This window comes from Natrix helvetica, assembly GCF_964273705.1.
Source record: "Natrix helvetica genome assembly, chromosome: W".
Lineage (NCBI taxonomy): Eukaryota > Metazoa > Chordata > Lepidosauria > Squamata > Natricidae > Natrix > Natrix helvetica.
In genome coordinates this window covers 43,986,844-44,275,201 of record NC_138555.1, presented here as the reverse complement: position 1 = coordinate 44,275,201, position 288,358 = coordinate 43,986,844, and the positions used below count along the sequence as shown (strand labels likewise).

The window sequence follows — 288,358 nt, the reverse complement described above, 5'->3', positions numbered from 1 at the left end:
GGGTATGTCCGTGGTATTAATCAGGACAATAACAAGTGGTTCATCTGGGATACAGCGATCCACCCATTGCTTACGCAATGCAAGCTCAACTAGCGTTATTATTTCCAATTGTGCTTTATTTAAACTTATCAAATCAGACGGATGTTTGCCTTGTGTAAGTGCTGAAAAAAGAGGTGCTAACTGCTTGGTAGAAATACCAAGGTAAGGTCTAACCCAATTTATAGTTCCTAAATATTGTTGCAACTGCACCAAAGTTGTCTTCTGTGATAACTTAATGTGAGGGACAACAGGAGCAGAATGTGAAGATAACAATTTATGGCCCAAATATAAAAAGGTTGCTTGTATTGTATTTTATCCGGGGCTATGTGGAGTCCCCCCTCTGTTAGCATAGTAGTGAGAATAGGCAATGTACTTCTTACTGTCCCCTCAGGGCCTGGAGCTGCAACAAGAATATCATCCATATAATGGTACACTAAAAAATGGGGAAACTGAAGGCGGTAGGGCTGCAAAATAGAATCCACATAAAATTGACACATAGTAGGGTTATTTAGCATGCCCTGAGGCAACACTTTCCATTGATAGCGGGAGGTGGGCCGAGACATGTTTATTTCAGGCACTGTAAAGGCAAACAGTTGCCTATCTCCCGGATGAAGTGGAATGGAAAAAAAGGCATCCTTTAAATCAATGATCATTAGGTCAAAATCTTTTGGAATTAAATTTGGGTTGGGGAGACCGCATTGCAGCGCCCCCATCGGCTGGATAATTAAATTCACGGCTCTAAGGTCCTGTAACAAGCGCCAGTTGCCTGATTTCTTTTTTATCACAAAAACTGGGGTGTTATAGGGACTTAACGAGGGTTCTATGTGGTTTAATTCTAATTGTTCTAAAACCAAATTTTGCAAAGCTGAGGCCTTCTCAAAGGTGAGCGGCCACTGGTCAATCCATACCGGGCTTTCCGATTTTAAAGAAAGCCGGATTGGTGATGGAGGGGACATGCTCAGTCCAGACTCAGTTTTGCTCCAAATTGTTGCAACAGATCTCTACCCCACAAATTGATGTGGAGCGGTAGGATTACCGGTTTGATATGAGCAATAGTAGAAACCTGGGGCGATGTTGCTGGCAGCCACTCTTTGCTAATTTGGGCGACCTGAGTTCCACCGACGCCTCGGACTGAAGATGACTGCTCAGTGGGCCATTCGGGAGGCCACTCGACAGTCCGGATCACAGAAACATCGGCACCGGTATCTAAAATACCAGAGAAACGACGGCCCTTAATATAAAATTCCATGTTAGGGCGATTGCTTTCCATCGTTTTTGTGACTGCCAATGCATCATTAATTTTTGATTGTTCATCATGTAAAATTGGGGGATTATCCTCATGGGGGAGAATTAAAACCTTAGCCAATTTATCCCCTTTATTAATCATTAAGGGTTGGTTTGCAACAATTCGAAGCACAACTTGCTGTTCCGCTGAGCATGTCAAAAGCGTTGGAGGAAAAGAAGCACTGCAAGAGAGAAGTGAATCGTGAGGAAAGAGTAAAGCAGATGTGGGGGGGGGGGAGAGGGCAATAGAGGGCGTAGCTGAAATAAAGTAAGGCGTGTTAGGAAACGACGCATCTAGGGAAACGTCAGCAACAAATTCCAGCGAAGGAGAAAGTAAAGCAGGGGATAGCGGCGGCTTTGTTCTTACAGCCTTTTGAGTGGGGCTAGCTGTTGGCCCCGCTTCTAGTTTCCCGACTGGGCGGTCTGCTGGTTTGAGCGGCACCGATTTGCCCAATGGTACCCCTTTTTACATTTAGGACAAACAGTTTTTGGCTTAGCCCCAGAATTAGAGTTTTTGCAGGATGCCCCCCCGCCCGGGGCTTGCACTGAGATTTTAAATGTCCCGGTTTGCCGCAGTTAAAGCAATTTCCAGCCGGGCGACCGCCCTGCTGCAGGGCAGCAGCAAGGGCGTCCATTACAAAGGCGCTTGTCCCCACAATGCGACAGGCTTTAAGATATTCCGCCAAAGTAACACCCGGTTTAGAAGCAAGAGGTTGTAAGATACGGCGACAGTCAGCGTTAGCATTCTCAAAAGCCAATTTTAACAATAGTTCAGATCTAGCATCAGGATTGTCAATTTGCCTGTTCACCGCCTTTTGCAATTCATCCACAAAGTCCGAATAAGCTTGATTTGGACCCTGGTGAATCTTAGAAAAGGAGGCGGTGGGCAACCCAGTGGCTTCATCTGTTTTTTCCAAAGCACGCAAAGCAGCAATATTAACAAGTGTAAAAGCAGCCATTGGAAGTTATACTTGGGCTGTAATCGAGGCAAAGGCGCCAGTGCCAGCAACATGGTCCCCAGTGATGGCGGGATTCCCTGCCGTGCAGGCAGCACTCTGAGCCTCCCGTAAAAAGTCCGACTCCCATACAACATACTGAGGCCCCGTGAGGAGCATTCTCAGTAAGTCCTTCCAATCCTGGGGAGTCATGATAAAGGATGCAGCTATGGAATTAAAAAGACCCTTGACATACGGTGATCGAATACCGTACATAGAGACGGCTGCTTTAATGTCTCTAATAGTTTTCAGAGGAAGGGGCTCATATAATGGCACTGGAGCCCCAACCCCCGCTGGGTTAGGCAGAAGCATAACAGGAAAAGCAGAACATTGAGTCAATTCCTCAGCATCGAGGAGCCCTTGGCTATGAGTGTTAGCCATCGCCAGGGCAACTGTGCTCATAGCATTGTTATGAGCGGGCAGCCCGGTGGGATTGGGCAGAGGAGCGCTGGGGGGGCGAGGAGTATCAATTGAGTATGCCCCTTTAAGTTTATCTGTAGCTTCCTCGGTATGTGAGGCTTCCTTTTTATAGGGGGGTGGAAGGGCGGAGGGCTTCAATGCCTCTGCCAAGCCTTTTTCATGAATAATAAGGCACTCCATAACTACCCGCCATGAAGATAGTATTTTCCCAGGGGCCCTTGGCATCTCATGGAAATAAACACCCAATTTTCGCCATGTAGACGTTTTCAAGGAACCTTTCTCTGGGTAGGCAGGGCAATTCTTCCAAATATATTCTAAGAGATTAACCAATTCTTTCTTAGATAAAATAGGTAAAATTTTTCCATTATTTTTTAAAATAATAATTGAAACCTTGATCAGCTCACCAAGCTCGTGCAAATGAGCAATTTGCTGCTTGGATAACCTCCCCCCCATACTCACGAAGGGATCGTCGTCTCGTGGACGGGATGCGTATGGCCTATTCCAGGCGATGAATACAGGAGGTTCAAGGGACGTATAGTCTAGCTATCACGTCGGGACGTATAGTCTCGGAACTATCACGTCGGGGTCACCAGTTGCGAATGTCCGGTGGGCTTCTCATGGGGGGCCGAATCATGAAAGACGCACAAGGCTGCTTTCTCGGGATGGAAGCCCAGATCTATCTCTGCACTCCCTTTTATTGGTTTCAATAGGGGGGGTGGATACAAATTCATAAACAAGAGAACTACGTAAGGAAAAGATACAATTTCATGTATGGAAAACTTCACACGTACATATATCATTGGTTAGACAATCAGAGATATCACAGTAAGGGATGGAATGTTTATCTATGAGCCCCTTTTTATTGCGGCCATAAATGAAATGTTGTTCTTGAAAAATTCCTTAGTGCCCTTGTTTATCTCACACTCAGAAGTGTGAGACTTCGAGGCACCAAATAAATCAAAGAGTCCAACATAAATCAGAAGATTTGCAACATTATCTTCATTTAATTTTTTAAAAAATAAATTAATAAAATTATATGTACAAAGTGAATAAGTGATAATATAAAATGTTCAGTAATGATGAAGAAAGCAGATAGAGTATTTGTCAAAAAAGCTGGCCAGAGATACAGAGAAGCAACAGGAAAACTCTTCTGTATTCAACACAGAATGAACAGGTAGTATTCTCTGCCATGGTATATGACACCAATACAGTTAGAACAGACATGTCAAACACAAGGCCTACGGGCCAGATCCAGCCCACAATGTGGTTAGATCTGGCCCACGGGGCTGCCCTGGAAACAGCGAAGGACTGGCCTGTGGCGCCTTAGCCCAGCCCAGGCTGACCGGGTGCTGATCTACAACCTGGTGGCGGCCATCCGGGCCAGAACACAGTCTGCCTTAGATCTGCAGGACCCCCCCAGCCCCGTGAGTATGCACACAGAAGGCGGTGAGTGCATGGGGCCTGGTATCCCTGGGGACCATCTTGTCCCGCAGACTGACTGTGTTCTGAGTGCTTCCCTTTCACCCTGGATGCCAGTGCTCACCGCCTCCTGTGCACATGCCCAGGGGTAGGGCCAAGGCTCCATGGTGGTCCCACAGGTCAGATCTAAGGCTGACTGTGTTCCAACCCGAATTGCCCACCACAAGTTGTAGATCAGTGCCGTGCCCGCACCAGCTCCTTCATGCCCTGCTCGCCGGGCTGGTCTTCAAGCCTGTGAGCCTTCTCTTTCACCAAGGCGGCCCCTCGCTGGCTCCAGGGTGGCCACGTGGGTCACATCTAAGGCTGACCGTGTTCTGGCCCAGATTGCTGCCACAAGCCTTCATGCTCCATTCGCCGGCCTGGCCTTACAGCCCATGAGGCTTCCCTTTTACCAGGATCACCCCTGCCCTTGGGTGAGAAAGCCACAGCCGCCTGCAGCATCGCCACCAGCCACACTGCCAATCTCTCCCCCTCGCCTCATCCCTTCCTGATCAAGGAGGAAGGAAGGAGATGGGAATGAGAAGCAAGGAAGAAGGGGAGGGAGGGAGGGAGGAAGGAAGGAAGGAGATGGGAATAAGAAGGAGGGAGGGAGGGAAAGAGGTTCAAGCAGTTCTGCATCAATCCTAGATGCATTGAGACTTGGGCTCAAAGGAGACAGCAATTTTGTGTTCTGTTTTGTCACAGACATGACTTTGTTGGCAATCCAAGTTAACATTGGTATTCTTGAATTGTGAGCTCTTTGGAAATATCCCCTCCTTGTGTGTTGCAAACAGCCATTTCCAGTGGGGAAAGCAGGACAAAGCAGAGTGGGGGGGAAATGATAAGGTAGACCATAACCTACTACTAGATAAAGTAGAAGAATGTGGGTTAGACAGCATCACCACAAGATGGATTCGTAACTGGCTGACCAACTGCACTCAACGTGTAGTCCTCAATGGAACTGCATCTACATGGAGGGAAGTATGCAGTGGAGTACCCCAAGGCTCTGTTTTAGGTCCAGTACTCTTCAACATCTTCATCAATGATTTGGATGAGGGAATAAATGGGGAACTCATCAAATTTGCAGATGACACCAAGCTGGCAGGAATAGCCAACACTCCAGAAGATAGGCTTAAGATACAGAAGGATCTTGACAAACTTGAACATTGGGCACTATCTAATAAAATGAAATTCAATGGTGAAAAGAGTAAGGTTCTACATTTAGGCAACAAAAATGGAATGCACAGGTGGTACCTTGCTCAGTAGTAGTAACTGTGAAAGGGATCTTGGAGTCCTAGTGGACAACCATTTAAATATGAGCCAGCAGTGTGCAGCAGCTGCCAAAAAAGCCAACACAGTCCTAGGCTGCATCAACAGAAGGATAGAATCAAGATCACGTGAAGTGTTAATACCACTTTATAATGCCTTGGTAAGGCCACACTTGGAATACTGCATTCAGTTCTGGTCGCCACGATGTAAAAACGATGTGGAGACTCTAGAAAGAGTGCAGAGAAGAGCAACAAAGATGATTAGGGGACTGGAGACTAAAACATATGAAGAACGGTTGCAGGAACTGGGTATGTTTAGCTTAAGAGAAAGAAGGACTAGGGGAGACATGATAGCAGTGTTCCAATATCTCAGGGGTTGCCACAAAGAAGAGGGAGTCAAACTATTCTCCAAAGCACCTGAGGGTAGAACAAGAAGCAATGGGTGGAAACTAATCAAGGAGAGAAGCAACTTAGAACTGAGGAGAAATTTCCTGACAGTTAGAACAATTAATCAGTGGAACAGCTTGCCTCCAGAAGTTGTGAATGCCCCAACACTGGAAGTCTTTAAGAAGATGTTGGATAGCCATTTGTCTGAAATGGTATAGGGTTTCCTGCCTAGGCAGGGGGTTGGACTAGAAGACCTCCAAGGTCCCTTCCAACTCTACTATTGTATTGTATTGTATTGTATTGTATTGTATTGTAAATATTTTCCTTTGCTATATTTCCAGTCTGAATTAGACCATGGCAGGGTCCCTACAGGAGAGCCCCTTTAAGGATTATGTATTAATAGAAAAGCAACTAACTTATCTCTGTTCCTAAACCTAAAGCTGTTGCACATAAAAAACAGAGGAGCTCTGATCAATTATCACAGCCACCATTTTGACAGTTTTGCTGTACTGTTGTCTGTGAACACCCCCCCCCCCCCCAGGGCTGCAGAGAGGATTATTAAGTGCTGGAACAAGACTAATATTGGCCCCCTCACCTACACATGGACACAAAAATCAATAATGTCATACTTGTACATTTATTAATTACATTCAAACATACTTGCAAATATATTAAAAAGAGAACAGGTACTTCTGCAAAAGATAATAAAAACAATACTACACAGTATATAAACAATAATGAAACAATATACATAAGCAATGGATTTAATACTAGATTGATTACAAGCTCATAACAGTTATTATAGTTGAGATGTAATGGCATTTATATTCTGCTAAACAATGGTGCTTTCCTAGCCTTTTTCCTGGCAATATTGCGAAACACATCATCAAAATCAATCATTTTTGCAAGGTCAGACTTAATACTGAGTCTTGCCAAATCTACCAGTCGCCCCTGTGACATAGTCGATCTTAGATATTTTTTTATCAGCTTTAGTTTGCTGAATGAGCGCTCTGCAGAGGCGACAGTGGCAGGAATTGTTAACAGAATACGGAGGCAGACGCATGTATTTGGAGAGTCCTTCCAGCTTGTAACTTTTCAAGCAATTCAGAAGAGAACAGCCAATACACTTCTGCAAGGTTTCCCATCGCTGTGGACTAGAAGAAAACAAACAGTTTTGTAAACAGTTTGTACAGTTCCAAAGTATGTTGTGGCTTCAGGAATGCATTCTGTGGGATCATTTCCACACAAATTAAGTGTGTGACATCCACATGGTGAAAATAAAGCTGTTTCACATTGCTCAAGTATTCTTTCGGGGAAAACCTGGTTATCTATATCGGTGGGAAATGTTTTAGGAAAGCCAGTATTACTTTTAATAATATAGTTTTCTATATCCAACTGAGAAGGCACATCTGTTATAAGAAGTCCAATATCAATTCCAGTATTTGACTTACTCTTCTCTTCACTATGTCTGCCATGCCCAGATTCTGTGGACGGTAAAGTACTCTCATCACTAACATTCAATTGTTTCTCTAAATCTTTAAATTGAGAATTTACTTGATCTGATGTTTCTTGAAAATCCAAACTGGCCTCATGAGATTCCGACCTTTGTTTCAGTTCTGCACTTGTCTCACATTGTTCTGAATTTAAAGTTTCATTTTGGTTAGTTTTGCTTGTTTTTCATTTAACGCCAAATTGAAAAAGCGTTTGTTACCCCTTTTTATTAATTTCATCACATTTCTGTTTTTCCTTGCAGTTTTGAGCTCCAGATTTTTGAGATGACATTTCATAACCATTTATAAACTGAAATGAAATATAAAATATATTCATAAACAAAACTAAACTAAACTTGCAAAATTAAATAAATAAGTAATAAAATTAAACAAATTACATAAATAACTGTTCACTGAGTTTCAGATTAATAAAGGTTATGTCAAACAAGGCTGTAAGGCAGTTTTGCTATACACAGAAAGTATGGAGTATATATCCAGCATTGTTTTCCTTTTTAAAAATTGGGTTTTGTAAAAAAAATTTTTAAATCCCCTTCATGTAAGCTCCATGGGCCCTGGAACAATGTACCGACTGCACCCCCCTCTCCTCAGGTCTGGATGCCCCCACTAAATGCAAACACGGGATAAACTGAGCCTGGTTTGTTCTCAGTCTTTTAAGTGGCCACAAACTACTAGCAAAAGTGGCATTTGATCACAAGGCAAGGAGGCACCGAGAAATGTTTCCCCTTTTGCATTTGAGCATCCAGAAAGGGACAGAAAAGGAGAAAGGGAAAGAGGAAAGACAAAGAAAAAGAAGGAAAGAGGGAAGAGAGCAAGAAAGGAAAGAGAATGAAAGAGGGGAAGGAAGAAGAAAGAAAGGAGAATGAAGAGGGAAGGAAAAATAAGAAAAGGGAAAAAGGAAGGAAGGAAGGGTTGGAATAAATGTCCATCTGGGTTCAGTTCCAAGTGCAGAGAAAGACACTGGAAACATGGAGGCTGAAAGATGGTTTAATGGTGGACAGGACCACATGGGTTTTTTGGATCCTGGGTAAATGAGCACGTGGGCGAGAGACAGAGATTTATACCATCTCTTGGACTTTGAATTTGAGTTTCCTGTTCCTGTGACAAAGTGCCAATCATGTATTCTGATTGGTTGTCAGACTCCCAGGGTGCTATGCAGGGTTAACTTTGTAGGCTGTCGTAAGTCCCAGGCTTGATTTAACCTTGCTGGGTGATGCAATCTTCACAGGTGACATGTGATGGGTAGAAGACTAATCCTATTATGTCCTGAGGGTGAAGGTCTTTTGTTTTGTAGATAAGGTGGCCCAGCCTTTTGTCTTGTAGATAGGTTGGCACCAAAATATCTGCTGGGGGGCAAGGAGCTGAGGCTCTGAGTTTATGTCTTTAGAAACATGTTTCTCCTTTAGGGAAAATATAATGTTCTGCCTTTTTAATATTTCTTACAGTATTTCATTCTTCTAGGAGATGGATGGGTGCTAAGTTCATATAGAAGGAAGGAGGGAGGGAAGGAAGGAAGGAAAAGGGTAGGGATAGGAGGAGTGGGGGAGAAGAAGAAGGAGGAGGGGAAGAGGGGAAGGAGGAAGGGAAGAGGGGAAGAAGAAGGAGGAGGGAGGGAGGAAGGAAGATGGGAATGAGAAGGAGGGAAGGAAGGAAGGAAGGAGATGGGAATGAGAAGCAGGGAAGGAAAGAGGGGAGGGAGGGAGGTGATTGGATTGAGAAGGAGGGAGGCAGGGAAGGAGGGAGGGAGGGAAGAAGGAAGGAAGATGGGAATGAGTAGGAAGGAAGGAAGGAATTGTTGGAAGAAATGTCCTTCTGGGTTCGCCCCCAAGTGGGGAAAAATACACTGGAGGCATGGAGGCTGCTTACAAAGATGGCTTAATGTTTTAATGGAGGACAGGACCACATGGCTGGAGGTCCTGGGGAAAAAGGTGATCACATGCTTCCAGGTGTTGGGTGATGAAGAAGAAAAGGGAAGAAGGGCCGAAGAAGGGCTTGCAGGGCTTTTTATAATCTGTTCGGTCCCACCTATCTGTTTCCTGTTCCTGTGTAAGAAATGTATTCTGATTGGTTTCAGACTCACATGGGCCCATGCAAGGGCAATCCTCTAGGCTGAGTTTTGAATCCAGGTTTGAGTTCAGATGCCATGTGGTCAGTTGAGTAAAGGCTTATATTACCATGCCTTCATTCCCATCCAGTCTTTTATTATGTAAAGTGGACTAGCTCGGGCTTTAATGGCTCATGGACAAAAGGTGGGGGCAGGAAGCTGCAGGGAGAGTTACCTTGTCTTTTTGAAACATGTTTCTTTTCACATCCAGAGAAATATTCTGCCTTTTCAATATTTCCTAGGATATTTCATTTTTCTGGGAGAGGGCTGGGTGATAACTTCCAACAGAAGGAAGGAAGGAAGGAGATTATGAGAGGGAGGGAGGGTCGAGGGAAGTCCTGCCTTAGCACTTGGCCACCAGCAGCCCTGCTGCCCTTTCGCCATCCCTTTATCCCCACCTCTCCCATTCTATAGCTGAGGATACTTTGGTTACAAAGTTGGGTCTCCTCGCAAGAAGAGGGAGTGGGCCTCCATCTGACCCACACACTTTGCCCTCCGGCACACACCATGAGCAACCTGGCCAAGGAGAGCTAGCACAGCAGCAGCAGCCCTGAGGAGGAGGTAAACACAGCTGGCCACCCCCTTTGGGAAGCTGGGCTGGGCTGTGGGGTCCCAGTGCCCTGGGAACTTGAGGGCCGGGTTGGCCGCTTGACCTCCACTGCCCAGGGCTCTGGGCAGCCTGTGCCATCGTCCGTGGGTCCTCCACATAGCCTGAGGGACAGCAAGGCTCCTCTGATGGATGAGGGTTTGGCGTTCACCCTGGTCTTGCCTTTCTCCACTGGAGACAATGGATCCCTGCAGCCCCACCCCAACCACCACAGCCACCCCCCTCGGCATGAGTGACGTCAAGCTGGCCATGTCCATCCTGGCCACATAACCCTGCCCCCCTTGAAGTCAACCACATCCCTGATGCGGCCCTCAATGAAATAGAGTTTGACACCCCTGAGGTTTAAAAAGAAATTTTTCAACCTTCCATATGTCTGTCAGAAATTGTAAAGCCGGGTGGATGAAATAGATATTGAATCTGGTTCAATATCTTGGATCCTAAACTTGATGGACCTTTGATTTGAGCCAGTAAATGGTGCAGTCCCTCTCTGGCTAAGACATTCAGAGTTTTGGAGTGGGAACAAAAGAACATCTAATCATCCCAATGGAGTACAATCAGGTTACTGAATTTACCCACATTCTGGGTTCATCAATACACTGGATCATAATAACTAATCCAGAGAGATGCCTTTTTATACAAGGTTCTCAACTATCAGTAAATTGGATGCATGCAGACATGCATCCACCTATCAAAGGTTAAAATTAATTAGTTTGCTTGCTTGATTGATTATATGCCATCCGGCGGGTGTCAACTCCTAGCAATCACATAGATAGATTTTCTTCATGACGGTCTGTCCCAAGCTTAGTCCTTCAGATCCTCCAGTGGTGCACCCATTGCTTTTCTAAGGAGTTCATTCATCTTGCTGCTGGTCATCCTCTTCTTTTTCCTTCTACCTTTCTCAGCAATAAAGCCTTCTCCAGAGAGTTAGGTCTTATCACAATGTGTCCAAAATAGGATGGCTTGAATTTGGTCATTTTTGCCTTGAGTGACAACTCTGGGTTGATAGAATTATAGAATTATTTATTGGCCAAGTGTGATTGGACACACAAGGAATTTGTCTTTGGTGCATATGCTTTCAGTGTACATAAAAAGACAATATACATTCATCAAGAATCATAAGGTACAACACTTAATGATAGTCATCTGGTACAAATAAGCAATCAGGAAACAATCAATATCAATATTGGTTACAATATTGTAAGCAATACAATAAGGATACAAGCAACAAAGTTACAGTCCTGCAGTCATAGGTGGGAGGAGATGGGCGATAAGAATGATGGGAAGACTAATGGTAATAGTAATGCAGCCTTAGTGAATGGTTTGACAGTGGTGAGGGAATTATTTGTTTAGCAGAGTGATGGTGTTGGGGGGGGGGGGGGCACCTGTTCTTGTGTCTAGTTGTCTTGGTGTGCAGTGCTCTATAGCGTCATTTTGAGGGTAGGAGTTGAAACAATTTATGTCCAGGTTGCAAGGGGTCTGTAAATATTTTCAAGGCCCTCTTTTTGACTTGTGTAGTGTACAGGTTCTCAATGGAAGGCAGGTTGGCAGTAATGGTTTTTTCTGCAGTTCTAATTATCCATTGAAGTCTATGTCTGTCTTGTTGGTTTGCAGAACCAAACCAGACAATTATAGAGGTGCAGATGACAGACTCAATAATTCCTCTATAGAACTGTATCAGCAGCCCTTTGGGCAGTTTGAGCTTCCTGAGTTGGCACAGAAAGATCATTCTTTGTTGTGTTTTTTTTGATGACGATTTGTTCAATGATCCATTTTTTGTTTCTTGGTTGTCCATCACATTCTCAGAAATCTTCCCCAATACCAATGTTCAAAAGCGTCAGTACTCTTTCTATCCTAACAGAGTTTAGCACACCATATTTTAATTGATCTTGTGTGAACAGATCAACCTGGATTCCCACAACCTTAGCCCCAAAAAGAGTTTTGGAGCTCAGTGGAGCTGTATTTTTGCCATCTAATACTCATAAGCGGATGATGTTCAGCCTGAGTTCCGATGTCCTATGCTTCATTAAAGCAACAAGGTTGCTCTCCCAGCCTGACCCACAGATTCCTATGCTTTTCTAGCCTTTTCATTTCATTTGGGATTTTTTTCAATCCAACATAAGGAACCAAGTGCTAAGAAAAGTGTTTCGGTCTCTCTGCTACCCAAGGCCTGTGGACTAAGTGCTATTGCAGATGCAGATGGAGACAGGTACCTTCTGTTTTTTTAACTTATCTCTGGTAGCCTCAGCCTTTCTGATTCTGCCAGTGAAATATACAGTCTGTCCTTCTAATGTATTTCAGTAGCATAATATAACCCTTGACTTGGAAGGGGACAGAAAAGCATCTGGTTCTCACTCCAGGAATTCAGGTTAATGCAACGAAAGCATCCAGTCAGGTGGCTGTCCAGTGTCTAGTGTAAGTTTTTTTCTCAAACTTAGCAATTTTAAGATGTGTGGATTTCAACTCCTATACTGACTGGGGAATTCTGGGAGTTGTAGTCCACATATCTTAAAGTTGCTAAGTTTGAAAAATGCTGGGATATCCTTATTGAAGACATCAAATGAAAAGAAAATCTTCCTCTTTGGGGTGTTGGATCATGACCCAACTACAGGTAAGTCCTCAACATACGACCACAGTTGAGCCCAAAATTTATGTTGCTAAGCAAGACAGTTAAGTGAATTTTGCCCCATTTTATGACCTTTCTTGGCCACAGTTGTTAAATGAATCACTGTTGTTGTTAAATCTGTAACATCTAACATAAGAGCCGAGGTGGCACAGTGGTTAAAGTGCAGTACTGCAGGCTACTTCAGCTGACTGCAAGCTGCAGTTTGGCAGTTCAAATCTCACTGGCTCAAGGTTGACTCAGCCTTCCATCCTTCTGAGGTGGGTAAAATGAGGACCCAGATTGTTGGGGGCAATATGCTGACTCCAGTGGTGGGATTCAAAATTTTTTACTACCAGTTCTGTGGGAGTAGTTTGGTGGGCATGGCTTGGTGGGCGTGGCAGGGGAAGGATACTGTAAAATCTCCATTCCCTTCCCACTCCAAGGGAAGGTTACTGAAAAATCCCCATTTCCTCCCGATCAGCTGGGACTCGTGAGGCAGAGAATAGATGGGGGCGGGGCCAGTCAGAGGTGGTATTTACTGGTTCTATGAACTACTCAAAATTTCCGCTACCGGTTCTCCAGAACTGATCAGAACCTGCTGAATACCACCTCTGACTGACTCTGTAAACTGCTTAGAGTGGACTGTAAAAGCACTATGAAGCGATATATAAGTCTAAGTGCTATTGCTATGGTTGTTAAGTAAATCTAGCTTCCCAATTGACTTTGCTTGTCAGGGGGCAGAAAAGTGATCACATGAGCCTGGGACACTGTAATCATCATAAATATGAGTCAGTTGCCAAGCATCTGAATTTTAATCATGTCACCAAAGAGATAGTGGGAACTGGTGCTTCCAGGGGGAAAATGAACACAAAATCCCATGGTGGATTGTATTGAAAGCCAAACGGGAAGTCGGGGTGGCTGGAATGGCCTTGGGGCAGCTTCCACTGGTCAGATTCCCTTCCCATCGATTAAAAACAAGTGGAGGTTGGAGCGAGAAAGTGACCCTCTGTTGGAAGAGCTTGTGAGCAGAGGGAGACATGCTGTGAGTCAATTTCACATCTACAAGGGTTTTCCTGGGGGCAAGGTACATTTCAGATAGGCATTGTTCCTCTGATAGTCACCTCACAGGAATGCCAGGTTCTTGATATCGTTTGATGTACAAGAACTATCTTAAGCTTTCTTGTTGTTGTTGTTGTTGTTTTCAAAGATCTTGCTCAACTGAAACAGCATGATAAGGTAAAGATCCAGCAGACAGACACAACCAGTATTTTTGACCCAGGGCAGGATCAGACTGATTGATTAAGCTTTGACCTAATTCCAGCACTTTTTTTCTGTTCCCCTTTTCTCAATTGTTGCAGGGGTCTGTTTTCCCTATGCTTTGCTCCTTTTTCTTACAGGGTTTGTCAAATAATTGACTTTAGGTGTTGGGATTGGCTTACGGTTCTGTCCCCAAGCATAAATGATGCATCGTTGGCGGAAGCAGACCTGTACCACATCCTGTAACTTGATTCCACCCTGTTCTTCGGGATTTATAGCATCCACGGATCTTTCTTCAAGAGCAAGGGGGGTTGCTTGGATATTTTCACAACATTCAAAACATTATCACTTAACAAGCTCATTGCCAATAACAGCCAGAGCCACAAAAGGCTCATAATTGTCCCTCACGCAAAACTTCTCCTAACACAATTCTTTTATCCTACTGAATCACCACGTCAGGGAGAAGGCAGGGGTTATATATAGTTTAAGGAATGGCAATATCAGCTTTGGGCAATCCACAAAACCAAATCTTATTTGCTAAACATATCACCCACAATCCAAAAACTCCTATTATACTGCAAAGAACCCATTCCCACGGTTCCTCAAACATAAGTGTCATCAGATGATTCGTTTTCCTCTTGATTACAATTAATGATCTTAGCCTCAGCACTGTCTTCCTCTGGAGGGGACAATTCCTGAGGGATGAATATGCAATACAACAAATAAGTACATTCACTAAAGCGAGAGATAGTACAGTTATGACTATGAATACTTGGCTTGCCATTTCCTGACAGGTGCTCACACTTTCTAATACATCTTATATCTAATAAATGAAACGTTGTCTTCCTCCTCCAAATCTTCAGCCTTACGTCGAGAAGTCAGCTTCTAAGTGTGACTTCAGTAGGGCCTCTTCTGCCCCGTAATTCTGCCCATTGCCGGTAGGGCAGTTTTTAGGGGGCGTTTCTTTAAGCATATCACTAGAGGATGGGCTTCTTCCTCTGCTCCCAATACTCATCAGCAGCTGGCTTAACTTGAGTCCAGTGAATCCAAAACTTGGATTCCAACACTTTTGCTGCAAGTGGAGAACACATGACCACAGTATATGGGCCCTTCCATCTAGGTTTCAAATTCTTCCCTTTCCAGTGTTTTACCACACTCTGTCCCCCACCTGAATATTATGACTGGAAGTTGTTAAAAATGGTGGGGGTAAGGGAGACACAATACTGTTGGATTACTTGTATTTACTTATTCAATTCTCCCACCATTTGATTCACCCATGAGGACCCCAACTGTCCTAGGTCCCTTATATGATTTTTCAAATTATGGCTTATAACTGGTGGCCGTCCAAACATCATTTCAAAAGGAGATAAATTAAGTTCTTTACATGGAGTACATCTCACAGAGCAGAGAGCTAAGGGTAAGGCATCAAAACACACCTTATCTTTTCCTTAACAGTGCAATTCACACATTTGCTTAATTTCTTTCCTGAGGCAGTTAAAAGACCTCTTTCCCTATAATCAGCAGTATTGATATGCAAAGTAAGGAAAGCATACAGAGTCAGTTCAGATGTTCACCCTTTCATTCTTTGTTCTTTCTAATGCACAAATTAAAGCCCACAATTCTGCCACTTGGGCACTGGTGCCTTTTGGGAGAGGTCCACTCTCAAAGACTTGGGCAAGGGAGACTGCATAATGTTCTCCCATAGTAATGAAGCTTGATCCATCAGTGAACAAGCTATAGTCTGCATATTTCAACGGCACGTCAGTTAAGTCTGGTCTGCATGAAAATTGATTCTCAATGATTCTCATACAATTATACTCAATTTCGGGTCCTGGTATTGGCAAAAGGGTGGCAGGGTTTAGGGCATTTGTTTGCTCCAAGGTCACTTGTGGATTTTGAGTCAGGAGTGCCTGATATTTGTAAATGTCCCTTCATTTCTAAAATTCCTTGAATTGCATGGCTAGTGTAGATATTGGTAGGCTGTCTAAAAGTTAATTTATTAGCTTCCTCCATTAGGAGAGCTGTGGCGGCTAGCCTTTTGCAACAGTTCAGTTGTTTAGATAGATAAGTTGTTGTCAACTTCCTTTTTCTTATCAGAGCCTGAGATAATTCTGACTTTAGGGTTTCAAATGCCCGTTTCTGCAAGCAAGGGTTCTTCTTCTTCTTCTTCTTCTTCTTCTTCTTCTTCTTCTTCTTCTTCTTCTTCTTCTTCTTCTTCTTCTTCTTCTTCTTCTTCTTTTTCCACCCCCCTTCGTAGATGCGTAAGGAGGTTTGGCTAGAAGCACGAAATTTGAAATCCTCATTCTGCAATATCCTGCTGTTCATGGGTTCGCAATTTGGCATATTATTACTCTTAAGTATTTAACTTGGGGCTTTTTTTTCCCCTGCCTTCCAGCTTTTTGCCTTGTCCATTAACAGATGAAGCAATTGATTGATTGGTATTTTTTTTCAACAATTCTCCTTCGTCTGTTCGGTTATTGGGATATTACCTACATATTGGAGTAGCACATTTCCATCTTCGCAAGGCTGGAAATTTTCTAGGCCTGAGGCAAAGACTTAACCAAAAAGGTAGGTAAATTTTTTTTTTAATCCTTGGAGAAACCTAGTCTCCAAGAGCAAACAGCTTCTTTTCACCTGTTACTTTTCCTACTCAAAAGCAAACAGTTTTTAGTTGTTTCTATGTATTTGAGATGGTGAAGAAGGCATAGGCAAACAGGCATGGCTAGAGGCTTTACTTGTATAATTATTGGTGCATGATGATACACATGGCCTGGTGGATTCTTGAACCACCATTGCCATATCTCATCTGGGGGAGTGCCTCATAATTAGAGCCATTTTATCTTCCTCAAAGGACAGTGTAGCTCCCATTTTGCATAGGATATCATGACCCAAAAGAGGAACTGGGCATTCAAGCATGTCTTGGGACATTCTTGTAGCCAGTGGCCTTTTTTTTTTCTTACACCAATTACATCGACCTCTGCTTTGGGCTTTGGAATTATTTGACAATGCAACTGTCAGCAATTCAGCTTTACTTTGTATCCTGTCATCTCTCTTTCTTTCTTCTACTTCTCACAAAGACCTTTCATGCAATTTCCATTTTATTCAATCCACACAGACCTACATACACAAATAGCCTGAAACAACACTTTCAGACCTGGGGAAGAGTCTGTCCCTTTAAATCTCCAATTTTCTTTCCTTGGGAAACATGTGGGTCATTCTCCAAGCATGGGAAAACTTAGAGATTAAAACTTTAAATCCTACTGTTCCCCACAATTTCAAGTCCAAGCTGAGAAGCTTACTTATTTTGCCCACTGGTCAAACATATCAAAATCAATTGAACGCCATTCAATTCTACATGTTATTAGTATAGATACACACCTAAGAATTACATCAAATTAATCAAGTCCAATTACCTAGATCTTCCTATTCAATAGGCTTTACCTTTTTATAACCTGCTAAATTTCTTACTTTTGCTCGAAGTTATGCCCGTTGTTCTATCTCCTTAAGCACTAGATTGTTAATACCTGTCACTGCCCTGGGTGTTCCATTTTCTATCTTGATCTCCCAGCTGCGCTGGCATATTTTTAAAGATCAAGATGTATAGAGACAATGTATAGAGATGTTTGTCCATACATTGTTTGCATTCAGCCAGGGTTCTAGGTTGGATCTCCCAGCCACGCTGGCATATTTTTAAAGATCCGGATATATGGAGACTTTCATTAACACATCGTTTGCATCTGGGTGGGGCTCTTGATTCATCTGATGGTGGCCAGAATCTGAGGCCCTATTCAAAGGCACTCCAAATCTTGGCACAATGTCTTTTAGTACACACAAAACCAAGAGATCTCTAAATCTCACTTTCTGGGAAAATTGTGGGGACATCTATTTGCCACACAGCACCTGGGAGCCCTGTACAAGGACTTCCAAAGGAAGTTTCCATCCTGTCTTTGGGTTGTTTTGTCACAACAGAGACAGGCTGCAGCAATCTGATTAACAGCATGTGTGCCTCTAACTACCGATCCCCGCAACAACCTCCTCGACAATTCTTCCGGCAGGTCCCCTTGCCTCCCACTCTATCTAAGAGCCTTGGAGAGAAAAAATGTGTTTCCTCTTGCCTTTTGAAGTTCCTTCTTCTCTGAGGTTTTGAGCCCTAATTAATCTACGCTTTGTATGCTCATTCCACAAGTTCAGAGATGCCTTTCCTGGCCCCCCTTTTTCCCCTAATGTCATCTGCAGAGTGACCAATGAAGATACAATACAATACAATAGCAGAGTTGGAAGGGACCTTGGAGGTCTTCTAGTCCAACCCCAGGCAGGAAACCCTATACTGTTTCAGACAAATGACTATCCAACATTTTCTTAAAGACTTCCAGTGTTGGGGCATTCACAATTTCTGGAGGCAATTTCTGTTCCACTGATTGATTGTTCTAACTGTCAGGAAGTTTCTCCTCAGTTCTAAGTTGCTTCTCTCTTTGATTAGTTTCCACCCATTGCTTCTTGTTCTACCCTCCGGTGCCTTGGAGAATAGTTTTTGACTCCCTCTTCTTTGTTGCTCTTCTCTGCACTCTTCCTAGAGTCTCCACATCTTTTCTACACCGTGGTGACCAAAACTGAATGCAGTATTCCAAGTGATCTTTATTCTATCCCTCTGTTTATGCAGCCTAGAAATGTGTTGGCTTTTTTTTTTGGCAGCTGCTGCACACTGCTGGCTCATATTTAAATGGTTGTCCACTAGGACTCCAAGATTCCTTTCACAGTTACTACTGTGGAGCAAGGTACCACCTATACTGTACCTGTACATTTCATTTTTGTTGCCTAAATGTAGAATCTTACTCTTTTCACCATTGAATTTCATTTTATTAGATAGTGCCCAATGTTCAAGTTTGTCAAGATCCTTCTGTATCTTTAGCCTATCTTCTGGAGATCATATTGACCATTCTCTTATTTTCTTCAACCTCAGGATCTAATGTGGTATATTGCCTGAAGGTTTGATAAATGCATTCTAGGAATTCCCCTGGATTTTCATCCTGTTTCTGTTCAATTTAATAGACCTTCCCTAAATTCTTAACTTTTGTTTGAATCCTAACAAAACTAAGGTCCAATAGTTTTGCAGCTGAATGTACTAGGTTCCTAATCTGGTTCCTTCAGTAACCATGTCCAGTCTGGATTTTTTTTTCCATGATCCTTCTGCAAAGGCTTATTCAAAAGACTTATTCTTTTCTCTGTGGTTAATAAAATTTCCATCAGACTTTGTATGTCAGCCCAAGCACTGGTGAGTTCAGAAAAATGGATGCAAAAAGGACATGCATCTCATCTGGATTTTCTCTATAAGTAGGAATTTGATTTTTCCAATTACATAAATGAGCCATTGAGAATGGAGCATATATCTAGACCTTACCTAGCTCCCCCTCAGCTTCTGGCAATAAAATTCCCTTAGGGCAATTTGAGTTTTTATCTCAACTGCTGCCTTGGACCAGGTTTGTGGTCCACTTGATCTGACCCTTCAATAACCTTTTTGGTTTTCTTCCTCCTGGCCCCACCTAATGGGACCGTTTGTTCTTTCTTTTTAACAAAACAAAAAAAACACTTAAACACATCATCAAGGCAGGAACTAAATGTTTCGTTGAGACTCTCTCAAAGCTTTTTTCTTTCCTCCTTGAGGCTTTTATAATAGGGGTGAGGGTAATTTCTCTGCCAGAGACTTTTTACTAAAACTCTCTCAAGGCTTTTTTCCCCCCTCAACATGTATTGGAGAGGCGTTCAAGGAACGCTCCCCACCTTCCCATGTTCTATTTCTAAGACACTGTCACTGACCTGGGGTGCCGGAATACCACGGTCGCCTTCAGGAACTGCGATGACTTAACCACCCACACAAACCTAGAGCCTCATTAGGATACGCCGGTTCTGTTTGGAAAGGATGCTATCCCGGGCTCAGGGAGGTGATCAGGCCCCCTCTTCCACTCCTAACCGAGTGGGTCTACAATTCTTTTAATACTTGCCTGCAGGCGTCTTCTTTCTCAGCCGGCGTAAATTTTATTAACTTGTCCTGATCCAGGTCAGATTCTTGGATCGGTGGTGTCCTCCAGATGCCCAAGAGGGGTCATCGGCCCCCTTCCAGAGAAAGATCTCCATGGCGCCTGAAGAAGGGCGAGATGGCCTCGATGGGGCACCGGTTGGTCCGGTCCGTCCTCAGCGAAATATCGCTCTAAGTCCTGCCGCCACGGTCGCCAGAATTGTTGCAGAAAATGACAGGCTTAGACTTCTCAGGATACAGGAAAAGTTTATTTGGCAGCCAGGTTCAGAAAGCAAGCACATAGCTAGCATTGGAAATTCTGAACAATCTTTATTATCGAAGCACGCATTCTTATACATTCTCAAAGACAGTGTAACACGGAAACACTTAACTCATTTCTTATTGGTTACCTTGAGGAAAAAGCCTTATAAGGAGAGGGGGGTCTTACTTCTCCTTTTGTTACAGGTAAGGGCTACGTGTCATTAACGAACTTTATTTGAACCTTGTGGTTTTGGACTTTTGACATAGGGACTTTTACTGGAACATGTTGTGGTTGAGGGCTGATGACATTTCCCTGTCCCTTTAAGCAAGTTTCCAACTGTCCCTTTTATGCCACATCTTCATTCTTATATTTTTAATCCATATTTTATTCCACTTTAGGAGAGTCAAGGATTTGAGAGAAGTGAAGACCTAATTTTTGGATTCTCAGAGCTGGCAACTCTCCTTTAATCATTGTTGCTTTGAGTTTGATTTGTGGGTGCAAATGTAACAACTATTTGCAATTTCTGAAAACCACTACCCTAGATTGCATGGGAAAAGATGCCGCTGGTTTAAAGAGTTACAGAAGTGCTAGGCAAACCCCACTCCTTACTAACAGTGGTGCTGTTACTTAGTTTGGGTAATAAAACGTCTGCAAGAATCCAAAGACCAGCATAACCTTAGTAATTGCTGGATAATATAGCATTGATCTTAAAGCTGTGATTCCACCTGGCTGTAGCAGGTGAACCACTGGGATTTGGGGATCAGCTCCTATGCTAGTCTGGGTCCTGACTTCTCTGAATCATTTCCATTTAAGCTGCTGATGTAAGTACTAAGAACTAGTACTTGTTTTCTTCTTCCTCTTCATCCCCTTTTCTATTTCTGCCATTCATTTATAGGACTTCCTTACAGTATTTGTAATTTGTCTGTAGCACTTTAGGGGTAGGGCTATTAAAATTAATAACATATTCAGTGTTGCTTTTGATTACAGTTCTGTTGCTGGAGAAGCATTGCCTCATCAGCATTAACACACTGTAGCATGTACTGTAAACCCACCTCAAAATGGCAACCATTTCTGAGTACCCATTTGCAATTGCTCATACAGATTAACCATAAAATTCCACATATCATCACCATCCTCATCATCAACATCATCATCATCATTTCAGCCATTGTCTATCCACTGCAGGGTGAAGGCCTCTAACACAAGTTTCCAATCAATATGGTTCTGAGCTTACTTTTGCCAATTGGGCCTGTAATACTTGCTGATGTTGTCGATCCCTCTTATTTTAGGTCTCTTTCGTGGATGCTTTTTATCAAGTGGGATCCATTCTGTGACTGCCTTAGTTCACCTGTCACCAGTTCTTCTTGCTATGTGACCAGCCCATTTCCATTTCAATCCTTGATGATATTGTATACAAACGAAAGAATACAATATCATCAACAGATTAAAAGAATTGAAATTGTCATAAGAAAATTCCAATAGGAAACAAAGGCAACAACACAAGCAATAATTCTTACTTTAAGTTCAGAGGTTTATTGTTTCTAATAATTTAGAACATTAGAAATGAATAGATATAAAAGAAATAATAATCATTGCAATGGGCCAATGAGAAATAGCAAGTCCTACAATGACTGCTATAAATCAAAGAGCCCCAAGCTGATCTTGACCCCTATCCTTTATACTGTTCTTCTAACCACATACATATTTCACAACTTCGCTAACTGTCACTTTCCATGAACGCCTGTGTACATTACTTTCAATTCCTCTTTTCCAACAGTTTCATTCTTCCTGTTTTAAACAAATCCATAGAAGTGCATATTTTGCAAAAACATATTTCACAGTTAGCAAGGGTTCAGCAGGATTACAAATATTTCTGGTAAATTTTGAAATCATCCTAGCTGAAAACTTTGGTTCATCTCTCTTTCTTCTGGGGCCTTCTATTATCCATAGGACTTATTGAATCTAATAGATCAATAGGCTATATTTCTTGATTCTTACAAAATGGAAATGGGCTGGTCACATAGCAAGAAGAACTGATGGCAGGTGGACCAAAGAAGCCATATAAATTAAATATAAATTAAATATAAAAATATAAAATATAAAATGCCACATATATTTTGCTTTATAAAGCATAAATTTAAATATAAAAATATAAAAAGTTAAATATAAAAATATGAAATATAAAATTCCACATATATTTTGAACAATAAAGCAGAAATTTCCTATTTACGGTGGACCCCATATGAAGCCTTTATCACACAAATTCTTTTTTTACCTATATTTTTATAGGCCCAGCATCCCCATCAATTCATCCATCCATCCATCCAATTATTTATTAATTGCATACCTTGCCTTTCATTTTGGCTGGTATTTAAGCCATAAGCCAAACACATTGATCCAAAAAGTTAAACACATATTAATTTGTAGGAAAATTAATACAATCACCACATAGTAGTCAGTTAAAAATTGCAGGTGTGGCAGAAGAGATGTGTTCAGAGGCCAAAAGCAATTTCCAAGGTTGTTGATAGTCTTCAAAAGAGCCTCTCCTGATTGCAACAGTTACATAGATCATTAAGGGAAGAGACTTTTTTTTTTTTTTGCAAACAAAGTTTTTATTGGTTTTACAAAAAAATTCCAGGGAAAGGGATGGTGGATAAGGTTACAAATTTTGACAGCTACATTATGCAGGAAATGGCACTCCCCCCAATTCTCATAACTTTCACTTATTAATACATTAAGTTGTTACTACTTAGCAATATTTTGTCAGCATATTTTAACCTTTTGTCTTCAAATAATTTCAATCTATTTTTATATCAAACAGAAAAAGTTCTCTGTGTTAGCAATTGCATTGTTTTTCTAATTCACTTTTGTGATCTAAGTTTTCTCAGTGTTGCCTCTTCTCCCACCACCAGCAAGGCTCCAGGACCTCCCGTGTCCTGTATGTCCCGAGTGGTATCATCAGCTTTTTCCAGGAGGGCTTTGTTTTTTTCCATGAAGGCCTCGGCCTCCTTAATTGTGTTAATTCTAACTCTAGAGTCCTCCCAAAATATGAGCATACCTTCTGGCATGAGCCATCTGAACCACACCCCTTTCTGGTATAGTTTCTTCGCTAAGAGCGAATAATTTTTTCTTTTATCTCTAACTTTTTTGGGGATTTGTTTCAAGATGGCTATTTCTCTATCCTTATATTTTAACACTTGCCCCCTTTGTGTACTCAGAATCTCATCTCTTGTAGTCTTTCTAAGAAATTTAATGTGGACCTCCCTTGGAACATTATGTGTTCTGGCGTATGCTGAGTTTACTCTATAGACCAGGTCAATCTCCCATCCCAGCTGTTGTCTGTCTTTTTTGATATATTCAGCCAGTAGCTTTGTCATAATTTCCCTCAAATCTTCATCATCAGCCTCAATTACATTTTGAAATCTAAGGAAAAAAGACATCCTTTCAAATTCCATTTTTATCTGCTGGTTCTCAAGTTCTTGGTTTCCCCTCTGGACCCCCCTCACCTCCCTCCTCATCTCAGCCGTCCCCTCCTCCAAAGCTTCCAATTTTTGCGTATTTTGGGCTGTTCGGTTCTGGTTTTCTCTGAGCTGTTCGTTCATTTCTTTTAGTTGGTTCTTCAAGTCCCCTTGCCCCTTTAAAATCTCTTGGAACATCTGTTGGGTCAGGTCCTCCTCAGGGGGCTTGGGCTGCAACAAAGATGTTAGTGTCTGTTGGCCACTGGGGCTGGACGTTGAGGATGTTGGGGCAGAGCCAGCAAAGCCTGGTTTCCCAGGTGGTGGTCTTTTTGGTGCCATTATAGTAAGAAGAGCTCAGAAATGTCTGTGTAAAGCAATTGTAAAAGTGGATAGCCGAGAGAGATCACGAGGCTGGCAGTCCAGCCCAAGAAAGACCTTTTCTAAGGTCTAAATCCAGACAACAAAATCCATTGTTCCAAGTCCAGAATATAATGTATCAAGAGATATCTCTGAGTATCCCGGAGACAAAGACAAAATGCCGGCAATTTCTGTGGGTGGAGTCAAATTTCAGAGTACATGAAGACAACGGAAGTGTGCCATCTTGCCTTGCCAGCACCAGGATCAGAAGGCAACAGACCAAAAGTTTTTAAAGTTCTCAAAAAGACAGATCATCACCTCATATTCACAATTGCAGTAAAATAAATCTGCTGCTTGCTATGAGTGTGATTTCATTCCAGCGCTCTCCCCCCTCCTCCTCCTCCGGGGGCAGAGAGCAGTTTAGAGCCGCTTATCCAAGGGGGGGGGGAAGATCCCTCTCCCTCCAGTCACACTTCCCAGGAACGGATTGAACGTTCTTTTTAAAAAGCTGGCAGTCTTTTTTTTTTTCCTCAGTCAAAAAAGGGAACTGGGGGGAATTTCCACCTCACCACATTGCAGCTGCAGCCTTCAAATTGTCAATCTCGCCCAGCTGCCTCGACGCAAAAGAGCAGAGAAGCGCCTCCCCTTTTGCCTCCTGGTGCCTAGGGCAATGCAGGGAGCCCCCCCACGGCCGCCAACGACACAGGGGACCCCCCGCTAGCCGCCCCCTCAGCAGGGGCCCCTACAAGGCTCCCTGTGCCCCCCCGATCAGGGGGGAGCCCACCAAGAGCGCGCGGGGCGAGCAAAGCATGCCCGTCATGATCCGCAGCCGGAACCGGAAGTGGAAGAGACTTGTTTTGATATTCAGACTGTACAGTAAATGGTACAGGGCTTTAAAGGTTAGAACCAATGCCTCAGATTGTGACTGGTGAGCAGTTGGAAACCAGTGCCAGTCTTTTAGTACAGGTACCAAATCCTAAAGAATTTTGTAGCAGTCAGCAGTAGCCATCAAATCTGCCCAGTTCCATTTCTCTTCTGTGCTTTTTCTATTTCATTTCTCCCACTCCAAATCTTTTCTGGACAAAAGAGTTTCATGTTGTCTTGGTAATGGTATTTCTCTGAACCACCACTACCCCCTCCCAATTTAGCTACGGTTTAAATCACCACAATTGGGATTACACAAAAGGGCAGAATGAGATGAGGGAATAAACCTTAGTATAAGGAATCTCCTCTGCTCCCTTTGGCCAAGCTTTTCTACTCAATCAGCTTTAGTTGATCAGTTGCATCCTGGTTTGTTTTAAAGCTCTCGTTTCTATTTTGGTTCAGAGGGTAATTATTTACTCTTTCAGGGAGAGTTTTATAACTTTGTAAAATGTGATCTGTGTGTGTGTGTGTCCTGGAGCTGTTACTTGGAGACAAGGTATAAATTTCCAAAGGAACAATATTAATACAGGAGTAGAAATGTCTGGTTAGCTGCTGCAGGACTCACTACCTTCTCTCCAAGAAAGCCAAGCTACCTTTTGCCCACACATTTATAATGGCACCAGGACATTGTGTATGTGTGGGCAAAGGATAGCTTTCATTTCTTGGAGAGGAAGCTTTTCTCTTTCTATAATACTCAGAATGGCTCAGTCGCATTGAAAAGGATTGCAGACAAAACATTCAACAATAAAGAGCAAAAACAAGTAGGAAATTCCTGCTTAAGGATCAGGGTGATGGAGTGGCTGGAAGAGGCAAATCTGTACCCAGCTGCAGTACAGGTAGTCCATGACTTGCAATCATAATTGAGCCCAAAATTTATATTGCTAAGTGAGATTTTTGTTTATTGAGTTTTGCCCCATTTTACAACCTTGCCACAGTTGTTAAGTGAATCACTGCAGTTATTAGTAACACGGTTGTTAAGTGAATGTGGCTTCCCCCTTGACTTTGCTTGTCAGAAGGTCGCAAAAGGTGAGATCATGTGACCCCAGGACATTGCAACTGTCATAAATATGAGTCAGTTGCTAAGCATCTAAATTTTAATCAGGTGATCATGGGGATGCTGCAATGGTCATAAGTATGAAAATTGGTCATAAGTCGCTTATTTCAGTACCGTTATAACTTCAAATGGTCACTAAAAGAACTGTTGTAAGTTGAGTATTGCCAGTATTGAGCATGATGACAAAGAGTGTGTGTCAGGCTTGGAAACCATCGGTGTATAGGGCCTCAAGCCTGCCACATATTCAAACATAGTCTACAGAAAACAGGGAGGGGGGATTGTATGGAGCTTGGGAGATGTGTAGCCAAAATAACATTCCTTCTCAGAAAGTCAAGGTCGCCTCATCCCTGCACCTGAATGGATGTGGATGGGAGGAATCTTCATTCGTGGCAATGACTAATTTGACGATGTGATGGACTTGTGGGTGTTGGGGCAGGGTCTTGAACTTTCAACTGGGTGGGGAAAACGGGGAAGCTTTCAGATTCAGGTTTTCCCAGATGTGCCAGCATGGCTCTTATAATAAATTGGAGTTTCGAGGAACCCCTTGCGTCGGATTCTGATTTAGTTGAGTATGCTATTTGGAACCCTGACATTAACCCAAATCTGCACTAGAAGCAATCCATCAGCTCCCCAGATCCCGGGGTGCTGTCCGGGGTCCTGAGCCGCAACTGCTCCCTGGTCACCCAGGGAGTAGGAAGACTCAGGGAAGATGGAGGGTAAAGTAGAATGGAGCGAGAACGATTGAGCCTGCCAGACCGAACAGTGGGGCCCCGGAGGTGCCTGGTGATGGGCTGGATCGGCAGAGGCGAGCGCTTGACTGAGACGAATGTAGCCGGTGCCCAACGATCCGAGCTCAGCTGAAGAAAACCCACCGGGAGAACAGTTGACGAGAATGGAGGCTGCAGCAGCCCGAGGAAGCAGCTGGTGGGCGGGCCACCCCAGGTGAGTCAATACCACAAGGTTCCCTGGGGCCAGCCCTTGCTTGGAACTTGAGGACCTTCCCGACAGCTCCCGGCGGGGTGGGCAATGGCTGTCCACAATCCCGACTGGTGAAACCAGGGCAGCCTTGCAGGGGCTACAGCGCTAGCAGTGGCTGGGTTGGTTCGCCATGGGCTTTGGTCCCGGGACTGCCGCAACAGCCAAGCCTGGGACATCCAGGATGGGGGGCCAGTGTGGCCTGAGGCTGCATAAATCCCTTCTGGATCTTCGCCCCATCACTAGTGCAGCCGCCACTGTCACTGGAGTCAAGGCCGCCCTGAAGAAGCGGTGACACAGCAGGCGGCTGAATAAGTCTCCTGGGGTTCTCCGCGGAGGTCTCTGCTACCCAGTCACCCCAGCCGCTGCCAGTGCTGATGTGGCCAGGATGGAGTGGCAGTGCAGCCAGCAGCTGGCTCAACCCGCTCTGGGTTCCAGTCCCCTTGCCATCACCACCATCACTAGCATCGGGGGGGGGGGAGGGGGAGATGAAGCAACCTGCAGTGATCCAGAATTTCCTACGATCCTCACCCCATGGCCGCCACCATCACCAGAACCTACCCAACCTCCCCTGCAGTTCACTCTCCCCTCCACTGGCCGGGAGCATACGGCCCCGGTGCCTACTCGGGCGGAGGATTCCCCTGCAGCCATGGGAGGTTATTGCCACACCGTGGAGGGGCCTCATGGTGTCTGAAGTGTATCTCAACAAGCCGAGGGTGGCAGGGGAGTTTTCTCTTCCCTCTTTGCCAGCTGGCCCTTCCCAACAGTTGACAATACTGCCATGAGGCCAGCACCAGCCTCCGGAGCACCAACTAAGCAGGCCACTGTGAAGCTGAATGGGGGGGAGAGCCGGAAGGACCTAACGAAGGAGACGCCTTGTCAGGCATGCAGTCATATTCCTTTTAGGATCTTTGGCCTGCCACACTCTCTCTCATTTTACTATGCTGTTTCATTAGTAGGGGAATTGGGAGGGGCAATAGTAAGGAGTAGAATTGTAGAATGTGTTGTTGTCAAAATAAAACATTCCTTTCTAGAAGCCCAAGGTCATCTTTTGTCTCTGCACCTCTGCACCTGACCGGAACTAGATGGGTGGAAATGCCAGCGTGGCAGAGGAAGATTGGACCATGTGATGGACTTGTGGGTGTGGGGACAAGATCATGAACTTTCAACTGGGTGTGAAACCCAGGAAGTTTTCAGATTCGGGTTTCCCACAGATGTACCAACATGTCTCTCTTATTAAATTGGAACTTTGAGGAAAGCTCGGCCTTGGACTCTCATTTAATTCTGGATGATATTTGGAACGCTGACATACCTCCTCTTCAGAGGAGGCTGCCTGGGATGGTTATCCTTCCTCCTCGACAAGCCAGAGCAAGGTGCTGAAGGTAAAGCCTCTCTGGACAGGCCAGCCATTGGAGATGCCTGTAGAACCTCTAGGAGCCCCAGTAAGAGAGCCCAAACAAAAGGCTCCCAACCCCAACCGGGGCCAACAGAACCTCCAGACAGGAGGGGGGGCACTTTGACATGGCCCTTCCTTCCCGCACTAGCTACTACGCTGGTGCAAGAGGCAAAACTCCCCGACTCGACAGTGTAAGGCCAAAACCCGAGCATGAGAAGAGAAGAAGGGAGGTTTGCAAAGCAGGTGGTGGAGGCTCCACTCCACCCTCCAGGAGATAGGGGAGTTCCAGCCACAGAAAGCTTACCAAAACTGGTCAAGGGAAGCAGTGGGGAAGACGACCCAATGATCAGTGAAGCCATACGTCCCTTTGCTATCAAAATCCGGATAGTCGTGCCGGAACCTGGAACCCAAGGGGAAGTAGAAGATGTCATAGACACAGGGTACACCAGATGCCTAATCAGCTTCCCCATAGTTGAGCAGCTGGGCATTCGCATGAGGCCCCTAGCATGACCCATCCACTTCAAGCAGGTTGACAGCACTCTAATCAGCAGAGCACCAGCCACTTTAACCATGGAGTTGGTCAGATTAGAAATGGGCTGTCATCCGATTTGTTGTAACACCCAAAATGGCTGAGCCCGTGATACTGGGACTCACATGGCTAGACAAGTGGGGACCAACCATCTCTTGGGAGGATGGCTATAGGAAGTTAATCTTGGCCGTTGGGCCGCTGCCTCCCATAAAACCAGACCCAGGCCATGTCTCCATCAGACACACCGACACTAACGAATCGCAAGCTGCTTCCCCTGCAACCAAGGCCCCACCTGGTTGTCCACAAATACCAAGGGAGTACTGAGACCTAGCAGGTGTCTTTAGTGAAGAAAATTGTAACCTTCTCTCTCCTCACCGCTCAACCGACTGTGCGATAGAGTTCCTACCAGGGGCTAAGCTACCAAAGCCAAAGATGTACTCCATGACTCCAAAGATATGGAGGAACTAAGGAGGTACATCTATGACAACTTAGCAAGGGGGTTTATTCAACCCACGAAGTCCAAGGTGGCAGCCCCAGTACTCTTTAAACAGAAGATGGGGGGATGAGGTTCTGCGTAGATTTTTGTGGAATTAATGCTGTGTGCATGGAGAACACCTACCCCTTACCCCTCATGAAGGATATAATGAACCACTTGTCCAAGGGCAAAGTCTTCACGAAGTTAAACCTGAGGGAAGCCTATTACCACATCCGAATTAGGGAAGGGGATGAGTGGAAGACTGCATTCAACTGCCCCCTTGGTAACTTCCAATTCAAAGTCATGCCATTCGGCTTACAGGGAGCCCCTGCAGTATTCATGCAACTAATCAACGAAGTGCTGCATGAGCACTTGTACCAAGGGGTTATAGTCTACCTGGTGACATTCTCATATTCAGTGAGACTTTAGAGGAGCATGTGAAGCTAGTGCGACAAGTACTGAAGAAGCTTCTCACCTCCAAACTGTACACAAAGCTGTCGAAGTGTGAATTCCACAATACCTCTTTAGACTACCTGGGCTACCGGATATCTAGTGAAGGGGTGGAAATGGATCCAGGGAAGGTGAAAGCAGTCCTCGACTGGCAACCCCCATGCACTCGCAGACAACTTCAAAGCTTCTTGGGATTTGCCAACTTTTACAGGCAGTTTATCCCAGCATTTGCAGAAGTCGCCCTGCCCTTAACAGACCTGTTGAAAATGGGGTCCCCTCCAACAAAGCAAAAGCCAACTCAACCGCTCACTTGGACAATGGATTGCCAAAAAACCTTTGAAAAGTTGAAAAGGCTCTTTGTCCAGGAACCAATTCTGCAACACCCCGATCCAGAGCGGCCGTTCATCATCCAAGCCAATGCAAGTGATGTAGCAGTAGTGGCAGTACTACTGCAACAAAACCCAAAAGGACACTTCCTGCCATGTGCTTACATGTCAAAGAAGCTCACCAACGCCGAGAGGGGATGGGCAATTTGGGAGAAGGAGGCCTACGCAATCAGGTGGGCCCTTCTTTCATGGAGACATTTCCTGGAGGGGGGGAAAGTGCCTTTCGAGGTCTGGACTGATCACAAAACACTCGACCCCCTAATGACCCATAGGAAGTTAGCTCCCAAACACATCTGCTGGGGACAATACTTCAGACGGTTCAAATTTGAACTGAAGTACATCCCAGCAGGAAAAAAACTTGTTACCTGATGCCATGTCAAGAAAGCCGCAGTTTGACAGCCACTGGGAAGTAGTCCACACTATCATTCCCCATGCACAACCAGCAGCGCAAGTCACCACCAGGGGCCAGACCCAACGGCCACCTGATCCCATCCAGGACAAACGCACTACCAGGCAACCCCTGGCTAACGGACAATAAAGACATATTGACTATGAGGAAGGGACTAGCATGGAAAGGATCCAAACTGTATGTCCCTGCGAGCTTGAGACTAGAGGTGCTTCAGCGCAGCCATGACTTGAAGCTTGGCGGTCACTTTGGATTCCTAAAAACCCTGCACCTCGCTAGAAGACAGTTTTGGTGGCCGAAGATGAAAGCTGATGTGGAAGATTACGTAAAGAGCTGTGCCACTTGTGCAGCCATAAAAACGAGACCAGGGAAACCCCCTGGCCTCCTTCAACAAGTAGCAAGCACCAGCAGACCTTGGGAAGAAATAGCAATGGATTTTATAGTTGAACTCCCAGAGAGTGGGGGGAACATAGTCATTTGGACAGTGGTTGACTTATTTTCCAAGCAAGCACACTTCAATCCTTTCTCCGGACTTCCGTCTGCGAAGAAGCTAGCTAAGCTCTTCATCAAACACATCTACTAGCTGCACAGAATTCCCTACCAAATCATCTTGGATCGAGGGGTCCAGTTCACGGCCAAGTTTTGGAGAGAGTTCTTGAGATCCGTCAGATCCACACAAGGGCTTAGCTCAGTTTTTCATCTGAGCACTAATGGAGCTGCAAAGAGAACTAATGCCATAGTGGAACAATATATACGATGCTATGTGAATTACCAACAAGAGAACTGGGCAGACTTATTGCCGTTTGCAGAAGTGGCTTACAATAACGCCATACATAGCAGTACAGGACTGACCCCCTTCCAAGTTACTAGCGGCATGGAGTTCATCCCCATGCCAGAACTACCCAGGGAGCGCCTCTCTTCGATGACTTTGACGGAGTGGATGGAATCCCTGAGGAGGGGCTGGGAGAATACAAAAAAAGTGCTAGCAGACGCTGCTGAAGAATATAAAAAACAAGCAGACAAGCTTCGTTCCCTTCAGCCCCCCTTCCGAGTGAGAGACAAAGTTTTTCTGTCCACCAAATATATACGGCTAAGATTATCTAGCAAGAAATTGGGACCTAAGTTCTTAGGCCTATTCCCAATAGTGAAAATAATCAATCCGGTGACAGTCCAGCTCAATCTCCCCCGCATTTTAGGGAAAATACATCCTGTGTTTCATTGTAGCCTACTAAAATCGGCCCTGGGATCTAGGTTATGACATCAGGCCCAGGCCCCACCTCCTCCTATAGTAGTGCAAGGGGAAACCCATTATGAAGTGAAGAAGATTCTAAACTCTAGATTACATAGGAGTCAATTACAATACTTAATACCCTGAAAAGGGTACCCTTTGTCAGAAGCTACGTGGGTAAAAACCTGAATGTGAATGTTAAGCAATTGCATGACAAATACGTGGATAAGCCAAAGGTCCCCCTGGGAGAGTGGGGGAGAGGTGGTTAGGTACCTGATTAACCCCCTGTGTTACTTCCGTTAGAGGACACACTCTTCTGTTTAGATCAAATAATTTTTATTTTTTTATTCTCTTACATACCATTTTAAGTATACATTCACAGAATTGTTATTCTTCTTTACATTTATCATTCTTATACATTCATTATTTCATTTAATAAGTTATAATGTACAATTTGGGTTGCTTTATTTACCATCCCTTTCTCCTTTTGTAACACCTCCTTGTTTTCCATTTCTTTTCTCCCTCCCTCCCTTCTCTACTTTCTTCCTTACTCCTCTCCTTCTCCTCCCTTCTTCCCTTACCTTTCTCCTACTCCTGCTCTCCCTCTTCCCCTTCCTACCCTCTCTCCTTCTCTTTCTCCCCCTTCCATCATCCTCTCCTTACCTCTTTCTTCTTTCCCCCATCTTCCTTTCTTTCTCTCCTCCTCTCTCCCTTTCTTTTTCTATTATTGTTGGTGTATATTTCAAAACTCAGTTTATGTTTCCTTGGGATGGTATTTCCGTCAGCCCAAATATAATTTAGTATCGTTTCTTATTCCCTTACCTTCACTAGTCTACCCTGGATATGTTCCCCCCCCTTTATATCTTGTTCTTGAATATATACTTATATGTTTAATATTTTTTCCTGTTTTCCCCTTCTCCCCCCCCACCCCTTTCCATTTAATAGTGCGTCATCTGGGTACTTTATCTTCTCCCTACTTTCTTTTCCAGTTTGCTTTCTCTAGCCAGTCATAAAACCTTCCCTACCTCTTGAAGTACTCCGATTCCTCTTTATCCTTTATTTTCATTGTCAACCTATTCATCTCTGCACAATCTAATATCTTTTTTATTATCTCTTCGTCTGCTGGTAGCTTATTTAATTTCCAATTTTGGGCAAATACAATTCTCGCTGCTGTAGTTACATTTATAATCAAATAGTTATCCTCTTTCTTGAATTTCTCTAGGATAATATCTAGTAAAAATATCTCTGGTCTAAATTCTATTTCTTGTTGTAACATTTTTTTAAACCATACTCTTATTGTAGTCCAATATTTCCCTACTTCTGCACATGTCCACCACATGTGGTAGTATGAACCTATTGCTTGTTCACATTTCCAACATTTCGCTGGCTTGTCTTTAAACATCTTAACTAGCTTTCCCGGTGACATGTGCCATCTGTAAAACATTTTGTATAAGTTTTCTTTGTAAGCTGTTGACATGGTTAGTTTATAATTCCTTTCCCATAGTTGTTGCCACTTTTCTAGTTCAATCGTATGACCAAAATTCTTTGCCCAAGTTAACATTGTATCTTTTACCACTTCTTCTTCTAACATAGTTCTTAATCGGTAGCTATATCATTCCTTGATTATTCTTTCTCCCGTTCCCATAAGTATCTTATCCAACTCTGAACTTCCTAAGTTAAAACCATACTCCCTTTTATCTTTTTCATATCTTGATTTTATTTGCAATTGTGAAAACCAACCTATATTATTCCCTTGTTTTTCTAATTCTTTTTTTTCAGTTCCCTCCTTTCTGTTAAGATATCTTTGTATCTAATAATATTTTTCATACTACTAATATTTGGATGTATTAATGCTTCCATTGTTGAAAGCCACATTGGTATTTCTAAATAATGTTTCCCTTTCACTCTTTCCCATATTGTTAACAATCCATTCCTTACATAAAGTCTTTGAAAATAGCCATGTGCCCTACTTTTATCATACCAAAAAAAAGCATGCCAACCCAGTTGCAAATCATGCCCCTGCAGTGTCAATAATCTTGTATTTCTCAGTAAAATCCATTCTTTCATCCAAGCTAGACCCGCTGCTTGATAGTACAATTCCCAGTTTGGTAATCCAAATCCACCTTGAATCCTTGCATCTTGTAACATGTTTATATTAATTCTTGCTTTTTTTCCCTTGCCATATATATTTCCCCACTATTTTGTTCATACTTTCAAATATTTTTTTCTCTGGTTTTATCGGTATTGTTTGAAATAGGTATAACAATCTTGGTAATGTATTCATCTTTACTACTGCTATTCTTCCCATCAGTGATAATTGTAGGTTTTTCCATCTTTCCAAGTCTATTTCTATTTATTTTCTCACCTTATAATAGTTTTCCTTCTTTAGTGTTCCACATCTTGATGTCAAATGAATACCCAAGTATTTCACTGTTTTCACCACTTGTATGTCCAGTTTCCCCATCAACTCTCTTTTCTGTTTTTCTGTCATATTTTTCACCAGAATTTTGTTTTATCTTTATTAATCTTCAAGCCCGCTACTTGTCCATATTCTTCTATTATTTTAGCTAGTTTTGGTCCTGTTTCTATTGGATCCTCCATAATAAACACCAAATCATCCACAAACACTTGTAATTTATACTCTTCTTTCTTGACTCTCATACCTTTTACCTCTTTTTTTGTCATATTTCTCTGTTCAAAATCTCTAGTGTCAGTATAAATAATAATGGCGATAGTGGACATCCTCATCTAGTTCCCTTCGTAATCGCTATCTTTCCTGTCATATCACCATTTACCATTACCTTTGCTGATTGGTTATTATATATAGTTTTAATCATATTTATAAATCCCTCACCAAATCCCATCATTTGAAGTTCCATTATCATGAATTGCCAGTTCATATTATCAAAGGGCTTTTGAGCGTCCAGAAACAACAACGCCATTTGTTTTTCTGGGTGGGCTTCATAGTACTCTAGCGTATTCAATACAATCCGCATATTGTCTCTGATCTGTCTCTTGGGAAGAAATCCATTTTGGTCTATGTGTATAAATTCATTTAAAAGTCTCTTCATTCTTTCTGCCATTATTGATGCAAAAAATTTATAATCCACATTTAATAGTGAAATAGGTCTGTAGTTCTTTACTTGTTGTGGATCTGACTCTTCTTTTAGTATAAGCGTTATATATGCCTCCGTCTATGTTTCTGGCATTTTTGCCTCTCTTAATAAGTCATTGAATAGTTCCAACATTACATTGCTTAATAATTACAATATAATACAATAGCAGAGTTGGAAGGGACCTTGAAGGTCTTCTAGTCCAACCCCCTACCTAGGCAGAAAACCCTATACCGTTTCAGACAAATGGCTATCCAATACTATCTAATACTTCTTGTAGTGTTTGGTACAGTTCTGCTGGTAATCCATCTGGTCCTTGTGTTTTCCCCTTCTTTTGCCTTTTAATGCGTTCTGATACCTCCATCATTGTAATTCTTTCTTCTAGTGCCTTCTTAAATTTTTATGGGATTTTGGTTATTCTAGTTTTCTCTAAATATTGTCTTATTTTCCCTTCTGGAACTCTCTCTTGCTAACACAGCTTATTGTATAAGTTCTCAATTATTGTTCTCTTTTTTTCATTTAAATGTTGTATATTCCCTTCTTCATCCACCAGTTGACATATCAGCCTTTTTTCTCTTTCCTTTTTCATCTTGTAAGCCAGCCAGCGTCCTGGTTTATTTGCGTTTTCAAAGAAGTTTTGTTTTGCCAATTTTATTTTATATGCCAAGTCCTCATTTTCTATCAGGTTCAATTTATGTTTTTGCAGTTCCATCATATTTTTTATTTTATTTTTTATTTTGTGGGTTTTTCTGCAGCTCCGTCTCCAGACTTTGGTACTCTGATTCCAACTTCTTTTGAATTTTTCTGTTTTGTCTATTCTTTTTCCTAAGTATGTCATTGCAAGGCCTCTGATATGTGCTTTGCAAGTGTCCCATACATTCTGTAATGATGTGTCTTCCTTTCTATTTTCCTGGAAGAAATGTGTCAATTCTTTTTCCATATATTGCTGGAAACATTTTTCTTTCAAAATTCTTGAATTTAAAGTCCATCTCCCTTTTTTCCTCTGTCCGTTCCAAATCATTGTTGTTGGATTATGATCTGCCCATGTGCTTATATCTATGTCAATCTTAGTTGTTTTGAGCGTTAGTTCTGTTGACAACCACATCATATCAAATCTTGACCACGATAAATGTCTATTTGAGTAGAATGTATATTGTCTTTCTTTTGGGTGTCTTATTCTCTAAACATCTTGCAAGTTTAATTCTTCCACCATTGTGAAAAATGTTTTGGGTAGGATTTTTCTTGGCTTCTTGTTCATCTTTGTAGATTTATAGTCTATTTCATTATTTACAATTGCATTAAAGTCTCCTAGTATACATATATCTTCATAGTCATATTCTGTTATCTTTTTGTGTAGTTTCACAAAAATTATTATTGTTTGTCGTTTGGAGCATATATTGCCACTAATAATATCTTTCTCATGTTCATCGTTATTTCCACCATCAGTATTCTCCCCTCCCCATCTTCAAAAAATTTATTTGATTGTATTGTCTTTCTAATATATAATGCTATTCCCTTTTTGCTTTGGTCAGCCAGGGTCGTATATAAATTACCAAGTTTCGCCTGTTCCAAAAATTTTCTGTGTTGCTTTCTAATATGTACTTCCTGTAAGCATATAATGTCCAATTTCAATTTCTCTAATTTATTGAATTTCTTCTTCTTTTTGTTGCCGAATTTAATCCGTTTATATTAATGGAGATTACTTTTATTTCTTCCTCCATGTCATTGGTTTATAGGTTTAGTTGATCTAATCCTTCTTAACTCCCTCTGCTCCTTTGTCTCTTTGGCCCTTGCTCCTTCTCTTAGCACTTTCTCTTCCTGTTTTTTCTCCATCTCCCTTTGATCTTTCCCTTTAGCTTCCTGGCATTTAGCTCCTTTCTCTTCTCTCATCAGCGTTCCCTCCTGTGCTGCTATATTTTGTTCATAAAATAATTCTGCTTTCTCTAGTGTATCTAGTCTGCACCTTTGTTAGTGCCAGTTTACCAGAATCCCTTCTGGAACAAGCCATCTAAAACTCACCCCTTCTTGAATCAGACTCTTAGTCAAAAAGTGGTATTTCTTTGTTATTTCTCTGACATTTCTTGGAACTTGCTTCAATACTGCTAATCTCTCTAGATTTGTATTTTATTGTGGTACTTCTTGCTGCTTGCAATATTTCATTTTTAGGTTTTTTTTTGACAAATCTTACATGTACCTCTCTGGGCAAGTTGTTTCTCATTGCATATCATGTATATACTCTCAAAGTCTCATCCATTCTGCCTAGAATATATTCCTTACTCATTTCTGTAGCCGCTGAGAGAATTTCTGTGATCTTCTCTGCTAAATTCTCTTCTTTCTCCTCTTCTATGTTCTCGAGTCTTAGATAGAATTCGGATCTTTCCATCTCCCACAATACGTTGGCTCCTTCCTGTTTTTTATCAAATGTTGTCAGACTATAATCCATCTCCTCCAATTTTTTCTCTGTTATCTCTGCCTTTTCTTCCACCTTCTGCAGCCTTTGTTCATTTTTCCCCATCATTTACTTGACTTCTTTCAATTTGTCTTCCACTTTGCCCACTTTCTCTTCTACTCTGTTTATATGCTCCTTGATATCCGCATGTAAGTCTTGCAAAATATTTTTTACCTCCAAAATAGTTTTGTCTTGTTGTGTTCCTGTGCCTGCTGGTTTCTGTGTCACTGAACCAGGTGGGGTAGCTGTTGCAGACGCATATGATGTTATTTTCTTCATCTTGGTATTTGGATCTGACATTGTTGTATTTAATTTGTAATCAAGTTTTGTAAGCCAAAAAATAGGTTAGTAAATTAATTGTAGTCCTGGAATCGCCCACACCAGCCCAAGCACCAGCCTCCAATAAACCAACCCCTGTTCTTGGGCCCCATCTTCAGGTTCTTGTTACCTTAATCCAATCGCTTTATAATGGCCACATGAAGTAACAAAAGGAAAAATAATTAGGAAACAAGGGGAAGAATAATAGACACATTAAAAAATATTGGTCAAAAGGCACTCACCTCCCTCCCCCCCAAAAATGGGGGAGAGAAAAAAAACCCACAAAATTAATTCCACTATGGTAATCCACATCTCATTGCAAAAGGTAAAAAAAAAGAGATAAAAAGATAAAAGTTAGGTAGGTAAAAAATGACCCAAATAAAGTAGCCAAATAAACAAAGAGGAAAAAAAGGAAACCTTTGGTATGAGTTGTCTGGGTTATCCCAATTCCCCCCCTTAGGCAGAAGTGGGAGGCACACACTAACAGGATGGCAGTCTCAACAGCCCATTATAATGTAGCAAGGGAAGGGAAGGCAATGTTTACACAGCTGGTCTTATTTCTTTCTTCTAGAGGACTTTTATCAGTTCATTATTATCCACAATGTTTCAAGGTCAACTCTTCTTAGGCAGCTTTTACCAGGTACTGTTTGCTACTAGACAGCAATGCAGATAATTAATGCAACATATTTTCTTTTAAGTTTCTGGCTTCAAAAGCAAAGCTAAGCAATTCTCAAAAGTCACCAAGTTACCAAGAAAATCATAGGCATAGAGTGAAAGTTAAACACCAATGGTTTCCAATTCGCTTTCTAACATCCTTAAGCAGTTCTCAAGGTCTATCACTTCCTTTCTTCTATCAAACGGCTCTGTCCGTTCGCTGCTGACCCGAGGGAGTGAGAGCTTTGTAACGTCCGCTCCCCCCCTTTCTTCTGCCACTCTCTCTTTAAAAAGCTTTAACTGTAGGTTTAAAAGTTAGTTTACAGGAATGTTGCACTTTCAAGCATTCTTATTATCTCACCCAGACGCTGTCCATGTTGATTCCCCTGCTTTGTCTGGCCTTCTAGCTCACGTTGGCTACCTTTCTTGCTTTGGGTCCGAGGGCAAAAGCAGGCATTTTAGGGGAGTTGCGGGTTCCCCAAACACACCCACTTGTGCTCCCCCCTCTTCACTGCCTCTACAGGACAGCTATGGTGGGGTTACAGGTCACCCCTCCCCTGATACAGCAGGAATCTGACGGTTCTTCAAAGAGCCCTCCGGAGAACATGTCCTGTTGCTGGAATTCAGGCCACACACCCCGGACACACTCTTCTGTTGAGAGGGGGCATCCAGTCAGGCTTGGAAGCCATCGGGGTATAGGGCCTCAAGCCTGCCACATATTCAAACATAGTCTACGGGAAACTGGGAGGGGGGATTGTACGGAGCTTGGGAGATTTGTAGCCAAAATAACATTACTTCTCACAAAGTCAAGGTCACCCCGTCCCTGCACCTGGATGGATGTGGATGGGAGGAATCTTCATTCATGGCAATGACTGATTGGACCATGTGATGGACTTGTGGGTGTTGGGGCAGGGTCTTGAACTTTCAACTGGGTGGGGAAAACAGGGAAGCTTTCAGATTCGGGTTTTCCCAGATGTGCCAACATGGCTCTTATAATAAATTGGAGTTTTGAGGAACCCCTTGCCTCGGATTCTGATTTAGTTGAGGATGCTATTTGGAACCCTAACAGTGTGCATATTTGCAGATATGCATGCCTGAGATGCAGTGGTCATGATATGCTACACATGTCTCCATATGCCTGATCTTTCCGGGCAAGGGAGGTAAGTTATAGACCAGGCATCTGTGGTTTGGACCTCTCTCTAACTACCACTTCCCTGTCCCTTTTTCCTGGCATGGGTTCCTCCTATCTGGATTCACTCTCATCACTGAGCAAGCTGTCCTGGTACCAGTCCAGTACCTAGCTGCTGGTATCACCATTTCCCAGGTACATCTGAACCTGAAGGAGTGGAGAATGATGAACGCGCTCTGTGCCAGGGAGGTGTATAATACTTACTTGGCAGCAAACACCTGTTAGGAATCGGCTCAAAATTTCTGGTGGATTCAGGACCTCCTTGCAGACAACTGGTCATTTGCATTCTTTTAGCAGGTTGTTAAGGTCACCTGGAGGTTTTTTCTGTGTCATCAGGGTCAGCTGAGTGGTGCAAATAGGTGTGGAGTCTTCTTGGAACTGTTGAAAGGACTGCATTGTAGATTGGAGATGTTGTATCCCTCCCAGAGGTGGTATTCTGCCAGTTCAGACCTGTTTGCCCGAACCGGTAGTGGAAATCGTGAGTGCCACCCCATGCATATATGGACTCCCCAAAATTCACAAACAGAGAACTCCACTCAGACCAATTGTCAGCAGCACCAACTCTGTCACCTACAATATTGCAAAACATCTAACCACCGTATTAGCTCCTCTAGTTGGCAACACCACCCATCATATCAACAATTCACAGCACTTCGCCAGCAAGGTTTGGAAATTAAAACTGGACCCATAGGAGACCATGGTTTCCTGTGATGTGACTTCTCTCTTCACCTGCATTCCAATTACCAAAGCTGTCATGGTAGTGAAAAAACGACTGCTACAATACAGCACCTTAGGTGACAGAACCAACCTAAGCCCAGACCACATATGTGCCATGCTGGACCTCTGCTTGACCACTACCTATTTTAAATACAATGAAGGTTTCTACAGACAAAAACACAGCTGCACCTTGGGTTCACCTGTGTCCCCCATTGTAGCCAATCTCTACATGGAAAAGGTAGAAACCAAAGCCCTAGACTTCTTCACATAAATTCTACCCGCTCACTGGTATAGGCATGTGGACGATACTTGGGTCAAGATCAAAACACAGGAATTGGAAGCATTCACCAAACATATCAACTCTGTGAACATCAAGTTCACGCAAGAAGATGTTAAGGAAAATAGTCTAGCCTTTCTGTACCATGCAGTATACATTAAGGAAGACAGAAGCCTTAACATTGAAGTTTACAGAAAAACCACTCACACAGATCAATATTTACATTTTGATTCCCACCACCCACTGGAGCACAAAATGGGAGTCATCAGAACCTTGCATCACCAAGCTGAAGGCCTGCCTACCAGCAAAGATGGGAAAGAAAAAGAATGAAAACACATCAAGGAAGCCCTCAGAACGCGTGGGTATCCCAAGTGGGCCTTCATCAAATCTCAAAAAAGACACTCTACAGGAGCTCCTCCATAACAGACAACAAATAGAACAATAAATGAAGCAACGTTGCCATTCTGTATGTTGCAGGCATATCAGAAAAGCTCAGGAGGCTCTTCAGCCAACACAACATACGTGCACACTTCAAACCCAAGACAGAAGCTTCTCCACCCCAAGGATAAAACACACAGACATAAACTGAGCAATGTGGTATATGCAGCACAATGCAGTGAGCCATGTGCAGATCTGTACATTGTGGAAACAAAACAACCACTTCCTAAACGCATGGCACAACATAGGAGAACAAACACATCAGGACTAGATTCAGCAGTCCATCTGCATTAAAAAGACACAGACCCCTCTTTTTAAGACAGCAAAGTCCACATTTTGGATAGAGAGGCCCGCTGGTTTGAAAGAGGGGTTAAAGAGGCCATCTATGTCAAAATTGAACAGCCCTCTCTCAACAGAAGGGAGGAATACAACATCATCCATCTCCAATCTACAACACAGTCCTTTCAACAGTTCCATGAAGGCTCCACACCCATTTGCACCACTCAGGTTTCCCTGATGACACAGATAAACCTCCAGGTGGCCTTAAAGAATGCAAATGACCAGCTGTCTGCAAGGAGTATAAATCCTTCCATTCCCCAACATCCAGTCAGACCTGAAGAAGCTTTTTGGATGAGAAGTGAAACATCTTCAAAGAAAAACCAGAAAGTCCAGTTGCCTCTTGAAAAAGCACCTTTGGGATACCAAGGGACTCTCTTGGCTGTGTAGCACCTGGATGGTAAGTGTTCTGACCTAGGCTTCCTGATACAGTAAAAAGCACACAATTAAGTCCAAAAACCCTCTTTTTATTTCAAAGGCTGTGAATTCTATTCTTTCACAGCCCGTAATGCGTTCCAAATAGAAGTAAAGAGTTCTACAGCAGGCTGCCAAAGTCTTTTGGGATAAGGCTGATAAGCACCCACCTTTATCTTCTTTGAAAATGCTGCCAAAGACTTAATTGGCAATTAGCTTCGCAAGGCCACATGGAGCAAAGAGTACAAACGTATTTTCAGAAGGGAAACTGACCAGCATGAACCAAGTTGCTTCCTGCAAAGGCTCATGTGCCTTTGCTGCTCCTTTATGTCCTATGGGAGGGGCCAATCACCTCCAAACCTTACTCCCGAGTTGTCCCTTCAGTTTTAACTGTTCTTGTCTTCTGGCAGCTCGCGCATGCGCGCACTGGGTCCTCAACCTCCTCACTCTCCGACTCTGCTGCCAGCTCCGCAGGCCGCCGGCGGACCACAACAGTAAGGACTGTGCTTCTAGGATAGAACTGGGGGTCAAGGCAGAGGTGGTATTCAGGAGGTTCTGATCAGTTATGGAGAACCAGTAGCAGAAATTTTGAGTAGTTCGGAGAACCTGTAAATACCATCTCTGACTGGCCCCGCCCCCATCTATTCTCTACCTCCCGAGTCCCAGCTGATCAGGAGGAAATGGGGATTTTGCAATAACCTTCCCCTGCCACACCCACCAAGCCACACCACACCCACCAAGCCACGCCCACAGAACTGGTAGTGAAAATTTTTGAATACCATCACTGGGTCAAGTGTGTGTGTGTGTTTAACCTCTGATATAAAGAAACAGGACACCATCAAGGGCTACCTTGAGAGAGAAAGGCCAGACTAGCCCAAACACCATTCTGGTTGCCAAGCCAAATTCTTTCCATTTGAGTTCTGAGGTCACGGTTGGCCTCCTGTCCTCTTTGATCTTCTGCTTCTCATTCCCTACTCTCTTTCTTCTTCCAACCTACTACAGGGGGAACATAGAGTTCCTGTGAGATGAGCCTGCCCCCAGGCACCCCCGCTGCTAGGATGCTCTTTGTTATGGCTCTGGCCTGCGCCAGTCCTTTCCTGGATCTACGGCAATGAACCATCAACATTCCCATTATTTTCAGTGGCTCAACTTACACACCAGAAAGTGCTCGGTTCTCACCTGAGGATTTTCACAATTTCTCCATGGAGATCAACCCCATCCCTGTTGTTCTGAATGACACCAATCCTCGTAGCCTAATTGTACGACTCTGTGATGTCCTCTGCTCCTTGCATATCCATGGAGTCATTTTTGAGGATGATACGCAAATGGAGGATGTCACTCAGATCCTGGACTTCATTTCAGCACAGACCTCAGTTCCAATCATTGGCATCAATGGAGGATCAGCCATTGTTCTTACTCCCAAGGTAACATAACTTCCTGTGCTTATTCTGCTTACTCTATAGGCAGACAATTCAGAAAAGGGGCCCTTAGGAGATAATTTAAATGCTAGATGTACAGAAATGTGTTTACACGGGGGAGGGGATTTTGTAGGGATTAAGTAATACTAGCAGAACTGAAAAGATCAACATTACGAAGGTATAGTAGAATTATACTACATCTTCATTTTCAGTTACAGGTAGGAGTTAGTAGATCTAAGAAGATGGTCTAATTCTGTTCATAAAGACTTGGGGAATTATTTTTGTGAAAGACAAGTTGCTGGGGAGGGCTGGATTCAAAATAGAATTTAAAAGGGAAACTTTTATCTCCTCAAATGAAAACATTTGGAAAGTTGTATGCTTTATTTGAATCTGGATGGAAAATGAGTGGAAAACTCATTTTAAGATTGTAAGCTGCCCAGAGTTACCCTATGATAAGGTGGCCAATAAATTTTACAAATAAATAAATATATAAAATGGCTTCTGCTTTTCAGCCTGATCACTTTTATCCTTTCTAAAATCCAGGAGAAAGGATCAACGTTCCTGCAGCTTGGTTCCTCAACCAAACAACAGTTGCAGGTGATGTTTGAGGTCCTGGAACAATATGACTGGACAGCATTTGCCGTCATTACTACCCTGTTTCCTGTCTATGAAGATTTTGTAGATTACATTGAGGTCCTGACCGATAGCAGCTTCATTGGTTGGGAGTGCCGCAGCACTGTGACCCTTAACATTACCGATGACCCAGATGGAGCCCGCCTGAAATGCCAGCTCCAAGAAATAAATTCCCATATTTGCCTTCACTACTGTTCCTGTGAAGTATGTAAGTAAGTAAGTAAGTAAGTAAATCTTTATTACGGTCAAAGACCAGCAATATACATTAGTTTTTACAATATGTTAAAAAGTACTGACATTAAGATATACCGTATATACTTGAGTATAAGCTGAATTTTTCAGCCCACTTTTTGGGCTGAAAAATCCACTTCGGCTTATACTCCAGTGAACAAAAAAAAAAAAAAAAGAACTTACTTGCGCGCGGCCGAGGCTTCGGTGCTTCCGGGATCGCCATTCACAGAAGATGCAGCTCCCAGCGTGACACGTCATCCGGATGGGCTGCGAATGAAGAAAGTCCTACCGCGCAGGCGCAGTACAGCTTAAACGCGATAGAGGTAAGGAGTCTGCGCATGCTCTGTTTCATAGCATGAAAGACTAGCATGAACCCCGGACGCAAACAAGCAATATATATATATATATATTACCGTGAGCTGCTGCATTTCCCAGCCTCGGCTTATACTCGAGTCAATAACTTTTTCCAGTTTTTTGGGGTAAAATTAGGGGTCTCGGCTTATACTTGAGTCGGCTTATACTCAAGTATATACGGGTAATTAAAAAGTATTGACATTAAAAGTGAAAAATAACATACATGTTCTCAGATTGTTCGGGTCACTCCCTGGTTTACCTGGGTGCAATGCTGTCAAGTATAGGAGTAAATACAATGGTCCAAAGATTGTTACAGATATGTCCAGATAATTGGTACAAGATGACAACTATACTTCTGTAGCCAATTTTTTTCTTATGGACATTGCAGCAGCACAGAACTTTGCCACTGCATACGTGGTAACCAGGTTAGTGTCCTGGAGGAGAAAGCCTAGATAAAAATTGTCTGCCCTCCCTGGCAATCTCTCTAATAAGGGGAGAATATGTGCAGACCTACAAGCTCTGTATAGCTCGCAATGTAATAGAACATGTGAATTATCTTCCACTTCTCCTTTACCACATATACAAACCCGTTCTGCTATAGGTGTTCTCTTATACCTGCCCTGGAGGAGTGCTGAAGGAAGAATGATAAATCTGGCTCTGAAGAAAGCTATTCTTCGTTTTGGGAAGATCAGGTCATTTAGATATCTTGCCGATCCCCACACACCCTGTTTGATTCTGTCCCTACTGTGGAGAGGCAACCTATTTAGTTCTTCTTGGAACTCCTTGTCCTTCATTCTATTGATTACTACTTGCTTTGCTTGATCAAAGCCTAGGGACATTAAGAATAACGGTGAGAGCCCAGTTTGTGATCAATTGCCTGTTTCCAGGGGGAAGGGAAATTGTCAGTCAACACTAGTGGGGACCAGTCCCTCTGGAAAGAAATGCATTTTAAGTCAATGAATGATCATCATCTTCCAGGCTCTTACCTGAATTTGAGTCATGTCTGTCTCAATTCTTAACTGGGCATTTGGAGTTCCATTGGGTGCAGCTAAGATGGCTCACAGGAATTTGGTTTGTATGGTTTCTAGCAAGTCTTTCTTTGCAAGGATTCCTGTTTGTGCCCCATATAGAATTTATGCCAATGTTTTGGCCTCAAAAAGTTTTAAGGCAGCAGGTACTAACTGACCTCCACCTGTACAAAAGAAATATTTAATTGCATTTGAGGACCTATTGGCTACTTGCAATGTGTGATCCAGGTGTGCCTTCCATGTCCTTTGCAAGTGGAAAACCACCCCAAGGTATCTAAATGTTCTAACCTGTTCCAAACTATGTCCTTCTATTTTCCAGGAGTATTGGCTTGGTCATTTAGCAAAAACTAAAATGTTTGATTTATCAAAGTTAAGGACCAGCTTGTTTTGCCTGCAATAGCCGAGTGTTGCCCTAATTGCTCTCTTCAGTTCTACAGGGGGTTGTGAAATGATATATAGAAGAGAATTGGCACTTTGCGTTGTGCTAGGTTAGGAGGATGGAAATCAGGGTTCTGTAAGAGATCAATCAGGGGATTAATATAGAAGTTAAAGAGGGAGGGGGACAGGATGCAACCCTGCCGTACCCCTTTTTGTACCCTTATTGAGCCAGTTAAACTCCCTTGGGGATTGCACCTCACTTTCAAGGTGGAATTGGCATACAATGCTTAAAATCAAGGAAGGCCACAACTTTTAACTTTTTAACTTTAACTTTTATTTGATTTCTAGACCGCCCCTCTCCCAGAAGGGACTCGGGGCGGTGTACAGTCATATTAAAAACAGTAAATATACATAAGATAAATATAAGATAAATATATATGTGGCTGGAGGAGGTAGCAATAGTTTACTGTACAATAGTTAAAGTTAGATTTAAAATTTTAAAAATTTAAAAATACATTAAAAAACACCCCTAAAAACTATCACAGGGTAAAATATTTGCCAGGAGGTATAAATGGGACTATAAATGGAGGATTTTTTTTATATATGTATTTTTGCACTAAATGGTGGAGTACCAAGATATGATCCACCGTAGATCTTCCTTCTCTAAAACTGGCTTGTTCGTCTTTGATTATCCCCCCTGAAATTAGCCAATCTTGAAGTTTATAATTTAGGTGTTTGGCATACAGTTTACTAATAACGCTTAGAAGACTAATGGGTCTATAATTGCCTGGGTTATTTCCATTACCTTTTTTATAAATTGGTATGATAATTGCTACTCCCCAATCTCTAGGCATATGGGCTGTTTTATCTATAAATGTAAACAGTGATGCTAAAAGTGGAGCCCACCAACTGGCGTTCTTTTTGATTATTTCTGGCAGGACATTATCAGCCCCGGGTGCCTTATTAGCCTTTAGGGCTCCGATCAACCGTGATATCTCTTCTGGGGGCCAGTAAGGAGTTTGGTCCAAACAGGGGGCCAGTAAGGAGTTTGGTCCAAACTAGCTTGGCTCTCCTTGGTTACATAGTCAGGATCTGTATAAAGCTCCCTAAAATACTCTTCCCAGGCATGAATCGGAACCTGATTTGTTGGGGGTAGGGGAGGTTTTCCCAATCCCCTGGTGATGTACCAAAAAAGGGATGTATTTTTTGTTCTGATTGCTGTAATTAGTCTATGCCAAGACTCCCTCAGAGCCGCACTTTTCTTTTAGAAGGTTCTTATATTGTGCTTTCAGCTGCTTTAAGTAGTAAGTGTGATCCTCAAAGGGGGCACTTTTACTTTTCTTGAACTCCATATTATATATCCTTTTTAGTTGCACACAATCTCTATTGAACCATTTTTGTTCTTTGAAACCGGCCTTTTGGAGTGAGCTAGTTATCTGTTACTGAGAACCGAATTCAAATTTAAAATTAAGGATTCAAACCCCTCTAGGTAAGATCCTCCACACTTATTTCTTAGTAGAGATATACGTAGCTCTATGGTTTCAGGGGCTAACATCCATTTGGTAACTTCCTTAGCGTTTTTCTCGTTCCATTTAATTTTTACCTGGGTATTTTGAGTCTCTAACCTGGGTAGGTAGGCTGTGCCTGCCCTTAGAGATTTCTGGTGCAATGTGAGAGTAAGGAGTATTGTATTATGATCGCTTTCCAGTCGTGAGTCTACCTCCATCTTCTGTAAGAACTTCAGGAGGTCATATGATATTATCCAGTAATCAACTGTGGATTTTCTTTCTGCTCCCCGATAAGTATATTCTGCTGGGAAGTCGCCCCATGGGGACCCGTTAAGGATACAAAGATCCAAACGTACAGTCATTTGTCTTACACACAAACCTGCCCGATTAGCTTTAGGGTCTTTAAATTGTCTGGAATGCAAAGATTCTCCTGTTACATTTTCATCATAGTGAATCTTAAAATGATTAAATAAAGCTTGATCATTTGGTCCCATTCTAGCATTTAGGTCCCCCCCCCCTATAATTATTGCTGTCCCAAATCCTGTTAATCACATTATTCTTATTAAGTGGAGGAATATAGATATTAAAAAGCAAAATCTCCACCTGTTTAAATAAGAGTAATGCAGTTACAACCCATGGCTGGAAAGGTGGCAGTGGTACACATTTAAATTGCAAGGATGTATTAACTAATGTCACAATACCCCCTTTAGCTCTCCCCCCGCACCTTGCTTGGGACAGCCAGGATTGAGTTAACCCAATAGCCATCTAATTGAATCTCTGTGGAGGCCCAGGTTTCCTGCAAGAAGAGGATGTCAAATTGTGATATATAGTCAAAAAAGAGTTGGTCTCTTGATGGAACAGACCAACCTGCTATATTCCAGGTTATAAGGGAAAGTGGGTCATCTTTTGCAGCTCATCAGGAAACTTGATTTATACAAAGGGAAGTTGTCTGGCTGTTACCATGGATTGAGGTGTCATCGCACTCCGAATTGGCCTTCTTTAAAAATAGGGAGGACGCGTCTAGGTCATGTGTAGACTCTTGAGGAACTTGTTCAGGGTAAGAGGTTTTAGCACCAGCTAACAGAGCTTGCCATTCCAATGCCTCTTCTCTGGGTGTAGGACAAGGCGTTATTAGGTCGTCTTTCATTCTTTGAGATGGTGGCTCTGACTTGGGTCGACTCTCAGTTTCTTGGTTTGGTGCTGAAGGTGTCATAGGATATTCACACAGGGATGAAAACATCTCCATCTCTACTGAGATCTCTAATACCCACTTTGGGTCTTGGCTTCTATTTTCCATGATCTTGTATTCATGTAATCCCTTGTCCTCTGGGGGAGAAGTGAGAGGCTCAATTATTGGGGAAACCAGATCTATAAGCGGCTCTGCTGTATCCATTATGACCAATAAGGATTTCTTTAAATTTTCTAACTTGTATAATATATTGTCTTGTTCTTTCCTTGGGAGAGCACCAAATGCGTTAATGAGACCAGCTTCTGTGCTGTTAAGTATCTCTTCACCGGGCAGGGCTGGTTGACTCCCACTGTCTTTCTCTCTCTTTTCCAAGGTTGAAAATGAGGAGGAGGCAGCCACCTTGGGAGCTTGCATGTTAGCTATTAATGGAGTAACCCTTTCCTCATCTTGAATAACATATGTGGTATAGTGGGCTGTTTGAAAGACAGGAGAATCCACTTCCAATTTGGGGCCTCAGGTAACCACTCCACAGCACGGAGATCAATCATGCCCCTGTGACAGTGAAGAAGCTGGCTTAGGGAATTTAGTATTGCACTTCTGGAATTCCAACGTCCATAATTAAGTCCGTTCATATGGATTCTAAAAGCTATTTGTTGGGTTTGTAGTGAGCGATGTGATTGTTGTAATTGAGGGAGGGATGCTTTCCTTATTTCTTCTTTATTGATACCTTTTCCTCTCGTTGCCTTGTCTGGGGAGGGACAGTTTTTCTGAGAGGACTGCCACCTTTTATCCGACTCTTTAACTGTTTCTCTGGCTCTTTGATCTTTTTCCTTTTCCTTATCCTGCGTATGGGAGTTAACCAAGTCTTCTGCAAGAACTTTAGTGGGGGTACCTGGGGCCCGATATTGTACTTGAAGAAAAACAACCACTGTAAATCCTTTTTCAATGTCTCTACATCATGTTGGATAGCAATTAATTGCAAGCTAAGAGTCACTGCAGATTTCAGGATTTTTCCTGGTGAGAGCCGTCGGAGGGCGGAGCGGGGGCGGAGGGAGGCCCAAGACGCCGGAGGCCGATGGAAGGCCTGCGAGAGGGCCGTAAGTCGGCCGGAACGGCGCTCGGGCCAGGAGCAGCGGCTGAGGTTCGATGAAGCACGGGGAGGCAGGCTACGGCCAGGACTAGTTGCTGGAAGTCGGTGCTGGAGCCTGGCAGAAGGGGGAAGACCTGTGGCACCAGGGGCAGGGCAGGGCTTGCCCTGGAGACAGAAAGGAGGCTCATTACCTGGCAGGCAGAGGATCCATCGGCCTCTTGCCAGCTGCCTCCCATGGCTTGTGCCCAGGTGCCCCTCGCTGACCACCTGCTATCATCTGCCCGCCTGACATCTGACATCCTGCTGACATCCTGCTACTTATAACTGTTCCCAGATGACTATTGACGTGCACCTGCCAGATTACCCCTACCATCTCTCTCCCTCTTACCCTCGCCATTTTTCTTTGCATCAACTATTCATCACAGACTATCTGCCCTTTACCGCCCACCATGGACCGCACCCTGGCCTCCATCCATCATCCATCTACCAACCGACCACCCTACCAGCATAATATTTTCTCCACCTAGATGCGACCGTGGACATTGCTTTCCTCCCACATGGAATCCTGGCTTATTGACTTTTTAACATCAACAGCACCCTGACCCTGTCACAGCTTTTATCACCATGTATTCGAGGTCAGACTTGCTCCTACTGCGGGAGTCCCCCCTCTCGCAGGCATGGCCCTTTGCCCTCTCAAGGGCCCACCTTGATGACGGGTTTGTTAACCCAGAGAGGTGGAGGAAGCGCAGACTTAGGGGCTTTTTAACGAAGTGTTTTTTATCTCTTTTAGGGGGCTCCAGGGTGGGTGGGTGGGTTAATCAGGCCAGGAGGGGGACCAGCGCCAGGCGAACAGGTGAGGTCAGGAGGGAAGTGAGCGGAGTAGGGGGGGAGGGAGAATGACACTCCAATAGAGGGTTGCTTTATTACAACGGTCGTGGGGAGGGGTGGATGCGAGGACAGAAGAAGATCTCGTAGTCGGTTGGGAGACCGTGGCTGTTGGACACGCCCGGTCGCTTGTACCAACCCCCGCAGTCTAGGTGGTCAGGACCTACAGAGCCAGGGGCTGAGGCTGATGCTTTGCAATGCAAGGTCCGTTGCCAATAAGGTCCCCCTCATCAATGAGTTGATCTCGGAGGGGGAGCTGGACCTTGCAGGGATAACGGAGACCTGGTTGGGCTGCGAGGGGGGTTGCCGAAATGTCCCCACCAGGCTTCCGTGCATTCCATCAGCCCTGGGCCCTGGGTAAGGGTGGTGGGGTGGCCGTAGTTATACGGGAGAGTCTGGAACCGAGGGAGTTCACTGTGCCACAGATATCCGGGTGTGAGTCCCTTGGTGTGAAATGGGGCCCAGGGAGGTAGTGGGGCTTGCTGATTGTATACTTGGCTCCTCGCTATGCATCAGCAGCCCTGCCCGAGCTCCTCGAGCTGATCTCAGAGACGGCAGTTGAGACCCCAAAACTCTTGGTTATGGGGGACTTCAACTTGCCGTCGACGGGGGAAGCGTCCGAGGTGGCTCGGGAGTTCATGGCTTCCATGACAGCCATGGACCTGACCCAATTAATTCAGAGCCCCACACACGAGGGCGGCCACACGCTGGACCTTGTTTTTGTATCTGGGCAGTGGACGAGTGATCTGGGAATAGGGGATTTGGTTGTTACCCCCCTGTCATGGTCGGATCACTCATCTCTTCGGCTCGACTTCCCTGGCGCTACCCCCCGCCGCGGGGAGGCGGAACCAGACTGTCCAAGATGGTTCCGCCCCAGGCGCCTGATGGAACCGGATAGGTTGCAGACGGAGCTTGGGCCACTTCCTGTAGCCCTGACCCGCTCTCGGACGGAGGACCTAGTGGCTGCCTGGAATAGGGCGGCTGCTGGAGCCTTGGACCGGGTTGCGCCTTTGCGGCCTCTCCTGCGGCAACGAACCACCCTGGCTCCTTGGTTTACCGAGGACCTAAGGGTGATGAAACGCCACAGGAGACGCCTAGAGAGCAGGTGGAGGTCCTCGCGCTCCGAATCTGACCGAACACAGGTAAGAGCCTATTCACGGACCTACCTTGTGGCATTAAGAGCGGCCAAACGTAGACAAAATCGCTCAGATCCGGAGTGGATGGGCCCCCTTCAGTGGACCAGAGGAGTCGTCAGAAGCGAGTCTTGAGGGACCATACTGGGAGGAGTTTGACTCTGTTGCCCCCGAGGATTTGGACAGGTTACGTGGGCGGCTGCGAGCCACTACATGTTTATTGGACCCGTGCCCCTCCTGGCTGGTACTGGCATCCTGGGAGGTGACACGAGGCTGGCTCCTGGGTCTAGTGAACGCTTCACTGGGCGAGGGGTCCTTACCGGCCGCCTTGAAAGAGGCGGTGGTGAGGCCCTTACTCAAGAAGCCTTCCCTGGACCCAACGGAACTAGCTAATTATCGTCCTGTCTCCAACCTTCCCTTCTTAGCGAAGGTTGTAGAGAATGTGGTGGCACAGCAATTCCCATGGCACCTGCAGGAAACCGATTATCTAGACCCGCACCAGTCCGGCTTCCGACCCGGTCACAGCACGGAGACGGCCTTGGTCGCGTTGGTTGATGATTTCTGGAGGGCCAGAGATAGGGGTTGCTCCTCTATCCTGGTCCTATTAGATCTATCAGCGGCTTTTGATACCATCGACCATGGTATCCTATTGCGCCGGCTGGAGGGGATGGGAGTAAGGGGCACCGTTTTACGGTGGTTCGGCTCCTACCTCTCCGACCGGACGCAATGTGTGTTGGCAGGGGAGCAGAGGTCGACCCTGAGGTCGCTTACTTGTGGGGTGCCGCAGGGGTCGGTCCTCTCGCCCCTTCTGTTCAACACATATGTGAAGCCACTGGGTGAGATCATCCATGGTTTTGTGGTTGGATACCACCTGTACGCTGATGACACTCAGCTGTACATTTCTACCCCAAACCACCCCAACGAGGCTGTCGAAATGATGTCCCGGTGTTTGGAAGCCGTTCGGGTCTGGATGGGGGACAACAGACTCAGGCTCAACCCCTCCAAGACAGAGTGGCTGTGGTTACCGGCGCCTCGGTTCAACCAGTGGACTCCATCGCTGGCCATTGGGGGCAAGCAACTGCCCCCTGTGGAACGGGCGCGCAATTTGGGCGTCCTCCTAGATGTCCGGCTGTCATTGGATGACCATGTGGCAGCCGTGGCAAGGGGGGCGTTCCACCAGGTTCGCCTGGTGCGCCAATTGCGCCCCCTATTGGACCAGGACGCCTTACGCACAGTCACTCATGCGCTGGTGACGTCCCGTCTGGACTACTGCAATGCTCTCTACATGGGGCTTCCCTTGAGATGCACCCGAAGACTACAGCTAGTTCAGAATGCGGCCGCGCGGGCTATCATGGGGAGTACTAGGTACTCCCACATAACACCTCTCCTGCGCGAGCTGCACTGGCTGCCTGTGGTTTTTCGGGTGCGTTTCAAGGTGTTGATTACCATCTTCAAAGCGCTCCATGACACAGGACCTAGTTACCTGCGGGATCACATCCTACCGCATACATCCCTGCGACTCCCTCTCACAGGGAGGGACTCCTCCGGGTGCCGTCCACCAAGCAATGCCAACGGGCGGCACCTAGGAGTAGAGCCTTCTCTGTGATGGGCCCAACCCTCTGGAATGACCTCCCCCCTGATATCAGAACTACTACCGACCTCCGCTCCTTCCGACAGAAACTTAAGACCCACCTGTTCCAATTAGCTGGCCTGGCCCATTGATAGTCCCATTTATACCTCCTGGGGGAGACGCGCCGCGTCGGGGAGGACGGTCGCAGCACGCGTTGAGGGCCCGAGATGGCGGACCCGCGCCGAACCACATCCCCCGCCCTCCCCCTCCGATTGGACATGCGCCGTTTCCCGAGGTACCCCATTTTGTGGGATTGAATGACTGGCCCCATTTTGTGGGATTGAATGACCGGCGCCCGCCCGCCCCAGCGCCACCCTCCCGCCCACGCGGCTCTCGCGCCTACAGGAGAGGAGAGAGCTGCGGCACCTCAGCGACCGCCTGGCCCACTACATCGAGCGGGTGCGCGCGATGGAGCTGGAGAACGACCGCCTGCTGCAGGGACTGAGAACTGTTTATATTCTAGGGCAGACCTGATTTCACTGCGGGAGTCCCCCCTCTCGCAGGTTTGGCCCTCCGCCCTTAAGAGGGCCCACCTCGATGAGGGATACATTAATCTAGAGAGGTGGGCGAGGCGCAGTCTTAGGGAGTTTGTAGCTAAATGTCTGATTCGCTTTTTAGGGGGTTCCAGGGTGGGGGGAGGGGCTAGTCAGACTGAGGGAGGGACCAATGCCAAGCCGGCGGGTGGAGTTAATAAGGAAGTGAGCGGAGCCATTAAGGGGGGGAGTAGTGATATTCCAGAATAGGGTCTTTTTATTCCAACGGTCGTGGGGAGGGGCAGGTGCGAGGGTAGCCAGAGATCTTATCGCCGGTTGGGAGACCGGGGCCGTGGTCGTTGGGTACGGCCGGTCATATGTCCCAACCCCCGCAATCTAAGTGGTCAGGCCCTACAGAGCCAGGGCCTGAGACTGATGCTATGCAATGCCAGGTCCTCATTAACGACTTGGTGTCGGAGGGGGAGCCGGACCTGGCAGGAATCACAGAGACCTGGCTGGGCCACAAGGGAGGTCTCCCTCTCGTGGAAATGTGCCCACCAGGTTACCGCGCATTTCATCAGTCACGGGCACTTGGCAGGGGTGGTGGGGTAGCGGTCATTGTGAGGGAAGGTCTCGAGCCGAGAGAGACCACTGTGCCACAGATAACCGGTTGTGAGTCCCTATGCGTGAAGTGGGGCCCAGGGAGACAGTTGGGCTTGCTGATTGTATACCTGGCTCATCGCTATGCATCAGCAGCCCTGCCCAAGCTCCTCGAGGTGATTGCCGAGATGGCAGTTGAGACCCCCAGGCTGTTGGTCATGGGGGACTTTAACTTGCCATTGGTAGGGGAGACATCCGAGGTAGCTCGGGAGTTCATGGCTTCCATGACAGCCATGGACCTGACCCAGGTAATTCAGGGCCCCACACACAAGGGAGGTCACACACTGGATCTTATCTTTGTCTCTGGCCGGTGGAGGAGTGATCTGGGAGTAGGGGATTTAGTTATTACACCCCTGTCATGGTCAGACCACTCACTTCTCCGGCTCGACTTCCCAGCCACTACTCCCTATCGTGGGGAGGCGGAACCGGAATGTCCAAGATGGTTCCGCCCCAGGCGCCTGATGGAACCTGATAGGTTCCAGACGGAGCTTGGGCCATTTCCTGTAGGCCTGACCCGCACCTGGATGGAGGACCTAGTGGCTGCATGGAACAGTGCGGCCACCAGGGCCTTGGACCGGGTTGCGCCTTTGCGGCCTCTCTTGCGGCAGCGAACAACCCAGGCCCCTTGGTTTACCGAGGAGCTGAGGGTGATGAAGCACCGCAAGAGACGCCTAGAGAGCAGATGGAGATCGTCACGCTCTGAATCTGACCGATCACAGGTGAGAGCCCATTTACAGACTTACCTTGTGGCGTTAAGAGTGGCCAAGCGTCAGTATTGTGCCACCCTTATTGCGTCCGCTGATAACCGCCCTGCCGCCCTGTTTGGGGTAACCCGCTCCCTCCTTCAACAGAGGCCGCGGGAAGCCCCTTTGCAGGGTAGAGCAGAGGAATTTGGGGAGTATCTGCAGGACAAAATCGCTCAGATTCGAAGCGAGTTGGTCTCTACTAGTGGTCTAGAGGGGACGTCGGAGGTGGGTCTTGAGGCTCCACTCTGGGAGGAGTTTGACTCTGTTACTTCCGACGATATGGACAGGTTGCGTAGGCGACTGCGAGCCACCACATGTTTACTGGACCCGTGTCCCTCCTGGCTTGTACTGGCATCCTGGGAGGTCACACGAGGCTGGATCCAGGAGCTAGTTAACGCTTCTCTGAGTGAGGGGTTCTTGCCGGCCATCCTGAAAGAGGCGGTGGTGAGGCCCCTACTCAAGAAGCCTTCCCTGGACCCAGCTGTGTTAGCCAACTATCGTCCCGTCTCCAACCTTTGCTTTCTGGCGAAGGTTGTAGAGAGTGTGGTGGCACAGCAATTCCCATGGCACCTGCAGGAAACCGATTATCTAGACCCGCACCAGTCCGGTTTCCGGCCTGGCCACAGCACGGAGACGACATTGGTCGCGTTGGTGGATGATCTCTGGAGGGCCAGAGATGGGGGTTGCTCCTCCATCCTGGTCCTACTAGACCTCTCGGCGGCTTTTGATACCATCGACCATGGTATCCTATTGCATCGACTGGAGGGGCTGGGGGTGAGGGGCACCGTTCTGTGGTGGTTCTCCACCTACCTCTCTGGCCGAGTGCAATTTGTATTGGCAGGGGGGCAAAAGTCGACCTCGAGGCCGCTCACTTGTGGGGTGCCACAGGGGTCGGTCCTCTCGCCTCTCCTGTTCAATACATATATGAAGCCTCTGGGCGAGATCATTCGTGGGTTTGGGGTAGATTACCATCTGTACGTGGATGATACCCAGCTGTACATCTCTACCCCAAACCACCCCAACGATGCCGTCAAAGTGATGTCCCGGTGTCTGGAAGCCGTACGGATCTGGATGGGAAGTAACAGACTCAGGCTCAACCCATCCAAGACTGAGTGGCTGTGGCTACCGGCACCCCGGTTCAACCAGCTGATTCCATCACTGGCCATTGGGGGCAAACATCTGGCCCCCGTGGATCGGGTATGCAATTTGGGTGTCCTCCTAGATGCCCGGCTGTCAATGGACGATCATGTGACAGCCGTGGCAAGGGGGGCGTTTCACCAGGTTCGCCTGGTGCGCCAATTGCATCCCCTATTGGACCGGAACGCCCTTCGCACAGTCACCCATGCGCTTGTGACGTCCCGGCTAGACTACTGTAATGCTCTCTACATGGGGCTCCCCTTGAGATGCACCCGAAGACTGCAGTTGGTTCAGAATGCAGCCGCGCGGGCAGTCTCAGGAGTCACTAGATACTCCCACGTAACACCTCTCCTGCGCGGGCTGCACTGGCTACCTGTAGCTTTTCGGGTGCGTTTCAAGGTGCTGATTATCATCTTCAAAGTGCTCCATGGCACAGGGCCTAGTTATTTGCGGGATCGTATCCTGCCCCACACATCCCTTCGGCCGATTCACTCACACAGAGAGGGACTCCTCCGGGTGCCGTCCACTAGGCTGTGCCAGCGGGCGGTGCCCAGGGGAAGGGCCTTCTCTGTGATGGGCCTGACCCTCTGGAATGACCTTCCCCCTGATATTAGAACAACCACGGACCTCCGCTCCTTCCGTAAGAAGCTCAAAACCCACCTGTTTAATCTAGCCGGTTTGGCCTAATTCCAGCTCTCCCACCTCAGTCTGTATTTTTAAATTTCACGGGTTGGTCTTAGGCTAAGTTTTTAATTTTTATAAACTTGTACAGGGGTTTAAACTTTAATCCGATTTTAACTATATTTATGATTATTTGTATGGTTTTTAATTTGGTACCTGTACACCGCCCCGAGTCCCTTCGGGGAGAGGGGGTGGTCTAGAAATAAAATAAAATAAATAAATAAATAAATAAATAAATAATATTATGCCTTAGACAGCATTAATCTTTTCATCTGGCTCACAAATCTCAGTTATGTTTTATTTGTCTCCTGCTTCAGAAAAGCCATCCTACTCTCTCATCCTGTCTGTTTCTCCCATAAGGTGTTTTACAAGTGAGCTGACATGGCAATTGGATCCCTGACCATTAATGCAGATAGAACTGAACTCATAGATTTCTCTGTGCCCTTCGTTGAGACAGGCATCAGTGTCATGGTGTCCCGCAGCAATGGAACTGTTTCACCTTCTGCCTTCCTAGGTGAATACTCAGGATGAGATTTGAGCAAAGGAAAAAGCATTGGGGGGATGGGGGAAGGTGTTGGACAAAGAGCTTGCAGGTCACTCTTATCCCGAAACATTACACTAGAATCAGATGCAAGACCCTTAAACTCCCCCATGGTAACATCCACTGATTTCAGAACAAGGGCATAGTCAGTCTCAGGGAAAACACCAGAAGGCAATGTCACTGCGTTAATTGGTTTGCTAGCTGCGCTGAAGATTTACTGCGCAGGTCACAGTTCTTATCTGCAAATGATTTAGTGCACATGCACTTCACATTCCTTCTTAACTTTCTCTTCTGATCTTCTGTTCTCCTGCCGAAGGAGGCAGGCACATAGCTTTGCCAAGATGTAATTAATTAAGTTAGTGTCAGGCCTGTAGTTATATTCTTTTTAGGACCTTTGGCCTGCCACACTTTCTTATAATTTTCTATGCTGTTTCAATGGTGTAGTAGTTGGGAGGGGGGAATATAAAGGAGTAGGATTGTGTAATGTATTGTTATGGATTTTCTTAGAAGCTCAAGGTCGTCTTTTGTCTCTGCACCTCGACACCTGGCCGGAAGAAGATGGGTGTACATGCCAGCGTGGAAGATGATGATTGGAACATGTGATGGATTTGTGGGTGTGGGGATAGATCATGAACTTTCAACTGGGTGAACCCACAGGATGTAAATCAGAGTTGGAATTCCATACCCGTGCTAACATGCCTGTAGAATAAATTGGACATTTAAGGATGTTTTGCCTTGGACAATGATTTATTTCTGCATGGTATTTAGAACCCTAACATTATTCACACTCTCCCCTTTAAAATAATTCACTAGCACCCTCCCCCTTTCAAGGGCGGAGGGGCTGGTGATGGAAGAGCTGGTGATGGGGGTCGCGGCATTCCCAACGTTGACCGGGACAGCGTAAATATCAGCGAAGAAATAATGAGAAGCTTTTGGTGATAAGAAGCTGAGTGCGGAACTTCAAAAGCAATGGAATGCTGCTTCCAGTTTAATTGCATCTGGAGGAATGCAGGAGGAGACACGACAAGACGAAGGAAAGTCTCAGACGTACTTCTTCAGCAAAACGTGAGTGCATGCTCCCCCTCCTTCCCCCCAGCTTGGAAGCAAGGCTTGGAAAAAAAAAACCTAGAACGGAGGTTTGGGCTCCTTCCAGACGGCAATAAATGAAATGGCTTATTACCCTGCAACTAACTGGGAGAAAGATTCCCTTTCAAAATGGGAATTTCAAAGGAGGCAGGAAGAAGGGATTTTGGCAGCATCTTTCACTTGCAAGCCACCACAAATGGGGCTGAAACCAGTAAATGAAGCAAAACCAGATTGGGCTTTCTTCCCAGGATTTGGATGGAAGAGATGCTACTGGCCACCTCCTTTGCCATCAGCATGGGGAAATGCTCCAAGCCAGCAGAGGGCACCTACTTGGCCCATAACTCCTCCAAGCCAGCAGAGGGCACCTACTTGGCCCATAACTCCTCCAAGCCAGCAGGAGGGTCCTTGGCACATAAAACCCCCTAGCCAGCCATCATTGGTTGAGCTGCAACCTGTGAAGCAGGCAACCCCGGGAAGGGTCTTAACCCCAGGTCATGGATGGGAGGGATGCCAGTGGGCACCTGCCCTCCCTCAGCAGATGGCACCATGGCAGAAAGCTGGGCAGTGGCCAACCGAGGGATTGACCTCCCCACCGGTTCCAGTCTCCCCTGCAAGGCCCCAAAAGGTTCTTACCAGACCTTCCTACAGAGAAGAAATCTCCATGGAAGAAGGGATTACCAAACAGAGGCCTGCAGTGTGGATGGCGGGAAAATGTGCGCCTGCAAGGCCCCAAGTGGTTCTTAACCCACCTTCCTACAGAGTAGCAATCACCAACATGGAAGAAGGGATTACCAAAGCCAGGCCTGCAAGATGGGAAGCGGGACAAGGTGCATCTGCAAATGCCCAAAAGGTTCTTACCCCACTTTCCAACAGAGAAGAAATCTCCACCATGGAAGAAGGGTTTACCAAGGGGGCAGCTGCAAGTTGGAGAGCAAGGCAGTGTGATGAAACGGTTCCTGAGTTTAGAGATGTAACTAGGTTCCATTCCTCGTGGGGGCCAATTAAATGCCACCATTGTTGTCAAGGTGGCCACAGAGTGTCAGAGTGCTTGGCTCCAGCCCCAATGCCACAAACGTGCGCACCAACCACCACGGTGGTAAAGAGAGGGTCCCAGATGCCACCACAGAAGAGTCATCTGGGCCAACAACCTCTGGAAGAGGGTCCCCAACTTAAGGTGACAAAGAGTCCAACTAAGGGGGAGGCCTCGGAGGGGGAAAAGCCTAAACGACCTCTGGAAGAGGATCCCCAACTTATGGTGACGAAGAGTCCTACCAAGGGGGAGGCCTCGGAGGAGGGAATTGCCGAAGAACAAATGTGTGTACCAATCGCCATGGTGGTAAAGAGAGGGCCCCAGATGCCAGCACAGAAAAGTCATCTGGGCAAACGACATCTGGAAGAGGATCCCCAACTTAAGGTGACAAAGAGTCCTACCAAGGGGGAGGCCTCGGAGGAGGGAATTGCTGAAGAACAAACGTGTGTACCAATTGCCACAGTGGTAAAGAGAGGGCCCCAGATGCCACCACAGAAAAGTCATCTGGGCCAACAGCCTCTGGAAGAGGATCCCCAACTTAAGGTGAAGAAGTGTCCTACCAAGGGGGAGGCCTCGGAAGAGGAAAAGGGCAGACAATCTCCGGAGGAGGATCCCCAACTTAAGGTGACAAAGAGTCCAACTAAGGGGGAGGCCTCGGAGGGGGGAAAGCCTAAACGACCTCTGGAAGAGGATCCCCAACTTCAGGTGACAAAGAGTCCTACCAAGGGGGAGGCCTCGGAGGAGGAAAAAGGCCAGCCGTGGATGATTGAATCCAAGAGCCCAGAACCTACAGCACCTGCAGCAGAGAGCCCTAAACGGCCATGGGAAGAGGTCGCAATGGACTTCATCGTGGGACTCCCAGACAGCAGTGGGAACAGAGTAATTTGGACTGTTAATGATTTGGTTTCTAAGCAGGCACACTTCATTGCTTGCTCAGGATTGCCATCCGCAAACAAATTAGCAAAAATGTTTGTGAAACACATTTATCGCCTGCCCGGAGTACCCAAGAGGATCATTTCAGACCGCGGAGTCCAGTTCACAGCCAAGTTCTGGAGAGAGGTCCTGAGATCCATTGGGTCCACACAAGAACTGAGCTCAGAGGTTCATCCCAGCATGAACTGCGCAGCAGAGAGAGCCAATGCGGTGGTGGAACAATACATCCGGTGTTTTGTGGACTATCAGCAAGACAACTGGTCGGACTTGCTACCCTTCGCCAAAGTGGCGTACAACGATGCGGTCCACAGCAGCACTGGATTTACTCCTTTCCGGATTAACAGCAGCATGGAATTTGTTGCCATGCCTGAGTTGCCTAGAGAACCTTCTTCCTCCATGTCTTTGAATGAATGGATGGACACGCTAAAGAAACGATGGGAGAATACGAAGAAGGCTCATGCAGTTGCGGCAGACGAGATCCCAGAACCACTGAACAATATCTTTCAGAGATCCTGGAGCACCGGGGAACTACCAGAGGACTGGAAAAGAGCTGATGTGGTTCCCATCTTCAAAAAAGGGAAAAAAACTGATCCAGGAAGCTACAGACCTATCAGCCTGACCTCAATACCAGGAAAGATTCTGGAAAAGATAATCAAGCAACGAATTAGCAAACACCTAGAAGCAAACAAAGTAATAGCCAAAAGCCAACATGGGTTTGTCAAAAACAGATCATGCCAGACTAATCTTATTGCATTCTTTGACAAAGTGACAAAATTAGTAGACCAGAGGAATGCCGTCGATATAGTTTACTTGGACTTCAGTAAGGCATTTGATAAGGTAGACCATAACCTACTACTAGATAAAGTAGAAGAATGTGGGTTGGACAGCATCACCACCAGATGGATTCGTAACTGGCTGACCAACCGCACTCAACGTGTAGTCCTCAATGGAACTGCATCTACATGGAGGGAGCTATGCAGTGGAGTACCCCAAGACTCTGTTTTGGGCCCAGTACTCTTCAACATCTTCATCAATGATTTGGATGGGGGAATAAATGGGGAAGTGATCAAATTTGCAGATGACACCAAGCTGGCAGGAATAGCCAACACTCCAGAAGATAGGCTAAAGATACAGAAGGAACTTGACAAACTTGAACATTGGGCACTATCTAATAAAATGAAATTCAATGGTGAAAAGAGTAAGGTTCTACATTTAGGCAACAAAAACGAAATGCACAGGTACAGTATAGTTGGTACCTTGTGTTAGGGATGTAACTCTAGGCTTGGCTTGGCAATGTATATAAGCTATGATTACTTTACTGTTACTTTAAATGTTAGAGAGATGTAATTGGTTTGTTACCTCAAGCAGCTATAAGAGGGAGCCAGAATGGCTGTTAGCTCTCTCTCTGTTTTGTTAGATGCTGATCGTGGATACTGTTGATACTGCTCATGAGTTACTGAGTCTTGCTACTGTTAGCTATTTTGTGTGTTAAACTGATAATATTGATAACTGAAGTACTGAACCGTGTATGACTTGGACTGTTAACCGGACTCTGAATACCTCTATATTTCCACATAGTAAACTACTATATTTTTATACTATTCAGTGTCTCTGTATGCTGGTTTGTGCGTGTTATTCCATATCACTCTCATTATGCTTCTCTGCATACTCGCTCTCCTAATGGGGAGCTTAATTACTTAACACTGGTTATGGGCCCAGGGTACCCTGTGTACCCAGAGTGTACCAGACGTAGCTAAAAAGAGAGTTGGTGTTGATACGCATTACCGTATACAGATAGCTGTTTAATTTGTAAGTGTTTACTGTTATGGAGAAGATGGCACACGCACCATCAGCAAATTTATCACTGATAACCCGGTTGGATGGAACTATGTTTCCTGGTCAATGAACTGCAGCCTACTCCTGCGTACTGAGGGATTGTGGGATGCTGTACAGAATCCACCGGACGTGACTTCTCGGAATCTAGATGACGAGGATGATGCCAAGAAGATAGCAGAGTTTAAAAGATGCAACGAACGAGCATTGTGTATAATTGTCTAATGTTGTCTGACCAAAAGTTAGTTCATATTCGTGGGGAGAATTCTGCAGGAAGATGTTGGGAGAATTTGAAGAAGATATATGTACGTGACACTGTAGGTGCACATATACATCTTACCCACAAACTGTTTAGGGCACGTCTTCTGAAGGGAGGAGATATGTTAGCTCATTTAAACTTTATAAAAGGAGTTTTCCAAGAGCTACATGAAAAAGAACTTATTTTCTCAGAGTTACATCAAATTTACATCATTCTGTCATCACTGGATGAGAGTTATGATGATTTTGTATCGTCCCTCGAGGTCCTAACCCGAAATGAACTAACATTGACTGACATAACTGCACGCCTGTTGGAAGAGTCCAGAAGAAGGTTGGAAAGAGAGCAACTGAGAGTGAAACCACCACAACATGAAGAGTCACCTTCAACTGCCTATACTGTTAGAAAATGTTTTTCTTGTGGGGCAAAGGGGCAGATAGCTAGATTCTGTAAAGATGCTAAACAACAGAATACTAGAAAGGCTAAGAAAAATGATAGTGTCAACTTAGGTATGTCTCCTTTGACTATCTCTAGAAATGCACCAATAAGCCATGATTCATGGGTTGCTGATAGTGGAGCATCACAGTGCATTACTAGAAATAAGAATTGTTTTATAAAAATGTCTGCCAGCAAGCAACATGTATCTTTGGCAAATGGATGGAGGGTGAAAGCATCTGGTGAAGGTATGGCAAGGAGTTCATTTGTAAATGAGCATTTATCCATGTTGTATATACCTAAACTGAAATTTAATTTGTTATCAGTAAGAGCTCTAGTTAACATTGGCTATGTAGTAACCTTTAGGGGAGATAAATGTATCATAGAAAAGGAAGGTCATAGGATTACTGCAAAATTAACAAATGGGTTATATATTATAACTAATGACCATACTGCTAATTCAGTGTATGATATTGTGAGGCCACATGATGAATGCATACATCTGCTACATAGGCATATGGGGCACATTAATTTCAAGACGCTGCAACAAACTGTAAAGTTGTCTGAGGGAGTGAAATTAAAACCTTGCAGTAAGTATTTAAATTGTAATGTATGTAGTAAGGAAAAGAGCAGGGTTACACCAGCAAGCAGACTTAATGGGTTTAAAACGAAGGAACCTCTGGAAGTTGTTTTTACTGATCTAATTGGACCTATAAAACCCAGTTTGGGAGGTGCCTGTTATGTTTTGAGTATCATGGATCATTACTCAAGATATGGTTTCTGCTACTTAATGAAAGACAAGACAGAAACATTTCAACAATTTTTTAATTCGCTGAGATTTGCGGAAAGGACGATAAAAGCCAAGGTTATAACTGTAGTTACTGATCATAGGACGGAGTTTACAAATTATAAGTTCCAAACTATGTTAAAAACAGCTGGTATTGAGCATAAACGTTCTGCTCCTTATAGACCTCAACACAATGCATTTGTGGAAAGGAGAGGGCAAACGTTACAAGCTATGACTAGAACCATGTTAGCCGATTCAGGATTGCCTGAAATATTATGGGGTGAAGCCATGATGTGTGCTAATCATTTACTGAACAACGTTGTAAATGCTTCTACTGGAGAAGTACCATTTACTCGTTGGCATGGTAGGAAACCTGATTTGAGCTACTTGCACATGTTTGGAGTTCCTGCATGGGTGCATATTCCTGCACAGATTAGGTTAAAGGGACAAACTCGTGCAAGGCAGTTAAAATTTGTTGGTTATGACTCAAATCATAGATCTGATAGGTTCTGGGAACGTGGGACAATTAAGATCTATCATAGTGCAAATGCGAAGTTTTTAGAGCATGTTGGTTGGGATAAACTGGAATTAAAAAACGATGTAGTAATTGAAACCCGAGTAGATCAAAATAAGGTATCAGGAATACCAGAAACGTGTGATGAAGGGAAGGAGTCTACTCAGGAGGAGGAAGTGATAAAGCAGGAGGACGTTCAGGATAGTCCACCAATAAGCCCTGAGTTACCCAGAAGGTCAACCCGTGTAACGGGGCCACCTGATAGGTATCAGACATCTGTTGCATGTAAGGTGGATAAGGTACCTGCTGCATACCACAAGCTGACTATGTATCCAACTGAGGATAAAAATGTAAGGCAAGCTGAAATGAACAGTGAGTTTAAGTCATTGCAGGATTTGGGAGTGCTTGACAAGACTGATTTACCTTCAAGTAAATATGCAAGGGGACGCAAACTGGTATATAACCATAAAACTGGAGTGAATAGGAATTATGTAGACCATTATGTTATGTAAACCCCGATGAGTTAGATGATGTTGATACAAAAGGTTCTATTTGTGATAAGGGATGCATTATATCTTGAACCTACATTATATACTGTATTGTGTGCTAAAGAAAAAACATAAATCATTACTGTGATGTTTATGGATTAAGAATGTGAAGTTGTGTGTAAATACATTGACAACCCAAGAGGGGAGAGTGTTAAGGATGTAACCCTAGGCTTGGCTTGGCAATGTATATAAGCTATGATTACTTTACTGTTACTTTAAATGTTAGAGAGATGTAATTGGTTTGTTACCTCAAGCAGCTATAAGAGGGAGCCAGAATGGCTGTTAGCTCTCTCTCTGTTTTGTTAGATGCTGATCGTGGATACTGTTGATACTGCTGAGTTACTGAGTCTTGCTACTGTTAGCTATTTTGGGTGTTAAACTGATAATATTGATAACTGAAGTACTGAACCGTGTATGACTTGGACTGTTAACCGGACTCTGAATACCTCTATATTTCCACATAATAAACTACTATATTTTTATACTATTCAGTGTCTCTGTATGCTGGTTTGTGTGTGTTATTCCATATCGCTCTCATTATGCTTCTCTGCATACTCGCTCTCCTAACAGAGAGCTTAATTACTTAACACCTTGCTCAACAGTAGTAACTGTGAAAGGGATCTTGGAGTCCTAATGGACAACCATTTAAATATGAGCCAGCAGTGTGCAGCAGCTGCCAAAAAAGCCAACACAGTCCTAGGCTGCATCAACAGAGGGATAGAATCAAGATCATGTGAAGTGTTAATACCACATTATAATGCCTTGGTAAGGCCACACTTGGAATATTGCATTCAGTTTTGGTCACCACGATGTAGAAAAGATGTGGAGATGCTAGAAAGAGTGCAGAGAAGAGCAACAAAGATGATTAGGGGACTGGAGAATAAAATATATGAAGAACGGTTGCAGGAACTGGGTATGTCTAGTTTAATAGAAAGAAGGACTAGGGGAGACATGATAGCAGTGTTCCAATATCTCAGGGGTTGCCACAAAGAAGAGGGAGTCAAACTATTTTCCAAGGCACCTGAGGGTAGAACAAGAAGCAATGGGTGGAAACTAATCAAGGAGAGAAGCAACTTAGAACTGAGGAGAAACTTCCTGACAGTTAGAACAATTAATCAGTGGAACAGCTTGCCTCCAGAAGTTGTGAATGCCCCAACACTGGAAGTCTTTAAGAAGATGTTGGATAGCCATTTGTCTGAAACAGTATAGGGTTTCCTGACTAGGCAGGGGGTTGGACTAGAAGACCTCCAAGCTCCCTTCCAACTCTGCTATTGTGTTGTACTGTATTGTATTGTATTGTATTGTATTGTATTGTATTGTATTGTATCCCTCAGAAGAAATGCAGTAGCCTTCATAGTCAATTAAAGTGTAGGAAAACAATAGTGGGATACAATCCCCAAAATGACAGAATGATCTCAGTTCGAATTTAAGGCAAACCATTCAACATCACAGTAATCCAAGTCTATGCCCTAACCACTGGTGCTGAAGAGGATGAAATTGACCAGTTCTATGAAGCCCTACAGCACCTTATAGAATTAAGACCAAAAAATGATGTCCTTATCATTATGGGGGATTGGAATTCTAATGTAGGAAGCCAAAAGATAACCGGAATAACAGGCAAGTTTGGCCTTGGAGTACAAAATGAAGCAGGGCACAGACTGATATAATTTTGTCAAGAGAATACGGTGGTCATAGCAAACACTCTTTTCCTACAACCCAAGAGACGACTGTACACATGGACATCACCAGACGGTCAACACAGAAATCAGATTGATTATGCACTCTGCAGCCAAAGATGGAGAAACTCTATACAGTCAGTAAAAACAAGACCAGGAGCTGACTGTGGTTCAGATCATGAGCTTCTCGTTGCAAAATTTAGAGTAGAGGTGAAAAATAGATTTAAGGAATTAGATCTGATAGACAGAGTGTCTGAAGAACTATGGATGAAGGTTCGCAACATTGTATAAGAGGTAGCAACTAAAACCATCCCACAGAAAAAGAAATGCAAATAAGCAAAATGGCTGTCTGAGGAAGCTTTACAAATAGCTTAGGAAAGAAGGGAAGTGAAAGGCAAGGGAGAAAGATACACCCAATTGAATGCAGAATTCCAGAGAATAGCTAGAAGAGACAAGAATGCCTTCTTAAATGAACAGTGCAAAGAAATAGAAGAAAACAATAGAATTGGGAGAACCAGAGATCTCTTCAAGAAAATTGGAGATATGAAGCGAATGTTTCATGCAAAGATGGGTATGATAAAGAACCAAAATGGCAGGTACCTAACAGAGGCAGAAGAGATTAAGAAGAGGTGGCAGAAGGAGGAGCCAACATCGCCACGAAACAACATGCAGTCTCGACTGTCCAAGACCGCCATTGATACTTTTACCACTGCATGGTCCATATGGACCTAAACCATCCCGTAGAGACGGTGAACAGGGAGACAAATCCTTGCTGGTCTCAGGGACATCACAAAGTCCCTGATTGACCCAAGGGAAGCTCTCCAAGCCGGCGGTAAACAGACAGCCCCAGGCTGACAAAGTCGGAGACAGCTCCAGAAAGAAGGAAGTGAAAGTGAGTCCATCTGGTGAGGTTTTTTCTTTGAGAATGACTGCCCAAACAAACTTTTTTTAAAAGATAAATTAGTCCCTTAAGTAAAAGAATAAAGCGGCAAAATTTATCTTTATTGGACTGCCTTAGAAAGTTTTTTTCCCTTTTCTTTGTAACGATGTTTCGTGGATTGAAGTGATTGTAACGTTTCCTGTTTCTCCTCTTAAGTGAACAAATTGATTTTTTTTCTCCTATTCTTTGCTACCTTATTTTTTTGGCTTGAACTAAACCCTTTTTTTTAAATTCTAAGAATTCTTCCTACTATTTCTTATTAAAGTCCATTAAAGACATTTAAAGGCCTTTGTTTTCCATAAGTTTGAGACAAATAGGAGAAAGTCGAATCTGCCACTCGGAAGTCAGAATTTGGGTGTTTTTTTTTTTAAAAAAACAATGTATCCTTTGTTCTCTCTTCTTGGATTTCACTGACTTTGTAACTGAAGGGTTTGCAACTTGTTTATAGAAACTGATAAAGAGCCAAGGGCACGGATTGTTTTCACAGGTGCCTTTGTGAAATATCTTGTCAAGGGAAGGACTATAAAAGAACTTGTGCTTAAGTCAACTTAAAATAAATATATTTATATACATAAAGGAGACTTTGAAGGCTAGAGTGGCAGTGGATATTAGACTCTTTTTTTCTTTTTTCCCCTCTTTTTTATCCTGGAAACATGTATCAATAGGCAGCTGAGGAAACCTTAAGTTTTCAAGATATTTTGGCTGGAATTCAAAAGATATTGGAAGGATTTGGGAGATTTGAGAGGAAGTTGGATAGACTATTGTTTCCCACAACAAAAGATGGTGGGGTTGGAGCCCCAAAAATTAAAGAAGAGAATGAAGAGATAGAAGATAAAGATAAGATAACAGATGAACTTACTAATGGAGCAAACATGGGTGAAAGTGGAAAGAAGGGAATAAGGAAAAGCGAATTTGACATTCTGGAGCTTTATTCCTCTTTTCAAGATATAGGAGAAAAAAAAAGGCTGATGATGATGGAGATAAGAAGGGAAACCGTTTCAGAAATACGTCTGATAACCAAAGATATGCTAATTTCAATATCAGTTCAAGGGCAACAAGATTACCTGAGAGACCTTTTAAGCAATAAAGTGCAGAGAGAAGTTTATAAAAACCTTATAAAGGAGTTAATAAGAGAATTGACACAACAGCTGGCAAAAGAGATAAGACTGTTTTGTTACTGGAAAGATACAGGTTGATAATGAATGTTGATGATAAAAATTTTAGTTAATTTTTGGTGATTAACAAGTAGGAACTTTAGTACTTTGTAAATTCTTTTATATTGTTCTTAAATATTTATTCGTTAACAAGTAATTCATTATGATAATAATAATGAAATAATAATCTCAACTAGTAAAAGCAACTTGGATATAAATTGCAAATTGGGACCTGGGAAAAAGTCTTATAAATTTTATTAATAAATTTTTGTTTAGACTTTGTTATAAAGATGTAATCTTTTTTGGGTCTGATGAGAGGAGATGTTATATAAATAGTAAATAATTTTTAGCTAACTACAATAATAACAAGGAAATGTTAATGGATAATGTAATTCATTACAATAATAATAATGAAATAATAATTTTAACTAATCAAAGCAACTTGGATATAAATTGCAAATTGGGACCTGGGAAAAAGACTTATAAATTTTATTAACAAATTTTTCTTTAGATTTTGTTATGAAGATGTAATTTTTGGGGGGCCTGATGAGAGGAGATGTGATATAAATAGTAAATAATTTTTAGCTAACCACAATAATAACAAGGAAATGTTAATGGATAATGTTCAATGATATCTACATGTGTTGGTATTGGTAAAAGCAATTAGATACAAGCTCTAAATAGTGAGTTGGGGGGAAAAGGGGGGGGGAATGCTTCGATATTTTTTTAATTGATTTCTTTTTCAGAATATGTTACAAAGGTGTAATGTTATTGGAGGTTTATTGAAATTGCTAATGAATGCCAGTAGGTGGTTGTGTCTTTAAATACAAATGATCTCAGATAAAAGCACGTTTAAATAATTTTAGTTAAATGAGAATGGTGGTACGTTGATAGTAAAATACATAAAGATTTTTTATTTAAAATGTACAATTCAATATGAATGAAGTATAAGTAATGATTGTGGTAGAAACGCACGAAATCCATTTGTAACCAATCGACATGCTTTCTACAAGATGTAATGAAGGATGATTCTTTTTTTTGTGTTTTTGTTTAATTAAAACAATTTTAAAAATTCAAAAAAAAAAAAAAGAGGTGGCAAAATTACACAGAAGAACTATACAAGAACGAGCTTAATGTCCCTGATAACCACGATGGGGTGGTCACTGACCTCGAGCCAGACATCTTGGAAGGTGAAGTCAAATGGAAATTTTTGCATCGGGGGGGGGGGGGGGGTGCTGCAAGATAGAGGGAGTGAAGACCTTTTCCGGATTGTTGGTGGTGGAGGTGCGGGCCTGTGCTCAGCAAAGCAAGTCCAGGGAAGTCCTTTGCGCTGGCCGGAAAAGGTCTTCACTCACTCCCTCTTGCAGCACGCCCCAATGCAAAAAATGCCAAGATCAGCGCACTTGAGGCTGCTGCTGCGATGTCCAGGGAGGCTAAACCAAGCCGCAAAGCTATTGGAGGGGACAGTATTCCAGCTGAGCTATTCAAAATCTTAAAAGACGATGCAGTAAAAGTGCTGCATCCAATTTGCCAGCAAATTTGGAAAACTCAGCAGTGGCCACAGGATTGGAAAAGGTCAGTTTACATTCCAATTCCAAAGAAAGGCAATGCCAAAGAATGTTCAAACTATCGCACCATTACACTCATTTCACATGCTAGTAAAGTTATGCTCAAAATCCTACAAGCTAGGCTCCAGCAGCCTGTGGATCGAGAACTACCAGAAGTACAGGCAGGATTTCGAAGAGGCAGAGGAACTAGAGATCAAATTGCCAACATATGCTGGATCATGGCAAAAGCTAGGGAGTTCCAGAAAAACATCTACTTCTGCTTCATGACTATGCTAAAGCCTTTGATTGTGTGGATCACAACAAATTGTGGCAAGTTCTTAAAGAGATGGGAGTACCAGACCATCTTATTTGTCTCTTGAGAAACCTATATGCGGGTCAAGAAGCAACAGTGAGAACTGGACATGGAACCACTGATTGGTTCAAAATTGGGAAAGGAGTCCGGCAAAGCTGTATACTGTTGCCCTGCCTATTTAACTTATATGCAGAGCACATCATGAGAAAGGCGGGGCTAGACGAATCAAAAGTTGGAATTAAGATTGCCAGGAAAAATATCAAACACCTCAGATATGCAGATGATACCACTCTAATGACAGAACGTGACGAGGAACTAAAGAGCCTCTTGATGCAGGTAAAGAAGGAGAGTGCAAAAGTTGGCTTGAAACTCAACATTAAGAAAACTAAGATCATGGCATCCGGCCTCTCAATTCCTGGCAAATAGATGGGGAAGAAATGGAGGTAGTGACAGATTTTATTTTCCTGGGCTCCAAGATCACCGCAGATGGGGACTGCAAGCAAGAAATTAAATGGTGCTGGCTCCTGGGGAGGAAAGCTATGGCAAATCTAGACCACATACTAAAAAGCAGAGACATCATCCTGCAGACAAAAGTGTGTATAGTCAAGGCTATGGTTTTTCCAGTTGCAATGTATGGCTGTGAAGGTTGGACCATAAGAAAGGCTGAGTGCCAAAGAATTGAGGCCTTTGAACTATGGTGCTGGAGAAGACTCCTGAAAGTCCCTTGGACTGCAAGGCGATCAAACCGGTCAGTCCTAGAGGAGATCAACCCTGACTGCTCTTTAGAAGGCCAGATCCTGAAGATGAAACTCAAATACTTTGACCACCTAATGAGAAGGAAGGACTCACTGGAGAAGAGCCTAATTCTGGGAAAGATTGAGGGCAAAAAAAGAAGGGGACGACAGAGAATGAGGTGGCTGGATGGAGTCACCGAAGCAGTAGGCGTGAGCTTAAATGGACTCCAGAGGATGGTAGAGGTACAGGCCCCTCCTAACACAAGGCTTTGCTCTGTGACTTCCCAGCTGGTTGCCCAAAGTTCAACTCTCTCATTCACTTTTCCATTCCATTTCACACACTCTCTCCCTTTCTCTAATACAGGGGTCTGCAACCTTAAACACTCAAAGAGCCATTTGGAACCATTTCCCACAGAAAACAAAACACCGAGAGCCACAAAACCTGGGTGGGCGTGGCCAACTTGACATCACTCACTCCCACCCAGTCATATGACACACACACACACATCGGCCATACCTAGCCAGGTTTTGTGGCTCCCTCCCTCTCTCCCTCACTCCCTTCTCTTTCTCGCTTTCCTTCCTTCCTTCCTTTCTTTCTTGGCAGCTAACAAAACAGAGTAATAGAATCAGAATAAGCAGCCCCCACACCCAAGACCAAACACAGGACAAAAGTCATTTAGCCACAATGGGAATCGCCCAAACCCTTTTAGAAACACAAAGCCCATATTGCACAAACTCCAAAACTTCAAAAACATAGACCCATATAAGAATCCTTCCTCTTATCCAGTTTGTTGTTCAGCTGACCCAGAAACAACTGCTGAATGTCACTGCTTCTGCGATTAAAAACCTCCATCTGAGCAACTTGCCTTTTCAATTTAAAGTGACAGCATCTCATTTCCCCCCTCTTCTTTGCCAAATGATCTTGGCGCCAGGGAGAAAAGACATGGCCGAAAAGCGAGCCCCGATCTTTTCCTTCTAATAGAGGAAAGGGAGAAAGAAAGAGAAAGAAAGAAAGGGAAGGGAGAAAGAGAGAAAGAAAGAGAGGGAGGGAGGGAAGGGAGAAAGAGGGAAGGGAAAGTGAGTGAGATATGGATGGATGGATGGATGGATAAAGGGAGGGAGGGAGAGAAAAAGAAGAGGAAGGAAGGACCACAAACCCTGGCACTAGACGCAGCTTCAGAGGATGCTTTGAAACAGCACAGCAATCCAGGGCTGGAAGGTACCTCGGAGGTCATCTAGTCCAACCCCCTGCTCCAGCAGGAGACCTTATCTCATCTTGGTTATTTTGGTGCCTCTAACAGAGGAGAAATTCCCAGAAATCACCAGACATTGTCAACCTCTCCCCACTAGTAAAAAAAAACCTAGAGCAAAAACTTCATGCAGTATTAAAAAGAAGATTGGATTGGATTGGATTGGATTTATTGGATTTATATGCCGCCCTTCTCCCAAGGACTCAGGGCGGCGTACAGCATTAAAAAACACATAGTACAAAAGTTAAAAGGAAATTAGAAACAGTCCAAAAAACAAACCCAATTTATATAACACTCACATTTTAAAAATTAAATAAAATTAACAGGCCAGGCCGGCTTGCTGGAAAAGCCAACTTTTTTGGGTGCGTCGGAAGGACCGGAGGTCAGGGATTATGCGAAGCTCCGGGGGCAGCTCATTCCAGAGGGAAGGCACTCCCACATTAATCGATTTAGCTTACCATTCACTCATCAAATGACTCTGAGCTCCAAAAATGTGAAAAAATAGGGGGGAAATGCAAATTGCCATTTGAGAACACCCAGGCACAAGCATTATTTGATATATTCAACAACAATATTAACTTCTCAAATAAAGAGGAAATGGAAATTACCTGAGTTAAAGGTTCTACTGAACCAATGTATGTTTTAGGTTTTAGGTTTATTTGGATTTATATGCCGCCCTTCTCCAAAAGGACTCAGGGCGGCGCACAACATTAAAAACACACATCACAAAAGTTAAAAAAAGATTAAACCCATTTCCAAAAAGACCAAACCGATTTTTTTTTTAAAGAAACAATACATTTAAAATAAATTAAAATTAACATTAACATTAACAGGCCAGGCCGGCTTGCTGGAAAAGCCAACTTTTTAGGGCGCGTCGGAAGGACCGGAGGTCAGGGATTATGCAGAGGTCCGGGGGCAGCTCATTCCAGAGGGAAGGCGCTCCCACAGAGAAGGCTCTCCCCCTGGGGGTCACCAGCCGACACTGTCTGGCCGACGGCACCCTGAGGAGGCCAACTCTGTGGGCTCGTACTGGACGGTGGGAGGCTATTGGTGGCAGTAGGTGGTCTCGCAGGTACCCTGGGCCTAAGCCATGGAGCGCATTAAAGGTCATAATTAGTACCTTGAATCGCACCCGGAAGACAACCGGTAACCAGTGCAGGCCGCCTAAAAGGGGTGTAACATGGGAGCACCTAGGTACCCCCATGATAACCCGCGCGGCCGCATTCTGGACCAGCTGAAGCCTCCGGGTGCTCTTCAAGGGCAGCCCCATGTAGAGAGCGTTGCAGTAGTCCAGGCGAGAAAGGACGAGGGCGTGAGTGACTGTGCACAGAGCATCCCGATCCAGGAAGGGGCGCAACTGACGTACCAGGCGAACCTGGTAAAAGGCCCCCCTGGTCACGGCCGTCAGAATAGAAAGGGGGGCTGCTGTGTATTGTTTAATGGACTGGTAAATTGGCAAAATGGACTGCTAAATTGGCCACACCCACCCAGTCACATGACAACCTGGCCATGCCCCCTAGTCACATGACAAACTGGCCACACCCCATCCAGTCACATGACAACCTAGCCATGCCCACCAAGCCATGCCCACAGAACTGGTAGTTAAATTTTTTGAATCTCCCCACTGGATTAAGCACTATTGTTAGGGATGTAACCCTAGGCTTGGCTTGGCAATGTATATAAGCTATGATTACTTTACTGTTACTTTAAATGCTAGAGGGATGTCATTGCCTTGTTACCTCATGCAGCTATAAGAGGGAGCCAGAATGGTTGTTAGATCTCTCTCTCTCTGTTTTGTTAGAAGCTGATCAGGTGTATTTTGAGGTATTGTGGTTTGCAACTGTTATCTACTTTGTCTGTTAAAATGAGACTATTCGATAACTGAATTACTGAACTGTGTATGACTTGGACTGTTAACCGGACTCTGAATACTTCTATATTTCTACATAGTAAACTACTATATTTTATACTATTCAGTGTCTCTGTATGCTGGTTTGTGTGTGTTATTCCATATCACTCTCATTACGCTTCTCTGCATACTCGCTCTTCTAATGGGGAGCTTAATTACTTAACAACTATAATGCAAATATTTAGGACAGAGTATTTTGCATGTTTAAATCAAGGTGTAAACATATGCTTACGAGAAAATATCAGTAAAAAATTATTAGATTTCTATGTAGGGAATTGATACCCATCCCTCTATTAGAAGATGAAATATTTTGGGAAATATTAAAAAGCCAGAATATTTCCCCCTAAAAGGGTGGAAGAAACTCAGCTCCCTCCCACCTTTGTCAATGAGCCATTAAGGTCTGAGCCAGTCTATTCTACATAACAAAGTTCTTCCCCCTTCAGCTCCAGGAGGATGGAATTAAGGCATGATAGTATTAGCCCTTTACCCATCTCACCACAGGGCACCTGAGAAGAAGCAATGCTCAACCAAACCTGGACTCAAAACACAGCCTATAGAGTTGCCCCTGCATAGCCCGATGGGAGTTTGACAACCAATCAGAATACAAGCTGAAGTTCAAAGCCCAGAGAGGGCATACAACCAGGGACTTTCAGCATCTCAGCCCTTTTTCTTCTTCACTCAACATCTTGAAGCATGTGATCCCCCTTTTTTGTTCAGGACCTCAAGCCATGTGGTCCTGTCCACCATTAAACCATCTTTCCAAGCAGCCTCCATGTTTCCAGTGTTTTTTCCCCCACTTGGAACTGAACCCAGAAGGACATTTCTTCCAACACCTACAGTATATGCAACATTTTATTCAAACAACTAAACTAACAGCAGTTAGACTACCCAATATAATAATATATACAATATAATCAGTGGTGGGTTTCAAAAATTTTTAGAACCTCTTCTGTAGGTGTGGCCTGCTTTGTGGGAGTGGCTTTGCCAGCCATGTGACTGGGTGGGAGTGGCTTGCTGGCCATGTGACCGAGTGGGAGTGGCTTGGCAGTCATGTGCTGAACTACCTGTTCTTTGTTTTGTGTACACAAACATAAAGTACAATCAGTGCAACTGTTAACTCTTTATACTGTATATAATCTCTGAAAATGAAAAAGAGAGAAAACATAGGACTCCCCAGTCTGTCCCAACCGCATTTCAGCTTCTGCAACTTCCCTCCACCCTCAAAATCCAGGGCCAATAAGTTATATTCCAATCCTACACAACAGAAACAACCCCCCTGCAAACACACACACACACACACACACACACACACACACACACTCACTGTTTCCATTTCTTTGAAGGATTTTTCAGCACCTGTCCCTGCATAAAGAGGCTCAAGGAAAGATAATCAAATTCTTTTTTTTTATATTGCAAAATTTTTATTGATTTTAAAATATATAGGGAAGGGTAAAAGGGTGTACAATTTTTTTTTGCAGCTTCCACACTGGTGGTGAAAATCCCCCCAAGAAACTCACAAACTTAACAATCTTAAAAATAAAATATAAAAGAAAGCATCAGAACAAATTTAACCAATATTATCAAACAAGTGCTCTACTATTTTTCTTTGTTACTTTCTGTAGTATCAACAATTACAATTATTCCAAATATATTCATTTTTGTGATCTAAGCCTTTTCGATATTGCTTCTTCTTCCCTGCCCCCCCGGAAGGGCCTCAATGCCCCCCCTCCCTATCTTGCGTCTTGCTGTCCTTTTCTCTACTCCCACTAAATTCCTCCTCTGGGGGGGGAAGATTCTTTTTAATAAAGGCTTCCGCCTCTTGAATTGTATTAATTCTGATCCTATTTCCCTCCCAGAAGACCATCATCCCCTCTGGTAACAGCCATCTAAACCAGACCCCCATGTTGTATAATTTTTTTGATAAGGAGAAATATTTCCTCCTTCTCTCTCTTATTTTTTGGGGGATCTGTTTGAGAATGGTGATCTGTTCCTCTTTGTATTTCAATGGTCTCTCCCTTTGGGTCGCAAGCACCTCATCCCTTGTGGATCTCCTGACAAATTTAACATGTACCTCTCTTGGAACGTTATGACTTCTGGCATATGCTGAGTTTATCCTATATGCTAGATCCATATCCCACCATAATTGTTTCTTAGCTCCCTTAATATAATCTGCTAAAATTGTACTCATAATCTCTTTAAGATCTTCGTTTTCTTCCTCTGGCAGGTTCTGAAATCTAAGAAAAAAGGACATTCTTTCAAATTCTATTTTTGTCAGAAAATTTTCTACATCTGCGTTTCCCTTGCGTATTGCTTTAACCTCCTCCCCCAGCTCCACCGCTCCCTCCTCCAACACCAAAATTCTCTGTTTATTTCCAGCAATATGTTCTTTAACCTCTCTGAGCTCTTCTTTAACCTCTGCCATTTCTTTTCTCATTTCATTCTGCCCCCTCATAAATTCTTTAAACATTTCCGTAACAGATAATTCTTTTGTATCCTCTCCAGCCCCTCCTTTCTGCAGCAATGAGGTGATCTTGGGCTGTTGCATTGTGGGGCTGGGGGCAGCAGATGAGGGAGCTGAGTGAGCCTTGCCCATCGGTGGTTTCCTTGAAGCCATTTACTAAATTCAAGGATGCAAATCCTTTCCAGGGAAAATGGTGTCCGGGGATTCCGCAGCCGAGCTGGTCTCAAAAGGCAAACAAAAGCAGGGAGACCCTTTACAGTTCCAAGAGAGAGATACTCCAAGAAATAATTCCAATAATCAAAGTTCAGAAGAGCCACATACAGAAAGAAGTCCCAGCTTCCCTTTGAGAGAGTGCAACAAACAATCCACTTTTCTTTGCTTTCTCTTTGGGAGCAGTTTCAAAGGACAAGTTTCATTCATATGTAGACAAAGGAAGGAGGGGGGGAACCATCTTGGCCCTCCCTTCCGCAGGGAGAGAAGCCACAAAAAGTTTTTCTTTCCCTTTTTTTAAAGGCAAAAGTCAGCTTTGAAATCATTTCTGGCAATTGTAAAAAGCCATTCTCATTCACTGTCCGAGTAACTAATCAGTCATTATTCTCTCTCTCTGAGAGAGTCCCTTTAAATGCCGCTTATTCCAAGGGGGGGGGGGTAATAAGACAACCACCCCCCTCTAATTTCCATTTCAAGAGCCAGAGCACAGCAACTCACGCACATCTGTAGCTTTCTTTCAAGATAAACAAAGAGCGCCAGGTGGGATCCGCGCCTCCAGCCTTCAGCCACGCTCCTCCTTTGATCTGAAACCTCCCAGGGCCATCCGGCGAAGAGGCGATGTCACTCGCCCCCCCCACTGCTCCCTGGCGCCTAGGCGAAGCTGGGAAAACACCCCTACCGGCTGCCGCCGCTGCGAGGGGTCCCAGCAAGCCGCCTTTCAGCAGGAGACCCTTCGCTCGAGTCTCCTGTGCTCCTTTTGGAGCCCGCCATGGAGCGATTGGCAGACTACGCGTCCGTCGCCATTCGGTCCCGGAAGCGGAAAAAAGATAATCAATTTCTTATTGGATTTGGAAGTACTTAGAAGTAGCAAAAGTTCCCACTGCTTTCTAGTGTCTCAAAAGCCCATCATAAAGTCGAGAGACCATCCTTCTGCTTCTCAGTGCAGAAATCCCTAATATGTTCCAGTACATTTCAAAAGCATCACTTGGAAGCAGAAACAGCCAAGGGTAGTCACTGCTATATAAGGTTTCTGTACTGCTGTGAGCTATACAATTTAAAGTTTCTGCACACTGCTATCAAGCAGTTTAAGCAGGAATATACCTCTGAGTAAACAGGTATTTTGCTTATGGCATTTGTACTTTACTGCAACAAGCAAGCACTCGCCCTCTAAATAAGTTAGACAGTCATAATATTAAAACTTGATGTGTTCTTAACAAGAAATTCACAATGGTAGCATCACTCATACATTCCAAAAATACTTATGATATTTGCACACAACCACCTGCTTTGCAGTTCTTGTCTTCTTAACTGATGGGAGACTGAAACCCAATAAATATATCCCAGTGGTGGGTTCCTGCTGGATCGCACCGGATCGCGCGCGCTCCCTTTCAGCGCTCCACCTGGCTCGCGCGCTCCCTTTCAGCGCTCCACCTGGCTCGCGCGCTCCCTTCCGGCGCTAAAACCGGAAGTACAGTCTTGCCCCGCCCCTGGCGAAGCAACGACGCCTGCCTGCGCTCCACCAGCTCGGCTGGGAACGGAGATGTTTCCTCGCTCCGCTCCGCTGAGGAAACATCTCCGTTCCCAGCCGAGCTGGTGGAGCGCAGGCAGGCGTCGTTGCTTCGCCAGGGGCGGGGCAAGACTGTACTTCCGGTTTTAGCGCCGGAAGGGAGCGCGCGAGCCAGGTGTAGCGCTGAAAGGGAGCGCGCGAGCCAGGTGGAGCGCTGAAAGGGAGCGCGCACGATCCGGTGCGATCCGGCAGGAACCCACCACTGATATATCCCCAATAAAAAAGAATAGTATGTCGGAGTACTGAAAAACTCAGCCAAATGGGAAAATCCAAAGAAGAAAATATTGGACTTCCTGCTAAGAAGTAACAATTTATATATAGTATGCACAATTCTTTTAGTTAAATTATTGCTGAACAATTTATAATAGTTGCATCACAATATTATTCTAAGATATTTGCCACTACTACCCTACTTCCTAGATGTTCACTATTTTCTCCCCCCCCCCCCCAAGATTTAACGGCATGTGATGAAAGTTTTGATGAAAGTTGCATGGTATGAATCTTCTCCTTTGAAATAATGTTTGGTTTTAATTATCCAATGAATCAAAAGGAATGTTTTATGCTTCCTTGTTACACAACATTTGTTTTAGCTTTCCATAGCTCTCCCCAAAACCAACCAAGGAAGATAAAACCACAGAAAGCTAATACTGCTGTGCGCGGCTTTGCACTACATTATCTGTATAGTAAGCCAAAAATAGTTTAAGATTATAATTATCCCACCTGTTTTCCCCCATTAACATGCAAATACATTTTTCTTGTTCAGAGACTGCATGAGAGATTTCCCAGTCCTTGCAAAATATCACATTACATCCACATAAAGGGAGCAGCAACTCCTCTGTGAATGGGGGTGGTGGTGTGGTTTCGGCTTCTCTCTGCCATTTAAAGGCTGCAGCAGGGAGAATCCCAACTTTTTTCCTCTCCCTCCATTCACAGAGGAGCTGTGGCTCCCTTTATGCTCCCCCTGGCCTCCTCCCTCCCAAGGGTCGAAGCACCTGAAAGGGACAGGCAGGCTGCCACAACTTTACTGAGAAGACATTTCTGAGAAGAGAAACTTCTCGGGTCCGGCTGCACCCGAGCTGGTGGAGCGCCTATGCGATTGGAGCAACCACGCGGCTCGCCTGCACTGGCTGTCTCCCTGGTGACGGACGGGCAGTTGCGGGCGCTCCACCAGCTTGGGTGCAGCCAGACAAGAGAGGTTTCTCTTCTCAGAAATGTCTTCTCAGTGGAGCTGTAGCAGCCTGCCTGTCCCTTTCAGGCGCTTCGACCCCCGGGAGGGACGGGGACGGGGACGGGGCATAAAGGGAGCTGCAGATGCTCTGTGAATGGGTGGGGGGAAGTTTGGCTTCTCCCCGCCATTTAAAGGCTGCAGCAGGAAGAATCCCAACTTTTTTCCTCTCCCTCCATTCAGAGCAGAAATGCTCCAGCCTCCCCCCACACACACACACGTTGCCCAGTAACCCTAACCTTTGCGCTCTTCTCTGTGCTCTCCTCGGCTCCTCGCGACTGCAATAGATGTCCAGAATTGGCTTTTGGGGCTAATGGGGACTTGGGTTTCCAGCCCCTGCTGCTTCTGGATGTCTATTGCAGTCACGAGGAGCCGAGGAGAGCACGGAGAAGAGCGCAAAGGTTCAGCCTCAAGTGCGCCGATCTCAGCATTTTTTGCATCGGGGCGTGCTGCAAGAGGGAGGGAGTGAAGACCTTTTCCAGCCAGCGCAAAGGACTTCCCCGGACTTGCTTTGCTGAGCACAGGCCTGCACCTCCACCACCACCAATCCGGAAAAGGTCTTCACTCCCTCTCTCTTGCAGCACACTCCGATGCAAAAAACTCCAAGGTCGGCGTGCTTGGGGCTGCTGCTGCGATGTCCAGGGAGGCTAAACCAAGGTGCGCGCCTCTCCCAGCCACTTTCGCGGCTTCCTGGAGTGCCAAGAACCTTCACACTCTTCTCCGCACTATCCTCTGCTCCTCGCGACTGCAATAGATGTCCATAAGCGGCGGGGGCTGACAACCCAAGCCCCCATTAGCCCCCAAAGCTGCTTCTGGATGTCTATTGCAGTTGCAAGGAGTGCGCGGAGAAGAGCGCGAAGTCCAGGGGAGGCAGGAAGGTTCTCGGCGCTCCCAAGAACCTTCCTGCCTCCGCTGGTTGCCCAGCTGCACGGCCCCGCACATGTCTCCTCCTCCTCCCTCCTCTTCCTCTTCACTCCCCAAAGGCTCTTCTCCTCCTTACCGGAGCTCAATGGGAGCCGGGCACAAGGGATGGGAGGAAAACCACACCTTGGTAAACTTCGCCGGGGAGGGAGGCAGGGAACCAGTGGGGGGTGGGATGCCCTGGAATGCCCCCATGCTTTGCTGGCGGCCATGCCTCCTAGGCAAGTTCAGGGAGGTCCTAGGAAGCCAGCCGCACCGCACAAGCTACCGCCCGCGAGCAACGACGGAATGGGAACTGAGCGAGGGGGTGGGGCAGGCGCTCTGTGACGAACCTCTTCTAACAAGTTCGCTAGATTTCTGGAACCTCTTCTACCGAAGAGGTTAGAACTGGCAGAAACCCACCCCTGAATAAAATAGCCAAAATCAGCCGCAGTTATGAGATTTTAGTTTAGGCACAGCTAACCGTCTGCGTCCGAAAGAGCGAGCTTCACCTAAAACTTCACAGCTAAAGAAACATTTTCTCTTTCAACTCAGTGACATAGCCTCTATGTTCCGCAACACTCATTCCGAAAAAGAGTTTTACTGTTGCCATCTGCGGTGACCGGAGTGGCTTTTTTGGGATTGGTAGAAAATGAGATTTGTGCTACTGTCATCTGATTATAATTGGCCAATGGTGGCTTGGCCAGAAGGGAAATAGAGCGTTTGCAGTTTGCGGTGGCTGTGCCGGATGGGGGCAGGCAGAACATTTATAGTCTGAAGACAGGGCTTTTCCGCGGGCAGGGAACCCGTTGGGGAGTTGTTAGGCCACTTTTTAATTCGGGGTCTTGGCAGTTTGATCCCGCTTCGAGGGAAAAGGTGGCCTCCGGTGCTCCACACAACACCCAAAGCGGCTCATCTGCTATGCTGCCGCCCAACGTTGGCGTCATCGGAACAGAAGAGTTGTGTCCCCCCGCAAGTCTGAGGGGAGGTGTAGAGGCGTGCACAGTGAAGGAGAGGTCTGGTGGCTCGCACCGCTTAGGTGCGCGCATGCTTAGAAGTTAAGTTAGGTGCTGTGGGGGAAAGGGGTGGGCGCACATTCACGCGCGAGTGAAGCTTATGGGTCAGTGTGTGGATGCACATGCAAGCTGGTTGGGAAGAGCTCTGTCTCTGTGGATGGGAAACAACTCTTTCCGCCCCGCGAAACTGCCATGTAGGAAATGAGAGTGTGAGTGTAGTGACCCAGGTCCGGTCTGGGGTGGCTTTACCCCCCACCCCCCACTCCCTTCCACCACCACCCTTTTAGGCCTTTCGATTTAGAACTATTTATAGTGAAGTGAGGGTAAGATAATGGTAAAATCAGGAGGAGGTGAAGGCAGCGGCGGCATTGGAAGAGGAGGCGGCGGTGGCAACAGCAGCGGTGGCCTAACCTGGGTGGTAAATTGTCTGGAATTTTCTCCCTGTTTCTCCCCGCTATTGATGCTTTCTTGGCAGGCCCAGACCGAAATGAGAGGTTGAAGGCCCCACGGAAATAATGGAGGAGCAAACATGCTTATTTGGATGGAGATGCAGGAAGACAATGCATGGAATGGGGGCGGAGGGCGGTTATCCCCAGTACGCGAAAGGGATGGAGGCAACGGGAGTCATGCATTTGATGGCATGGGGAAGCTGACAGGCTTGGTCTGGGTCTGCAGGATTTGCTACTTCAACGAGGATCCACTTATTTAGCTAGAGGGTCGTTGCTGTTCGTGTACTGTACACCCTGGTAAATTACACCTCTTAATTTGCTGAATTGCTCGTTTGAGTTATTTGCCTCTTCCCTGGTTGCCAAAATTGTAATGCTCTTATATTTGTTTATAGCTAGACTAGCAGAGGAAGCTTTGTGAACAATAATTTCAATTACAGGTGAAACTCAAAAAATTTGAATATTGTGCAAAAGTTCATTTATTTCAGTAATGCAACTTAAAAGGTGAAACTAATATATGAGATAGACACATTATATGCAAAGCAAGATAGTTCAAGCTGTGATTTGTCATAATTGTGATGATTATGGCTTACAGCTCATGAAAACCCCAAATCCACAATCTCAGAAAATTAGAATATTACATGCAATCAATAAAACAAGGATTGTACATAGAACAATATCGGACCTCTGAAAAGTATAAGCATGCATATGTACTCAGTACTTGGTTAGGGCCCCTTTTGCAGCAATTACTGCCTCAATGTGGCATGGCATGGAAGCTATCAGCCTGTGGCACTGCTGAGGTGTTATGGAAGACCAGGATGCTTCAATAGAAGCCTTCAGCTCTTCTGCATTGTTCAGTCTCATGTCTCTCATCTTTCTCTTGGCAATGCCCCATAGATTATCAAGCACAGTAATCCCACGGTCATTGAACCAGGTTTTGGTGCTTTTGGCAATGTGGGCAGGTGCCAAGTCCTGCTGGAAAATGAAGTCAGCATCCCCATAAAGCTCGTCTGCGGAAGGAAGCATGAAGTGCTCCAAAATCTCCTGGTAGACGGCTGTGTTGACCCTGGACTTAATGAAGCACAGTGTACCAACACCAGCAGATGACATGGCTCCCCAAATCAACACAGACTGTGGAAACTTCACACTGGATTTCAAGCATATTGCAGTGTGTGCCTCTCCATTCTTCCTCCATACTCTGGGTCCTTTGTTTCCAAATGAGATGCAAAAGTTGCTCTCATCAGAAAAGAGGACTTTGGACCACTGAGCAACAGACAGTGACGTGCGGTGAGGTTTATGACTGGTGAGGCACTGACACAGTGCTGGGTTTCAAATATTTTTAGACTTGTGGACTTCAACTCCCAGAATTCCACAGCCAGGCATGCTCAGTTCCAATTTAAAGCGACAGCATTTGTTTTTCTCCTTTGCTCCTTCTTTCTTTTTCTTTTTCTTCTCCTTCCCCTCCTTCCTCCCTCTCTCCCTTCCTCCCCCTCTCTCAAACACACACACACACACACACAAACACACACAGAAGTTGGATTGGACTATCTCTCCTACCCCTTCCCTCTCTCACTCACTCTCAAACAAACCCCCCCACACACAAAAGTTGGATTGGATATCTTTTCCAGTGGCTTGAAAGCAGCTCCTCTGCCATCCCCCCCATTCCCCTGCTGCCTTTCCCAAACACCTCCACCATTGCAAATGCAGCCTGCTGTCTGGGTGGGAAATGCCTTTCCCAAACACCTCCACCATTGCAAATGCAGCCTGCTGTCTGGGTGGGAAATGCCTGGAACACAATAAAGCCCACCCACCACCTCCTGCTGGCAGGCTGGGGTGAGAGGAGAGGCAGAGAAGCCGGAGGGGAGCCGAGCCGAGCCGAGCCTTCCAAAAGAAAGAGGCTGGGGGGAAGTGTGTGTACTACAGCATGGCTCTTTGCCTGGCTTCCTGCCTCCTCCTGTGGTCTCCTCAGTGCTCACTTGTGCTCTCCCTCCCCAAGTGTAGTTTGATTGCAGGCGGAGCCAGGTTGCCTTTTCAAACTTGTAATCAGTGAAGCTGGGCTAGATTTTTATATAGTTTTATCCAGCTGTGTGTGTGTGAGAGAGAAATGAATGGGGGCCTGGGGAGGAAGTCACTACACTTGGGGAGGGAGAGCACCAGTGAGGAGACCACAGGAGGAGGCAGGAAGCCAGGCAAAGAGCCATGCTGTAGCACACACACCGGCCCCACAACGTGGCTCTGCCTGCAATCAAACTACTCTTGGGGAGGGAGAGCACAAGCGAGACAGGGTCCTTCCCTCCAGCCTTTGCCCAAAGCCCTGCACAGCACCAGGAGGATGAAGTTTGAATTCCTCCCCCTCCCTCCAACCCACACATACCTTTTCCAGCTTTTTTTAACAGTTAAGCAGAGTCATCCACGGTGAGGCAGTAACTAGCTCAGCTTTTTCCTTTTACTTTTTTTTTTCATGATGAGAGTGGTGAGGCTATGCCTCACTTGCCTCACCTGACTGCACGTCACTGGCAACAGACCAGGTCTGTTTTTCTTTAGCCCAGGTAAGACGCTTCTGACGTTGTTTGTTGTTCAGGAGTGGCTTGACAAGAGGAATACGACATTTGGAGCCCATGTCCAGGATCCGTCTGTGTGTGGTGGCTCTTGATGCACTGACTCCAGCCTCAGTCCACTCCTTGTGAAAGTCCCCAACACTTTTGAATGGCCTTTTCCTGACAATCCTCTCCAGGCTGTGGTCATCTCTGCTGCTTGTGCACCTTTTTCTTCCACATTTTCCCTTCCACATAACTTTCTATTAATGTGCTTTGATACAGCACTTTGGGAACATCCAACTTCTTTTGCAATGACCTTTTGAGGCTTTCCCTCCTTATGGAGGGTGTCAATGATGGTTTTCTGCACAACTGTCAGTCCAGCAGTCTTTCCCATGATTGTGAGTCCTACTGAACCAGACTGAGAGACCATTTAAAGGCTCAGGAACCCTTTGCAGGTGTTATGGCTTAATTAGCTGATTAGAGTGGGACACTTTGAGCCTAGAATATTGCACCTTTTCACAATATTCTAATTTTCTGAGATTGTGTATTTGGGGTTTTCATGAGCTGTAAGCCATAATCATCACAATTATGACACATCACGGCTTGAACTATCTTGCTTTGCATGTAATGAGTCTATCTCATATATTAGTTTCACCTTTTAAGTTGCATTACTGAAATAAATGAACTTTTGCACGATATTCTAATTTTTCGAGTTTCACCTGTAGACGAAAGCCAGTCCAGGCCTTTTTGTTGTTGTTCTGTTGGAAGAAATGTCCTTCTGGGTTCAGTTCCAAGTGGGGAAAAAGACACTGGAGACCTGGAGGCTGCTTGGAAAGATGGTTTAATGGTAGACAGGATCACATGGCTTGAGCTCCTGAACAGAAAAGGTGATCGCATGCTTCAATGTTGGGTGAAGAAGAAGAGAGAGCAAAGGGCTGAAAGTTCTTGGCTTTATACTCTCTGTTCGGCCCCACCTCTCTGTTTCCTGCTCCTGTGTAAGAATATATATTCTGATTGGTTATCAGACTCCCATGGGGCCAAGTTTGAGTTTCCAGATGCCATGTGGTGAGTTTCTCTGGAAGGCTAATCCTTCCTTTATTATGTAAAGTACACTAGCTCAGGCTTTAATGGCTCATTGACAAAGGTGGGGGGGGGGAGCTGCAGGGAGCTACTCTGTCTTTAAAAACATGTTTCTCCCTTTTCACATCCAGGGAAATATAATATTCTGCCTTTTCAATATTTCCTAGGATATTTCATTTTTCTAGGAGATGGGGGGAGTTTTAACTTCCTACAGTTCTACATGAATATGTCTTTTAAGTTGTCTCCATATCTCCTGTCACACAATAATCATGAAATGATAGCCGTTTCAATTTTGGGTCCTTTAGTAGAATAAGTGTGGAGTTAGTTGGTGTGTGGAAGCCGTACGGATCTGGATGGATGACAACCGACTCAAACTCAACCCCTCCAAGACGGAGTGGCTGTGGGTACCGGCTCCCCGGTTCAGCCAATTAATTCCATCATTGGCCATCGGGGGCATTCAACTTGCCCCCGTGGAGCGGGCGCGCAATTTGGGCGTCCTCCTGGATGCCCGGCTGTCCATGGATGACCATGTGACAGCCGTGGCAAGGGGGGCGTTCCACCAGGTTCGCCTGGTGCGCCAATTGCGCCCCCTACTGGACCGGGACGCCTTACGCACAGTCACTCATGCGCTGGTGACGTCTCGCTTGGACTACTGTAACGCTCTCTACATGGGGCTTCCCTTGAAATGCACCCGGAGGCTACAGTTGGTCCAGAACGCAGCCGCGCGGGTAATTATGGGGAGTACTAGGTACTCCCATGTGACACCATTCCTGCGTGAGCTGCACTGGCTTCCTGTGGTCTATCGGGTGCGTTTCAAGGTTTTGATAACAATCTTTAAAGCGCTCCATGGCTTAGGACCTAGTTACTTGCGGGATCGTATTCTGCCCCATACATCCCTGCGACCAATCCGCTCGCACAGAGAGGGCCTCCTCCAGGTGCCGTCCACCAGACAGTGTCGAGGGGCGGCGCCTAGGAGTAGAGCCTTCTCTGTGGCGGGCCCAGCCCTGTGGAATGACCTCCCCCCGGATATTAGGAATACCTCTGACCTCCGCTCCTTTCGTGTAAAGCTCAAGACCCACCTTTTTCAAGTTGCTGGCCTGGCTCAACTTTGATCCAACTATATCGCTCCTGACGGGTTTTTTATTTGGGGTATTTTAATTGCATTCAATTTATTTAGGGGTTTTTAAACATTGTGTTTTTACTTGTTTTTATCTATCAGTTCACCTCCTCCTTGTATATGTCGTATATATGTCTTGGTATATGTTTTGTTATATGTATGTCGATATATTTATTTCCTATGTTTTGTTGTACGCCGCCCCGAGTCCTTCGGGAGAGGGTGCGGCTAAGAAATAAATATTTATTATTATTATTATTATTATTATTATTATTAGTTGGGGGACAGCACACACACTACTAGACAGAAGATCCTCGAGGATGGACTCCAGCACTAAACTTCTGGTCCTGGTGACTGACGCAGATTGGATTCTGCAACATTATCCTGGGACACACATATTTGTCTTGATTTGTGAGAGCATTTAAGGTGCAACATAAGAGAAAATTACAGTGTGGGGGAGGTAAATATTAGAGCAGCGAGTGCCCAAACTGCAGCCCAAAACCCACTTATTTATTGCAAAGTGCCAACCTTTATTAACCTGAATAATGAAGTTTTACTACCAAAAATAATGATAAACAAGGCAGAGTTCAGCTAATTGTTCTAAGAAAAATGTGACAAATTCACTTTTATGCCCCCTTTTTTCTGCTTTTGAAATACTACGTTTAGCAACAATAAAAGAAAAACTTTTGTAATATCATTTCTCTTTCTCTCTTTCCCTACCTCTCTCTTCTCCCACTCCCCCCTCTGTTTCTCTTCCCCCTCTCTCCTTCTCCCACCCTCCCTTTCTCTCTTTCCCTCCCCCACTCTCTTTCCTCTTCCCACCCTTTCTCTTTCCCTCCCTTCCCTCTCTCTTTCTCTTCCCCCTCTCTTCCCCCCTTTCCTCCCTCTTTCTCTCCCTTTCTCGCTCTTTCCCTCCCTCCCATCTCTTTCTCTTCGCCCTTTCCTTCTCTCTTCCCCTTTCTTCTCTCTTTCCCTCCCTCCCTCCCCTCTTTCTCTTCTCCCTCTTTCTTTCCCCTTCCTCCCTCTTTATCTCTCTCTTTCCTTCTCTCCCATCTCTCTTTCTCTTCTTCCCTCTTTCTCTTTCTTTCCCTCCCCTCTCTCTTTCTCTCTCTCTCTCTCTTCCTTCCTCTTTCTCTCCCTCCTTACCCCCTCTCTTTCTCTCTCTCTTTCTCTTCCCCCTTTCTCTCTCTTTCCCTCTCTCTATTTCTGTTTCTCTCTTTCTCTTTCCCTCCCACCCCCTTCTCTTTCGATTTCTCCCCTGCAGAGAAATCTGGTTTTAGCTCTGCTCACACCAGCAGAGCTCCCTGTGTTGGGATGCCCGGCATCAAACGGGCTGTTTGTTGCTCAATTTCCCCCCCCCCCCCAGCCCCCAGGAGCACTCTAAGCCTCCTAAAGGCTATGCATGCCCTTTTTTTGAAAAAAACCCGGGCAGTTTTGGGGAGGTCTGCAGAGTGCAAAAACTTTTTTTTTTTAATTTGCCTTTTCAAAACCTTGGTGCATCTTATACTCCGAAAAATACGGTAGTCCTAATTCTTGTTATGCAAGTGATTTACATTTGCAAAGTGCAGAAGAGGCAATAGAGTGGGTCATATAAATAGGCTTATAACTTGGGAAATGCTTCAACCTGTTGCAGCTTACAGCAGTAAAGGCCCCCCCCCCCCCCCAGCAAATCAAAGTTACAACTGCCAAAACATCTTAGGGCAGGGGTGTCAAACTCAATTTCATTGAGGGCTGCATCAGGGTCCTCAGAGGGCCGGGGTGGGTGGGCGGGGGGGGCATGGTGTGGCGGGGCTGTGGCCATGGTATGTGTGACATGGGACTCATGTGGGGCACCTGTGGTAGCCAAGTGCTAAGGCAGGACTTCCCTGAGACACTCCCTCAGTCTCATAATCTACCTTCCTGCCTTCTTCCTTCCCCTTCTTGCATGCTCAAATGCAAAAGAGGAAACATTTCTCCTTTTTAAAAAGTTTGTTTTGATAGCCCTCTGCCAGGGAAAATGGAGCCGGGGGGGCGCACATGCCCCCCCTGGGCCCTGTTTTCGGCTATGACAGCCTCCTGCAGCCCTCTGTCAGCTGCCCCCCCCCCGGGTCCAACACCTTTGTTGTTTCCAGGCCAGTCCCGCGGGCCAGATCTAAGCACCCTGCATCCCGGATCCGGCCAGCAGGCCTTGAGTTTGACACCCCTGTCTTAGGGAGATATTTATGCAAGTGATATTCTAACAGCTTGACACAATGGTCACATATGGGAGATTCCGTTCTATACCTTACAATTGACGTCTCTGCATTTGCGGAGCGGCAGAGATAGAAGACCTGGCTCAAATTCTATTTGATTGTTGACTGTATAGGAGGGTGAGAGATAGGTACCTTGGTCTATATACCAAACGAATCACCCATTTGGATCCCCATATCAAAACAACTTACCTTATGTGCTGCCAGAATCTGAAAATAACGTTTAGCACAGCACAGTACTTAAGCAAAGTGGTTCGGTTGAAATCAGCATATGTGGGACTGATTGGGGTAGATTGTAGGGGTGACACCAAAATATAATTTTATCATATTTTATTTACCTATATACCATATTTTTCGGAGTATAAGACACACTGGCGTATAAGACACACCTTAATGGGGGGGCGGGGGAGAGAGAAACAAGAAAAAAATAATTCTGTCTCTGCCTACCTGCATTAGAATCAACGGCGTCCTCACTTCCATTCAGATTTTAATAACGAGTAGCACAGATCTTTTTATCCATTTAAAACAAACCCTATCACCCTACGCGCATTTAACTGGAGTGAGTGGGGTGGGGGATGATTTTCTTTTTTTTTTATAAAAGTTTTTTTTAAAATTTTCAAAACAAACACAACACATCCTTCTTTACATACTGTAGAAAGTGTATCAGTTGGTTACAAAAAGGCTTATGTGTATCTCTTCCACAGTCAACAAACATAATTCATATTAACTCAAGTATTTTAACTCAGATATTTATACATGTTGCCATCATCATACCTCCATTTTCATTTGACTATAATTATTTAAACGTCCTTCATCATAAAATTTACCAAGATTTAATACATAACCACATACTGGCATTTCATTTACTATTTCTAAAATCCTTCAATAACACTGAATCCTTATGTCCTATTCTAGTTAACATCCATAATATTTAATAACAAAGTTTTCTAATCCTTCTTTCCAAATCACTGTTTACAATTTACATCCCATTTCCTTATGTTGTGTATATATATATATATATATATATATATATATATATATATATATATGTATATGTATATGTATATGTATATGTATATGTATATGTATATGTATATGTATATGTATATGTATATGTATATGTATATGTATATGTATATGTATATGTATATGTATATGTATATGTATATGTATATGTATATGTATATGTATATGTATGTTGTATTTGTGCTGATAAATAAATAAAGGGAGACTAGTATGGATCCATTTCAAGCTATTTAGCTCTCATCAGCTAGCCATACCCTTACTGGGATTTGAACCTGGGATGTGTTACATATTAGGCAGACTTGCTAGCCACTACACCACCGGTTCTCCTCCTTTTATCCGCTAAGCCAGGGAAATAAGTATTATTTATTTATTTATTTATTAGCGTTTATATACCGCCCCCTCTCCCGAAAGGGACTCGGGGCGGTGTACAGTCCGTATCCAAATACAACAGATTAAAACATAGAAATAGTTACATAAATACATGTATGAGAGGAGGATAAGATATACCAAACTGTACAGCTAAATAAATAAATCAATACAAAAGTTAAAATATCAGGTTAAATTTAAAACATTATCCCTCTAAAAACCAGTACGAATGTGTATGCCAGGAGGTAGACGTTATAAATTATGCCAAACCAGCCAGTCGGAACAGGTGTGTCTTCAGTTTCTGTCAGAAGGAGCGGAGGTCAGTAGTGGTTCTAATGTCGGGGGGGAGGTCATTCCAGAGGGTTGGGCCCATCACAGAGAAGGCCCTACTCCTCGGTGTCGCCCGTTGGCATTGCCTCGTGGATGGCACCCTCCCTGTGAGAGCGGATTGGCCGCAGGGATGTATGTGGGAGGATGCGATCCCGCAGGTAACTAGGCCCTATGCCATGGAGCGCTTTAAAGATGGTGATCAGAACCTTGAAACGCACCCGAAAGACCACAGGCAGCCAGTGCAGCTCGCGCAGGAGAGGTGTTACGTGGGAGTACCGAGTACTCCCCATGACTACCTGCGCGGCTGCGTTCTGGACTAGCTGCAGTCTTCGGGCGCGTCCCAAGGGAAGCCCCATGTAGAGAGCATTACAGTAGTCCAGGCGAGACGTCACCAGTGCATGAGTGACTGTGCGTAGGGCATCACGGTCCAGAAGGGGGCGCAATTGGCGCACCAGGCGAACCTGGTGGAACGCCCCCCTTGCCACGGCTGCCACATGATCATCCATTGACAGCCGGGCGTCTAGGAGGACGCCCAAATTGCGCGCCCGTTCCACAGGGGGCAATTGTTCGCCCCCTATGGCCAGTGATGGAATCAGCTGGCTGAACCGAGGTGCCGGTAGCCACAGCCACTCAGTCTTGGAGGGGTTGAGTTTGAGTCTGTTGTCCCCCATCCAGACCCCGACGGCTTCCAAACACCGGGACATCACTTCGACAGCCTCGTTGGGGTGGCTTGGGGTTGAGATGTACAACTGAGTATCATCAGCGTACAGATGGTACTCAACCCCAAAACCACGGATGATCTCACCCAGCGGCTTCACATATGCGTTGAACAAAAGGGGCGAGAGGACCGACCCTTGCGGCACCCCACAAGAGAGTGGCCTCGGGGTCGACCTCTGCCCCCCAGTCAACACATATTGCATCCGGCCGGAGAGGTAGGAGACGAACCACCGTAAAACGGTGCCTCCGACTCCCATCCCCTCCAGCCGGCGCAGTAGGATACCATGGTCGATGGTATCAAAAGCCGCTGAGAGGTCTAATAGGACCAGGATAGAGGAGCAGCCTCTATCTCTGGCCCTCCAGAGATCATCCACCAACGCGACCAAGGCTGTCTCGGTGTATGTGTTTGTGTTACAACCCCTGGTATGCCCAAATATGGGAGGGAGCTCACTCCTCCCTCTTTCTGTCCTTCGGCTCATCACGGAAAACCATGCAGGCAGAAACCCATATTTTTATTTTTAATGTTGCCTTTTTATATTTGTGTTGTATTTGTGCTGATAAATAAATAAAGGGAAACTAGTATGGATCAATTTCAAGCTATTTAGCTCTCATCAGTTAGCCATACCCTTACTGGGATTTGAACCTGGGATGTGTTACATATTAGGCAGACTTGCTAGCCACTACAGAATGGATCCATTTCAAGCTATTTAGCTCTCAACAGCTAGCCATACCCTTACTGGGATTAGTGGTTAGTGGTTAAGACTCCTGCCTAAGATATATACAGCCCGGGTTCTAATCCCAGTAAGGGTATGGCTAGCTGATGAGAGCTAATTACCTCGAAATAGATCTATCCTAGTCTCCCTTTATTTATTTATCAGTACAATTACAACACAAATATAAAAAGGCAACAGTAAAAATAAAAATATGGTTTTCTGCCTGCATGGTCTTTGTGATAAGCCGAAGGACAGAAAGAGGGAGTAGTGACCTTCCTCCCATATTTAGCCATACCAGGGGTTGTAACACAAATACATATATATATATATGTTTTCGTAGATTTTCACGGGTGTAGGTATGCTGGTTTTGTTGTATTCGGGTCTTTTCCCGTGTAAGGTTGAGATTGTCTTTGCAACGTTTTGGCAGGATCACACCTGCCATCTTCAAGCTGTGGGCTTAAAATGTGATCGGAGCTGCCGTCTTTCTGTAAGTCTTGGTGGGAGGGGATGGGGTGCTGGCTTTGTTACGTTAAGTGGAATGATTGGTTGTGTGGTTGTATCATGATTGGTAGATTGGTGCTGATTGGTGCAGGTTGTGTGTGCATTGTTGTTTTGTATTTTAACGGCTTGGGTGGTGGGTGGTGTTCGTTTGTTGGCTACCCGCCTACCAAACATCTGGAAACCAGCCCTAGCCAACTGATAAGGAGGCGATCAACTGATAAGCTTATCAACTGATAAGGAGGCGATCCTGTGGCTTAGTGGCTAAGGCTCCTGCCTGAGATATATAACAGCACAGGTTCAAATCCCAGTAAGGGTATGGCTAGCTGATGAGAGCTAATTAGCTCGAAATAGATCTATACTAGTCTCCCTTTATTTATTTATCAGTACAAATACAACACAACTATAAAAGGCAACATTAAAAATAAGAATATGGTTTTCTGCCTGCATCGTCTTCTGTGATGAAGCCGAAGGACAGAAAGAGGGAGTAGTGACCTTCCTCCCATATTTAGGCATACCAGGGGTTGTAACACAAATATATACTTATTTCCCTGGCTCAACTGATAAGGAGGCGATCCTGTGGCTTAGTGGCTAAGGCTCCTGCCTGAGATATATAACAGCACAGGTTCAAATCCCAGTAAGGGTATGGCTAGCTGATGAGAGCTAATTAGCTCGAAATAGATCTATACTAGTCTCCCTTTATTTATTTATCAGTACAAATACAACACAAATATAAAAGGCAACATTAAAAATAAGAATATGGTTTTCTGCCTGCATCGTCTTCTGTGATGAAGCCGAAGGACAGAAAGAGGGAGTAGTGACCTTCCTCCCATATTTAGGCATACCAGGGGTTGTAACACAAATATATACTTATTTCCCTGGCTCAACTGATAAGGAGGCGATCCTGTGGCTTAGTGGCTAAGGCTCCTGCCTGAGATATATAACAGCACAGGTTCAAATCCCAGTAAGGGTATGGCTAGCTGATGAGAGCTAATTAGCTCGAAATAGATCTATACTAGTCTCCCTTTATTTATTTATCAGTACAAATACAACACAAATATATATATATATATATATATATATATATATATATATATATATATATATATACACACATATATATACATACATACATACATACATACATACATACATACATATATATATATATATATATATATATATATATATATGCTGGTTTTGTTGTATTCGGGTCTTTTCCCGTGTAAGGTTGAGATTGTCTTTGCAACGTTTCGGCAGGATCTCACCTGCCATCCTCAAGCGTGGGCTCAAAATGTGGGCTTAAAATGGGAACGGAGCTGCCGTCTTTCTGTAAGTCTTGGTGGGAGGGGATGGGGTGCTGGCTTTGTTTCAGTAAGTGGAATGATTGGTTGTGTGGTTGTATCATGATTGGTAGATTGGTGCTGATTGGTGCAGGTTGTGTGTGCATTGTTGTTTTGTATTTTAACGGCTTGGGTGGTGGGTGGTGTTCGTTTGTTGGCTAGGGCTGGTTTCCAGATGTTTGGTAGGCGGGAGGTATCATCACGTTTGTTCATGCTGTGGGGGTGTTTCTCTATTTCGATGGCTTCCATGATTATTCTCTTGTGGAGGTGTTCTGTTTTGGAGATTAACCTGGCTCCTTCAAAGTTGATTTCGTGTCCTGTAGCTTTAAGGTGCTGGAAAAGGGAAGAAGTTTTTTCTTTTTTTCTTACTGCATTTTTGTGTTCTGTGATGCGTGCATTTATTCTCCTGTTTGTTTGTCCTATGTATATTGCTGGGCAGATTTTGCATGGTATTTCGTAGACTCCTTGGTTTTCTAGCTGGATTTTGTCTTTGGGGTTTCTTAAGATGTTATATATATATAACAAACACTGCTGCTCTAGCTTAGAAGGTTTTAACAGGATTAAGCATAGATTCACAATAACATTTCATTTTCACCTTTCTCTGGTTAAAAATATACTTCAAAGGAACATCTGTGTGCTTTTCTTCTTATCACTCTCTATAAACAAGCAGTGAGACCTTGAAGTGCCAAGCCAGGATAATCAGTGAAAAAAAATAAAAGTGTTTCGTTTCCAATACACAAACCTCCAGCCTCCGAGTAGCAGTGTTATTGTTGCAATGTTGCAATTTCCTTTGTTTCTTTTTGTATCTTTTTTGTATTTCAAGTTTTAAAAAAGTCTGATTCTCAAATGAGTTAGAAAAACACCCACAGTAATGAAAGAGGAGAATGTTAGTCCATAGATTACAAAGAATAGTAAAAGAAAAAAAAATAGAAGAAAAGTTAATCCATTTGTTTTAAAAGGCTTGCATAAATTCCATCTGTGAAGATAGCGTTTAAAAAGTAAGATAACCCACTGTCCAAAACCAGTCCAAATTAAATTCTGCTGCTTATTTCTTCTGTTCTCCAATTTAAAATAATTTTATGTTTTTTATAGGCAGTCACTTTAAAACAGTAAAAATTCCTCACCGGCTGGAAACACTTTCTCTTTCCATATCCTTCCGTTTTGGAGCCGCCCCGACTTCATCAGCCAAATGGCTGGATTTTTTGTCACCGGCTTGAAGAACTTCTCTTGGATCAATCAGGGACTTTGCAATGACCCTGAGATCAGCAAGACGTATTCTTCCTGTTCACTGTCTCTGCGGGACGGTTTAGGTCCGTTTGGACCACCCACTGGCAAAAGTATCGACTGCGATCTCAGAGCATTGACATCGCACGTCGGCGTCAGGACTTCGGCTCCTCCTCGGGGATGATTTTCATTGGGGCAGAAGAGGGACTTGGCACCGAAGGCTCTGCTCCCGAGATGCCCCTGTCTTCTTACCTATAGCCGTAGGCATTGAAAGCCTGGCTTTCTCGCAGCAAGGCCTGATAGAGACGCAGCACTTTAGTCCTCCTGGACACTGCCATCTCATCAACACGGTGCCGGGCTTCCCGGCAAGTCCCCTGCGCCTTTGCTGCCTCAGTCAGAGCCTGATTCCGCAAGCAACCAGGGGAAGCGTGGAGGTCGGGACTCAGTTGGCGAAGCAGGCGCTGTGCAGGAGGTGTAAGTCAAGGGGGCTAGCAGCTCTGCCTGCCCCTTCTCCAGATGACCCAAGCGGTTGGCTTCTGCTCCTGGCCCAGGAGGAAAGAGGTGAGTCTGTGGATAAGGCGGAGGAGGGTGCACCCTCCTCCTCCTCCTCCGCAGACTCACCTCTTTCCTCCTGGACCAGGAGCAGAAGCTAACTGCCCTCTGCCTGGGTTGTGGGGAGGGTTCCACCAATCAGCATCCCGTCGACTTGCTCAAAGCGGATGGGGTGGGCTAGGTGTCTCATGCATATGCCTAGCTGCTCCACGATGGGAAGGCTGATTAAACACCAGGTGCAGCCCATGTCAATGACTGCCTCAACTTCCCCTTCCACCCCTGTCTCGGGCACTATAATTTTGGCTTTGATGGCAAAGGGGTCATCGGGTCGTTGTTGCTGCTGTTTTCCCCCACTGGACTTGGAGGGGCTCCACTGTCTGGAGTTTCCTCTGTTTCTTCGGGCAGGAGAGGAACTTCGTCAGCTTGGTTGGCAAGGTGACTCTTATTGGGTGGTTTCCATGTGGTCCTCTTTGTCCCACTTGTGGCCGGAGTGTGCACCTGTGTGATTGGGGCAGGGGCCAGGAATTCCGATGCCCGGTGCTCATGTTAATAATAATAATTTAATAATTTATTAAATTTCTAGACCACCCCCTCTCCCCGGAGGGACTCGGGGCGGTGTACAGGAAAAAATTAAGAACATACAAACAATCATACACATAGGTAAAAATCCAATTAAACAACCCCTGTGTCAGGCCTGTAGTTATGTTCTTTTTAGGATCTTTGGCCTGCCACACTTTCTTATAATTTTCTATTCTGTTTCAATAGTGTAGTAGTTGGGAGGGGGGAATAGAAAGGAGTAGGATTGTAGAATGGATTGTTGACATTCTTTTGTAGAAGCCAAGGTCATCTTTTGTCTTCGCATTTCGACACCTGGCCGGAAGAAGATGGGTGTACATGCCAGCGTGGAAGAATATGATTGGAACATGTGATGGATTTGTGGGTGTGGGGAGAGATCATGAACTTTCAACTGGGTGAACCCAGAGGATGTACTTCCAGAGTTGGAATTTTCCATAGCCGTGCTAACATGCCTGCGGAATAAATTGCATCTTTAAGGATGTTTTGCCTTGGACAATGATTTATTTCTGCATGGTATTTAGAACCCTAACACCCTGTACAATTTATAAAAATTAAAAAACAGACCTTAAAACCAATCTTAAAAATTTAGAAATAGGACTGAGGTGGGATAGGTGGAATTAGGCCAAGCCGGCTAGCTGGAATAGGTGGGTTTTCAGTTTCTGATGGAAGGAGCGGAGATCCGTAGTCATTCTAATGTCGGGGGGGAGGTCATTCCAGAGGGTCTGGCCCATCACAGAGAAGGCCCTTCCCCTCGGCATTGCCCGCTGGGACAGCCTAGTGGACGGCACCCGGAGAAGTCCCTCTCTGTGTGAGCGAATCGGCCGGAGGGATGTATGGGGCAGGATACGATCCCGCAAATAACTAGGTCCTGTGCCATGGAGCGCCTTAAAAATGATGGTCAACACCTTGAAGTGCACCCGAAAAGCCACAGGTAGCCAGTGTAGCCCGCGCAGGAGAGGTGTTACGTGGGAGTAGCTAGAGACTCCTGAGACTGCCCGCGCGGCCGCATTCTGAACAAGCTGCAGCCTTCGGGTGCATCTCAAGGGGAGCCCCATGTAGAGAGCGTTACAGTAGTCTAGCCGGGACGTCACAAGCGCATGAGTGACTGTGCGAAGGGTGCTCCGGTCCAATAGGGGACGCAATTGGCGCACCAGGCGAACCTGGTGGAACGCCCCCCTGGCCACGGCTGTCACATGGTCATCCATGGACAGCCGGGTATCCAGAAGGACGCCCAAATTGCGTACCCGATCCACAGGGGCCAGACGTTCACCCCCAATGGCCAGAGATGGAGTGAGCTGGTTGAACCGGGGCGCCGGTAGCCACAGCCACTCAGTCTTGGATGGGTTGAGCTTGAGTCTGTTACTTCCCATCCAGATCCGTACGGCTTCCAGACACCGGGACATCACTTCGATGGCATCGTTGGGGTGGTTTGGGGTAGAAATGTACAGCTGGGTATCATCCGCGTACAGATGGTAGTCTACCCCAAACCCACGAATGATCTCGGCCAGTGGCTTCATATATGTATTGAACAGGAGAGGCGAGAGGACCGACCCTTGTGGCACCCCACAAGAGAGCGGCCTCGAGGTCGACCTCTGCCCCCTCCCCCCACCCTAGAACCCCCTAAAAAACGAATTAAAAATTTAACTAAAAACCCCCTGAGGCCACGCCTCGCCCACCTCTCTGGATTAATGTATCCCTCATCGAGGTGGGCCCTCGTAAGAGCAGAGGGGCAGACCTGCGAGAGGGGGGACTCCCGCAATAATATTAGGTCTGCCCTTGAGTACATGGCGCATCTCCAACCAGGCCTGCAGAACACTGAGCTGGTGGGTCACGAGCCAAGTCAATTCAGGCCTCAATTAGCCCTACTATCACCAGCATTGGCCACATAAAACTTCCCCAGAAGATAAACCACAGTTAGGGCACAGCAGCCTCCAGTTGCTTGCCTGGTTACCCGTTCTTGCTCAATTTGATTGTCCATCTGCTTGAATGCATTTTCAATGGCTCCCACTACTAAACTTTCATGGGAAACCACCTTTTCCATATGGAAGCGTGGCAAGGCAGTGTTTGGGGCCTCTGCATCTTCTGCCAGAGGAGCTTTGTTTGGTTCTGTGAGAAATGTCCTGGGTCCTTTTTGCAGGCAAATTGGAGGGGGAGAGGAATCTTGTAAGATATCCACCAAGTCTTGGAGTTGGTCACAAATATGAAAATGAAGCAGTTTTGATGCCATAATTGCAGCTCCTCTTCCAGCATGTCCATCAAACAAAACCCAATAGTAAAAGTGCAGACCTTTGCTGCCTTCTGACTCTCCAGAGGTTCCCTTGGGGCCTGGGTTATTTCTCAGGCTGTCTCTTTTTTCCACAAAGACGGCTTGATCCTCATTATGCTGGCTCTTACCAGCATTTCTCACTTCGGCGTAGCCGGTGCTCCAGGGCAGGTGTCGGCGACTCTCGCGGGGGCTCTGGACGGCTCTGCCCGTGTGGTCGTCGGCCAGCAGGAGCTCCTCTGGCGTGAGCTGCAGAAAAGCCGGTCTTGAGAAGCTGCCGCGGGGCTTCTCGCGACAGGAGCTGCTCGTGATGGTAGCGGAGGAGGAGGTAGTGGTCAAGCAAGTGGTTGGCAAGCAGTCGGCCTCGGTAGGGAAGATGGCCGGCGGAGGAGTTTGTAGTGTGGATGTTTGAAAACAAGGCTTCATGTCCTCAGAATAGCGGAAGGCAATCCAGACGCCCCGCGTCCTACCGCTCGCAGGCAGGTTCATCAAAGAGGTATCAGGAGTAGGTCTGCTCCGCCATGGCGCCGGCCCTTCTCATCGTCCTCCTCCTCGTCGTCCTCCCGCTGCCGCTCTCGGCTCCCTCCGCGTCTTGCGCTCAGCGGCAGCCCGGCTGATTCTTCCCAAGTTGGAAGGCTTGAGGAGGAGCCACTTGATAGCTCCTGCCAATTTTAGGGTAGGTGTTTTGGCTTTCTTGACCTGGGCTAGGCGACCTAGGGGTGTCTTGGCTGGTTTCTCGGTGGTTGGCCTTCGGTGGGGGTGGAGCTCGTGGTCCAAGATGGCCATGGTGTTATGCCACATATGAATTTGGTCCGGCACCCCCGGATGCCACATGCCGTTCTGAGATTGGAATCCAGGGCCTCCTTGAAACTGTGTACTAGGAAGCGCTCCGGCCAGTCTCATAGTTTTCCAGCCAGTCTCCGAAACTCCCAAATGAGCTCTTTTACTGGTCTCCCGGCTTGCTTCAGTTCTTGGATTTGCGCCTCCACTTCCACTTGATGGGCAACATTGTTGAATCTGACTTGCGTCAGTTGAACAAATCCATTGGCATCGTCTAGCTCAGGGGCCCCTTCAGCGTGGAGCTCACCTATCCATTCCGACACCTCCCCCACGTTCATACCATCCGATATGGCTGAAATCAAATCCTGATCAGAAGGATATTGATCCCCATATTGGTTGATGTGTGCCCAGACTTGGTTGAGAAAATTGGCTAGTCTCTCACGTGTCCCATCAAACGTCACCCGGAATCGGGGAGGTGGGGGAGCTGTTGGGACTTGCTGCTGAGCTTGAACGGGTTGCTGGGCAGGCAGCTGTTGCTGGACCTGATCCTGTGGCAATACCATCGGCGGCTGCTATTAGGCCGGGACTTGCTGTGGAATTGTGGCTTGGGGCTGCATTTGCAGTTGCGGCTGGCCTGGGATCGCCTGTGGGGTCACGATCTGCGGGTGGAAAGCCCAAAGCAGCTGAACCGGCATCTGCTGCTGGATTGGGGCTGGCGTTCACTGATCCTGCACCCATCCTTGGCCCGAGTAGAAGGCTCACTCCAGTGGGATCTGGCTTGCTGGCCGTAATCCAAATGCTGGCTGCGAACTTGGGGTCGGAATCCCCCAGAAGCTCTGCTGCAGGATTGTCATCCAGCCCTGGTCTTGGGTCATGTGCGCCCTAGGGTGTCAATGCCTAAAGCGTTTCCATGAGTACTATCAACTTGAGAAGAGGCGGGGGGGAATGCCATGCATACTTTTGGCCAGAGTAAAAGTCTCATATTGCTGTACTGGGATGTGAATGCGCATGTCCAGAACCCTGCCATAACATCCTGTTGGAGAATGTGATTGATGACCTCAGCCAGAGGGGAGGGGGCACAGGGGTAAAGTTCAGACGCCATTAAGTGGGATTTAGTTTCAGCTACACAGAAGTCCGTGCCAAGATGTTAGCCCTAATAAATGAATGGGGTTTCTTTGAACTTTGTCTGGGGCTCGTAAATTAATTAGGCCAACTCTTGGAAACTTCACAGATAGCAGAAAGTGACTTTAAAAAAAAATTCTGGGTTTCCTGAAGCCCAGGCTCTCCGAGCACTCCCCTAATGTTTGGGCTGCTTGGAGGGGAAATCAGGCAACAAGAGATTGATTGCAGCTGGAGGTATGCAGCAATGCCAAGCAGCGGTGCCTTTCTAAGAAGCAGAAGCAAGAGAAGATAAGTACTGGTGGAAATTCCCTTGCCCTAGTCCACTTCCAAACTTCACAGAGGGTTGACCGAGGCTGCAGTTGGCCCCACTCCAGCTGCAAGGCTGTGGGCTGATCCACTTTGCGCCGAATGAAAAGAGACTGAGGCTCCACTCCATTGTGCTGCGGGGTTGCAGCCCAGGAAGGTTAACGTTGGCTGTGCCAAGGTCCACCTGGGTGGCTCAGTGCCAGAGGCATGGGCTGCCCCACTCATGTTGAGCTGCCCGAATTGGTCTGGGAGGTAGGCCAGTGAATGGCTGTGTGACAGTGGTGGGAATCCCCATTCTCCGGAGCACCTGTTGCGCATCTGCTTTGGCATTCTCCACTTGTGGGTCGAGGCTAATCCTGTACCTGTCTGTGGTTCCAACAGCATCTCCTGAGGGGAGGTGAATCCCATGGCTTCGCCTTACAGGGTCAGGTCCAGTTACAAGGTTCGCCCAGGAGCCGGCTCTTTGCGTCTGGCTCCCAGCTGGCATTCCTTTTCAGCGGCCTCCTCAGCTTCCACCACGGCTTGGGAAGGAGAGTAGATGGTCTCGACATAGATCGCCTATGGCTCCCCCCCCCCCCCCCCCGGTGGGTTTCTTCTCTTCCTCCATCTTCCCTGAGTCTTATTGCCACCCGTTTATGGGTCGACACTGGAGCTCAGTACCCTGGACAGTACCCCAAGTTTCGGGGTAGCTGGTAAAGTATTTTAGAAGTGATTCAGGTTAATGTCAGGGTTCCAAGAAACACCCCCAATGAAAGAAAACTCTGAGGCTTGCTTTTCCTCAAAGTTCCATTTTATTAGAGATGTCATTTTGGCACATGTGGGAAAACCCGAATCTGAAAGCTTCCAGGTTTTCCCACCCAGTTGAAAGTTCAAGATCCTGCCCCAACACCCACAAGTCTATCACATGGTCCAATCCTTCATTGACACAAAGAAAGATTCCTCCCATCCACATCCATCCAGGTGCAGGGACAAAAGTGACCTTGACTTTCTGAGAAAGAATGTTATTATGGCTACACATCACCCAACTCTGTGTAATCCCCCCTCCCATTTTCCCACAGTAGAAAGTGTGGCAGCCTGAAATCCAAAAAGGAAAAGATGGCTTCCAGGTCTGACAGTTCCATTTTTGTGCATATGTCTTGCTGCTGTCAACATATATAAGATCAAAAGTTCCAAAAAATGTTCTCCAAGTCTTTTGGAAGAAAGGTTTCTGGTTTCATTTTTATTTTCATTTTAAGAATTTGTTTGTATTGTATTATGAATCTTACTCCAAAATTTCTTTGCTTTAACATATTTCTACCGTAAATGATAAAAAGTTCCTTCTTTGCTTTTACACTTCCAACATTCGTTTGAAATACCTTTATACATTCTAGATAACTTGTCTGGTGTTAAATACCAGCGATACATCATCTTATAATTTTTTTCTTTAAAATTATAATTTAGCATACATTTTAAACCTTTCATCCACATATTTTCCTATTGTTCAAGCATCACATTGTATCCAAAATTCCTTTCTCACTGAATCATACAATGTTTTACATATTCACTTTCCAAATTCAATTTCAATAACATTTTATAAATCTTAGCAATAATATGGTCATCTCTACCACACAGTAAGATTTCCAATTCATTTTTACCAAAATCAAACCCATAACTCTAACATGGCTCGCAGGAATATGGTTTCTATGGTTTCTAGCAAGTTTTTCTTTCCAAGGATTCCTGTTTCTGCCCCATATAGAATTTGCGACAATGTTTTGGCCTCAAAAATTTTTAAGGCAGCAGGTACTAACTGACCTCCACCTGTGTAAAAGAAGTATTTAATTGCATTTGAGGACCTATTGGCTTCTTGCAATGTATGATCCAGGTGTGCCTTCCATGTCCCAGCAAGTGGAAAACCACCCCAAGGTATCTAAATGTTCTAACCTGTTCTAAACTATGTTCTTCTATTTTCCAGGAGTATTGGCTAGGTCTTTTAGCAAAAACTATTTTTATTTATTTATCAAAGTTAAGGACCAACTTGTTCTATCTGCAATAGCTGAGTGTTGCCCTAATTGCTCTTTTCAGTCCTACAGGAGTTTGTGAAATAATAGCAGCATCATCAACATATAAGAGAATTGGAATTTTGCGTTGTGCTAGGTTAGGAGGATGGAAATCAGGGTTCTGTAAGAGATCGATCAGGGGATTAATATAGAAGTTAAAGAGTGAGGGGGACAGGATGCAACCCTGCTGTACCCCTTTTTCTACCCTTACTGGGCCGGTTAAACTCCCTTGAGGATTGCACCTCACTTTTGTTGCAGAAAATGACAAGCTTAGACTTCTCAGGATACAGGAAAAGTTTATTTGGCAGCCAGGTTCAGAAAGTTAGCACATGGCGAACTTGCAATTTCTGAACAACCTTAATTATCGAAGCATGCATTCTTATATTATTGCATTCTTTGATAATGTGACAAAATTAGTGGACCAGAGGAATGCCGTTGATATAGTTTACTTGGACTTCAGTAAGGCTTTTGATAAGGTAGACCATAACCTACTACTAGATAAAGTAGAAGAATGTGGGTTAGACAGTATCACCACCAGATGGATTCGTAACTGGCTGACCAACCACACTCAACGTGTAGTCCTCAATGGAACTGCATCTACATGGAGGGAAGTATGCAGTGGAGTACCCCAAGGCTCTGTTTTAGGCCCAGCACTCTTCAACATCTTCATCTATGATTTGGATGAGGGAATAAATGGGGAACTCATCAAATTTGCAGATGACACCAAGCTGGCAGGAATAGCCAACACTCCAGAAGATAGGCTTAAGATACAGAAGGATCTTGACAAACTTGAACATTGGGCACTATCTAATAAAATGAAATTCAATGGTGAAAAGAGTAAGGTTCTACATTTAGGCAACAAAAATGGAATGCACAGGTACAGTATAGGTGGTACCTTGCTCAACAGTAGTAACTGTGAAAGGGATCTTGGAGTCCTAGTGGACAACCATTTAAATATGAGCCAGCAGTGTGCAGCAGCTGCCAAAAAAGCCAACACAGTCCTAGGCTGCATCAACAGAGGGATAGAATCAAGATCACGTGAAGTGTTAATACCACTTTATAATGCCTTGGTAAGGCCACACTTGGAATACTGCATTCAGTTCTGGTCGCCACGATGTAAAAAAGATGTGGAGACTCTAGAAAGAGTGCAGAGAAGAGCAACAAAGATGATTAGGGGACTGGAGACTAAAACATATGAAGAACGGTTGCAGGAACTGGGTATGTTTAGCTTAAGAGAAAGAAGGACTAGGGGAGACATGATAGCAATGTTCCAATATCTCAGGGGTTGCCACAAAGAAGAGGGAGTCAAACTATTCTCCAAGGCACCTGAGGGTAGAACAAGAAGCAATGGGTGGAAACTAATCAAGGAGAGAAGCAACTTAGAACTGAGGAGAAATTTCCTGACAGTTAGAACAATTAATCAGTGGAACAGCTTGCCTCCAGAAGTTGTGAATGCCCCAACACTGGAAGTCTTTAAGAAGATGTTGGATAGCCATTTGTCTGAAACGGTATAGGGTTTCCTGCCTAGGCAGGGGGTTGGACTAGAAGACCTCCAAGGTCCCTTCCAACTCTACTATTGTATTGTATTGTATTATACATTCTCAAAAGCAGCGCAACACAGAAATACTTAACTCATTTCTTATTGGTTATTTTGGGGAAAAAGCCTTATAAGTAGATGGGGGTCTTACTTCTCCTTTTGTTACAGGTATGGACTGCGTGTCATTAACGAACTTTATTTGAACCTTGTGGTTTGGACTTTTGACATAGGGACGTTGGCTAGAACATCTTGTGGTTAGAGGCTGATGACATTTTCCTGTCCCTTTAAGCAAGCTTCTAACTGTCCCTTTTATGCCACATCTTCATTCTTATATTTTAATTCATATTTTATTCTACTTTATCCCCCCTTCTAGACTCTATTAATACCCACAATTGAGTCTAGCCTGTTAGATTAACAATATAAGCATGCAGGATACATAATAGCAAAATAGCAAGGATACAAGCAATACACATCTTAGGGCTTATCTTCCGCACTCACTTTCTCTATTTCTAAGAGTGCAATTTGAATATAAGAGTTAGTATCTGAAACGTCATCTTTCTTGAGGTTATGTGGGATTAGGCTTTCCATTAACATTAACTCCTTTTCAGCCCGTATTTCTTTTACAGACCTCATAACGAGTTGTTTAAGCAAGGATATTATGCAAGGGAGGAAGACTAAACTTGCGATTGCACATAATAAAAGAAATAGCATTTGCATGATCCAACCTGTTCCCAGTAGCCAAGAGAACCACACATCTGTTCCTTGTACTTTTTTTTAAAGAATTTTATTGGTTTTTAAACATTTATGGGAAAAGGTAAAGGGGTACATAGAAAATTTTGGCAGCTCCCACGCTAGTGGTAGAAATCCCTCCAAATTCACAATTTTTACAATATTAAAAACAACGTACAAAAGATAAGCAAAAAACAGAATCTTATTCTATGTTGTATCAACCATGTGTTCAATCATTTTTCCTTTGTTACTTTCTAGTATATCAACAATTACAAATATTTCAAATACTTTTATTTTTGTGACTTGAGCCTTTTCGATATTGCTCCTTCCTCCCTGTCCCCAGGTGGAGCCACAGCCCCCCCTCTTCATATCTTGTACCTTGCTACCCTTTTCACTACCTTCCCTGTGTTCGTCCTCTAGAAGAGAGAAATGTTTTTTAATGAAGGCTTCAGCCTCCTGCACTGTATTAATTCTAATTCTATTTCCCTCCCAAAAGATCAACATTCCCTCTGGCAATAACCATCTAAACCAAACTCCTTTATTGTATAATTTATTTGATAAGGAGGAATACTTCCTCCTTCTTTCTCTTATCTTTTTCGGAATTTGCTTAAGAATGGTGATTTCTTCATCTTTATATTTTAGTAGTCCCTCCCTTTGGGCCCCAAGCACCTCATCCCTTGTGGTCCTCCTGAGAAATTTAACATGTACCTCCCTTGGAACATTATGGCTTCTAGCATATGCTGAATTAATCCTGTAAACCAGATCCATATCCCACCACAGCTGTTCTTTATCTCTCTTAATGTATTCTGCTAAAATTGTACTCATAATATCCTTAAGGTCTTCATTTTCTGTCTCTGGTAGTTTCTGGAATCTTAGAAAAAAGGACATTCTTTCAAATTCTATTTTTGCCATAAAGTTTTCCAGGTCTACATTTCCCTTCCAGATTGCCTTAACCTCCTCCCCCAGCCCAGCCGCTCCCTCCTCCAACACTACAATTCTCTGTTTGTGTTCTGAAATATGATGTTTAACATCTCTGAGTTCATCTTTGAGATCTGTCACCTCTTTTTTCAACTCATTTTGACCCCTCATAATTTCTTGAAACATTTGGGAAACAGATAGCTCTTTTGAGCTCTCTCCAGACCCTTCTTGTTGTAGCAATGAAGTAATTTTAATCTTCCTTGTACTTTTTGACCAATAGAGGAAGCTCGATCTCGTAGTTCTTGGACCACCCCCCGAACTGCTCCTGATCTATTCATATAGAAGCAACAATCTTCTCCCAGGAATACACATAGCCCACCCTTTTCAGCAGTTAATAGATCTATGGCCTGCCAGTTCTGTAATACTACGGCAGCCAAGGGATCTATTTGGTCCTGGACCTCAACCAAGGTGCCAGCAATTTGGTTCAGGCTTTCTTGAAATTCTTCCGACAGTTGCCTGAACTGTGTAATGGAATGGGTCATTCCACCTACACCCGTTCCAACTGCTGTCCCTATTCCCAAGATTGCTAAAAGTGGAATTAGGAGCGGCACTCTTTTCTGGACATGTCCCATGAGGGGTACAGGGAGGGCCTGTTCCCCACTTACCACCCCCATTTTGGGGAGGAGGTGTACTAGGGTGCATGTGCCAGTCCAATTAGTGGGCAAGCATACATAGGCATTTCTTCCACATAGAAAGAAAACTCCATTTTCTCCTCCACATATGCCGATGTTCATGGAGAAGGCATGGGCTTGGAGGTTCCTTTCATTAGTCCAGACTTGTAAGGTTCCTGCTAGGAACATACCAGTAAGGGGCTGTAATGGAACTTCTTTTTTTAAAAAAACAAAGTTTTATTGGTTTTTTAAAAAATTTACAAGGAAAAAGGTAGTGGAAAGGTACAAATTTTGGCAGTTGCGATGTGCGGTAGGTGCCCCCTCCCTCCATACTCATAATATACATTTACATAAAATTCAGTACTAAATAGTAACATATAGTCAGCATATTAATTCAGTTAATAATTTCGGTCAGTTTATGTCAAACAGATTTTCTTATTCATTTTTGTGATCTGAGTTTTCTCGGTATTGCCCCATCTCCCCCCACCGCCAGAGCTCCGGCCCCTCCCGTGTCCTGTGTGTCTGTTGTAGGATCATCTGATTTTTCTAGGAGTGCTTTATTTTTTTCCATAAAGGCCTGCGCCTCTATGGGTGTATTCATTCTAACTCTTGTCTCCTCCCAGAATATTAGCATACCTTCAGGCATCAGCCATCTGAACCACACCCCCTTCTGGTATAATTTCTTCGCTAATTGCGAATAGCTTTTTCTTTTTTCCCTCACTTTCTTGGGGATCTGTTTCAGAATGGTTATTTGCCTGTCTTGATATTTCAAAGCTTGCCCCCTTTGTGCACTCAGAATTTCATCTCTTGTACTTTTTCTGAGGAACTTAATGTGTACCTCCCTGGGTACATTGTGTGTTCTAGCATAAGCTGAGTTCACTCTATAAACCAAGTCTAGTTCCCACCCCATCTGTTGTTTCTCTTTCTGAATATACTCAGCCAAAATACTTGTCATAATGTCCCTTATGTCTTCATCATCTTTCTCCACCACATTTTGAAATCTAAGATAAAAGGACATTCTCTCAAATTCTATTTTCATCTGTTGGGTATCAATTTCTTTGTTCCCCTTCTGCATCCCCTCCCTCATCTCAGCCACCCCACCCTCCAAAAGATCCAGTCTCTGTGAGTTTTTATTAATTTGGGCCTGGTTCTCTTTAATTTCTTCTTTCATCTCTTTTAGTTGTCTTTTTATTTCCTCTTGTCCCTGTAGAAGTTGCTGAAACATTTGTTGAAATTCAGTCTCTGTAGTTTTAGGTTGCATCAAAGCTGTTATCGTTGATTGTGTACTCGGACTGGATGTTGTAGATGTCGGGGCAGAGGCAGCAAAGCCGGGCTTCCCAGGAGGTGGTTTTTTAGGAGGCATTGTTTGTGAAATAAAGAGTTCAGTCAATGCAGAGAGTGATCAGTCAGAGGGGTAGGACAGCCAGGAGAGTCCAGGGGACAGAAGGTCCAGGCAGAAGGGGATTTTTCTAGTCACACTGGCAATAGGGTAAAGTTTTTTCATGCCAGGGAGTCCAAAAGGTAGCAATCAACAAGAGATTTGTCTGAGTAGCACGGAGACAAAGACCGGAAGCCTGAAGTTTTAAAGGTGGAGTCAATTTTCACAGTTCATAAAGACAACGGAAGTGTGCCATCTTGCCCTGCCAGCTTCGGGTTTGGAGGCATAATAAAGTTTTCAAAGTTTCCCAACTTTCCAGATCATCATTCCATTGTGGATTTAAGTTCAAAATTCGCCATTAGTAGGAGCGCGACATCATTAATTGGCTCTCCCCCCTCCTCCTTCCCTTGGGGCTGAGAGCAAAATTGTTTCAAGCCGCCTGTCCGAGGGGGGGGGGGAAATCCCCCTCCCTCCAGCCGCGCTTCTCCAACCAAGCCGAAGGTGAAGTTTAGACTGCTGGCAATTTTTCCAAATTAGTAAAGGGAATGAGAGGGACTTTTCGCCTCACCGCACCCGCGTCCTTCTGCTTGTTTTTTTCTTCCGTCAGCCTCGCAGCGAAGACACCGGAGCATCCCCCATCATGCTCCCCAGTGCCTAGAGCGAGGCGCCCCCCCCAGCCGCCGCCGATCGAGGGGATCCCCCGCGGTGCTGCTCCTCTGGCAGGAGCCTCTACTCCCCAAGGAGTGGGGAGCCCACCGGGAAAGCGCGGGGCGAGCAAAGCTTGCCCGTCGCCGTCAGCCGCCGGAACCGGAAGCCTGTAATGGAACTTCTTGATTAGGGTCCATTAGCTTATTCCTGAGGACTGGCCCTTCAAAGAGATATTGGGAACTGGCGTTTCCAGGGTGAAAGTAAACACAAACTCCTGTAGTGGATTTTATTGAAAGCCAAACGGGAAGTTGGGGTGGTTGGAATGGCCTTGGGCAGCTTCCAGTGGTCAGATTCCCCTCCTATCGGTTAAAAATAAGTGGAGGTGGGAGCGAGAAAGTGACTTTCTGTTGGAAGAGCTTGTGAGCAGAGGGAGACATGCTGCGAGTCAATTTTACGTCTATAAGTGTTTTCCTGGGGGCAAGGTACATTTCAGATGGGCATTGTTCCTCTGATAGTGACCCCACTGGAATGCCAGGTTCCTGATATCTTTTGATGCACAAGGAAGGTGACCCTATAATTTCTACACCAACTGCTATGGGGCCAACGATAGGGAGACAGCTCATTCCCAGTCTTTTAAGTGCGCCATACAGATCGCCATTTAGCTGGGCTTCTGCCATTTTGGTTCCCCATCTACCTCCCTTGTCAAAGACTATCGTAGCTCTGGTCTTTTCCCACAAATCTGACTCAACTGGCACCACATGAGAAGATGAGGGTCCAGCAGACAAACACAACCAACATTTCTGACCCAGGGCAGGGTCAGACTGATTGATTAAGCTTTGTCCTAATTCCAACACTCTTAACATATAGTCCCCTTGTCTTAACTGTTGCAGAGGTCTGTTTTCCCTAGGCTTTGCCCTTTGTCTTACAGGGTTTGTCAAATAGTTGGCTGGAAGTGTTGGAATTGGCTTGCGGTTTTGTCCCCAAGCATAAATAATGCGCCACTGACAGGAGCAGATCTGTTCCCCACCCTGTAATGGGTTTTTATCTTGTTCTCTGGAATTTTTGACATCCTCGGATCCTTCTTCAAGAGCTAAGGCCATTACTTGGGTATTTTCGCAACATGGGGAGTTAATAGTCTGGAAGTTATCGCTTAGCATGCCTTTTGCCAACAACAGCCAAAACCACAAACAACTCATAATTATCCCTTACACAAGATTTCTTTTTACACAGTTCCCTTTTGCCTATATTTAGTTATTATTTATTTATTTTACCGTGCTTCTAGACCGCCCCCTCTCCCGAAAGGGACTCGGGGCGGTGTACAGTCTATATAAAGAATATATCAAAATACAATAAATAGAAGAATTAAATATGTACAGTTAAATATGGAGGAGGTTAAAATCGAATTAAAAAGAACTGTACAGAGCCAGTATATATAAATATAGTTTTAAAACCCCTAGGACACACACACAAATTAAATTAAAAACAATACCCCTAAAATAACCAGTTAATAGTACGTTTACCAGGAGGAACAGTTGTAGTTAAGCCAGGCCTGCTAGTCGGAACAGGTGAGTCTTCAATTTTTGCCGGAAGGAGCGGAGGTCAGTGGTGGTTCTAATGTCTGGGGGGAGGTCATTCCAGAGGGTTGGGCCCATCACAGAGAAGGCCCTACTCCTTGGTGTCGCCCGTTGGCATTGCCTAGTGGACGGCACCAGGAGAAGCCCCTCCCTGTGTGAGCGAATTGGCCGCAGGGAAGTATGTGGGAGGATGCGATCCCGCAAGTAACTAGGTCCTGTGCCATGGAGCGCTTTAAAGATGGTAATCAAGACCTTGAAATGCACCCGAAAAACCACAGGTAGCCAGTGCAGCTCGCGCAGGAGAGGTGTTACGTGGGAGTACCTAGTACTCCCCATCACAGCCCGCGCGGCTGCATTCTGAACTAACTGCAGTCTCCGGGCGCATCCCAAGGGCAGCCCCATGTAGAGAGCGTTGCAGTAGTCCAGGCGGGACGTCACCAGCGCATGAGTGACCGTGCGTAGGGCATCCCGGTCCAGTAGGGGGCGCAATTGGTGCACCAGGCAAACCTGGTGGAATGCCCCCCTTGCCACGGCTGCCACATGGTCATCCATTGACAGCCGGGCATCAAGGAGGACGCCCAAATTGCGCGCCCGTTCCACAGGGGGCAATTGTTCGCCCCCTATGGCCAGCGATGGAATCAGCTGGCTGAACCGAGGTGCCGGTAGCCACAGCCACTCAGTCTTGGAGGGGTTGAGTTTGAGTCTGTTGTCCCCCATCCAGACCCCGACGGCTTCCAAACACCGGGACATCACTTCGACAGCCTCGTTGGGGTGGTTTGGGGTTGAAATGTACAGCTGAGTATCATCAGCGTACAGGTGGTACTCAACCCCAAAACCACAGATGATCTCACCCAGCGGCTTCACATATGTGTTGAACAGGAGAGGCGAGAGGACCGACCCCTGTGGCACCCCACAAGTGAGTGGCCTCAGGGTCGACCTCTGCCCCCCTGTCAACACACATTGCTTCCGGTCGGAGAGGTAGGAGCCAAACCACCGCAGAACGGTACCTCCGACTCCCATCCCCTCCAACCGGCGCAATAGGATACCATGGTCGATGGTATCAAAAGCCGCCGAGAGGTCTAATAGGACCAGGATAGAGGAACAGCCTCTATCTCTGGCCCTCCAGAGATCATCGACCAACGCGACCAAGGCTGTCTCCGTGCTGTGCCCGGGTCGGAAGCCGGACTGGCGTGAGTCTAGATAATCGGATTCATCAAGGTGTCGTGGAAACTGCTGCGCCACCACATTCTCGACAACCTTCGCTAGAAAGGGAAGGTTGGAGACTGGACGATAATTAGCTAGCTCCGTTGGGTCGAGTGAAGGCCTCTTAAGTAAGGGCCTCACCACCGCCTCCTTCAAGGTGGTTGGTAAGGATCCCTCACCCAATGAGGCATTCACCAGGCCCAGAAGCCAGCCTCGGGTCACCTCCCAAGATGCCAGTACCAACCAGGAGGGACACGGGTCCATTAAACATGTGGTGGGTCGCAGCCGTCCACGCAACCTGTCCAAATCCTCGGGGGCAACAGAATCAAACTCCTCCCAGGATGGTCTCACAAGACTCGCTGTTGGCGGCCCGTCCGGTCCACTGAAGGGGGCCCATCCGCTCCGGATCTGAGCGACTTTGTCCTGCAGATATTCCCCAAACTCCTCTGCTCTGCCCTGCAAGGGCGCCCCCTGCATCCTCTGTGATAAGAGGGAGCGGGTCACCCTAAACAGGGCGGCAGGGCGGTTATCAGCGGACGCAATAAGAGCGGCACAATATCTACGTTTGGCCGCTCTCAATGCCACAAGGTAGGTCCGCAAATAGGCTCTTACCTGTGTTCGATCAGATTCGGAGCGTGAGGACCTCCACCTGCTCTCTAGACGTCTCCTATGGCGCTTCATCACCCTCAGCTCCTCGGTATACCAAGGAGCTCGGGTGGGTCGCTGCCGCAGGAGAGGTCGCAAAGGCGCAACCCGGTCTAAGGCCCCAGCCGCCGCCCTATTCCAGGCGGCCGCTAGGTCCTCCGACCGAGCGTGGGTCAGGGCTACAGGTAATGGCCCAAGCTCCGTCTGGAACCTATCCGGCTCCATCAGGTGCTTGGGGCGGTACCAGCTTGGACCGTCTGGTCCCGCCTCCTCGCGGTGGGGGGTAGTGCCAGGGAAGTCCAGCCGGAGACATGAGTGATCTGACCATGACAGGGGTGTAACCGCTAAGTCCCCTATACCCAGATCACTCGTCCACTGCTCAGATACAAAAACAAGGTCCAGTGTGTGGCCACCTTCGTGTGTGGGGCCCTGAATTAATTGGGTCAGGTCCATGGCTGTCATGGAAGCCATGAACTCCCGAGCCACCTCAGATGCTGCTCCCGTTGACGGCAGGTTGAAATCCCCCATAACCACAAGCTTGGGGATCTCAACCGCCATCTCCGAGATCAGCTCGAGGAGCTCGGGCAGGGCCGCTGATGTATAGCGAGGAGCCAAGTATACAATCAGCAAACCCCACTGCCTCCCTGGGCCCCATTTCACACCAAGGGACTCACACCCGGGTATCTGAGGAACAGTGAACTCCCTCAGCTCTAGACCTTCCCGTATAACTACCGCCACCCCACCACCCTTACCCAGGGCCCGAGGCTGATGGAATGCACGGAAACCTGGTGGGCACATTTCCACGAGGGGTAAACCACCCTCGTGGCCCAACCAGGTCTCCGTTATCCCTGCAAGGTCCAGCTCCCCCTCAGAGATCAACTCATTAATGAGGGGGGCCTTGTTGGTCACGGACCTTGCATTGCAAAGCATCAGCCGCAGGCCCCGGCTCTGTAGTTCCTGACCACCTAGGTTGCGGGGGTTGGTACAAACGACCGGGCGTAGCCAGCAGCCACGGTCTCCCATCCGACCTTGTGATCTTTTCTTGTCCTCGCATCCCCCCCTCCCCGCGACCGTTGTAATCAAACAACCCTCTGTTGGAATAACTTGTTCCTTCTCCCCCCCCACCCCGCTCACTTCCTTCCCGGACTCACCTGTTCGTCTGGCACTGGCTCCTCTCCCGGCCTGGTTAACCCACCCCCCCTCCCTGGAACTTCTTAATAACAATAAAAAACATTTTGATAAAAAGCCCCTCAGCCTCCGTTTCTTCCACCTCTCGGGGTTCGCAAACCCGTCATCAAGGCAGGCCCTTGAGAGAGCCAAGGGGCCTATAGATTCACCACATCAGGGAGAGGGTAAGGATTATACATGGTTTGGAGGGTTACAGCATCGGCTTCTGGCTCTCCACAAGACCAAATCTTATTTGCTAGAAACATACAACAAATTATAATAAGGATAATCAAACTTACAAAAGTAAAGGATATAGTGTCTACAGATATAAAAGCTTGCACCGCCATATCCTGACAGGTGCTCAATTTCTCTAATTCATCTTGCAACTGATAAGTTGGAACATTGTTTTCCTTCCTTCAATTCTTCAGCCGTATGTCGAGAAACCAGCTTCAGGTTGTGGTTTCAGTAGGGCTTCTTCTGCCCCGTAAGAGCTACCCGTTGCCGGTAGGGAAGCTTATAGGAGGTGTTTCTTTAAGCGTACTACTAAGGGATGGGATTCATCCGAGTCAGCCTCCCAGTATTCTTCGGCAGCTGGTTTGATGCGGGTCCAATGAATCCAAGACTTGGATTCTAAAACTTTTACTGCAAGTGGCGAACACATAACTACAGTATATGGGCCCTTCCATCTAGGTTTCAAGTTCTCCCCTTTCCAGTGTTTTACCAACACTGTCCCCCACATGAATATTATGACTGGAATTTGTTAAAAATGGTGGGGTAAGGGAGACACAATATTGTTGGATTTCTTGTACTTGCTTATTTAATTCTCCCACCATTTTATTCACCCATGAGGCCCCCAGCTGTCCCAGGTCCCCTACGTGATTTTTCAAATTAGAACTTATTACCGGTGGCCGTCCAAACATCATTTAAAAAGGGGACAATTTAAGTCCTTTTCGTGGAGTACATCTTACAGACCAAAGGGCTAAGGGTAAGGCGTCTAACCATTTAAGGTGGGTTTCGAGACACACCTTAGTTTTCTTTTCCTTAATCCTGAGCAAGCAATGAAGTGTGCCTGCTTAGAAAACAAATCAATAACTGTCCAGATTATTCTATTCCCACTGCTGTCTGGGAGTTCCACGATGAAGTCCATTGCGACCTCTTCCCATGGTCGGTTAGGGCTCTCTGCTGCAGGTGCTGTAGGTTCTAGGCTCTTGGATTCAATCATCCACGGCTAGGCCTTTTCCTCCTCCGAGGCCTCCCCCTTGGTAGGACACTTCGTCACCTTAAGTTGGGGATCCTCTTCCAGAGGTTGTTGGCCCAGATGACTCTTCTGTGGTGGCATCTGGGGCCCTCTCTTTACCACCATGGCAATTGGTACACACGCTTGTTCTTCAGCAATTCCCTCCTCCGAGGCCTCCCCCTTGGTAGGACTCTTCGTCACCTTAAGCTGGGGGATCCTCTTCCAGAGGTCGTTTGGGCATTTCCCGCTCTGAGGCCTCCCCCTTAGTTAGACTCTTTGTCACCTTAAGTTGGGGATCCTCCTCCGGAGATTGTTTGCCCTTTTCCTCTTCCGAGGCCTCCCCCTTGGTAGGACACTTCATCACCTTAAGTTGGGGATCCTCTTCCAGAGGTTGTTGGCCCAGATGACTCTTCTGTGGTGGCATCTGGGGCCCTCTCTTTACCGCCGTGGTGGTTGGTGCGCACGTTTGTGGCATGGGGGCTGGAGCCAAGCACTCTGACGCTCTGTGGCCAAGTTGACAGCAATGGTGGCATCTATTGGCCTCCATGAGGAATGGAACCTAGTTACATCTCTAAACTTAGGAACCGTTTCATCACATTGGCTTGCTCTCCAACTTGCAGCTTCCCCCTTGGTAAACCCTTCTTCCATGGTGGAGATTGCTTCTCTGTAGGAAGATGGGGTAAGAACCTTTTGGGGCATTGCAGGTGCACATTTTCCTGCCATACATCCTGCAGGCCTCTCTTTGGTAATCCCTTCTTCCCCTTTGGAGATTGCTTCTCTTTAGGGAGGTGGGGTAAGAACCTTTTGGGGCCTTGCAGGGGAGACTGGAACCGGTGGGGAGGTCAATCCCTCGGTTGGCCACTGCCCAGTTTTCTGCCTTGGTGCCATCTGCTGAGGGAGGGCAGGTGCCCACTGGCATTCCTCCCATCCATGACCTGGGGTTAAGACCCATCCCGGGGTTGCCTGCTTCACAGGTTGCAGCTCAACCAATGATGGCTGGCTAGGGGGTTTTATGTGCCAAGGACCCTTCTGCTGGCTTGGAGGAGTTATGGGCCAAGTAGGTGCCCTCTGCTGGCTTGGAGGATTTTCCCATGCTGATGGCCATGGATTTGCCCACTGGAATCTTTTCCATCCATGCCCTGGGAAGAAAGCCCAATTTGGTGGTGCTTCATTCACTGGTTGTAGCCCAATGTGTGGTTGGCAAGTGAAAGATGCTGGCCAAATCCCTTCTTGCTGTCTGGGTTGAAATTCCCATTTTGATAGGGAATCTGTCTCCCACTCAGTTGCAGGGTAATAAGCCATTTCATTTATTGCTGTCTGGAAGGAGTCAAAATCTCCAATCCAGGTTTTTTTTCCCAAGCCTTGCTTCCAAGCTGGGGGGAAGGAGGGGGAGCATGCACTCATGTTTAGTTGTCCGAAATGGTCCGGGAAGCCCATCAGAGATGATTGTATGGTGTTGGCTTGAATCTCCATTCCTTTCATCTTCTAACCGGGTGTAGAAAAGTCTTTTCCAGCCCCCTCCGTCCTCTTGCCAGATGCAATAAATCTGGAAGCAGATTCCTTTGACTTTGAAGCGTCGGCTCTCAGCTTCTTATCACCAAAAGCTTTCTCATTATTTATTCGCTGATATTTTACGCTGTCCCGGTCAGCGTTGGGAATTCAGCACCCCCCATCACCAGCCCCTCCCCCCTTGCGAGGGGGAGGGTGCTGGTGCTTTATTTTAAAGGGAGAGTTGGAATAATGTTAGCGTTCTAAATACCATGTATGAAATCAATCAGAGACCAGGCAGAATCATCCTTAACGTTCCAATTTATTCATACAGGCAAGTTAGCACGTCTATGGAATTCCAACTCTAATGTTCTTCCTGGAATTCCACCCAGTTGAAAGTTCATGATCTATCTCCACGCCCACAAATCCATCATATGTTCCAATCATCATCTTCCATGCTGGCATCTACACCCCTCTGCTTCCGGTCAGGTGTCGAGGTGCGAAGACAAAAGATGACCTTGAGCTTCTATAAAAGAATGACAACAATACATTCCACAAATCTACTCCTTTCTATTCCCCCCTCCCAACTACTACACTAATGAAACAGCATAGGAAATTAATAAAAAGTGTGGCAGGCCAAAGATCCTAAAAGAAACATAACTACAGGCCTGACAAATTAGGAGAGCCGTGGCGGCTAAAATTTTTAGGAAATGTTGCCAGCCTTTTGCAACACAGTCCAATTGTTTAGATAGAGAAGCCATCGGTTGCTGCCACCTTCCCTTTTCCTGCGTCAGGACTCCCAGAGCAGTGTTGCCTTTTGAATCCACAAAGAGATTAAAAGGTTTTTCTAAGTTGGGGAAACTCATTAATGGAGCTTGAGATAATTCTGTTTTTAGGGTTTCAAATGCCCGTTTTTGTTCCAGCCCCCAAATGAAAGGTTCCTTTTCACTCCCCTTTGTGGAGGTATACAAAGGTTTGGCCAAAAGAGCGAAATTTGGAATCCAAATTCTGCAATATCCTGCTGCACCAAAGAATCCTCACAACTCTTTCCTGGTCGTGGGTTCCGCAATGCGGCACACCGCCTCCTTTCGCTCGTGGCCTATTGCTCTTTGTCCCTGACTTATGGAGTATCCCAAGTATTTGACTTGGGGTTTTACTAACTGTGCCTTTTTTCTTGAGGGACGATATCCCATATCCATTAACAGATGGAGTAATTGGTTGGTATTTTTCCAACAAGTCTCCTTCATCTGTCCTGTCACTAAGATATCATCTATGTATTGGAGTAGCACATCTTCGTCTTCACAAGGCTGGAAATTTTCTAGGTCTGAGGCCAAGGCTTCACCAAAAAGGGTTGGTGAATTTTTAAATCCTTGGGGAAGTCTAGTCCAAGCGTACTGCCTCTTACGACCTGTTACGGGATCCTCCCATTCGAACGCAAACAGTTTTTGGTTGTCCCTGTGTATTGAGATGGTGAAGAAGGCGTCTTTTAAATCTACTACTGAAAACCAAGTAGCTGAGGCCAGAATCAGATTCAAAAGAGTATAGGGGTTGGGGACAATGGTGTGGACTGTGACCGTGGCGAGGTTCACAATTCTCAAATCTTGCATGGGCCTGTAAGAGCCATCAGGTTTTGGTATGGGTAAAATTCGGGTATTCCAGGGAGACTATATTGTTCTCAGAATGCCAGCTTCCAAATATTTGACAATGTGGTCCTGAATTGGCTGCGTAACAGAGCGGGGATAACTTTTCTGTCTGAGGTGGACAGGCACAGCTAGAGGCTTCACTTGTATAATTATAGGTGCATGATGAGATGCGTGGCGGGGGGGTTATCTTCTGCCCAAAGTTGAGGTACTTTAAATTCCTGCCAGGTATCGGGGATTTGGTCATCTTGAATTGCCATCACTCTCCATATCTCATCTGGGCAGTGCCTCATTGTTTGGACCATTTTGTCTTCCTCAAAGGCCAGTCTAGTTCCCATTTTGCATAAGATATCACGACCCAACAGTGGAACTGGGCATTCAGGCATGTATAGGAACTGATGTTCTATGTCTCTTCCATTCAGGGAACATTTTAAAGGCTTCAACACAGGGCGGCTGTTTATCCGACCATCAACCCCTTGGATGTTTAGTACATTATTGGAAATGGGAGCTAAGGGTTTTGTAATTACTGATCTTACAACCCTTGAAGTCCCGTTTGCTTCAGCAACTGGACCAGGTGAAGAATCTGCCGTGGGAGAAATGTTCTTACACAGATCTCAAGAAGATAAAGCTGCTTTTGAAGGCGACGTGTTCCGACCGAGGTCAGTAACGCCTCCTTATAATTATGAAAGCCAGAGAAATTTCACTCCCACACAGAAAGAGAAATGTATAATTCTCCCCGAACCTCTGAGCAAGCTATGAAAACCTATCATGATCAAATAGAATATTTTGAACATCAGCTATTTCAGGCCAAAAAAACTTTTTCCATGCTCAAGTCAGATAAGAGGGATTTTTCTGCTTTTCAAATTTCTGAAAACACCATCTTGGCTCCTTCTTCACAGCCTAAGGCACACCCCCTGGAGGATATTGTGTCAGGCAAATCAGAACAAAAAGCTGTGCACATGTCACAATTGTCACGTGGTGTCCTTTGTTCTCCAATTGCACATGCCATGCAGGCAGAAATATTACAACCAAAAACTGTAACTGCAGCACCATCTCCTGGCAGAAATAATTTACTACAGAGAGCCGACATGCATGTTAAAATCCAGGAGCAATTCCAAACATTGCACCAGACTCTTTCACACATGTCATTAAATTACTCAGATATTCAGGCTGCAATGCAACAAGTGCCTCCACAGGCCCAATTTTCAGCACCCCCTGGCAGTGCTGGAGCCTTCTCAGATGGAACACAACAGTACTTAATGCAGCAAAGGCAAATGGCTGCTCAAGCACCGGCCCCAGCTAGAGTACAGCAACCACAGGTGCAACAACAAGCATTTTTACCTGCACAGCAAGCTTTTCAAATGCACATTCCTCAACAGGCATTTTCTATCGCTCCATTGACTGGTGAGTCAAAATTAAAAATGTCAGGACAGAATTATAAGGCCTAGGTCAGTGAGGTTACAATCTTGCTTCACAGAGAAGGTACCCATTGTATGGTGTTTAATCCTCCTGCCCAGCCATGGACTCCTGCAATAAGAGACTTAGAGACTAAGGCTGGCACAACATTATTGATGTCCATGGATACTGAACTGCAGGTTACTTTTCCGCCTGATGTAACAGCCCAACAAATTTGGGTCCAATTAGAAAATAGCTACAGGCCAGTTTCAATTGAAACTTCATGTTTGCTCATGTCTGAGTTCCATGGTTCAAGATTGAAACCTGGTGTACAAATTGGTGGACATTTGACCAAACTGAAAGGAATGAGAAAAGAATTGAGAGAAAGAGGCCATTCTATTGATGATGTTCAAATGATCAGCATTATCATTAACTCATTGAATTATGAATGGAAAGATGCCATTGCAAAGATTAACCATGTGCCTATTGCTCAACGCACAGTCGACAATATTTGCAGGCTTTTAATTGAGGAGGAGGCCCTAATGTTAGCCATGCCGCATTTGCGAGGACCGCCCGCATCAAGAGCTCCAGCTAGACATCCCTTCTGAGGAAGCGCCTACGCTCCAAGGATGCCAAGATGCTACATCTGTAACCATGTGGGACATGACACCCGGGATTGTCCCCAACAAGTTCCAGCTCGCATCACATACCAGCCCAGAGGAACAGACTCCAGAGGCAGAGGTAGAGGCGGAAGACAAGGTCGTTGTGGTCCAAGGCGTGATCCACAAGCTCCACTCGCCACATTGGCCTTAACCAATGATCCACAACCTGATCCAGAGTATGACAGACAGCTTTTGTGGACTTTGGACAGTGGTGCAGCGTTGCATGTTACCTACAGAAAGGAATTGTTCACAGAGATGCACGAGCCTGAACCTGAACTACGTGAACTTTATTCTTTCTCCAATCATCCTTGTAAGGTCATGGGAAAAGGAACTGTTTATGTTGAAGAGCTCGATGCATTCATTCCTGATGTTTATTACATACCTACAGCAACTAGTAATTTGCTTAGTCAAAGTCACTTGTCTAGAGTGTTAAAGTTCCAGGTTCACCACCTCGAAAAAGCAAGTTACATAGTTAAAAATGGAGATATTGTTGCTGAAACCATGCTAATTGGTGGTGTTTATTACATAAAACCAAAGCCTAAACCGCAAACACAGGCAAGTATACAAACTCCAAAAGAGGAGAGCACAGGCCCAGAGAGAGATGTTCCAGTGAGAGATCCTGTAGCTACTCCAAAGGCTCCTAAAGCCAACAAACAGAAAATAAGGAAACAGGTTGCTCAGACCAAGCCTGAGATTCCTCACAAAACTGTTAAAGTTGAAAATTCACTAACTGGTAAACCTTTGCATTCCAGGTGTATCCACAAGTGGCATAGAAGATTGGGGCACGCCAGTTTCCGTGTTCTTAGAAAAATGCCGGAGTTCGCAAAAGGTTTGGATCTAAAGGGGTGTAAGGTGTTTTTGGATTGTGCTGTCTGCAAGAAAGCCAAATCTAAACCAGCAGCCGTTCCCAAACACACTACACGCCTGTCAACATGCATTTTTGATTTGATACACACTGACATAGTGGGTCCTTTTCTGCCAACACTTGGTGGTAAAAAATATTTTCTAACAATTGTTGATAATTACTCTAGATATGGATTTGTATATCCTATGAAAGAGAAATCTGAGACCTTTCAGATCTTTAAAGACTTTGCAGCTTTTGTTTCTACACAATACCAAGTTCGCATCGCCAGAATCCAGAGTGACCATGGTGTCGAATTAATGTCTCAGCGTTTCCAGGACTTGATGCGTAAGAATGGAATTCTTCATCAGACATCAGCTCCTTACACACCAGCTCATAACGGAGTTGCAGAACGAAGACAAGGGGTCCTACAAACCATGATGTGTTGTCTCCTAGAAGACGCCAATCTCAGTAACCCATACTGGAGTGAAGCTATCAAATATGCAAATTACATTGTCAACTGTACTTGGAGCAGTGTAATAAATCAGACTCCTTTCTTCATGATGTATGGCTACAAGCCCGATCTCAAGAACCTCCATATTTTTGGTTCATACGCTATGGTGAACATTCCCTTAGCTCAAAGAAGAAAAGGAGGTCCAGCAGCAAAGAGACTGAGATTTATGGGTATTGATGATAATTCAAAATGGAGCAAATTTATTGACTCTAAACATGTAATTGTGATTTCCCAATCTGCTAATTTTGAGGAAGATATTGACTGGTCCAGGATCCATTCCAATGATCCTGGAGTTTATTTTCCTAGAGATGATGTTGCAGACGCCACGCAGCCTGATGACCAAGATTCACAGGCAGATATTCCATCTACCAGTTCTTCACAACCTGATGTTCTGTCTTCGCGAGCCGCAGATGCTGATGCTAGCGACGAATGTGAGGACGAGGACGAAGAAGAAGAAGAATGGACTGTTGTTCCGAGACGTTCCAAGAGGGTCACAAAGGGAATCCCTCCACAGCGATATTCGTGGCAACTGACAAAAACACCTTTGCCTTTGATTTGCAATGTTACACTTCCCCCTGATACGTTCACACAAATCAAGCATCTTTCTGATTCAGAGCAAGAGAAGTGGTATGAGGCAATGCAGGATGAAATGGACAGTTTAAAGAAACGTAATGTATTTACACCTGCAAAACCTCCAGCAAACAAAAAAGTCATTGGCACTTGATGGGTCTACAGAATCAAAAGGAAGCCAAATGGTGAGTCATTGTACAAGGCCAGACTTGTAGCCCAGGGTTTCGCTCAACGTTATCCTGAGGACTACACCAGTGGTGGGTTTCAAAAATTTTTGGAACCTACACTGTGGGTGTGGCCTGCTTTGTGGGAGTGGCTTGCCAGCCATGTGACTGGGTGGGAGTGGCTTGCCAGCCATGTGACCGGGTGGGAGTGGCCAAGACAATGTCACTGAATTCTTTGCCCCAATGGATGATCTACAAAAAGAAGATATAAAAAAGGAAATTTATTATTTTGTGCACTTACTACTTAAATAAGATTAAAATAAGTACACAAAACAATAAAAGAGCTACTTACAGAAGGTAAGTAGCTGCTACTTACTACTTGTATTTCAAAGTGAATACAATACATATTTAATTTTACACATGTTAGCAGCTGCTGGAATTGTGTTTGCACAACAGTGGAAAAACAAAGATATGAAAATGAATAAATATTAGAATGTGCAGGAATGAATAAATTGACAATTAAAATCAAGAAGGCTTTGAATACTTTTTCACGTGGGATTTGTTTTATCAATTGCTAACTAACAGAAACAGCAATTAGAAATCTAAAAGTATGAAAGAAAACACCAATTATGTAAGGAAAGGTCACTAAGATGTATAAGGAAATATTATTAGTACTTGATCATTATTAATGTGTAGATAACTGTGGGACATTACACACCCACACACACAAACTATGACAGTGCCAGGAAAACACCAAAAATCAACAATTTTCCCCCAAAAGACTGCAGATGAAACCAGTTTTTTTCCCTAACCCGAAGGACAGGAAAGACAAAGCCACTGGAATAAAAACCTTCAAGGCATTGTGGGAAATTATAAAGGACAGTGCCAGGAAGCTCACAGAACCAGCAACCACCTCACAATTACCTAAACAACCAGGTATCACACAGAAACACACAAAATCTGGCAAAGCTGCCTTGCACCAACCTGGCTTGCCCATAGAAAAGAAGCCACTTTGAGACACATGAACCATGCACCAACCTGTACACTTAAAAGCAACATATTTCATCACAAATAAAACATTTGCAAAAAGGAATAACATTTCTTGTAATAAACATTCTATAAACAATAAATAAATAAAAAATCCCTAAAAATAGTTTTTAAAAAAGATATTCTACACATAATAAATTAAAATAAAACCATTAAAAATATTCTATACCTAATAAATTAAAATAAAACCATTAAATTATTCTATACACAATAAATTAAAATAAAACCATTAAATTATTCTATACACAATAAATTAAAATAAAACCATTAAAATATTCTATACACAATAAATAAAATTTGAGATTGTGGAGATGTAATTCTAAGGCTGGTCATTGTGGAAGGTCCTGATGAGGAGATCGTGATGACCACGAGGCAGGAGGCATATAAATTTAATAAATGAAGAAATAAATGCCCTGTGGTCTCGATGACTTGCTTGCAGATATTTTATTGTCATTGGTGTGATATACCTAGCTGGGTCATGAAATGTCTGCAAGAAAACCACCAAGCTCAGGGAACACCAAGGACCCCAATGTCGTCTCCCTCCTCCCCCCCCTCTTCCTCTTCTCAATATATCCCACTCTTTCTAGCACTGATGATGCTACCTAGTTTAGTCCCCCACCTCCTCTTTCTCCCTCTCTTTCTCCTTTTTGTCCTTTCTCCTCCTCCCCTCCCCCACTCCCTTCTAGCACTGATGTTACCTAGTTTGGTAATGAAACGTCTGTAAGAAAACCACGATGCTCAGAAAGCAGCAAGGATCCCACTTTCCTCCATCTCCTCTTTCTCCCTCTCTTTCTCCTTTTTGTCCTTTCTCCTCCTCCCCCCCCCCCCCACACTCCCTTCTAGCACTGATGATGTTACCTAGGTTAGGGTTACTGAGCAACGTGTGTGTGTTTGAGGCTAGAGTTATGCCCCCCCCCGCACCCTCCCTCCCAGGGGTCGAAGAGCCTCAAAGGGACAGGCCGGCTGCCACAGTTCCACTGAGAAGACATTTCTGAGAAGAAAAACTTCTCTGGTCGGGCTGCACCGGAGCTGGTGGAGCGCCGGCAACAGCCTGCCTGTCCCTTTCAGGAGCTCTACTGAGAAGACATTTCGGCTCACCTCACTGACTGTTTCCCTGGCGACGGGCCAGCTCCACCAGGTCGGGTGCGACTGGAGAAGTTTCTCTTCTCAGAAATGTCTTCTCAGTGGAGCTCCTGAAAGGGACAGGCAGGCTGCCACAGCTCCACTGAGAAGACATTTCAGAGAAGAGAAACTTCTCTGGTCAGGCTGTGCCTGTGCGATCGGAGCAACCACGTGGTTCACCTCACTGACTGTCTCCCTGGCGATGGGCCGGCAGTTGCCGGCGCTCCACCAGGTCGGGCACGACCAGAGAAGTTTCTCTTCTCACAAATGTCTTCTCAGTGGAGCTGTGGCAGCCTGCCTGTCCCTTTGAGGTGCTTTGACCCCCGGGAGGGAGGGAGGGTGCGGGGGGGGCATAGCTCCAGCCTCACATTTCACAGGTTCTAGGTCCAGACACATTGACACCCGTTATCAAAACATAAAGCAATTAGTTAAACAAGGTTTTGTTAAATTGCAATATGTATCTACACATGATCAAATTGCTGACATACTCAACAAACCGCTTCCAGCAGCTCAACACGAGTATCTGCGGAAGAAAATGTGCCTTATTTGATGATGTACCTGATGTCCGCTCAACGGGCAGAAGAAGGGGTGTCACTTCGTTTATTTGGTTTGCCAGCTGTGCCTACATTCTGAGTTATATGGTAGAATGAACTGTTTCTTATCTAAGCTGCACTGCACATGTCACACATTCCATACCTTCACTTTACTTTCTTTTCTTTTGTCCGTCTGCCAAGGCAGACAAGAATTTTGCCAAGATGTAATTATTTAGTTAGTAAGTTTGTATTTTTACTTTCTTTACAATAAAATGTTTTTCTTAGAATATACCTCAGGTTTATTTTGCTTATTTAGAAGTATACTTCAAGGAGATGGCACGATTTCATACCTCATTAATTACAGGGCTGGAAGTCACACCCTGACAATTACCCACTATCTTCATTCAGACCAAGGGTTCAGGGAGGGTTGGACTAAACCCTGGTCCCCTTCAGTCTTCAGAACTTTCGTCTATTGTGGCCAAGCTTATAGCTTCCGCCTCGCTTTGGAGCAGTCTTCTGCCTCTGCCCGGGAGTCCACGGGGCTTCATCCCTCTTCCACTTCTCCCTCCCGGGGGATTGTAAATTTTGACCTTACGATTCAATCGACTAAGTTCCATTCTTTTATTCTGTCCTCTTCCCTGCTCCCTTATCCCAGCTTCCAGCCTTTTGGGGCACTCCAACATCCAGTGGCCTTCTCCCTTGCACCAATTACATCGACCTCTGCTCTGGATCTGGGATTTATTTGACAATGCAACTGCTAGCAGTTTGGCTTTGCGTTGCATTCTATCATCTTTCTTTTTCTCTTCTACTTTTTCTCTGTTCACAAAGACTTTGCGAGCGATTTCCATTAATTGGCTTAAATTCATCCCTAAGGCTCCTTCTTGCTTCTGGAGGTTTCGTTTAATGTCCAGGGCACTCTGGGATATGAAAGCCATCGCTAGCATACGGGCATTTTTGGGATCCAAGGGGTTGATTGGGGTGTAGGTTTTATACGCATCGACCAGCCTTTGGAAAAAGGCTTCGGGACTTTTGTCTGGTTTTTGGATCACGAGAGAGGGTTTGGACATGTTTACTGGAGGTTTTGCAGCTTGTTCTAAGCCTTGAAGAATTAATGCCTGATAATCCTGGAGGGGGGCCATATCGCTATAGGGGTCCCACTGTGGATCTTGCCATGGAAACCGTAAATTTAGTGCGGCTTGAAGGCTTTCTCCATCTGCAGGTTTCAAGATTTTTCCAATGGCACCACTCAACCTTTCTCTTTCTTCTCCATTAAGGAGAGTAGTCATTAATTGCTCCAAATCCTGCCATGTTGGATTATGGGTTCTGATAATGACCCTAAAGAAGTCAATGACTTCCTGCAGCTTAGCGGACAGCGGTCCATAATGTTGTTTCCAATTCAACAGGTCTGTGGTTGCAAACAGGATGTATTGAAACAAAGGCTGGATCTCTACTTGTCCCTGTCCATCTATAACCCTTTGATCCATTTAGCGCAGCGGAGCTAGGAGCTGACTTCTGGTTCGGGCAGCAACGAGGGAATTTCTTTGGGTTATAGGAGAAGGGGGTCCACCAGACAGACTTTCCAATTTTTGCCTTTCTCTCTGGTCACTTTGTCCTACTGCCCCTTGGTTAATTCCACCGCCGGCATTTGAAGGTTGCCTTGGGTGATAAAGAGGGGCATATGGAGGGGGGCCTTCTTCTTCATCGGGTGCAGTTTGGAGGAGAGGCTTTTTCTCAGGGTGATTCATTTTGACCTTGCTTTTACTATTTCCTTTTATTCGGGCCACACAAACCTTTACGGCTTCCTTTTTACATTTACAGAGCCAGTCAGGATTTTTTTGCACTGCTATCTGCCTCTGGTCAATATACTGATATTGATCTGGGTGACCAGTTTTAGCATCTGCTATGATCAGATGTACCTTTGAAATGATGTCTGGATTAAAAGTGCCTTAAGTTTTCCATCCTACATTAAAGTTTGGCCATTCGTTCTCACAGAATCTTTTTAGCTCCCCAGTGTTGGGTTTGGGACCTCCATAATCTCCACTAAAAGCTCTCTTGAAGTTTTTCAACATGCACTGGAGAGGCATTCGAGGAACGCTCCCCCCCTCCCATGTTCTATTTCTAACACACTTTCTTGGGACCTGTGGCCACCAACAGGAACTGCAGCAGATTAACCTCCCACACAAACCTAGAGCCTCATTAGGATATGCCGGTTCCATTTGGAAGGGACGCTATCCCGGGCTCAGGGGGGTGATCGGGCCCCCTCTTCCACTCCTAACCGAGTGGGTCTACAATTCTTATGATACTTGCCTGCAGGCGTCTTCTTTCTCAGCCAGCATAATTTTTATTAACTTGTCCTGATCCTGGTCAGATTCTTCGATCGGTGGTGTCCTCCAGATGCCCAAGAGAGGTCATCAGCCCCCTTCCAGAGAAAGATCTCCGTGGCGCCTGAAGACGGGCGAGATGGTCTCGATGGCATACCGGTCGGTCCATTCCGTCCTCAGCGAAATATCGCTCTAAGTCCTGCCCACAGTTGCCAGAATTATTGCAGAAAATGACAAGCTTAGACTTCTCAGGATACAGGAGGAGTTTATTTGGCAGCCAGGTTCAGAAAGTTAGCACATGGCTAACTTGCAATTTCTGAACAACCTTCATTATCGAAGCACGCATTCTTATACATTCTCAAAAGCAGTGCAACATGGAAATACTTAACTCATTTCTTATTGGTTATTTTGGGGGGAAAGCCTTATAAGTAGAAGGGGGGTCTTACTTCTCCTTTTGTTACAGGTATGGACTGTGTGTCATTAACGAACTTTATTTGAACCTTGTGGTTTGGACTTTTGACATAGGGACGTTGGCTAGAACATCTTGTGGTTAGAGGCTGATGACATTTTCCTGTCCCTTTAAGCAAGCTTCTAACTGTCCCTTTTATGCCACATCTTCATTCTTATATTTTAATTCATATTTTATTCTACTTTACTTTCAAGGTGGAATTGGCATACAATTTTTGTATGAGGAAGAGTAGGCATTTAACTTTAACTTTTATTTAATTTCTAGACCGCCCCTCTCCCAGAAGGGACTCGGGGCGGTGTACAGTCATATTAAAAACAGTAAATATACATAATATAAATATAAAATAAATATAGATGTGGCTGGAGGAGGTAGCAATAGTTTACTGTACAATAGTTAAAGTGAGATTTAAAATTTTAAAAATTTAAAAATACATTAGAAACACCCCTAAAAACTATCCCAGGGTAAAATATTTGCCAGGAGGTATAAATGGGACTATAAATGGGACAGGCGAGCTAATTGGAACAGGTGAGTCTTAAGTTTTTGTCGGAAGGAGCGGAGGTCGGTAGTAGTTCTGATATCGGGGGGGAGGTCATTCCAGAGGGTTGGGCCCATCACAGAGAAGGCTCTACTCCTAGGCGCAGCCCGTTGGCATTGCTTGGTGGACGGCACCCAGAGGAGTCCCTCCCTGTGAGAGCGAATTGGTCACAGGGATGTATGCGGTAGGATGCGATCCCGCAGGTAACTAGGTCCTGTGCCATGGAGCGCTTTGAAGATGGTAATCAACACCTTGAAACGCACCTGAAAAACCACAGGCAGCCAGTGCAACTCGCGCAGGAGAGGTGTTATGTGGTAGTACCTAGTACTCCCCATGATAGCCCGCGCGGCCGCATTCTGAACTAGCTGTAGTCTTCGGGTGCATCTCAAGGGGAGCCCCATGTAGAGAGCATTGCAGTAGTCCAGACGAGACGTCACCAGCGCATAAGTGACTGTGCGTAAGGCGTCCCGGTTCAATAGGGGGCGCAATTGGCGCACCAGTCGAACCTGGTGGAACGCCCCCCTTGCCACGGCTGCCACATGGTCATCCATCAACAGCCGGGCATCTAGGAGGACGCCCAAATTGCGCGCCCGTTCCACAGGGGGCAGTTGCTCGCCCCCTATGGCCAGTGATGGAGTCCACTGGTTGAACCGAGGCGCCGGTAACCACAGCCACTCTGTCTTGGAGGGGTTGAGCCTGAGTCTGTTGTCCCCCATCTAGACCCGGACGGCTTCCAAACACCGGGACATCATTTCGACAGCCTCGTTGGGGTGGTTTGGGGTGGAAATGTACAGCTGAGTGTCAGAAGCGTACAGATGGTATCCAACCCCAAAACCACGGATGATCTCACCCAGTGGCTTCACATATGTGGTGAACAGAAGGGGCGAGAGGACCGACCCCTGCGGCACCCCACAAGTGAGCAACCTCAGGGTCGACCTCTGCTCCCCTGCCAACACACATTGCGTCCGGTCGATAGTGGTGCATTTTAATTTCTCCCAGAGGGTGATCCTGGATATTGAATCAAAGGCCTGCTTAAAATCAAGGAAGGCCACAAAAAGAGAGGATTTTTTTATACGTGTATTTTTTAATTATTAAAAGTTTTTTTATTTTAAGTTTTCAAAACAAACACAACACAAAGAATCCTCCTTCTTTACATACTGTAGAAAGTGTATCAGTTGGTTACAAAAAGCTTTCGTGCGTCACTTCCACTGTCATCACAAAATTCGTATTAACTCAAGTATTTTAAATCTGATATTTTTATACATATTACCATCATCATACCTCCATTTTCATTTGACTACAATTGTTTAAAAGTCCTTCATCATAAAATGTACCAAGATTTAAAACCTGACCACATACTGGCATTTCATTTGTTATTTCTAATATCCTCCAATAACACTATATCCTTATGGTCTATTCTGACCAAGCATCAATAATATTTAGTAACAAAAATTTCTAATCCTCCTTTCCAAATCACTGTTTACAATTTTCATCCACTTTCCTTATGTTGTACCCATAACATATATATACATTGTTATCATTATCCCTCCTCCATTTAACTCTATCCATTATCATAGCATTTCCCCCCCTAATAATCAAAACTTAGCTAAATTCAACTTAGTTCTTTTTTTATTAACCTTTATATATAACCAAATAATTTCTAATCTTCCTTTCATAGGTACCATTCAATATTCATATCCAATTACTACTTGTCATACCAATACATATGTGTTGTGGCCCAGCAGGCGCCGTTGCCGCTGCCACCAGACTCCAAGAGTGAGGGTCCCTATGAGTCGGCTCCAGAGGAGGTGGGGGACCCTGGACAGGGTTCCGACACTGAGCAGGGATCGGAGAGTCTGGTCGGCCACCAGGAGGCGCCTGAGGCATGGAGCAGCGGTAAGAGTCAGAGGAGGGGGGCTCCCGATGCCATGCCTTGGAGCAGCGGGGAGGAGTCACGAGACAGTGAGTCAGAACTGAGCAGGGAGTTCCTGGACGCTCGTTACCGCCGCACCCATAGACGCAAGGAGCGTGGGAGTAATTATCGGCGATAAGAGCTCTCAGCTGCTGATCAGGAGGCTCCTCTCCAGGTTATAAAAAGGGTTGACTGTGCATACGCCCTTTGCAGCAGTCAACAGATGACTTATGCCAGAAGTTCTAGTCTGGAATTCTAGCAAGCTGGATAGCTGCTTTCGTGTTTTGTTTTTGTGAGTTTTGTCTTGGTGGTTTACTGCCACGGAACCTTCTGTTTGTTTGTGCAATAAACCTTGTTCCCTTGTACTGTTCCGGAGTGTGTTCTGTGTGGGCAAAGGAGGAAGGGGGGTCAGAACAGTTTGACTGCTGCCCCAAACGAACCTCCATTCAGCAATAATGGAGCAACTCCAGGCGGAGAATGCCCTCTTCGCACAGCAACTTGCCTTGTTAACAGCGCAGGTTGCGCAACTTTCTGCTCCTGTCAACCCCCCACCCCCCCAGCAGCAACGGAGGAAATGCCCAGTGGCCATGCCGGATAAGTTTGATGGCAATCCAAAACTTTTTGTGGCGTTCCTGGGCCAATGCCAGTTGTTTATCAGCTTGAGAGCAGAGGACTTTCCCACCGACCAGACAAAGGTGGGATTTATTATCAGCTTGCTCTCAGGCACAGCAGCGAGGTGGGCTACTCCTTTGCTGTCTCAGCCGAGCCCCCTGCTGTACGACTTTCAGGGCTTTTGTGCCCATCTTCGGCTGATGTTTGAAGATCCCATCAAGGGGGAAACAGCCACCAGACTCCTGAAAGAGTTGCACCACGGGCGTGGTTGTTTACTGGATTATGTTAGCGAGTTCCGGCTGCTTAGTCAGGACTCTGAGTGGAATGAGCCAGCCCTTATGGATGCTTTTCAGGACAGCCTGTCAGATGACCTGCAGGACGAGCTGGTGAGAGTGGACAGGCCTCCAACGTTTGATGCGTTGGTTCATTTGTGCCTCCGGATTGATGGCCGGCTGCAGAGGCAGAGGCCTCGCCGAGCGTCCCGGGAAGTTACGAGAGTGCCAGTTCCACAGGAGACTCCTGTCACATGGGAGGAGCCCATGGAGTTGGGTGCAGCCAGACCCCACTTGTCACGCACGGAGATGGATAGACGGCATGCAAGGGGGTTGTGTTTTTGCTGTGGGGATCCGGGATATCTGGCTATGGTTTGCCCCAAGAAGGGAGGTAGAGGGGCTGCACGGTCTACGGCCTCCCCACAGCGACGGACCTCCGTATCGGGAAACAGGGGAAGCCCGATCTGAGGAAGGCTTCAGGTCGGGCACAGGCCGGAAAACACAGGCGGAGGGGCCTCCACGGCATATGATTTTAGCAGCGCACATTCTCTTGTCGGGTAGTCCGCAGGGAATTCCAGCCCATGCCTTGGTTGATTCCGTGGCTACCACAAACTTTATGGATGCAGCGTTTGCTACAAAATACAATGTCCCTCTGTGTCCGGTGGACCCTCCGATGCGAGTAGAGACCATTGACGGTCGGGTGCTTCTGTCTGGGCCCATCAAGGACGCCACGCAGCCTTTGCGCCTGATCCTCGGGGAGCATGAGGAGGCCATCCAATTTTACGTGGCTTTGGGTCTGCATTTCCCCGTGGTGTTGGGCTTGGCTTGGCTGCGGGCGCACGACCCTCAGATCTACTGGTCGCAGAACCGGATCTCGTTCCTGTCCTTGCAATGCGTCGACCACACCCGTCATGTTTGTGCGGCTCAGGTGCCCAGTTCGGCCGAGGTGACATTGCCGCCAGGTTTAGCGGAGTTCGCGGATGTTTTTAGCGAACAGGAGGCGGATCACCGGCCTTATGACGAAACTCCTGACGGGCCGTTTATACTCCATGTCTGAACCGGAGTTGGCCGCATTGCGGGACTTTATTGACAAGAACCTCGCCCGGGGGTTTATCTGGCCTTCGTCTTCGCCCTTGTCTGCCCCAGTTTTGTTCGTCAAAAAGAAGTCCGGGGATCTAAGACTTTGTTGCAATTACCGGTGCTTGAATGCCATCACGATATGTAACCGTTACCCGTTGCCTCTGATTCCTGAGTTGTTGGAGCGGCTCCGGGAGGCAGCGGTGTTCACAAAACTGGACTTGCGTGGGGCTTACAATCTGGTCCGAGTCAGGGCGGGGGACGAATGGAAGACAGCCTTTGGCACCCGATACGGACATTTCGAGTACACGGTCATGCCGTTCGGGTTGACCAATGCCCCGGCTGTCTTCCAACATTTTATGAATGATATCTTTTGGGACGTTTTGGATCAGTTTGTCGTCATTTACCTGGACGACATCTTGATCTACTCCACGTCTCGGAAGGATCATCAACATCATTTGCGTCAGGTCTTGCAGCGACTTCGAGAACATCGCTTATTTGCCAAGCTGGAGAAGTGTCAGTTCTGGCAGACCACCATCGAGTTCCTGTGGCACCGTATATCCCCTGAAGGAATTGCGATGGAGCCAGGCAAGGTGGAGGCCTTACGCAGTTGGCAATCTCCTTGCCGGATGAAAGACGTTCAGAGACTCCTCGGGTTTGCCAACTATTACCGGTCCTTCATCCCCGGCTTTGCTTTCTTGACCGCACCCCTCACTCGGCTCCTGCAAAAGAAAGTGCCGTTTCACTTGGGGCCCACGGAACAACAGGCGTTCGTGGCCTTGAAGCACGCTTTTACGAGGGAGCCGATCTTGAAGCACCCTGATCCCCATCGCCCCTTTGTAGTCGAGGCGGATGCATCTGACATCGCGGTGGGGGCGGTGTTATTGCCGGCTCACGCCCCTGATGGTACCCTTTTCCCTTGCGCTTATTACTGTCGGAAACTCAATCCTTCCGAGCGCAATTATACCATCTGGGAGAAGGAGTTGCTGGTTATCAAGGCGGCGTTTGAAGCCTGGCGACATCACCTGGAGGGGGCCAGGCATCAGGTCGAAGTCCGGACGGACCATCGGAATTTGGAGTTTTTGACAACAGCGCGTAAGCTGAATCAACGCCAGATCCGGTGGTCTCTATTTTTTGCCCGGTTCCATTTCAAGGTCACGTATATCCCCAGTGCCTTGAACCAAAGGGCGGATGCCCTGTCTAGAAAGCCAGAGTACTCAGACCCAGCAGATTCACTTCCCCCCCAGACGGTCCTACCCGTCGAGTCCTTCGCTGCAATCCAGGAACCCGTGGATTTACGGTCTTTGATACGGGATGCGCAGCGGAACGATGAGTGGGTGGAACAACGGCGGGCAGAGGTAGGGCCGACATCCCCGTGGACCTTTGAGGAGGACCTTTTGAGGTATCGGGATCGGCTCTACGTGCCTGCAGGACCTCTCTGTGGATTGGTTCTCTCCCAGTGTCATGACACTCCAGTAGCGGGACATTTTGGCCTGTTCAAAACATTGCACCTGGTTTCCCGTACTTTTTGGTGGCCTCGCCTGCAACACCACGTTGTGTGTGCAGTGTCGACAGGCCAAATCAGCAACGGGAGCTCCTCCAGGCTTGCTACAGCCATTGCCGACCCCGGACAGACCCTGGGGAGCTGTGTCCATGGACTTCTTGACGGAATTGCCTCCGTCGTCTGGTTTTACTACGGTCCTGGTGGTGGTGGACATGCTCACCAAGATGGCGCATTTTATCCCCTGCCGGAGATTGCCAAGAGCCTGCGCCACCACCCGCATGTTCATCCAACATGTGTTCCGGCTGCACGGCCTACCTGACCGGGTCGTCTCAGATCGTGGGACACAATTCACGGCCCAGTTCTGGAAAGGGCTGATGGCCGCTCTTGACGTCCAAGTTTGTTTATCCTCGGCGCACCATCCTGAAACCGATGGGGGGACGGAGAAGGTGATTGGGATTCTGGAACAATATCTGCGCTGCTTCGTGAACCAGCAGCAGAATAATTGGGCGGAGTACCTAGCCGTGGCAGAGTTTGCGTTTAATAACTCGCAGCACACCTCCACACGGACGACGCCTTTCATGGCGAACGTCGGGTACCACCCGCGTTTTTTCCCTCTCACCCCAGTGGACTCTCCGGTCCCTGCAGCGCAGGATTTCCTCTCTGAGCTTCAGGCGGTTCACCAAATGGTGCGCCACTATTTGAATCAGGCAAAGGAGGATTACAAGCGAGTAGCGGACAGGTCTCGACGTGCGGTGCCGGAATTGGCCGTGGGTGATCGCGTGTGGTTGTCCACGCGGCATCTTCTGTCCCACCGGCCTACGAGGAAGTTGGACCACCGGTATCTTGGGCCGTTCCCGGTGGAGGCCGTTATCAACCCGGTGGCTTATCGTCTGACCCTCCCGCGCTCAATGCGTGTACACCCGGTGTTCCATCGCTCGCTCCTGATCCCTGAGTGGTCGGATTGTCCTCTCCGATGTCCCTCTTCACCCCTGCCGTCGTAGCGTGAGGTGCACGGACATCCACCGCACAGAGTGACCCAGATCGGTGACTCGAGATGGCTCAAGGGACGGTTCCAGTATTTGGTCGACTGGACGGACGAGGACTCGGATGTGGGGACCTGGACCGATGCGACGGCTGGGCATGCTCCAGCTTTGGTACGGGCCTATCATGTACAATTTCCCTCACGACTGCATCCCGAGCGTCAGACCCGGGGGAAGGGCCCTGCGGTGAGGGATAGTGTTGTGGCCCAGCAGGCGCCGTTGCCGCTGCCACCAGACTCCGAGAGTGAGGGTCCCTATGAGTCGGCTCCAGAGGAGGTGGGGGACCCTGGACAGGGTTCCAACACTGAGCAGGGATCGGAGAGTCTGGTCGGCCACCAGGAGGCGCCTGAGGCATGGAGCAGCGGTGAGAGCCAGAGGAGGGGGGCTCCCGATGCCATGCCTTGGAGCAGCGGGGAGGAGTCACGAGACAGTGAGTCAGAACTGAGCAGGGAGTTCCTGGACGCTCGTTACCGCCGCGCCCATAGACGCAAGGAGCGTGGGCGCAATTATCGGCAATAAGAGCTCTCAGCTGCTGATCAGGAGGCTCCTCTCCAGGTTATAAAAAGGGTTGACTGTGCATACGCCCTTTGCAGCAGTCAACAGATGACTTATGCCAGAAGTTCTAGTCTGGAATTCTAGCAAGCTGGATAGCTGCTTTCGTGTTTTGTTTTTGTGAGTTTTGTCCTGGTGGTTTACTGCCACGGAACCTTCTGTTTGTTTGTGCAATAAACCTTGTTCCCTTGTACTGTTCCGGAGTGTGTTCTGTGTGGGCAAAGGAGGAAGGGGGGTCAGAACACATATGTATACATTATTATCATTATCAGTTGTTTATTTAACCATATCCATTGTTACTATATTTCACTAAATTTAATTAGTTTTAGATTATACACTTTCATCTATCAACCTGTATCTTTCCAGTAGCAAAACAATCTCATGTCTTCTGCCATTTGTGGTATCAGTCCTCTAATCATCTCCTTAATGAAATTTGCATGGACTCCTCTTTGCAACTCATTGCTTATTGAGTCTCTCATGTAATTTCGATGCCCTTCTTCTGTTTCCTTGATCACCTTATCTTCAATTGTCAGTGGCGTTATCAATGATGCTGCTAATAAAATTTCTCTCTTTAAATCCATAAATTCTTTTGTTTTTTCTTCTTCTGTATCTTGCCATCTGGGGTAGAGTTCCCCTCCATTTAATTCCTCTTTCCGTATTCACTCTCTATAAACAAGCTGTGAGACTTTGAATTGCCAAGCCAGACTGTTCAGTGAGGAAAGTGAAAGTGCTTTGTTCCCAATACACAAGCCTCCAGCCTCCAAGCAGCAGCACTAACTTTCCCTCTGTTGTTAGAATTCTCTTTGTTTCCTTCTTTTCTTTTATTTTTTATATTCCAAGTTAAAAAAATACAAATCATATTCTTGAGTAAAATAGAGGAGAAAAAGAGGCAAACACACGTAGTAATGAGGAAGGAGAATTTTAGTCCATAGGTTGCAAAAATAATAATAAAAAAAGATAAAAGAAAACTTAATCCATTCGTTTTAAAAGGCTTGCATAAATTCCATCCATAAAAATAGCATTTAAGAGCAAGATAACACACTGACCAAAACCATTTAAAGCTTAATTCCGCCGCTTATTTCTTCTGTTCTCAGATTTAAATTAATTTTGATTTTTTTTGTAGGCAGTCTCTTTTAAAACGGTAAAAATTCCTCACCAGCTGTAAACACTTTCTCTTTAAATTTCCTTCCATTCAGAGCCGTCCACACTTCATCAGCCTAGGGGCTGTGCTTTTATCGCCAGGTAGAAGAACTTCTCCTGGGTCGATCAGGGACTTTGCGGTGTCCCTGAGATCAACAGGACGTATTCTTCCTGTTCACCATCTCTGCGGGACGGTTTAGGGCCGATTGGACCACCCAGCGATAAAAGTTTTGGCAGCGACCTTTCTGGGTTCCTGTTGTGGAGAGCGACGGGCATGTTTTGCTCGCCCCGCGCGCTCTTGGTGGGCTCCCCCCTGATCGGGGGGGCACAGGGAGCCTTGTAGGGGCCCCTGCCGAGGGGGCGGCTAGCTGGGGGCCCTCTGCATCGTCGTCGGCCGCGGGGGGGCTCCCTGCATTGCCCTAGGCACCAGGAGGCTAAAGGGGAGGCGCGAGGAGCTCCTACGCTCCTACGCGCTTTCGCGTCGAGACAGCTGGGTGAATTCGACAATTAGAAGGCTGCAGCTGCAATGTGGTGAGGTGGAAACTCTCCCCGTTCCCTTTTTTGACTGTTAAAAAAAAGGATTGCCAGCTTTTTAAAGCGTTCAATCTGTTCTTGGGAAGTGTGACTGGAGGGAGGGGGATTTCCCCCCCCCCTTGGATAAGCGGCTTTGAACTGCTCTCTCCCCTCGGAGGAGGAGGAGGGGGGAGAGCTCTGGAATGAAATCACACTCCTAGCAAGCAGCAGATGAATACTCTGCTGCAATTGTGAAAATGAGGTGATGATCTGACTTTTTTGAAAACTTTGAAAACTTTTGGTTTGTTGCCTTCTGATCCCGGTGCTGGCAAGGCAAGATGGCACACTTCCGCTGTCTTCATGCACTCTGAAATTTGACTCCACCCATGGAAACTGCTGGCATTTTGTCTTTGTCTCCGTGACACTCAGAGATATTTCTTGATATACTATATTCTGGACTTGGAACAATGGATTTTATTGTCTGGATTTGAACTATAGAAAAGGTCTTTATTTGCCTGGACTGCCTGCCTCCTGATCTCTCTTGGCTATCCACTTTTACAGTTGCCTTCTCACTGCATCTCTGAGCTCTCTTTATCAAAATGGCACAGAAAAGACCACCACCTGGGAAACCAGGCTTTGCTGGTTCTGCCCCAAAATCCTCAACGTCCAGCCCCAGCGGGCAACAGACATTAACATCTCTGTTACAGCCCAAGGCCCCGGAGGAGGACTTAACCCAACAGATGCTTCAAAAGATCTTAAAGGGGCAGGAGGAACTGAAGAATCAACTGAAAGAAATGAACAAACAGCTCAGAGAAAACCAAAACCGAACGGCTCAAAATACGCAAAGACTGGAAGTTTTGGAGGAGGGGACGGCCGAGATGAGGGGGGAGGTGAGGGGGGTCCAGAGAGGAAACCAAGAACTTGAGAACCATCAGATATATCAGAAATGGAGTTTGAAAGGATGTCTTTTTTCCTTAGATTTCAAAATGTTATTGAGGCTGATGATGAAGTTTTGAGGGAAATTATGACAAAGCTATTGGCTGAATATATTAAAAAAGACAGACAACAGCTGGGATGGGATATTGACCTGGTCTATAGAGTCAATTCAGCTTACGCTAGAACACACAATGTTCCAAGGGAGGTTCACATTAAATTTCTTAGAAAGACTAGAAGAGATGAGATTCTGAGTGCACAAAGGGGGCAAGTGTAAAAATACAAAGATAGAGAGATAGTCATCCTGAAACAAATCCCAAAGAAAGTCAGAGATAAAAGAAAAAAATATTCGCTTTTAGCGAAGAAACTATACCAGAAAGGGGTTTGGTTTAGGTGGCTTCTGCCAGAAGGTATGCTGATATTCTGGGAGGACACTAGAGTTAGAATTAATACAACTATGGAGGCTGAGGCCTTCATGGAAAAAAACAAAGTGCTCCTACACAAAACTGATGATACCACACGGGATACACAAGACACGGGAGGTGCCGGAGCCTTGCTGGTGGGGGGAGAAGAGGCAACACTGAGAAAACTTAGATCACAAAAGTGAATTAGAAAATTAATGCAATTGCCAATACAGGGAATTTTTTCTGTTTGATATAAAACAGATTGAAATTACTTGAAGACATAAGGTTAAAATATGCTGTCAAAATACTGCTAAGTAGTAATTATCTAATGTATTAATAAGTGAAAGTTATGAGAATTGGGGGGAGTGCCATTTCCTGCATAACGTAGCTGTCAAAATTTGTAACTTTATCCATTATCCCCTTTCCTGAAATTTTTTGTAAAACTAATAAAAATTTCTGTTTAAAAAAAAAAAAAGTTTTGGCAGCAATCTCAGAGCATTGAGCTCGCATGTCCGTCTCGTAGCAACGTTGGCTCCTCCTCTCCTTTATACGTGTATTTTTGTACTAAATGGTGGAGTAACAAGATGTGATCCACCGTAGATCTTCCTTCTCTAAAACCAGCTTGTTCATCTTTGATTATGCTCCCTGAAACTAGCCAATCCTGAAGTTTACAGTTTAGGCGTTTGGCATACAGTTAACTAATAAGCTCAGAAGACTAATGGGTCTATAATTGCCTGGGTCATTTCTATTACCTTTTTTATAAATTGGTATGATAATTGCTAATCCCCAATCTCTTGGCATATGGTCCGTTTTATCTATAAATGTAAACAGAGATGCTAAAAGTGGAGCCCACCAACTGGTGTTCTTTTTTATTATTTCTGGCAGGACATTATCAGCACCAGGTGCCCTATTAGCCTTGAGGGCTCCGATCAACCAGGATATCTCTTCTGGTGCAACAGGGGGCCAGTAAGGAGTTTGGTCCAAACTAATTTGGCTCTCCTTGGTTACATAGTCAGGGTCTGTATATAGCTCCCTAAAATATTCTTCCCAGGCATGAATCGGTACCTGATTAGTACTCTCCGCATGTCCCTGAGATCAGCAAGACCTATCTTTCCTGTTCACCGTCTCTGCAGGACGGTTTAGGTCCGTTTGGACCACCCAGCGGCAAAAGTAGGTAGGTAACCGCCTACCGGGACATTATGAACCAACTCTCTGAGTGGTTTTGAGTAGCAATAAAAGTCAATGGCAGATTGCGTGCCAAAGACATGAGAAAGCAACCAGACATGAAAGACAGAGGTCAACCCAACCTGAATCCACCTACCTGATGGAGAACCACAGCACCACAGCAGGCCCCAAAACCAGCCCTCCCTCGAAGTTCGCTGCAGGGGGATGGGCCACATGGCATTGGCATTCACGGACTCAGCCCTGAAGCCAAAGGCAGAGCCACCACCAAGGGCACGACCAGAACAAGGCCCCAGATGTGCCACCAACACGTCCTGGAAGGCTCTCCAGGCTGCATAGGTCCCTCCCCACCTAGCCAAAGGCAGGGGGGGAACCCCAGGCAACGATGACCAGTCACTGGAATCCTACAACAGGGAGGGCGAGGATGAAAATGACCCAATGGTGAGTGGACCAGTTCACCCTTTAGTTTTCCCAATACGCCTAACAGCCCCCAAAACAGGAACCCATGGGACTTTTCAGGCCCTAATAGACTCAGGTTGCACCAGATGCTTGATCAACCTCATCACGGTCCTGAAATTGGGGATCAGAGTGAAAAGTCTGGCCCACCTTATCCGGTTTGAAAAGCTTGATGGGTCCCTATTGAGAGGAGCCTATGCCACCCACCTGACTGAACCAGTGAGGCTACAGCTAGCAGATCACTGGGAAGTAATTCGATTCGTAATAGCCCCCAAAATGACAGACACAGTCATACTGGGAGTTTCCTGGCTAGACAAGTGGGGACCAACCATCTGATGGAAAGGGGGCAGCCCCAGACTGAGGAGAGCAAGGGGATCCCAACCCCCTCCACACCAGAAAGCAGAAACACCACCCACACAGGGAACCTTCCAAAAGGACCCACCAGAACAGCTGGCAGCCACCTCTGACAAATTCCCCGAGGCCAAACAGATCCCAAGTGAATATCAGGACCTTGCAGAAGTATTCAGCGAGGCCGAGTGCAACGGTCTATCTCCCCATTGGGAGACAGACTGCGCCATAGAAATCATCCCCCGGGCAAAACTACACAAACCCAAACTGTACGCTATGGCGCCCCGGGAAATGCAAGAAATGCACAAATACATAGACAAAAACCTAGCACGAGGGTTCATCGAGCCAGCCAAGCCACGGGTCGCAGTGCGAGTCCTATTCAAAGAAAAAAAAGATGGAACTATGAGGCTGTGCATTGACTTCAGAGGAATAAACGCCGTGTGCATACACAACCTGTACCTCTCCCCCTCATGAAGGACATGCTATCTCACCTGGCCAAGGGAAATGTTTTTTTCCAAATTAGACCTCAGAGAAGAATACTACTGAGTACGCATCAGGGAGGGAGATGAGTGGAAAATGGTGTTCAACTGCCTCCTAGGGAGCTTTCAATTCAAAGTGATGCCTTTCAGACTGCAGGGAGCCCCAGCGGTATTCATGCAATGAGGTGCTGCACGAGCACCTCTACAAAGCGGTCCCCATCTACTTGGATGATATTCTCATCTACACTGAAACCATGGATGACCACATACCCCTGGTCTGCCAAGTACTGGAAAAACTTCTGGCAGCCAACCTGTACGTCAAGTTATCAAAATGTGAATTCCACCGTGCACGGCTAGACTACCTGGGTTACTGAGTGTCAAATGAGGGAATAGAGATGGACCCAGCCAAAGTACAAACCGTCCTAGGCTGGCAACCCCCTCGCACCCGCAGACAGCTACAAAGCTTCCTAGGGTTCACAAACTTCTACAGACAATTCAACCCCTCCTTCGCAAACATTGCCAAACCCATGATGGACCTCCTAAAGACATGGAGCCCAAGAACGAAACCTTGCCTGGGACAACCTCTACAGTCAGACCTAACCTGCCAAGAGGCATTTGAAACACTAAAAGAAATGTTTGCAAAGGAACCGATGCTGAAGCATCCTGACCCCGAACAACCCTTCATTATCTAAGCAGACGTCAGCAACGTGGCAGTGGGAGCAGTGCTACTACAGAGAAATAGGGGGCCAGAGACCGTTGGAAGTTTGGACTGACCACAAAAATCTGGAGGCCCTCAGGACCCTCTAAAAACTATCGCCTAAACAAGTCCTCTGGGCTCAATACTTCAACTGTTTCAACTTCGTGATAAAGCACATCCCAGGGGGGAGGACCTTTTTAGCTGACACCCTCTTCCGCATGCCCTAGTACAATTACAAACGGGAGCAGGTAGTAGGTGCCATTGTTCCCTTCACTCAAATAGCTGCCCAAGTGACCACCAGACAACAATGCCGCAATTGACAAAACCAACCAGCTAGCGACCTAACCACAAAACTCAAAACCGAACTGCTAGCAGGTCCCTGGTTCTGAGACAATCAACACATCTTGGCGAAAAGAGGTGACCTAGCATGGAAGGGGATGAAACTCTCTGTCCCAGAATCCCTATGCACCCTAATCCTCCAGAGGAGCCACAACGTTAAACCAGCAGGCCACATTGGGTTCCTAAAGACTTTACATCTAGCACGGAGGCAATTCTGGTGGCCCGGCATGACGAAAGACGTGGACAGTTATGTGAAAAGTCGCACCATCTGTGCCACAATGAAGAAACGACCAGGAAACCCCCACGGACTGCTGCAACTGGTAGCAGAGCCAACGAGACCATGAGAGGAGATTGCAATGGACTTTATAGTGGAGTTGCCGAAAAGTGGGGGAAACATGGTGATCTGGACTGTAATAGATCCATTCTTCAAACAGGCGCACTTCATACCCTGCAGCAGACTACCTTCAGCCCACCAGTTGGCCAAACTGTCCCTGAAGCACATCTACCACCTGCATGGAGTACCACAGAGAATTATCTCAGACAGAGGTGTCCAGTTCACGGCTAAGTTCCGGAGGGAGTTCCTGCCGTCCATTGGGTTGTCCCAGAGTCTTAGCCTGGTCTTTCATCTGAGTACCAATGGTGGGGCAGAGAGACTGAACACCATGGTAGAACAGTACCTGAGGTGTTACATGAACTATCAGCAGTCCAATTGGGCAGACCTCCTGCCTTTCACTTAGGTTGCGTACAATAATGCTGTTCACAGTAGAACGGGACTAACCCCGTTCAAGTAGTGAACAGCATGGACTTCTTCCCAATGCCTAAGTATCCAAGGGATTCCCTCCTCAGTCAGCTTGATCGACTGGATGTCAATGCTGAAAGCAACCTGGGAGAAGGTCAAAAAAGTGTTAGCTAAAGTGGCACAAACCTATAAGAAACAGGCAGATAAACACTGAGTTCCGCAACAGCCATTCCGGTTGGGTGAGAAGGTCTACCTCTCCACAAAATATTTGAGGTTAAAACTCCCTAGCAAGAAACTGGGGCCACCCACGGAACAATTGAAATTATCCCGTGACAGGCTGCCACACCAACCCCCCTCGCCACAATATTTGCTCTATAAGATGCACAGACTTTTCCACCCACTTTTTGGGGGGAAATTGTATCTGATAGTGTGAAAAATATGGTACTTTAGGTAATTCAGCTTTTTCCAAATATTGTTTTATTCTATCCTCTGGAATTTTCTCATGATCATACAGCTTTTCATAATAGTCTTGAATTATTATTTTTGTCATCATTTTGGTAATAGTTCCTTTTTTATCTACAAATCAATGCATCAATTTCATTCTTTGGTATGCTTTGGGTCATTGCAGTGGTGGGATTCAGCCGTTTCTGCCGCTGGCCACCAGCCTGCTGAGGCTGCGGGCTCCTGCTCCCAGAGCTGCTCTCTGGCTGGCGGCCGCTGTCACTGCAGCTCCTGGAGGTCGCCATGGCGCCGCTTCAACTGCTTCCCTGTGCCGGCGTCACATGGCTCTCCAATTATTGTGATACCAATAATGTATTTTCCAAAGCTTCTGAGTAAGTCAAAACTAGGACTTACATTATTTTTTTCTTGATTTATTTCAGACACTGTTTGATATTCAAAACAATGCTTCAAAAAAAGAACTCGAACACAGACAAAAAAGTGACTCAAAAAAAGACTTTATCAAAAAAAGACTCAACTTGAGCATATTCTTCTCCATCCTGATACATACTTGAAGAACACCTGACGGCCGTGACCAGGGGGGCCTTTTACCAGGTTCGCCTGGTACGCCAGTTGCGCCCCTTCCTGGATCGGGATGCTCTGTGCACAGTCACTCATGCCCTCTTCCTTTCTCGCCTGGACTAGTGCAACGCTCTCTACATGGGGCTGCTCTTGAAGAGCACCCGGAGGCTTCAGCTGGTCCAGAATGCGGCCACGCGGGTTGTCATGAGGGTACCTAGGTGCTCCCATGTCACACCCCTTTTAGACGGCCTGCACTGGTTGCCGGTTGTTTTCCGGGTGCGATTCAAGGTATTAATTATGACCTTTAAAGCGCTCCATGGCTTAGGCCCAGGGTACCTGCGAGACCACCTACTGCCACCAGTAGCCTCCCACCGTCCAGTACGAGCCCACAGAGTTGGCCTCCTCAGGGTGCCGTCGGCCAGACAGTGTCGGCTGGTGACCCCCAGGGGGAGAGCCTTCTCTGTGGGAGCGCCTTCCCTCTGGAATGAGCTGCCCCCGGAGCTCCGCATAATCCCTGACCTCCGGTCCTTCCGACGCGCCCTAAAAAGTTGGTTTTTCAGGCAAGCCGGCCTGGCCTGTTAATGTTAATGTTAATTTTAATTTATTTTAAATGTATTGTTTCTTTTTTAAAAAAATCGGTTTGGTCTTTTTGGAAATGGGTTTAATCTTTTTTTAACTTTTGTGTTTTTAATGTTGTGCGCCGCCCTGAGTCCTTTTGGAGAAGGGCGGCATATAAATCCAAATAAACCTAAAACCTAAAACATACATTGGTTCAGTAGAACCTTTAACTCAGGTAATTTCCATTTCCTCTTTATTTGAGAAGTTAATATTGTTGTTGAATATATCAAATAATGCTTGTGCCTGGGTGTTCTCAAATGGCAATTTGCATTTCCCCCCTATTTTTTCACATTTTTGGAGCTCAGAGTCATTTGATGAGTGAATGGTAAGCTAAATCGATTAATTAAATGACAACAATATAATGAGCAGTTCTTTTAAAAAAAACTAGGCATGTCTATTAGGATATTTTAAAATAATATATCTATAAAACTTTTATTTATAAGATAAACTTTTTATTTACAGTTGATGTGGGTGTTTGATGAAGATATAGGAATGAATTGTAGAGAGATTACTTTCATTCCTGGCTTATATAAAATATTTGATGAAATTCTTGGTAAGTGTTTATAACAATAATATATTAACAGCATTTGGGAATTATTTTCAAGTGGAAGAATACAGGTATATTTTGGCATGTTGTGGATACAGCGTTGCTGATAGTAAATGTGTTATCATGTTAACGAAATGAAAAGACTCCAAGGCATCATCTGTTCTTTCCTTTTCGAATTATTTGTGAATTTATTCCTCTCTAATATTAAAATGTAGTTTACAATTACCATATTTTTCAGAGTATAAGATACACCTTTTCCCGCCCAAAAAAGAGGGTGAAAATCTGGGTGCGTCTTATACACCGAATTTAGCCGCCTGGGTTGTCTGGAAAAGGGGCAGGTGAAGTGGACACTGCGCAGGAGGCATAAGGCAAGGTGGCTTGCTGCTTGGCCTCCCGCTTCTCCAGACAACACAGGTGGAGAGTGGTCAGCTTTTGTCCCTGCCCCAGGAGATGGATCCGGCCAGGAGGAATGCACACCCCGTTTTTGCAATCGGGGAGGAAAAAGAGTGTTTCAGGTGGCAGGCGGTTCTAGGCTGCGCTGCGATCCCGCAGCTTGGAACTGCCCGTCACCTGAAGCGCTCTTTTTCCTCCCTGATTGTAAAAATGGGGCGTCCGTCTCCTGTTCCCAGCAAGCCCCTGCGCCTTTGCTGCCTGGGTCATAGGGTGATTCTGCATGCCCCGTTTTTGGAATAGGGAGGAAAAAGAGCACGCACTTCTCCTCTTTCTCTTTCCTCCTGGCCAGATCTGTCTCCCAGGCCAGGAGCAGAAGCCGACTGCCCTCCGCCTCGGTTGTCTGGAGAAGGGAGAAACCTAGCAGCGGCTTGCCTTACACCTCTCACACAGTGCCCATTTCACCTGCCCCTTCTCGTGCAGTTCCAGGCGGCCGAGATAGCCACGCTATATACCTCTCACACAGCACCCGCTTCACCTGCCCCTTCTCGGGTGGTTCCAGGCGGCCGAAATTGCCACGCTGCCAGGCTGTAGGTGAAGCGGGCACTGCAGAGATCACGGTGGCTGGAAAGGAGACATTTTGCTTTCAGGGCTGCCACTCGGCTCGGCTCCCGGGAGGGCTGTGGTGGCGGTGGCAGCTCCTCACATTGCTGGGGAGTGAAGTCGTCGTGGCCGTTGTCTCCCCTGAGCTGCCCGTTGAGTTTCTGAGCACCTCTCACTTGCAGGAGGAGGGTGAAGGCGGAGTATATGAAAGCCTCTGAGTAACTGGGAAAGAAAGCCATGCTTGGAACCTGCTGAAAACCGCCGCCCAAAAAGCGTGTCTTTCTTTCTCAGTTACTCAGAGGCTTTCATATACGCCACCCTCCTCCCCCTCCTGCAAATGAGAGGTGCCTCAGAGACTCTAGATGTTAGATAGGGCAATGAGAAGGCAGACACTGGCTCAACACAACAACAGCTCTTTATTTCAACAGACAAGTATGTACAATACAGCAACTGTTCGGTCTGACAGCTCTCCTTTTATAGGGAGCTGTCAGACCTCTTAACCAATCAGATTAAACCTCTGTTCCCGCCGGAACAGAGGACCAGAGTGGAAACCATGGTAGCTAGTGTTAATATCTAACACCAGATTTCTCAGAATGCTAGATTGGGAAGTTAAAAACCTGGAATGGGATACAATCAAGCTTGATTCAAAGGCTTTGGCTGTGCTGCCACCCAAAAACCGCGATCTCTACCACCTGGAACTGCCCAAGAAGGGGCAGATGAAGTGGGCTCTGCAGAGATCGCGGTAACAGCATTTTTGGGTGGCAGCGCAGCGATCTCATGAGCCAAAGTCTTTGAATCAAGTTTGATTGTACCCCATTCCAGGTTTTTAACTTCGCAATCTAGCGTCCTGAGAAAAGCCTTTGTAGAGAGGAGACTGTTCCTCTTCTCTTCCTCCACCTGGGCTTTGCCCATTTTTTGGGCTGTTTTCAGGCCATTTTCTGGTGCTTTGGCGCCTGTGAAGACCAGGTGGCCCGTGCGCTGGAAGCCAGAAGAACATACTCTTGTTAGATGATCATGGGACTGTCCAGCATTGGTGTAAAAAATATGGTTAGCCTAAAATGTAATGTTCATTCAGGGCACATCCAACTCTTACTACCTTTCTCTCAAAGGTTGTCCAACAGGACATGGGGTAGTGCTATACAACTGAAGATGCATAGCATGATAAAAAGTAAGATGGGAATATATAAAGTAAATGTTTTTTGCTGTCTTAAGAATGAAATATGTAAACTCCTGCAGTGTGGTATCTTTAATTTCTTTTTAAATCTATCTCTTATTGTAAGAGTTAATTTGGGGGACAGGAGTGTTAAAATGATTATTTGTATTAAATATTAAAATGGAAGCAAGAATTTAGTTTATTATAAAATAATATGAATTGAATATATAAAAAGAAGGTACCATATTTTTCGGAGTATAAGACACTCCGGAGTATAAGACACACCTTAATTTGGGGGGAGGAAAATAAGAAAAAAAAAATTCTGCCTCTGCCTACCAGCATCCATCGGTATTCATCTGCCTAGCGTCCTTGCAGCAAACAGCCTGGTTAGCTTCAGCACATTAGCCTGATTCAGCAGGAGCAGTTTGAGTGACTGCCTTTGCAAAGAGAAGCTCCTTTGCAAACGGAGCTGCCTCTCAAATGGAGCTTTTGGAGGCTGTTTGAGAGGCTCTCCGTTTGAGAGGCCATGAGGAGGCTGAAGGGTGGGGGCGGGGGGGGGCTACATTCACTGTATAAGATGCACCCAAATTTTCACCCTCTCTTAGGGGGAGAAAAAGTGTGTCTTATACTCTGAAAAATACAGTACTTCAGTGAAGAAATGTAATATGAATTTCTGAATGTATAGTGCATTCAGAAAGTATTCAAAACCCCTTCACTTTTGTCAGTTTTGTTATGCTGCAGCCTGATTCTACAGTTGTTGAAATTCATTTTTTTCTCATTAATTACACTCATTACACTCAGTAACCCAAACTGAAATATCACATTGGCATAAGTATTCAGAACTTTTGCAATAACATGTGAAATTTAGCTCAGGTGCCTCCCATTTCTCTTGATAGCTGCTGACATGTTTCTACACCTTGATTGGAGTCCACCTGTGGTAAATTAAAATGACTGGACATGATTTGGAAAGACACACACCTCTATAGAAGGCCTCACAGCTGACAGTGCATACTGTAGTAACCTTCCCTTTGCATAGGAAATCAGTTACATACATGTAGTCAAATATGTTACATATTTGCATCCCATAATATCACACATGTTCATTAAAATGAGGTCTGACATCAGAAGGGGTGTAATTGTAAGGAAAAAGGTTGCTTGGAGTTCACAAAAGAGATAAACCAGACCCCAATTTGTATTAACAAACTTTTTCTTAGCTGGAGCTATTCTCCTGCCTGTTTATCAGTTTAGGAATGTTAAAAACTAATAAACCTGAACATCATTTTAAAAGAGGGAAAGTAAATCAAATTAAAATACAAAGTACCGTAACTATGTTAGTTAACAAGTTACAAAATCCATGGCATGTGCCCCTCAAAGGGGAGATGCAGATTTTTAGATAAGGGGAAGCAATACCTGATCTATATAGCTCCACCCCAGGATTTAATTTGCTGCTTTTTGAAACATTGTAAGATTACCCTGGTGAAATTTGGCTACAAAAATGTCAAGGGTTGGAATGTGGATGCAATACCTCTAGGAGGGAATATACTCTACTATCATTCCCCAAACTCCTTCAAACTGGGGGGGGGGGGGATTTAAGAATGGACCCAGAATTAAAGTAGAATAAAATATGAATAAAAATATAAGAATAAAGATGTGGCATAGAAGGGACAGTTAGAAGCCTGTTTCAAAAGATAAGGAAATGTCATCAACCTTCTACCACAACATGTTCCAGTAAATGTCCCTATGTCAAAAGTCCAAAACCACAAGGTTCAAATAAAGTTAGTTAATGCCACGTAGTCCATACCTGTAACAAAAAGGAGAAGTAAGACCCCCATCTACTTATAAGGCTTTTTCCCCAAAATAACCAATAAGAAATGAATTAAGTATTTCTGTGTTGCGTTGCTTTGAGAATGTATAAGAACGCGTTCATCAATAATAAAGGTTGTTCAGAAATTCGCAACTATAGCCATGGGCTAACTTTCTGAACCTGGCTGCCAAATAAACTCCTCCTGTATCCTGAGAAGTCTAAAGCCTGTCATTTTCTGCAACAATTCTGGTGACCGTGGGGCAGGACTTAGAGTGATATTTCGCTGAGGACGGAACGGACCGACTGATGCCCCATCGAGACCATCTCGCCCATCTTCAGGTGCCAACGGAGACCTTTCTCTGGAAGAGGGCTGATGACCTCTCTTGGGCATCCGGAGGACACCACCGATAGAAGAATCTGACCAGGATCAGGACAAGTTAATAAAAATTATGCTGGCTGAGAAAGAAGATGCCTGCAGGCAAGTATCAAAAGAATTGTAGACCCACTCGGTTAGGAGTGGAAGAGGGGGCCCGATCACCCCCCTGAGCCCGGGATAGTGTCCCTTCCAAACGGAACCGGCATATCCTAATGAGGCTCTAGGTTTGTGTGGGAGGTTAATCTGCTGCAGTTCCTGTTGGTGGCCACAGGTCCCAAGAAAGTGTGTTAGAAATAGAACATGGGAGGGGGGGAGCGTTCCTCGAATGCCTCTCCAGTGCATGTTGAAAAACTTCAAGAGAGCTTTTAGTGGAGATTATGGAGGTCCCAAACCCAACACTGGGGAGCTAAAAAGATTCTGTGAGAACGAATGGCCAAACTTTAATGTAGGATGGAAAACTTAAGGCACTTTTAATCCAGACATCATTTCAAAGGTACATCTGATCATAGCAGATGCTAAAACTGGTCACCCAGATCAATATCAGTATATTGACCAGAGGCAGATAGCAGTGCAAAAAAATCCTGACTGGCTCTGTAAATGTAAAAAGGAAGCCGTAAAGGTTTGTGTGGCCCGAATAAAAGGAAATAGTAAAAGCAAGGTCAAAATGAATCACCCTGAGAAAAAGCCTCTCCTCCAAACTGCACCCGATGAAGAAGAAGGCCCCCCTCCATATGCCCCTCTTTATCACCCAAGGCAACCTTCAAATGCCGGCGGTGGAATTAACCAAGGGGCAGTAGGACAAAGTGACCAGAGAGAAAGGCAAAAATTGGAAAGTCTGTCTGGTGGACCCCCTTCTCCTATAACCCAAAGAAATTCCCTCGTTGCTGCCCGAACCAGAAGTCAGCTCCTAGCTCCGCTGCGCTAAATGGATCAAAGGGTTATAGATGGACAGGGACAAGTAGAGATCCAGCCTTTGTTTCAATACATCCTGTTTGCAACCACAGACCTGTTGAATTGGAAACAACATTATGGACCGCTGTCCGCTAAGCTGCAGGAAGTCATTGACTTCTTTAGGGTCATTATCAGAACCCATAATCCAACATGGCAGGATTTGGAGCAATTAATGACTACTCTCCTTAATGGAGAAGAAAGAGAAAGGTTGAGTGGTGCCATTGGAAAAATCTTGAAACCTGCAGATGGAGAAAGCCTTCAAGCCGCACTAAATTTACGGTTTCCATGGCAAGATCCACAGTGGGACCCCTATAGCGATATGGCCCCCCTCCAGGATTATCAGGCATTAATTCTTCAAGGCTTAGAACAAGCTGCAAAACCTCCAGTAAACATGTCCAAACCCTCTCTCGTGATCCAAAAATCAGACGAAAGTCCCGAAGCCTTTTTCCAAAGGCTGGTCGATGCGTATAAAACCTACACCCCAATCAACCCCCTGGATCCCGAAAATGCCCGTATGCTAGCGTTCGCCTTCATATCTCAAAGAGCCCTGGACATTAGACACAAACTCCAGAAGCAAGATGGAGCCTTAGGGATGAATATAAGCCAATTAATGGAAATCGCTGGCAAAGTCTTTGTAAACAGAGAAAGAGTAGAAGAGAAAAAGAAGGATCATAGAATGCAACGCAAAGCCGAATTGCTGGCAGTTGCATTGTCAAATAAATCCCAAACCCAGAGCAGAGGTCAATGTAATTGGTGTAAAAAAGAAGGTCACTGGATGTTAGAGTGTCCCAAAAGGCTAGAAGCTGGGATAGGAGGGCAGGGAAGAGGACAGAATAGAAGAATGGAACCTGGTCGATTGAATAGAAAGGTCAAGATTTATGAATCCCCCGGGAGGGAGAAGAGGAATGAAGCCCCGTGGATTCCCGGGCAGAGACCGAAGACTGCCCCAAAGCGAGGCGGAAGCCATAAGCTTGGCTACGATAGACAAAAGGTCTGAAGACTGAAGGGGACCAGGGTTTAGTCCAGCCCCCCCCCCCCCCTTGAACCCTTGGTCCGAATGAAGATAGGGGGTAATAATGTAACCTTTTTGGTAGACAAAGGGACGTCAAGATCAGTAATTACAAAACCCTTGGCACCCATTTCCAATAATGTATGAAACATCCAAGGGGTTGATGGTCAGATAAACAGCCGCCCTGTGTTGAAGCCTTTAAAATGTTCCCTGAATGGAAGAGACACTTCCGGTTCCGGCGGCTGACGGCGACGGGCAGAGACTGCTCGCCCCGCGCATCCCCGGTGGGCTCCCCACTCCTTGGGGGGCACAGGACGCCCCGGAGAGGCGTTCTGCCGGAGGAGCGGCACGGCGGGAGGACCCCTGCATCGGCGGCGACCGTCGGGGGGCTCCCGCTTCGCTCCAGGTACCGAGGAGCGCAAAGGGGAGGCGCGCTGAAGCGTCTTCGCTGTGAGGCTGTCCGGAAGAAAAAAAGACAGTTGAAGGATGCAGCGGCAGTGCGGTGAGGTGTAGACTCCCTTCATACCTATTACCAACTCTAAAACTTGTCAGTTGTGTTAATTGGGAAGTACACGTTACTCCCACGTAACACCTCTCCTGCGCGAGCTGCACTGGCTACCTGTGGCCTTTCGGGTGCGTTTCAAGGTATTGATCACCATCTTTAAAGCGCTCCATGGCAGTGGACCTAGTTACCTGCAGGATCGCATCCTACCACACACGTCCCTGCGACCTATCCGCTCACACAGAGAGGGGCTCCTCCTGGTGCCGTCTGCTAGTCAATGCCAGCGGGCGACACCTAGGAGTAGATCCTTCTCTGTGATGGGCCCAACCCTCTGGAATGACCTCCCCCCTGACATTCGAACTACCACCGACCTCCGTTCCTTCCGGCAAAAGTTAAAGACTCACCTATTTCAATCAGCTGGCCTGGCACTTTCTTAGTTCTACCTCCCGGGGATTTATTCATTTTAATTGGGTTTGGGGTTTTAAAAAGTTTTTAATACACTATATACTATATTTAATATTTATTATTCTATGTACAGTCTTGCAACCTCCTCCACCTACATATTTAATTATTTAACTGTTCTGTATGTATTTTATAACGTATTTTAGTGACTGTACACCGCCCCGAGTCCCTTTCGGGAGAGGGGGCGGTCTATAGATATGAATAATAAATAAATAAATAAAAATAAAATAAATTGGAACTTTTGGCTAACTTGGAGAAGTGCGGCTGGAGGGGAGGGGGATTCCCCCCTCCCTTGGACAAGCGGCTAGAAACAAATGTGCTCGTAGCCCCAGGGAAGGAGGAGGGGGAGAGCCAAACCAAAGAGGTCACACTCCAACTAAATGGATCTTCAGATTTAAACCTTTAGGTTTTAAGACAATGGGATCTGGAAGCCTTGGGAACTTTGAATTTTGAAAACTTATTTGTTGCCTCAGTACCCGAAGTTGGCAGGGCAAGATGGCACACTTCCGTTGTCTTTATGAAAGGTGAACTTGACTCCACCTCTTAGCTTCAGGCTTCCGGTCTTTGTCTCTGTGTTATTTGGATAATTCTCTTGTGGACAGATAAATCTTTTGAACTCTCTCCAGTCCTTTCTTGTTGTGAAAATGATGAAATTTTTGTCTGTTGAGTCGTTGGGCTGGATGTAGAAGAAGTAGGTGCCGAGGCTGCTTTGCCTGAAGGTGGTTTTCTGGGCCCCATTGTCTGAGTTCAGAGATGAGTATAAATCTTTTACAAAAGAAATGGCGTCTGTGAAGCGCGCAGCCGAGCGAGTCCGAGAAGACAGGCAAATCCAAAAGTGAAAGTTAATCCTCAGTCACAGTTCCAAGCCAAGAAGTCACACACACACACACACACAAAAAAAAATCAAATGATCTAAATCCAGAAAGACCACATAGCAGGAGAAGCTCCAGGAGTCCTTCGGGGGGGGGGGGGGGGATTAATATAAAGCCAGACTTTCTTCAAAGGTAGTTTCAAAAGGTAGACTTCATTTATAAGTGCGAAGAAGAAGACGGAAGCAGGCCATCTGTCAGGCGTTCTAAATACCATGCAGAATTAAATCATTGTCCAAGGCAAAGTTATCCTTAAAGGTCCAATTTATTCATGCAGGCAAGTTAGCACATCTATGGAATTCCAACTCTAATGTTCTTCCTGGAATTCCACCCAGTTGAAAGTTCATGATCTATCCCCACACCCCATAATCCATCACATGTTCCAATCATCATCTTCCACGCTGGCATCTACACCCCTCTGCTTCCGGTCAGGTGTTGAGGTGCGGAGACAAAAGATGACCTTGGCTTCTATAAAAGAATGTCAACAATACATTCCACAATCCTACTCCTTTCTATTCCCCCCTCCCAACTACTACACTAATGAGACAGCAGAGGAAATTAATAAAAAGTGTGGCAGGCCAAAGATCCTAAAAAGAACATAACTACAGGCCTGACAGGCGGCCTCTCCTCAGAAGAAAAACGTTTCCTAAAAAGAGAATAACATAAAAGTTAACATAACAAAATTAACCACCTCTTCTCCCCCCAGGGAACCCCTTTGACTTATCGGGAAACTTCTCATTGAATTGCTTTACTAACTTCTCCACTTTTTGGTTCCCACTTTTCACCAAGTAACTTTAGACCAAGGGTAACCCTTCCAGTGCACTAAGTACTGTAAGCGACCCCTATTCAGCCTGGAATCTACAATTTTTTCCACCTCAGATTGTGTTTCCCCTTCCATCACTACAGGAGGAGAGTGAGCTTGGTTGGATGCTCTTCTGTTAGACCCAATTACTGGTTTCAACAAGCTACAATGAAATTCTGGGTCAATTTTCCGGGCTTCCGGTTCCGGCGGCTGACAGCGACGGGCAACTTGTTGCTCGCTCCGGCTCTCCGGTGGGCTTCCCCACTTCTTGGGGGGCACAGGATGCCCCGCAGAGGCGTCCTGCCAGAGGGGCGGCACCGCGGGGGATCCCTGGATCGGCGGCGGCCGGCGGGAGGTCCCCCGCCTTGCCCAAGGCACCGGGGAGCAGATCGGAGGAAGCGTGGGCGTCTTCGCTGAGAGGCTGTTCGGAGAAAAAGAAAACTGAAGGATGCGGCGGCGGAGCGGTGAGGCGTAGACTCCCTCCATCCCCATTACTAATTTAAAAACTCGTCAGTTGTGCAAACATTTTTTTCGGTTTGACTTGGAGAGGCGCGGCTGGAGGGGAGGGGTATTCCCCCCCCCCCTCGGACAAGAGGCTGGAAACAAATGTGCTCTCAGCCCCAAGGGAAGGAGGAGGGGGAGAGCCAAACCAAAGATGCCACACCCTACCTAAGTGGATTTTCGGACTTAAACCTAAAAAATAATGATCTGGAAACTTTGGGATTTTTGAACTTTGAAAACTTTATTTGTTGCCTCGAAACCCGAAGCTGGCAGGGCAAGATTGCACACTTCCGTTGTCTTTATGAAATGTGAAGCTTGACTCCACCTTCCAAACTTCAGGCTTCCGGTCTTTGTCTCCGTGCTACCTGGATGACTCTCTTGTTGATTGTTTGCCTTTGAACTCCTTGGAGTGAAAAACTTTTGCTCATCTGCCAGGGTGATTAGAAAATTCCCCTCTGCCTGGACTCTCTGTCTCCTGGACTCTCTTGGCTGTTCTACCCCTCTGACTGATCCTTCTTTATACTGACTGGACTCTTTACTTCATAAACAATGGCATCTAAAAGACCACCTCCTGGAAAGTCAGGCTTTGCTGCCTCTGCCCCGACATCTGCAACCTCCAGTCCTAGCACACAATCAACGTTAACAGCCTTCAAGCAACCTAAATCTACGGACCTGGAGTTTCATCAAATGTTTCAACAAATTCTACAGGGACAAGAGGAAATAAAGAGACAATTGAAGGAGATGAAAGAAGAAATTAAAGAGAACCAGGATAAAATTAATAAGAACTCACAGAGACTGGATCTTTTGGAAGACGGGGCGGCTGAGATGAGGGGGGGGATAGAGGGTGTGCAGAGGGGAAACAAAGAACTTGACACCCAACAAATGAAAATAGAGTTTGAGAGAATGTCTTTTTATCTTAGATTTCAAAACGTGATGGAGACAGATGATGAAAACATAAGGGACATCATGACAAACATTTTGGCTGAGTATATTCAGAAGGAGAAACAACAGATGGGGTGGGAAATAGACCTGGCTTATAGAGTAAACTCAGCTTATGCTAGAACACACAATGTTCCCAGGGAGGTACACATTAAATTTCTTAGGAAAAGTACAAGAGATGAAATCCTGAATGCACAAAGGGGGCAAGCCTTGACATATAAAGATAAGGAGATAACCATCCTGAAACAGATCCCCAAGAAAGTGAGGGAAAAAAGAAAAAGCTATTCGCAATTAGCGAAGAAATTATACAAGAAGGGGGTGTGGTTCAGATGGCTGATGCCTGAAGGTATGCTAATATTCTGGGAGGAGACAAGATTTAGGATTAATACACCCATAGAGGCGCAGGCCTTTATGGAGAAAAATAAACTCCTCCTAGAAAAACCAGATGATTCTTCAACAGACATACAAGACACGGGAGGGGCCGGAGCCCTGCCAGCGGGGGGAGATGGGGCGACAACAAGAAAGCTCAGATCACACAAATGAGTAAGAAAAGCCATCTGATATAAACTGATCGAAATTACCAATTGAATTTGCCAAAATTTGCAATTTTTCCCTTACCTTTCCCCTTTGTAAAATATAAAAAAACCAATAAAACTTTGTTTAAAAAAAAAAAAGAAATTCTGGGTCAATTTTCCCTAGACCTCTGGGTAGCCTGAGTTGAACTGTAACTGGGTTAACTATCTTCACTATTAGGAATGGACCTAGAAATTTTGGACCCAATTCCTTGCTAGGCATTCCTAATCTTATGTATTTGGTAGACACAAAAACTTTGTCCTCCACACGGTAGGGGTTTTGGAGCAAGCGATGTTTCTCAGCTTGCTTCGTGTAGGCTTCTGCCGCAATTGCTAGAGCCTTCTTCGTATTCTCCCATCCTTTCTTTAGCATGTCCATCCATTCACTCAAAGACATGAAGGAAGTAGGTTCTCTAGGCAACTCAGGCATGGCAACAACTTCCATGCCACTGGTAATCTGGAAACCCGCTAATCCTGTGCTGCTGTGGACCGCATCGTTGTATGCCACTTCGGAGAAGGGTAGCAAGTCCGACCAGTTGTCTTGCTGATAGTCTACAAAACACCGGATGAATTGTTCCACCACCGCATTGGCTCTCTCTGCTGTGCAGTTCATGCTGGGATGAACCTCTGAGCTCAGTTCTTGTGTGGACCCAATGGATCTCAGGACCTCTCTCCAGAACTTGGCTGTGAACTGGACTCCGCGGTCTGAAATGATCCTCTTGGGTACTCCGTGCAGGTGATAAATGTGTTTCACAAACATTTTCGCTAATTCGTTTGCGGATGGCAATCCTGAGCAAGCAATGAAGTGTGCCTGCTTAGAAACCAAATAAATAACAGTCCAAATTACTTTATTCCCACTGCTGTCTGGGAGTTCCACGATGAAGTCCATTGCGACCTCTTCCCATGGCCGTTTAGGGCTCTCTGCTGCAGGTGCTGTAGGTTCTGGGCTCTTGGATTCAATCATCCACGGCTGGCCCTTTTCCTCCTCCGAGGCCTCCCGCTTGGTAGGACTTTTCGTCACCTTAAGTTGAGGATCCTCTTCCAGAGGTTGTTTGGGCATTTCCCCCTCTGAGGCCTCCCCCTTGGTAGGACTCTTCGTCACCTTTAGTTGGGGATCCTCCTCCGGAGATTGTTTGCCCTTTTCCTCCTCCGAGGCCTGCCCCTTGGTAGGACACTTCGTCACCTTAAGTTGGGGATCCTCTTCCAGAGGTTGTTGGCCCAGATGACTCTTCTGTGGTGGCATCTGGGGCCCTCTCTTTACCGCCGTGGTGGTTGGTGCGCACGTTTGTGGCATGGGGGCTGGAGCCAAGCACTCTTTCGCTCTGTGGCCAAGTTGACAGCAATGGTGGCATTTTATTGGCCCCCACGAGGAATGGAACCTAGTTACATCTCTAAACTTAGGAACCGTTTCATCACATTGGCTTGCTCTCCACCTTGCAGCTTCCCCCTTGGTAAACCCTTCTTCCATGGTGGAGATTGCTTCTCTGTAGGAAGGTGGGGTAAGAACCAGTTGGGGCATTGCAGGTGCACCTTGTCCCGCTTCCCATCCTGCAGGCCTCTCTTTGGTAATCCCTTCTTCCATGGTGGAGATTGCTTCTCTGTAGGAAGGTGGGGTAAGAACCTTTTGGGGCATTGCAGGTGCACATTTTCCCACCATCCATCCCGCAGGCCTCCCTTTGGTAATACCTTCTTCCATGGAGATTTCTTCTCTGTAGGAAGGTGGGGTAAGAACCTTTTGGGGCCTTGCAGGGGAGACTGGAACCGGTGGGGAGGTCAATCCCTCGGTTGGCCACTGCCCAGTTTTCTGCCATGGTGCCATCTGCTGAGGGAGGGCAGGTGCCCACTGGCATTCCTCCCATCCATGACCTGGGGTTAAGACCCATCCCGGGGTTGCCTGCTTCACAGGTTGCAGCTCAACCAATGATGGCTGGCTAGGGGGTTTTACGTGCCAAGGACCCTCCTGCTGGCTTGGAGGAGTTATGGGCCAAGTAGGTGCCCTCTGCTGGCTTGGAGCATTTTCCCATATTGATGGCAATGGAGGTGGCCAGTGGCAACTCATCCATCCATACTCTGGGAAGAAAACCCAATCTGGTTTTGCTTCATTTACTGGTTGCAGCCCCATTTGTGGCTGGCAAGTGAAAGATGCTGGCCAAATCCCTTCTTGCTGTCTGGGTTGAAATTCCCATTTTGAAAGGGAATCTGTCTCCCACTTAGTTGCTGGGTAATAAGCCATTTCATTTATTGCTGTTTGGAAGGAATCAAAACCTCCATTCCAGGTTTTTTTCCAAGCCTTGCTTCCAAGCTGGGGGGAAGGAGGGGGAGCATGCACTCACCGAAATGGTCTGGGAAGCCCATCAGAGATGATTGTATGGGGATAGCTTGAATCTCCATTCCTTTCATCTTCTAACCGGGTGTAGAAAAGTCTTTTCCAGCCCCCTCCGTCCTCTTGCCAGATGCAATAAATCTTGAAACAGCATTCCATTGCCTTTGAAACTCTCAGCTTCTTATCACCAAAAGCTTTCTCATTATTACTTCGCTGATATTTTACGCTGTCCCGGTCAGCGTTGGGAATTCAGCACCCCCCATCACCAGCCCCTCCCCCCTTGCGAGGGGGAGGGTGATAGTGAATTATTTTAAAGGGTAGAGTTAGAATAATGTCAGGCGTTCTAAATACCATGCAGAATTAAATCATTGTCCAAGGCAAAGTTATCCTTAAAGGTCCAATTTATTCATGCAGGCAAGTTAGCACGTCTATGGAATTCCAACTCTAATGTTCTTCCTGGAATTCCACCCAGTTGAAAGTTCATGATCTATCCCCACACCCCATAATCCATCACATGTTCCAATCATCATCTTCCACGCTGGCATCTCCACCCCTCTGCTTCCGGTCAGGTGTTGAGGTGCGGAGACAAAAGATGACCTTGGCTTCTATAAAAGAATGTCAACAATACATTCCACAATCCTACTCCTTTCTATTCCCCCCTCCCAACTACTACACTAATGAGACAGCATAGGAAATTAATAAAAAGTGTGGCAGGCCAAAGATCCTAAAAAGAACATAACTACAGGCCTGACACTATCTTACCTCCCCCTTTCACAGGGAACCAGGAGCAGAACATCAAAAATTTCCATAAAGTTTTCAAAACAACTCAGCAATCACCTCTTGGAATTGTGATATAAATCTTTTCACATAGTTAGTTCAAGTGACTAATTCAACTTTTTTCTCTCTCACTCCATTCCAAGATTGAGAGATAGTCCAAATGCCGCTTTGCCTGAGAGGGGTAGAAAAAAAGAGAAACCCCCCTCCAATCTTCCAACTTCAAACAGATTGAATCCACAACTTATAAAAAGCTGCTGCTCATCAATTAAAAGCGATTAAGGAGATTGGAGCGAACTTCTCACCTTCAGCACTTCAGCCGCTGCATGTAATTAGTTATTTCCTTCCGGAATCCATTCAGCGAAGGTGCTGCTATGCACCCCCTACGCTCCCCGGCTCCTGAGGCGAAACGGGAAACCCCCCCCATGGCTGCCGCCTATCTGGGGGGGGGGGGGGGTTTCCAGCAAGCCGCCCTATGGCAGGTGGTCTCTCCAAGACCGCCTGTGCTCCTAAGAGGAGCCCACCGGAGAAGCGAACAGCGGACCAACATCCGTCACCTTCGGAAGCCGGAAGCGATCTCAAATTGCCCTCTTAGAAGTAGAGAAAGTGATTATGGAAGATAATCCCTAAAATGTGTATTGCTTGTACTCTTGCTTTTTCTGCTATTCTGTATCCTGCATGCTTATATTGTTAATATAACAGGCTGGACTCGATTGTGGGTATTAATAGAGTCTAGAAGGGGGGGGGGGGGATAAAGTAGAATAAAATATGAATTAAAATATAAGAATAAAGACGTGGCATAGAAGGGACAGTTAGAAGCCTGTTTCAAAAGATAAGGAAATGTCATCAACCTTCTACCACAACATGTTCCAGTAAATGTCCCTATGTCAAAAGTCCAAAACCACAAGGTTCAAATAAAGTTCGTTAATGCCACGTAGTCCATACCTGTAACAAAAAGGAGAAGTAAGACCCCCATCTACTTATAAGGCTTTTTCCCCAAAATAACCAATAAGAAATGAGTTAACTATTTCCGTGTTGCGCTGCTTTGAGAATGTACAAGAACGCGTGCATCAATAATAAAGGTTGTTCAGAAATTCGCAACTATAGCCATGGGCTAACTTTCTGAACCTGGCTGCCAAATAAACTCCTCCTGTATCCTGAGAAGTCTAAAGCCTGTCATTTTCTGCAACAGAATTGTGACTTGAATGACTTCTGTAGGCCATTGTTTAGGGAGGAGTGTGAGTTGCACACCAAAAAAAGGCTGTGTGCTTCAGTTGAGGTAAGTTCCAGATCCCAAATATATGAAATGGTTTACAGTAATTCTTCTGAGATTCTGGTAAAATGTATATTTATATTTAGGTGTGTGCTAAATTTGATATGTACATTTGAGGCTTCAGGTTAGCAATCTAGAAAGTCCTTCTGTCCTTTATGCTTTTGATCTGTTGACACGAATAAATATTTGTTTATTTATTTATTTATTTATTTCTTAGATTTTTAGACCGCCCCTCTGTTGTCTGGCAAACCAAGAAAAATATTAGACCTATGTCTACAACTACAAGAACAGGATTAAAACACTGCACATTAGAGTACATTAGTGTTCAGTACAATGATACAAAGCATGCTGAGCTGTATGACAAATATTTCCCAATCACAGAGACAATAGAGAGACTTGCACCTGCAAAATATTTGAATATTTTATCATGGGCATTAATGCACATTAAATATGTTTTAATTCCCCATTTTTCAAATTTTCTTCCTACAACGAGGTGTTCTCATGTTGACCTATCTGTTTTGGAATCCCAATGCATTGAATAAGTTTGCGTGGTGTTGTACAACACGGGTAGTGGCAAGGCTTGTAACCATCACATTGTTTTAACTAAAATATACTCTAAAATAGAGGCAAGATTCTAATTTGAAGATTGCAATTGGAACTACCACTTCTCTCAGCATTGAAAAAAAGATTATGATGCACACGATTGTGCACTGTCAATAACATCATTTTCTATGATGGACAGTGTGGCCATTGGTAGGATGTCATCCCCCATGTTGCATTGGAGAAAAGTTATTGGTGCACTTTGTGGTGCTCTACCAATGATAACATTGTATTGGTGTTTGCCTTGTTTATCTTAATTGCTCTAATACAGCATAGGACAGTGGTTCTCAATCTTTTCTTCATCATGGACCCCCTTTAAATACCTTTTGTGGTCACGGACCATGGCCATGGACCATCAAGACTTAATTCAAGATGTAAATCATAACATTTTTTCAAGCCTTCACAGACCCCCTGTGATGACATTGTGGCCCCCCAGGGGCCCACAGACCACAGGTTGAGAACCACTGGCACAGGATTCTGGTAACTGCAGTGACTCACTGCCCGTTTAACATCTGGTATCCTGTTGACTTCCTGCTATTTATGACTTATGGCGTTTCACCTGCCGGGCTACTCCTACTGCCTCTCCCCCTCTCACCCTTGCCATCTGCTATTTTATAACAACGAGCTACTACAAACTATCTGCCCTCTTCTGCCCACAATGGACCGCACCCAGGCCTCCATCTATTTATTTATTATCCATCTTCCAACCGATCACCTGACCAACATAAGATCTTCCCACTTAGTTGTGATCGTGGACATTGCTTTCCTCCCATTAGATCCTGGCTTACTGATTTTAACATCAACAGCACCCTGACTTTGTCATAGCTTTTTACCATTACGTACTCGAGGTCGGACTTGCTCCTGCTGCGGGAGTCCCCCCTCTCGCAGGCATGGCCCTTTGCCCCCTCCGGGGCCCACCTTGATGACGGGTTTGTGAACCCAGAGAGGTGGAGGAAGCGCAAACTTAGGGGGTTTTTAATGAAATGTTTTTTATCCTTTTTAGGGGGCTCCAGGGTGGGGGGGTGGGTTAATCAGGCCAGGAGAGGGACCAGTGCCAGGTGAACAGGTGAGTCCAGGAGGAAAGTGAGTGTAGTAGGGGGGGGGAGGGAGAATGACACTTCAACAGAGGGTTGCCCTATTACAACGGTCGTAGGGAGGGGTGGGTGCGAGGGCAGAAGAAGATCTCGTAGTCGGTTGGGAGACCGTGGCTGTTGGACACGCCCGGTCGTCTGTACCAACCCCCGCAGCCTAGGTGGCCAGGAACTACAGAGCCAGGGCCTGAGGCTGATGCTTTGCAATACAAGGTCCGTGACCAACAAGGCCCCCCTCATTAATGAGTTGATCTCAGAGGGGGAGCTGGACCTTGCAGGGATAACGGAGACCTGGTTGGGCCACGAGGGTGGCTTACCCCTCGTGGAGATGTGCCCACCGGGTTTCCGTGCATTCCATCAGCCCCGGGCCCTGGGTAAGGGTGGTGGGGTGGCGGTAGTTATACGGGAGGATCTGGAGCCAAGAGAGTTCACTTTACCTCAGATATCCGGGTGTGAGTCCCTTGGTGTGAAATGGGGCCCAGGGAGGCAGTGGGGTCTGCTGATTGTATACTTGGCTCCTCGCTATGCATCAGCAGCCCTGCCCGAGCTCCTCGAGCTGATCTCAGAAACGGCAGTTGAGACCCCCAAACTTATGGTTATGGGGGATTTCAACCTGCCGTCGACGGGGGAAGCATCCGAGGTGGCTCGGGAGTTCATGGCTTCCATGACAGCCATGGACCTGACCCAATTAATTCAGGGCCCCACACACGAGGGTGGTCACACGCTGGACCTTGTTTTTGTATCTGAACAGTGGACGAGTGATCTGGGAATAGGGGATGTAGTTATTACCCCCCTGTGAGAGAGTGGGAGGAGCTTCCTGGAGCTATGGCGGCTTACCCTTGAGCTCCGCATGCCTGCGGGGCTTGCCTGAGCGAGCAGGGATGCTACTGGGTCCTCTATACTAACTGGAAGGACTGGGTCCAGGAGAGGACCACCCTGGCTTTCCATCATGACCCCAACGGGTCCCCAGGGTGGTCTGGCGATTGGAGAAACCTGATGAAAATGCGAGGGTGAGAGAGCCGGAGAGCAGGAGAGAGAGCCAGCGCTGGCCGCTGCTACGGCTGCTTCCACCGCTTCCGCTGTGGAGACGCCGGACGTGGGACGGTGTGGGATGGCGCGGGACGGCGGGGCGAAGTCGGCTGGTGTGTGTGTGGCGTGTGTGTGAACATGCGGAGCGGCTGGGCGAAGTAGGAGCTATGCAAGCTATTGTCAGTGCTGGCTGTGCCGGGAGAGGCCGTGGAGCCGGGCTCTGGGAGCCCTGGAGGCCTGACGAAGTGCCGAAGCGCCAAAACGTTGGTGGGAGGATTGGAGGCCGGCTGAGGCGTCGGAGGCACTGGAGGTTGGTGGCAATGGCCCCTGGGGCTGGAGCGGCACGACACGGCGATTTGAGGTGCTGGACACACAGGGGATATACAGGGAGAGGCAATGGCGGCTGCTGGAGCAAAGGAGAGGGGAGGAGCGAAGGTAGCAGCCCTTTATCTTCCATCATTGACCATCTGCCCTGTTACTATCCCCGGTTTACCATCCACCGACCACCTGCTTCTTATTGTCTTCCTACTGTTTTTCTACTGCCCACCTATCCTTTGACCATCTACAGACTGATTGACTGGTCTGCTATACCCATCATCCCCACCTAGGACTTTTGGCTTTTATCATCGGTACCCAGGCCCTGGCTTTCTGCATCTCTCTGCATTTTCCTTTCTCCTGGACTCAATGCTGTAAGCAGCACCTATTTTAACATCTTTTTAAAGTGATTTTAACATCTGTAGCACCCTCAATCGATCTGAGGCCCTGCTGAACTATGGTTTATTTTTACTCAAGGGTAGACCTGATTTTATTGCGGGAGTCCCCCCTCTCGCAAATATGGCCCTCTGCCCTTTCGAGGGCCCACCTTAATGACGGATGCATTAATCCAGAGAGGTGGAAGAAGAGGAGGCTCCGGGGGTTTTTGTGTAAATGTTTTTTAAATGTTTTAAGGGGATCCAGGGTGGGGGGAGGGTTTAGCCAGACCAGGAATAGGAGTAGAGCCAGGCGAACAGGTGGGACTGAGGAGGAAGAGAGCGGAGTGGGGGAGGGGAGTCAGTATAATGTTCCTTTAGAGGGTTCCTATATTCCAACGGTCGCAGGAAGGGGTGGATGCGAGGACAGAAGAAGATTCTGCAGTCGGTTGGGAGACCGCGGGCGCTGGATACGCCCGGTCGTTTGTACCAACCCCCGCACTCTAGGTGGTCAGGGCTTACAGAGCCGAGGCATGAGGCTGATGTTGTGTAACGCAAGGTCCGTTGTTAATAAGGCCCCCCTCATCCATGATCTGGTTTCTGAGGGGGAGCCGGACCTTGCAGGGATCACGGAAACCTGGTTGGGCCACGAGGGGGGTTTGCCCCTCGTGGAAATGTGCCCACCAGGATACCGTGTATTCCATCAGCCTCGTGCCCGGGGTAGGGGTGGTGGGGTAGCGGTCATTATACGGGAAGTCCTGGCACCGAGAGAATTCACCGTACCTCAGATATCTGGATGTGAGACTCTAGGTGTGAGATGGGGCCCAGGGAGTCAGTTGGGCCTGCTGATTGCATACTTGGCTCCTCACTATGCATCAGCGGCCCTGCCAGAGCTCCTCGAGGTGATTGCGGAGGTGGCGGTTGAGACCCCCAAACTATTAGTCATGGGGGACTTCAACCTGCCATCGACGGGTGAATCATCCGAGGCAGCCCGGGAGTTCATGGCTTCCATGACAGCCTTGGACCTGACCCAAATAATTCAGGGCCCCACACACGAGGGAGGCCACATGCTGGACCTTGTTTTCATCTCTGGTCGATGGAAGAGTGATCTGGGAATAGGGGATCAGGTTATCACTCCCCTGTCATGGTCAGATCACTCGCTTCTCCGGCTGGACTTCCCTGACGCCACCCCCCATCGCGGGGAGGCGGAACCAGAAGATCTTAGATGGTTCCGCCCCAGGCGACTGATGGAACCACATAGGTTCCAGACGGAGCTTGGGCCACTTCCTGTAGCCCTGACCCGCTCCCGGACGGAGGACCTGGTGGCCGCATGGAACAGTGCGGTGGCCGGGGCCTTGGACCGGGTGGCGCCCTTGCGGCCTCTCCGGTGGCAGCGAACCACCCTGGCCCCTTGGTTCACCGAGTAGCTGAGGGTGATGAAGCGCCACAAGAGACGCCTAGAGAGCAGATGGAGATCCTCTCGTGCCGAATCTGACCGAACACAGGTAAGAGCCCATTTACGGACCTACCTTGTGGCACTAAGGGTGGCTAAACGTCGATATTACGCCACCCTTATTGCATCTGCAGAAAACCGCCCTGCCGCCCTGTTTCGGGTGACCCGCTCCCTCCTTTCACAGAGGTCGCGGGAAGCCCCTTTACAGGGGAAGGCAGAGGAATTTGGGGAATATCTGCAGGACAAAATCGCTCAGATCCGGAGCGAATGGGTCCCCCTCAGTGATCGTGGGGAGACACCGGAGGCGAGTCTTGAGGTACCACTCTGGGAGGAGTTTGACTCTGTTGCCGCCGAGGATATGGACAGGCTACGCGGGCGACTGCGGGCCACCACATGTTTATTGGACCCGTGTCCCTCCTGGCTTGTACTGGCAGCCTGGGAGGTTACACGAGACTGGCTCCTGGGGCTGGTGAACGCCTCGCTGGGGGAGGGGTTCCTACCAACCGCCTTGAAAGAGGCGGTGGTGAGGCCCCTACTTAAGAGGCCTTCCCTGGACCCAGTAGAGTTAGCCAATTATCGTCCTGTCTCCAACCTTCCCTTTTTAGCGAAGGTTGTTAAGAGTGTGGTGGCGCAGCAGTTCCCTCGACACCTGGAGGAAATTACTTATCTAGACCCGCGCCAGTCCGGTTTCCGACCCGGCCACAGCACGGAGACGGCTTTGGTCGCGTTGGTGGATGATCTCTGGAGGGCGAAGGATGGGGGTTGTTCCTCCATCCTAGTCCTGTTAGATCTCTCAGCGGCTTTCGATACCATCGACCATGGTATCCTATTGCGTCGACTGGAGGGGATGGGGGTGAGGGGCACCGTTTTGCGGTGGTTCTCCTCCTTCCTCTCCGGTCGGACGCAATGTGTGTTGGCGGGGGAGCAGAGGCCGCTCACGTGTGGAGTGCCACAGGGGTCGGTCCTCTCTCCTCTCCTGTTCAACACATACATGAAACCGCTGGGCGAGATCATTCGAAGATTCGGGGTTGAGTGCCATCTGTATGCAGATGACACTCAGTTGTACATCTCTACCCCGAACCACCCCAACGAAGCCGTCGAGGTGATGTCCCGGTGTCTGGAAGCCGTGCAGGTCTGGATGGGTGACAACAGACTCAAGCTCAACCCTTCCAAGACGGAGTGGCTGTGGCTACCGGCGCCCCGCTTTAGCCAATGTGTTCCATCTCTGGCCATCGGGGGGGAACAACTGCCCCCGGTGGATAGGGCACGCAATTTGGGCATCCTCCTAGATTCCCGGCTGTCGCTAGATGATCATGTGACGGCCGTGGCTAGGGGGGCGTTCCACCAGGTTCGCCTGGTGCGCCAATTGCGCCCCTTACTAGAGCGGGACGCCCTTTGCACAGTCACTCATGCCCTAGTGACTTCCCGTCTTGATTACTGTAATGCTCTCTACATGGGGCTCCCCTTGAGATGCACCCGAAGGCTCCAGCTGGTTCAGAATGCAGCCGCGTGGGTTATTATGGGGAGTACTAGGTACTCCCATGTAACACCTTTCCTGCGTGAGCTGCACTGGCTGCCTGTGGCTTTTCGGGTGCGTTTCAAGGTGTTGATTGTCATCTTCAAAGCGCTCCATGGCTCGGGACCTAGTTACCTGCAGGATTGCATTCTACCCCATACATCCCTGCGACCAATCCGCTCTCACAGAGAGGGTCTCCTCTGGGTACCTTCCGCTAAACAGTGCGGGCGGGCGGTGCCTAGGAATAGGGCCTTCTCTGTGATGGGCCCAACCCTCTGGAACGACCTCCCCCCCCGATATTAGAACCACCTCGGATCTCCGCTCCTTCCGCAAGAAACTCAAGACCCACCTGTTTCGATTAGCCGGCCTGGCCTAATTGTAATTGTAATTGTATTTACAGGGAACATCTATTACTAACCTTCCTGGATGGCTTTTTAAATTTTAAATTGGGGTTTTAAACTGGTTTTAAAATTGTTTTAATTATTTAAATTGGTTTTGGGTTTTATACACAGACGGTATGTGTGCATTGTTTTGTTTGATGTCTTATGTTATGTTTTGTTGTCTTGAACATGAACGGTCTGTACACCGCCCCGAGTCCCTACGGGGAGAGGGGGCGGTCTATAAATTCAATAAACCTTAAACCTTAAACCTGTCATGGTCAGATCACTCATCTCTCCGGCTCGACTTCCCTGGCGCTACCCCCCACCGCGGGGAGGCGGAACCAGACTGTCCAAGCTGGTACCGCCCCAGGCGCCTGATGGAACCAGATAGATTCCAGACGGAGCTTGGGCCACTTCCTGTAGACCTGACCCGCTCTCAGTCGGAGGACCTAGTGACCGCCTGGAATAGGGCGGCTGCCGGGGCCTTGGACCGGGTTGCACCTTTGCGGCCTCTCCTACGGCAACGAACCACCCTGGCTCCTTGGTTCACCGAGGACCTGAGGGTGATGAAACGCCATAGGAGACGCCTAGAGAGCAGGTGGAGGTCCTCGCGCTCCGAATCTGATCGAACACAGGTAAGAGCCTATTCATGGACTTACCTTGTGGCATTAAGAGCGGCCAAACGTAGACATTGCGCCACTCTTATTGCGTCCGCCGATAACCGCCCTGCTGCCCTGTTTCGGGTAACCCACTCCCTCTTATTACAGAGGCCGCGGGAAGCGCCTTTACAGGGCAGAGCACAGGAGTTTGGAGAATATCTGCAGGATAAAATCGCTCAGATCCGGAGTGGATGGGCCCCCTTCAGTGGACCAGAGGAGTCGTCAGCAGCGAGTCTTGAGAGACCATTCTGGGAGGAGTTTGATTCTGTTGCCCCCGAGGATTTGGACAGGTTGCGTGGACGGCTGCGACCCACTACATGTTTATTGGACCCGTGCCCCTCCTGGCTGGTACTGGCATCCTTGGAGGTGACACGAGGCTGGCTCCTGGGCCTAGTGAACGCCTCATTGGGTGAGGGGTCACTACCGGCCGCCTTGAAAGAGGCGGTGGTGAGGCCCTTACTCAAGAGGCCTTCCCTGGACCCGATGGAACTAGCTAATTATCGTCCTGTCTCCAACCTTCCCTTTTTAGCGAAGGTTGTAGAGAATGTGGTGGCACAGCAGTTTCCGCGACACCTGGAAGAAACCGATTATCTAGACCCGCGCCAGTCCGGTTTCCGACCCGGTCACAGCACGGAGACGGCCTTGGTCGCGTTGGTCGATGATCTCTGGAGGGCCAGGGATAGGGGTTGTTCCTCTATCCTGGTCCTATTAGATCTATCAGCGGCTTTTGATACCATCGACCATGGTATCCTATTGCGCCGGCTGGAGGGGATGGGAGTTGGGGGCACCGTTTTGCAGTGGTTCGGCTCCTACCTCTCCGACCAGACGCAATGTGTGTTGGCAGGGGGGCAGAGGTCGGCCCTGAGGTCACTCACTTGTGGGGTGCCGCAGGGGTCGGTCATCTCGCCCCTTCTGTTCAACACATACGTGAAGCCGCTGGGTGAGATCATCCGTGGTTTTGGGGTTGGATACCATCTGTACGCTGATGACACTCAGCTGTACATTTCCACCCCTAACCACCCCAATGAGGCCGTTGAAATGATGTCCCGGTGTTTGGAAGCTGTCCGGGTCTGGATGGGGGACAACAGACTCAAGCTTAACCCCTCCAAGACTGAGTGGCTGTGGTTACCGGCGCCTCGGTTCAACCAGTTGATTCCATCACTGGCCATAGGGGGCGAACAACTGCCCCCTGTGGAACGGGCGCGCAATTTGGGCGTCCTCCTAGATGTCCGGCTGTCGATGGATGACCATGTGGCAGCCGTGGCAAGGGGGGCGTTCCACCAGGTTCGCCTGGTGTGCCAATTGCGCCCCCTATTGGACCGGGATGCCTTACGCACAGTCACTCATGCGCTGGTGACGTCTCGTCTGGACTACTGCAATGCTCTCTACATGGTGCTCCCCTTGAGATGTACCCGAAGACTACAGCTAGTACAGAATGCGGCCGCGCGGGCCATCATGGGGAGTACTAGGTACTCCCACATAACACCTTTCCTGCGCGAGCTGCACTGGCTACCTGTGGTTTTTCGGGTGCGTTTCAAGGTGTTGATCACCATCTTCAAAGCGCTCCATGGCACAGGGCCTAGTTACCTGCGGGATCGCATTCTACCACATACATCCCTGCGACCAATTCGCTCACACAGGGAGGGACTCCTCCGGGTGCCGTCCACCAAGCAATGCCAACGGGCGGCGCCTAGGAGTAGAGCCTTCTCTGTGATGGGCCCAACCCTCTGGAATGACCTCCCCCCCGATATTAGAACTACTACCGACTTCCGCTCCTTCCGACAAAAACTTAAGACTCACCTGTTCCGACTAGCCGGCCTGGCCCACTTATAGTTCTACTCTTACCTCCTGGCGGATATTTTATTTGGGATAGCTTTTAAGGTTAATGTTTTTAACTTTTTAAATTTTTTAAAAAAATTTTAATCTAACTTAACTAAATTGTACAGGGAACTTCTACTACCTCCTCCACTCCTATGTTTAATTTATTTATTGTATACTTATAACATGTATATTTACTGTTCAACTATTTTAATATGACTGTACACTGCCCCGAGTCTCTTTTGAGAGAGGGGCGGTCTAGAAATCCAATAAAGTTAAGTTAAGCTCACTGATAATCAGGTAGCTTGTGAATTTGTGAAATGTTGTTACTCATCTTATTGAGGAACTCTTCATCTGAAGAATTCTAGGGGATGTCTGGAACACAGAAAACTCCTACTCCATACTTTTAATTAATGTATGATAAGACTGTATCATTTGGCTTACATTGTTGAAAACTACATGGGAGGCAACTTTTCTGGGGTTAAATTGTTTATTATTTTCACTTCCAGTGAGTCAAATATTGTAAGTATTTGGAATAATGGAAAAGGTATTCCTGTTGTGGAACATAAAGTGGAAAAGATGTATGTTCCTGCCTTAATTTTTGGACAGCTGTTAACATCCAGTAATTATGATGATGATGAAAAAAAAAAGTTACAGGTAATACACTTTGTTCAGCATAACCTATAACCTATATAATTATTTTTAAGTAGTAATAGCAATTTTGTGGTATTTGATGTTTTAATTCATGGAAGTTAAGAGCTTTGTAAGTGGAACCAAGTGGAAGATTTAACTTCACATTCCTGCTGCAAATTCAAAAAGTACTACAGTAGTTGTTTGTTAAAACACAATATAACATTGCTGATGCATGGTTTGTGTCAGTGGGGAAAGGTCAGTGTAAGCAGTAACATTTTGGGAAATATTCTTTTCTAAATGTTCCTTACCTTTTCAGCTGGTCGTAATGGGTATGGTGCAAAACTTTGTAATATATTCAGTACAAAGTTTACAGTTGAGACTGCTTGCAACGAATACAAACATAGTTTTAAACAGGTATGATTGTTTCCCTTTCAGATCATAAGAGTATTTCTCTTATTAAAAAACCAGGAAAATAGAATTTATCCAAATACATATAATTGTAGAAGCATATCTCTGTTCTTTTAGTCTTAATGGAGAACGTGCCAAAAATATTGTTCTTCAGAAGCCTGGATTTCCCCGCCACTTTATTCAGTATCCAGTCAGTATTTCATAAATTAATTTAGTGTTGATGTGGGAAATAGTCACATTGTATTTAGTGCATTAACACATAATGTGAACATGTGGATTCATTTTTTTAAAGAAAAATATAAAATAATTAAAATATAATATTTTTCAACATATCCTTAATGTATTAGTTTATATGGAAACTAAATGGAAAAAAATCATTAATTTTGACTGAATGAAAAGCATTTCTTTACAGCTGCTGGTTTTTTTTTTCAGAGGACAGGACAATTTTCTATTAATGCGTATGTGTGTTCTTTATTTTTTGCTTTAAATAAAGACCTGGATGAATAATATGATGAAGACTTCAGATCCCAAGATTAAACATTTTGAAGGGGATGACTATACGTGTGTGACATTCCAACCAGATATTTCTAAGTTTAAGATGGAAAAGCTTAATAAAGATACAATAGCCCTTATGACAAGAAGAGTTTATGATTTGGCAGGAGCATGTAAAGGAGTCAAAGTTATGCTTAATGGAAAGAAACTACCTTTAAGAGCTTTAGTAAAATATTTATATAATGGAATTATATGTGTTCGAAGCAGAATGTGATTATTTTTGTTAAATCCTAGGTGAATGGCTTTCGTAGTTACGTTGACCTTTATGTAAAGGACAAGTTAGATGAAACTGGACTTGCTCTAAAAGTTATTCATGAACTTGCTAATGAACGCTGGGATGTCTGTCTTACTTTAAGTGAGAAGGGATTCCAGCAAATTAGTTTTGTGAACAGTATTGCTGCCACAAAGGTGAGTTACTTTGCATACTTCAGAGTGGTTAAAATAATACACAGCATAATGTTTGACATGAAATTAATGTGCTTTTGACTTTTATCTTTATGAATAGTTTTATATTCATAAAAACAAAAATGCAATGACATTAAAATCACTGAGCTAATTTGGTATTGTTCATACATATGCCTCAGGAAAGTAATGCAAATATTTTACAATAAGTTGTGAAAGTAATGTCAAATGAATAATTAATTTAATATAATTTAAAAAGTAAATAAAATGTAAAAATAGAACTTCAGTTACATGATTTGAGAAATTCTGGTATCAACATCTCTTACATGACTTAAAACTATAGTATGTTATTACCGTATTTTTCGGAGTATAAGACACACCGGAGTATAAGACACACCAAGGTTTTGAAGAGGCAAATTTTTAAAAAATGAGGTAGGTAGATAGAGGGATAGCCAGGGAGAGAAAGAGAGAGAAATACAGTAGGTAGGTAGGGAGAGAGAGTAGTTAGGTAGGTAGGTAGATAAAGGGATATACAGGTGAAATTCGAAAAATTAGAATATCATGCAAAAGTTCATTTATTTCAGTAATGCAACTTAAAAGGTGAAACTAATATATGAGATAGACTCATTACATGCAAAGCAAGATAGTTCAAGCCGTGATGTGTCATAATTGTGATGATTACGGCTTACAGCTCATGAAAACCCCAAATACACAATCTCAGAAAATTAGAATATTGTGAAAAGTTGCAATATTCTAGGCTCAAAGTGTCCCACTCTAATCAGCTAATTAGGCCATAACACCTGCAAAGGGTTCCTGAGCCTTTAAATGGTCTCTCAGTCTGGTTCAGTAGGAATCACAATCATGGGAAAGACTGCTGACCTGACAGTTGTGCAGAAAACCATCATTGACACCCTCCATAAGGAGGGAAAGCCTCAAAAGGTCATTGCAAAAGAAGTTGGATGTTCCCAAAGTGCTGTATCAAAGCACATTAATAGAAAGTTATGTGGAAGGGAAAAGTGTGGAAGAAAAAGGTGCACAAGCAGCAGGGATGACAGCAGCCTGGAGAGTATTGTCAGGAAAAGGCAATTCAAAAGTGTTGAGGACTTTCACAAGGAGTGGACTGAGGCTGAGTCAGTGCATCAAGAGCCACCACACACAGACGGATCCTGGACATGGGCTCCAAATGTCGTATTCCTCTTGTCAAGCCACTCCTGAACAACAAACAACATCAGAAGCGTCTTACCTGGGCTAAAGAAAAACAGACCTGGTCTGTTGCTCAGTGGTCCAAAGTCCTCTTTTCTGATGAGAGCAACTTTTGCATCTCATTTGGAAACCAAGGACCCAGAGTATGGAGGAAGAATGGAGAGGCACACACTGCAACAAGCTTGAAATCCAGTGTGAAGTTTCCACAGTCTGTGTTGATTTGGGGAGCCATGTCATCTGCTGGTGTTGGTACACTGTGCTTCATAAGTCCAGGGTCAACGCAGCCGTCTACCAGGAGATTTTGGAGCACTTCATGCTTCCTTCCACAGACGAGCTTTATGGGGATGCTGACTTCATTTTCCAGCAGGACTTGGCACCTGCCCACATTGCCAAAAGCACCAAAACCTGGTTCAATGACTGTGCGATTACTGTGCTTGATAATCTATGGGGCATTGCCAAGAGAAAGATGAGAGACATGAGACTGAACAATGCAGAAGAGCTGAAGGCCGCTATTGAAGCATCCTGGTCTTCCATAACACCTCAGCAGTGCCACAGGCTGATAGCTTCCATGCCATGCCGCATTGAGGCAGTAATTGCTGCAAAAGGGGCCCAAACCAAGTGCTGAGTACATATGCATGCTTATACTTTTCAGAGGTCCGATATTGTTCTATGTACAATCCTTGTTTTATTGATTGCACGTAATATTCTAATTTTCTGAGATTGTGGATATGGGGTTTTCATGAGCTGTAAGCCATAATCATCACAATTATGACAAATCACGGCTTGAACTATCTTGCTTTGCATGTAATGTGTCTATCTCATATATTAGTTTCACCTTTTAAGTTGCATTACTGAAATAAATGAACTTTTGCACGATATTCTAATTTTTTGAGTTTCACCTGGATAGATAGATAGAGAGAGAGAGAGAGAGAGAGAGAGAGAGAGAGAGAGAGAGAGAAGGGAGGGAGGGAGAGAGGGAGAGAGTGTGTAGATAGGTAGTGGGTAGATAGGTAAAGGGATAGAGAGAGAGAGAAATAGAGAGAGAGAAATACAGTAGGTAGGGAGAGAGAGAGAGTGGGTAGGTGGGTAGGTAGAGGGATAGAGAGAGAGAAGGAGAGAAATACAGTAGATAGGTAGGTGTTTCTGCTGGCACAGCACTTGATCAATGTAATTCTCATCAATCAGTTAAACAGCTTTCCAAAAGGAAAAAACAGTTTTTTCACTCTGCAAACTTCCCAAAAACGGCCCGTTTTTCACGAAAACGGGCCCGTTTCCCCCCCAAAGGCATGAATAGCCTTGGGGGGGGCTTGCAGAGTGCTCCTGGGGGGGGCAAAAATTAGCAAAAAACAACCTGTTTTTTGCGAAAATGGGCCCGTTTTTTGTAAAAAAAAAATGCATGCATAGCCTTGTGGAGGCTTATAGAGTGCTGCTGGGGGCTGGGGGGGGCAAAAAACAGCCCATTTTTTGCTCACTTCTGCCCTCCCCAGCCCTCAGGAGCTCTCTGAAAGCCTCAATAAGGGTATGCACAGCCATCTTGGTGAAGGGGCGGGGCTTCAGGAGGCAAAAAATGCTGTATTCGGTGTATAAGATGCACCCAGATTTTCAGCCTCTTTTTTGAGGAAAAAGGTGCGTCTTATACTCCAAAAAATGTGGTAAATAGCACATTATTTCAATTCATTAACACTTTCTAAGCAACCCCCCACCCCACTCCCCAATTCTGCATTTGAATATTTTGTTGAGCAGGCTGCTTAAATAAATAGCTTGTCTTACAAAATGCTTTTGTTAATGACACTAGTGAAAAAGCCATGATTCACAGTACTTTATCTAAGATCTTTTAACATGAGGTAGACTATCAACCATTTCTAGCCTACATTTAAGGTTGCTGAGGTAACTGTATCATTAAAGTTGCTGCAGTAAACAGCATCATTTGTTGTTTATTTTGTGCCATATTCTGCAGGTTTCAACAGCGTATTTTGCATCATTGGGCACCTAAATGGCATGTTTGTTCTTTAATTTTAACACTGCAAAAGGTTTGTACAGTATGTTCTTTTTTCTTATAATGAAAATAACAAAACAGTATTTTGAGTCAAACACCTAAAATAATAAAGCCATCTTTCTATAGCGGGCTTGCAGATTTGTAGAATACTAGAGCATTATTGACCTCTGTTTCCCTATATATTTTTGTTATACAAAATATGTCAACTCATAAAATTGCCATGGTGAGGAAAGGGGGGGAGTGCATTCCACGCATACCTTCGGCTAGAGTCGGATCTCAGATTACTACAGCAGGCTTGTGAGGTGTGCACCTCGTTGGAGAATGTGATTTATGACACAGACTGAGGGAAGGGAAGAAACAGGGGCAAAGTTCAGCCATAATTAAAATGAGGCCAGATCTGACTGCAATGGGATATTGCTGAAATGGTGTTCCTAATAAATGACTGGATTTGTTTTGAAACTTTGCTCAAGGCTCATTAATTAATTAGGGCATCTTTCGGAAACCTGACAATAACAATCCAAGCCATCCAATTCAAAGATTACTGGACAGCCATCAGATATTACATTTTCAATATAATTGTTAGTTGCTTCTCAACTTTTTAGTCTCATTAGTGATAGACAGATTACAGAATTAGATTATTTTGGCATTGCTGCAACCCTTGAGAGCCACTTTGATAGGAGAGTTCTTGTGTCGCTTTAGGCTAGGTAGTCCTAGGAAGAATATAATGGCAAACCATTTCCAAAACTCTTGCCACAAAATTGTACTATAAACTAAACTAAACATACCCAACTTCTTTTCCCTCAATGTAGTTGTGAAGCTCCATTGTGCAGTTTATGGAGTTTTGAAAATGAAAATATGTTCACATGTGTGTACCACATACAACGTTTAGTTTGTAGTGGTTGAGGTGCTGGCCTAGAAAACAGGAGAATGTCAGTTCTACTCCTGCCTAAGCCATGGAAGCCAGCTGGATGACCTTGGGCCGGTCACACACTCTCAGCCCAACTTACCTCACAAGGTGGTTGTTGTAGGGAAAATAAGAGGAGGGAGGAATATTGTGATATTCACTGTCTTGAGTTGTATATGACACAAAAATAGTAAGATAAAAATGTAATCAATCAATAAAATACTTGAATATAACAGTGGTGACATTCCTGATGTGTATATTGGAATTATTTGCCCCAGATTATTTGACATCTCTTTCTTCTTTCTGTGAAAAGAGTTCTGATCATAGGAGCAGAAAGTCCTAAAGCATAATTTTATTTTGTTGTTGTTGCTAACTTAGTTTATTTTTTCACCTTAAGGGAGGTAGGCATGTTGATTATGTGGTAGATCAAATTGTTGGAAAATTGATAGAGGTGGTAAAAAAAAGAACAAGGCTGGTGTTTCAGTAAAACCATTCCAGGCAAGTTGATCTTCATATTTTAAAATTATTCCACAAAAAATATTGGTTCATTATTTCAGTATCTTTGTTTTCTGATTTTCGTGTGTGTGTGTGTGTGTGTGTGTGTGTGTCTGTGTCTGTGTCTGTGTCTGTGTCTGTGCGTGTGTGTGTGTCTGTGTTTATTTTGAACAGGTAAAGAACTGCTGCAAGAAATTTCCTTCTGGGTTCGGCTCCAAGTGGGGAAAAAGACACTGGAGACATGGAGGCTGCTTGGAAAGATGGTTTTAATGGTGGACAGGACCACATGGCTTGAGTCCTGAACAGAAAAGGTGATCACATGCTTCAATGTTGGGGAGAAGAAGAGAAGGGCAGGGAAGGGGCTCGCTAGGCTTTTTATAACCTGTTCAGTCCCAGCTCTCTGTTTCCTGTTCCTGTGTAAGAAATGTATTCTGATTGGTTGTCAGACTCACATGGGCCCATGCAGGGGCAACTCTGTAGGCTGAGTCCAGGTTTGGTTGAATTCTCAGAGTTCTCAGTTGCCATGTGGTCAGTGTAATGATGTGTAAGTTTTATGTTATATTTTAAGTGCAATTGCTGTGCTTAGCTCTTTAAGAAGGCTAGGAAACAGTTAACCTTTTTAATGATGTCATCCAGGACAGAAGTTAGTTTACAGATGGCTGCCGCTGAATAAAGACAAGCTTTGGTCAAGCTCCTTGCTGTCTGCCTTTATTTTATGCCAAGGTCATCACATGGTACCAGGAGTGGGGTGAGAAGAATCATGGCAGCAAACAGCAACACAAAGAACACTCCTTCCCTGGATTTGGAATCAGGGAATATATCTGAAAACTGGTTAAGGTGGAAGGAACTGATAGAGCTTGTGTTTGCAGGACCTGATGCAAACAATTGGACTAATCAGCAAAAAGCAGCACACTTTCTAATATGTGTGGGACAGAAAGGACGTGATGTTTGCAGAGCCTGGCAAGCAAGTGGGGAGATCACTGCAGAGGACAAAAAGAAAACAGATGTACTGTTTGCAAAGTTTGAAGCATACTGTAACCCGAGAAAAAACTCCACAGTGCAGAGAAAGCTGTTTTATGAGAGAAACCAGTGTGGAGGTGAATCTGTGGATGATTGGGTGACCCAGCTGCGCTTGCTTGCCAAAGACTGTGCTTTTTATGATGCTGGAGATATGATTAAAGACCGTATTTTGATGGGCAGTAAGTCTAAGGAAGTCCAGGAAAAACTGCTGCAGGAAGAAGACTTAAATCTTGAGAAAGCCGTAAGGATTGCCAGAGCATATGAAATATCAAGAAAAGACATGCAGATACTGGAAGGAACACAGCACCAGATCAATGCTATAGAAACTCAAAGCAGTAGATATGGTCAAGAAAGGGCATACAAAGGAACAAAAGGCACCTATGGCACTGGAACAAGTAACAGAGTAGCAGCTTGTGGATATTGTGGAAATATGCACCATAAAAACAGTGTCTGTCCTGCAAGGGGGCAAACATGCAACAAATGCAGGAAAAGAGGACATTTTGCTAGGGTGTGTAAACAGTTTTTGTGAACCGAAAGGCCACAAACACGGGCTGTATACGCTATAGAGGACAATGATGACAATGCAGGGTCAAACTTGGACTGCTCCTCGATATATCTCGCAGAGATACAGAAAGCACATCAGTCTACAGATGAAGCCAAGGTAACATTACAGATAGGGGCCAATAAAACTCCAGTCACATTCAAAATAGATACTGGAGCACAAGTAAATTGTGTGCCAAGCCACATATATCTGGAACACCTCAGGGATGAATCCCCTTTAGAGACTCTGAATTTACTGAATTTAATGGGATATGGTGGTGAAAAGCTGAAAGTAATGGGTCGCTGCCATGTACAATGTGCCCACAAGGGATCGGAAAGGGCTTTACAACTGTTTGTGATAGAAACGCAAGCCCCAGCTGTGCTAGGTCTCAAATCAAGTAAAGAGATTGGACTTGTGAAGATAATAATGACTGTGGATGGTGGGCACAGAGGTCTGATGGAAGCTGATATTAAACATGAGTACTGTGATCTATTCAAGGGCCTGGGGTGTCTCCCAGGCATAAGCCACATACGTATAAAGGAGGGTGCACAGCCTGTCATCCACGCGCCAAGGAAAATACCTCTAACCCTTGTGGATAAAGTCAGACAGGAACTCACTAGGATGGAGAAGTTGGGAGTAGTAAAGAAGGTCACTGAACCATCGGAATGGGTCAGTTCTATGGTTGTGGTGGAGAAGAAGAACACAGGTGCAATTAGTATATGCATCGATCCACGTGATCTGAACAAAGTAATAATGAGAGAACACTACAAACTCCCCACCATAGAGGATATAGCACACAAGCTAGTAGGAGCAACAGTGTTCAGTGTACTAGATGCCCAGTCTGGTTACTGGCAATTGCGTCTTGACGAAGCTAGCAGTTATCTCACTACTTTCAACTCTCCTGCGGGTCGATGGCACTTCACAAGGGTGCCTTTCGGCATAGCATTGGCACAGGTGATATTTCAAAAGAAATCACATGAACTAATTGCTGGTCTACAGGGTGTTGAAGTAATAGTTGATGATTTGTTGGTCTATGGAAAGGATCAAGTAGAACACGACAGAAACCTTACTGCTTTGCTCAATCGATGTCGTGAAAGAAATCTTAAACTCAATCCAAATAAAATGCAAATTGGCGTAGGAGAAGTGACATATTTTGGACACCTACTAACCAAAGAGGGTTTGAAGCCTGATCCAAAGAAGATCACAGCAGTTCTTAACATGAAGGCCCCAGCCTCCAGAAAGGAACTGGAGACATCATTGGGCATTTTCAACTATCTATCGAAATTCTCTAAGGGCCTCGCACAACAGACAGCACCGTTACGTGCATTGCTGCAGAAGGATGCCATTTGGTGTTGGGATGCAAACATGGAAAGGACTTTTGACAAAGTGAAGAAACTGATCACTAAATATCCCGGGCCAATACTGAGATACTTTGACGTAAATGCTGACACTGTGCTTCAAGTGGATGCATCCCAGTTTGGGTTAGGTGCTGTACTGACTCAACAAGGACATCCAGTGGCTTATGCTTCACGTGCACTGACCACGACACAAGCCAATTATGCTCAAATTGAGAAAGAGATGTTGGCCATTGTGAATGGATGTGAGAAGTTTCACCAGTACATGTATGGTCGTCCAGTAGTTGTAGAAACAGACCACAAGCCGTTGGAGTACATACTACAAAAACTGCTAGCTTCTACACCTCCACGCTTGCAGCGAATGATTATGAAATTACAGCAGTATGATCTCACAGTGAAGTATAAGCCTGGGAAGGAAATTCCAATGGCAGATTGCCTGTCAAGAGTGTTTCCAGAAGGACATGAAGCCAGGGATGAACCTGAGTTGGAAGAGCAGGTACATACAATACTAGTCAACATGCCAATATCAGATGTACGGCTGGAGAAAATAAGACAAGACACCAAACAGGATAAAGTACTAGAGAAATTAACGCGCGTCATGTGCAATGGCTGGCCAGAAAAACGCAAGAAGCTGTGTCCTGAGTTGCAGGAATTCTGGCCTGTGAAAGATGAACTATCCATTTATGAGGATATCATACTAATGGGTGACCGTATTCTTATACCTAAGTCGCAACGGGCAGAAGTAATGGAACAAATTCATCAGGGACATTTGGGCATCACTCTGTAAGCGCAGAGCACGGGAGGTGGTCTACTGGCCTCATTTGGACACTGACATTGAAACACTTGTAAAGAAGTGTGACACCTGCCAGACATTTCAAAAAAACAATGCGAAAGAACCTCTTACACCGTGGAATGCTCCTTCACGTGCATGGCAGAGATTGGCTACGGACATTTTTCATTTTGGAGACATCCACTATCTGATAATAGTAGACTACTACAGCAAATACTTTGAACTAGTGCAGCTGGGAAGTTTAAAAGCGGCAACAGTCATATGGGCCTTCAAGACAATACTTTCACGACATGGAGTGTGTGAAGAACTGGTGTCTGATAATGGGCCACAATTCTCATGTGCCGAATTCCAGTGCTTCCTGCGTGAATGGGGAATTAAGCACAAACCCACAAGCCCTTATCACCCACAGGCCAATGGCCTAGCAGAGAAGTATGTTGGCATAGCCAAATCCATCATACAGAAAGCACAAACGTCAGGGCAGGATGTGTATTTGGGCCTACTAAACTATCGTGCAACACCCATTGAGGGATTATGCTCACCAGCTCAGCTGTTAATGGGAAGAACACTGAGAACTACAGTGCCTACTGCTCCGCATAAATTGCAGCCTCGTTCCATTGCACATGAGCGGGTAATAGCTCAGAGGGACATAAACATGAGAAAGCAAAAACTGTATTTTGATAAATCTACCAAGCCTCTTCGTCCACTGTGTGCCGGGCAAGCCGTGAGACATAGAGTCACTGGGAAAACATGGGAACCTGCTCGAATTGTCAAAGAGGGCAATTCACCAAAATCATATGTAGTTGAAACCAAGTGTGGACAGCAATTGAGAAGAAAAAGGTGTCATCTGCGTCCAGACACGGTTGCCGACGCTGCGTTGGAAGAAGAAAACAAGGAAAGTGAAGCACAGGCGCATGATAGCACAAAACTTCTGAACACGGATATACAGCCTACCGAAAACGCCAAGAACAATGTAAGCATATCAGCATGTGACAATGCTGGGACCGACTCACAACTTGATAGTAACTTTACTGATGATCAGACAGCGGTAACGTTCTCTCGCTATGGTCGAGCCATTAAACCCAAAATATGGAAAGATTTTGTAACATATTAGATGTTTTATACTTAAGAGGGGAGATGTAATGATGTGTAAGTTTTATGTTATATTTTAAGTGCAATTGCTGTGCTTAGCTCTTTAAGAAGGCTAGGAAACAGTTAACCTTTTTAATGATGTCATCCAGGGCAGAAGTTAGTTTACAGATGGCTGCCGCTGAATAAAGACAAGCTTTGGTCAAGCTCCTTGCTGTCTGCCTTTATTTTATGCCAAGGTCATCACAGTCAGTTAAGTAAAGGCTTATATTATCATGCCTTCATTCCCATCCCCCTGGAGCTGAAGGGGAAAATTCTTTTATTATGTAAAGGGACTGGCTCAGGCTTTAATGGCTCATGGACAAAAGGTGGGGGCAGGAAGCTGCAAGGAGAGTTACTGTTAAGTAATTAAGCTCCCGTTAGAAGAGCGAGTATGCAGAGAAGCGTAATGAGAGTGATATGGAATAACACGCACAAACCAGCATACAGAGACACTGAATAGTATAAAAATATAGTAGTTTACTATGTAGAAATATAGACGTATTCAGAGTCCGGTTAACAGTCCAAGTCATACACGGTTCAGTAATGCAGTTATCAAATAGTCTCAGTTTAACACACAAAGTAGATAACAGTTGCAAACCACAATACCTCAGTAAACACCAACCAGCTTCTAACAAAAACACAGAGAGAACTAACAACCATTCTGGCTCCCTCTTATAGCTGCTTGAGGTAACAAGCCAATTACATCTGTTAAGCATTTAAAGTAACAGTAAAGTAATCATAGCTTATATACATTGGCAAGCCAAGCCTAGGGTTACATCCCTAACACTCTCCCCTCTTGGGTTGTCAATGTATTTACATCAGTGGTGGGTTTCAAATTTTTTTGGAACCTACTCTGTGGGTGTGGCCTGCTTTGTGGGAGTGGCTTGCCAGCCATGTGACCGGGTGGGAGTGGCTTGCCAGCAATGTGACCGGGTGGGAGTGGCTTGCTGGCCATGTGACCGGGTGGGAGTGGGATGTTAGAAGATCCCAAATGAAGTTAGAAAGGCTGGGTCCCAAACCTAGCTGGCTTAACTGGGATAGGGGGAATAGGGGGTAGAGGTTCACCAAGGACCCTCCTCTCCTTTCCCCCCAAAAGCAGAGGGCATCAGTATTTAGAGGGAGGTCTCCCAACTTCCCCCCTTTGTGTGTCACTCTTTCTCTCTCTCTCTCTTCCTCCCCCCCCTTTCTCTCCCCCCTTTCCTTCCTCCTCCTTTTCCTCTGCTGTTTTCAATGGGAGGCTTTCCCCCTCTCACCTCTTTCCCTTCCCAAAAGATCGCTGAGAGGAGTAAAGCAAGGATCCCCCACCTCACTCAGCGCTGTTTTCAATGGGAGGCTTTCCCCCTCTCACCTCTTTCCCTTCCCAAAGATCCCTGTTAGATATTAACATATATCGAGATAAGTCTTCCCTCTGGTCCGCTCCTACAGCGGGAAACAGGTATTCCTCTGATTGGTCAATGGGCGTGCCTCATCCCTATAAAAGGGGAACCCTCCGACCACAGAGCAAGCTGGATCACTACTACTACTAATAAAATGAGCTGTTGAGTTACTTCGTGTCCGCAGTCTGTCTCTCGTTGCCCAGATCTAACATTGGCGACGAAGGTGGGATTGAGAGACAGATAGGACGAAGAACGCTACTTCAAGAATCTCCGGATTTGATCCAGCCCAGGAATTCGGCAGAAATTCCGGCAGCCATCTCAGATCACCGCAGCGCGGCAAATTCAAACTGCGAAAATGGCGATGCATGCTCCCCCCGCTCCTTTCGACCCAGCAACCGACGAATGGGAAGCCTTCATGATTCGTTTCGAGTGTTTCCTCGAAGCAAATGAGTACACGGGGATCACCGATGCAAGAAAGAAAAATATCTTCCTCGGCTACTGCGGAAAGGAAGTCTTCAATACGGCCAGAGACCTCACCGCGCCTACTCCAATACAAGCAGTACCATGGGCGACGCTGAAACAAGCCTTGGAAACACATTACGCGCCAAAACCGTCCCGCCATGTCAGCCGCAAAGAATTCAACATGAGGACTCAAAAGGCGGGAGAATCCATTAACCAATTTGTTGCAGCTCTACGAAGAATAGCAGCCCACTGTGAATACAGGGATTTGGAAGAGCATATCTTAGAGCAATTCATCTGTGGGGTAAGAGACATTTCGTTGCAAAAGAAACTGTTAGCCAACCCGAATCTAACCCTACAGTCAGCATTGAACAAAGCAAGAGCGTCGGAATCAGCGGAGAAATCAGCAGTGACCATACAAAAAAGGGTCAACGAAACCCAGCCAGCACCGAGACAAACCAGAGTCCACTACGAAGACGCAAGCCCCGACTACGTGGATCCCGAGTTCGAGGACAGTCACCTAATGCAGAGCAGTCACTGGAGGCCTGGGGGGAAACCCGGATCCCGTTTGCCGCCCTGCGCAAGCTGCGGAGGGAATCACCCCAGGTCTACTTGCAGGTTCAGGAACGTTGTTTGTTCGCACTGCAACAAACTTGGGCACATCGCACGAGTGTGCCGGAGCGGAGTCCCTGCCTCACGGCAGCCACCCATGTACCGCCAACAGAAGCCCAACCCAGGGGCTTGGCGAAATCAAAAAGGGCGCCCAGAGAGAAATCCACAAGTGTTTACCCAGAGAGAAACTCCCCAAAGAGCTGAACGAGCGTATTCCCAGAGAGATTACTCACAAGAAAGTGAGCGAGCGTATCCCCAGAAAGAATTCACACAGAGAGCCGAAAGAGCGTTCTACCAAGACGCTCAACGAGAGTATTTTCAGGATATAGACGATGAGATAGAGTTGACCCAGAGAGAGGAGTTGCGAACGTATCTCACCACGATACATCAGGTCCGCCCTAAGCGGCCCAGAAGGCTGAAAGTCACAGTCCTCTTGGAGGGCTCACCCTGCGAGCTGGAGGTTGACACAGGATCAACCCTGACGATCATTTCATGGGCATCCATGAAACAGGCCATTCCCAGCCTCAGAAAGAGCCAACTGCGCGCTCCTGACGTCCTGCTACGAGACTACCAGGGGAACCAAGTCCCCATCGTGGGCCAAGGCACATTCCACATCCAGTTTAAGGACATCGAAGCCCAGCTGCCCGTGACCATCTCCAGCGCGCCATTGCAGAACCTCCTGGGGCTTGATTGGTTTGAAGCCCTGGGATTAGAAGTCACCGGAATAAACGCCGTGAGAAACAGCAGCGCTGAAAAGATCTTTAAGGAGTTCGAGGATGTGTTCAGCTCCGGTCTTGGTAAGTATGTGGGCAAACCAATATCGTTCAATTTAGACCCAAATGTGGCGCCAATCCGACTTAAACCGAGACGAGTGCCTTTTGCACTCTGCCCAAAAATAGATAAAGAGATAGATAAGTTAGTGGAACAAGGAATCCTTGAGCCGGTAGATCACGCGCGTTGGGAGACACCTATCGTGACCCCAGTTAAGTCAGACGGATCAGTCCGCTTATGCGCAGACTATAAATGCACAATTAATGTCGCGCTACAACAGAGCGCATATCCGGTGCCCGTAGTACAGCACCTATTGCACTCATTGGGGCCAGGAAAGGTTTTCGCTAAGTTAGATATGGCACAAGCTTACCAGCAACTGCCAGTAGATAGCGCCACAGCGGAGGCCCAGACTATAGTGACGCACAGAGGAGCGTTTAAATGCAACCGGCTACAATTCGGCGTAAGTATTGCTCCAGGATTGTTCCAGAGCGTCATGGAACGGCTGTTGCAAGGGATACCGGGAGTCGTCCCATATTTTGATGATATCTTGGTGTCCGCTGCAAACGAGGAGCAACTAAACAAAAGAGTCAGATCTGTTTTGGCCAGAATCAGAGAGAAGGGCCTCCGCCTTAAAAAAGAAAAATGCCAAATTAACGTGCCTAGCGTAGAATTCCTGGGTTATAGAATTGATGGTCAGGGAATTCACCCCACTGAAAAGAAAATTAAGGCAATCCAGGACGCCCCCACACCACGAAATCAAACCGAGTTGCAGGCCTTCCTCGGACTACTTAATTTCTACAGCGTTTTTCTGAGACAGAAGGCGACCGTTGCTGAGCCACTACACCGTCTACTCCAGAGGAACGCACCATGGAGATGGGGACGAGCCGAAGCTGCAGCATTCGCCGGGGTAAAGCGCCTGCTCACCACTGACTCACTACTTGTGCAATACAGTCAAACCCTCCCGCTGGTATTGACCTGCGACGCATCGCCTTTCGGGGTTGGAGCAGTCCTCAGCCACAGGATGCCCGACGGGAAAGAAGCACCCATTGCTTTCTACTCCAGAACTCTTTCATCGGCCGAAAGGAACTACAGCCAAATGGACAGAGAAGCATTGGCTGCCGTTGCAGGTGTGAAACGTTTCCATGAATACCTCTACGGCCGCGATTTTGAACTCATTACTGATCACAAACCGCTGTTAGGACTTTTGGCGGGAAATCGCCCCACTCCGGTCTCCCTTTCTCCACGTATGACCAGGTGGACTGTTTTCCTGGCTGCGTACTCTTACAAGTTAATTCATCGACCGGGCTCCACTCTAGGGCACGCAGATGCGCTCAGCCGTTGCCCATTACCAGACATTTTGCCAGACCCCACTCCAGAAGTACCGGTATTGCTCATTGACTGTTTGGATTCGGGACCGGTTTCTTCTTACGATGTTGCAAGGTTCTCCTCGAAGGACAATTTAATAAAACAAGTGCAAACTTGGGTATGGAGGGGGTGGCCAAAGGGAAATGTGGGCCCGGAATTCAAAATGTTTTGGTCTAAACGGGACGAACTCTCCGTGTTACAGGGATGTTTGTTGTGGGGGGATCAAGTTGTTATTCCTTTTGCTCTACGAAAAAAGGTATTGAATGCTTTACATATGGGTCATCCGGGGATCGTGAGAATGAAAGCGTTAGCGAGAAGTTATGTGTGGTGGCCCAATATGGACAAAGAAATAGAGGAGTGGGTGGCCACTTGCGACCCATGCCAGGAGTCGAGACCAGCACCCCCGGAAGCGCCCGCCACAGAATGGGAGAAACCCAAGGCACCCTGGTCACGCATTCATATTGATTTTGCAGGGCCATTCCAGGGTCAAACCTTCCTCATAGTTGTAGATGCTTATTCTAAATGGTTAGATGTAGTCCTAATGACATCAACCACGGCAGAGGCAGTTATAAAGGTTCTTAGGCGGCTTTTCGCCACCCATGGTCTACCAGATCTGTTAGTATCGGACAACGGGCCCCAATTCACGGCCATGCAGTTTGAAACATTTTTAGCAGGGTTGGGAATCAGACACGCCCTCATCGCGCCATTCCATCCAGCGTCCAATGGTCAGGCAGAAAGAATGGTGCGGTTCGCGAAAGAGGCCCTCGCCAGGATGGGCCCGGGGGATTGGCAAACACGCATTGACCATTACCTCCTCATTCAACACATTACCCCGAGCGCAACGACGGGTAGAAGCCCCGCTGAACTACTAATGGGTCGCCGCCTACGGTCTCACCTGGACAGGCTCCACCCGAATTATTCTACCTCGGCTCCCCCAGACTCTACAAGTAAGGTCAGATCTTTTAGAGAAGGAGACACTGTTTATGCTCAAAATTACACAGGGGGGACATTGTGGATACCGGCGAGGGTCATTGGCATCATGGGCCCTCGATCGTATTTGTTAGAGCTTGAAGATGGGCGGAATTGGAGAAGGCACATCGATCAGCTTCGAGGTCGCCTAGCACACTCCAACTTAAGGGATGAGGGCGAAAGTTTCCTGTCCACAGAAAGACAACCGCAGGGAAACTTCATCCCAGGAAACAACGACACCGGCGAGCTAAGCGGGGGACAGGACATCACGCACGCAGCTGAGCAACCCCCCGTCATCACAGCCGCTGAGCAACCCCCCGTCATCGCAGCCGAACAAGATACCAGGGAAAAGAGCATCGAAAACGCAAGACCTCCAGAAACAGAAAAAGCACCCGATCCTGCAACTACTTCAAACCAACAGGAAACCAGTCCTGCAAGTACTTCAACACAACCTGAACTCCGACGTTCCTCCCGAGCAAGACAAACACCCACCTACCTAAAGGACTATGTCACCTACCGCAACGTCCCATCTAGGAGGGGAGGGGTGTTAGATATTAACATATATCGAGATAAGTCTTCCCTCTGGTCCGCTCCTACAGCGGGAAACAGGTATTCCTCTGATTGGTCAATGGGCGTGCCTCATCCCTATAAAAGGGGAACCCTCCGACCACAGAGCAAGCTGGATCACTACTACTACTAATAAAATGAGCTGTTGAGTTACTTCGTGTCCGCAGTCTGTCTCTCGTTGCCCAGATCTAACAATCCCTGAGAGGAGTAAAGCAAGGATCCCCCACCTCACTCAGTGCTGTTTTCAATGGGAGGCTTTCCCCCTCTCACCTCTTTCCCTTCCCAAAAGATCGCTGAGAGGAGTAAAGCAAGGATCCCCCACCCCACTCAGCGCTGTTTTCAATGGGAGGCTTTCCCCCTCTCACCTCTTTCCCCTCCCAAAAGATCGCTGAGAGGAGTAAAGCAAGGATCCCCCACCTCACTCAGCGCTGTTTTCAATGGGAGGCTTTCCCCCTCTCACCTCTTTCCCTTCCCAAAAGATCCCTGAGAGGAGTAAAGCAAAGATCCCCCACCCCACTCAGCGCTGTTTTCAATGGGAGGCTTTCCCCCTCTCACCTCTTTCCCCTCCCAAAAGATCACTGAGAGGAGTAAAGCAAGGATCCCCCACCCCACTCAGCGCTGTTTTCAATGGGAGGCTTTCCCCCTCTCACCTCTTTCCCCTCCCAAAAGATCGCTGAGAGGAGTAAAGCAAGGATCCCCCACCTCACTCAGCGCTGTTTTCAATGGGAGGCTTTCCCCCTCTCACCTCTTTCCCTTCCCAAAAGATCGCTGAGAGGAGTAAAGCAAGGATCCCCCACCCCACTCAGCGCTGTTTTCAATGGGAGGCTTTCCCCCTCTCACCTCTTTCCCCTCCCAAAAGATCACTGAGAGGAGTAAAGCAAGGATCCCCCACCCCACTCAGCGCTGTTTTCAATGGGAGGCTTTCCCCCTCTCACCTCTTTCCCCTCCCAAAAGATCGCTGAGAGGAGTAAAGCAAGGATCCCCCACCTCACTCAGCGCTGTTTTCAATGGGAGGCTTTCCCCCTCTCACCTCTTTCCCTTCCCAAAAGATCGCTGAGAGGAGTAAAGCAAGGATCCCCCACCCCACTCAGCGCTGTTTTCAATGGGAGGCTTTCCCCCTCTCACCTCTTTCCCTTCCCAAAAGATCGCTGAGAGGAGTAAAGCAAGGATCCCCCACCCCACTCAGCGCTGTTTTCAATGGGAGGCTTTCCCCCTCTCACCTCTTTCCCTTTCCAAAAGATCATCGCTGATGTGGAAAACAGGCGCGCAGAGCTCAGAAAATTACAGCCTCAGAAGCTTCCCTCTGAAGCATTCCGAAGGAGGAAGGGCCAGTTGGGAAAGGGGCTTTGCTCCTGCTCCAGGCTGTAATTGCGCCTATGTTTTCCAAGGCGTGGAGCAGCGGCCAGAAGACAAGGAACATGAGGTAGCACAGCCCTGATGCAAAAAACGCCAAGGGGGCGGGGCAGGAAATTACTTCCGGGTTCATTCTTCAACCGGATCGCGCGATCCGGTGCGATCCGGTAGAAACCCACCACTGATTTACATACAACTTCACATTCTGAATCCATAAACATCACAGTAATGATTTATGTTTTTCCTTTAACACACAATACAGTATATAATGTAGGTTCAAGATATAATGCATCCCTTATCACACATAGAACCTTTTGTATCAACATCATCTAACTCAGTGGGTAAGGTAAACCAGTCTTGTCAAGCACTTCCAAATCCTGCAATGACTTAAACTCACTGTTCATGTCAGCTTGCCCTACTTTTTTATCCTCAGTTGGATACATAGTCAGTTTGTGGTATGTAGCAGGTACCTTATCCACCTTACATGCAACAGATGCCTGATACCTATCTGGTGGCCCCGTTACACGGGTTGACCTTCTGGGTAACTCAGGGCTTATAGGTGGACTATCCTGAACGACCTCCTGCTTTATCACTTCCTCCTGACTTTTCACTTCCTCCTCCTGAGTAGACTCCTTCCATTCATCACACGTTTCTGGTATTCCTGATACCTTATTTTGATCTACTCAGGTTTCAAGTACTACCTCATCATTGCTTATTTCCAGTTTATCCCAACCAACATGCTCTAAAATCTTAGCACTTGCACTGTGATGGATCTTAATTGTCCCACGTTCCCAGAACCTATAAGATCTATGATTTGAGTCATAACCAACAAATATTAATTGCCTTGCACGAGTTTGTCCCTTTAATCTAATCAGTGCTGGAATATGCACCCATGCAGGAACTCCAAACGTGTGCAAGTAGCTCAAATCAGGTTTCCTACCATGCCAACGAGTAAATGGTACCTCTCCAGTAGAAGCATTTACAACATTGTTCAGTAAATGATTAGCACACATCATGGCTTCACCCCATAATGTTTCAGGCAATCCTGAATCGGCTAACATGGTTCTAGTCATAGCTTGTAACGTTTGCCCTCTCCTTTCCACAAATGCATTGTGTTGAGGTCTATATGGAGCAGAACGTTTATGCTCAATACCAGCTGTTTTTAACATAGTTTGGAACTTATAATTTGTAAACTCTGTCCCATTATCAGTAACTACAGTTATAACCTTATCTTCCTTTCCGCAAATCTCAGCCAATTAAAAAATTGTTGAAAGATTACAAGTTATTCGCATCTATATTAGCAGACAGACTCAAGAAATATTTAAATAGCTTCATCCACTCTGATCAAAATGGTTTTTTTTACCAAAGAGACAAATTAAAGATAATATGAGAATGATTTTGAACACTTTGGAATATTACGAGGCCCATCCTGAAAAACAAATGGCTTTGATGTTTCTTGACGCACAGAAGGCTTTTGACAATGTGAATTGGCAATTCATGTTTTTACAATTGGAACAGATGAATTTTGGTAAGAAATTTATCCAAACTATACAAATGGTATATCACAAACAAACCGCAAAGATAATGGTAAATAGAGAATTGACAGATTCTATTGAAATAAAGAAAGGTACGAGACAAGGTTGCCCATTATCACCGTTACTTTTTGTCTTAACATTAGAAGTCTTAAATAGAAAGATTAGAGAAGAAGAAGAAATAAAAGGAATGAAATGCAGATGATTTGGTATTTATTATTGAAGAACCATTTGAGACAGCACCCAAACTGTTGGAAAGAATAGAGGAGTATGGAAAAGTAGCAGGCTTGAAAAAAAATAAAGACATAACAAAGATTTTGACAAAGAACATACCATTAAGACGAAAGACAGAGTTGGAAGAAGCTTTGCAGATTCAAACTACAAATAAGGTTAAATATTTGGGGATATACCTATCAACTAGATGTAGCACTCTTAAGGAGCATGATTATATTAGATTAAAACAACAAATTGCGACTGATTTGATGAAATGGCAAAATCTGCAACTATCAATGTTAGGAAGAATCTCTACAATTAAAATGAACATTTTATCTAGAATTTTATATCTGTTCCAGACAATTCCAATTAGATTAGGCAAGAACTTTTTTGAAGACCTAAATAAAATAGTCTTGAAGTTTATTTGGCAAGGGAAAAAAGCAAGAATAAAACTCAAATTGCTACAAGATGCTAGAAGAAGAGGAGGACTGGGCCTACCTGACTGGGAGTTATATTATCAAGCAGCAAACCTGATGTGGATTAAGGAGTGGGTAACACTAAAAAATTCCAGATTATTGAACGTAGAGGGTCATGATTTATTGTTGGGATGGCATGCTTTTTTATGGTATAAGGGAACTAAAGCATGTCAGGGGAAGATATTTCACCCTGAACTACATGAGGCTTAGACCGCGGCTTTTTCCAAACAGCATATCTTCAAGGAGCGAAAAATGAAGTCCAGTAACAAGTTCTAATTAAAAACAAACTTTAATACAAAAATAATAAAATACAAAATGAAACAAATCTATCTAATTGTTACATTTTGGCAGAAACAGTTTGTCTCCCAGCTTCCTGGCAGACGGACAAAGATCTAAAGAGAAGAAGTCTCTGGAATGTGTGATGTATATAAACATGTTAAGCATGCGCAATAAATCATTGTCAGATAAGGCTTATGACCTGCGCAGTAACTCTTTCAGTAACTATTCAGTTCAGTTCGACTAGCAAATCAATTAACGCAGTGACACCCCTTCTTTTGCTAGTTGGTCTGACGTCATCAAATCATCACTTAAGGCACATCTTCTTTCGCAGATACTCGTGTTGACCTGCTGCAAGTGGTTTGTTGAGCATGTCAGCAATCTGATCATGTGTAGAAACATATTGCAATTTAACAAAACCTTGCTTAACTAATTGCTTTGTGTTTTGACAACGAATGTCAATGTGTCTGGACCTAGAACCTGTAAAATGTGACTCAGAAATATAAACCACCGATACATTATCTTCCATCACGGTGATTGGTCGAATCGGACGTGTCCAGATATCTGTGATCAAAGCATCAAACCACGTTAGAGAATTACAAGCATCTGAAACACAAGCATATTCAGCTTCAGTAGATGAACATGAAACAAAACTCTGTTTTCTCACTTGCCAGTAAACAGGACATTCATTCAGGAACATCATGTAACCTGAAGTGCTTCTGCGTGATTTCTTATCACTTGCCCAATCAGAATCGGCATAACAACATAATTCTGGATAATCAGTGTGTGTTGGTTCTAGCAATAACTTCATGTGTTTAGTGTGTTTCAGGTATTTCAATAACTTCTTAATGCATGTCCAATGAAATTGTGTTGCCTTACCTACGTGTCGTGATAAAAGATTAACACTAAGTGCAATGTCGGGTCTGGTCCAACTACTAATGTATAACAGTGAACCAATGACTGAACAATAAAGTGTTTCGTCCTCGAACTCAGGACGAACTCTGTTTGCATGGGTGTCTTTGTTGTGTTAGCATCTTTCATGTTGCAATGATGCAAAATGTGGTCAATTTTCTCCTCTTGTGAAAGACTAAACCCCTTCTGTGTCTTTTCAATCTGAACACCTAAATAAGTGCTAATGTGACCTAAAGATTTCAGTGTGAAGTATCTCTGCAAACTTTTGGCAAAAATCTCACTCATTTTCTTATTTGGACCAATGTAAACAATATCATCAACATAAACAAGAATGATCTCATATGTATTGTTAGATCTTTTTGTGAACACGCATTCATCAGTTTCGGACTTAATAAAGCCCATTGAATTTAGTTTGTCAGTAAGACATAAGTACCACATTAAACCTGACTGTTTCAGACCATAAAGACTTTTGTTCAGGAACCAGGTATCCCCTTCTTGCTTTCGGAATCCTGGAGGGCTTCTCACGTAGATCTCTTCATCTAGGTCTGCATGTAGATAAGCTGTGTCCACATCAAATTGGAAAACTTCTAAACCAAGAATGGTTGCAGTGGTTAAAGCAATTTTTACACTTTCAGTTCTGACTGTTGGTGAGTAAGTGTTTGTGTAGTCCTCAGGATAACGTTGAGCGAAACCCTGAGCTACAAGTCTGGCTTTGTACAAAGACTCACCATTCGGTTTCTTCCTGATTCTGTAGACCCATCGAGTGTCAATGACTTTCTTGTTTGCTGGAGGCTTTGCAGATGTGAATGCATTAAGTTTCTTTAAACTGTCCATTTCATCCTGCATTGCATCATACCATTTGTCTTGCTCCGAATCAGGAAGCTGTTTGATTTGTGTGAATGTCTCAGGAGGAAGAGTAACGTTGCAAATCAAAGGTAATTGTGTTTTTGTCAGTTGCCACGAATATCGTTGTGGAGGGATTCCTTTTGTGACCCTCTTGGAACGTCTCGGAACAACAGTCCAGTTTTCTTCTTTTTCTTCGTCCTCGTCCTCACGTTCGTCGCTAGCATCAGCATCTGCGGCTCGCGAAGACGGAACATCAGGTTGTGAAGAACTGGTAGAAGGAATGTCTGCCTGTGAATTGTCATCAGGCTGCGTGGCATCTGGAATATCATCTCTAGGAAAATAAACTCCAGGATCATTGGAATGAATCCTGGACCAGTCAATATCTTCCTCAAAATTTTCAGATTGTGAAATGACAATCACATGTTTAGGATCAATAAATTTGCACCATTTTGAGTTATCATCAATACCCATAAATCTCAGTCTCTTTGCTACTGGACCTCCCTTTCTTCTTTGACTTAAGGGAGTGTTCACCATAGCGTATGAACCAAAAATGTGGAGGTTCTTGAGATCAGGCTTGTAGCCATACAGCATGTAGAAAGGAGTTTGATTTATTACACTGCTCCAAGTACGGTTGACAATGTAATTTGCATATTTGATTGCTTCACCCCAGTATATGCTACCGAGATTGGCATCTTCTAGGAGACAACGCATCATGGTTTGCAGAACCCCTTGTCTTCTTTCTACGACTCCGTTATGAGCCGGTGTATATGGAGCGGATGTCTGGTGAAGAATTCCATTCTTACGCATCCAGTCCTGGAAATGCTGAGAAATGAATTCTGCACCACGGTCACTCTGGATTCTGGCGATGCGAACTTGGTATTGTGTAGAAACAAAAGCTGCAAAGTCTTTAAAGATCTGAAAGGTCTCAGATTTCTCTCTCATAGGATATACAAATCCATATCTAGAGTGATTATCTACAATTGTTAGAAAATACTTTCTACCACCAAATGATGGTGGGAAAGGACCCACTATGTCAGTGTGTACCAAATCAAAAATGTGTGTTGACAGGCGTGTAGCGTGTTTGGGAATTGCAGCTGCTTTGGATTTAGCTTTCCTGCAAACTGCACAATCCAAAAACACCTTACACCCCTTTAGATCCAAACGTTTTGCGAACTCCAGCATCTTTCTAAGAACACGGAAACTGGCGTGCCCCAATCTTCTATGCCACTAGTGGATACACCTGGAATGCAAAGGTTTACCAGTTAGTGAATTCTCAACATTAACAGTTTCATGAGGAACCTCAGGTTTGCTCTGAGCAACCTGCTTCTGTTTTCTCTGTTTGTTGGCTTTAGAAGCCTTTGGAACAGTAACGGGTTCTCTCTCTGAACCAACTCTCTCTCGGCCCGTGCTGTCCCTTTTTGGGGTTTGCATACTTGCCTGTGCTTGCCTTTTAGGCTTTGGCTTTAAGTAATAAACACCACCAATCAGCATGGTTTCATCAACAATATCTCCATCTTTAACTATGTAACTTGCTTTTTCGAGGTGGTGAACCTGAAACTTTAAATCTCCAGACAAATGCCTTTGACTAAGCAAATTACTGGTTGCTGAAGGTATGTAGTAAACATCAGGGATGTATGTATTGAGCTCTTCAATGTAAACAGTTCCTTTTCCCATGACCTTGCAAGTGTGGTTGGAAAAGGTGTACAGTTCTCGATATTCGGGCTCTGGCTCGCCCATCTCTGTGAAAAGTTCCTTTCTGTGGGTAACATGTACAGCTGCTCCACTATCTAAAGTCCACAAAAGACGTCTGTCGTACTTTGGATCAGGTTGTGGAACGTTGGTTATGGCCAATGTTGTGAGTGGAGCTTGTGGATCACGCCTTGGACCACGACGACCTTGTCTTCCACCTCTACCTCTGCCTCTGGAGTCTGTTCCTCTGGGCTGGTATGTGACGGGAGCTGGAACTCGTTGGGGACAATCCCGGGTGTCATGTCCCACACGGTTACAGTTGTAACATTTTGGCATCCTTGGAGCGTAGCCTCTTCCTCGGAAGGGACGTCTAGCTGGAGCCTTTGATGCTGGGGGTCGTTGCAGATGTGGCATAGCTAATTTGATAGCTTCCTCCTCCACTAAAAGTCTGCAAACGTGGTTAACTGTGCGTTGAGCAATGGGCACGTAGTTAATCTTTGCAATGGTATCTTTCCATTCATAATTCAATGAGTTAATGATGATGCTAATCATTTGGATATCATCGATTACATGGCCACTTTCTCTCAATTCACTTCTCATTCTTTTCAGTTTGGTCAAATGTCCACCAATTCGTTCACCAGGTTTCAACTTCGAACCATGGAACTCAGACATGAGCAAACATGAAGATTCAATTGAAATGGGCCTGTAGCAATCTTCCAAAATAGCCCAAATTTGTTGGGCTGTTGCATCAGGTGGAAAAGTAACCTGCAGTTCAGTGTCCATCGACATGAGCAAAGTCATGCACGCCCTAGACTCTAGGTCTCTCATTGCAGGAGTCCATGGCTGGGCAGGAGGATTAAAAACCATACAGTGTGTGCCTTCTCTGCGAAGCAAGAGCGCAATTTCACTGATCCAGGCTTTATAATTCTCTCCTACTCCTTTAATTTTGACTCACCAGTCAAAGGAGTGACAGAAAATGCCTGCTGAGGGATATGCATTTGAACAACTTGCTGTGCAGGTTGAAAAGCTGGTTGTTGAACCAGGGGGCGCTGTAATTGCACCATTGGTCTTTGTGTGGCAACATTAAATTGGCTTGCTTGAGGGGGTGGCATTTGCCTTTGGCTTTGCCTTGTTCCATCTAGGGAAAATCCAACACCACCAGGGGGAGTTGAAGACTTAACCTTTGGAGGCATTGCAGCTTGGACATCTGAACGACTTATAGATAGATCTGTCCAGGTTTGTTGCAATTCCTTTAACTGTTGCTCTAATAAATTATTTCCGCCAGCAGATTGCAGTGCAGCTTCACTTCTTGGCTGCACCAGACCTTTGTACGTGGCAGAAGAAGTAGAACAAAGGAGATCACGTGACCTCAGTGACGTGTACATATCTCTCTGTTCTGATTCGCCTAAGGCAATGTCCTCTAGGGGGTGTGTCTTAGGTTGTTTAGAAGAAGGCAAGATGGCGTCCTCAGACATTTTGGGAGTGGGGAAACCCCTCCTACTTGCTTCTAATCTTTTATAGTGTTTTTTAGCTTCTAGGACTTGTTTTTCAAAGAATTCTATCCGATCACGATAGCTTTTCATTTTTCCGCAGGGCCTGAGAAGGATTCATAAGTTTTACTTTCTGCGTGGGGGTGTTTTTCCTCTGCCGGCAGTTGCCGCGAGGGCTTTGGCCAGACATCAATCGTTTCAAAATCTCCAAAAGTTTGGGAGTGAAGTTGCTCTGGTAACGTGGAATGTTTTGGCTTTGCCCCCAGCATGTTATAATCTCTTGGAGATAATTGGGAACGTGCATAATCAGAAGGGGGAACTACTAACCTTGGTTCGTAGATCTCACCTCCTGTAGCTCCTTCCCCCACAGCAGGGTCCTCATCCAGTCCGGTTACTGGAGTTTGGGAAGTTGGAAGCCAGCGTGAGAAGTATTGCATTTCTGTGTCAGAAGAAATGGATCCTTCCGAGCACGTTTCATATCTGTCTTTTTTCTTCTTCTTCCTTGGCATGGTTAGAAAGTTGGTTTTTAAGCGTACCTCAGTAGCTGAATCATTCTTTCTAATTAGCCTGGTCGCTTATCTCTTAAAGATAGCTTGGAAGGAAACAGCCGTAAATTATAACCATCCTCTGCTACCATTAATTGTCAGGGGAAGATATTTCACCCTGAACTACATGAGGCTTAGACCGCGGCTTTTTCCAAACAGGCATATGTTCAAGGAGCGAAAAATGAAGTCCAGTAACAAGTTCTAATTAAAAACAAACTTTAATGCAAAAATAATAAAATAGAAAATAAAACAAATCTATCTAATTGTTACATTTTGGCAGAAACAGTTTGTCTCCCAGCTTCCTGGCAGACGGACAAAGATCTAAAGAGAAGAAGTCTCTGGAATGTGTGATGTATATAAACATGTTAAGCATGCTCAATAAATCATTGTCAGATAAGGCTTATGACCTGCGCAGTAACTCTTTCAGTAACTATTCAGTTCAGTTCGACTAGCAAATCAATTAACACAGTGACAAAGCACATGGTTATTTTAGAAGACATTATATAAGGGAGGCCTTGTTATTAAACTGGGAAAAGATTAAAAGATTACACTACTTAAAAACTCCAGCCTGGATATCAACTATTGAAGCATTTTCATATCCAATAATATATAAAAAGGAACAAACAGTAAGATATGTTGAAATATTGAATACAGAGCGTGAACTCAAATCTATTCATGAGTTGAAACAAGAAGGAATAGAAATGAATTGGTATTCATACTTACAGATACAATCTAGATATAATGAAGATAGAAAATCAATAGGTCTTTACAATGAAATGACTGAGTTAGATAAAATTTTAATTGGTACTGATGAAAAAGTAATTAAAAAACTATATGGATATTTATTAGAGACTAAATTACAAGAGGAACAAGTTAAAGAAACTATGATAGCTTGGGGGGGAAACTTTGGGTATGGGATAGACTTAGAAAAATGGCAGAAATTGTGGTCTCAAAATTATAAAATGACAATGTCAACTGCATATAGAGAAAATTTCTATAAGATGATTTACAGGTGGCATCTATCCCCAACGAGAATTGCAAGAATGTCCAAGAATAAATCGGAAAAGTGTTGGAAATGTCATCAGATACCGGGTTCATACTACCACATGTGGTGGACTTGTATTGAAGCTAAAAGATACTGGACTAAAAAACACATGTGGTTGGAGAAAATGATACACAAACACATAGACCTCAAACCAGAGATCTTTTTACTGGGAATTATACCAGAAATTTATAACAAAGACTTAAAATATTTGATTCTAAATGTTTTAACAGCAGCTAGAATCGTATTTGCAAAAAACTGGAAAAACGAAATGATACCAAAACAGGAAGAAGTCATTCGAAAGATAATGGAGTGCGCTGAAATGAGCAAATTGACATTTGAAATTAGAGAACAAGAAGACGAGCAATTTTATAAGATATGGGATTTGTTTTATCAGTGGCTGGAAAAAAGAACCTGGACATGAAAAATGTTTAATTTATGTTTTAATTGAAGGAGAAAAGTGAGAATACAATAATGTTGTTAAATAGACTAATAACGATACAATGTTTTAATTGAAGGAGAAAAGCAAAAACATAATAATCTTGTTAGACTAACAATAATCCAATGAAACACTGACATATATATGAATAATTTAGAATTTTTTGTTATAAAATGAAGGATAAAGATAATAAATGAACTAATGTACATTTGATAGAAGATTGTTAATATAATATATAACTCTAAGCGCATACCATAAAGATATCCTGTTGAAAGCAGTGAAAGATATACAAACATAAACACTTGGTAAATTCTTTTATACTGTAAAAAGATTTAAAATGAGACAATTGAACATATGCTGCACAATGAAAGTGAGGTTTTTGGCTATATTGGATGGAAAAACTGGGATTGTATATGTAATTGAAAATACGGATGCAAAAGCACTTGTAACCAAACGACATGCTGTATGTAATGGATGAAAACTTTTTCATGTTGTCTTTTATGTTTAAAAAAAAAAAAAACATGTGGATAAAAAAAAATAAGGAAAAAAATTGTTGAAATGTTTCTGTCTTGTCTTTCATTAAGTAGCAGAAACCATATCTTGAGTAATGATCAATGATACTCAAAACATAACAGGCACCTCCCAAACTGGGTTTTATAGGTCCAATTAGATCTGCAAATACTACTAGAGGTTTTTCAGTCTTAAAGCCGTTTAGCCTGTTTGCAGGATTAGCCTTACTCTTTTCCTTACTGCAAACGTTACAGTTCAAATACTTAGTACATGGCTTCAACTTAATGCCTTCCACTATTTTAGCCGTTTGTTGTAATGTTTTAAAGTTAATATGCCCCAGGCACCTGTGTAACAAATGTATGCATTCATCATGCTGTTTAGCATTTGTATACACAGAACTACACTTTCATCAGACATTACATACAAACCATTCTTTAAATTAGCAGTAACCATTTTACCTGCTTTCTCTATGAGACATTTATCTCCCCTAAAGGTTACTACATAGCCAATCTTAACTAGAGCTCTTACTGATAATAAATTAAATTTCAGTTTAGGTATATACAACATGGATAACTGCTCATTTACAAATGAACACCTTGCCATACCTTCACCAGATGCTTTCACCCTCCATCCATTTGCCAAAGATACATGTTGCTTGCTGGCAGACATTTTTATAAAACAATTCTTATTTCTAGTAATGCACTGTGATGCTCCACTATCAACAACCCACGAATCATGGTTTATTGGTGCATTTCTAGAGATAGTCAAAGTAGACATACCTAAATTGACATTAGCATGTTTCTTAGCCTTTCTAGTATTCTGTTGTTTTGCATTTTTACAGAATCTAGCTATATGCCCCTTTGCCCCACAAGAAAAACATTTTCTAACAGTATAGGCAGTCGAAGGTGACTCTTCATTTTGTGGTGGTTTCTCTCTCAGTTGCTCTCTTTCCATCCTTCTTCTGGACTATTCCAACAGGCGTGCAGTTATGTCAGTCAATGTTAGTTCATTTCGGGTTAGGACCTTGAGGGACGATACAAAATCATCATAACTTTCATCCAGTGATGATAGAATGATGTAAATTTGATGTAACTCTGAGAAAATAAGTTCTTTTTCATGTAGCTCTTGGAAAACTCCCTTCATAAAGTTTAAATGAGCTAACATGTCTCCACCCTTCAGAAGACGTGTCCTAAACAGTTTTCGGGTAAGATGTATATGTGCAACTACAGTGTCACGTACATATATCTTCTTCAAATTCTCCCAACATCTTGCTGCAGAATTCTCCCCACGAATATGAACTAACTGTTGGTCAGTCAACGTTAGACCAATTATACACAATGCTCGTTCGTTGCATCTTTGAAACTCTGCTATCTTCTTGGCATCATCCTCGTCATCTGGATTCCAAGAAGTCACGTCCAGTGGATTCTGTACAGCATCCCACAATCCTTCAGTACGCAGGAGTAAGCTGCACTTCATAGACCAGGAAACATAGTTTGTTCCATCCAACCAGGTTATCAGTGATAAATTTGCTGATGGTGCGTGTGCCATCTTCTCCATAATAGTAAACACTTATAAACTAAACAGCTATCTGTATACGGTATTGCATATCAACACCAACTCTCTTTTTAGCTACGTCTGGTACACTATGGGTACACAGGGTACACTGGGCCCATAACCAGTGTTAATTAATTAAGCTCCCCGTTAGAAGAGCGAGTATGCAGAGAAGCGTAATGAGAGTGATATGGAATAACACGCACAAACCAGCATACAGAGACACTGAATAGTATAAAAATATAGTAGTTTACTATGTAGAAATATAGACGTATTCAGAGTCCGGTTAACAGTCCAAGTCATACACGGTTCAGTAATGCAGTTATCAAATAGTCTCAGTTTAACACACAAAGTAGATAACAGTTGCAAACCACATTACCTCAGTAAACACCAACCAGCTTCTAACAAAAACACAGAGAGAACTAACAACCATTCTGGCTCCCTCTTATAGCTGCTTGAGGTAGCAAGCCAATTACATCTGTTAAGCATTTAAAGTAACAGTAAAGTAATCATAGCCTATATACATTGGCAAGCCAAGCCTAAGGTTACATCCCTAACAGTTACCTTGTCTTTTTGAAACATGTTTCTTTTCACATCCAGAGAAATATTCTGCCTTTTAAATATTTCCTTGGATATTTCATTTTTCTGGGAGAGGGCTGGCTGATAACTTTCCACAATCCCTCCTTTTTTTTTTCAAAACATGTGAGTGGAACACACATGTTCTTGACAAAAGATCAAAATTGGTCATATCAGGGAAACTTAATTTTTCTGATGGAAAGGCATTGAGAGAGACCGCAGAAGGATCCCTTCAGTGGCTCCCAGAGAGCTTTCAACCATGAAGGTCTAGCTGCCAGGGTAAAAGATTTGGAAATAAATTTACAGTATCCAATTTTCTATGCCAATTATTTTCAGATGTTTGATGTCACTTTCTGTGAGCTTCCAGACAGGTTACAAGCAACTACAAGTCCCAAAAATCCTTCACAGCCATCGTTCTGCCTTTTAAAGAACCATTTCCAAGGGATGGTTCTTGAACCTGCCCTAGCCCTTATTTTAGTGAGGCCAAATTGAGATTAGCTAGTGTGCAATCCAGACTATTTAATATTTTTAAAATTACACACAATGAGCTTTGGGATTCCTACTCCTGAGACTGCCGGTGCAACATATCCTGCTTTACTGGGCAATGTGTTTTTTTCTTTGTCACAGTGTGGGCTTGGGTTTTTTTGGAGATCCTCTCTGCTAGCTCTTCAAGTGGGGGAATTGCCTGAGGGGAATTGACCCTCACCCATGGGATTAAAAGGGAGATATCACTGCTTAGGTTTTTTTTTTTGTCAGGGAAAAAAATCAACCTAGAAGCTTTGTGTGGAGGAGATAGTTTCAATCTAATTCTGAATGGGATCTCTCTCTCTCTCTCTCTCTCTCTCTCTCTCTCTCTCTCTGTGTGTGTGTGTGTGTGTGTGTGTGTATGTGTGTGTGTGTGTAGCTACTTCTATAATACATAAAATACAGACATTTTGGACAAAATTTCCCTCCCACTAGACAGAAATCTAAGGTGTTCATATCTTGCTGTGCCAGCCATTCTCAAATACAATTCTTACATGAATACATTAAACTGATTACAATATAAACGAGACAGGAAAGAAAACATTACAATGAATTTTTGTGAAGGAGGCAAAGAAAGAAAACTTTGCAATCAATTTTCACCCTCCCCCGTAGTCTTTACAGATGTCTTCTGGAAATTGAAGAGTCTTTTGGTCTTTACTTCATCTCAGGGTCCTTTTTCATGTCTGCTGGATGGCATTAGGTTTGGCTTGCTGGTAAGAGTGGTCAGTCAGTCTTGGTAGTCTGTCCCAGGCTTGGCTAAGTTTTTTCCTCATGTCAGGTTTTATCAGGAGGCAATCACCAGCAGCAAATTCAAGAATTATGGTTTGAGCTAGCAGTCCTTTGTTTCTGAGGTGAAGAAGAAGTATACAGTTCTTTACAGACATATCTTTAGTCTCATGTTGTGGAATTTTCCCCATTCTGTCCAAGTGTGAAAATCCAAACATTATTTCAGAAGGCAGACAATGTAAATTTCATGGAACATGACATTCCCACTGCCTCTATGATTGAAACACTTTTGCAATGATGAGTAAATTTCCAAGAGGGACAACAACTTGTGTTGCAAACAAACAAACAAACAAAATATCATAGGGTAGAGCACCTTGACTCATACGCATTTAAAAATGCACTCAGGCGTAAAAGAGGGAGGGAAGAAGAACAGCTTTTTTTTAAAAATGCAATTTTTAAAAAAAGGTACTTTGAGTCAACACTCCAAAATATCAGATTCCATTCAGATGGAAGCAAATTCTCATTAAGTATGTTAAAAAATTCTTAGGTGTGCATCTATACTAATAACATGTAAAATTGAATGGCATTGAATTGATTGTGATATGTTTGACTAGCTGGCAAAATAAGTAAGTTTGGTCTTGAAGCTGTGGGGAAGGGGAGGGTAGTTAGGATTTAAGCTGCTCTCTGAGTTTTCCCATGCTTGGAGAAAGAGCCACATGTTCCCCAAGGAAAGAAAATTGAAGATTTAAAGGGACAGGACCTCCCCCAGGCCTGAAAGTGTTGTTCCATGGCATTTGTGCATGTATGTGTGTTTGTGTGTTGAGATCCTTTAATAATAGAAAATGGAGCTCATTGGCTTATGTACAGCTCCCTGAAATAATTGTAATAATTGCTTTCCGTGAAGAAAGAATGTAATGGGATTTTTGTATGTGAAATTATTTTACATAAGCAGTCTGAATGCAGTGCAAATGTGAGTATGTTGATGGTAAAAGTTGGTATGAATGTACTTTGATTCCCTTTCATATAAAGAAACAGTAAGTTGCAAGGTTGTTTAATGGTATGTGTGTGTATGCATGTGTGTTATCATTTCCAAACCTGAAGGGAGGGTGAGATCCTCTAATAAAAGAAAATGAAGCTTGGTGGCTTGTGAAAAAAGCCTCCTGAAATACTTATTATGATTGGTTGGCATGAGCAAGCATGAAGGTCTGATTGCAGTATAAATGTGAGTATGTGTCCCCGATGCCCCAGGGAGTGATAAGTGAAGGGATCCAGAGACCTGTGACTGCCTGTGTGAATCCCCCCCCCCCTCTTCCTTCTGGGCTATTCTTTGGAGGGAAGCAGGAAAGGCGGGGAGAATGAGTGTCTGCTCATTTTACCATGAGTGTGTGTATGAAATGCCCCCAGTTGAAGTTACCCCCGTTGTTCTATCTCCTTAAGCACTAGATTGTTAATACCTGTCTCTACCCTGGGGTGTTCGTTTCTAATTTGGATCTGCCAGCGGCGCTGGCTAATTTTTAAAGATCCAAACTCTTCTATCTTGATCTCCCAGCAAGCGTGGGCATATTTTTAAAGATCAAGATGTATAGAGACAATGTATAGAGATGTTTTGTCCACACATTGTTTGCATTCAGCCAGGGTTCTAGGTTGGACCTCCCAGCAACGCTGGCATATTTTTAAAGATCCAGCTGTATGGAGACTTTCATTAACACATTGTTTGCATCTGGGTGGGGTTCTTGATTCATCGGATGGTGGCCAGAAATTAGCAATTTTGTTGACAAAATCTAAATCAAAACTGCCTTCTGGAGGCCAGGTTTCTACTTTAGGACCAATAGAGTAGGTTGCCCAGATAAATGTGCAGAGGGTTTTTGACTCAGGTTGAAGGCAAACCTTTAGTAGGAATTTCCTTCATTTCATACATGCACACACAAGGCAACACTCTCCTCCCCCCAAAGGGGAAAAAAATCTATACTCACCTGAACAGTACAATATTCTAGGGCTGAAAGACATGAAAACAAGGTTCGCTCCCCCACAGAAAAGGCATTGTTGGAGGATTAGAGGTAAAGGAGCGTGGGGGGGGGGGGTAGATAGCTTGCAGGCAGAGTTTGAAAAATAAAACCATCAGTTACTAAACAGATAAACATTATGGGGATATCACAGATGAGAAATGGGGTCTGGATTCACATGCTTCAGGAAAGAAATGAACAGGTAAAATCATTTAAACACACAATTAATGAAAGGATGAAACTTTTCTTGCAAATGAACTTAAAACATTTCCTGGGTTGTTACTTTAAGGTATAGGGAAGGAAGGAAGGAAAAAAAACCTTCTCTTTACTCTGTTTCTGCTGGCCAAACACAAAGTAAAGACTCCCCCTGTCAGGGGAAAAAACACCCTGGAGAAAATAAGGTCTATGGACCGGGCTGATTCCCTTCAGCATATCATTGAGGTGTTAAGAAGGAAAAAAATAAAAGTCTTTGAGAGGTATATTCTAATTAATAAACAAACTTTAATAAAAGTAAATAAAAGTAAATAAAACAGAACTAACTAATGGTTACATTTTGATAATAAATGTTCCGCCTGCCAGCATGCTTGGCAGTCGGACAAAGAACAAAGGAATAGTTCTGGAATGTGTGAAGCATGCGCAATAAATCACTTTCAGATAACTTTGTTTTATAACCTGCGCAATAAAGCTTTCTTAGTTTAACTCTTGAGTGTCAGTTTCCAGTCAGTTCATATCTAGCAAACTTTTTAACATCGTGACACCCCCCACCTTCACTTAGTTTTCTGGGCCCAACAAACTGAGCGAAGGCAATTTCTGCCAGTTTACTCCTTTCTTTCTTTGAACACTTTAAAATTCTTGTCTGTTGGATTGGAGACATGTTAGTTGCAATTACCTTGAGGGTGCACAAAGACTTAGACACACATTTACACAAGGACAAGGAGAAAATAAGGGGGGCAGGGGGAAAGAACTCTCAGGTTTACGCATCCTAGTCATTCCCAGCACAAATCTGTTAAATTAGGGAAGGCACAAATCTTAACAAACAAAAATACGTGGTTGCATAGAAGACGGAGAAAGAGACAAACAGACAAGAGAAAAAAAGTAACCCCAACATTTTCCCTTTTCTTTTAAGTACCTTTATCCAAATTAGTTTTCCTGTATCATCTTTCAGCAAAGCCCATTTGCCACAGTTCCTTGCTCTCCATGCCAACCAAGATAGCATGTGCCTGGCGTCCCAGGCTTCAAGGAAATCTCCAAGAGAAATTCCTGTCACCCACGAGCTAACGCTTCCCATGACCCTTTACATGTAGGCTCACTTTGGCCTAGCCGGGTGTCCCGCCGTAGGTTTTCGGAAGAAAAAAAATTCTGGGAAGGACTTCGATTCCCTCAACGAAGTATTCAGCCCCTTTCCTTGTAGGGAATTCTGCTAAGGTTTTCCGGATCCAAAAAGGTGACCCGGGGAGGACCTCTGCCCCTCTGCAGTTAGTACCAGCACCTCCTTCTTTCTTTACGCACAATGAGCCTTTGCTTTTTTGCTTTCACAGGACAAAAGCAACAACAACAACAGCAACAAAATTTTCATTCACTTTTCCATCCATTTTCACACACACTCTCCTTTCCCTAACAGAAGGTCCTGTGCTCTGGCCTGATCCTAATACTTTCCAGGCTCCCTTGGTAAAACACACAGAGGAACCAGGATCCAGCTGTGATTGGGAGAAAGATTTCATCACTCACACACATGCAGGCATACACACATTTCCACGCTTTGCCATGCTTTAAAATTTAGAGGTACTCACCTTCTTTCCAGGCAGCCTTTGAGCTCAAACTCAAAACCCCTTTAAAACCTAGATCCAAATGGCTAAGGCCAAGATAAAATCCACCCACAGACTCAATGGGGTCTGTGCTGGCATGGGAGGCTTACCTGGGCCATATCCATTGGTTAGGCTAGCTTGGAGTCCCATCTGTGGGGTGCCAATTGTTGCAAGAAATTTCCTTCTGGGTTCGGCTCCAAGTGGGGAAAAAGACACTGGAGACATGGAGGCTGCTTGGAAAGATGGTTTTAATGGTGGACAGGACCACATGGCTTGAGTCCTGAACAGAAAAGGTGATCACATGCTTCAATGTTGGAGAGAAGAAGAGAAGGGCAGGGAAGGGGCTCGCTAGGCTTTTTATAACCTGTTCAGTCCCAGCTCTCTGTTTCCTGTTCCTGTGTAAGAAATGTATTCTGATTGGTTGTCAGACTCACATGGGCCCATGCAGGGGCAACTCTATAGGCTGAGTCCAGGTTTGGTTGAATTCTCAGAGTTCTCAGATGCCATGTGGTCAGTTGAGTAAAGGCTTATATTATCATGCCTTCATTCCCATCCCCGTAGAGCTGAAGGGGAAAATTCTTTTATTATGTAAAGGGACTGGCTCAGGTTTTAATGGATCATGGACAAAAGTGGGGGCAGTAGGCTGCAGGGAGAGTTACCTTGTCTTTTTGAAACATGTTTCTTTTCACATCCAGAGAAATATTCTGCCTTTTCAATATTTCCTAGGATATTTCATTTTTCTGGGAGAGGGCTGGGTGATAACTTTCCACAGAACCACATATGGGTTTTTATTAATTGTCTCATTGAAAACCCTTCTTTTTATTCTCAAACAAAAGAGAACATGACACTCCAGCCTAAAAGTTTTCGGTCCAAATGTCAATTATCAGAAAAGTTTTTCAAAGCAGTAAGTATTCATAACCATAATCATTTGAAGAAAGTAAAATGGTCAATTTCTTTAAGGAAAGTAAAATCCATGTTGGGGTTTACATTTCAGAAGCTGGAAAGTAATAAAGAATAATGTTCTGACATTTTAAATGAGGGGGAGGGGGAGGGGGAGGGGGAGGAGAAGGCCAAGCTTCTGCTAGGGAGACGGGAAAACGAAACAGGTCGCCTCAGCGAGCGCCACTCTTCCTCTCAGTTGCCTCTCAAGGTTGGCTGGGTTGAACCTGCAACTGCCCTGAAAGCAGCCAAAGGAGACGTTTTCCTGCTCGGGGCTTCTACCTCCTTTCTCCCCCTTCCCAGTGATGAAAGAAATGTCCTTCTGGGTTCGGCTCCAAGTGGGGAAAAAAACACCAGACAATGGGCTATCAAGCCAAACCTCCCATGCCGCTTTCTCACTGCTGCAGGGGGAGCGGGCAGGCCAAAGTGTGGATAGGCAAGCAGAGGGCATGGCTGCGTTGAGGGGAGGAGGGGAAAACACAGGTATGTAGGGCGCCCGTCTGCCCGCTCGGGACCTGCTTGTTCCTCTCCCGGGTCTCTCTGCATCCCCGCTTTCATTCCCGCAAAACATGGCGTCAGCTGTGAGGAGAAGCAGGGTGGGCGAGAGTAGTCGTGGGTCCAACCCAACCAACCTCGAGAGGCGGCTGAGAGGAAGAGCGGCGCTCGCTGAGATGACCTGGCTCGCTTTCCCGTCTCACTAGCAGAAGCTCGTCTTTCTCCTCCCCTACCCCTCATTTCTCCCTGGCCATGCTTGCCTTGTGCCGCTCCACCACCGCACAAAGCAGCTAGATGGGGGAGGGGGTGTATGTGTGGAGGTGCTCGCTTGCCCCCAGCATTTGGCTCTGGCGCAGCCCTGGCATAATGGGCATTTCCCCTCTAGTCGCCAAAACTGACGGTGTCTTTTTGTGTGTGGGCGCGCATGTGCATGCATTTCTTAGTCTTCATAATTATGCTTTCGCTGGAAGGGGGAAGGGAAGCCTTTTGTTTATTGTGGCTCCTGCAGTTGCCAAGTGAGAAGAGGCGAACCAAGCTGCTCTTCTTTAATCGGAGAGTAGTTGCTGTGTATTTTTAGGCCACTGGCAGTTTTTGACCATTTATTATGTGCCTGAAAGCACCAGCCAGCCTGCTTCGTTCTCCGGCCCCTCTCCTTCCCTCGCTCGGCTGCTCCTGCCAGGGTGCCATCAGGGCAAGCGGTGTGTGTCTGGGGTGTGTGTGTGTGTGGACCATTCGCCACTGAGGTAGAAGCAGCTGCGGCGGCGGGGAAAGTAAGGCTTTTTTGCTAGCCTCCCAGCTGGCAAAACAGAATTCTTTGCCAGTTCGGTGGGCATGGCTAGGTGGGGGAGCATGTGACTGAGTGGGCGTGGGCGTGATTGATGTCAAGTTGGCCACGCCCACTTAGTCACATGCCCCCACCTAGCCACGCCCACAGAATCAGTAGTAAAAAGTTGTAGAAGCCACCACTTTATATAATATACTGTGTGGCTTTTTAACAAATTATGAGAATGAAAATAAGGAAATATTAAGATATGTAAAGAATAGATTGACATATTTCTGTGGTATATTCTAAGAAAAAAGTAGATTTTAATGCTTTTGGTATTTTTAAATGTGACTGTGAATTCAATTTTTATAGGCCTCTAACTGTGGCATTGTCGAAAGTATACTGAATTGGGTGAAATTCAAGGCACAGATACAGCTGAACAAAAAATGTTCATCAGCGAAACATAGTAAAATTAAAGGCATTCCAAAACTTGATGATGCTAATGATGCTGGTAAGAACTAACAGTCATTCAGGATATTTCTTATAAATGCATCCTTCCAAAGTCACTAATTAGTGAGTACAAACATGCATATACATCAGGAAAATATTCTTGCAAAGTTGAACATGCTTGTTCTGACCTAGGCTTCCTGAGACAGTAAAAAGCACACACTTAGGCCCAAAAACCTTCTTTTTATTTCAATGGCTGTGAATTATGTTCATTCACAGCCCATAATGAGTCACAAATAGTTTGTAAAGAGTCTGACAGAAGTCTGCCAAAGTCTTTCGGGATAGGGCTGATAAGCACCCACCTTTATCCCCTTGAAACTCTGCCAAAGACCTAATTGGCAATTAGCTTTGCAAGGCCACATGGAGCACAGAGTCAGAACAGAGCTTCAGACTTTAAACCAACCAGAACGAACAAAGTTGCTTCCTGTGAAAGGCTCACGTGCCTTTGCTCCTCCTTTATGTCTTATGGGAGGGGCCAATCATCTCCAAGCCTTACTCCCGAGTCGTCCTTTTAGTCTTAACTGTTCTTGCCTTCTGGCAGCTCTGCACATTCGTGCACTGGGAACAGGCTCCCCCTGTTCCTCTGCCTCGCTGATGTCCGACTCTGGAGGCTCTGGAGGCAGCACATAACTCCCAGATGGCACTGGCCCACTCTCTGCCTCAGACACAGAGCCCTCGTCCGAGCCTGCCCCAGACTCCAGGAATGGCCCATGTTCCTCCCCAACCTCCCCACTGTCCGACTCTGCTGCAAGCTCCTCAGGCCGCCCAGCGGACCACAACGATGCTTAAAAATATGTATTTTTCAGCATAGGTGAATTCTCATACATAATTACATCATGGTTAAGGAGTATACTATTTAAAAAGATAATTCATGTCAAGTGTCAGTCATTTGTATATGAAATGTGTATATTTTATGTTATCTTTTCTATTGTTTTATTTTCTTACAGGGATGACTTCTTTTCCTGAAGGAGGGCTGGATGTCAGCCTCTGATTTTTTTTTTTTTCCGGCTGCCATTGAAACGGGGGGGGGGTATTTGGGAGGGGAAGATTTGGTACAGGAGAGATTGCTCCTTGGAGATGAAACCCACATGACACCTGGGGGATTTGCAGATTGGACAATGGGATGGGTGTTACCGGGGGGAGGGGTTGGACAAATATTAATATGTATGATTTCGTGCGCTTTTGCCTCAGACCTTGCTTTCCTTAGCTGCTATCTTTTCATAACCAGTAAAAGTACTCTTAATTCTGCAAAATGGAGTTAAGTGGTTTCTTTCTTGGTTGCTGAGGGAGGCCGGCTTGACATCAAGTATGTATCTCTGTATTTTTAATAAACTGTTTTTTTCCCCTTAAAATGTGCTATTCTCTAAGAATTAACGTTTTGGCTAAAGATTGCTTCAGCCAGTGGTGGGTTCCTACTGGTTCGCACCAGATCGTGCGATCCGGTTCCAGACCGAACACGGAAGTAACCGGCACCGGCCCTGTCGCTCGCCGTTGCAGCTAGCTCGCTCCCCCGCCCATCGCAGCTCGCTCGCTCCCCCGCCCATCGCAGCTCGCTCGCTCCCCCGCCCATCGCAGCTCGCTCGCTCCCCCGCCCATCGCAGCTCGCTCGCTCCCCCGCCCATTGCAGCTCGCTCGCTCCCCCGCCCATCGCAGTTCGCTCGCTCCCCCACCCGTCCGCACTAGGCTAGCCCAGCCCACCGATCACTGATTGGCTGGAGTCCAGCCAATCAGCTGGAGGCGACCCGTTTAAAAACGTGGCGCCAACGGCCAACATTCCTCTTTTGAAAAGAGTCTTTCTCTTTTGGAGACTTCTCTTTTCAAAAGAGTCTTTGCTTGCGATAGCTGACCGGGTCTGGAGTTTCGTTTCTTCTTCCCTTCACCTTCCAGGAGCTGCTTCCCTCAGGTAAGCAACTAAGGCGGGGCGGCGGGAGGCGGGCGGGCGGGCGGCGGCGGGCGAGTTTTGCGAGGGAAGGCCTTTATTAGGCCTTGCCGATAGAAGCCGCGGCCTCGCATAGGCGCATGAGGCGGCGGGAGGCGGGCAGGCGGCAGGACTCGGGAGGCGGGCGGGCGGGCGGCGGAGGCCTAGCTTGCGCGAGCCGTGGGCTCGCGTAGGCCACACGGCCGAAGGCAGGCGGGTGGGCGGCGGAGGCCTAACTTGTGCGAGTCACGGGCTCGCGTAGGCCACGCGGCCGAAGGCGAGTGGGCTCGCGGCAGCAGCAGCAGTGGCAGCGGCAGCGGCCTAGTTTTGCACGGGAAAGCCTTCTTCAGGTCTTCCTTCGCAAAAGCCACGGCCGCGCGTAGGCCACGCAGCCAAAGGCGGGCGGGCGGGCGGGCGGGGATTCCTAGCTTGCGCGAGCCGCGGCCTCACGTAGGCAATGTGGCCGATGGCGGGCAGCCATTTATCCAGAATGGTAGAGGATCTCCTGCTTCAGCAGAGTGTTGGACTAGAAGACCTCCAAGATCTGTACAGAGCCAATATGAAATAATTGCACTCTAGATTTTCAATTTTGTTGTTGATGTTATCATCCCCAATTTTGTCACATCTTATCTATGATATTTTGGCCGAAAAATGCAAGTGCAAAAGTAATATGAAAAGCAATGTGGTATTTTTAGATAACCATTCTTTTTATTTCAAAACCATCTTGTTTATTTTGTTATGCTTGTTGTTTGGAAGTATCATATCTTCTGCACATATTCTTTCCTTTTCTCTTTATTTTAATGAAATATATATTTGGCTAACCTGGGAAAAAGAGAAATTATGAAAACAGATCAGCTCTTTTGAGCTGGAAAAGTATAAATGGACAGAATATCTTAACAGGAAGCTTTCAAATAACATAGCTAAAAAACTTTTGTAAACAGACAACGGTATGGTTTAGATCATGAAGTTAAATAGTTAAATATGACATTAAATAGTATTATATAATGTTTATATATCAATTTCCAAATTTTATTCTATTTCAGCTATAGTATTGTTCAGCAACATAGAAGAATTCTAGAAGAGAAATAATGCGTAATAAGCAAAGTATGTTTAGAATGATATATTATTGATCTTTCATTCACTGAATTAGTAAGAAAAATAAATTTAAATTGTCCCAGTGTTATTTTCCAGTTACAGTACCTTTGGTGATGGAAACAAATAAATGCCCTACGAAATCTATTGTATATTTACTTAAAAACAAATCTCATTATTGTAGGAAGTTATCACCCAGCCCTCTCCCAGAAAAATGATATATCCTAGGAAATATTGAAAAGGCAGAATATTATATTTTCCTGGATGTGAAAAAGGGAGAAACACATTTTAAACACAAAGTAAATTCCTGCAGCTTCCGGCCCATCCCCACTTTGTCAATGGGCCATTAAGAAGGCCAAGCTAAAGGAGAATGTGGGTATCGTTTTTGATTTAAAATGCACAATTTAATGTGAATGAAGTATAAAGAATGATTGTAGTAATGCACGGAACTCAAATGTAACCAATTGACATGCTAGATGGAAGTTGTATTGAAGAGTGTTTTGTGTGTGTGTTATTTGTCTAATTAAAACAATAAAAAAAGAAGGCCATATTTTACATAATAAAGAGTTCTCCCCTTCAGCTCCAGAGTGATGGGATTAAGGCAGGATAATATAAGCCTTTATTCAACTGACCACATGGCATCTGAACTCAATCAAACCTGGATTCAAAACTCAGCCTAGAGGGTTGCCCTTGCATGGGCCCATGTGAGTCTGACAGCCAATCAGGATACATTTCTTACACAGGAACAGGAAACAGATAGGTGGGGCCGAACAGATTATAAAAATCCCTGCAAGCCTTTCCTCTCTGCTCTTCTCTTCCCTTCTCTTCTTCTCCACCAACATTGAAGCATGTGATCACCTTTTCTGTTCAGGACTCAAGCCATGCGGTCCTGTCCACCATTAAAACCATCTTTCCAAGCAGCCTCCATGTCTCCAGTGTCTTTTTCCCCACTTGGAGCCGAACCCAGAAGGACATTTCTTCCAACATTATATCTAGTGGGGCTTACTCTCACAAAAGAGTAAATATTTTGCAGCTTTCCTATATATTATGATACACTGTTAAAACAGAGAAGTTACACACTTTAGCTAGTAATATTTGTTTCTTCTTAATTGGGTGCTATGAATATTAATTTTCTGAGCATTTTAAGTTTTCAGTTTGTTCTCAGTCCATATAATAAAACCTTTCCTTTGCTTATTAAAAAAAAGGAGTGGGGGAGGGAAGGAGGGGACTTAACTACATTATGGGAGGAAAGAAACCCATTGTAAAACTTTTATGTAACCTTTGTTGTATATTGTTAACTATAACCCAAGTAACAGCATTCCTGGAACCAAATCTCATCCCAGAGAAGGGTAACATCTGGGAATACCTAGCAAAAGAGGTACTCAACACTACTGATTTCTGTTTAGAAGGTGGGAGATCAGTGAAAGACATCCTCAAGACATGTTTAATGGGAGTAGCAGTAGGACCTCAAGCCATCCACAACCACACCAGGCTTAGACACTTCCCCATCACACCATCATATTCAACCATTTATGACTGGGGAAACATCTCTAGAACTAAAGCTCTAGATATGTACACCCTTCACATAGCTGCTGTCACCACTTCATCATGGTGTTTTAGAATCGAAGGATGCAAAGCACAGGAGGGTGAAAAGTGCATCAACCTAAACAACACAGACCTTATATGCAATCACACTGAGTACATTTCCTACTCCTATAGCTATATGAGGCTACCTCATGGCTGGTTCATGCTGTGTGGTCTGCAGGCCTACTCATACTTACCTGCTAATTCCACAGGGGAACCATGCACCCTGGGCAAATTAACCATGTTAATGCCCGCCCTACAGAGGCGACACAGAAGGGCCTTTCACTCCTTAGACTCAGACTGCGACTCCAAAGTGTCCCTGCTAACAAAAGCTGAATACGTTTCATTGGCTGTATCACTAGTGGGAGTGCCAGGACTAGCAGTGCGGAATTCCAGAAATTTGAATAGCCTGGCATGTACCCTAGCGAAAAGTTTAAATTCGACTTCCCATGCTCTGGATGCCTTAAACCGAGAGCTAAGGCAAGTTAGAGAAGCCACCCTGGAGAATCGTGCAGCAATAGATTTCTTACTATTAAAACATAACCATGGCTGTGAGGAATTCAGAGGGTTGTGCTGTTTCAATTTAGACCAAAGCTCGGAGGTTGTAGAAAAGGACATCCATCAACTGAAGGAGCTGGCCCAAAATATTGGCCATAACCAATCATCCCTAGATTTTTCCTGGCTCTTTTCCTGGCTGCCAGACTTCCATTGGCTCAAAATTCTACTGACAGGAATTGTTGCTGTTTGTGTCATAGGGGCCCTCATGTGTTGCCTTTGTCATTGCATTCCTCCCTGTCTGGCCTGTTTAAGGACTTGCCGACCCTCTCCTCCCCTACCAGATACCATCAGGCACCAGGAAGCCCTCATGATGATTCAGATTGACCATGTGTACCAAGTATACTCAGACACTACGCTAGAAACAGAAAAGGTGGAAGAACACACATAGTTGCTGTCAACTCAAAAAAGAGAGAGAAAAAGAAAAGGTAGGATTGTGGGAAGGGAACTTCACCAAGACAGTGTTGTATTAGGAAGACCAGTACAGCCCATAGCCAAACTAGAAGTCACTAGAATAACAAAGCCAGCATACATTCTAAAAGAAACATCCTGAGAATAATTACCAGGATATCAGGACAATTAGAAATAGCTGCAGAGTACAAATAATACAAAAGACCTAGGAAGTGCAGGAAGAAGCTACCTTTAAGAGAAGGAAAAGGTCAAAGACTGATTAGCTCAGGGTGAAGATGGAAAAATAGGAAATACAGTAGAAGACACTAGGGCTCATCCCTGTCCCATGGGAAGCACTTTAGGGCAGAGGAATAACAAAACTCAGGACAGTATTAGAACCATTAGCAAAGGCACACACAAAAAGGGATAAAACAATAGTACAAAGAAAACAAAAGGACTCCAAAGAGGAAAATGGGATAAAAAATGTACACTTTCTGTATGTCGGGGTCAGCTCACCCAGGAACGCTGATCCACATCACTGTCAGTCTTGCTTTCCTGAAATAATAAAGTCAACTTGCTTTCAAACGCAGCGTGCTTCGATCCTAAATTCATTCTCCCAGCCGGGAAATCCGAACCCGCAGAGGAAACCTTTTTCCATTTAACAGTTGTATGTGACAGATCATTTTTTAAAATTGTCTTAGACTATTTAAAAAAAGATTCTATTCCCAATAAATTAAAATAAACAATTTTAAAATATTATATACTCAATACTTTTAAATGTATTGTGCATAGAATTTTTTAAAATAGTTTTATTGTAATTTTTTGTGTATGGAATATTTTAAAATGGTTTCTTAGTTGTATGTGACAGGTCCTTTTTTTAAATTGTCTTAGACTATTTAAAAAAAGATTCTATCCCCAATAAATTAAAATAAACAATTTTAAAATGTTATATACTCAATACTTTTAAATGTATTGTGCATAGAATTTTTTAAAATAGTTTTATTGTAATTTTTTGTGTATGGAATATTTTAAAATGGTTTCCTTTTTAATTGTGTGTGGAATAGTTTGAAATGGTTAAAATCTAAAACATTGCTGGTGAAATAACAGTAACAGTATAACTTAAAATAGTTACAGTATAAGTTATTGCTGGTGGAATAATGGTAACAGTTTACCATGGCTGATACAATACCTTGCAGTATAAATTATTGCTGGTGCAATACTTAACAAAAGATTTTTTTATTTATAGAATTTTTTTTTCTAATTATTTTTTGGGAATTTTTATTTTTTATGGTTTATAAATTGAAATTACTGCAATAAATGTTTTTTATTTATTTATTTATTTGGAGTTTTTCCAAATGTTTTCTTTGTGATGCACTATGTTGCTTAAAAGTGTTCAGACCAGGTTTATGTGCCTCAAAGTGGGTGCTTTTCTATGGGCAGGCCAGGTTGGTGCAAGGCAGATTTAGTGTGTTTCACCCTCGTTGTTAGGTAATTCTGAGGTGGTTGATGGCTCTGTGAGCTTCCTGGCACTGTCCTTTATAATTTCCCACAATGTCTTGATAATTTTTATTCCAGTGGCTTTGTCTTCCCTGTCCTTAGGGTTAGGGAAAAAATAACTGGTCGAAGTGATGTCCCGGTGTGTGGAAGACGTACGGGTCTGGATGGATGACAACCGACTCAAACTCAACCCCTCCAAGACGGAGTGGCTGTGGGTACCAGCTCCCCGGTTCAGCCAATTAATTCCATCATTGGCCATCGGGGGCATCCAACTCGCCCCCGTGGAGCGGGCGCGCAATTTGGGCGTCCTCCTGGATGCCCGGCTGTCCATGGATGACCATGTGACAGCCGTGGCAAGGGGGGCGTTCCACCAGGTTCGCCTGGTGCGCCAATTGCGCCCCCTACTGGACCGGGACGCCTTACGCACGGTCACTCATGCGCTGGTGATGTCTCGCTTGGACTACTGTAACGCTCTCTACATGGGGCTTCCCTTGAAATGCACCCAGAGGCTACAGTTGGTCCAGAACGCAGCCGCGCGGGTAATTATGGGGAGTACTAGGTACTCCCATGTGACACCGTTCCTGCGCGAGCTGCACTGGCTTCCTGTGGTCTATCGGGTGCGTTTCAAGGTTTTGATAACGATCTTCAAAGCGCTCCATGGCTCAGGACCTAGTTACTTGCGGGATCGTATTCTGCCCCATACATCCCTGCGACCAATCCGCTCGCACAGAGAGGGTCTCCTCCAGGTGCCATCCACCAGGCAGTGCCGGGGGGCGGCGCCTAGGAGTAGAGCCTTGTCTGTGGCGGGCCCAGCCCTGTGGAATGACCTTCCCCCGGATATTAGGAATACCTCTGACCTCCGCTCCTTTCGTGTAAAGCTCAAGACCCACCTATTTCAAGTGGCTGGCCTGGCTCAACTTTGATCCAACTATATCGCTCCTGACGGGTTTTTTATTTGGGGTATTTTAATTGTATTCAATTATTTAGGTGTTTTTAAACATTGTGTTTTTAATTGTTTTTATTCATCAGCTCACCTCCTCCTTGTATATGTCTTGGTATACGTTTTTGTTATATGTATGTTTGTCTATATATTTATTTCCTATGTTTTATTGTACGCCGCCCCGAGTCCTTCGGGAGAGGGTGCGGCTAAGAAATAAATATTTATTATTATTATTATTATTATTATTATTATTATTATTATTATTATTATTATTATTATTATTATTATTATTTGCAGTCTTTTTTGGGGGGGGTATTATTTTTTGGTTTTTTTAATATTTGTTTATACATTTTAGAGACCCTACCTTACATAATTGGTGTTTTCTTTCATACTTTTTTCTGTTTCCGTTAGTTAGCAATTGCTAAAACAAATCCCATTTGAGAAAGTATTCAAAGCCTTCTTGATTTTAATTGTCAATTTATTTATTCCTGCACATTGTAATATTTATTCATTTTCATAACTCTGTTTTTCCACTGTTGTGCAAACACAATTCCAGCAGCTGCTAACATGTGTAAAATTAAATATATATTGTACTCCCTTTCAAATAGCCAACAAAATATTTCTGGTTTTAATTCCATATCTTGCTTTACCATTGCTTCTAACCACTAACTTCTGAATAGCTACTTGCATATATTCCTGTTTTTTGGAACTGATAACTAAATCTACCTATGACATTCATTCTTGAACTGAAGACTATATCTTTCCTGTTTCTCATCCTTCCTGAAAATACTATACATTGTTGGTTGAAATCAGAGGTCCCTTCTGTTACCTGTAGTCCTCAGCTTACAACCCTCAGTCCAATATTGTTTTATTTCTTTGGCAGGCAGTTAGTATTACTTATCATAATGAAGAGGCAACAGAGTATGACTGCTTTCTTCTCCAAAAAATCAAGAGTTGAGGAATCAGCTGATCCAAAACAGGCACCACTAGCAGCGCCAGCACCACCAGCAGCGCCAGCACCGCCGCCAGCGCCAGCACCGCCGCCAGCGCCAGCACCACCGCCAGCACCACCAGCAGTGCCAGCACCGCCGCCAGCACCAGCACCTCCGCCAGCACCACCAGCACGACCACTACCACCAGTTGAGGTCGGCGAAAGCAGCAAGTCCATCGACTCCACTGTAGTTCCACAACTTCCTGATTGCTGGAATTTGCAGCAATACAGTAACTTCAAGGACAAGTATGATGGAATGGCAGTATCTGACAAGAAGCTGGGTTGTGAGTACTGTGCAAAACCCATGTTCTCGTTGGAGAAAGGTATTCATGTTTCCAAAGAGTGGAAACATTTCCAGGTGGCACCAGCAGGGAAAAGCAAGGATGTACAACAAGCATCACTCCGAAAAAAATTAAGGGAACATTTTTAATCAAAAGCACACCTTATTTGCGTGGAGAGCAGGAAGCAACGGGAGCAGGAAGCTTTTACCAAATCCATGGATTAGTCAACTGAGAAACATTTATCCACTATTTGCACAATATTTACTACCGTTTACGATCTGGCGCAAAGATGTAATCCCTTCTCAGACATCGAAGCACAAGTAAATTTGCTAAATACGGTTGGAGTGGATGTGGGAGTTGGCTTGCATTCAAGGAGATCTGCAGTGAAAACCGTTGAATTCATTGCAAACCAAATCAAGACCACAGTGTTTTCAAGGATTATTGCAAATAATCAAAAGGTGTGTCTAATTATTGATGAAGCCTCAACACTTTCAATGAGACCAGTGCTGATAGTTTTTGTTAGAGTTGAGGATCCAGAGTGGCAAGCAACCATCTTCGTTGAGCTTCTGGAATTACAGAGACAAGATGCAGAGACCATATTTTCTGCAGCAATGGAAAGCTTGCATAGAGTTGGATTTACCACCGGATATCTACGCAAGAATTTAATCGCTTTCTGCTCCGATGGTGCCAACGTTATGCTTGGAAGAAAATCTGGAGTCAGCGCCAGAATAGCTCAAGAGTTCCCAAACATCATCATCTGGCACTGCCTGAACCACCGCCTGCAACTTGTGCTGGATGATGCAATAAGAGAAGTGAAGCAGATCAATCATTTCAAGATCTTCCTGGATAAAGTACACACCACCTTCCACAAATCCTGCAAGAGCCAGAATGACCTCTTCCAAATCTCCGAACAATTGGGCATAGAAATTGTGAAGATTGGCAGAGTTTTGGGACCAAGATGGGCTGCCTGTAGTTTAAGGGCAATCATGGCTGTGTGGCGTGCTTATCCAGCGCTACATCAGTTTTTCATTGTGTTATTCTTATGTAAGGTGCAAGTGCAAGCAATTAAGGTCTTGCTTTCTGTGTCTGTCTTTATGCAGGTATTTTGGGCAACAAAGTCTATTGAAAAGGTGGTGTGCAGAAGACGGGCAAGCTGGTCATCTCTCCTCCGTAAGTAGCTGAGTTTATTGCTGGCTGAGTGGTGTGGTCTGTTCTGTGTTCATCCTTGAGATGGTGAAGTGCAAGCCCTTCATGCTTTCTGTGTCTGTCTTTATGCAGGTTGTTGGAGCAAGGTGGTGCAGAAGACGCAAAAAAGGACAGTAATTTTCCTTTTTTATTATTTTGTGTGCTTGTTTCATCCTAATGCAGTGCATGCAATTAAGGTCTTGCTTTCTGTGTCTGTCTTTATGCAGGTTGTTGGAGCAAGGTGGTGCAGAAGACGCAAAAAAGGACAGTAATTTTCCTTTTCTATTATTTTGTGTGCTGGTTTCATCCCAATGACTGGCAATACAATACAATACAATACAATAGTAGAGTTGGAAGGGACCTTGGAGGTCTTCTAGTCCAACCCCCTGCCTAGGCAGGAAACCCTATACTGAAATAGTTCATTTCTGTGTGTTTTCTTTGTGCAGCCCATTCACTGGAGTCCGTGATACTGAACACTGGCAAGAACAGTCATCCTCCTTCTGTAAGTAGCTCTTTTATTGTTTTTGTACTTATTTTAATCTTATTGTAGTTCACCCATTGGGGCAAAGAATTCAGTGACATCATCTTGACCACTCCCACCAGGTCACATGGCTGGCAAGCCACTCCCACCAGGTCACATGGCCGGCAAGCCACTCCCACCAGGTCACATGGTCGGCAAGCCACTCCCACAGGTCACATGGCCGGCAAGCCACTCCCACCAGGTCACATGGCCGGCAAGCCACTCCCACAAAGGAGGCCACACCCACAGAGTAGGTTCCAAAAAAATTTGAAACCCACCACTGGCTTCAGCCCTCTTTCTTTGCTTTTTGGTTCCTCTTTTCATAATTTTGCAGGTGGCAAACATTCCTTGGACTGTACGTTAATTTTAACTGAGGGAAGATTCTGCCAAATCTTTGGCTGTCTCTGGTTTGGGTGTTATTGGAAGAGATAGATATGGAGTATTACCACTCAGGGGAAAAATTCGTAATGTTCGTGAGGCATCTCATAAACAGGTAAGACAAGCCATTTTAAAAATTATCTAGGGCATGTACATGTACTTACTAAAGTAGCTTATTTCAATTGTACGTTTCTACACAGATTATGGAAAATGCAGAAATTAATAACATTATAAAAATAGTTGGTCTGCAATATAAGAAAAGTTATGAAGATCCAGAGTCTCTGAAAACATTAAGATATGGCAAAATTATGATTATGACTGATCAGGTCAGTTTAAGCTTTAAAATTAAATATCCATCCAAGAATCCTTTCCTTTCTGATATTCTTTCTATTGCTTTGTGTACTTCTGATTTGCTTATCTGTATTATCCTTCAGACTTTGTTTAGTTTGCTGAAGTCCTTTCTAGCAATCTGTCTACTTTGTTCCTTGGTGACATTAATATTGTTTTTATTTATTAAAATAAACATCATAAACAACTTCCCATTGATTTTATTTTTTTTGAATTGATTGATTCTGGGCAGAAAAGATTTCCAATTATTCTTAAGGAGCTTCTGCAATTTTTAAAAGATTTTTAATAGGTGATTTATTTAGGGTGTTCTGCTAGTACAGTTTTGTGATATATTTTCAGTTATACCTATTGCATTTTTATTGTTCATATTATATATTTTATTTTTTTAAAATAAATGTGCATATGTTGCTTGAGTTCTGGACCTACATAAAGATAAAGTACTTAAAACTGTAATGTTCATTCAATTCTACATGAATTCTAGAAGGAAAATAGAAACAATACAGTTAGTCCTCTACTTGCAACCACAATTGAGCCAGGAATTATGGTCATAAGTCATTGTTGTCAGTAAGCAAGGTGCCCATGTGAATGCCTCACTTAACTATCACAATCCCAGTTCTCCCTGTTGTGGCTGTTTAGTGATTGCATGGATCGTTAAGTGGAGCATGGGGTGCCACAGTGGATGGGGGAGGCCCTGGGAGACCTGGCGCAGGCCAGCACTGCAGCACCTCCCCAGCTCACATGTGGCCTCACATGGATTGCAAGAATTGTGGTTGCTTCAAAAGTGGCACCTACTTTTGGGATGGCAACAGGTGGCTTCTGTATAGGAAGGCTGCACAACAGATTTGGTGAATCTCTTTGGGAAAGGTGATCTTTGGAAGAGGTAAGTGGAGTGAGGAATGATGGGACTGGGGAGGCCCAATAATGTGGGGCCAAGTGGGGTGGGAAGCAGGCCAAAGGCTTCTTGGGACACAACTGGGTGACAAAGAGTCCCAAGGGTCATTCCATATCAAGTGGTCTGGGGCTCCCTGCTTGAACCATCACGGATTTCAATGAAATTTGGTGTGAACATGCACACACATCCCCAGTGAACATTGGTAAAATGTTACATGTGCCGAAGCAATACTTGCGGAGATATAGTCATTTGTGTGACCCCATACCACAGCCTTCTATAGTATGACCCTGAGGGTTCAGCAACTTTGAGACATAATATCTCCGGCAATATTTTGTTGAGAGAAACAAAACTTGGCCATCTTGTACAACTTGTGCTCTATTAAACAAAATAAGAAAAACATTCTCATGAGCACCCTTCATCTAGATAATTTGGAGCAAAGTTGGCCGAAAATGACTGTGGCTTGAAAAAAAGTTAAAGTTTGGCCTTTTATATCTCTGGAAGGAAAGGTATGAGAAATGTGAAACTTTGTGCGTAATAACTTAGAAACACAAGGATTTTGAATATAAAATTTCATTCCTACTGCTTTCCAATAGTTCACAAATTGAGTGCAAAGTTGACAGTTTTTGTAAAAACGCCAAAAATAGGGTATTTTCAGCCCGCTTTTACAAAAAAAAGACCTGGAAACTCTGTTAAATCATTCTCATTAGAAAGAGCATGTTTCAACCCCCCTAAAAAAGTAGGGTTGGTGTTTCGTAAATAAGATGTGGTTCTGGAACCCACCAAACATCTTGTCTTTCAGGCCAATAAAATGAATGAGCAAGGCTTCACAGATGCATAAATGTTACCAATGCATCATTTTGTTCAATCAAAATTTCCACGACGTTGCCTACCCACCATTTTTTGTCATAAATGCAGGCAACATAACGGGGAAATAGGTTCAGCATCGCCATAATTTAATTCCGTGCATTGTAATTTCAACTCCTGTAGTGTCAACTGCTGTATATGCATGTTTGTTTGTTTGTTTAATTTCTATAGCAGTCCAACTCAACCAAGTGACTCTGGGCAGCTAACAATTCTAAAATTATAAAACAATTAAAAACAGTAAAAAAAGTAAAAATATCCACAAAATAAATACAAACGTCAGTTGTGATGATTAATCAACTAAGAATAAATCCAAGTAATGGGGCCCCTAACACATTCCCGGTCCTGGGTACATATCCAAGTTGTTAAAGCCTTACGAAAGGCCAATGGGGTTGGGGACATAATTTCTGAGGGGAGAATATTCCATAAGGCAAGGGCTACAACAGAGAAAGCCCATCTTCTAGTTCCTGCCAGTCAATACTCTTTGGCTGACAGTATCTGCAGCATGTCCAATCTGTTGGATCAAGCTGGTCAGATAGAAACTTTTGGAAAAAGGCAGTCTCTCAGGTAACCTGGTCCTGTGTCATGCAGGACTTTAAAGGTGACAAGCAGCACCTTGACTTGCACCTGGAAACACACTGTAGGAGTAGTGGTATTATGTGTGCCATGTAACCAGCACCATTTATTACCTGTGCAGCTGCATTTTGCACCAGTTGAAGTTTCCAAATGCTCTTCAAGGGCAGCCCCATGTAGTGAGCATTGCAGTAATCTAAGCGAGAGGTTACAGTGGCATGGGTGACGTTGAGCAGGGCCTCCCAGTCCAGGAATGGGTGCAACTGGCACACTATCTGAAGGTGTGCAAGAGCCTTCCTAGCCACAGCTGCCACCTGCTCTTTAAGCAGGAACTGTGAGTCTAGGAGGACCTCCAGATTGTACACTTGGTCTGGCTGGGGTAGTGCCACCCCATCCAGAGCTAGAGATTATCTGTGTGTTTTCTAAATTGCTTTCAAAGCACTCATAAATATATGAATCTTCATTGATTTTTTTTAAATAGCGAAAATGGAATCATCTGTAAAAGTTATCCCCTGTGATGCATTCATCTTTCCTTTTTTATTCAGGATCAAGATGGATCACACATTAAGGGTTTGCTAATCAATTTTATTCATCACAATTGGCCTTCACCTTTGAAACATGGTTTCCTTGAAGAATTCATTACTCCAATTGTAAAGGTAATTAACATAGTTACATACATGCTATAACTAGTAAAACAGAGGTAAAACTGTTCATTTAGTATTTGAAATGAAGTATTTATATTATTCTTCCAATATTCAAATGTATGTTCCACATATTTAAGAATGATTAGAGACTTAACAAAAATTTCCTGATGGAAAATTCTACAGACAGCATTTTGATTAGGAAGTACCAGTGTGAGAAAAAATTAAAAATTGTAAAAAACCGTCATCCCGATTTATGCATCTTGTTCCATCTTTGATGATAGGGGGAGAAATTTTAGCCCCCTCAGAGAAGGCTCGCAATCTGAGAGTCCTCCTGGACACGCAGCTTAGTTTCGAAGATCACCTGACGGCCGTGACCAGGGGGGCCTTTTACCAGGTTCGCCTGGTACGTCAGTTGCGCCCCTTCCTGGATCGGGGTGCTCTATGCACAGTCACTCATGCCCTCATCCTTTCTCGCCTGGACTACTGCAACACTCTCTACATGGGGCTGCCCTTGAAGAGCACCCGGAGCCTTCAGCTGGTCCAGAATGCGGCCGCGCAGGTTGTCATGGGGGTACCTAGGTGCTCCCATGTTACACCCCTTTTAGGCGGCCTGCACTGGTTGCCGGTTGTTTTCCGGTTGCGATTCAAGGTACTAATTATGACCTTTAAAGCGCTCCATGGCTTAGGCCCAGGGTACCTGTGAGACCACCTACTGCCACCAGTAGCCTCCCACCGTCCAGTGCGATCCCACAGAGTTGGCCTCCTCAGGGTGCCATCGGCCAAACAGTGTTGGCTAGTGACCCCCAGGGGGAGAGCCTTCTCTGTGGGAGCACCTTCCCTCTGGAATGAGCTGCCCCCGGAGCTTCGCATAATCCCTGACCTCCGGTCCTTCCGACGCGCCCTAAAAAGTTGGCTATTCCAGCAAGCCGGCCTGGCCTGTTAATTTTATCTAATTTTTTAAATGTTAGTGTTATATTAATTGGGTTTGTTTTTTGGATTGTTTCTAATTTCCTTTTATTTTGTAATATGTGTTTTTTAATGCTGTACGCCGCCCTGAGTCCTTTGGGAGAAGGGCGGCATATAAATCCAAACAAACAAACAAACAAAACAATTATCTTTCCATTATCATAATCAATCAGTTAGCAACTTAATGTTATTGTCATATTTAGGAGTAAACCCCTTATCTCAGCTTTGTATTTTCCCATATAACAATTTCTATTTGTCTGATTTTTTTCCTAGTAAGTCTTTTGTCCCACTTCTCTATTCCTGCCTTCTCCCTTTTCTTTGTTTTGACATGTTCACCCTCTTCAATTTTCCCCAAACCACCGTCAAAGAAATCTTTTATATTTCCCTTTGATGGGGCATAACCTCCTTCTCCAATTTTCCTTATGCCACTGTCAACCTCCGAAACATCTTTTGTCTGCTTTTTATTTCCTTTTGTTGGGACACATCCCTCCATTTCAATTTTCCCTATACCACTGCCAAACCCAATGGAGTTTTTTGTCTGCTCTTTATTTCCAACTGTTTCTACCCCTTCATTATCTCTACCTCCTTCTTCCTTCCCTTCTTCTTTAAATACCTGCTTCTCTGAATTCAGAATTCTATTTAGGCTTTATTTTAATGATTTATGCATATTTTTTATAATTTCACATAGTTCTTCAAATTCCCACCTTTCCATAATGTCTAGTTCCAAAGTTATGGTTAATTATACATTTCTTATTTCAGAGTTCTGGTCCACCTTAAATTTATCTAATTCAGCTGCTGTGGAGAAGAACGACGGGAGCCATCTTGGTCTTTTGTTCTTCCTTAATGTCCAGTTCCAAAATTGCAGTTAGTTATACAGATCTTACTTCAAAGTTCTGGTCCACCTTAAATTTAGCTAATTCAACTAATATGAAAACGGAAGAGAAACTGGAGCCATCTTGATCTTTTGCAGAAAAAAAGAAAAAAAAACTTCCTATTTTCCCAGTCCTTGACCTTGTTATTATTTTTTCCCTTACCACTCTCCACCTCTCATTGGCCACAGTTGCTCAAAATATATCAATTGGAACACACTTGCATACAGCCAAACCCGGGTATGTTTCTTTCGCCTCCTGCTTTTCCAAGTTCTGATTTATGGCAGTTGGTTAATTAAAACTTCCCACACAGGCAAGATTAGGTCATCAGTTGTCAGTGAGAAAATAGTGCTTTTTTCTTGATTTTTCTCCATTGTTGCATTCCACCTCTCATTATTTGGAGTTGCTTAAGATATATTAGTTGGAAGACATTCGGATGAAGTAATTCCTTCATAATGTTTGGTTTCTATTTCAAATCCAAAACCAAATTTAGAGTTTGTATTTGAGCGGGTTTGTCATGTGTCTGCGTTCTCCTTTTCTGTCCAAATTGTTTCAAACAAATGACTTGGGGGGGGGGGGGGGCTAGTGTTTCAAACCTCCATTTTCCTTTCTTTCTTTCCTTTTGCCAAAATCCAGATCTGTCTATTAATATTATTTGTACTTTCAAGATTCTTTGCCTTTTCCAAGTTTTGATTTATGACTGTGGGTTAAATGAATTTTCTTACCGGTCTTTCATCTCGACCTCACACTCCTGTTCAGTTGCTTTGGCTGGAAGTCAGCTTCTTGTGCAGCCATGTTGCCATGCTGCCGCCCCTACTCCGATTCAGAGGGCAAATCTCCGACCTGTGAGGGACCTGTTGCCTCCCTCTGGGTCTGATGAGACGCTGCCCCTTCTTCGCCCCCCCCTTCCAGGAGAGTTCTGATCCAAAAAAGGATCCCTGGAGTTGGTTTGTCAGACAGGGTTCATCTGAGGCTCTTCAGAGCTCACATCCCCCCGTCTGTCCAGCTGGAGAACTTCCGGCTTCTCGGTCAATTTTGAGAAAAGCCACCTGGTTCCCACTACTTGTCTTCTGCACCTCAGAGCAGTGATCGACACCAGGTTGGGAGAGGTGTCCCTGTCCCAGGACCGTCGGGACAGCCTGGTGGCTCTGGTGATTCAAATTCAAAAGGAACTCTCCTTTCACAGCTCCTAGGGAAGATGATCTTGTGTATTGCCATTGTACACTGGGCGCGGCTGCCTGCCAGGACTCTGCAGTGGTTCCTTCTCCTGTTCCAAGGGACCAGCAACAGCAACTCCAATGTCTTGATTCGGATCTTGCCACAGGTACTGCTCTTCTTCCGTTGGTGGACATCCCCAGCTCTGTCCAGAGGTTGCACGTTCAAGGAGCCCATCTGCCTCACGATTACCACAGAAGCCTTTTCGGCTGGGTTGCTCATTTTCAGTCACACTTGGCTCAGGCGTGTTGGATATGTCTTACTTTTGATGGACAATGTGACTGCAAAGGCAACAAGGGGGGGACTCATTCCAAGTCCCTCTGGATCTAGGCAGAGCAGCTAGGACTCTGGGCAGAGAAGCACCTCAGGTCCCTCAAGGCAGAACACATATCGGGGATGGCCAATTAGCAGGCGGACTGGCTGAGCAGGGCCACTATAGACCACAATGAATGGCAACTGAACCCAGAACTCTTCAGAGAGCTGACACAGATTTGGCCATTCGGAAGTGGACTTGTTCGCATCTCTGACGATCTCAGCTGCCTTGGTTCTTTGCTCGATTTCTGTCCCTGGGAGCAGAGGGGATTGATGGTCTCCACAGGCCTTGGCCCAGCAGACTGCTGTATGCATTCCTCCCTCTTCTGCTCATCCCGGAAGTGATAAGGAATGTAGTACAAGAGGGGGTGGAGGTCCTGCTCCTAGCCCCCCATTGGCCCAGACGTCCATGGTTTGCGGACTTAATAGGCCTCTCAGTCGCCAGACCCTGGAGGATTCTTCAGGAGAGAATCTCCCTTTGCCAAGGGGTCCTGGTTCACCTGGAGCCTCAATGGCTCCAGTTGACCATCTAGCACTTGAAAGGGACCTCCTGAGGAATGACAATTATTCCTCCGGAGTGATATGGATGATTCAGGCTACCAGACGACCATCTACCAACAGAATTTACAATGCTATGTGGGCGACCTTCGTTAAGTGGTGCCGCAAGGGTCACTTCGACCCCTCCTTGGGTTTTGTACCTCAAGCCCTGGACTTCCTCCAGGAGGGTCTGGATAAAGGTCTTTCCCACAACACCATTTGCCAATGGGTGGCGGCTCTCCATGGTCCTAGCATGTGGGGAGAGCGAGAGTCTTGCTCACCATCTTGTCATACGGAGGTTTATTAGGGGCACAGCCAAACTGACTCCTCCAGTGGTCCACAGATACCCCACTTGGGATTTATCCAAAGTACTACAGGCCCTCACATCATGCCCCTTTGAGCTGCTAAGGACAGTAAATCTCCGCTTCCTGACCTTCAAGGTCGTTTTTCTGGTGGCCATTACATCGGCCAGGCAGATCTCAGAGCTGGCAGCCCTCTCCGTCAGGGAAGACCTTTGCATTTTTCACCCTAACAAGGTGGTCCTCAGACTAGATCCCTACTTTATCCCGAAAATAAATTCCTGGTTTCATCGGGCCCAGGAGGTTGTGTTACCGGATTTCTGTCCATGGCCATCCCATGCACTGGAACGGAAATGGCATACTCTGGATGTTTGGAGGGCTCTCCGAATTTACATAAAGAGGACATCTTCATTCAGAATGACGGAGTCTCTCTTCGTATCTTTCCAACCATCCTCAATGGGCACCAGGGTGTCGCCATCAGCAGTCGACTGTTGGGTGATGGCTTCCATAGCCAAGGTGTATGACATACAGGCCCTACCGCTACCCGGACAGATGATGGCCCACTCAACATGGAGCGCAGCCACAACGGCAGCGTGGGCAACACAGACTTGAGGACATCTGCAGGGCAGCTACTTGGTCTTCACCTTTGCCCTTCATTAGACACTATAAGCTGGACGTCTTTGCATCTGCAGAAGCATCCTTCTGATGAAGGGTTCTACAAAGGGTGCATTCCACATCGGGGACTCCGGACCTTACGGCTCCCCGCCCTTAGGACAGCCGCTTTGGTATGTCCCATTCTTGGACTCTCCCGCAACCACACTGGAGAAGGGGCATTGGTCTTACCTGACACGCCTTTTCTCAGTGGGTTGCGGGAGAGTCCAACCCCACCCTAACGACTGTATGGTCCGGGATCCAGGGGTATGTGACCTTCTCTGTACAGTAGTCTCTTCACAACTGTGCCTTCGTTGAAAACTGGAGCCAGGCAGAGAAGCAACAAGGTGTGGCTAAAGTTGATGACTCAGTCTCTGGGCAGCAAGGACAAGTTAACACATTCTTGGACTCTCCCGCAACCCACTGAGAAAGGGTGTGTCAGGTAAGACCAACGTCCCTTCTAATGACATGGCATGTATGCCAAGCCAGTGTGCCTGTAAAATATCTTTTTGAGTCCTATTAGGATTTACCCATTATGAGTTAGGGGTCTGTCATGCTGGCACCCAACTTGCTTGAAATAATCATAAACAATATCATGTATAATTTTTATAAAACACAGTAAAACTATAAAGTAAAATTTAATTGAGATTCTCTTTATTTTCAGGCAAGTAAAAATAAGCAGGAACTTTCCTTTTATAGTATTCCTGAATTTGATGAATGGAAAAAACATATGGAGAATCATAAAGCATGGAAAATAAAATACCATAAAGGTTTGAATTGAGCTTCTTTTCTCCTTTTCCAAGTTCTAAAAATATTTTTAATTCAAAATGCACTTTAAACTAAATTAATTGAAATAAATTAACTGTCAGTTGCCTTCAAATTTTCATTTGCAATACTAATTTTAATTGGATTCAACTTTTTGAAATCCTTATATAATCACTATTGGATTAATAGTAAACTGTTTTAGCTGTACTTGGTTGGTCTTCTTGAGTGATTTTTAAATTACTTTGTAATAGATTGAGAGAGAAATATATATTAAAATATCAAGATTTTTTTTCTTTTGGATTGAGTTAGGTTTAGGCACCACCACTGCTAAAGAAGCAAAAGAATATTTTGCAGATATGGAAAGACATCAGATTTTATTTCAGTATGCTGGTCCTGAAGACGATGCAGCCATTACATTGGTAAATATCTGCTGGAATAGTTTATCTTTTTTGTTAATCATAATTATTTAAATTATTTAACTCTGGCCTTGTGCATTATTTCAACGTGTATCATTTTAATTAACCATTAGGTACCTTCTCTAATTTTGTAAAATTGTTTGAGTTTATATCAAAAGATTAATAAAATACCATTATTATACTTGTTGCTGTTTACCATGTGCTAACATGATCCCAACATGATCTATATGCTGGATAGTTCAAACTAATGTAGATATATCAACCTATATGTGAAATTAGAATTACATATTTATGGTGTCAATCATTGGCTTTTGTAGTGTCAAATATCTTAAGTGATTATGACCCAATTAAACATATGATATCTAAAGTCATATGGCAAAAATCTGTAAGAAACAAAAGGAAAACTGATGAGAGTGACCTAACCTTACAGAAATAAAATAAAATGTGATCAGACTGATTCACTACTACATGCAGAATTTCATGAGATGAAAAGTTGTATATTCGTGCTGTCAGGCTGTGGAAACGAACAAAATCGTTTGTCTAGTTCAATGAAAAGAAGGACTAGGGGAGTCATGATAGCAGTGTTCCAATATCTCAGGGGTTGCCACAAAAAGAGGGAGTCAAACTATTTTCCAAGGCACCTGAGGGTAGAACAAGAAGCAATGGGTGGAAACTAATCAAAAAGAGAAGCAACTTAGAACTGAGGAGAAATTTCCTGACAGTTAGAACAATTAATCAGTGGAACAGCTTGCTTCCAGAAGTTGTGAATGCCCCAACACTTGAAGTCTTTAAGAAGATGTTGGATAGCCATTTGTCTGAGACAGTATAGGGTTTCCTGCCTAGGCAGGGGGTTGGACTAGAAGACCTCCAAGGTCCCTTCCAACTCTGCTATTGTATTGTATTGTATAAAATCAGGTAAAGGGAAAAAATCTAAAAAGGAGAGTGCTTTGGATCTTCTTGCTCAAAGCCCAGAAATACAAAACTCGGTGAACTTTGTGCCAAGCCCGAAAAATAAGGGGTAGTATTATAAACGTGCAGTTTTAATTTTAAACTTCCTATTAAACCAACGAGATATAAGAAAGGAAATTATTTTGGAAAGAGAAATGCAGCAAAGCAAGGAATTGCAGAATCACAAAGAAAGATTTCCAAATTATATCAGTTAAACCAGTTTAGCTAAACCAGGGCTGTGAAACTCGTGGCCCGTGGGCTGGATGTGTCACGCACTGGCCACGCCCATGCCTGGTTTAGTAAAGGGAGATGAAGTCACGATATGTCATGTGATGCCACTGTGATGACGCAAGTTTGACACCCCTGAGCTAAACTATTTGTTACCAAATTGAATAAGATCTTGAGTTTCAGCACATATTCAGGGTTTTTTTTTAAAGACATGTTTTATTTGCAATTTTCTTTTCACACCATACATATTTTGTGGACAGTGTATTGACTGAGTCAAATCTTTTCTAAACAACGCTAACAATAATAATACAAATAAGTATGTGTAATCTTCCAACTTCAACAATACTATTCTCTCTTTATAATTCTTTATCATTTTCCCCATTAATTCATTTAAACATAGATAACATTTCTTTGCACCATTTATTTGCTATCCCCTACTAAATTACTAATATTTAATATTTTAAGAATTACTCATTATTCCACCATAACTTCAATATTCCAAATGTGTAGGATTACTAATAAAGCCAAATATTAACACTATTTAATCAATCCCAGGAGTGTCTCTCAAACTCCACACAATTTCTAATCCTTAATATTTTAAATTCACAATATACTTTAATACACTATTAATGTTAATAATTCAATTAATTACCTAATCCTACATTTCTATCTACTAAACTTAACTTATTTTAGTTATAATAAGCTGTAATATCTGTCAATATATATACTACTATTTTCCCTATTTGTATTTTTCCATTTTATTAATACATTTTCTCATCATCCATCATCTCTTAACCTTTTTGAAATTCCATCTTTTATTGACTTTTTAGTCAGCCTGCTGAACATTCCCTTCTGGGTGTCCTTTGTCTCTTTCTGCTGTATTATTTGAACACCCATCCACAAGACTTCCTTTTTAAAAAAAGAGAGAGAGAGAGAAATTTTTCTTTTTTTCCTCTAAATCTTAATTTTTTTTGGAAGAGATTTTTCTTTTTTCTCTCAGATCTATTCTAAACGTTTAAGGAGTTATCTATTTGATTCCTACTTATTAATCCTTTCTCTTCTTTATTTTTAGCTTCTTGCATCTCATTTTGATTTTTCCCTTCCAAAATAATAATAATAATAATAATAAATATTTATTTCTTAGCCGCACCCTCTCCCGAAGGACTCGGGGCGGCGTACAATAAAAACATATGAAATAAATATATAGACAAGACATACATATTACAAAAACATATACCAAGACATGTACAAGGAGGAGGTCGGCTAATGAATAAAAACAATAAAATACAATGTTTAGAAACCCCTAAGTAATTTAATGCAATTAAAATACCCAAATAAAAACCCGTCAGGAGCGATATAGTTAGATCAAAGTTGAGCCAGGCCAGCTACTTGGAATAGGTGGGTCTTGAGCTTTATACGAAAGGAGCGGAGGTCAGAGGTATTCCTAATATCCGGAGGGAGGTCATTCCACAGGGCTGGTCCCGCCACAGAGAAGGCTCTACTCCTAGGCGCCGCCCCTCGACACTGTCTGGTGGACGGCACCTGGAGGAGGCCCTCTCTGTGCGAGCGGATTGGTCGCAGGGATGTATGGGGCAGAATACGATCCCGCAAGTAACTAGGTCCTGAGCCATGGAGCGCTTTAAAGATTGTTATCAAAACCTTGAAACGCACCCGATAGACCACAGGAAGCCAGTGCAGCTCGCGCAGGAACGGTGTCACATGGGAGTACCTAGTACTCCCCATAATTACCCGCGTGGCTGCGTTCTGGACCAACTGTAGCCTCCGGGTGCATTTCAAGGGAAGCCCCATGTAGAGAGCGTTACAGTAGTCCAAGCGAGACGTCACCAGCGCATGAGTGACTGTGCGTAAGGCGTCCCGGTCCAGTAGGGGGCGCAATTGGCGCACCAGGCGAACCTGGTGGAACGCCCCCCTTGCCACGGCTGTCACATGGTCATCCATGGACAGCCGGGCATCCAGGAGGACGCCCAAATTGCGCGCCCGCTCCATGGGGGCAGGTTGAATGCCCCCGATGGCCAATGATGGAATTAATTGGCTGAACCGGGGAGCCGGTACCCACAGCCACTCCGTCTTGGAGGGGTTGAGTTTGAGTCGGTTGTCATCCATCCAGATCCGTACGGCTTCCACACACCGGGACATCACTTCCACTGCTTCTTCTAGTTTTTCATCTATTTCCTGTGTTGCTCTTTTCCCCCCAATTGTTGAGTAACTTCTACATTCATTTCTGTTTCTTTAAACAATCCCCTTGTCTCCTTATTGTTCTTTATCATTTCATGCACACTTTTTAGCATCAAGAATATTTCTTCATATGCCTCTATTATCCCCTGTAAATCCATTTTATAATGATCCGCTCCAGCACAAATCTTACAGTCCCGGTTGTAAGAATAGAATATATTTATTCTATATTTATACTATGTATATCTATTGTTCCATTGTTTTAACATGACTGTACACCGCCCCGAGTCTCTTCTGAGAGAGGGGCGGTCTAGAAATTGAATAAAGTTAAGTTAAGTTAAGTTAAGTCCCAGCTTGCCAAAAATGGCCGTTGTCCATGCTGCCTTTTAGGAGACCTTGCGTCTGACCTGACGAGGAAATTGTGAGTTCCCCGTGGTCAGCAAAGCGCCTCTCCTTCCTTCACTGCCCCTACAAGGCGGCTATGACCCCCTAGGGTCTCCCGACAGCTGTTACCGGCTGGATTTTGCAAGGCTCGGCGGAGCCCGCTATTTTCCAGCTGTTCTCTCCACGATGTCAACCTGAAGCCCTTATTCAGGGATAATTAGAGAGAGGATGATAACAGAGGGTTCATCTTGGCCTTCTGCTTGGATGTTCTTGCCCTCCTTGATCCTTCTCGCCCTTTTCATTTTCTTTCCTGAATACTTGCCTCAGTTTTATAAAATGTAGGTGAGTGCCAGGCTTTTAGAACCTTTAAATTGGAATTACATTGAAAAGATTTTCTTGGGAAATACAAGCTGAATCCTCTCAGCATGCAGCAATTTATGAGATGCTATATTTGCCCTGTCATAAGATCGTATTATGTTTTCTGAGTTGGAAAGCATATAAAGCTTTGTCAGTATACTGTAGGGAAGGAAATTTGTGTTGGTCTTGTGAAAAGGAAGGGGAGAACAAGAAGAACATTCTGATTATGATACTGGTCCCCATGTCTATCATATCGTTTATAGCACTTACACTTGTTCATAAATTATCTCTTTGTAGATTTAAATATTTCAAATCTGAATGAAGATTATTTCAGTAGTGATATATGTAATTTGATGGATTGCTATGGATTTATTAGATTTAGGGTGCAGCAAAAAGCTTACCGTTCTGCAGCAGAAAAATGTTTCCACTCTAGGTATATATTTCCATTTTTCTTTTTTTCCCCTGTTTTTCTTTATTTGGGAATAAAGGGAATAAAAAGAAACTAGAAACATTGATAAAGCATAGGAACTTAATCTAAATCATTACTGCATGTTTGAAGCAGTGTACAAATCATACACAGATTATTAGATTGCTTTCAGATTAGGATTTTTTGTTTTAAAAAATGCCAGCATTAGCTTTTGTTACGTATTTTAGGATGTAGCATGGGATGTACACACTATTTTCTGACCTCTGGTCATGTACACAGTTATTCAGTACATAGCTTATAGTTATTAGTTACTTCTACTTTATTTCTTCTTTGTTGGACGTTGATTAAAACTTGCTGTTTTATAGTCAGCCCAATCTTTTTTTTTTGGTAGTCATGAACAGTCTGTGTTATATTTTTGTAGGCCTTCAGTAAGAAAAAAATTGAAGAGAGAAAAGAATGGCTGACAAATTTCATGGAAGATAGAAGACAGCATCGGTTGCATGGATTACCAGAGGTAACGGAATATTAAAGAGTAAAAATGATGTTCTTTGTCACTGTTAATAATTATTATTTCTTTTAGCAATTTCTGTATGGCACTGTGACAAAGCACCTCACTTATAATGACTTTATCAACAAGGAGTTGATTCTCTTTTCCAACTCTGATAACAAGAGATCCATCCCATCTCTTGTTGATGGTGAGTGAACTTTTGTGATGTGTGTCATCTTCTTTTTAACATTTAAATATGTATATTGGAAAGTAGATGACTGTTATTTGCATTTTTGTTTTGTTTTTTTCATTTTTGTTCTTCTCTCTAGAATAAGCTTAGTTACTTTAGCCATAATTTTCAGAGATGTACAGTTTATAAGCACTCTTTAGTATTAAACAGAAATTAAATCCATACTTTAACTTGAAACTATTGTTCAAATAGTCAATAAACATTTTGGAAGTATTTCTAAGTATTAATAACTATAGCTTGTTTGGTTATGGCAAACCAATAAAAAACCAGAGGGAGGAAAAGGCATAAATATATTACTTTCCAGCAATGGCCTAACAGTTGAATTGTACATCTGAAACTGCTCATTCCGTTTGTCTCTTAAGCTTGGCATCAATATTAGAATATTTAACTGATAACTGTGATGCTTAGAATACCCTGTCAGATGATGTTATGTATAACAATAATTTTGCTTGAACTATAATGTTTGTTTTTGTGTTTGATGTTGTTGCTATTCTATAATTCACTTGTCTTCTTTCCAAATGAAGCTGTAGTAAAATTACCCTTAAATTTCCTTACTTTATAATGACATGTATCAGGAAATCAGCTGAATTATTTTGTAGATAATGATGGAATTAAGTGTTGATGATTTTGGAAAACAATAATTAGGTTTTACTGTAAAATGAGAAATGGATACATTTGCAGTTCTTTGTATTTACTGTATTACATAATTTTACTGTATTTAATGTGCATAAATATATTTAGAGTTCATTTAAATGTGCAATTTTATTAAGCATCTCTTTTCCTATATTAGCAATACTTTGAGAGACTACAATTTTGAAATATGCCCTTTTCTGTTTTCAATTCAGGCTTTAAACCCGGGCAGCGTAAAGTTTTTTACACTTGCTTTAAGAGAAATGATAAATGGGAGGTTAAAGTTGCTCAGTTAGCTGGCTCTGTGGCCGAGGTGTCTGCTTATCACCATGGAGAGGTGGGTATAGAAAGAAAAAAAATGCCTGTTTTACTTTAATTATTTTGGAAGAATAATTTTGGGGAACAAAATAGGCAGATATGAAAATATAGGACTTCTTGCTTCAGCTGTGGTAATCTTAGGGACAAATGAGAGAGGGGAAAAAGAATACTCCATTCAGTTCCCAACTCCTCATAACCATGCTCATCACCAACACTGTTGTTTGTAATTAATAATGTATAAAGTGATAACTTGATAATATGTGTCATTTCAGAATGGGGTGGGGCTGTTTCTCTTTTTTCCTCTGGCCCTTTTCATACTTGATGGAGCCTTAAGTAGTTTTATCGGTACTTTATTCTATACTGATTTATAAAGTTTGAGTTTTCTACTTGGTAGTAAAAGTACTTTAATATTTTTTTCTAGCAAGCTTTAATGATGACTATTGTAAACTTAGTTCGAACTTTGTTGGAAGTAATAATGTCAGCTTGCTGCAGCCTTTTGGTCAGTTTGGTACTAGGCTTCATGGTGGCAAGGATGCTGCAAGTCCTTGTTACATCTTCACCATGTTGAGGTAAAGTTTAGTTCAAAACAGAAATTGAAATCAGCTTTATTTGAAGTAATACTGAATTGGGAAGTATATTATTGTTATTGTGGGAGATAACTAGAAAGAAATACCCACATAAATATTTCAATTCCTTGGTCCAGAAGTACATAATTTTGGTCAACCCAAGGGCTGGAGGGCATATCACAATGAAAATCATACTCCAGAAGTGGATGGTACAAGAACCTATTTAATTTCCCAACATACCCAAAATGAAAAAACAAAAACCCCACAATCTGCCAAAAACAAAGCAACAGAATGAAAAATACGAAACCTTCATTCAATTTGTATTTTGTATAAGGAAAAGGGCCACCCAGTTTGGTGTAGTGATTAAAAGCAGCAGGCTAGAAATCGGGATGAGTTCTAGACCCACCTTAGGGACAAAGCCAGATGGGTGATTTTGGACCAGTCACTGTCTTTCAGCCCTAGGAAGGAAACAATGGCAAACCACTTCTGAAATCTTGGCAAGAATACTGCAAGGATTTGTCCAGTCAGTTATCAGGGGTTAACATTGACTTGAAGAGAGGAGAGGGAGAGGGAGAGGGAGAGGGAGAGGGAGAGGGAGAGGGAGAGGAGAGGAGAGGAGAGGAGAGGAGAGGAGAGGAGAGGAGAGGAGAGGAGAGGAAAGAGAAGAGACTTCAAAATTACATTGCATGAGGAGAGATTTTCACTAGGTGCACTATATAATATTTAGAATTGCTGTAGAATTCTAATTCATTTTTTTTGCATTTTTTATTGTTTTAATTAGACAAAAACACACCAAAAAAGAATCATTCTTCATTACATCTTGTAGAAAGCATGTCGATTGGTTACAAATAGATTTCGTGCGTTACTACCACAATCATTATTTATAGTTCCTTCATATTGAATTGTACATTTTAAATCAAAAATCTTTATGTATTTTACTATCAATGTACCATCATTCTCATTTGACTAGAATTATTTAAACATGCTTTTATCTAGAATCATTTGTATTTAAAGACACAACCACCTACTGGCATTTGTTAGCTATTTCAATAAACCTCCAATAGTTACCCTTTTATAACATATTCCTTTTTTCCCCCCAACTCACTGTTCAAGGCTTATATCTAATTGCTTTTACCAATGCCAACACATGTAGAAATCATTAAACCTTATCCATTAACATTTCCTTGTTATTATAGTTATCTATTTTTTTTTTACTATTTATATCACATCTCCTCTCATACGACCCAAGAAAGATTACATCTTTATAATAAAATCTAAACAAAAAATTGTTAGTAGAGTTTATAAGTACCTGAGAAAGATTACATCTTTATAGCAAAATCTAAACAAAAATTTATTAGTAAAATTGATAAATCTTTTTCCCAGGTCCCGATTTGTAGTTTATATCCAAATTGCTTCTACTAGTTGAAATTATTATTTTATTATTATTATCACAATGAATTATTTGTTAACGAATAAACATTTAAAGAAACATTCTAAAAACATCTAAAAATCCTACTTGTTAATCACCAAAAATTAACTAAGTTTTTAATTATCAACATTCATTATCAGCCTGTATCTTTCCAGTAACAAAACAATCTTATCTCTTTTGCCAGTTGTTGCATCAATTATCTTATTAACTTCTTTATAAGGTTTTTAAAAACTTCTCTCCACACTTTTTTGCTTAAAAGATCTCTCATATAGTCTTGTTGCCCTTGAGCTGGTGTTGAAATTAACATATCTTTGATTATCAGACGTATTTGTGAAGCTGTTTCTCTTCTTAATTCCATCATCAAATCCATATCTTGACAAGAGGGATAGAGCTCCAGATTATCAAGTTCACTTTTCCATATTCCCTTCTTTCCACTTTCACTCATGAATGCTCCATTAGTAAGTTCATCTGTTATCTTATCTTTATCTTCTATATCTTCATTCTCTTCTTTAATTTTTGGGGCTCCAACCCCACCATCTTTTGTTGTGGGAAACAATAGTCTATCCAACTTCCTCTCAAATCTCTCAAATCCTTCCAATATATTTTGAATTCCATCCAAAAAATCCTGGAAACTTAGGGTTTCCTCATCTGCATATTGATACATATTCCCAAAAAGAGAAGAAAGAGTCTAAAATCCACTGCCACTCTCGCCTTCAGTGTCTCTTTTATGTATAAAAGTACTTTTATTTTGAATTTACTTAAACACAAGATTCTTTTAATTTTTTCAAAAAGGAAGGGTTCTATCTTTTTCTTTTCTTTTCCTTCCCTTGCCCAAAATATTTCACAAAGACACCTGCAAAAGAACAGTCCTTGTCCTTGAGTCCTTATCAGTCTCCACAAGTAAGCTGCAGACCCTCCAGTTACAACGTCAGTAGAATCAAAGGAGATAGACCAAAGGATACATTGTTTCAAAAAAAAGGAAAAAAAAACAAGTTCTGGCTTCCAAATGGCAGATTCAACTTTCTCTTATTCGTTTCAAGCTTAAAGAAAACAAAAGTCTCTAAATGTCTTTAATAAAATTTAGTAAGCAGTAGAAGGAAGGATTATTAAAATAAAAAAAGGTTTTGGTTCAGCCCAAAAATAAGGTAGCAAAGAATAGAAGAAGAAAAAATCAATTCATTCACTTAAGAGGAGAAATGGAAAGCGTTACAATCACTTCAATCCACAAAACATTGTTGCAAAGAAAAAGGAAAAAAACTTTCTAAGGCAGTCCAATTGTCAGGCGTTCTAAATACCATGCAGAATTAAATCATTGTCCAAGGCAAAATTATCCTTAAAGGTCCAATTTATTCATGCAGGCAAGTTAGCACGTCTATGGAATTCCAACTCTAATGTTCTTCCTGGAATTCCACCCAGTTGAAAGTTCATGATCTATCCCCACACCCCATAATCCATCACATGTTCCAATCATCATCTTCCACGCTGGCATCTACACCCCTCTGCTTCCGGTCAGGTGTCGAGGTGCGGAGACAAAAGATGACCTTGACTTCTATAAAAGAATGTCAACAATACATTCCACAAATCTACTCCTTTCTATTCCCCCCTCCCAACTACTACACTAATGAAACAGCATAGGAAATTAATAAAAAGTGTGGCAGGCCAAAGATCCTAAAAGAAACATAACTACAGGCCTGACAGGCGGCCTCTCCTCAGAAGAAAAACATTTCCTGAAAAGAGAATAACATAAAAGTTAACATAACAAAATTAACCACATCTCCTCCCCCCAGGCCTATTGGGAAACTTCTCATGGAATTGCTTTACTAACTTCTCCACTTTTTGGTTCCCAATTTTCACCCAAGTAACTTCAGACCAAGGGTAACCCTTCCAATGCACTAAGTACTGTAAGCGACCCTATTCAGCCTGAAATCTACAATTTTTTCCACCTCAGATTGTGTTTCCCCTTCCATCACTACAGGAGGAGAGTGAACTTGGTTGGATGCTCTTCTGTTAGACCCAATTACTGGTTTCAACAAGCTCCAATGAAATTCTGGGTCAAATTTCCCTAGACTTCTGGGTAGACTGAGTTGAACTGTAACTGGATTAACTATCTTCACTATTGGGAATGGACCTAGAAATTTTGGACCCAATTCCTTGCTAGGCATTCCTAATCTTATGTATTTGGTAGACACAAAAACTTTGTCCCCCACACGGTAGGGTTTTGGGAGCGAGCGATGTTTCTCAGCTTGCTTCTGGTAGGCTTCTGCCGCAACTGCTAGAGCCTTCTTCGTATTCTCCCATCCTTTCTTTAGCATGTCCATCCATTAATTCAAAGGCATGAAGGAAGGAGGTTCTCTAGGCAACTCAGGCATGGCAACAAATTCCATGCCACTGGTAATCTGGAAACCTGCTAATCCTGTGCTGCTGTGGACCGCATCGTTGTACGCCACTTCGGCGAAGGGTAGCAAGTCCGACCAGTTGTCCTGCTGATAGTCCACAAAACACCAGATGTATTGTTCCACCTCCGCATTGGCTCTCTCTGATGCACAATTCATGCTGGGATGAACCTCTGAGCTTAGTTCTTGTGTGGACCCAATGGATCTCAGGACCTCTCTCCAGAACTTGGCTGTGAACTGGACTCTGTGGTCTGAAATGATCTTCTTGGGTACTCCGTGCAGGCGATAAATGTGTTTCACAAACATTTTCGCTAATTTCTTTGCGGATGGCAATCCTGAGCAAGCAATGAAGTGTGCCTGCTTAGAAACCAAATCAATAACTGTCCAGATTACTTTATTCCCACTGCTGTCTGGGAGTTCCATGATGAAGTCCATTGCGACCTCTTCCCATGGCCGTTTAGGGCTCTCTGCTGCAGGTGCTGCAGGTTCTGGGCTCTTGGATTCAATCATCCACGGCTGGCCCTTTTCCTCCTCCGAGGCCTCCCCCTTGGTAGGACTTTTCGTCACCTTAAGTTGAGGATCCTCTTCCAGAGGTTGTTTGGGCATTTCCCCCTCCGAGGCCTCCCCCTTAGTTGGACGCTTTGTCACCTTAAGTTGGGGATCCTCTTCCAGAGGTTGTTGGCCCAGATGACTCTTCTGTGGTGGCATCTGGGGCCCTCTCTTTACCACCGTGGCGATTGGTACACACTTTTGTTCTTCGGCAATTCCCTCCTCCGAGGCCTCCCCCTTGGTAGGACTCTTCATCACCTTAAGTTGGGGATCCTCTTCCAGAGGTTGTTTGGGCTTTTCCCCCTCCGAGGCCTCCCCCTTAGTTGGACTCTTTGTCACCTTAAGTTGGGGATCCTCCTCCGGAGATTGTTTGCCCTTTTCCTCTTCTGAGGCCTCCCCCTTGGTAGGACACTTCCTCACCTTAAGTTGGGGATCCTCTTCCAGAGGTTGGTGGCCCAGATGACTCTTCTGTGGTGGCATCTGGGGCCCTCTCTTTACCGCCGTGGTGGTTGGTGCACATGGTTGTGGCATTGGGGCTGGAGCCAAGCACTCTGACGCTCTGTGGCCAAGTTGACAGCAATGGTGGCATCTTATTGGCCCCCACGAGGAATGGAACCAAGTTACTTCTCTAAACTTAGGAACCGTTTCATCACATTGGCTTGCTCTCCACCTTGCAGCTTCCCCCTTGGTAAACCCTTCTTCCATGGTGGAGATTGCTTCTCTGTAGGAAGGTGGGGTAAGAACCTTTTGGGGCATTGCAGATGCACCTTGTCCCGCTTCCCATCCTGCAGGCCTCTCTTTGGTAATCCCTTCTTCCATGGTGGAGATTGCTTCTCTGTAGGAAGGTGGGGTAAGAACCTTTTGGGACCTTGCAGGGGAGACTGGAACCGGTGGGGAGGTCAATCCCTTGGTTGGCCACTGCCCAGTTTTCTGCCATGGTGCCATCTGCTGAGGGAGGGCAGGTGCCCACTGGCATTCCTCCCATCCATGACCTGGGGTTCAGACCCATCCCGGGGTTGCCTGCTTCACAGGTTGCAGCTCAACCAATGATGGCTGGCTAGGGGGGGTTATGTGCCAGGGACCCTCCTGCTGGCTTGGAGGAGTTATGGGCTAAGTAGGTGCCATCTGCTGGCTTGGAACATTTTCCCATGTTGATGGCAACGGAGGTGGCCAGTGGCAACTCATCCATCCATACTCTGGGAAGAAAACCCAATCTGGTTTTGCTTCATTTATTGGTTGCAGCCCCATTTGTGGTGGCTGGCAAGTGAAAGATGCTGGCCAAATCCCTTCTTGCTGTCTGGGTTGAAATTCCCATTTTGATAGGGAATCTGTCTCCCACTCAGTTGCAGGGTAATAAGCCATTTCATTTATTGCTGTCTGGAAGGAATCAAAACCTCAATTCCAGGTTTTTTTCCAAGCCTTGCTTCCAAGCTGGGGGGAAGGAGGGGGAGCATGCACTCACGGTTAGTTGTTCGAAAGGTCCAGGAAGCCCCATCAGAGATGATTGCGTGGGGATGGCTTGAATCTCCATTCCTTTCATCTTCTCACTGGGTGTGTTTCCAGCCCCCTCTGTCCGGGTGTGTTTCCATCCCCCTGCCCCCTCCGTCCTCTTGCCAGATGCAATAAAACTGGAAGCAGCATTCCATTGCCTTTGAAGTTATCAAGAAGCGTCGGCTCTCAGCTTCTTATCACCAAAAGCTTTCTCATTATTTCTTCGCTGATATTTTACGCTGTCCCGGTCAGCGTTGGGAATTCAGCACCCCCCATCACCAGCCCCTCCCCCCTTGCGAGGGGGAGGGTGCTGGTGCTTTATTTTAAAGGTAGAGTTGGAATAATGTCAGGCGTTCTAAATACCATGCAGAATTAAATCATTGTCCAAGGCAAAGTTATCCTTAAAGGTCCAATTTATTCATGCAGGCAAGTTAGCACGTCTATGGAATTCCAACTCTAATGTTCTTCCTGGAATTCCACCCAGTTGAAAGTTCATGATCTATCCCCACACCCACAAATCCATCACATGTTCCAATCATCATCTTCCACGCTGGCATCTACACCCCTCTGCTTCCAGTCAGGTGTCGAGGTGCGGAGGCAAAAGATGACCTTGGCTTCTATAAAAGAATGTCAACAATACATTCCACAAATCTACTCCTTTCTATTCCCCCCTCCCAACTACTACACTAATGAAACAGCATAGGAAATTAATAAAAAGTGTGGCAGGCCAAAGATCCTAAAAGAAACATAACTACAGGCCTGACACCAATAGAGATAAATTTCGCCGCTTTATTCTTTTGCTTAAAGGACTAATTCATCTTTAAAAAAGGATTTTCTTTGGGCAATCATTCTCAAAGAAAAAATCTGACCAGATGGACTCACTTTCACTGCCTTCTTTCTGGAGCTGTCTCCGACTTTGTCAGCCTGGGGGCTCTCTGTTTACCTCCGGCTTGGAGAGCTTCCCTTGGGTCAATCAGGGACTTTGCAGTGTCCCTGAGACCAGCAAAGATTTGTCTCCCTGTTCACCATCTCTACGGGACAGTTTAGGTCCATATGGACCATGCAGCAGTAAAAGTATCAACGGCGGTCTCGGACAATCGAGACTGCACGTTGTCTCATCGCGACATTGGCTCCTCCTCCTCTAATTCATTTTTAAAGGGAATGAAAGTCACTTGTTTTGTCAGATGGGTTGCTATACAAATTTGAACAATAGTTTAGTTTAACAATTTGTAACTTCTACAACAATTCAGTTTAACAGTTTACTGAATTATAAACTGAAATAACCCAAAAGTCTTATTTTATTTTCTTTAAAGCCCTTTAGCAAGACTACTTTTTCCTGCAGTAGATGATAACCTTCTTAAGTTCCTATATGATGATAATCAGCGTGTGGAACCTGAATGGTACATTCCCATAATTCCTATGCTCTTAATAAATGGTGCTGAGGGCATCGGTACAGGATGGGCATGTAAGATTCCAAACTATGATACCAGGGAGATTGCGAACAATATCAGACGAATGTTGGATGCATTGGACCCTCTTCCCATGGTAATGCAATGTTCAGTGCAGACTAATGTAATATAACTTTTTGATAAAAAGGATAAATATGTTCATTTGCCGAGGGACAAAGTTATGTTTGTCCCTAAGGCTGCAGCTGGTCCAGAATGCGGCCGCGCGGACAATCATGGGAAGTACCAGGTACTCCCATATAACACCTCTCCTGCGCGAGCTGCACTGGCTACCTGTGGCTTTTTGGGTGCGTTTCAAGGTGTTGATTATCACCTTTAAAGTGCTCCATGGCACAGGACCTAGCTATCTGCGGGATCGCATCCTACCCCACACATCCCTGCGACCAATTCGCTCTCACAGAGAGGGACTCCTCCGGGTGCCGTCCACTAAGCAATGCCAGCGGGCGACGCCCAGGAGTAGGGCCTTCTCTGTGATGGGCCCGACCCTCTGGAATGACCTCCCCCCGACATCAGAACTACCACCGATCTCCGCTCCTTCCGCAAGAAACTCAAGACCCACCTGTTCCAATTAGCTGGCCTGGCCCAATCGTAGCTTTAATCTTCAATCCTCCTGGCCGGTATTTTAAATTTTTAGGGGTTGACTTTTTAAGCTGTTTTTAATTTTTATTATTATTGTACAGACTCTTTATTTAATTTGTTTTTAAGGGGGTATTTAATATATTTTTATTGTGTATACGGTTTTTTAGCTTTTGTCTGTACACCGCCCCGAGTCCCTTCGGGGAGAGGGGGTGGTCTATAAATTCAATAAATGAAATGAATGAATGAAATGAAATGAATGTTTGGTAAGTCAGAATCTCAAAAATGTGGTTTACAATGATGAAATTCAGGCTAAGTAAACTACAGTGAGCAGAAGTGTCTAAGCAAAAAATGTTTAGAAAAGGGAGGGAGGGAGGAAGGAAACATACATACATTTTCCTGTAGGGCTGAAGCTGAGCTACTTTAGTTGAACAAAGAACCTTCAGCCACATGGAACCATATATGGCTTGGTAAAAGTAGCTGCAACAATCAGTGGAGAAAAGCAGGCCTCCTTTTGTTTCTCCCAAAAAGTGGCTTGAGGAGCTCTGTGGTTTTCTGCTCTTCCCCTTTTTTCAAGCAGAGGAAACTGATTCACATGCCGATGAGTGGATCACTGGAAACAGTGGTGTTGCATTTTTCCCACTGGAGAAGATATGACAGGACTAAAGATCTTGTCAGCCCTTCAAGGTAGGGAAGGTCAGGAAAAGAAAACATTAGGAGTCTTGGAATGTACTTTAACGTGGATAAATGTTGTAAGAGAATCTTGAAAGCCTGTCAAAGTCTTTCGCTATTTCAACTTATACCTAACACCATCATATCAGAGTTGATTTTCTTTCTCATGCTTTTACACTTTCCCAGAATACAAATATCTTCTCTGTAATGGCTTGGCATTCTCATTCTACTTCTCTGTGAGTCAAACCAACATTCCATCACAGGAGTCTCCATTCAACTCAGAAGTGGCAGTGAGGGTGCCCCTGGATCTCGTTCCTGACACTGGCAAAGTAGCATGGCTGAACAGACAGGAATCCCTTCAGAACACCACATGTGGCCAGAACAACCCATGTGGGAGGTCACACTCAGAAGAACAGAGGAGGTGACCTACCCACTCATTTAATAGAACTGGAAAGAGGATGTTATGCTTCCCATTGCTAGCATGTTGAATAGCAAGGTTAGGAATACCAGCAGGGAAATTTTGTCTGATCAGAGAACTGATTGCAATGGGTCTAGGACCGGGATAGCGAACCTATGGCACGGGTGCCACAGGTGGCACGTGGACCCATTTTTCAGGGCACGCGAGGCATTGCTCTGTTAGCTGGCCAGCCCGCACGCGCGAGCTGGCCAGCTAACTTCACCCTTTTTTTGAGGCCATTTTTTGCCCTCCCCAGGCTCCAGAGGCTTTATAGGAGTCTGGGGAGGGCGAAAACAGCCTCCCCTGCCCCCCCCCGGAGGCCCTCCAGAGGCTTCAGGAGCTTCCCGGAAGCCTCCAGAGCACAAAAAAACGGTCCTATGAGCAAACCGGATGTTTGGGAACAGACTTCCAGTTTGCTCGTAGGGCCGGTTGTAGCCTTCTGGAGCCTTCAGGGCTTGAGGGCTCCGGAGGGCTAAAACCCACCCTATGAGCAAACCGGAACTCCGTTCCCAAACTTCCGGTTTGCCCCTAGGGCCAGTTTTTTGCGATCCGGAGGCTTCAGGGAAGCTCCTGAAGCCTCCGGAGGGCCTCCGGGGTGGGGGGGCGGGGGAGGCTGTTTTCGCCCTCCCCAGACTCATATAAAGCCTCTGGAGCCTGGGGAGGGTGAAAAAAGCATGCAAAAAATGGGGGGGAGCGCTGGTCATGCATGCATGCATGCTGGGGTCGTGCATTGCATTATGGGTGTGGCACACCTGTGCACACACACCCCTGCACTCCCCCCGCTTTTGGCACTCTGGTCTAGGACAACTCACCATAGCCATGTCACTGCAACTAACTCGCTGAGGAACAATTCCATACAGGATAACTCAACCCCTTGCTTCTACCTGGCAAGCCTTGCTGGTTTTTTTGCATGGAAAAGAGGCTTGGAGAATTTGGTCCTCCTTTTCATGGAAGCCCCCGGCTCCATGAGCATTGTGCCCATGGAGGCAGGATGAGACCCCGGGGCTATCCCTGCCTTAGAATCCCCACAGACACCCTACGAGATCACTCCAAGAGCCCTGGCCATGTTGAGGCTGCAGGAAAACGCCAAACCTCCTCCTCACTTGCAAGTCAGTTCAATCCTTTGGACCCCCATCTTCCCCTGCTGTGGTCTGGCTCAGAGAGGCAATGCCAGAGCTGATAAACCACTGCCACCACTGTCTAGATGGGCAAATTAAGGATCACACCCTGCCTGAGCGCTCCCTGGGGATTGTGCTTCACACAGCCACACTGTCCTCACTCCCCACCAGTGCTGGAGCTCCCTTCCCCAGAGCCTGTGGAACTCCTGGTTAGAAAGGGAAAGGGAGGCCAGGAGGGGCTGGATCTGGACAAACACCCACCCCCAATCCTGACCCACTCTATCTGGAGACCGCTTGCTCAGGAGACGAAGCCCCTGCTTCGCTAATTCCGTGTCAGATGATTGGGGGATGAGCTGAGGAAATCCATCCATTGCCAGCAGGGAGCAAGGGCTATGTGGCCAGGGGAAGGACAATCCCCAGGGAGTGCTCAGTCAGGGCATGATCCTTGATTAATTCATTCGTCTAGACAGCAGCGGTCTGGCATCACCTTTCTGAGCCAAACCTCAGCAGGGGAAGATGGGGTTCCCTCTGGATCCGGGGATTGACCTGGCATGGCCAGGGCTCTTGGAGTGATCTGGGACACAATGCCTATGGGTCTGGGGTTGGGGGCTTCCATGAAAAGGAGGACCAAATTCTCCAAGTCTATTTTCCATGCAAAAAACCCAGCAAGGCTTGCCAGGTAGAAGCAAGGCACTGAATTATCCTGTGTGGAATTGTCCTGTGGCAAGATGTCCCGCAGAGAGTCATCCCGCAGCGAGTTGGTTTCAGTGACATGGCCAGGGTGAGTTGTCCCATTGAAATATAAGCAGAACTGACCTAATTAGACTCTCAGAGAGGGAAAAATAGAGTCTCTTCACAAGGGGAGAACATAAGAAACTTTCTTAAGACATGGATTATCATAATTCCAAATGAATATCCAAATCCTTCTCCGCCTAGGGAACACATTTAGTATAAATTAGGTGCTGAGAGTCTACCTAAAGTGTATACTAGGGTATTAGAGGAATGACAGCCTTTTAATTTCCTGCAGTGCTTCTAATACTTTTGAAACACACAAATATGTAGCTTTGGATCATTTTTCTCAATAATTAAATGAACAAGTATGTTTTTGACTCATTTGTTTAATTAAAAGGTAATGGTAAAGGTTCCCCTCGCACATATGTGCTAGTTGTTCCCGACTCTAGGGGGTGGTGCTCATCTCCGTTTCAAAGCCGAAGAGCCAGTGCTGTCCAAAGATGTCTCCATGGTCATGTGGCCGGCATGACTAAATGCCAAAGGCTCATGGAACGCTGTTACCTTCCCACCAAGGGTGGTTCCTGTTTTTCTATTTGTATTTTTACATGCTTTCAAATTGCTAGATTGGCAGAAGCTGGGACAAGTCACGGGAGCTCACTCCGTTACGTGACGCTAGGGATTCGAACCGCCAAACTGCCGGCCTTCTGATCGACAAGCTCAGCATCTTAGCCACTGAGCCACCGCGTCTCGTGGCTTTGTTTAATTGAGTTCTCTTTAACTTGGGTGTCAAACTTGCATTGTTATGACATCATCACGTGATGTATCAGGACATTTTCCCCCTTCGCTAAACTGCTAAGGACCAGATGTTTGTTACTATGTCCTGTTGTGTAAAACCATAGAACTCAAAGAGGGTTTACTTTCTTTTTCACATGACATTTTATAGTTATTTGTCCTAGTTATTATTAACATTATTTATTTAGTTATTAGAATTTGTCAAACAAAAACGAGAACAAGAATAAAAGAAAAAATAGAATGACAGGGACGATAGGCACGTTAGTGCACTTATGCATGCCCCCTCTACTGACAATTATTCATTGTAAAATTAATTGTAATTTCATAGGGTTGTTATTCTATCAATATGACTTTTTATTTCCATTTTAGCATAATTGTTACATTATTAGTTCTATGCTGGTCTATGGCTGGAATAAAATTGATTGATTGAACTTTTGCCCAAGTTGTGTAAAGACATTATTGAGAGATGGATACCTACTGGCTTTCTGCACTGCAGGTAGTCTTCTACCTACAACCATTCATTCAATGACCATTTGAAGTTATGATGGCAGTGGACGAATGGTGGTTATGACTGGTCCTTGGAGTTTCAGCCATCCTAGCACCCCCATGGCCACATGATTATGATCTGGGCACTTTGCAACCAGTTTGCACTTAGGCCTCATCATGTGATCGCCATTCGCAACCTTCCCTGTTGGCTGCCTCAGAAAGTCAGTTGTAAAGCCCCCAGAGAAGGTTCCAAGTCACTGGGGTAAGTTTCCCCCCACCTGCACGTCCTCCTCCAGTCCCTCTGCACAAATGTTGGCCATGAGCAATAACATTGTCACATTATATACAAACAAAATGCTTAGTTGTGAGTTAAATCAGATGCTTCATTGGCTTTAATGTAACATTTGATATTTTGGAAAAAAAACAAAATGAAAAATCTTCAGATGTACTTAACAAAGAGAAATGCATGCTTATTAATTACCAAAAACAGCTTTGTCGACTTCAAGTAAAACAAGTGAAATCTGAATTTTGAATTCAAAGCTGAGAAATTTTAAAATATTGTTGTTTTCTATAATAATGATACTTTTCCTCTAGAAATAATAGCATTTATTTAACAATATGGTATAGTGGAAATAATTTTAATGAGATTTGTTTTTACAATTGTAAAGGTACTATTTGATCATATGGAGTGTCTGAAGAAATATGAAAGTGTGCAAGATATCCTAAAAGAATTTTTTGACTTACGTTTAAATTATTACGGTTTGCTCAAGGAGTGGCTTGTAGGAATGTTAGGGGCAGAATCTACAAAGTTTAACAATCAAGCCTGCTTTATTTTAGAGAAAATACAAGGAAAAATTACCATAGGTAAGTATAAGGTAGAATTAAAGGATAATATGTAATGTATAATTTTCTCTTGAATCAATCTCTTTGGTCCTTATATTTTTTTCATTGCTCTTTTCCCCCCCATAGAGAACAAATTGAAGAGACACTTGATTCAGATGTTAGTCCAGAGAGGTTATAAATCTGACCCTGTCAAAGCCTGGAAGGAAGCGCAAGAAAAAGTAAGTCATACTTCCGCTTTAGTCTTTTTCATTTACTTTGTTGAGAAAAATCACAGTCACATTCATACAGTTCTACAGGATAAACATTTTGACCTTTTCAGTGAAGTCTAAAGAAGGAGTTTAAGCCTAGGCTAGGCAAGCTGACTGGTTGCAAGAAGTACTATTACTGTACTGAATGGAACACCCCTTTTAGACATTTCTTTCAATGAATGAAAATCAGGGCCAGCCTATTATCAAGATGGCGGCAACGGAGGAAGCACAGTTACATCGCAGGGAGTTAAAAGAAGAGAAAAGTTGCTATTAAAGTAAGATAAATTATAGGAGGAGAGGTGGAGAGGGAAAGACAAATCATAGAATAAATCATAGAGAAAGAAAAAAAAGAGGAGAAAGGAAAAGACTGGTGAAATAGGAGGAAAACGATCCACAGTAAACTTGTCCTGCTGAGAGAAGCCCTGCTGCACCTGAGAGGTCTACCCAAGAGCCCGGAGGCCCATTGAAGCAAGGTGAGCGGAGAGGCAAAACACACACAAAGGTAGATACGACATAGTTGGAACAACAGAAACTTGGTGGGACAAAACCCATGACTGGAACATACTGATAGATAGGTAGTTGCACTGTATGTAAAGGGCCACTATATTACTACAGAATTGCATTAAACCAAAGACGAAAACCACCTAGAATGCATATGGGTCAACATAAAAGAAAAAAAAAAGAATGACATGGCCATAGGTGTATACTATAGGCTTGACCCAATCAAGCAGAAAAAATAGATATCCTTATGTTGCAGAAAATGACAGGCTTAGACTTCTCAGGATACAGGAAAAGTTTATTTGGCAGCCAGGTTCAGAAAAGTTAGCCCATGGTTAACGTTGCTAATTTCTGAACGACGTTCATTATCGAAGCACGCATTCTTATACATTCTCAAAGGCAGCGTAACAGGGAAACACTTAACTCATTTCTTATTGGTTACCTTTTGGAAAAAGCCTTATAAGGAGATGGAGGTCTTACTTCTCCTTTTGTTACAGGTATGGACTACGTGTTATTAACGAACTTTAATTGAACCTTTATTTTAATCCATATTTTATTCTACTTTATTTCCCCCCTTCTAGACTCTATTAAGGCCCACAATTGAGTCTAGCCTGTTAGATTAACAATATAAGCATGCATGATACAGAATAGCAAAAAAGCAAGGATACAATCAATACACATCTTAGGTCTTATTTTCCAAAATCACTTTCTCTACTTCTAAGAGTGCAATTTGAATATCATCTTCTTTAAGGGTATGTGGGATTAGGCTTTTTATTTAACATTAACTACTTTTCACCCTGTGTTTCCTTTACAGACCTCATAACGAATTGTTTAAGCAAGGGTATTATGCAAGGGAGGAAGGCTAAACTTGCGATTCCACATAGTAAAAGAAATAGCATTTGCTTGAACCAACCTGTTCCCTGTAGCCAAGAGACCCACACATCTGTTCCTTGTACTTTTTGACCAATAGAGGAAGCTCAAACTCGTAGTTCTTGGACCACCCCCCAGACTTTCCCTGATCTATTCATATGGAAACAGCAAGCTTTTCCCACATAAGAAGAAGACTCCATTTTCCCCTACACACACTCCTATGTTCATAGAAAAGGCATGGGCTCGGAGGTTCTTTTCATTAGTCCAGACCTGTAAGGTTCCTGCCAAGTACATACCAGTCAGGGGCTGTAATGGAACTTCTTGGTTAGGGTCCATTTGCCTATCCCTGAGAACTGGTCCTTCAAAGAGATAGTGGGAACTGGTGTTTCCAGGGGGAAAATGAACACAAAATCCCATGGTAGATTGTATTGAAAGCCAAATGGGAAGTCGGGGTGGCTGGAATGGCCTTGGGCACCTTCCAGTAGTCAGATTCCCCTCCCATTGGTAAAAAACGAGTGGGGGTGGGAGCGAGAAAGTGACCCTCTGTTGGAAGAGCTTGTGAGCAGAGGGAGACATGCTGTGAGTTAATTTCACATCTACAAGGGTTTTCCTGGGGGCAAGGTACATTTCAGATGGGCATTGTTCCTCTGATAGTCACCCCACAGGAATGCCAGGTTCCTGATATCATTTGATGCACAAGGACTATCTTAGCTTTGTTGTTGTTTTCAAAGATCTTGCTCAACTGAAACAGCATGATAAGGTAAAGATCCAGCAGACAGACACAGGATCAGACTGATTGATTAAGCTTTGACCTAACTCCAGCACCTTTTATAGTCCCCTTCTCTCAATTGTTGCAGGGGTCTGTTTTCCCTATGCTTTGCCCTTTTTCTTACAGGGTTTGTCAAATAATTGACTTTAGGTGTTGGGATTGGCTTATGGTTCTGTCCCCAAGCATAAATGATGCACCGTTGGCGGGACCAGACCTGTCATGGTCAGATCACTCACTCCTCCGACTCGACTTCCCTGGTGCTACCCCCCGCTGCGGGGAGGCGGAACCTGAAAACACTAGATGGTTCCGCCCCAGGCGCCTGATGGAACCAGATAGGTTCCAGATGGAGCTTGGGCCACCTCCTGCAACCCTGACCCGCCCCCGGGTAGAGGACCTGGTGGTCGCGTGGAATAATGCGACTACCGGGGCCTTGAACCGGGTGGCGCCTTTGCGGCCTCTCTGGCGGCAACGATCCACCCTGGCCCCTTGGTTTACCGAGGAGCTAAGGGTGATGAAATGCCGCAAGAGATGCCTAGAGAGTCGTTGGAGATCCTCCCGTTCCGAATTTGAACGAACACAGGTACGAGCCCATTTAAGGACGTACCTTGTGGCACTGAGAGCGGCCAAACGTCAATATTGTGCCGCTGTCATTGCATCCGCAGAGAACCGCCCTGCCGCCCTGTTTCGGGTGTCCCGCTCCCTCTTGTTTCAGAGGCCGCGGGAGGCCCCTTTACAGGGTAGGGCAGAGGAGTTTGGGAAATACCTGCAGGATAAAATCGCTCAAATTCGGAAGGATTGGGTCCCTGTCAGTGGTCCTATGGAGACGTCCATGGCGAGTCTTGAGACTTCGATCTGGGAGGAGTTTGACTTGGTTGCCATCGAGGATTTGGACAGAGTGCGTGGACGACTGCGACCCACCACATGTTTATTGGACCCGTGCCCCTCCTGGCTTGTACTGGCATCCTGGGAGGTTACACGTGACTGGCTCCTGGGCTTAGTGAACGCTTCGCTGAGTGAGGGGTCTCTCCCGGCCTCTTTGAAAGAGGCGGTGGTGAGACCCTTGCTCAAGAAGCCTTCCCTGGACCCTATGGAGCTGGCCAATTATCGTCCTGTCTCCAACCTTCCCTTCTTGGCGAAGGTTGTAAAGAGTGTGGTGGCTTATCAGTTTCCACGGCATCTGGAGGAAGATGATTATCTAGATCCGTGCCAGTCCGGCTTCCGTCCCGGGCACAGCACGGAGACGGCCTTGGTCGCGTTGGTAGATGATCTCTGGAGGGCCAGAGATAGGGGTTGTTCCTCTATCCTGGTCCTATTAGACCTCTCGGCGGCTTTTGATACCATCGACCATGGTATCCTGTTGCATCGACTGGAGGGGCTGGGGGTCCGGGGCACCGTTTTGCGGTGGTTCGGCTCCTACCTTTCCGGTCGGATGCAACGTGTGTTGGCAGGGGAGCAGAGGTCGACCCTAAGCCCCCTTACGTGTGGGGTGCCACAGGGGTCGGTCCTCTCGCCACTCCTGTTCAACACATATATGAAGCCGTTGGGTGAGATCATCCGTGGTTTTGGGGTGGGATATCATCTGTACGCTGATGATACTCAGCTGTACATTTCCACCCCGAACCACCCCAACGAGGCCGTCGAAGTGATGTCCCGGTGTGTGGAGGCCGTACGGGTCTGGATGGATGACAACCGACTCAAACTCAACCCCTCCAAGATGGAGTGGCTGTGGGTACCGGCTCCCCGGTTCAGCCAATTAATTCCATCCTTGGCCATCGGGGGCGTTCAACTTGCCCCCGTGGAGCGGGCGCGCAATTTGGGTGTCTTCCTGGATGCCCGGCTGTCCATGGATGACCATGTGACAGCCGTGGCAAGGGGGGCGTTCCACCAGGTTCGCCTGGTGCGCCAATTGCGCCCCCTACTGGACCGGGAGGCCTTACGCACAGTCACTCACGCCCTGGTGACGTCCCGCCTGGACTACTGTAACGCTCTCTACATGGGGCTTCCCTTGAAATGCACCCGGAGGCTACAGCTGGTTCAGAATGCAGCCGCGTGGGTAATTATGGGGAGTACTAGGTACTCCCATGTGACACCTTTCCTGCGCGAGCTGCACTGGCTTCCTGTGGTCTATCGGGTGCGTTTCAAGGTTTTGATAACTATCTTTAAAGCGCTCCATGGCTCAGGACCTAGTTACTTGCGGGATCGTATTCTGCCCCATACATCCCTGCGACCAATTTGCTCGCACAGAGAGGGCCTCCTCCAGGTGCCGTCCACCAGACAGTGTCGAGGGGCGGCGCCTAGGAGTAGAGCCTTCTCTGTGGCGGGCCCAGCCCTGTGGAATGACCTCCCTCCGGATATTAGGACTACGTCTGACCTCCGTTCCTTCCGAGTTAAGCTCAAGACCCACCTATTCCAAGTAGCTGGCCTGGCTCAACCATGATCCAACTATATCGCTCCTGACGGGTTTTTATTAGTGTAATTCAATTGAATTTATTTATTGGGGTTTTTAAATATTGTGACTTTTTAATTGTTTTTTAGCTATCAGCCTACCTCCTCCTTGTATACGTCTTATATACGTCCTTGTTATATGTATGTCCTGTCCAGATTTGTATTGTACTTTGTATTTTATTTGTTTTATTGTACGCCGCCCCGAGTCCTTCGGGAGAGGGTGCGGCTTAGAAATAAATATTCTATTCTATTCTATTCTATTCTATTCTACCACATCCTGTAACTTGATTCCACCCTGTTCTCCGGGATTTTTAGCATCCACGGATCTTTCTTCAAGAGCAAGGGGGGTTGCTCGGGTATTTTCGCAACATTCAAGACGTTATCACTTAACAAGCCCATAGCCAATAACAGCCAGAGCCACAAAAGGCTCATAATTGTCCCTCACACAAAACTTCTCCTAACACAATTCTTTTATCCTACTGAATCACCGCATCAGGGAGGGGTTATATATAGTTTGAGGAAGGGCAATATGAGCTTTGGGCAATCCACAAAACCAAATCTTATTTGCTAAACATATCACCCACAATCCCAAAACTCCTATTACACTGCAAAGAACCCATTCCCACGGTTCCTCAAACATAAGTGTCATCAGATGATTCGTTTTCCTCTTGATTACAATTAATGATCTTAGCCTCAGCACCTGTCTTCCTCTGGAGGGGACAATTCCTGAGGGATGAATATGCAATACAACAAATAAGTAAATTCACTAAAGCGAGAGATAGTACAGTTATGACTATGAATACTTGGCTTGCCATTTCCTGACAGGTGCTCAACCTTTCTAATACATCTTATATCTAATAAATGGAACGTTGTCTTCCTCCTCCAAATCTTCAGCCTTACGTCGAGAAGTCAGCTTCTAAGTGTGACTTCAGTAGGGCCTCTTCTGCCCCATAATTCTGCCCATTGCCGGTAGGGCAGTTTTTAGGGGGCGTTTCTTTAAGCATATCACTAGAGGATGGGCTTCTTCCTGGTCTGCCTCCCAATACTCATCAGCAGCTGGCTTAACTCGAGTCCAGTGAATCCAAAACTTGGATTCCAACACTTTTACTGCAAGTGGAGAACACATGACCACAGTATATGGGCCCTTCCATCTAGGTTTCAAATTCTTCCCTTTCCAGTGTTTTACCACACTCTGTCCCCCATCTGAATATTATGACTGGAAGTTGTTAAAAATGGTGGGGGTAAGGGAGACACAATACTGTTGGATTACTTGTATTTACTTATTCAATTCTCCCACCATTTGATTCACCCATGAGGACCCCAGCTGTCCTAGGTCCCTTATATTATTTTTCAAATTATGGCTTATAACCGGTGGCCGTCCAAACATCATTTCAAAAGGAGATAATTTAAGTTCTTTACATGGAGTACATTTCACAGACCAGAGAGCTAAGGGTAGGCATCTATCCATTTAAAGTATTGGCAAAAGGGTGGCAGGGTTTAGGGCATTTGTTTGCTTCAAGGTCACTTGTGGATTTTGAGTCAGGAGTGCCTGATATTTGTAAATGTCCCTTCATTTCTAAAATTCCTTGAATTGTGTGGCTAGTGTAGATATTGGTAGGCTGTCTAAAAGTTAATTTATTAGCTTCCTCCATTAAGAGAGCCGTGGCGGCTAGAATTTTAGGCAATGTGGGCAGCCTTTTGCACCACAGTCCAGTTGTTTAGATAAATAAGCCACAAGTTGTTGCCAACTTCCTTTTTCTTATCAGAGCCTGAGATAATTCTGACTTTAGGGCTTTGTACGCCTGTTTCTGCTTTAAACCCCAAGCAAGGGTTCTTCTTTTCTTTTTTTTTCTTTTTTTTTTCACCCCCCTTCATAGATGCGTAAGGAGGTTTGGCTAGAAGCGTGATATTTGAAATCCTCATTCTGCAATATCCTGCTGCACCTAAGAATTCTCGCAACTCTTTCCTGTTCATGGGTTTGCAATTTGGCATACAGCTTCTTCTTTTTTTAAAAAAACAAAGTTTTATTGGTTTTCAAATATATAGGGAAGGGTAAGTAGGTATACAAAATTTTTTGGCAGCTTTCATACTGCTGGTAGAGATCCCAGCACGGTACTCATTTATATAACATTATACAACAAATTTATAGAAGAAAACAGTAAACCAAATCTTACTCTATATTGTTAGTCTTGTGTTCCTACATGTTTCTCTTTGTCGTTTTCTAATATATCACTAACTGCTATTGTTCCAAATAATTTTATTTTTGAAATCTGAGCCTTTTCGATATTGCTTCTTCCTCCCTGTCGCCAGAGAGAGCCTCAGTGCCCCCCTCCTTCCCGTCTTGGATCTTACTGTCTTGTGTTTTGCTGTCTCTTTCACTACTCCCACTCTGTTCCTCCTCTGAGAGTGGAAAATTCATTTTAATGAAGGCCTCCGCCTCCTGGACTGTATTGATTCTGATCCTGTTTCCCTCCCAGAAGATTAACATCCCCTCCGGAATCAGCCATTTAAACCAGATCCCTTTTTCATATAAATTTTTTGCTAGGGAGGAAAATTTCCTCCTTCTATCTCTTATTTTTTTGGGGATCTGTTTGAGAATGGTGATCTCTTCACCCTTATATTTCAATGGTCCCTCCCTTTGGGTCGCAAGTACCTCGTCCCTTGTGGATCTCCTGACAAACTTAACATGTATCTCCCTCGGAACATTGTGTCTTCTAGCATATGCTGAATTAATCCTATAAACTAGATCCATATCCCACCATATTTGTTTTTTATCTCTCTTGAGATAATCTGCTAAAATTGTACTCATAATATCTTTAAGGTTTTCATTCTCTGTTTCTGGTAAGTTCTGGAATCTAAGAAAAAAGGACATTCTTTCAAATTCTACTTTTGTCTGAAAGTTTTCCATATCTATGTTTCCCTTATGCATTGCTTTCACTTCTTCCCCCAGCCCCGCCATTCCGTCCTCTAACACCAAAATTCATTGTGTATTTCCAGCTATATGTTCTTTAACCACTCTGAGTTCTTCTTTGATCTCAGCCCTCATTTAATTCTGTCCCTTCATAAGTTCTTTAAACATTTCCGTAACAGATAATTCCTTAGGATCCTCCCCAGCCACTGCCTTCTGCAACATTGACGATATCTTAGACTGTTGCATCGTGGGACTTGGGGCAGCCGATGAGGGGGCTGAGTGCACTTTGCCGGTAGGGGGTTTCCTTGCCGCCATTTGTTTAAGTTCAGAGATGCAAATCCTTGCCAAGGGAAGTGGTGTCAGAGGGTTTCACAGCTACGCTGGTCTCCAAAGGAAAACAATTGCAACGGCACCCAATTTGCAGTTCCAAGAGTAAAATACACCAAGATGAATGGAGAGAAAAGTCAGCCAAAGATCAGAAGATCCTACACAGGAGGAGGTCCCAGTTTCCCTTTGGGAGAGTAAACAAGCAATCCACTTTTCTTTATTCTCTCTTTGGGAGTAACTTCAGAGGACAGACTTCATTTGCATAAAGACAAAGAAAGAGGGGCGAGCGCCATCTTGGCCCTCCCCTTCGCAGGGAAAGAAGTCGCCAAAGGTTTTTTGTTTTAAGACAACAGTTCAGAGTCGTTTCCAGCAATTGTGAAAATCATTTTCAATTAAAAGTCAAATAAATCAGTCTTTTAACCTCTCTCTTCCTGAGGGTCCATTTTCAAAGCCGCTAAGTCCTGCCGCCACGGTCGCCAGAATTGTTGCAGAAAATGACAGGCTTAGACTTCTCAGGATACAGGAAAAGTTTATTTGGCAGCCAGGTTCAGAAAAGTTAGCCCATGGCTAACGTTGCTAATTTCTGAACGACGTTCATTATCGAAGCACACATTCTTATACATTCTCAAAGACAGCGTAACACGGAAACACTTAACTCATTTCTTATTGGTTACCTTGAGGAAAAAGCCATATAAGGAGATGGGGGTCTTACTTCTCCTTTTGTTACAGGTATGGACTACGTGCCATTAACGAACTTTAATTGAACCTTGTGGTTTTGGACTTTTAACATAGGGACATTTGCTGGAACATGTTGTGGTTAAAGGCTGATGACATTTCCCTGTCCCTTTAAGCAAGCTTCTAACTGTCCCTTTTATGCCACGTCTTCATTCTTATATTTTAATCCATATTTTATTCTACTTTACTTATCTATACCAACTAACAAACATGTGTAGGAAACACACTACAATAGTAATGGGGGACTTCAATTACCCTGATATCAATTGGAAAACTAATTCTCCACCAAGTGAGAAATCAAATAGGTTCCTAACCAACCTAGCTGACAATTTTGTTGTCCAAAAAGTAGAGGAGGGAACTAGAGGGACAGCCATACTGGACTTAATACTTATAAACAGAGAAGAAGTGATAGAGGGAGTTGAAACTGCAGGAACCTTGGGTGACAGTGACCATGTCATACTAGAATTCAACATAATGCAAACACAAGCAATAGAACATAGTGATACCAGAGTCTCAGATTTTAAAAGAGCTGATTTTAATAAACTCAGAGAGAACTTGGGAAAGATTCCTTGGATGAAAATTCTAAAGGGGAAAACAAGTCAAACGGGGAGGGGATCGCGGTGCTGCTGTTCCAAAAATGCTTTCCTCCCCGATTCCAAAAACAGGGTGTGCAGAGGCCAAAAAAGTGCATTTGGTTTCAGGCAGCGGATTTGGCCAGAAGGAAAGAGAAGGTGAATCTGAGGAGTAGGAGGAGGATGGTGCATGCCGCACAGCTCTGCAATTTGAAAAACGAGGCATGCGGCCGAAAATGCTTTCCTCCCTGTTCTGCGATGCACATTGCAAATCTGTGTGGCATGCACCCTCCTCCTCCTTTACTTAGTGTTGTTTTGATCCCGTGATCTTCTACGAGCTGCCTTCTCGAGGCGGAATAACGCTCTGCTATCTTTGCAGAGAGCTTCTCTTTCTTTATTTTAAGGGGAGGAGGAAACGGCTGTGGGAGGCGACGTTAACCAACGCATCGTTAAATGCCCTTGTACGGGAGGGTGGAACCGATTTTGCAAAGCGAGGCTGAGAGAGAGCGTGCAGGGGGCAATGATGCTATGGAGCCCAGCCCAGGCTACAGGGTGAGAAGTGGTCCGCCGTACCACCTTTGATGCCACCCTTCATGGGAGTCTAGTGGGGAGAGCAAGTGGCATGCTAGAGCCCCGTGAAAGGTCTGGACCCCCACAGCAGGTGTCCCTCCAAGAGGGCTTCCACAATCCCGAGTGGCACCAGCGCTGGGCCAGCCTCTTCAAGCAGCCAAGTCCCTCTTCTGCCCCCATGAAAATCATCCCCCCACCCCACCCTACCCCACACACTCCAGTTAAATGTACGTAGGGTGATAGGGTTTGTCAAAATCCGAGTGGAATAGGTGATAGGGTTATCAAAATCCGAGTGGAAGTGAGGATCCCTGCCACCTGGAACCGCCCGAAAATGCGACATGCAGAGCAGGTTGGTGGGGCTACATTTGGATTATAAGTCGCACCCAGATTTTCACCCCCTTTTTGGGGGGAAAAGGTGCATTTTATACGCTGAAAAATACGGTAACTAAGGCAGGATATCAGCAGATAGCCAGAATCTGCAAAGATGAAGTCAAGAAAGCAAAGGCTCAAAATGAACAAAGACTCGCAACGAAAGTCTAAGATAATAAAAAAAGTTTCTTCCAACATATAAACAACAAGAAAAAAATCAAGGAAACAATTGGTCCACTAAAGAGAGAAGATGGCAAGGAAGTAACAGGCAACAGAGAGAAAGCAGAGCTGCTTAACTCATTCTTTGCATTCATCTTCATGCACAAAGAAACTATAGCCTAACCTACCAGAAACATACCATATTTATTCGAGTATAACGCGCAAAATTTTGTACCAAAAAAAGGAATCAAAGTGTGGGTGCGCGTTATAAACGAGGGCTGGGCTGGGGTGGTGGAAAAAAAAACGTCCCCTCGTTGCCGCTTCATTTCTTCGCCTCGCTTGCAGCCGCAGCGAAGGACAAAGAAAAAAAAACGTCCCCGAGTCCCCTCTTCATTTCTTCGCCTCACTCGCAGCCGCAGCGAAAGGCAAAGGAAAAAAAAGTCCCCTCTTCATTTCTTCACCTCGCTGGCAGCCCCAGCGAAAGGCAAAAGAAAAAAACGTCCCCTCTTCATTTCTTCGCCTCGCTGGCAGCCCCAGCGAAAGGCAAAAGAAAAAAACGTCCCCTCTTCATTTCTTCGCCTCGCTGGCAGCCCCAGCGAAAGGCAAAGGAAAAAAACGTCCCCTCTTCATTTCTTCGCCTCGCTGGCAGCCCCAGCGAAAGGCAAAGGAAAAAAACGTCCCCTCTTCATTTCTTCGCCTCGCTGGCAGCCCCAGCGAAAGGCAAAGGAAAAAAACGTCCCCTCTTCATTTCTTCGCCTCGCTGGCAGCCCCAGCGAAAGGCAAAGGAAAAAAAAGTCCCCTCTTCATTTCTTCGCCTCGCTGGCAGCCCCAGCGAAAGGCAAAAGAAAAAAACGTCCCCTCTTCATTTCTTCGCCTCGCTGGCAGCCCCAGCGAAAGGCAAAGGGAAAAAAACGTCCCCTCTTCATTTCTTCGCCTCGCTGGCAGCCCCAGCGAAAGGAAAAGGAAAAAAACGTCCCCTCTTCATTTCTTCACCTCGCTGGCAGCCCCAGCGAAAGGCAAAAGAAAAAAACGTCCCCTCTTCATTTCTTCGCCTCGCTGGCAGCCCCAGCGAAAGGCAAAGGGAAAAAAACGTCCCCTCTTCATTTCTTCGCCTCGCTGGCAGCCCCAGCGAAAGGAAAAGGAAAAAAACATCCCCTCTTCATTTCTTCGCCTCGCTGGCAGCCCCAGCGAAAGGAAAAGGAAAAAAACGTCCCCTCTTCATTTCTTCGCCTCGCTGGCAGCCCCAGCAAAAGCAAAAGGAAAAAAACCGTCCCCTCGTCGCCGCTTCATTTCTTCGCCTCGCTCACACGTGTACGTGAGGGCGAAGAAAAAAAAAGTCCCCTCGTCGCGTACAGTGGGCGGCCCGAACTGGGGGTGAGATTTCATTTCCTCGCCTCCCTCACACGTTAGATAGTAAGCATTGCCCATTAGATGGCAACTCAGGGTATCAAGAGAAAGTGTTCTGCATATGACGCTTCATTCAAGCTCAAAGTTGTTGATCATGCTGAAATTCACGGAAATCGAGCAGCTAGCCGAGAATTCACTGTACCAGAGACGAATGTTAGAGAATGGAGAAAACAGAAAGTCATCCTGAAAGATATGAATAAAACAAAAAAAGCACAACGAGGGAGACAAGCCATGTACCCAGGCATGGAGAAGGAACTTTATGAATGGATCATTGACCAAAGAAGTAGTGGGTACATTGTCACATCACTCCACATTAGACTTCAAGCCCAAAAGTTTTGCAAAGATTCAAACTTCAAAGCCTCTAATGGATGGACACAAAAGTTTATGAAAAGGCATGGACTTGCAATACGCCAGAAGAACAAAGATAGCACAGAAGCTGCCTAATGATTTAGAAGAGAAGATCGCTTCATTCCATACCTTTATAATCAACAAACGGAAGCAGATTAATTTTGAACTTTCACAGATAGGCAATATGGATGAGACCCCCATGTGTTTTGACCTACCAGGTAACAGGACAATTGACAGCAAAGGGAAGCACACAGTCCAGATTAGAACCACAGGCCATGAGAAAACTCATTTTACCGTTGTGTTATCCTGTATGGCAGACGGTTTTAAACTTAAACCAATGGTGATTTTTAAAAGAAAGACTATTCCAAAAGGAGTTAAATTTCCACCAGGTGTCGTGATCCATTGTCATCCTAAAGGATGGATGGATGAAAAGGGCATCATTTTATGGTTAAATAAAGTTTGGAGTACTAGACCAGGCGCACTACTGAAGAAATCCATGCTTGTATGGGACCAGTTCCGCTCACACCTGACAGACACTGTGAAGGACAAACTGAAAAGTCTAAAAACATTTCAAGCTGTGATTCCAGGTGGACTAACCTCTATTCTTCAGCCACTAGATGTCGTTTTAAACAAACCCTTCAAAGACAGAGTCAGGGAAAAGTGGATTACCTGGATGAAATCCAACGACAAAGAATTGACTGCAAAAGGAAACCTCAAGAAACCTGGCCTATCTCTCGTGACATCCTGGGTTAAAACATCATGGGAAGACATACCAAAAGAAGTGATCATCAAGAGTTTTTTGAAGACAGGCATCAGCAATAAAATGGACGGCACAGAAGACGACCTGCTGTGGAATTCAGACTCAGAACAAAGCGAAGAAACTGGAGAAACTGGAGAAACTGGAGATGTTCCTGCCAACTGGGACACTGATGAAAAATTAACTCGAGAAGAATGGGAACAACTCTTTGGTGTATCTGATGATGAGTCTGACTTTGAAGCAATTTAAATAAATATTGTTACCGGTAATTTTATTTCGGTATTGTGTTTATACCAGTTTACGTTGTCAATAAATGATTTTTATCATGGCCGCACGTGTTCAACAACGTTTTTTGTATAAAACAAAATTTTATACCGATTTTTAATCGAAAATTAGGGGGTGCGCGTTATACACGTGTGCGCGTTATACTCGAATAAATACGGTAACTGCAAAAAAAAAAGTAAGAGAACACCTGTCTGATCTTGATGAATACAAATCACCAGGACCTGATGGATTACATCCCAGAGTTCTAAAGGAGCTGGCAGATGTCATCTCAGAAGCACTGCACCACATCTTTCAAAAATCCTGCAAGACCGGGGAACTACCAGAGGACTGGAAAAGAGCTGATGTGGTTCCCATCTTCAAAAAAGGGAGAAAAAACAGACCCAGGAAACTGCAGACCAATCAGCCTAACATCAATACCCGGGAAGATACTGAAAAATATAATAAAAAAATAGATCTGCCAACACCTAGAAACGAGTAAAGTAATAACTAGCAGCCAGCACGGGTTTTTTACAAACGGATCATGCCAAACCAATCTTATTTCATTCTTCAACATAGTGACTAAATTAGACCAGCGAAATACTGTGGACGTAATATACTTGGACTTCAGCAAGGCATTCAACAAAGTAGACCAAACCTACTTCTTTGTAAGCTAGAAAAAGTGGGATACTTAGCTTCACCACCAGATGGATTCGCAACTGGCTGACAAACCGTACTCAATGAGTAGTCAATAATGGATCTAAGTCTATATGGAGAGAAGTAAGCAGTGGGGTACCACAAGGTTCCATCTTAGCCCCAGTACTCTTCAATATCTTCATAAATGACTTAGATGAGGGAATAGAAAGGGAACTTACCAAATTTGCAAATGATACTACGCTGGCAGGAATAGCTAACACCCTAGAAGATAGGCTCAAGATCCAGATGGATCTGGACAGACTTGAACACTGGGTCCTATCTAATAAAATGAAATTCAATGTAGAGAAAAGTAAAGTCCTACACTTAGGTAAAACCAGGCTTAATAGCAGTGACTGTGAGAGGGCTCTTGGAGTCTTAGTGGACAACCAGCTAAATATGAGCCTTGGATAGGGACTCAGTTCAAGTCACTATATATTTGTAACAACTGTATAGATGTAATTAGAATTTGAGGTTCTAGTTTCACCTTCCTCGTGTGTGGCAGTCTCCAGGATAATTTATTAATATCTATTTTATCTATTATTAATATCTATTATACAAACAAACCTGCTATTCATATTATAATACCTTTTGCATTTGTCTGGAGATCTGTCTATATGACAGTGTTTTGACAGTTTGTATCTTGAGCATTATATTTGACATTTTTAAAAAGTTATTAATGTTTTGATTATCTCCTAATATAAATATTAAAATTCCATTTCCTGCATTTATTAGAATTTCTGCTATGTCTCCCCATTCATCATTTTTCTGTATGTGTTTGCAGTATTATAACTAATTTGATCCTTAAATAGGCTGCTGAGGAGGAAGAAATGCAGAATCTGAATGATGATAGTTCCTCCTCTTTGGGATCTTCTTCAGTTCCAGATTTCAATTACATTTTAAATATGTCTTTGTGGTGTCTTACTAAAGAGAAAGTTGGAGAAATCATTAATCAGCGAGATGCAAAAGTAGGTATTTTTCTGAGTTTTGAATATGAAAGTACCTCCTAATCGGCGGTTGAGAATATTGTTTTATATTGAAATAATGTAAAATTGCAAGTTACACTGTTTATTTTTAAATTAAATTTGTTTCACAAAAAGTATAATTTAATAGCACTGTTAAATTATTAATGATCAGCTATTTGACTAAGAAAGTGTACATAATTGCCATCTACTTTATCTTGATAATTTTGATTTTGAACAGGGGTAAAAAACTTAAGGCCCGCGGCCCGGATTCAGCCCCTGATGTGGTCAGCTCCGGCCCACAGGGCTGTCCTGGTCTACCCAATGCCAAGAGGAAAGATCAGGCCAGCATTGCTTCGGCCTGATCTACCCAGTGTGAAGAGGAAGGATTAGGCCAACGTAGCTTTGGCCCGGTCTACCCAGTGCAAAGTGGAAAGATCAGGCCAACATAGCTTCAGCCCAGTTTACCCAATGCAAAGAGGAAAGATCAGGCCAGCGTAGCTTCGGCCCGGTCTACCCAATGTGAAGAGGAAAGATAAGGCCAGCATGGCTTTGGCCCAGTCTATCCAATGCAAAGAGGAAACATACCAGCAGTTTGGGGAGTGGCGTCAAGCTGGCCACACCCACCCAGTTGGACACACCTGCCCAGCCCTGATGCTGGCCCTCAGTGAAATTGAGTTTGACACCCCAGATTTAGAAGGTCAAAGTTCATCTTTACATGGTTCATAATTATTGTGTGGAATTCATTGCCACAAAACATGATGGCCACTAATCCGAACAGCTATAAAAGGTGATTGGGGTAATTTTATCAAGGAGAGGTGTGTCAAAAGCTAGTTGCTTTGAAGCCTTAATTTTACCTCCCAGTTAAGAGAACCATGCTTCCAATTACCAGTTGTAGGGGAACACTAGCAAGAGAGAAGTAGATTTCCAATGTCTGCTTCTGAGCACTTCAGAACTCTGGCTACTGTCAGCAACAAAATATTGGACTAAGATGGGACTTGGCCTGATCCAGCAAGGCTATATTTACAGGTTCTTATATTTGCTTACTTTCAATGTTCAGAACATGTTTGTAATGCAAATTATTTTACTATTCTTTTTCTCTTATAGGGAAAGGAACTCAGTGATCTCAACCGAAAAACATCTTCTGATCTTTGGAAAGAAGATTTAACAGCTTTTATAGAAGAACTTGATGTATGCTGACCTATATTAAAATCCATGAATAGCATCAGGTTTTACATTAGACTGTTATGTGGGGGCAAATGGTTATCTTCAGTCTTTCTCATTATAAGAAAATGAAAGGAAATTTATGTAATTCCATACTTGACTTGTGTTTTCAAAACTGTATTTGCTGCAAATTTTGTAGTGAGGAAACAGGATAACAGAAAAACAGAGTTGGAAAGGACTTTGGAGGTCTTCCATTCCAACCCCCTGCTCAAGCAGAAAACCCTATACAATTTCAGACAAATGGTTGTCCAATATCTTCTTAAAAGCCTCGAATGATGGAGCACACACAACTTCTGAATGCAAGCCGTTCTGCTGGTTAACGGTACTGTCAGGAAATTTATCCTTACTTCTAGTTGCTATCCATTGCTTCTTGGCTTGCCTTCTGGTGTTTTGGAAAATAGGTTGACCCCCTCTTTGAGGCAGCCCCTCAAATATTGGAACACTGCTATCATGTCACCCCTAGTCCTTCTTTTCACTATTCAAGTCTCTCAAAATCTTTCTGTATCTTGAGCCTATCTTCTAGGGTGTTGGCTATTCCTGCCAGCTTGGTGTCATCTGCAAATTTGATGGGTTCCCCTTCTATCCCCTCATCTAAATCATTTATGAAGATATTGAAGAGTACTGGGGCTAAGACAGCCTTAAGGTACCTTACTGTATACTTCCCTCCATGTAGATGCAATTCCAGTAAGGACTACACGTTGAATGTGGTTGGTCAGCCAGTTACTAATCCATCTGGCGGTGATAATGTCTATCCCACATTTTTCTATCTTATCAAGTAGTAAGTTGTGGTCTACTTTATCAAATGTTTTACTGAAGTCCAAGTAAATTATATCCATAACATTTCACTGGTCTGCTAATTTTGTCATTTTGTCAAAGAATGCAGTAAGATTTGTCTGGCATAATCTGTTTTTCTGGTAGTTCCCCAGTGCTCCAGGATCTTTGAAAGATATGAGTCTGTAGAGATTCTCAGTCATCCAGGTCATGGTTGTCTCAAAGTTGCTTTTTCAGGAGGCAACTGGACTTTGTTTTTTTAAAAAAGACATTTTGTTTCTCATCCTACAGAAACCAGGAGCACTACTTAGGTGACTCTGAGGACACAGATAAACCTCCAAGTGCTTCAATGACCCTCTAGAACAGCGGTCACCAACTGGTGGTCCACAAAAAAATGTTGGTGGTCTGAAGAAAAAATATTTGCATTTTTTTATATTGCATTAAAGCAGGAGTCCTCAAACTGCAGCCCCTGGGACGGATATGTGCCATGAACGTTTGTACTGATGCAGAGAGTCTCTCCCTTCAGGGTCTTTTCGTGTGGGTCAGAGGGGGGCAGAAATTCTGACTTGGGGTCTGCTTTGGACTCCTGGTGCAGGGCTTTGGGCGAAGGCTGGAGGGAAGCGCCACTGGTGGCAAAGAGCTGGAGGACCTTGTTCCAGTGGGACTGAATCATGGCCTGGAACTGGCTGACCATCTCAATCCGCTGAGGCTCCAGGCGCCAGTACCTGACCTTGCACTCCCATAGGTCTTTCCTCTGCTTGGCAAGCCTATGCTTGTATTCCTCAATGAGGTGCTTCTACTGAGCCTCCTTCTCGGTCAGATCCAATTTGAACTGAGCTGTTTTGCCACCTCTTTCTTGTGGTGGCTGCTTTGCTCCAATAACTGCTTCCTGTTGGGGCCCTAAGGAGCCCGGGCAGGGAGGCGAGGAGTGGCTGGGAGGAGAGGGGTGAATAGAGGCTGGCGAGGCACCCCTCGATATGTGTGACATCAAGTTGGCCATGCCCACCCAGCAGTGACGTGCGGTGAGGGTTATGGCTGGGGAGGCTGGTGACGTCATCAGGAAGGCGGGGAATGGGACCACGTGTGCGGACCACGTGTGCAGACCACGTGGTCTCGTTCTCCGCCTTCCTGAGTGAACATTAAGGGGACCGCGGCGTAGCATTACTTCCTCTACCGGCACCAGTCCCTTTCACCCCGCTCAAGCCTTGCCGCCTGCAGCCACCGCCCGCCCTCACTGCTCCTTTCGTTGCTTGCCCGCCCGCCTCTAAGGCACGCCAAAGCCTCCTTCGTCCCCCCCCAGCGAGCGCCCTTTTTATTTCCCGCGACACCCCCCCCATTTCGGGAAAGCTTTCCCCATTGCCTGGGGGTTGAGGGGGGCGGCTCCTCTCCCCCCACTCCCTCCGTCCCTGCCTCTCTCCTCAGCCCCAAAGCTCCGTCCGCGCGACTCACTTCCAAGGCGATGGCTGCTCCATCCCGCTCCGGCTCTGGAAGCAACCGAAGATCAGGCTGCGTCGCTCGCTCGCTCGCCGGACTGCTTCGGCGCCATTCTGGCTACCTTCGTCCATCCGCACCCGGGAGATGCGGAAGCAGTCCGGTGGACGAGTGACCGAAGATCTCGCTGCCTCGCTCGCTCGCTCGCTCGCTGGACTGCTTCGGCGCCATTCTGGCTCCCTTCGTCCATCCGCGCCCGGGAGACGCGGAGGGAGAAATGTTGTCGGCGCCTCCAGATGACGAACCAGTCGCTTGCTTTCGTCATCGGGAGGCCGATAACATTTCTGCCTCCATGTCTCCCGGGCGCCGAAGCAGTCCAGCGAGCGAGCGAGCGAGGCAGCGAGATCTTCGGTCACTCGTCCACCGGACTGCTTCCGCATCTCCCGGGCGCGGATGGACGAAGGGAGCCAGAATGGCGCCGAAGCAGTCCGGCGAGCGAGCGAGCGAGGCAGCGAGATCTTCGGTCACTCGTCCACCGGACTGCTTCCGCATCTCCCGGGCGCGGATGGACGAAGGGAGCCAGAATGGCGCCGAAGCAGTCCGGCGAGCGAGCGAGCGAGGCAGCGAGATCTTCGGTCACTCGTCCACCGGACTGCTTCCGCATCTCCCGGGCGCGGATGGACGAAGGGAGCCAGAATGGCGCCGAAGCAGTCCGGCGAGCGAGCGAGCGAGGCAGCGAGATCTTCGGTCACTCGTCCACCGGACTGCTTCCGCATCTCCCGGGCGCGGATGGACGAAGGGAGCCAGAATGGCGCCAAGACAGTCCGGTGGACGAGTGACCGAAGATCTCGCTGCCTCACTCGCCGGACTGCTTCGGCGCCATTCTGGCTCCCTTCGTCCATCCGCGCCCGGGAGATGCGGAAGCAGTCCGGTGGACGAGTGACCGAAGATCTCGCTGCCTCGCTCGCTCGCTCGCCGGACTGCTTCGGCGCCCGGGAGACGTGGAGGCAGAAATGTTGTCGGCCTCCCGATGACGAAAGCAAGCGACTGGTTCGTCATCCGGAGGCGCCGACAACATTGCTCCCTCCGCGTCTCCCGGGCGCGGCCGGAAGGATTTATATAATATTATATATAGTATATAATATTATATACTATTATTCCATGAAGAGAGGTGAGGCCCTGCCTCCCCTGCCTCTAGTGACCGCACGTCACTGCCACCCAGTCACTTTACCACCTAGCCACGCCCACCCAGCCGGTCATTAGGCAGATCATATTAGTGGTCTGTGTGATTTAAAATTATGAATTTAGTGGTCCCTGAGGTCCAAAAGGTTGGTGACCCCTGCTCTAAAAGGATGCAGATTACCAGCTGTCTGCAAGGAATATAAATCCTTCCATTCCCCACTATCCTATCAGAGCTGAAGAAGCTTCTTGGATGAGAAGTGAAATGTCTTCAAAAGAAAAAACAAAGTCCTGTTGCCTCCTGAAAAAGCACATTTGGGACATTTGAAATATATGATTCAGTGGTTCTGAGATAACATCTGCCACTTTCTTCAGTAGTTTGGGAAGTAATCTATCTGGTTCTGGTGATTTGAAATCATTTTACCATTTTCTTGCTTATTTTGACTTGCATTCCTAATCTGCATTTCACAGGTGGGTTTTTTGGATAGGTTGGGCTGTTTTTTCCTTTTGTGTAAAAGACAGGTGCAAAAAAATGAGTTTTAGCAGTTGTTTCTCCCTGCTGCTCATCACCTTCTTGCCATTTTCTCCCATTAATGGACCTTGACTTTTTTCTTGTTTTACTTGTTGAAAAAAAGCTGTTTTTTTCTTATTTTTGACATTTGTCACAAGCCTTAGTTTATTTTGAGCCTCATCTTTCCTGACTTCATCTTTGCAGGTTTGGGCTATTTGCTGGTATTCTGCCTTAGCTACATGTCCCTATTTCCACTTTTTATACTTGTCCTTTTTGTCTTTCAGTTTATCAGAGTGTTCTTTGTGCAGCCAGGCTGGTTTCTTTTGAGATCTATTATTTTTCTTCTTCATTGGAATTGTTCTAGACTGGGCTTTTATAATCTCACTTTTCAAAATTTGCTAAGCTTCTTGGGTTGCTTTCCCCTGGAGGATTCTCATCCATGGAATCCTTCCCAAGCTCTAAGTTTATTGAAATCAGGTCTCTTAAAGTCCAAGACTAGTTTGATTTTGTTCTTTTGCTTGTGCTTCCATAATGTTGAATTCCAATATTTCATGGTCACTGCCCCCCAAAGTTCCTGTAACTTCAACACCTTCTATCATTTCATCTCTCTTAGTGAGAATTAAGTCTAATATGGCTGACCCTCTAGCTCCCTTCTCTACCTTTTGGGAGAAAAAGTTGTCTGCTAGGTTTGTCAGGAATCTGTTTGATCTTCCACTAGGTGCAGAGTTTGTCTCCCAGTTGATGTCAGAGTAGTTAAAGCCCCCATTACTATTGTGGTGTGCTTCCTGAACACCTTAGTAAACTGATTAGCAAAAAGTTCATCTATTTCCTCTGTTTGGCTGGGTGGCCTGTAGTGTACACATGTGACAGTGTCATTCCTTTTCCTTTTATATACCCAAATGTATTCAAGACGGATCCTGGTGTTTGTGGGACTTACAGTTTTCATTTTCTTACTCAAAAGTTAGGATATTCATGTATGGTCAAAAGATGCAAAAACAATTTTTGTACTCATGGCAAAGTTATTATTGTCAAGCCCAGTGAAATAAGGAGATTCAGGCAGTTCAAATGAGTACAGGTAGTCCTCGACTTACAACCACAATTGAGCCCAAAATTTCTGTTGTTAAGTGAGACATTTGTTAAGTGAGTTTTGCCCCATTTTACGACTTTTCTTGCCATAGCTGTTATACGAATCACTGCAGTTGATAAGTTAGTAACCCGGTTGTTAAGTGAATCTGGATCCCCCATTGACTTTGCTTGTTAGAAGGTTGCAAAAGCTGATCACGTGACCTTGGGACACAACAACTGTCATAAATATGAACCAGTTGCCAAACATCTGACTTTTGATCACGTGATCATGAGGATGCTGCAAAGGTGATAACTATGAAAAATAGTCATAAGTCACATTTTTCAATGCTGTTGTAACTTTGAACAGTCACTAATAGGACTGTTGTAAGTCGAGGACTACCTGTATAAAGATTTATTGCAAGCTTAAGCTCGCTACAAAAATCTGACCTACTAACGGTCAAGGGAAATGAGCCAGAATAAGAAGGCATTCAATCTGGGCTGGATTTAGAATGAATGCATGCACACAGGCAGGGACGTGCGGTCAGGGGAGGCAGGGGAGGCAGAGCCTCACCGCTCTCATCATGACAAGAAAAAAAAAGGAAAAGGGAAAAGGCACACGTGGTCTGATTCCCTGCCTTCCTGAGTCAACATGAAGGGGACCGCGGAGCACGCTCCGCTGGCTCGCGCTCCGTGGTCCCCTTCATGTTGACTCAGGAAGGCGGGGAATGGGACCATGTGTGCAGAAGGCTGAGGCTGCCTCAGCCTCCTGCACACGTGGTCCCATTCCCCGCCTTCCTGATGATGTCACCAGCCTCACCAGCCATAAACCTCACCGCACGTCACTGCACACAGGTAGTCCTCGACTTACAACCACAATTGAATCCAAAATTTCCATTGCTAAGCAAGACAGCTCTTAAGTGAGTTGTGCCCCATTTTATGACATTATTGCCATGGTTGTTAAGCAAATTACTATATTTCTTAAGTGAATCATTCAGTCATTAAGCAAATCTGGCTTCCCCCATTGACTTTCCTCGTCAGAAACTCCCTAGGAAGGTTGCAAATGACAATCCCAGGACCTTGGGATGCTGCAACCATTGTAAATGCATACTGGTTGCCAAGCACCCACAGTTTGATCATGTGACTGAGGATGCTGCAATAGTCGTAAGTGTGAGAACTGGTCATAAGTTGCTTTTTCAGTGCCTTTGTACCTTTGAAATGTCATTAAATGAATGGTTGTAAGTCAATGACTACCTGTAACCAGTTTTGCAGATATAAAGGGTAGAAATTTATTTAAATATTTACATCAGATATAACTGTACGTTTTGGAATTACTGAGACTGAACTTTGAATTCTTAACTTTTCAAGTATCTAACCTTGAACTAAAATGGCATGAATTGTTAATTTGAATATGAACACTATTAAGACACTAGTGTTGTATCACAATGGTTTTTCCTATGTTCCTTGACAGATAACACAAAGATTAAATGCTGGGTTCATAGCAGACATCTTAATGGTGTTTTTGATCATGAGTCATCAAGGTTGTGTCATCTCTTAGACCCGTGATGGCGAACCTATGGCACGCGTGCCAGAGGTGACATACAGAGCCCTCTCTGTGGGCACACGTGCCGTCGCCAGCTGGTCTTCTGGTTTTCGGCACACGCATGAGTGCCACCCAGCTGGTGTTTGGGTTTCCGGCACGCTGGCACATGTGCACCTTCTGGTTTGGGCACTCGGTGCCAAAAAGGTTCGCCATCACTGTCTTAGACCTCCAAGATATCTGTTCCCACCTTGGCCTTTCATGCCTTCCAATGGTGCACCCCTTTTGACTGTAATAATTTGCTACTGGTCATCCTCTCCTCTTCTCTTTTCTTTCTCCAGCATAATGGGGAGAATGGGTTTGCATAATGGGTCCAAATTTAATAATTTGACCCTGGTCATTTGTTCATCAAGTAAGAACTCTGGATTGATTTGTTTGTTTTTTGGCTATTAATGATACTTTTGTGAATCTTCTCAAACATCGAAGTTCAAAAGTGTCAGTATTCTTTGCATTCTGTTTCTTCAAAGTCCAATTATTGCTTTGGTTGAGTGTCACAGAGAAAACAGCTGCCTACAAAATTTTGATCTTTTTAAATATACAGTGCATTCAGAAAGTATTCAGACCCCATTCACTTTTGTCAATTTTGTTATGCTGCAGCCTGATTCTACAGTTTTTAACATTCATTTTTTTCTCATTAATCAGTACCCCACAATGACAAAGTGAAAACAGAATTTTAGAAATGTCTGTAAATTTATTAAAAAGAAAAGACTGAATGTTTTTCTTTACGGAGGTTGTTTGTTCCCTATTATGTTGAATTTGGGTGTATCAGTTTTCTTGTTTAGGTTCATATATGGGGTCATTTTTTAGAAGCTGTTTGCTCCCTATTGTGTTTAATTTTGATGTAGTCTTCTTGCTTAGGTTGGGGTTTCTCGCTTTGTTAATTGAATTTCAGAGTGGCTAGAGTTGCCTCTAGACCAGTGATGGCGAACCTTTTTTGGCTCGCGTGCCATAAGTGGGGGGAGCACAGGGGGGTCGTGTGCGGGCATGCCACACCCATAATGCAATGCGCGAGCATGCACGCACTACATACACACGATCCCCCATTTCTTGCATCCTTTTTTCGCCCTCCCCAGGCTCCAGAGGCTTTATAGGAGCCTGGGTAGGGCGAAAAAAGCCTCCCCCCCCAGAGGCTTCAGGGACCTTCAGGGGGCTCCGGAGGCTTCAGGGACCTTCAGGAGGCTTCAGGGACCTTCAGGAGGCTTCCCTGAAGCCTCAGGAGCACTTAAAACGATCTTCCGAGCAAACCAGAAGTCCCTTCCCAAACTTCCGATTTGCCCATAGGGCCAGTTTTTTGCGCTCAGGAGGCTTCAAGGAAGCTCATGAAGCCTCCGAAGGGCCTCCGGGGGAGGCTCTTTTCGCCCTCCCCAAGCTCCTATAAAGCCTCTGCAGCCTGGGGAGGGCTAAAAATGGCTTTAAAAAAGACTGAACTCAGCTGGCCAGGACCTCGCATGCCCTGACAAATGCCCTGACGTGCCATAGGTTCGCCATCCCGGCTCTAGACCCTTCACTTTTTCTTCTAGTAATTCATATAATTTACAATTGATACATACATAGTATGGGTTTTCTGTGGGCATAAGCTCAAACTTATAACATAATGGAAGTATAATGTCAGTCTCTTTTTCCATGACTTTTTTTAGTTTGCTAGAAAATTAAAAATTTCTTAAAAAATTAAATATTTTCCCTATTGTGAAGTGTCAGTTTACAATAGTTTACAAAAGTTCTTGGCCCTTTATTCTCTGCCTTGAAAATTCATCACTATCTTCCCTGTTTTGAAGTATCTGTCTCTCTTTCTGTAATTTTAAACTTTTTTCTCTTCTTACATCATTAAGAATTAAAACATTTCTAAATAATTAAAATAAGTAAACAGTTTCTTCAGTTTTTTTAATTAAAAAAGAAATTGAACAATTGAAAGCAATTGAAAAAATGAAAATTGAAAATAGTTTAAAATATTGAAAAAGAATTTAAAAATTAAAAAAACTGAAAATTGAAAAAAGACATTTAAAAATTTGAAAAAACTTTTTTAAAAATTCAGAGATTTTAAAAATTTACAAAAATTCTTGGCCCTTTATGAAGTGATGTGCACTTCTTTTTGCTGGAAACTGGCTGTTTTCTAGGAGATGCTTTGCTCTTAACCCTCTACTCCCTGCCTTGAGAGTTTTTCCCTTTCCTCCTTGTCCAAAAGTGTTTTGTACTTATCCTTTTCCTCACTGCTTTCTTGCCCTTCTGTTGCCTGGCCACTGCTGGGTTTTTTGGGTACAATGTGCTAATCCGGGTGCTCTGCTCTGCTTAGCTGCTGCTCGGCTGGTCCGCTCCTCTGCTCTCTGCTGCTGCTGGCCGTTACGCTGCTCTCTGGTCCACTGTCATACTTAGCTCTGCACTGCCACTGTTCATCTGGTCCACTGTGCTGCCCTCAGTCGCTGCTCTGGGCGCTCCACTTCTCTGCCACTTAGCTCTGCACTGCTGCTGCTCAGCTGGTCCACCATGCTCACAACCACTCATCTGCTGCCACCTAACTCTGTTTCACTGCTGCTCAGCTGGCCTCCATTTGCACTATAGCACCTCTACTCAGTAGTTGCCCGGCTCGGTCGCTGGGCTGCCTCTCCATCTCTCAGCCGGGCTCTCTCTCCATCTCTCAAATGGGCCACCAGGCCACCTTGCCGCCGGGATGCCTCTCAGCTGGGCCATCAGGACACCTCATTAAAAGGATTTCCCCCCCCAAATTTTAAAAATTCTAGAAGTTCATTTTCAAAATCTCCCAAAATTTAGATGACTTTTAAAAAAGAAAATTTAAACTGAAATTTCTATTCTTCAATGTTAGTCTTCTAGAATAACAGATTAACAGAGTTGAAGGGACCTATACCATTTTGGATAAATGACTGTCGAAACTCCTTTCAAAAACCTCCGGTGATAGGGCAACCTCAACTTCTTCTTTTTTATTTATTTTTTATTTCTCCCTTTCAAATTCATTCACAAATATACATTCTTATAATTGCTATTAACATTTGTCTATTCATCATTAGTCTCTATGATTATTTTTACAAATATATTAATACAGCTGGTTTTGTTGTATTCGGGTCTTTTCCCGTGTAAGGTTCAGATTGTCTTTGCAACGTTTCGGCAGGATCACACCTGCCATCTTCAAGCTGTGGGCTTAAAATGGGAACGGAGCTGCCGTCTTTCTGTAAGTCTTGGTGGGAGGGGATGGGGTGCTGGCTTTGTTTCAGTAAGTGGAATGATTGGTTGTGTGGTTGTATCATGATTGGTAGATTGGTGCTGATTGGTGCAGGTTGTGTGTGCATTGTTGTTTTGTATTTTAACGGCTTGGGTGGTGGGTGGTGTTCGTTTGTTGGCTAGGGCTGGTTTCCAGATGTTTGGTAGGCGGGAGGTATCATCACGTTTGTTCATGCTGTGGGGGTGTTTCTCTATTTCGATGGCTTCCATGATTATTCTCTTGTGGAGGTGTTCTGTTTTGGAGATTAACCTGGCTCCTTCAAAGTTGATTTCGTGTCCTGTAGCTTTAAGGTGCTGGAAAAGGGAAGAAGTTTTTTCTTTTTTTCTTACTACTTTTCTTCCTTTGAATCCAGAGGATGGGATCGGTTTCCAGGGGGAATCTGATTCTGAAGGGGATGGCAGCGTTACCCCAGACATTGATGTGGGTTCACCTGCTCCAAGGGCTGTCACCATCAACCCCGATGATATGGCTGACATCATAGCAGCTGCCATTGAACGAGGCATTGCGGCAGGCCTGCAACACCAGGGACCTGCTTCTGCCACTCCTCATAGTGCCTCCTCTAACAGGTCCAAGAGGGGGCGTTCTAACCAGGCCCAAGCGGTTTCTTCTGCATGCATCTCTCAGCCTTCTGCTGTGGATACTGAGGAACAGGCCACTCGTGATTCTGACCTGTCAGAGGATGAGGACTTGACTCCTGCCCCTTCTGCCTTGTTGGGCCTGTTCAAACCCGCAATGTTTCATTCTCTCTTATTTAAAGCCAAGAAGGTCTCTGGTATTCCAGCTTCTAAACCATCTACCTCCTCGGAGGCGGACAAATCTGACACTACTGATCCCCTATTCTCATGTCCTCCAATCGAAAAGGACATTGTTCCCTCTCCGAAACTGTTTCTAGAGGTGATTCAAAACCAGTGGGGTTCCCCGGGGGCAGGCCCCCTCCCCTCTACTCTGGACAAACAGTTGTATAATGTCAGCCCAGAGCTTTCTAAACTTCTGGAGGTTCCTTCCATTGATCTCCCAGTGGTGTCCTTGTCATCTCCTAACGCGGCCACCAATGCCCTTGAGGACGCCCTCCGCCCTGAGGATAAACGCTTCGAGCAGTCGCTGGTAAAGGGTCACCAGTTGGCCACTTGGGCGGTCAAGGCCGCCTCTTCTGCTTCCTTTTTCAATAGGGCTGCCCTTTGATGGCTGAAGCAAATGCAGGACAGGATCCCTCCTGGGGACTCCCGCGCCCACCAGGACTTGAACAAATTTAAAGTGGCAATGGAGTATGCAGCTGATGCTTCCTTGGATGCGGCACGTTTCTCTTCCAGGTCCATGGCTTCTTCCATCGCCACAAGACGCCTTCTTTGGCTGAAGCAGTGGCGGGCGGAGGCCAGAGCAAAGTGGTGCTTGGTGTCAGCACCATTCTCACCTGGTCTGCTCTTGGTTCCCCTCTGGAGTCGCTCTTGGTGGAATCCAAAGACAAGCGCAAGGTGCTTCCTGCCTCAAACCGCAAGTCTGATCCTAAACCTTCTCCATTCTTCCGCAGGTCGTCCTTTCGCGGGACGGACGGGAGATTTGCCTACCCCAGTTCTCAGCGCCAGGCTCCCCCGAGACAAGGCCAGCAGTTCCAGGACAGGTCCAACCGGAACTCCCAGATATTCTCCTATAGGAAACCCTTCAAGGGCGGATCAAACTGCACTTTCCGAAAGCAGAAGTGAAGGTCTGGACGACCTCCCAATTGGGGGCCGCCTGTCTGCCTTTGCGGATCACTGGGATGACATCACCAGCGACTCTTGGATCAGGCATACTGTCCGTTTTGGCCTGGCTCTGGAATTTCTTTCCAGCCCCCCGCAGACTTTTGTACCTTGTCCCATCTCCAGGGACATTGCCAAAAGGCATCTGCTTGAATTAGCCATCAGACACCTCCTCCAAATTCAGGCCATCGAGGAGGTTCCCCTTGACCAGCAAGGCCGGGGGTTTTATTCCCATCTCTTTATAGTGCCTAAGTCTTCGGGGGGTTGGAGAGCTATTCTCGACCTCAAATTTCTAAACAAATTTATAGTTTATAGGAGGTTTAAAATGCATTCTCTGTTGTCCATTCTGGAGAGCATTCGCCCCAATGATCTTCTCTCCTCTATTGATCTTACAGAGGCATACCTCCATATCCCCATTCTTCCAGATCACAGGAAATTCCTCCGGTTTTCTTATAATGGGAATCACTTCCAATACCGAGCCCTTCCATTTGGCTTATCATCGGCCCCGAGGGTCTTTACTAAGATTTTAGCCGCTCTGGCGGCCCATCTCAGATCTATTCTGGTTAGAATTCTCTGTTATCTTGATGATATTTTGTTACTGTCCAGGTCCTCACATCAGCCACTCCAGGATGTCCGGATCACCCTCCAGACCTTAGCAGACCGTGGCTTTCTGGTCAACTTGAAGAAGAGTCATCTGCAGCCCACGACCCATCTCACGCATCTTGGGGCAGTGATAGACACCTCTTTGGAACAGGTATTTTTGTCCCCAGAGAGACAGGTGAGCATTCGTGCCCTGGTCTCATCCATCCGCGACCAGCAGGCGGTTCAGCTCATCCAACTATCTCAACTCCTGGGCAAGATGGTGTCTGCATTCCACATCGTACCATGGGCCAGATTCCACAGTCGCCAGCTTCAATGGCTCCTTCTTCCATACCAAAAGGCAAACTGCAGTTGCTCCTCTCACAGAATTCTCCTGATCTCAGAGGTAAGGCGATCTCTTCGCTGGTGGCTCTCTCCCGCAGTGACACTGGGCTCCCTGTTTCGCGAACCCCCATACATCACACTAACAACAGACGCAAGTCTACAGGGTTGGGGAGCTCACATCCTATCTCAGACGGCCCAAGGACTCTGGTCTCGCTCCGACCAGAAGAACAGTATCAACTGGTTGGAGCTCAAGGCCATGTTCCTTGCCCTGCTCCGGTTCAAATCTCTCGTGGCCAATGCGCACGTGCTCATCCTTACGGACAATACCACCACCAAAACACACATAAACTGGCAGGGGGGGACAAAATCCCGGTGTCTGATGACTCTGTCTTATCAACTAATGTCTTGCCCACCTGTTGTCGCTGCGGTCCGAACACATATCGGGGATCCACAATGTACAGGCAGATCTACTCAGCCGCACTCACATAGATCCGGCAGAGTGGAGCTTACATCACGGAGTATTTCAGCAGCTGGGGGTCAGGTTCGGCCCCCTGGTCCTCGACCTCTTTGCCTCTCAGGACAACGCTCAGTTGCCAAGGTACTTCACCCACTTCGCGTCCCCGGGGGCAGAGGGAGTGGATGCCCTATGGTCCAACTGGCCTCCGGGCCTTCTGTATGCCTTTCCACCCACCCCACTCCTTCAGAGGGTAATCCGAAAGATGATGGTGGAAAGGGCGGAACTAATCTTAATTGCTCCTCGGTGGCCTCGCAGACCCTGGTTTGCCGACCTCATGAATCTCTCAGTGGCTCCTCCATGGCAACTGCCCCAATTCCCTTCACTACTTCTGCAAGGGGCGTGCCAGCATCCAGACCTTCCGTGGCTGTGCCTCACCGCTTGGAGGTTGAGCGGGAAGCTCTAAGAACTGCGAACCTCTCCGCGGAAGTAATCCGAACCATTCAATCTTCCAGGTGCCCATCCACTAACCGCATTTATGACGCCACTTGGACTCAATTCTCTCTCTGGTGTCAATCAAAGGGCGTTGTTCCTCTCGAGGCATCTGTTCCCCAAATTCTCCAATTCCTGCAATGGGGTCTGGACCTGGGACTGTCTCAAAACACTCTCCGCCGCCAGGTTGCAGCCCTCTCATCAGTCCTCTCTCTGACTGCGGCTCAGCCTCTCTCTCATGAACCTCTGATTCGGCTTTTCTTGAGGGGTGTCACGAACATCAAGCCACTGACGATTCACAGATTCCCTACCTGGGATGTTTCTAAAGTCCTGGAATCCCTGACCCAGTCTCCATTTGAGCCTTTGCATTCTGTGTCCATGCATGTCTTAACATTAAAAGTGTTTTTTCTTGTAGCCATTACATCGGTGCGGCGCGTTTCTGAGTTGGCAGCCTTATCCACCAGGCAATACCTATGCATCTTTCACCCGGACAGGGTAGTCCTCCGGCTTGATCCGACCTTTGTCCCCAAGGTAAATTCTGTTTTCCACAGATCCCAGGACATCATGCTCTCAGATTTCTGCCCTCGACCATCACACGAGCTGGAATGTAAGTGGCATTACCTTGATGTGCGTCGCGCTTTACGCATTTATATTAAGCGAACTGCTTCTTTCAGATGATCTGAGGCTCTTTTCATAAAGTTCCAACCTGGAAGTAAGAAGGGATCCAAGGCCTCATCTTTGGACATCGGTCGCTGGGTAAGAGCAGCCATTTCCCGGGCGTATTCTGCTCTCTCTCTGCCAGTTCCACTGCATATCACGGCGCATTCCACACACAGCACAGCAACGTCTGTGGCCTGGGCTACTCAGGCTCCACTGGAGGATATTTGCCGAGTGTCTACATGGACTTCCGTTACTCCATTCATCCGTCACTACAAGCTGGACAGATATGCATCACCTGATGCTTCCTTCGGATGGTGTGTGCTGCAGCAAGTGGTGGCCACTTAATCTTATCTATTTATTTCCCTCCTGATGGGACTATTGGGCTTTGGTATGTCCCATGCCTGGATGATGTCTCCACCTACTGGGAGAATGGGCGTTGGTTCTTACCTGATACGCCCTTTCTCCAAATGGTGGAGACATCATCCAGTCCCACCCATTTTAGGGGCTTATTATCTTACTTTCCTTTCTAATGTGTACCTTTCCTGTCTATTCTGTTTCTTGGGGAGAGATAGTACATATTGTTTCAGATTGCTTACACAGCGGTCTACAAGTCACTCCTTCATCTATTTCTGGGGAAGAGCCTCGTGGGCGTGTCTTTAATACTTGTAGACCCAGTCCTATTGGATCCTGACGGAGTCATATCCCATGCCTGGATTATGCCCATTTTACCAAGAATTTTATTTTTGTTGCAAGCCACACCTATACATTGTGGTAAAACTTTCAGGAATTAAACAAACTAACAGCTAGATTCATCTGGCAAGGATGAACAGCGAGGATTAAACTAAAGTCAATGCAAGATAGCAAGGAGAGAGGAGGCTTAGCATTACCAAACTGGGAGTTATACGCACTAACAGTAACAATAACATGGGTGAAGGACTGGATAGAGTTAAAGAATAAAAGAATCTTGACCTTAGAAGGCTGTTCTGACCCCCCTCGTCCCCCACCAACACACACTGTGAGCCACAGATAAGTTACCGGATTTATTTACAGACAGACAGGTCCTTGGCAGCAATCCAACACAAATAAGCCTTCATAACAACTCGGCACTGATAAGCATTGGCAGCAATCCAGCCTGCCACGCTCACAAGGCTGTTCTCCCACATTAGTTCATGCGTTGACTTCTGCAAAAGGCGTGTGCACAAGCAGTCCTTTTATAGTCTGGAGAGGAGTCTAATTATCATCAGCTGAGTGCAATTACCTCCTGTAACTGCGCAATTGCTCCTGACGCCTTTGGTGGCGAGCATCCAACAACTCACTGCTGACGTCTGACTCACTGTCCCTTGTCTCCTCCCCACTGCTCCAAGGCATGACATCAGGAGCACACTCCCTTTGGCTTTCACCACTGCTCCATGCCGCAGGCGCCTCCTGGTGGCCAACCAGCCTCTCTGATCCCTGCTCAGAGTCAGAACCCTGTCCAAGGTCCACCACATCCTCCAGAGCCGACTCATAGGGACCCTCGCTGTCGGAGTCTGGTGGCAGCTCCAACGGCTCCTGCTGGGCCACAACAGAAGGCCATGATCTGCAAGCAGGTTGGCATACGTTCCTATAGGATGATAAAATTAAAACGCACAAATACTTTCAAAAACATCTAATTAGAAATGTGTTATTGCAAAACTGGCTCAAAATTAAAAAAAACACTATGTGAAAATCCCAAATTTGCTATCCCTGACAGAAAGGACGACACACCCAAATTTTACAGATACAAATAAAGTGTTAAGATACAGAGACTTAATTAACGGACAGGGAAATTTAAAAACAATCGAAGAATTGGCAGAACAAAACATGAAAGTTGACTGGCTAACCTTTATTATACAGCATCCAAATGGAACCACATGAATTGGATAAAATAATCCAAAGCTCAGAAAGAAAGATGCTAGGGAGAATATATAAATTTCTATATATACACACTCTAGAGAGTTTAAATTTATTAGAGGTAATCACCCAATATATCAGATAGATGAGTAAAATAAGAGGGTTAAAAATTATGAAACACAAATGAAATATATTAGAAGGGGAAATAACATAAGGAGAATTGTATCGATTTGAAATTGCTATTAGAAAGAACAGGAAGTTCCTGTTTGTACTGTATTGTGTAAATGTAGTGTACGTCTAAGTTCTCTGTGTGTGTATTTTGTAGGTTTGTAAATAAAAAAAATATTAAAAAAAATAAAACCTACTGAACAAATACAAAACCATAAATGCAATATGTTGCATTAAAGCATTAAAAAGGAAAAAGAAAGGGAGGCCCAAACTAGGAAATGAAGGGAGAGAGGGTAAGTCAACAGGGAAATAAGTGAAAAATAAAAACCTTCCTAGTTGATATAAAAATGGTGAAATGACATTGGGCAAGTAACATGAGTGAGTCTCACCCAGGGATGGGTTCCTGCCAGTTCTAACCTCTTCTATAGAAGAGGTTCCACAAATCTACTATGCCGTTTAGAACCGGTTCCAGCTCCCTCCCCCTGCCTGTCCGCACCACGCTTGGCCTGCCAGCCACTCACTGATTGGCTGGCTCACCAATCGCCCCACCCACCTCTAAGAGTCCTATCTAAACCTTAAAGTCTTAAAGCTGGGAGAGAGGAGGAGCTAGCGTCTCGACGACATGACGTGCGATCTTGGAGCTCCAGGATCGCAGTTGATACTTTTGTCGCTGGACGGTCCTTTTAGACCTAAACCATCCTGCAGAGATGGTGACATGGAAGAGTACTTCCTGCTGATCTCGGGGACATCACAAAGTCCCTGATTGATTCAGAACCTCTTCTTGCCGGCGATAGAAGCGCAGCCACTGAAGCTGCTGAAGTAGGGACAGCTCCGGAACGGGAGGAAAGCAGAAAGAGAAAGTGTGCTGTTTGGTGAGGAAATTTTATTATTAGACAAGAGACTAGCCAAAAAAAATCAAAGTTAAATTAAATTTGAAAACAGAAGAAAGTAAGTGGTGAAATTAAGCTACGTTAGACAGTGAGTTATCCTTGTTTTTTAAAATCTTTTTACATGGATGGTATTAAGTAATTAAGGTCTACATTAGAAGAGCGAGTATGCAGAGAAGCGTAATGAGAGTGATATGGAATAACACGCACAAACCAGCATACAGAGAAACTGAATAGTATAAAAATATAGTAGTTTACTATGTAGAAATATAGAGGTATTCAGAGTCCGGTTAACAGTCCAAGTCATGCACGGTTCAGTAATTCAGTTATCAAAATAGTCAGTCTAGCACACAAAATATAGCTAACAGTAGCAAACCACAATACCTCACAATACATCGACCAGCGTCTAAAAAAACAAAGAGCTAACACCCATTCTGGCTCCCTCTTATGGCTGCTTGAGGTAACAAAGCAATTACATCTCTTAAGCATTTAAAGTAACAGTAAAGTAATCATAGCTTATATACATTGCCAAGCCAAGCCTAGGGTTACATCCCTAACATTCTCCCCTCTTGGGTTGTCAATGTATTTACACACAACTTCACATTCTCAATCCATAAACATCACAACATTGTTTATGTTTGACCGTACCTTGTGCTTTGGTAAAATGATCAGCAACATTCTCTTCAGACATACAATATTCTAGTGTAATCATTTTACAACTAACACTCTGCCGTACATTCATATATCTTAAGTCAGTATGCTTTGTTCTCGTCTTTACAGCAATATTTGTTGCCATTTGGATCGCTGATTGGTTGTCCTCGTATACAACAATAGGCTCACAAACATTAATTCCCATATCTATCAGTAGTTGCTTGTAACAAATTAAATCGGTACATAACAAAGATAAACATGAAAATTTGGCCTCCATTGTTGCTAAACTTATATGCTTTTGACGAATAGACCGCCATCCAACCAATGCCTTTCCTAAAAATATCACGATACCTGATGTAGATTTATGTGTGGAAACTTCAGTTGCAAAACTTGCATCAGCGTATGCAGTTAATATCAGCTCATCCTTAGGCTCTAAGTATAATGTATAGTATATTGTCTGTTTCAAATACCTTAATACACGTTTTGCTGCCTGCCAATGCCGTTCAGTGGGTTCGGCATTAAACCTTGCCAATTGATTAATGCTATATGAAATATCTGGTCTAGACCAATTGCTAAAATAAAATAAACTACCAATTAGGGATTATAATAATAATAATAATAATAATAATAATAAAATTTTATTTGTTAGCCGCACCCTCTCCCGAAGGACTCGGGGCGGCGTACAATAAAAACATATAAAATACAAAATATGGACAATACATACACAAAATAGACATATACGTGGAGGAGGTAGACAGATGGATGGAAACAATTAAAATCACAGTTTAAAATCCCCTAAATAAAATCACAAAATTAAAAAACCCGTCAGGAGCGATATGATCAAACTATGGTTGAGCCAGGCCAGCTACTTGGAATAGGTGGGTCTTGAGCTTTACACGGAAGGCGCGGAGGTCAGAGGTAATCCTAATATCCGGGGGGAGGTCATTCCACAGGGCTGAGCCCGCCACAGAGAAGGCTCTGCTCCTAGGCGCCGCCCCTCAGCACTGTCTGGTGGACGGCACCTGGAGAAGTCCTTCTCTGTGTGAGCGAATTGGTCGCAGGGATGTATGGGGCAAAATACGATCCCGCAGGTATCAAACACTGGGCTTTTGTTATCATCATTGCTAAATTCCTGACTCATAGGAGTTTTAGCAGTTTTACACAGTTCCATTTTGTAATTCCTAAGTAACTGATTGATCTTATCAGCCTGTGATATTTTATATCCTCCCCTAGTCTTATCTATCTTCAATCCAAGATATTTCTTTATTTCACCAAGATGTTTTATTTTAAACCTCTTTTTTAACAGTGAAATAATTTCAATGGCCTTCTGCTCTGTTTTAGTAATCAATGCTATATCGTCTGTAAACAATAACAATAATGAAGTCATACCATCATTTTCTAGCTTAAATAAACAAGGATCAGCTAATCCAGCTTTAAACCCTATCCTTGCTAATTCCTTCACTATGCATTGATTCCACTCGTAGCCTGACTGTTTTAAACCATACAGGCTCTTTTTTAATCTCCAACAATCAGTGTTGCTATCAGAGTTTAATCCTTCAGGTTTCTTTAAATAAATAGTGTGTTGCAACGGTGCATGAAGATATGCTGTTTCAACATCTAAATGATTTATTACATATCCATGCTTAGCTGCCCAAACTAATGATGCACGCAATGTTATGGCGTTTAAACTTGGTGCAAACACTTCATCATAATATTATTATTATTATTATAATCAGTTGCCGACTGGTTGAAACCTTGTGCTACCAATCTAGCTTTATGGGTAACTGTCCCATCTATACCTGTTTTAATCTTATAAATCCATTTACATCCTATCGCCTTTTCACCTGGTGGTAATCTCACATTCTCATATACCTCCAGATCTTGTAAAGATTTCAGTTCCCTGTTCATTGCTGCTTTCCAAACTGCTTGCTCCTCTTTAGGATACATTGATAGTTCATTATACATTGCAGGAACTTTATCTACTTGACATGCAACAGATGCCTGATACCTATCAGGTGGCCGCATTACACGGGTTGACCTTCTGGGTAACTCAGGGCTCACTATTGGACTCTCTTGTTGCGTCTGTTCCTGTTCTTCTAACTCCTCCTGACTTTACACTTCATCCTGACTTTGCACTTCCTCCTTAATTTTTATATCTGGTTTCTCTATATTACCACTAGGAAAAACCTGGGTTTCAATCACTACGTCATTGCTTCTTTCCAGTTTATCCCAACCAACATGCTCTAAAAACTTCGCATTAGCACTGTGATAAATCTTAATTGTCCCTAGTTCCCAGAACCTATAAGATCTATGGTTTGAGTTATAACCAACAAAAAATAATTGCCTTGCACGAGTTTGTCTCTTTAATCTGATCTGTGCTGGAATATGCACCCATGCAGGAACTCCAAACGTGTGCAAGTAGCTCAAATCAGGTTTCCTACCATGCCAACGAGTAAATGGTACTTCTCCAGTAGAAGCATTTACAACGTTGTTCAGTAAATGATTAGCACACATCATGGCTTCGCCCCATAATGTTTCAGGCAATCCTGATCGGCTAACATGGTTCTAGTCATAGCTTGTAACGTTTGCCCCCTTCGTTCTACAAATGAATTATGTTGAGGTCTATAAGGAGCAGAACGTTTATGCTCAATACCAGCTGTTTTTAACATAGTTTGGAACTTATAATTTGTAAACTCCGTCCCATTATCAGTAACTACAGTAATAACCTTCGCTTTTATCTTTCTTTCCGCAAATCTCAGCCAATTAAAAAATTGTTGAAATGTTTCTGTCTTGTCTTTCATTATATAGCAGAAACCGTATCTTGAGTAATGATTCATGATACTCAAAACATAACAGGCACATCCCAAACTGGATTTTATAGGTCCAATTAGATCAGCAAAAACAACTTCTAAAAGTTCCTTCGTTTTAAACCCATTATATCTGTTTGCTGGTGTAACCCTGCTCTTTTCCTTACTACATACATTACAATTTAAATACTTACTGCAAGGTTTTAATTTCACTCCCTCTGACAACTTTACAGTTTGTTGCAGCATCTTGAAATTAATGTGCCCCATACGCCTATGTAGCAGATGTATGCATTCATCATGTGGCTTCACATTGTCATGCACTGAGTTGGCAGTATGGTCATCAGTTATAATATATAAACCATTTGTTAATTTGGCAGTAATCCTATTACCTTCCTTTTCTATGATACAGTTATCTCCCCTAAAGCTTACTACATAGCCAATGTTAACTAGAGCTCTTACTGATAACAAATTAAATTTCAGTTTAGGTATATACAACATGGATAAATGCTCATTTACAAATGAACTCCTTGCCATACCTTCACCAGATGCTTTCACCATCCATCCATTTGCCAAAGATATATGTTGCTTACTGGCAGACATTTTTATAAAACAATTCTTATTTCTAGTAAAGCACTGTGATGCTCCACTATCAACAACCCATGAATCATGGCTTATTGGTGCATTTCTAGAGATAGTGAAAGTAGACATACCTAAATAGCCATTACCATTTTTCTTAGCCTTTCTAGTATTCTGTCGTTTTGCATTTTTACAGAATCTAGCTATATGCCCCTTTGCCCCACAAGAAAAACATTTTCTAACAGTATAGGCAGTTGAAGGTGACTCTTCATGTTGAGGTGGTTTCACTCTCAGTTGCTCTCTTTCCAATCTTCTTGTGGTCTCTTCCAACAATCGTGCAGTTATGTCAGTCAATGTTAGTTCATTTCGGGTTAGGACCTCGAGGGACGATACAAAATCATCATAACTCTCATCCAGTGATGACAGAATGATGTAAACTTGATGTAACTCTGAGAAAATAAGTTCTTTTTCATGTAGCTCTTGGAAAACTCCTTTCATAAAGTTTAAATGAGGTAACATATCTCCACCCTTCAGAAGACGTGCCCTAAACAGTTTGCGGGTAAGATGTATATGTGCACCTACAGTGTCGCGTATATATATCTTCTTCAAATTCTCCCAACATCTTGCTGCAGAATTTTCCCCACGAATGTGAACTAACTGTTGGTCAGTCAACGTTAGACCAATTATACACAATGCTCATTCGTTGCATCTTTGAAACTCTGCTATCTTCTTGGCATCATCCTCGTCATCTGGATCCCAAGAAGTCACTTCCGGTGCATTCTGTACAGCATCCCACAACCCCTCAGTACGCAGGAGTAGGCTGCACTTCATTGACCAGGAAACATAGTTTGTTCCATCCAACTGGGTTATCAGTGATAGATTTGCTGATGGTGTGTGTGCCATCTTCTCCATAATAGTAGACACTTACAAACTAAACAGCTATCTGTATACGGTAATGCGTATCAACACCAACTCTCTTTTCAGCTACGTCTGGAACACTCTGGGCCCATAACCAGTGTTAAGTAATTAAGCTCCCCGTTAGAAGAGCGAGTATGCAGAGAAGCGTAATGAGAAGGTTTAAGAAGGTTTTTTTTTCTTTTCTCTGTAAGTTTCGATTATAAAGAAGATATTAAAAGGAATACAAAGAGGTCTGTAACAATAGAAGGAAAGATACTTCCAGTGGCGCCGCTGGCCTTGGAGGACGCTCCCTCGGGAACGCCAGCCCCGTGTTTGAGTAACAAGCTGCTAGGATAGCATAAATCAGCTGTCCAGCGGTTTGAAAAAACCCCCTCGGGAAAAGAGTAGGGTAGAGGCCCCCAGCAGCCCCAGAAGCAATTCTGTGGCGTGAAGGGTGTGAACTCCCCAGGAAGCCCGACAATCTCCTCATCTCGGGACGCTTCTGCCTTTACAGAAACAAAAGGCAGCGTCCACCCCTGCTGTTTCAATGCTTATTCTACATCTGAACAAGACGCAGGCAGAGCAAACCAGGAGGTCAATATATCGCAAGTACAAGCCTTAACTCCATAGATTATATCTCCTTCTGTAAACTTAAAGGGAACTTTTAAAAAAATGGCGCCGGAACAATAAAGGGTGTGGTGAAAACGAAAGTGAAGCGGAAAGCTGATTAGCACTTGTTAAGTGCTTGTTAGTGTTGTTGGAAGGCTTGAGAGAATAGGTGGATTTTCTGGACTGAACAAATTGGTTGCTAAAAAGCTTGATTTGAATACTTTGAAATGGCTTCAAAGCAAACAAAATTCAATGTTTCAAAAAGTGCTGGCAGTTCGCCAGCACAGTCACAAAAGTTGCAGTCTTTACTACCTCCGGTGGAAACACAATCACAAACCCTGACACTGGAGGCTCTACAAAATAATTTACAAAATGCATTAAAAGAACAGGCAGTTGTCTTGGAGGGGAAAATTGCAAGTGCCTTTAAAGATGTCTCTGATGAAATATCTGGAATTAAGGATTTAATCCAAACACGTAACCAAGAGATAAGGGAGGATATAGTTGAGGCATTTAAAGGATTATTTGGTTACGTAACATCTCTCAATGAGAAGGTGGAAGAAATTAATGAGTCTAATATAAAGTTGGACAATAAACTTATTGAGGCACAAAGTAAAATTGATAAGTCGGAGGCGGAGCTTACAATGATACAATATAGAATAATGGAATTTGCCCTGAGGATAAGGGGTTTGAAAGAACATAACCAAGAAAATTTAAGAGAGATTTTTGCAGACACTTTCGCTCAATTAACTGGGGAATCAAAGGCCAAATGTGCCTGACAAATTGACAAAATTTACCGCGTTAATTCATGGATTGTTAGACAAAGACAACTGCCAAGAGATATTGTAATCTATTTTGTCACCAGGAAAATTAGGAATGAAATATTGCAAGCAACCTATAAAAACAAACTGCAAGTGGCAGGTCAAGACGTGATAGTACTGAAGGAAATCCCCCCCAAAATGTTGATATCTAGAAAGGACTATGCATTTCTAGTGGATGAACTTAGAAAGCGCCAGATTCAATACAGATGGGAGACCCCAGCCGGATTGGTGGTGAACTACCTGGGAGAAAGGAATCGCCTTAACTCTGTCTGGAAGGCAAAAGATTTCTATAGCATAGTACTAAAGGCAGGACGCCCTCCATCTCCAGGTCCCAAAGAAAGAAAAGAGACAGAGGACCCCAGGCAGCAAGATAATCAGGCACAAATTGGGGTTGTGAGTTTGCTGCAGGAAACAGAAGAAATTATGGAACAGAGGCAAACCCGTGCGGCCACTAAACGTAAAGAACAAGAATTAAAGTCTCAACAAGCCCAGATGATAGTCCAAGATAATATAAACATGAGCACAGAAGCAGTGGGAGGAGCTAGACCGAAGGTGAAATCCCAGCAAGATTTCCAGGCAGCTCTTAGAAAGCTTCAGTGTGCTGAAGATGACAATTAAATTTCTAACTTGGAATGTCAATGGCTTAAACTCACCACAAAAAAGGAAAAAAATATTTCACTATTTGAAACAATT

General features: G+C 44.9%; 1 protein-coding gene across 1 annotated transcript; it reads left to right on the top strand.

Annotated features, from left to right (window-relative positions):
* Positions 1-82,117: 82,117 nt before the first annotated feature.
* Positions 82,118-275,814, top strand: LOC309400281 (DNA topoisomerase 2-beta-like; the record flags this gene model as incomplete). The annotated part of the gene is given in 33 exon segments (XM_081968694.1): positions 82,118-82,204; positions 143,132-143,194; positions 143,200-143,259; positions 143,265-143,279; positions 144,351-144,441; positions 169,440-169,615; positions 169,618-169,630; positions 169,923-170,020; positions 170,508-170,720; positions 170,801-170,974; positions 175,469-175,523; positions 175,526-175,569; positions 205,801-205,932; positions 207,598-207,736; positions 219,020-219,063; positions 219,065-219,178; positions 219,264-219,389; positions 222,283-222,393; positions 227,895-228,000; positions 228,305-228,414; positions 233,370-233,462; positions 233,529-233,643; positions 234,531-234,652; positions 235,055-235,082; positions 235,085-235,202; positions 242,375-242,606; positions 245,264-245,341; positions 248,029-248,224; positions 248,330-248,421; positions 262,955-263,110; positions 264,212-264,295; positions 274,487-275,218; positions 275,425-275,814. Coding segments are annotated over 33 exon segments (4,407 nt in total).
* Between the last annotated feature and the right edge of the window lie 12,544 nt (positions 275,815-288,358).